The sequence below is a fragment of the Euleptes europaea genome, chromosome 3 (genome assembly GCF_029931775.1).
Source record: "Euleptes europaea isolate rEulEur1 chromosome 3, rEulEur1.hap1, whole genome shotgun sequence".
Taxonomy (NCBI): domain Eukaryota; kingdom Metazoa; phylum Chordata; class Lepidosauria; order Squamata; family Sphaerodactylidae; genus Euleptes; species Euleptes europaea.
The window spans coordinates 49,657,685-49,946,042 of record NC_079314.1 but is presented as its reverse complement, the minus strand read 5'-3'; the positions used below and the strand labels follow the sequence as shown (position 1 = coordinate 49,946,042).

Sequence of the window (288,358 nt, the reverse complement as noted above, 5' to 3'; positions counted from 1 at the left end):
AAAAGAAACATTTCTTGTGGGCTTGTGAAGTAACAAGTACCTTATTTCCTTTATTGCGGTGAAAGTATATGAAAATGTATATGAAAATTACTTTTATGTTTATGTGAAGCAACAATACAATATATAATTTCAATTCTTTATATAGAATTTGCTTTATGGTGTTATTCTCTCATAAAAATTTCTGCTTGCCATAGTGACTGCATAGGGTTGAATAACTAATTGTATGCGGTCCAAGTTCGTTTATTTACTACCTGGAGGTTGGCAACCCTGTACATTCCCCTCTCACTGCAATCCACTGAACCCCTCTAATATTTTGTTTCTTGGAGTCAGTGCACCTTTAGGAAGAGCAAAGAAGGCAAAGTGATGCTCTGTAGTATGTGTGGGGCTTTTTTTTTTTTTTGGCAGAAACTAATACTATCTCTGCCAATGCCAGAAGATTTGCGAGGCAGTGCCTGTGGAAGGCAGAGTTTGAGGAAGATGTGACATCACTTTTGAGTGACACTCTAGGCTGCCTCCCCTAGCCTATGTGTTCTTTACTAAAGTGACTGGGGGAAATTCCTACAGTGTCACTATGTGGAGGCCTTTTTTCTCCCACTCAGTTCCTCAGGGGCTGAGGGCAGGTAAATCCCTGCCTCGAGTGAGTAAATAGGAGTAAATACGAGGCTTAGCACAAACTGATGCTCCTGAAGATGTAACTGCCATTAAGAACAGATCAAGTTGGAAAATAGCCACTAGCCCTCAGTTTTCTCACAGCACAATCTTATGAAGAGTGACTACAGTCTAAGCCCAAAACAACTGCAGTCACTGCATAGGATTGCACTGTAAATTACCTAGTCACAAGACTTAAACATCCTTTGCCTGTGTGACTTTTTTTTTATATCTGTAAGCTATGTTTAATTAGGTCATTTGTTAAAGTCATCGATATTTAAATGAAGCATTTCTTATTTACATGAACAGGCACCTAAATCAAAATTTAACAGCTATAAAATCAGGAGCCAACAAATCTACGGCACCAGTTCACATTATTGCCCAGTTCTCCAGATTCGAGTCAACAATAGGCAATTCATTGCATTGGGCTTGCTTGAATAGGTGGTGGAGAATGAAGGCAGCTATGTCAATATGTTGGTGTGGTGGGGTGAGTCTACAATATCAAACATTCAGTCACATGCGGAAAATAAATGAGTACATATTAAGTATGCAAATGTGAACCTTATGCTTTCAATATCTTGGTAATTAATAACCACACTCAGCTTTTTCTATAAACGTCAAAGTCCTTGAAGCTTCCATGAGAAACTTTCTGGTGCGAGCCACAAAAACTTCTTTTTTACATCCACATTACATTTTAAAGCCCACTTTACCATTCTCCATATACTGTATTTGTAAACAGTACAAAGGAGACTGTATACACGTGTTTGGAGGGGAGACATCAGAAATCATCTGAAAATTCACTGGTATCATACAAACAAGTAAGCCTTCTTCCCAGAAGATCACCCTGGCAACATCACCCATGAAGTAGTTTTGGCTCTCGCCACAAGTTAAAATGAGGGGGGAATACACTAAAGTGCACATAGTCATAACACAATATCCATAAACAATGTTTAATATAGGTCATTTATTCCAGTCAAGCATATTTAAATGAAGAATTGCCTCTTTTTTAAACAGTGAATGTTGAGGGTGTGCATATCGGTATCTTGATTTTTTTTAAAAAAAATACTTTTTAATTATTTTTGGAGGGTTTTTTACCAATATGAAAAAAGGTGGCAATAAAGGGAGCTGGAAAAAATGGATCACGAATAATGCAGAATGAGGTAATCCAGCCTGTGCCGCTTCTCTGGAGTCCAGAAAAGTGGTGCATGCTGGATTGCTTTCAGATCTGTCCTGCTGAGCTTCTCCATACCCTGGAGAAGCCTGGGGGTAGATCTGACACCAATCCAGACAGGACTCCAAAGAAGGGCATGGGCTGGAAGTGGTGTGGGCTGGATGGGAGTAAATCTGACACCAATCCAGCCCACACCACTTCTCCAGACTCTGGAGAAGCAGTGCGGTCTGCCCCACCTGGGTTCTCTGAACCCCACAGAAGGCAGATGGGACAGGATCTTATACAAATCCACCTCCACAATGGAGGGGATTGGCTTTAGAGCTGCCCTGCCGGCCATCTCCAGACCCCTGAGAAGGCAAGCGGGGCAGATCTGAAAGAAATCCACCCAACTGCTTCTCCAGAGCCTGAAGAAGCGACGGGGGTTGCTTTTAGTTCTGCCCTGCTGGTCTTCTCCATAGGCCGGAGAAGGCTGGCAGGGCAGATCTGACAGAAATCCACCCCCCACACACACACCGCAGCTTCTCCAGAGCCCAGAGAACTAGTGGGGTATGGATTCCTTTAAGATCTTCCCCTGGCCTTTTCTGAACACCAGATCTGAAGAAGTGGGCAGGGGTTTCTGCATTTTTTGGCTTCGGGCTTATGAACTTGAATTTATTTTTTAAAAATCCAGGTTTTCTGGATTTTTTGAAAGTTTCTGAAAAATACCAGAAAAACATTGGTGCACACCCCTAGTGAATGTACATCTAAACCAACCCTTTCTGACTTTGGAGGCAACATGAACTAATTCTCTTCCTGCCCGCCTCCCCAGAGCTACATCCAAAGTGAATGGGCTTCCAAGAAGTTGACCAGATTTACAGTAGAAGTCTGAGAATGAGTTGTTGCAGATCAGAGATGGAGAACAGCCAAGACTGAAAACAGTGGCATCTCTAAGACCACATAGCAAGTTTATAAGAATTCAACTAAGTCCTCCTCACTTACACTCTTCAAGAAGAATGTGCTGTTGAGTCCCAACTGACTCATAGGCCGTTTATGCTTGGTAATTAGCGGTGCGTTCCAGGCTGAAGTGCCCTGCAGCTTTTTTTCAGTTTTGCACGCTGACGTCATTCAGGAAGTGACTGCAAAGCCGGCACATACCTACTTCGCATTTCTTAAGAGTCCCATTAACATGACCTTTTGTGTTTGCTCCGCCCTCGCTATGAAAAATCCCCTGAAAGAAGCATGCAAAATTCACAGCCGCATGTTAGCTATGCAAACGGAGGTTGCTAATGGAAGGAGCAAAGGAGCAGGCGAATGTGGAGGGGGGTGGAATTTCTCCTTTTGCGTCGGGACCATGAACAAGCATTTTAAAGGTTGCATTTAAAAAAACAGCTTTGAGGGAGCATCAAAATTGACCCTGCATCAATGGCCATGGTGAACCTTCCCACAGGGCATTCCAGGCAAGAGATAAACAGAGGTGGTTTTCCATTGCCTTCGTCCATGTAGCAACCCCAGTCTTTCTTGGTGGTCTCCCACCCAAGTACTAACCATGGCCAACGCTGCTTAGCTTCCAAGCGCTGACAATCTCAGGCTAAGCTGGGCTATTCAGGCTACTTTACACTGTTCACCACTACGCTGATACCAGCATTTCTAACAGCAAAACATTACCATGAGGTAACAACTTTCTCTATCATGTGTTTACTGAGTCCACTAAATATAATAGCAAGAAATGCAATGATATCCATGAAACTGCCTTCTACTGATCTAGACCATTGGTTTATCAAGATCAGTACTGTCTACTCTGACCAGCAGCAGCTCTCTGGGGTCTCAGGCAAAGTTCTTTCACAACACCTACTATAACATTATTTTTTAAACTAGAGTTGCCAGTGATTAAACCTGGGACATTCTGCACACAAAGTAGATGCTCTACTACTGAGCCATAAACCCTCACTCAAAGGTACAGCCTCCCCAGTGCTTCTGAGAACATTCATGGTGGGACTTGAACTGGCTTCCTGCCATTTGTAGAGCAGGCAGGAACTTCCCATGTGCCACCCAAGGAATCTGATAATTTTAAACTCCAGGATCTCTTTCTCTCTCTTTCTCTCTCATACATCTCTTTCTTGTTCACCATGTGGGGTTATAGTTATAACAGCTAAGCAGTGAAGAATGACAAGATGATGTTGCCTTGTACTGACATTTACCCGATTAAAATTGTTTGCATCAATTAACACTGGGGATTTATATTTTATTAGGAACTATGTGGGAGGGAAGGCAGCATGATATAGCCTGATCTCGTCAGATCTCAGAAGCTAAGTCTCTATGGAGCTAAGACTCTATGGAGGAAGGAAATGGCAAACTACCTCCCCTTCTCACATGCCCTGAAAGCCCCATGCTGGTGTTGCTGTATGTCAATTATGACTTGATGGCTCTTACAAACAGAGGAACTATGTCTCCTTATACATCCATTCTTCAGATATCCTGACAAAAACTGAATGGTCACATGTTTAAGTCCCCATCCCCCTTTACCTATTCAGCTTTATATAATAACTGTGTTATGTTAATGAACCCTCAGCAGCAAATGATTCTGAATAAAGAGCTCCTGTTATTTGAGGTCCAAAATTGGTTCCATCCAGTTCTCAGTATAAACACCGTGTCTTGCCCAGAGTTGTGAAGCAGAGCAAAAATACCCCGTTTCTCAGCTGAAGCAATGTATTTCCAAGCACCCAAATTGCACTTCCACTTCAAAGAATCTCATCAGCCACATTATTCTGTCTCTTGAATCAGTCAGGCTTCTCTCATAGAAGAAACAATTTGGAAGTCTCACAATATAAATCAGGGTCCACACAAGGGGATCACTGGGTAACCAGATTTATGATTGCAGCATTGTAAAGAAATATCTCTTTGCTGTAGAAGGAAATCAAGTATATTTGGATATTTGCTCACAGAGGCTAGAAGTGGAACAATGACATGTACGGAACAATTTTCTAGGAAATGTATTAACTTGTCAGTCATAGCAGAAAACCACCATGATTCAGAATAAGGGACCAGAGCTCAGTAGAACACAGGTTTTGCAAGCTTACCTTCTCAAATTCAATCCCTGATGCCTCTCATTAAAGGACCTCAGATTACCCTAGATTTAAGAAGGTGGAGGGGTCACCAAAAAGCACATAAACACAGCGCATACCATTAGACTTGGGAGTTTTTACAGAACCAATGATTTTATTACTAATTATGGCCAACTGTTGTACTGCAACACTGGCTAAGCCCTTCTGGGCACTATTGTCAGCTTCTCGTAGTGGCAGTGATGCGTATTAAGGCAAAGCACAAACTGTCTAGTAAGCTGCATTCCTTAGACTTGTCTGACCCACCTCTTATCTGGCAGAAACAAAGGCCATTTATGCATGGACAATTTTGATGCTCGCTCAAAGCTCTTTTTTCAAATGCGACTTTAAAAATGTCTATTCACAGTCCCGACGCAAAAGGAGAAATTCCACACACACCCACTCGCCCGCTCCTTCGTTCCTGTTTGCATAGCCGTAAGCATGTGCATAGCTAACGCACCGCTGTTATTTTGCATGATTCCTTGAGGGGATTCTTTGGGGCAAACACCAAAGGTTGCGTTAAATGGGCTCTTAAGTAATGCGAAGTCACTTCCGGAATGACTGTTCAGCATGAAATTTTTTTAAAAAAAATATGCATGGCAATTCAGCCTGAAATGTGCTGGAATGCATAAATGGCCAAAGTTTTCACCACCTTCTTGAAATGTTCTGGACCATTAGTGATTGCACTTCTCTCCTCTTTTACTTGCTGCCCCACTCTCTGCCTGCACTTTGAGCCTTCTTGGTTGTAGCGTCAACTAAATGAAATGGCTTGCCTGGGGAAGTCAGCCATCCCTGTTGAGTTTAAAGGAGAAAAAGAGTAAAATGGTTTTATATGAAAGAGATTTTCACCTTCTATAATGAAATGAAGTTCTATTAATTGGGCTGGTCAGTTAGTAATTTTAGCATTATTTAAATATTATTGATGAATGTTTTTTATCTGATGCCTGTTCTCATGTTTTCATGAATCATTAGGACATATCCTGCTGCTCCTCTGAGCGAAGTATAGTCAAAGTTCCATGGCTCAACCAAAGAGCCACTTATGCTGGAGAAATGCTTTTTAGGCTGAAGGAACATCCTCCTTAACAAGGTTGTACACACTATTGTGAGAAAAGATGAGATACATATATATATATATATATATATATATATATATATATATATTAAATAAAATGGTATATACTGACTTTCCCTTTTATGCTTTATTCTTGGCACAACATACACTCTTACTATCATGCAACCCAAATGTGTCACATGCTGGTTTTTCATCTTATAATGGCAATAGCATGGTCTGGTTCTTTATTGTAGTCAAATGGACAATTACCTTGGCTAACAGGAGCAGCATTTTTTTTTATTTATTTAATAAAATTCATATCCCACCGTTCTGCCCTCATAAGGGCCACCAAGGCAGCTAACAAATTAAAACATACATAATAAAATAACATTTTTAAAAACAGTGCCAACAAAACACACACACACACACACACACACATTAAAACAATTAGAACCAGAGCTAAAATACATTTAAAAACATAAAAACAACAATTAAAACATTTGGCAGGAAGGAGGGATCACAGAATGAAACAAAAAAATCTTTACCCATTGATGGAAGATAGCAACAGAAGGCGACAGACGAATCTCCCTGGAGAAGTAAATCCTAGAGTTTTGATGGCACAATCAAGAGGGCCCTCTCCCAGGTTTCCACCTTCCTGATCTCAGAAGGCAGGGGTACCCAGACCATGGCCTCTGAAGATGACTGTAGGTGGTTGTGGACTGTCCCACACAATATACAGTACTAGGTTGCAAAAAAGGGTCAGCTGGTGTGCTGGGAAAGACAATTGCTGGCCATGATCATTCTCTGACCAGGAACACTCCCAAGCTATGGATCTGGATTTTCAGGGACTTGAACCCCATCTAGCAAAGATGCTTGCCGACCCAGGGCTGAATGGGAGGGAATGCTGGCGCGCTACAGTTATCAGTAATAAACTTCTTGATTATCAATTTATTACAACATATCTTTATTAAACAACAACGTTCATAACAGTTATTAAATCGAAATGGTAATTGGAATGTAATCGGCCACAACTTGGAATTGGCAACAGCTGCGACCCCCCCGTGGCGCAGCATGTACGATGTTTCAGGTACCCAGGCCGACCCCAATGCGGCCTGGTGTGCCAACCCGCCCACAGCAATCCCGCTGTGAGCAACCGGAATGGCGGGCCAAGAAGACACCAGGACGATCGCCACTGGGTGTTTTCGCCCGCCGCTTGGGAAGAGGCAAACCGCCTACCCTTCAGCCAGGGCATATCCTTAAAGCCTCTCCCAAAACCCCATATTGGGATTCCCAGAGTTAGGAAAGCGACCCCTCCCGTTCGCTTTTCCCTCCGAACTGACACATCTCTATGCCTATCCGCTAAAAAGCTGCGCTGGGCCCCCCGTTACTCACAGGCCAATGTAGCTTCCGCCACTACTCACAGCTGAAGCCAATTCATCAGGGCCCCCCGAATGGAGCCAAAGATCCATGCCCCAGCTGGTGAGGTGCACCCATCCCAATGATATAATGCTGCCATGCGGAAAAAAATGTCACATTGACTTATTACTGTTCCGCCCAGTCTGACCACCTCTCTGCCGATTGCGTTGGTGACCTTCCTCCTCGCCACATCTATGCGCTTGACATTGTGGGCACCTCTCCACCTCCTTTCGAGTAAATCCGACCAGCAGATTACCATGCCCGGACATGCCGCTGACAAAGCTGCCAAGTCCCGGCAAGCATCCATTGCCAGGTCTTTTCCCCCTGTGCCACAAAGGTCGTTCTCCCCCAATTGGAGAACCAATGCGTGAGGGGCCCCGTGCTCCTTCACCAATTGTAACACCACTGGCATTAACGAATGCCATCGCATGCCCCGTTGGCCCAGCCAAGAAATCCGGACAGCTCTCTCCAGGCCCAAATGCTGTCCCCATCCAGCCGCCGTGGCATACTTTCCATTCCCAAAAATGATACTGTGGCCCACGATCCACACCGTTCAACAATGTCCTGAAACTCATAAGCACAATTAAAGGAAAACCCGGTCAGGCCGGACATAATTTTTGTATGCTGCCGAACGCCATCGACCAATGGCTTGTATCTGCTCAGTTGCCAGACCTGCCCTGGCGGCCAGCGTGGCCGCTCCTATGCAGAAGGAGTGTCCCCCATATTTGGATGCAGGGAAACCCATCCTGCTGATTGTGGTTCGGAACACACTGACGAACTGGTATCTCGTCAATGGCATGCGGTCTGCGTCAATGAACAAATACCCTTGGCCTTTAGGGCACACTTTTAAAAACTTCCCCAATGCCCTGCATGGGCATGGCCCTTGTTTGCCTGTGGCAGGTAGCTGAAACGATGCCCCTTTTCCACACTGGTCCGTCTTGGAACTTCTTATCACCAGCGTTAATGCCTTAGAAGAAATATGAGTATCCCCCAATCTGAGTGCCCTCCTGGACCCATTGTGGCGGGATTGGGCTACTAGTTCTCCGACCCTGAGAGCCCCGAAGAAGGCGATGGATAATGCTGCTTTGAACAGAACGACCTCGTAAGGTGACCCGCATGTCCTGGGGAGACAGGAGTTAATCCCAGCCAGCATGGATAAAGTAACAGGCCTCCTGTCATCTCTGGTGGCTGGTGTGTTTCGCTGCCAGCCATTCACCCCTCGCCTCGCCCGGAATGACCCGCATGGGTCAAGAAACCCATGGGCTTTGGAAAAGAACGATATGGCTGCCATGTGAACTCCAATGGTCCTAGCAGCATAACCTGAGTCTTTTAGTTGTGCTAAATATTGAAGAGCCATTATTTCTGTAATTGACCATGTGATGGGTCCCCCAACACGTTGCAGAAAACCCTGGAATTGTGCTGCGGCTCTGTCATATGCTTGAACTGTGGAAGGTGAAATTGAGTTCCGAATGCCATTCATAATAATGTGTCCCCAAGAGCCCACAGTTCCTCCAGGCAGGGTAGCGGAAGTCGATCTGTCTCTGGTGCCAAGTGATGGAATTTGCCCAGCTACAAAGGAGACAATGCATCGGCTAAGCCCGGTACATGCTGTGCTATAAAGGTGATGTTATTTGACAAACATGTTAAAACCAGGGGCCGAACTAGTCGCATAACTCTTTCAGACCTTGAAGTTTGCCTGTTAATGACCCTCACCACGTCCTGATTGTCGCACCAGAAACAGACCCTTTTATTCATGAAAAGCTCGGCCCAAATGGAAACGGCTACCACCAGTGGGAATAGCTCCAAAAAAGACAAGTCCCGGCAAATGTCGGCTCCCCGCCACCGGTCGGGCCATCTCTGGACGCACCACTGCCCACTGAAATATATACCAAAACTGATGCTGCCGGCTGCATCAGATTGGACTTGCAAGTCTCGGCCAGTCTCAAAGCAGTTCTGCCACAGGGAGGTACCATTGTATTTTTCAAGGAACTGTAACCAGATTTTAATATCCTCCTTCATGCCTTTGGACACTCTGATGCGGTGGTGTGGAGAATTGACCCCCCCCCCCGAGTGGCCCTGTTAAACCGTGCGCAAAATGCTCTGCCCGGGGCCACCACCCTGCAGGCGAAGTTCAAATGGCCGATGATGGACTGCATTTCCTTTAAGGTGCATTTTGTCCTATTTACCACCAAGGTAAGTAAGGCCCGCAGCACCAGGAGTTTTTCTTCCGGTAACCTAGACGTGCCCGCAATTGTGTCTAACTTGATGCCAAGAAATGTTAAAATTGGGGTGGGGCCCTCCGTTTTCTCAAAGGCCAATGGCACCCCCAGCTCCTCAGCCAGCTCCTTGAAGGAGGTCAATAGAGTGGCATAAATCCGACTGTTCTGTGGCCCCATGAAAAGAAAGTCATCCAAGTAGTGGGTGATGGTGGAGATCCCCGTTTGGTGGCATATTGCCCATTCTAAAAAAGTGAACGCCTCAAACGCAGAGCATGACACCGAGCACCCCATTGGCATCGCTTTGTCCACATATGAGGACCCTTGAAACTGAAAGCCTAATAAACAGAAATCTTCCGGGTGCACAGGAAGTAGCCTGAAGGCAGACTGTATATCACATTTTGCCAGCAGGGCCCCGTGGCCGCTTGAACGAACTAAACTTAAAGCGTGGTCAAAGGAAGCGTATCTCACGGTAGTAAGCTCTGCCGGAATCCCGTCATTGACGGAAGCCCCTTTTGGATAGGACAGGTGGTGTATTAACCTGAATTCCCCATGGGCCTTCTTTGGCACTACCCCCAAAGGGGAAATCCTCAGGTTGGGAATAGGTGGAGAAGCAAAAGGGCCCGCTATTCTGCCTAACTGCAACTCCTTCCTAATTTTACTGGCAACCACCTCCGGCATTTCCTTGGCAGATTTTAGATTACCTGCCTCCATGGGGACTTGGGCATTGAAAAAGGGGATACGGAAACCTGCCGTGAAGCCATTCATTAAATATTGTGCCACAGCCTTGTTAGGATAATTGATTAATAAAGGTCTCAAGGCGTCCCATTTAATAGGTGTGCAGGCCAGGCCCCCTAACACTGCCACTTCATTTGTTGGAAGCATTAGTGTTGTTGGAAGAGCTGCCCTCTTTTTTGTTATTGGAAGGGCCTGACCTGCTCCCTCGAAAGGGAGGCTGACTCGATTGCCACGTGGGCATGAAGAGCAGGGGTGGGGGCCAAAGCAGGTCTCACAGCAGTGTTCGAACCTGCATGCTTTGCGCTGGCATTTGCCTAGGCCATAGTCCCAGCATATATGCCGATTGATGTCCCGACGTGGTTTATTTGCCCAGGTGGGTCTGCCACCATCGGTCCTCTCTTTTATATGTGGCCCCACTTTCACAAGCCAAAGCTTGTCATTGATGAGGTCCCAGCAGGTTTTCTCGTTCTGAGAGGCTCGTTTTCTAAAGGACTCATCGTAATCGATGGCAGCTGAGTCGCCAGCGAAGGCTCTGGTCCTTAGCACATTGCCCAAAGGGTTGAGAAGATGCCACCCTCGCTCGGGGTAGGCTGAGGCTACCACCCCTACAAATATGTTGTAGCCCGCCAGCCATTTGTCAAATGATCTATCCGCAACCCCCGGCTTATCTTTCTTTCTATCCTTAGATGTGGCCCTGGATCTGCGCCCCTCCTCCACTTCGGGTTTGCTAAGTCTATATAGTACCCGTTGAGGATGACATTGGCAGCGCGCCTCACCACATTCGCGGGTGTTGTGCGATGGCTACCAACATCGATGGCAGTGCCTAAACCGGAGGACCTGGTGGTGGCCCTTGCCTGGGTTGGCCCGGCCAAGCGACCAGCAGGGGCAAGGCTAGCCCAAGACTGCCTGGTCGCCCCAGCCCTCCCCCTAGTATGCGGGGTGGTGGGCCTTCCGCTATTAGGGGTGCTTTTACGCTTTGGAGGCATGCCGTGCTTTGCTTGTTATCGCAAGGTCACCCACTTGCTTTCCTTCTGAATGCTTAGATCGACCAGTATAGTATGCTTGCTTTCCCTCAGCTTGTTATTTATTTATTTATTTTTATTTTTATGCTCTAAGCACAGACTACCCGGCTTGCTTTCCTTCAGCGTATCTTGCAGGACTTGTGGTGTTTGCCGGCTGCTATATCAACGATCAACTGGGGCTGGCAACACAAGACCTGGGAGCAAAACTAGTATCCCCTCCAACAGGAGGAGCGAAAATTAATTCCGCCTCCAACAGGAGGAGCGGTATGCCCCGTTGCAAGAAGACTGTATGGGGTGAGGTAGAAGATGGCCTGTTTGGCCCTTAGCCCAGCCACTCCGTGCAGAAGTGTTAGTGAAGCCACTGAGGACACAGCAGCAGAAGCTGCCCAGCCGTCCTGCTCCGCAGCCCGTGATATGCCCCCCCAGCTCGCTCGCTCTCTGTCTTCTATCTGTGCTTGTCTGCTCCAATTTCACCCTCTATCTGTGCTTGTCCACTCCGTAACTGTACCTCTCTCTCGCTTGTCTGCTCGTGTTACTCTCTCTCTCTCGCTTGTCCGCTCCCTCTCTCTCTCTGCTCGCTCTAGCTATCCTTCTCCACTCCTTCCATCTTCAAAAACAAAGACGGAGTGAGCTGGAGGCAGGCCCGCCTACCTGCTTTATATTCACGGGGAGGGCTAGCCCGGCCCCCAAAGCTCCCGCCCATGGCCCCCATTGGCTAGGAGCCCCAGGCTCCAGCCAATGGGAGACTGTTGCCGGGAAGACCATCACCGGCAGAAGCCCACAAGCGTGAGCAAATGCACATGTCGGCCGGCCGGCCATTTTGTCTCCCGGTTCTCTGCGCTCCGCACCCCCCCCCCCGCCGCAGGCGGCAAACATGGCTCCTGTTGAGGTGGGAACCAAAGCTTAACCTACCACCAGATCAGAAAATGTGCCTTCCCATGTGATATGTAATGCACAATATAACATCCTTTTTTGCATGTGGCTTGTATAATTACATCTAGCCATTTGCTCTGTAAGCATCTCTTGCCTAGTCTTGATTGACCAGTAGGTTTTTCCGAGGGAGGAGAATGAAGAGTAAGTATGTTTGCCCCATCCTTCCTCCAAGAAGCAGCACACAAGGTTCTCCTGTTCTCATTTTATTCCCCACAACAACCCTGTAAGGTATGTAGGCTGAGAGGGAGAGAGTGGCTGGCCCAGAGTCACCCAGTGAGTTCCGTGGCAGAGTGCGGATTCAAACCTGGGTATCTCAGGTCCTACTGCAATACTCTGACCAATATACCATACCGTCTCAGGCTTTTCACATGGATCATGTGGCTTACATAAATCATTTCCAGCCTTTTGCTCTGTAAGCTCTTGCCTGGTCTGCAGAGGTTTGAACAGTGGTTTGAGCTAGATGGCCTTTTGGTTCTGGTCCAGTTCTGATTCTATAAAGGAGATGGATCCACCACGTGTAGCCTCCCAAAACAGAGTTGAGACACTGAATTTTGGCAATCACATAGATCCCTGCCTTCATGTCAGCATGGTGAATTCAGAGACATCGGAGATACTGCCTCTCCCAGACTGACAGCAAATTCCTTTGGGCAGGGAGCTCAATGTGTCAGTGCTCACAGAGGAGCTAATTGAGACAGAGAGAAAGATTGGGCTGGTAGCGTCCAGGGAATTTCAAAGAGATGCTTCCCCAGGAAATGTTCTAGAAAACAGAGGGAAGTTAATGTGCTTCTTATTTGTGTAAAGTGTCTGTAGCAGAACATTCAATTAAAATTAAATCAGGGAAAATAAATCTCAGCTGTTGCAACTGCCTGGCACAGCTTTTGCAGAAGAGAAACGCTGTACTGTTTGAGCCCGCCAACGTTTCCAAACCAATCCAAAGAAGTAGTGTTCTGCGCTCTTCACTGGGGAAGTACCAAAATGTACTGAGAGGGAGAGTAGATCATTGTATAGATATGCACCAACTGTGAATGTGTTGTATGTAAATGTTTGTTGTTTTTAGTCAGCCTACATTGTAGGCACTATGTTTTTAACATAATTGTGCACCAAATAATAAAACAGATATATTTGTTGATATTTTAATAGTGTTTAGCTCAACCCCTTTGGTTTTGTTTCATAACAGGAAGGGGGGAAGGCATTTGCAAAAAGCCACTGTCAGGCTCTTGCAAGGTCCTACCATTCAGAATAAATAAATGGTTTTTAGTTTTAGTTTTTTTAAAGAAACACTGGACAGAGAATTTTCAATGAAATCAGGATTTCTGTATCTAGAGTCCTGCTATGTAAGCATCAAACTACACATTACAATTTGTAACATTACAAATCATAATGTATATCATCTAGGTTCCCCTGATGAGTTTGACCAAGATGGGCAGGCGTCAGATACAAGGGAACTCACTTCCCAGCACATGAGCCCTGATTCTGATGATGTCCATGACGCAGGGAATAATGATTTTTAGCCTTCCTTCCATGCCATTTTCCTGATCCAAAGCTGCCCCGGGGGGTGTTATTTGTCCCATTGGGGGAGATGCATGTCTACTAATGGGCTACATGTGCAGAATCACCAGTGGGGTAAATGATGCCCCCTGGTGCTATTCATATTGAGAAACAGTGCAGAGGGAAGGCTGAATTCTCTTCTGCCCCTGCACCATAGTCCTGATCCAAACTGGGGCCCTGCATGCTTGAGAAATGAGTTCCCTTGCACCTGACATCAGTCAAAGTCAGATCAGGGAAACGTACACACTGCACATCACAAATTGTAACACATTTGACTGTGACATAAGGAAACCCTAAGAGAAGAATCACAGAACTACTTGGCATGATGTCACTTTTTGCAAGAGAGGTAGGAAGTGGTGCCATGACTTCTATTCTCAGTTCAGCACAGGGAGGGCTCTTGAAGAACCACAAAAAAGTTAGCAGCCCTGGACTGCCAGCTGGACATCCTAGATCTCAGATGTAGGGAAGACATAGGTAGCTATTGTTTATCTATTTGACCTTATTTAAACTCCTCTTCATTTGAAAACCAGTGTTGGGCCCAAAACATTTACTGGAAGTGCAGCAAACATAAAGACAATACTGGATCTCTCCTTATGAGGAGAAGGTAGTTTGCCCTTCAAATCTCAAGAGCTGTTTTTCATTATGATTCTTATGTCAAAATGGATTTCACACAGTCAGCCTCTCACAGAATCCATATTTCATAGTGCAATCCTAAGCAGAGTTACTCCATTCTAAATACAAGTCACACTTCTTTTCCTCCAGCTTCTAGGTAATGTTTGACTGAAGCCATCTACTGTCTTTTTCCCATACTACTAACACGCTTAGGTAAACACACACTGTCTACTGTCTCTGCACTGTTTCTCAACCTGAATAGCGCCAGGGGGAATCATTTACCCCACTGGGGATTCTGCACATGTAGCCCATTGGTAGACATGCACACATACACAAACCTTTATTGGCATAATTACAATGCCACTTTCATGTTGGGCAGATATACCGGAATACCTTTTCCAGACCGTCTCTGCCCATGTAACACGGGTGAAATTGAAACGTTGGACCATTTGATGCGCCACTGTCCTCGCTGGTCTCAAGATAGAGATGCTCTTATTGCTCCAATCCTTGATTGAGGTCTCAAGATAGAGATGCTCTTATTGCTCCAATCCAGCTTGAACCTCCCTCTACATGCCTGGGTGTTGCCTTTTTTGCTTGGCGACTCAACTAATGGTGCAGCCACATCGAATGTTGCCTGCTTTTTGGGCAGAGTGGCTGCTCTTAAGAAGAAAGAAGTCTCAACGCCTACCTCTGGGAACTTTTGGTCAGTTTGCTCCGCCCCCAGTTTATTTTAGTTAGGAATTTTACCTATTGGGCTGACGCCTAATTTTTAGCATTGTTAATACTATGTATTATGCTTCCCATCCTCCCTCGTCTTCCCCTCCCTTCCTTTCTTCCTCCCTTGGTCCAAGACTGAAGTCATAGACCTAATAATAAATTATTTACAATGCTGCTTAAGTAAACCTTTCTGCTCTTGCTGATTATATTGCTTTAAAAGGACATCAAAGGGAACAAAACCACATATGTAATTGTATTTATTAAATATATATATATCTTGTCTTATCTCCCCAATCTCAAAGCAGCTAACAAAGCACCAATAGCTTCAAGGACACAAAAACAACACAACAGATAGACTTGAGTCCAGTAGCACCCTAGAGACCAGAAAAGCTCTTTTCTTCAGATACCTGACAAATAATACTCTCCTGGGATGTGGACTATGGTAGGCCATTCCAGAGGAATGGTACTACCAAATAGAAAACCTACGATATAACTGTTGCCATACAGACAAAGCTAGGTGAGTGTAGCACCACAAGAAACCAGTTTAAGGAGCAGAAATGGCTACAGGAGTATACTGGCTAATGAAATACAGTAACTATGAGAGCCCCAGCCACAGAGGGCTTTCATGGTAATAACCAGTACTTTCAATTGGGCCCAGAAGAAAATAGATAACCAGTGCTGTTGATGCTACTCTGGAATTACATGTTCCAAGTGGTTAATTTCAGACAGGAGTCACCCTGCCATGTTTCATGCCAACTGAAGCTTCTGCGATGTCTTCAAAGGCAGCCCCATGTATACATGTTATACTATTCCAATCTGAAGGTTATGGTAGTATGCATCAGTGTGGCTAGGTTGTCAGAGTTGAAAGCATGCGGGCCGCCTAAACTCCCGGACTGGACCTGGCAACCCGATATGCAGGCACACGACTACTGTCCCAGCTGCGCGCATGCCCCAAATGCTACTGGATGGCCGTTGCGCGCTCCGTTGAAACTCCTGCAAGCTCCGTGCAGCCAGCAGCTAGGAAACAGAAGCAAGGGCAACCTCCAGCGAACCTGAGAGACTCTATGTTCCTGTGCAAACCCTGTTCCAGCCGCAGCCGTGTCGTGGAAAGCAGACAGTCACGTAGTCAGTGCCAACACCCCCCTCTCCCATTGCAACATCAGCAGCTTAATGGGCAATCAGCAGTGATCCTGATATCAGCGATGAGTCGTTCTTCCAGTTATGCAGCAGCGATCCCCAGACGTTTGCAGAGGACGCACCCATTGTTCCAGAATGTTAATCACTTCAGCAGAGATCTCCCGGTTCCTCCCGGGTTGCAAAAGCCATTGGAATCAGAATAGATTTCCAAATTCTACTTAACCCACCCCGGTAGCCACAGATTAATCCGTTTGTCACCTTTTGTCACCTGGGAACCTAGGAGGGGTAAACCCCCTCTCCCCTCCCCCAGAAAAACAGTATATTTGGGGTGACCCCAGCCCATAACTTCACCTTAGGCCTTTCCTGGCACCTTTGCTGTTACTCTGTTGGTTTGGTTTTGCGCAACCTCCCGCCTTGCTGGCCAAGTCTACGGAAACCCCTTGCCCCGCCTTTTCTATTAATTTCTTCTGTCTTAGTCTACATGAACTTGGACAACACCTCTTCAAGAACGGTAAATATCTCCCCATCAACGATCCCTGCCACGTTGGCATCTGTGCTTGCACTACTCTTCTTGAATTTCTTAGATTTCTCTGTATGTGTGTATGCATCATTGATTTGAAAGAAAACAACATAAACTCTTTTAATTCGGAATCCTTTGCTTCTGTCTTTATTTAAAGGTCACAGTTACCGGCTCTGGTATACAAAGGTTGCTCTCGCTATATAAATATTGTAGTTTGCCATTTTGCTTGCTAATTCCCCAAGTTAAAGAGCAATTTGGCTAACAGGGTCTAATAAGGAATCAGGGTACAACCCAGATGTATTTAAAGAAGATGTACCTAGCAACAGCATTGAACTGCTTATCCATCAACAAGACTGTGTCCAGGAGCATACCCAAGTTCTTTGCTTGATCTTCAAAAGGCAGTTTTACTTCACCTACATATGGTAGATCAATACCTGGCACACTCTGCCTTCCCAACAGTATTACTTCTGTCTCATCTGAATAAAGTGTCAGTTTGTACACCCTAAGCTACTTGACCACAGCCTCAAGACACTGGCCTAGGACCTTCAAAGCTACCTCTGGAGGTTTAGATAAAGAGAGATAGAGCCCAGCATTCAGTTCTGCACTGCCTGCCACCTCCAAAGTCCATGTGGACTAAGTTCAGAGGCAGCTGGTGGGAAACTGAACGCTGGGCTCAGCCAAAGGAAGGAGGGGGAAAGGGAGGGAAATGTCAGGGCCAAAGCGACCCCGAATAATGTTGAAAAAAATTGCCATTATTCAGAACCCCCTTTTTGGCTTCATTCAATTACCACCATTTTTGGGAAACACCCTCTCCCCCAAAAAGTCCACTTTTCAGCTCCCTTTAATTACTGCCATTTTTTCTGGTAAAAACCCTGGAAAATACTAATAAGGTATTTGGGGTGGGGGGTGTTTCGGTTCAACTGAAGAAGAAGAGTTGGTTTTATATCCCGCTTCTCTCTACCTTCTAGGAGTCTCACCTTCTTTTAGGAATCTCAGCTTACAATCACCTTCCCTTCTCCTTCCCACAACAGAGACCTCATGATGTAGATGGGGCTGAGTTATGAGAGAACTGTGACTATCCCAAGTCACCCAGCAGGCTTCATGTGGAGTAGTGGGAAAGTAAATCCGGTTCACCAGATTGGAGTCTGCCGCTCATGTGGAGGAGTGGGGAATGAAATCCAGTTCTCCAGATTTAGAGTCTACCACTCTTAACCACTACCCCACGCTGGCTCTGAATGCACACCTCTAGTGTTAATTACTCTGCCAACACCAGGCACCCCTCCAATGCCTAAGGACTATTTTGTTTTGAACCTTAATGTCATTTGTGTTTTTTCTATTGATGTTGTCTGTACAGAGGGATTAAGAAGTATAATAAATAAAATACACCGATTAAAAGTATAAAATAAATTGCAAAATATTGACCCTGAAGGTACAAATTAGGCAACAGGGAATCTCTCCCACAAGTAAGAAGAAGATCTGAAAAAACCATAAAGAAGTGAGACAAACATAAGAAACAGCAGCACTGTGTGTATGGAGTATATTTTTTTTACATTACATATAGTCCAAATTGTGTTTATATATGTCCTCAGGGAGTCAATATCTCTGCAGATCAGTCTCCCCTTACCCCATGCTGGGTAATTGACTCAAACACAGACTCTGAGGGAAGAACGCCATCTACCGAGGAAATTCCCCCAAGTAGTGAGGCATTTCTTGAAAGTCTGTGGCACTCAGCACTGCCCTTTCTACGGCACGAGACCTGACAGCTCCAGTCAGATGAAGCTGCTTTTTTAGCGCCACAGTGAGAAAGAAGGCAGAAAAGTCCTTCCCTCCCTTCTCAAATGTAACCAATAGCTCTATTAAAAGCCCATCCTGCCACCGGCTTCCTACACATTACAGAAACAAAGCCTTTCCTTTATTATCCTGCTTCACAGATTTGTTTTCTTTTTTGCAGGGTTAGAAATACAACTGTGGTAATTTGGGTTCTAAAGAAGAGGAATGAGTAATACCAGCATTTAAAAGTGCAGGCTGCTACTAGAACTGTGGGGGGGGGGTGTACTGGTCTTTGTAATGGAGGAGGGGAGAGAATTAGTTATCCTCCCCCCCACTTGGCTTAGCAAAATATCTGCAGAGCTTTATTCATGTTACTCAAAATAGGATGCAATTTTTTTGTGACATGGCCAACAGTGAGGCCTATGTAACTTTCCTTTATAATCCATGAGTTGCTGGTTTAGATGCCTTTCTCATGTTTGAGAGGAACTATCCCCCCCACACACACACACACAGTTTTCTTCTGCACACTGTCCCAAGCCTCCTTTAATTACTGCAGCGCCAAAGGGTTTAAATGAAGCTTCCTTCCTCTCGGATGCACACCATCAACACACAGCAAAAATCAATAGGCTTCATTTGATGCTACTCACCTGACATCTGTCTGCTATCATTTCAGGCTCTGTTTGCCTTCATCTGGGCAGCTCTTCTTTTCTCCCATGTTTGAACTCATATAAATACAGCAGAACAGAGATTTTTGCCTTTCTTTTACGCAGGAGGTTTCCACTGAAGATCCTTACTCCCACAATCAAAATGGGATTTTTCTGTCTAGACGAGACAATCCAGTTGCAAATGATCACTATAGTGCAACAACAGCTCAAAAGCTAACAATAGATGTAGCTCCAGTTTTGTTGCTGAATGTTTTAAATTTTATTTTACAAAATCTATATCCGCATATTGGCATCACAAGGGCCACCAAGACGGCCTACAAATTAAAACGTACATAATAAAATCATATCCTACAAAAACCATTAAAGCTAATTAAAAAACCCAGCATTGTTAAAACAATTAAAACCAGAGCTAAAATATATGCAAAGGCATAAAAACAACAAGCAGAACATCAGGTAGAAAGGAGGGATCACTGAGGGAACCCCAAACCAAAAAAAGTCTTCACCAGCTGGTGGAAGATAGCAACAGAAAGACAAATCTCCCTGGGAAGAGAGTTCCAGAGTTTGGTGCCACAGCCCACCTAACCTCAGAAGGCATGGGACTTGGTAGTCTTTGCTGGAACACCGGCCATTGTCAGATGTAAAGACCTCTAGTTTCAAGGCTTATGTAGGCCTCCCATCATAAAAAGCAGGATATATATGTCTAAAGAAAAGAAAACATCTTTCTCAACTCTTGCTTTTTGAGATCCTTTAATTGGGAGGTGCCAGGAACTGAATCTGGGACTTGCTGATTTTTGTCAATGAGGAAGGAATAACTACATGCACCACTCTGATCTCTGTTTACATTGTAGCACCAAGTTCTTTTTTTACACCTAAGAGAAGAGAGCAGGCAAAGAGAAAAACATAGTAGAATGTCAGAAACCAAGGTAACTAGCTCTACACATTACAGAGCATAAACGGGAGAGGAGCATTCAACACGGATTCAACTGTTTTGGGTTGCATCCCCATATTTCTTAAATTTAGTTTTTCCCTGACAAGTTCTTATTGCAATTCATAGTACTGCGTTATGCAAAGAAGCCATCAATCCTAGAGAGCAGAACGGAGACACTACACTGCCAGGCAGCTCAACTATATGAGTCATCTCTGAAGTTCAATAAGGCTTTTATTATTAAATATGCTCAGGAATACTAAATCTGAGTCTAATCACATCAGCATCCTTGAGCACAGTCTGTTGAGCATTATCACATGGCACATGATGTGGCTCATGTGAGGCTTATTCTCCTTCAGATGTCTGTGTCCCAAAGCAGCAATGTTAAATCTAGCTGTCAACCGAGACGGTTGACATTTCAAAGTGAAATCTGCATTCTTACTCATTTTATTATGTTTGAATCTTTATTCTATCATAATTAGCAAACTTTTTGATACAAAATATTTAATAAACATTAAATACATGAAGAAAGTAATATTTTCTGACCTTGTACTCTCACACTTAAGATGGGATCTGCTGCCTGTAAGAATAAACCTACACACGTTATTTGTAGCATTAATCTGTTGGGACCTATTTAATCCCAACATGTATAGCAGACAGTGAAGGAAACGGAAAGTTTACAGAACTGGGAAAACAGAAATAAAGTATCAGTGGGTGGGGCCATCTCTAACATCAAAAAAACAGGTGAGGAAGTTCCATAAACATTCTGTAGATCAGGCATGAGATTGGGCTGCAGCTCAGTGGCAGAGGATGTGCTTTGCATGCAGAAGGTCCCAGGTTCAGTCCCTGGCATCTCCATTAAATGGAGATCTGTTAACTGGATCAGGTAGTTGGTGATGTGAAAGACCTCTGCCTGAGACCCTAGAGGGTGGCTGCCAGTCAGAATAGGCCTTAATAGATGAATGCTCTGACTCAGACTAAGACACCTATGTGACAGTTGCGGGGCATGGCTTAATGGTAAGAGCATCTGCATTGCACATAGAAGGTTGCAGGTTCAAGCTCTGGAATCTCTAGTAAAAAGGTAACATGAAAGACCTCTGCTTGACATCTCAGAGAGTTGCTATCAGTCAGAATAGACAATACTAACTGATAGATGAATGGTTTGACTAAATAAATAAACCTATATATTATTGAAAGATCCTTTAGAAGATAAGTCACCCCCATTTTCCAAACAGAAAATCAACTCACTCTGTAAGTTGAATTTATATACTGCAATATATTTGGTTATGTTTCTCAGCCCAGAGGCTCACAGAAAATAAGTAGCTTGGCATGCCAAGCTATCCCCCCAGCTGCAAATGAAAACAAGCTCATAGCACAGCGAACTACAGGTTTATGCATATTATCTATCATAACCACAATAAAAAAATTCTCCACAATTTAGCCTTGATGAAGTATTACATTTTTTGAAAATTAAATATATTAATGCACGCAGATAAACTCAAGAGTGCTTTTTCCTACCTCTCAGTAATAAAACCCCTGATTGGACTCTTGACTGAAGCACTTTTTAGATACTTTGGCCTAGATCCAAATCCCATATCTAGTTCTACATATTCAAACAGGGATTGGAAACCCACTCTGCTCTATGATAATTTGCTTTTGAAATTAAGGGAACATCCCAAAGAAGACTGTATATGTCTGTGGGAGAGGGATTGCTGTTCATAGATAGATGTACAAAACTGCATTGGCTATGTCCAAGCTTTTGGATGGGCCTAAAATAGCTCTTTGGCTCCCTGCAGATAATAAGGGGTAAGTCACCCATCCACTATGAAAATCTAACCTGTGTACTTTTAGATTTCATTTATTGCAGCACTCTACAAGGCCAAATTACTTACTTGAGAGACAGAAATGACCATTTCTTCACTAATGGTATCTCTAGATTGCTATTACAGCTAAAATTATTTATATTTTAAATGGTGTTCATTCATGCAACATTTATGAATGGGCATACCACCTTTTTGTAGTACACTTTGAACAGAAGTTAGAGTGCAGAAAATGGCCACAGGCTGGAAGTGTAAATGCCATAAAATTTTTAAAATGCATTAATGAACTTCAATTGAACCACTGAAAATTTTAACTTATTTTCTCTCCCACTGTCTCAAAAATCTGTATGACTTACTCAAATACCTGTTTTGCACAAAACAACCCTAGCATCAGCTGGATGGAAATACAACATCCCATTCCAATATAATACATTTCCATAGCCATTTTGTACAAGTACCCTGTCATGTGGTCGTTGTAATTATTAGGGCTGTTGATTCGGTTTGTCCCGAACCGAAAAACAGCAGTATTTCCCCCGATTCGGCTGTTTTTTGGTTCGGGACAACCAAACAAAAAAGGCGGGAAACGGGGGACCCGAATTTGCCGACTTCAGGGGTTCGGCAAATAAATTCAGCAGATTCGGGGGGGGACATGCCTTCACGGGGCTTCCATGAAGGTGCAGGGGGGGCTTTAAACAGTTCTGCGCCTCCCAGCGGGGAGGCACAGGTCTGTTCCACCCCCCCTTTAAACAGATCTGCGCCTCCCAGCTGGGAGGCGCAGATCTGTTTAAAGGGCCCCCCACGCAGAGAGCACAGAGGGGCTTGACAACCCCCCGCCCGCCTTCCCGGGACTCCCGGGAAGGCGGGCGGGGGGTTGTCAAGCCCCTCTGCGCGTTCTGCGCAGGCAGCACAGAGGGGTTTAAAGAACCCCGCACCCCTTCCCGGGACTCCCGGGAAGGCGGGTGGGGGGTTGTCAAGCCCCTCTGCACTCTCTGCGCAGAGAGCACAGAGGGGTTTAAAGACCCCCGCCCCCCTTCCTGGGACTCCCAGGAAGGCGAGGGGGGGTTGTCAAGCCCCTCTGCACTCTCTGCGCAGAGGAGTTTAAAGACCCCCTGACCCCCTTCCCAGGACCTCCCGGAGGCGCAGATCTGTTCCACCACCCCCCGCAGCCTTCAGGGGGCTTCCCTGAAGGCGAGCGGGGGGGAACAGATCTGTGCCTAACAGCTGTTAGGCACATATCTGTTTAAAGCCCCCCCCCCCGTGCACCTTCAGGGAAGCCCCCTGAAGTCCCATGGGGGGTGAATTTTCCCCCGAACTCCGGATCTCACCCAAATTTCGGGGCAGTTCGGACTTCGGCATGGCCCGAATTTAAAAGGGCCAAATTTTGCCAAAGCTGAACTGTACCGAATTTTTTTTTCAACAGCCCTAGTAATTATCACCAAGCAATCATGGCTTTGAGCCCTACTTCTCTTCTCAGCCACATTTAAAGCCTGCTTCTGACAAAAGAGCCTCTTCCAATAGAGGAATTCTCCTTTGGTTTGAAGAAAGAATCAAGCTGAGCCAAGTGGGAGGATACAGACCAGCAGCATATATCAAACCATGCACAGAACCTGTGGAGTGGGGTTTTCCCACTTCCCCTTCCTGCTAAAACTCACTGAGCCCATTCCCTCTACTTTAGCTCATGAACAGCATAGGGGGTCTGCAGTGGGTAGGGTTGCCAACCTCCAGGTACTAGCTGGAGATCTCCTACTATTACAACTGATCTCCAGCTCATAGAGATAAGTTCACCTGGACAAAATGGCCGCTTTGGCAATTGGACTCTATGGCATTGAAATCCCTCCCCTCCACAAACCCCACCCTCCTCAGGCTCTGCCCCCAAAACATACTTGTACACCTGGAGCAACCTTATACTGAATCAGACCATAATCAAGTTATTCCAAGGAGGCTTTTTATGTATCACCATAATCAAGTTATTCCAAGGAGGTTCCAAAAGGCAATAAAATACCTGTTCACACTATCAAGGGGGGAAATAAGCAAAAGGATTGTGATAGGTCCAGTTCCACCTCTCTCAGAGTGCAGCCAATGGCAGCTGAAGTAGGGTCTTTGACCCGAGTGGGGGGAAGAGACTAGGGGTACAAAATTTGTAGGGCTCCAGTTATAGTCACTGAGGGCTCAGCGAAGCTGAAATTACACTGCATTCAGCTAATAATGTCAGTTTATTTTACTTTTAGTAAAGTTCTGCACAGCAGCCACTAGGGGCACAGGCAAAGCAGAACAGAGTGAACAGACAAGTCTGACTACCTGGAGCTGTTTGCCACACTTATTAGCAATTCTTCTTTTTTTTTTTTTTTACAACGTTCTTCTTGGCTGAGAACTTTTAAATTTATGAGGCTGAGGCAAACTTTGGCTTATCGTGAGATGTTGCTAAGCCCATGGCATACCAACCCAATATGCCATGATTTCTCTCCCCACCCCACCCGACATCTCATATGTCTGTGTTTGTAGTTCCCCCCCTCCCATCCTTCCAGCCTCATTCCTTCTCATCCCTACCCTGACTGGGGAGTTAAAACATACTTAATAGTAGACAGACAATATGGACAGAGGTTCATATTATGTACATAAGGGGGGAGTGCCAATTTAATATTTCCCAAGAATCTATCAAAGTAGTGAAAGGGTGATTCCCAACACATGCACTTCACATGAATTGTGATCTGTATCAATTGGTTTTAGAGATATCATAAATGTGGAACAACAGATAAATTAGGTGAATGCCTTAGTTTTAGTTTAGATCAAAGTAAACAATACTCTAGTTTAAATATGTGACCATAGTTGGATTTCAGTGTTCAGGGACTACAATCACTTTCTAAAGTTAGTGCAAGCGCAGGAAGACAACACCATCTGGATTTTTGGCTCACCTGCTTCCTCTCCCTGGATGACAAAGCTGAGTTTTCACATCTCCCAGTTTTCCTTCCCCCGTTAAATAAGGTTTTTGTTGGTTTTCTTGTTTGTTTCAGGTTAGTAGAAATATTTTTAAAGTATTGTGCAGAGTAATACTTTTTGAGAGAGAGAGAAGGATGTCTCACTTAATTCAATAGGGCTTATTCCCAGGTAACTTGTGCCTCACTAGTATTTATTATTTTGGATCAGGGTCATTGGGGACAGATGAAATTTTTGTCCAGGGGTCCAGGGTGGCTCTCCGCAGCCCTCATGTATGGGGAGAGTTGACAGTGGACAGTTAGAGCTGAGCAAGAGGGAGATGGGTTTAAGTCTGTGAGTGAAAGAGCATGAGTCAGAAGCTGGCTGTAAGATAGTTTGTAATTGAGAGGAGTCAAAGAAGGAAGAGAGGGATCAAAAGTTCAGATGCTGAGAAATGTTGTATCTATGTGACTATAGTGCTCCAATGTTGTTTAAAGTTGTCAGTAAAAGTTAACTCCTTTTGGTTCATCTTGGCCGACTGAGGCTGAATTGTCTCAGGGAAATAAACTACATACACAAACCAGTTAGGCCTCAGCCTAGATATATATTTATATAAATGGTGGCAGTGTGAAAGGGAAGCAGTGTTTAGTTCCCTAAGCCAACAGCTCTGGAATTATCTGGGTGAGGGGCAATTGAAAAGAGAACTGGGCTGCCCAGTCTGGCAGTGTCTCTGGGAAAGATTTTATTCAAACTAGCTAAAACTAGATTATTTCCCCCTAAAAATATTCATCAATTTGATTAGATAAAACACTGACAATTTTCATGATGTTCAGATGCATAGAGGAAATTCCACACAAGCTGGGGCTCTCCCTTACAATTCAACATTCATGAAACCATGGAGTGATCCCTGACAATTAAGGAATGGTGAAACAGGATTAGGACACTAGTCAACTGACAGGTGAAATACTGGTAAAACCAAGAGTGCCCCTGTGTACAAGACATCATCTAGTAGAAACACAGACAAGAAGGCTCTTCATTACACTTTCCATGAAAGAGATAGGGCCCCCTCCACATGCCTAAATGCCCAGAGCACCCTGTACCCTGTTCTATATGTCTAACAGATTTAAAAACTGGTTTGTGCCTTATATATATTTTATTTAAAATAAATAAATTGTTACAATCAGCATGAATTAGGAATAGTAAAAGCAAATAAATGCTGCAATGTGATATATTATTTACAGCATAAATAAGCAACGAGGAAAAACATCACATAACTAATATTAAAATTTTATCTGTTAAAAGCAGTCTACTATTAAATACTTCTAAAAACTTTCAAATCAGCTAATGTTTGTCCAAACATATTTACATTTTTTGTTCCATGTGTTAGAACCGCACACCACACCAAATCCGTATTACCCATATCTTCACCCTTTTGAAGAGCTGTAAACGGTATAAGAATATAATAATTCTTAACCTTGCCCAGAAACGATCTCCCTGATGATATTTTCTTTATTTTTCACAACTTAGCTAATATCAGTCTAGCTGCTGTTATAATATATAATAATTAGTTTTTTGCCATCAAGCTGATTTATGGAGACTCCATAGGATTTTCAAGGCAAGAGACATTCTGACGTGGTTTACTGTTGCCTGCTTCTGTGTAGTGTTCCTGGTATTCCTTGGTGGTCTCCCGTCCAAATATTGATTAGGGCCAACCCTGCTTAACCTCTGAGATCTGACAAGATCAGGATAGCCTGGCCTATCCAGGTCAGGGCAGTATATAATGATATCACTCTAAATTTCTTTGAGATGTTGACAACAACATTTAATAAGATTTTTTTGCCATTTACAGTTACTTTGTTATTTCATTTGTTTAATCACTATGTCAAATGATCTACAGTAGATGACAGCTCACATAGAGCTCTTGGTACACATTTACCCCTAACATACAGATTGGAGTGGCCACATTAGTGTTATAATCATCCATCAAACTCATTCAATGTCTGATGAGGAGGAGGAAGTGTTAAATTTTAGTCCTGGCTAGCATTCCATTTGAATCTAAACCAAAATGTCTGTGGAACAGACCCTCTAACAAGCCATGATACCACCTTTGTCCCCATATATATCCAGGCAATTCTATTACAGGACCTATTGGCATTAGCAATACCATCTTTGACTCATCTACATGCCGATACCCCAGTGTGATATACACCATTATGTGTCAACAAAGCTCTTCTGCTCCATAGAACCTATCAGGCCCTATATGAAAAAATGAATGGATAAACATCTGGCATTAAAATCCCAATATATAGAAACCTGTGAGAGAACATTTTAATCTCCCTGGACATTTTGTTTCTGTCCTAAAAGTAATAATCCTTCAACAAAATAACTTCAAATGGAGACTCCTGCATGACCTTGCTGAATTGGGATTCACTAACCGGTTTCACATTAACTCCACCACCACCTTAAACAGACTTGCAGTGCCTTCCTGAGCCTTAAAGCCCTTAGGAGGCCAGGAAGGCGCTGCGCCAGTGTTTGAGCCCCCAGCGCTGGCATCCGGGTTACTTACAACAGTGTTAGTGGCCCAAATGCCAGCAGGAAGGCCTGGACGTCGGTCTCTGGGGGCTGCCACAGCAGCGCCACCCCAGGACGCTGATGAGGCCTTCCGCCGGCATCCCACTGGCATAAAGTCCTGCGCCGGCATCCCAGGAGGCGTTCTGGCATCCTGGAAGGAGTTCCCAGGTTGGGCTGGGGGGAGGAGCTCCCGTTAGTCAGCTTCTTGTTCCCTTTTGCCCCGGGAACGCCGGTTCCAAGAAGAGTGAGGCTGTGCCTGCCCTGTTTCACAAAAAAAAGCCTCTAAAAGGCTTTTTTTTTCAGTGTGCAGGGAGCAGCTTAGCAGGCGGCACGACAGCGCCTCCTCCCCGCCATCCATGCATGCCGCAGTTGTTGGTGTCTTATTTATTTAAAATTTATTTTGATTTTTTTTTTAGGGAATGTGCCTAAAATCGCTTACAAAATTAAACATAATAAAAACAGAATACATTAAAAGTTGTTAGTTAAAACTCAACATTAAAAACCCAGCCAGAGAATAAGAACATAAATCATAATATTATAATAATCATTGTTATAATTTTGTTAGAATGGTGTTGTAGAAATACGTTAAAATAATTTTAAAAACAAACTAAAAATAACATAAATCACTCAGCAGCTTAAAATAAATTTAACAGTTCTCAGGCTAAAGCACATTATTAAAACAGTGTGTCAACCCCTTAATTAAAAGATCAAGCCCTTAATTAAAAGCTTGGGTAAACTGAAACACTTAGGACTGGTCACTACAAGAAAGTAGCACGCAAGATTCAAGGGGAAGGGCGTTCCATAGGCAAGGCACCACTGCTGCAGAAGTCCTGTCTCTCTTTTCTAACTTCTTACCCATTTTGGGTAACAACTTAGCAAAATCTCAGACTCCCCACCCATTAGAGGCGTTAACTGGCTTTGAGTAACTGATGAATACTCTCTGATTAGATCTGAACGTTACATAATTACATTCCACTCTATACTTCCTGTATTTCAGGACCTCTTGATCCTGTTGTTTGTTTTGTTTTTCATACCTTCTACATAGAGTAACTGCATAAGGAGGGTCTACTCATAACATCTGAAGAAGCAAGTTCTGATGCAGGAAAGCGGATGCTGGAATAATATGTTGTTACTCTTTAAGGTGCCACAAGACTCCTTTTTTTTTTTTTTTTTTTTTTGCTGCAACAGAGTAACACGGCTTTGGAATCATTATCTAAATGTTGAGATATCTCTGGCAAGCTGAGCTATTTGGGACTCTCCAAGCACTTGGATGGCTGCACTGAGCAGCCTCCATAACAGCTGCTGATACTCCCATTTTTATCTCCTTATTTCCAGAGAGCCAAAGGCAAAATTTGTAAACTAAGAGAGGTAGAACCCAGAAACAGGAATTTTATTTCTTTAATAATCTGAATATATTAACAAATCAAACTCTAGTAAGCCAGCTCTTTCCTCTGCCTTCAGTGTTACTCCTCTGAAGATGCCTGCCACAGCTGCTGGCGAAACATCAGGAAAGAAAATACCAAGACCATGGTCACACAGCCCGAATAACCTAAAAGAATCTTTCCTCTGCCTTGGTGCTGTTCATCTTCCAGCAATTCTGTCATGACCCCTGAGATTGGTATGGGTGACCCACACTTGATACTAACAGGATTGCTCTAGGGAGAGCAAACCATGAACAAATGTAGGCCTCTGAAGATAAAGTATAGGCTAGGAGAGCCTTGTATACCAGCCTGAGCTCCTTAGAGGAAGGGTAGGATTTTTTAAATAAGTAACTTCCTGTGAAATACCAGGTAAGCCTCCTGAGGATAACTATTCCACAAACGTGCTATGACAATTGAGAAGGTCCTTTCCCAAATGACCACCCCACCATCATTCAGCAAGTAAAGAAACCCATAACAAAGCTTTAGCTTGAAGAACATAAAGCACAGGAAAAATTATATGGGAGACAGAGATCTGTCTTCCATATAATCCTTCACAAACTGTTTAGGGCTTTAAAGGTTAACTGCAGCATCCTGAATAGTGCCCCAGTACCAACCGAAAAACAAGGAAGGAGGAGGAGTCCCAGAAGCCTCCAAACACTGGCTTCTGATCTTTCCAGTTAATCCCAAATATTTCTGTGATATTTGGGGACCATTTTTTTGGTATCCCGAAAAATTCCCAAACATATTTGGGATGCCAAAAATATATGAAAAATATTGATATGGTATTTTGTGGGGTATATTTTTGGATTGGTTTTACCTGAATGCACATCCCTAGTTGCAGTAATCTAGCCCTGAAGTGACCAGAGCATGGATAACTGTGGCCAGATCAAAAGGTGCAACTGGCATGTTATTCAAAGCTGGCTAAGGCAATGCATGCCATAGATGTCACTTGGACATCCACGGACAAAGCAGAATCTAGCAGTGGCTCCAGACTTCAGTTCTTCTCCTTGAAGTGCTATACCATCTATAACAGGCAACAAACCATGATCCAGGTCTGAAGAACATCCAACCCTATGAGGGTTGCACGGGTTTTTGGCACTGGGTAGAGGTTTTTGCGGTGCCGAAACCTCTTTAGGAGGCAACACTGCTGGGTTGCCTCCTAAAACCGGCACAGGCATTCCTTTCAGGAATGCACTGTAAGTGCCTCTAACAGTGCATTCCTAAGGAGGCTTACTCCAGTCTAAGCCCATTGAAATGAATGGGCATAGACTGGAGTAGCTCTCCTTAGGAATGCACTTTAAGTGTGCAACAGGGTAGGGAGAAAGGAGGAGTGAGCAGGGAGCATGCACACACACCAGAAATATGTTCTGCCAAGACCCATGGTTTGGCCTTATGTCTGACCCACAGCCATGAATCTGAGACCTTGAGAAAAGCATCCCTTCAGTGCGAACCATCATCATCTTTAATGAAGCTGCAATGCAAGCATTGTTACAAGGAATGTCATGCAAACCCAGAGGAGCAGCTGAGTTACTCGTTTATGCAAAGATGAAACATGGGCGAAGAAGAGGAGTACAACAGAAAACAATGTAAGGTTTGTTGTTGGGGGGTTTTTGCCTCGTTAAAATTCAGCAACACTAAGCAGTGGTGTACAGAGTTCCACACCATCTGGCTGCTGCAAGCAACAAACAAAACAGAATTTACAGGTATTCTGTTGTGCACTTTAAATAATACACCATGGTATACCAATTGTGCAAGAGAGACAGAGCGCCATTAAAAATAATTGATGAGCCGCCTAGCACTTCCTGTTTTAATTTATGTCACTGGAGTACCGTTGTGTAATTACGTGAGGGATGTGATATGCTGCACCGCGACATGCGACAGGGTTATTAGCTCCAGACACAATAGATAGCCACTTATTTTTGATTTAGACCGAATTCTCAGCTTCAGTCCTCACAGCAAACCAAACGCTCATCAAGTCAAGATTTAAAAAATAATAATAATTCCAAACTTTCACCAGAGATGGAACAGTTTTCAGGGCATAGCCTTTGCAGTGGGTTCTACAGATTTCTGTACCCACATAGATACTAATCAGGAGTAATTAGTGGAAGGACTGAAGGCTTGTTTTCCACAGCAAATAAGTTTCCCTATGTTAACAGTATTTAGAAACAACAAAATAGTATTTACTCCAATGCAAGACGTATATTTCCAGATATGCAATGAAAAGGAGGTTGTTGGCTTACATTCACATACAGCTGTGTCCAGTAAACAAAAATGTGTGTGTATAACTTTTGGAGGGGGGTCATCTTACATTAGTGACACTGTCCTTCTGGCTGTTACCGCACTAGATATTCCCAGCAATGTATCAAGAGTTTGGAAACGTTTTTTATAACATCGCTTTAAAAGGGTTTTTGGATGCCATGGTTAAAAAATGGTTGAAAGACGTCTTTACAGCTAAAGGGGCCAAACAAAGTGCGAACAGTATTTTTTATAACAGTTTCAAACTCTTAATACATCGGTGGGAATACCTAATGTGGTAACAGCCTCAGTTATTTAGTCTATTTCTATCCTGTGTTTTGATTATGAAGTCCTAAAAGTGGCTCAGAGCATTTTAAAAATACAGTCTTACTATTTCTATATTTCAATATTTAAAGACCACTTTTCTTCCCAATGGGGACCCAAGGCAGCTTAAGTCATTACCCACACAAAAGCAACCATGTGAGGCAGGTTAGTCTGAGAGAGAGTGAGAGGCCAACTTGCAAGCTTCCATGGAAGAGTGGGGATTTGAACCTGGCTCTCCCATATCCTAGTCTGATATTCTAACCACTACACAATGCTCCAATTAATGAGGCAACAAAGAAAGAAGGAAAGGTCAGGCAACCAATGCCACTTCCTTTCACTTTCTTGTCCCCCCCCTCCCACTTTTCATATCATTTCTGTCTAACCATGACTTTTTCAATGGGGTTGCTTTTTTTTCTAAATTATAACTCCCTTCTGATAAGCTCTCTCCAACAGAGTGAATCTGACACCTCAGAGGGCCCTACTTCCTCATTCTGTACAACTTAATTATATTCAGAAATAAATTATCTTGTTAGCTCCATTATTACATTAAGATGACAAGTAAATTTTATTATAAAAATGTAATGATAAAATAAAAGATATTTTATTCATGCATTTAGTCCTCTCTCTCCCCCTCTGACTTTTAATTAGGTCTACCGCAGCATGGTGATCTAAAACATTAATTTGGAAAATCAACTAGAATTGCCTGCAATAGGCCACCTTCCTATTTTGCTTTTAAGATTCCAGTTTATGACTAACATTTTTTAATGCTGGTATTCCAGGAGAGAGAAAGGACATGAAAAAGTCCTAGGCAACCAGACAAACTTCAGTCGCCATGAAGAAATGTGCAGCAGTTCACTTTGACAAGCAGATTGTGAAGGGGTACCATGTTCCTGCTTCTAACCACCATCTCCATGTGCTGTTCCTTTTGAAGTGAAGAGGGAGGAAGCTACTGAGAAAGATGGGGCTAACAAAGTAATTGTCTCTCTCTAGCTCAAATCCCCAATCAGTCAGCAATCTCAGTGGGTGACTTCAGGCCAATCATACAGCCTAACCTACCTCATAAAGGGCTTTTCCATATATTTTTTAATTGATTCTGGCACCATACTGCTTCAGTTTATCACCTCATTTATGTGTGCATTCTTGTGCCTTTAGTTTTCACTTAATTTCCCCCTCCACTCTCCCCCCTCACCCCCAGTTCTTTTGGGACCACTTTTTCCCCAATCTTTTTCTGTAAGCCAATTCTGAGTCGACTTTTTCATTGTGTGTAATATTTCTGTCTGTTTTCTTTGTCCCATTCATTCCCATCCACCTCCAACCCACTTTTTTTAATTATTGGCCCATAGTGATGAAACCACTCCCTCTTCCCCCTCACCATGAAGATGAGTGGTTTGTTTGTTCTTTGTTTTTTTTTTTAAATGACACTAAAATACTTTCACACATGCCGAATAATACACTTTCAATCCACTTTCAATGCACTTTAACGATCATTTGCAAGTGGATGTTGCCACTTCACACAGTAAAATCCAGCTTCAAGGTGCATTGAAATTGGATTGAAAGTGTATTATTCTGCATGTGTGAAAGTGCCCTAAGTAAGCTTAGCAGGATCATTGAATTCCCAGCTTTCATTTTTTTTAAAAAAAAGTAAGTCTCTAGCCCTTTCTTCTCAGAGATACGTCTTTCCCCTTATATCTTTTTTAAAAAGAGGGGTGCAGTGATGCTGCCAAAGATATCACCATTGACACCAGCACACCCCCTTGAAAATTCTCATCACTGAAGGCATGTATGGAAGAAAATAAATTGACTTCCCAACTGTGAAAATGCAGAGGAAGGGCAGGCACGCAGAAGAACCATGCCCAAACCGATTCCAATGCTTGTGGATCATCTGACAAGAAAATCAGGAGTAAGTCAAGTGTGAGAAAAATAAAGTGGAGAAGAAAAGAACCATGTACATCCCATTGAGCTCCTTGGAAGAAGGGTTGAATAAAAATGTGATAAGGTATTAGAAGATCCCACAGCTGAACATATACATTTCAGGGATGGCAACAACTACCACAGAAAAAAATGCCACCTGGAAAAAATCAGCCACTTCAGTACTCCAAGTTAGTTGGAGCACAAATAAAGAAGGACAAACAAGAGGCAATTTCATCTAACACTAAGTACTGTGATAATTATTAATTCAGCACAATTCACCATCCCTGGAGCGTACTAAGCATGGAAGAGTGGGCCAGTACTTAGGATGGTTGCTTCATGTTCCAATATGTACTAGGAAGATTTAGAACAAGAGACTTACAGCTCAGTACAAATATTCACACTGCCATATATTGAATGAGACCTCTACTCTATCAAAGTCAATATTGTCTACTCAGACTGGCAGCGGCTTTTCAGGGTCTGAAGAAGAGGTCTACAACCTGATCTCTGTAGCTGGAAATGGTAGGGGTTGAACTTGGGGACTTCTGCGTGCAATACAGATGCTCTATCACTGAGCCACTATCACCCCCTCTTCAATTTCTTGAGAACTGGTGATTGGGGCTGACAGTGGGGCCACCCCCTTCTCCATAGAAAAGCATTGCAAATTGAAAGCATTGAAAGGAACCATGCTGATATACCTGGTATTCTTCCAATGATTTCTAATTATCCCAGTTCTGGGTGAATGCACAAAAATATCTGTGTGTGTGGGTGTGTGTATACACATACATACACATATTATCTACAGTAGAAAATATTGTGACTTAAGACCATGGAGAGGAGTTGTGGCTCAATGGTAAAGGATCTCCCTTGCATGCCGATGGTGCCAGCTTCAGTCCCTTCCACCTCCAGTTAAAGGGTTCAGATAAAAGGGTTGCCAGGTTTGGGTTGGAAAATACCTGGAGATTTGGGAGGTGGAGCCTGAGGAGGGTGGGGTTTGGGGAAGGGAGGGACTTCAATGGGATACAATGCCATAGAGTCCACCTTCCGAAGTGGCTATTTTCTCCAGGTGAACTGCTCTCTGTAATAGTTGTAATAGTGGGAGATCTCCAGCCACCATCTGGAGGTTGGCAACCCTAAATACATATAACTGGGACACTGGAAAGGGGCTGCCAGTCAGAGTAGGCAGTACTGACCTTGATACAGCAACGGCCTGATCTAATATAAGGCAGCTTCATGTGTATATTAAATAATCTCTCCTGTATTTTAAATGCATGTATCCTAAAGAAGGAGAAATCAAATGGCTATTTTCAGAATCTAATGAAAAGCATCTGCAGCGCTTTAAGATACCAGATAGTTTGTGAATAATTCCAATATAAAATATATATTTTCTCCAATAATGCTCACAAGGTCACCATCTAACTTCATAAACTACAATATTCATCACTGAAGTCATAAGGAAATAAATTTGATCTGACTGGCAGCAGCGGATAAATAGCCTCAAAAAAACATGCCTCAGATCTTGTTCATCATATGAGAATTGCTACTTTCTGGGTCCCCTTCACGAGGTACAACACACTTCATTGGTCTCATCTTTCTCCAGCAAATAGCGTTGATGAAGAAGAGCAAAGTGTTAAACAGATCGGAAAGGCGCCTCCTGTACGTATTTTCAATTTAAATTAAAATCCAGCTCGCTCAGGTAGTATGGCTAGAATCTTGACAAACTAAAGAAACATGCCGGAACCTTGGTTGCTCAATTCCTAAAACATTACACCTTCTCAGCTGCTGCCCCTCAGCCTTGCCCTCTTCCCCATCCTTGTTTCAACTCCATATGCTGATCTCCTGTTCCCAAAGCTGCCCCCAACCTCAAAATCCATTTTTCTTCTGTGACTGAAAAGTTTAACTCAGAAAGGCACATAACATGAAGTAAAAAATTCATCCAATTCTTCCTGCAACAGCGCCACAATTTACAGTTGACTCTAGGCTATACATCCCTTTTAGAAATGATACTGATTGAAGGCAGCAGCGAATTCTAAATTGTGGTATGGAGGGGGGTCATATGACAGTTCACAAGCAGTTCCAGGAACTGCCTCTGCCCTCAGTGGGAACCTGGCAACCCTATGTACAAGGCCGCTTCATGTTTATATCAGCGGTAAAAATAAAATGATCAATTTACTTCCTTCCATGGCAACCTAGATTGCCGCAACTGAGAAGATCCCCTTCATCCTGGCTAATGACAGAGTTGCCTCTTTAGGACCACAGCCTAGGAGTTCATTCCTATTGGTCATGTTCTCCTAATTTGACATCCAAAGGCAGGACTCTCAAGAGTTCCCAAGCAAATGATGCAAATTTTGCAATTTCCATTATTGGTAAGAGTAACCAAGTAGGGCGGTTCCAGATATTTCCCCAATCCCACCAATGCTCCTTTTCCACTACCCACAACTTCATACCAAGTAGGCAACGCTCAACAGAAGTTGTGGTTATCAAACTAGAAATCTTCACAGAAGTGTAGTATGTCTCCAATCTGGTCTGGTATCCAGCAAACCATGTCCCATACCTCCAAAGACATCCCCAGACCTACCCTTGATCACCAGACCCCCACATTCCCTTCCTGCTATCCAATGGCAAAGCCTACTTACAAACATGGTTGCCAGGCCCCCCACTGGGGATGGGGAATCCCCCACCCCCAATTTCTGTTTTCTATGACTGAGCAGCCCTGAGCAGCAGGAGATTTTTTAAAAAATGGTCTTCAGGATGACAGTATGACAACACTGCCAGGGAAAATCCAAGAATGACACCATATCTCTTTAGGAATTGCCAGATACTCTATGGTAACACCATAATGTTTCTGGAAATTCCTAGAGAGGCATGACATCACATCACTCCAGTGATTCCTAGAGAGGCATGACACTGGGTTTCCCCAGAAGTGATGTCATGCCATTGTCGATAGCCCCACATGTCCCGGACCCCCAGTCTCTCACTAGTTGCCATGCTGTGCCAGGCAAACCCATTTACAAGTGACCAACAAACTTCTCAATCCTCCTGGAGTTCCTTAATGAAGAAAACATGGTGCATTTTCAGATAATATCACAAGGCCACAGCATATGGTTGTCAACTCCAGGTTGGGAAATTCCTGGAGATTTGGGGGTGGAGACTGGAGAAAGTGAGGTTTGGGGAGGGCAGAGCTCTCAGCAGGGTACAATGCCATAGTGTCCACCCTCTGGAGAAGCCATTTTTTCCAGAGGAACTGATCTCTGAACTCAGGAAATAAGTTATAATTCATGGTGATCTCCAGGCCCCACCTGGAGGTTGGCAACCTTGCCATAGCATAAGAACATAAGAAAGGCCATGCTGGATCAGACCAAGGCCCATCAAGTCCAGCAGTCTGTTCACACAGTGGCCAAATAGGTGCCTCCAGGAATCCCACAAACAAGACAACTGCAGCAGCACCATCCTGCCTGTGTTTCACAGCACCTAATGTAATAGGCAAGAGATTGTGTTTAAGTCTCAGTGAAATGCTGCTTAAAATCTTAATTCTGTGTACATTGATTGCTGGGTATCTTTTTTAGATACTTGATTGTCTCAACCACCACTTCTCCAGCACAGTTTCACTCCAACAGCAGCAACAACCCCTGACTCACCTGGGGCTGCATTTGTGGCCCCGGCCCAGGAGCAGTCAGGAGAGGGCTGTCCCTGCCAATTCTGGCCGGCAGCTTGTTTTCAGGAAGGAGGGGGAGCCCCAAGTGGCTACTGGCATCTGCAGATGGCCTGGGAGGGGGCTTGGAGCCTGGTGGAGACTGCGCATGTTCCTTTGGTGAACAGGCTGCCTCACCCCCTCCCTTATTTAGCTGGTCTGCTGATGCCCTTCCCCTCACTCAGTGCCAGCTCTCTCACCCACCCATCCTTGAGTATTGGTTGTCTAGGGTTTATTTGCTACTATTCTGTTCTCTGTCACAGCTGGGATAGTGGTTTGGGCATTGGGACGAATCCATTGGTGGGGGAGGCTGTGACTGCAAGCCCGCCTCCCTTGTTTTCAGGATTCCTTTATGGGGTCTTGGGGGTGGAGCCATTCAGTGGCATGCCTGGGGATCCCAGGGCTTAACCCTCCATGATTTCCCTCCCAGCAGGCAGGCTAGGGGGATGTGTATATTGGATATCAGGCGGGTTGCCTGATGATGGATCCCTAGGGTTGCCAGGTTCCTCTTTGCCACCGGCAGGAGATTTTTGGGGCAGAACCTGAGAAAGGCGGGGTTTGGGGAGGGGGAGACTTCAGTGCCATAGAGTCCAATTGCCAAAGCAGCCATTTTCTCCAGGGGAACTGATCTCTATCAGCTGGAGATCAGTTGTAATAGCAGGAGATCTCCAGCTAGTACCTAGAGGTTGGCAACCCTATGGATCCTCCATGCTGTGCCAAGGTGCCTGTAGTTGTGTTCATTAAAGCTGTGGCCTACTATTATCCAATTGGTTGTGTGTGGCAGGTTGATGTCCTCCCTGGATCTGATCCCTCCCTTCCCACTTGGTCTGCAATAAACCTTTCACCCACACCCTTATCAGAAAGGGCTCTGTCCTTCGGCATTGTCTCACTTTAAATATAACATGTTGGAGAATAGTAGAAATATGCCCCATACAAATAATAAACAGATGGGGAAATGATAAACGCTTTGAACTGACCTGGCAACTGGAAACCTTCCTGCCTCGAGGTTGCTCCCTTTGATTAGGACTCTGTGCATAAGCAGCAGAAAAGCTCTGACACACAGGGAGCTGTTCTTGGTGGAAAATGCCTTGATTATGAGATGTAATTCTAGGATATGGATTAATATTATGACTTAAACCATTTGTTCATTTGTGCCATCTCACTCCATTCTGAGGGACTATAAATGTAGCACTTAGAAATATTAAATACTGTGAAAGATTACCTGGCAACTTATTTGTGTATGTGATTTCCCCCCTCATTACTATGGAAACAAAGTGGATGTAATGCAGATCTTAATAAACACTGCAAGCAACTTTTGTTTCAAACCCATTAAAAGATGTGCAATTATTTTAATAGCAGGCTTCATGGCAAACTTTCTATTTTGGATGAATTCTTTTCCCCAGTAAAAAAGAATTCATCCAAAATGTTTCCTAGTAAGCACAGCACTGATGGAGAAAGAAAAGAGTGGTGATTATCAAGAATGCATTTTTCAAGAACCACCAGTAGTTGATATTCAAAGTGTTTTTCCATGCCATTTAAATACTAACTTATACTTTCTTAGGGTTCAATCCTTTGTCATGCACAGACTTCTCTCTCTGCATAACAGATTGGTACATTTGCTGCATGCATAGAAAGGAAAGAGAATGAACAGAACAGGGCCGTGTTACTGTTGGGGGTACCCCTAATTCCAACAATGGGTTGGCCTCCCATTTACCTGCCACAGGCAGACTATTATTCACCCCCAAGTCCTAATATCCTCCCCTGAGGAATTGAGAAGTGGGAGAGAAACTTCCACATATGGACACTCTAGGAATTTCCCCTAGTCTGTACGTTAAAGATGGGGGTGACTGTCAGCGATAGGGTGACATCATTTCTGGGGAAACCTCCAGAAGTTATGTCATGCCTCTCTAGGAATCACAGGAAACTCAATGGTAAAACCATAGAATTTCTGGAAATTCCTAGAGAGGTGTGATGTAACTTCACCCTTTCGCTGACAGCCACTCACATGTCCCCACCTCCCCCCAGTCTCAGGCTGGTTGGTACACCCGTTTCGGCAAGGCAACCCTAGATCAAAACAGGGAAGGAAGGAGTAAAAATAGGGACCTATGAAGCTGGCCCTTCAAATCAATCACCTCTCCAGTTCCTGAGGAAGGCCTACCCCTCTCATCCTTCAAAAGTCAGGGAAAGGACAATGAGGACTGGCTGGTCTTAGCTTCAGGCAGTGGAAGAGCCAGCTCGGATAAAGAAGAAGGGGTGAACCTTGAACCCCATCTCCTTTGCAAAGTTGAGATCTTAAAAGGAGTAGTCAAGTGGTCTGATGGAAGGGAGCCTGACTGTGGAAAATGACAGCTCATTGTGGGTGCCTGTCGTGAGTCAGCCTGAGAATTACTCTTCAGAAGAAGAGGCAGCAGAACAAGCCCTCACTCCCTCTGAAGAGATAACACAGGAACAGCAAGACGGGGCCTCTGAGCCAGAAGACCAGCCGGCTGAAACAAGAGACCAGGGAAGAGAAAGCCTTTCACCTTCAGGGTCTCCTCCACCAGTGGAGAGAAGAAGAGTAAAAGGTAGAATGGCATTGCAGCAAAGGAGAAAGTCGGCAAGGCTTTTGGACAAAAAACGTAAGTTGGCGCAGGAGGAATCAGAGTCTGAAGCCGACAGTTGAGCTGAAACACCTGGAGAGTCACGAAGGCAATATAAGCAGGACTGACCGTTAAGTGCCTCGTGGGAGCAAATGTTATTGCATGCTGCCTGTCTCTTATCGTGAGAAGCTTCATTTGGAGTCCGGTTTGCCGTGGTGTTGAACTTGGAAGAAAGTCGTGGCCTGCAGCCAAGACCTTAAAGGCGAGGAGCTTGTGTCTGTTTGTGACCTTGTTCCTGTATTGTGAGTATACTGCTCCTGTCCTTATTAAGGAGCTGCTGGGCCCTCCCGGCAAGAGTAAAATACGCGTCAGGCTCTGCTTCCTTCAGCACCGATACGTTGCTGTGTGGAAAGCAGAGACTCAGACCTGCCTGTACGCAACAGTGCCACATTGTCATCAAGAAGGCCTCTCATGGTCTGTTTTTTTATCTAATCTCGGAAGTGCTGTAGCTAGTTATAATTTTTGATCTGGCCTTGGGAGGGGGTACTGTGATTGCTTATTACCGAGTATGTACTGCTTCAGGCTTCAAATCCACGTGGTTATGTAGTTCAGGACCATTATTTTCAATGGGGAATGTATATGAAGTCTGGAGCAGCTGTTGATAAAGATAAAGATACCAAATCTGCACAGCACATACTCATCCCTCTAATCTAAACCCCACCCTCAAGTTTCAAGTGAATTAGACCAAGAGGACCAGTTTTATAGATTCCCTAAGTAACTGCATTGACTCAGTTCTCTCCATTGTTTCCTAAAATGGCAGCCAAGCAGCAGCAGAGCAGGAGAGCTCCAGCCAGCCATGGCATTAAAAAAAAAAACCCTGTGTGCATTTTTCTACTCATTCAGAGACTGGCTGACCATAATCATTGCTTACCTTTCCATTGAAAAATCTGCCTATTAGGAACAATGGAAGAGGTTTAAAGGCCCATTGGGTATAATGAAGTGAGGAATGGCAAATGACTTGCTTAGGCGCCATTGAAATACATTAGAGCACACAAAAGTTGCAAAGAAAATGTAGAACGCATTACAAGAAACCTGCCCTGGGCCTGGAATGACATCCTCCAGAGTGGAATGACAATCCCTGGGAGTAGAATGACAGTCCCTGGGCCCAGATAAAATCCTCTGGGATTGGAATGACAGTCCCCAGAGTGGAATGACAGTCCCTAGGGTTGGAATCAGTGTTCTGGGCACTGGCATCCCAGTTCCAGACTACTCATTCTGGTGACAGGGGCTGTCATTCCACTCTAGAGGTTTTCATTCTAGGGTCAAGGCAGGTCTGTCTAAATCCAAGCTGCATTTTTTATGAATTTTTTTTCTTTTCTTTTTTGCTGTAATGTATTTCCGAGGAGCCCATGAAAGTCAATTGGCATTCCTGGCTACCATTATATCCATCTGACCTTCAGGCAGCAGGTTTTACCCATTTTTCCTAATAGGCATACTTGTCATTTGTACATCCCTTCCCCCCCAATCCCTTCTGTCAATCTGTCATTATTTCCTTTGAGGAAATTTTGGAAAGGCTTGGGTGGCTATTCGTCCACCAAATGACACCAAAATTTCGGGAGAATTGATACTGCGTGTCCTTTAAAGAAGCCCCATGTTTCACGTAAATTGGACAAAGAGAATTGAGTGGGCCCCTGAACAAGCTGCCCCCAGCCCTTTGTTTTCCCAGCCCCCCCCCCACACACACACACCAAAGCAATGAGTGAGGGAGAACAGCAGCTCTCTGCAGTTTGTCTTTAGTTTGTGATTGGTTGGGAATGCTCTCTGCGCCTCCCTTGCAAGGATCTTATTGGAAGGGAGAAATGCCATTGCCCACAAAATCAGTGATTTTGAAAAAGATAAGGTATGCTGTTTTCCCGGTAAGCACTCAAACTTTTTTTTTAAAAATGGATTGTTTGGGGGAGGAATTTTTTCATTGTACCAACAACTGTGGATTTGTATTACCGTTCCAGAAAATCACTGTACTGACCCAAACTGACCATTTCTGTGTATATTTTTGGCTCAGCAATTTCGTTACGCACACCCCTAGTAGCTACATGTTCAACAGAGAGTTCATTGCTTTAGTAAATACGAAGCCCTGAGGTGAGATATTGTTCAGACCAAACTGATGTTCTTACAGGCCTCACTAAACTCAGATGTGTTTTAAGATTTCCACCATATTCCTGAGGCTTAAGTGGGTAAAGATATAAATAAATCACAACTGTTTATAATTAATATCCCTCTTTTCTCCCCACTGCAAACTCTAAGCAGTTTACAAAAAAAAAAAAAAAAAAACCAAGAAAAACAACTCCAACTCATGGGCGGATCCTGGAACAAGTGGGCTGGCTCACTTGGGGCCAGCAACATGTGACCTGCCCACATTGAAAGGCTCACCCTTCTGGCCATGCCCGGGCTTAAATACCTGTCACAGAAAAGGAGGCAGAAGCTCATCCAGGATCTTATTCAAGTCACAGACATGAATACAAGAATTCCCCTCCCTGAATGCTAAATGCACATTGAAAACTAAAATTTAGGCCAATATTGACAACACACAAACCGCCGAAATAAACTCACTCATATCCAGCAAGGGGGGTAGTCTGTTTAAACTTGCATCAGTTCCATTTCTCCTGGAAGAAAGTGATGAAAAGGTCATAAAGTAGTAAGTAAGAATGCACCCTCCTAATTTATTCCTGCTGCATTCAGGGCATGCTGTCAAAAGACCACTCTGCTCTCACCATAAGTTATTTTAGTGTACATTTAGTTCACATCCCTTCTCAAGGGCTCATGGGAGAACAGAAACAACAGTTTAAAACATATACCATAAAATCATAATCGCAAATTTACACATAAAGTTATCTAGAAATTGAAATTATATGACATGCCTCCTTAACCCCAGCCACTGAACTTCCATACACAGAGTTCTTATAGTGCTTTCAGAAAATATTATGGTTAGGCCTCGATGGACCAGTAAGAGGACAGAGCTCTCTTGAGAGATAGCTACAGAAACTGTTTTTCCACATGCTCTTGCTGTTTTTGACCTCTGTTCACAAATATTACATTCAAGGGGACATTCTCTATTTCTATTTCCATGATGGAACAAAAGAAACACAAGGCACCAAACCCTCAAGTAGGGGAGGACTAGTCATTTAACTTACAGGGAATTTTCCCGGTGGCCTGCTGCCCCAGAGGACCATGGGTGGTCAGGAGCAAGCATAACGAAGCTCTGCCAGAACCTCAGGTCCAGGCTCACTTGGCTCAGACCTTTAAGCAACAATGGTAAGTGGTGTCAGTTCACCACCTGTCTTTTCCCTGCTCTGCTGTCAGTTTTCCAGCAGAAGCCCTGAGTGAGGTAATATCCAACATTTGTACTATTGAGCTGAGTGATGTGTGCAATGCTGGTTTGTAGGACCTCTAACCATAGCTTGTCCCAGAGTCATTTTCACTTCCCAGTCCATTCCTGCCTTCAAGGGTCAAAGGTGGCACTTTGAACTATATCCAGAAGGGAGGGGGAATGGAGAAAACAACAATGCTAGCATTTTAAAATGTGTTATCTGGGGGTGGGGGCAGGTCTCCCACTATAGGCTGGGAAAGTGAAAATGCGGTGACGGGAATCAGTGTCTCTCAGTTTCATGACATCACTTCTGGCACAAACTGGAAGTCACATCAATGCATCTTGCCAACCTCTGGGCATTTGGTAACCACAGTTTCAGGCAAATGCTAGAGAATCACCTCACCACAACGACATCACTTCCAGATCACACCAGAAATCACAGTGCAGTGCTAGAACTGGTAGGTTCCTGCTCCCCAAAAACTTCCCACAAGCTGTCAGCCTCAGGCTGCCAACCCTAGGCTTAGGCCATGTGGAGATGAGCTACTACATTATACATCACTATTGAAACTTCTTTTCAGTCACTATGGGCCCCTTACAATTTCTCCATAAGCAGAAGAACATAGAAAAAGGTCTGCTGACTACATAAAATGGAAAGGGTTTTTCCCCCCATTAACTGCAAAACATGGCATACACAAACAATCAGAGAATGTTTCATAAACCCATTTAGAAATCAGTTCTCTTCCTCACAAAAAGTTGATGAACTTCCTGTTAGATGCACCAGTAATATTGCCAGAGGAGGAGGACAACCTTAAGAAACTGACCAGCTCTGGCTGGAATAAACCAATTTGGCTTATAAGGTTAGTTGTCTGCAGCTGGTCTCTCTGGATGTTTCTGTGATAAACAAGGTTTTGATATAGAACAACATATGGTGCCTGAAGTTTGCAGTGCTTTTTCTGCCAGTCAATGGAATGGAATTACTGAGACCAGAGGTACAGATAGTAGGAGAGGAGCAGCCTGGGTAATGTTTAAAACACCATCTACTTTTGTAAATGAAAGCTGTCAAGACTCATAGAAATAAATTGGAGGGAAAAGTAGCTCTCTAGTGTATTGCTGAGAGAGCCTGAGGGTATCAGTGCGTAAAAAAAGACTCACAGTGAGAATGAGGAGGAGAAAAATTCTATTATTACAGAAGGGAGTGGGGAGGCAGCAAGTATTGTGTAGTGTTGAAAAGGAGGGATGCTTGCATATTATTTTTATGCAGAGAAATGTAACTGCTTTGAAAGTTGACTGATGGACTTGAGGAGGAGGAGGAGGGGAAGCCAGTTTATGTGACAACTCAAATAGAGAAGAGGCAGAAAATGTTATTCCAGACATGCAAAGGCACAGAGCCTGTCTGACCTGAATAGGTGAACTACCTAGATTAGTGGCTCCTGAGCATGTGCAGAGTGCCGCTCACTTGCTGTTGAGCAACTGTAGCCCATCCCCACACTCTTTGGTTTAAGCAAACAATTCTTCAGGGTAAAAGGCATGGCTCACAAGCAGACTTGAACACTATTACCTGTATAAGAAAATGGGATTTTAAAAAAAACAACCTTATGAGAACAATACTACAGCCCCTTTGCCTTCCCAACTGCACTACCCCAATATGAAAATCAGAAGATTTTGCCTCAAAACACCTGCAAATGCAGATACCAAATTTAAATTGATAAAGTGTATTGCATCATGGGATATATATCAAGAACATTACTTGGTATACAATGCATATATTTGGTGACTTAAAACCATTTCTGCCACCAATTATTTTTTTAGTAATACAATTATGTCATGAAGGGTTTTTTTTTTCTTTGACAGGAAAACCACTCAGTTGGGGAAAGCTCTTGTCAAGAATTCAAGTTTAAAAGCACATTGAATCACCTCGGACGAAAAAAATAGTCTAAACAAAAAAAGTATTGGCCCTTAAGTTATTCTATGGTGTTTTACGCATGGGAATTAAACCTTAGGCTGAATGTTCTTTTGACCCACACTTTTCTGATCCAAATTCTCAAAATCCTATGCATGCTGGTGGTTTGCCCAGAAGAAATTCCTTGAGTATCAGGAGTACTGCAGAATCACCAACAAAAATCCAGAAGTGTCTGAGTCCCTGCTCCTTGAAAATGCTGCTTTGTGATTGCCTGTAGTGTTTATTGTTAGAAAAACATCAAACCCCCCCCTTTGCCAGCTCCCTGCTGATTCCAGAAAATGGCCATTTTACAACCCAAGTGCCACCAGAAAACAAACCAAAAAAAGCCAGCGCTGGAGCCCAGAGCTCAGCTACCTGTCCTAGGGCTGTTGAAAAAAAAATTCGGTAAAATTCGGATTTGGCAAAATTCGGCCTGTTTTAATTCAGGAAATGCCGAAGTCCGAACTCCCCTGCTTCGGATCCGTGGAATTCGGCACGAGATTTGAGTTCGGGGAAAAATTCGGCCGAATAAAGCCATTAAAAACCTATTCAAGCCTTTCCGCAACTCCGGGGGCATTTTTGAGGGTAGAGGTCCCAAACTTTCAGGGTAGCTTGAGGGGACGCTTCTTGCAAGAACCCCCATGTTTTGTAAAGATTGGGTCAGGGGGTCCCGAGATATGGGGCCCAGGAGGGGTCACCCCCCCAAAAAAATCGCCCACAGGAATAAAGCCACTTAAAGCACATTGGCACTTTTCCGTGGCTCCGGGGGGGAATTTCTGGGGTTAAAGGTCTCAAACTTTCAGGGTAGCTTGAGGGGATGCTTCTTGCAAGAACCCTCAAGTTTTGTAAAGATTGGGTCGGGGGGGCAAAATATGGGGTCCCCCCTTTTCCCTATTGGGATGAATAGGATCAGGCAATCCTATGCATCTAGAGAGCGGCAAATCCAACGCAAAACTTCCCCTGCTAACCATTGCAATGCAAAGCAACACGCGAGCAAATGTATTGTGAGAGTCAGATTTTGCAAAAACATTTTTGAGCGAGCAGCAAAACAGACCGTGCAAAAAAAAAAATCCCAGAGTTTGTATTTTCTGCCCTGTTCCTTCTTCTCATGGTGGAGGGACGCTCCCCCTTATGCAAATGACCCCACAAAACTCAAGCAAGTCTCACCAGCACCACCCCCACCTCTCCAACCAATACGGCACGTGGTGCACCCCCCAAATGGGGAAAAAATCCAAGATGCAGGGGATCTCACGCAAGCCACCCCGTTGCACTCAACCCCAGGCTAGGGGCAAAAACAGGGAAAAACACCAAGGAAAAGGCTCGGCCTGGGTGCCGAGCAGAGAGAGACTCTCTAGCCCCCGCACAGACTCAACTTTAAAACTTTAAAAGCAGTACACACACTCCCACAGAGGTGAGACGTCACACACCCCTCGGCAGAACGGGCAAAAGCCTCCTTTGGCTTCCACCCCCTCACAGAAACTGCCCCCCCCACACAGACTCTGCTTCCCCCCCCCCACATACATGTGGGAAAAATTATAGATTAAAGCCCCAAAAGGGGTCTTACTGTGGATGTCTTCTGTTCCATCAGGAGGGACTGGGAAATCCAATACGATTCCATTTAAGCATGGGAGGTTTTGCCTTGGATTTGCCACTCTCGAGATGCACGCAGGATCGGATGATCCCATTCATCCTAATAGGGAAAAGGGGGACCCCATATTTTTTTGGGGGGGCTGATCCCATCTTTACAAAACTTGGGGGTTCTTGTGAGAAGGCTCCTCTGAAGCTACACTGAATGTTTGGGGGCTGTACCCCAAAAAATGCGCCCCCTGCAGCCATGGAAAGGAGCGAATGTGCACACGCACCCCCCCCCCAGAATGGCTCAAATGTGTGCTGTAAATGGAATAAAAATGCACATTAAGGGGGGGACCCCTTTCGGGGCCCATAGCTCGGGATCTCCTGACCCAATCTTTACAAAACTTGAGGGTTCTTACAAGAAGCGTCCCCTCAAGCTACCCTGAAAGTTTGAGACCTCTAACCCCAAAAATGTGCCCCCTGCAGCCATGGAAAGGAGCGAATGTGCACACGCACCCCCCCCCATGGGGATTTCTCTCACACACAAACAGATACTCTCTTTCCAGGCTGCGCAGCAGCTGGGCTCACGTGCTCTATCGCAACTGATTGGCCAGAAGAAGACCCTGCTTGGCCACTAATTGGCCACGGAAGAATGCGGATTACTAACTGACGGTTATGCTGCTGCTCCGAACCCTGAATTTGCCGAATTTATTCACCGAACACCCCGAACTCGCTGAATTCGGCTCCCTGTTTTCCCGCCTTTTTTGAGTTCGGTTCCATCTGAACTAAAAACCGCCGAATCAGGGGAAATTTGGCTGTTTTTCGGTTCAGGATGAACCGAATCGACAGCCCTAACCTGTCCCCCGCTATCACAGAGCATGCAGGGGAGCAAAAGCTAAGTCAAGTCCTGGATGGCAGCCCAGCACTTGGCTTCCCCTGCCCCGTGATCACAGGGAAGCTCTGGGCTCAGCTACGCATCCCCTGCGATCAACAGGGACTGGAGAGATAAGCAGCCATGTGGCTGCTTACTTCTCTGCCACCCTCCACTGTTTTTTTTCTTTTGATATGATTTATCATTAAATTGTTTATAATTAAAAATGAAGAGAGAGGCAGCCGAGGCTAAGATCCAACGTTCCCTTCTCCCCACCCCACCCCCACATTTGAGTGATACCCAGGGTGGAGAGCACTGGATCTTAGCCTTGGCTGCCTCGCTCTTCATTTTTAATTATTTTAATTGTGAGATAAGCCCTGCATGGCTGCTTACCTCAATTGTTTCCCAGGGCTTTGTGGAGGGGATGGCTGAAGGCTGGCTATACGAGGAGTGGGAGGAAGAAACACGAGAACAGGGGCATGTGGGGGTGGGGGTAGAGACACCCGTGCTTTGGCTTATGCACAGTAATGGCAACAATTTGACCTGGGTTGATCTTGGTGAACAATTAAGAATCATGTTAAAAGAGCATCGGGAAGACCCAGAGAGAGTGCGAGGTGGGCGCAAAGTTAGCTCTGAGGAATGGAAAAGCTGATGCAGTTGTCAAGGAACAACTGAGTCAGTCTGGAGATGAACATGAGTCAAAGTACCCATGCATAAAAGACGTATCTTTGACAAAAATTTGTTTTGTATTTAATATATTAGACAACTAATATGTCATGAATTTTAAAGGAAAGAATGTAAAAACATCTAAAATTAATAATTTCTAAGGTTTTTGTTCTTTGAGGTATTTTTCTACCCCACAAATATTTCTTTGTGATGTGAGGTAAATATTCTCCAGGTTGTCAGGAAGGGCCTTCAGGTTGTCATGAAGAGTTGGATCTCTCTAAAGCACTTAAAAATGGTTCCTTCGATCAGAGTTTTCTTAATCTGGTAAATGAGTTGGGGGTAGAAATGGCAAAAAGAATAGATTTCTGGGGTTGGTTTTTCTTGGGGTTCTTTCTTTGCTTTCTGTAAAAACAAAAGAGAAAGAAAGAAAGAAAGAAAGAAAGAAAGAAAGAAAGAAAGAAAGAAAGAAAGAAAGAAAGAAAGAAAGAAAGAAAGAAAGAAAGAAAGAAAGAAAGAAAGAAAGAAAGAAAGAAAGAAAGAAAGAAAGAGTAAAATGGTAAACTGGCTGTACCATGATGGAACTGTTTATTAAAGTATAGGTGACAGTGTCCTAAGAGAAAAAGTTCTAGAGCCACTTTTCTCTACAGCCCATCTCAAAAGTACAACTGGTGTAGGGAAATCCAGTCCAAGGGTATTTTCAGGTTTATAATATTGGAGATAAACTATTTGTTGCACAAAGTAAAAAACAAGTGAAAGTCAAATTGGATAATATTGCTTTGTGTTAGGGTGAAAATCCATAAACATGGTCTCCTCCCAGGTTCATTCAAGTTCATTCATTCATATATTTATGTAAGAGAGTTAGGCTGAAATACTCAGGAATTCTTCTGCAAACAGGGGAACATCCTCTCCAAACATTCACCCTGTGATAATATCCTCTGAATCTTGATTTCTGTAAACAAGTTCTCTGAGGGGCTCATTTTTCCCCTCTTTCAAAATAACACTTACAGGCTCTGACAACTTTGCCCTCTATGGTAAGTATACTGAGAGAACATATAAACATTAGGAATCCCATTGAAGGGTTTTTTTTTCCTTCAGAGCTTCAAAAATCATTACAGAATCATTTCAAAGAGGAGGATAATCAGTCATGGTTTGAAAATGAGCCTGCTAAAGAGTAAACAAAATCATTAAGCTGGTATACAGAACCAGAATTCCTTCATCTTCATCACATTGCCCACCCAAAGCAAGATGATGACTTTCAATCCGTATTGCTAGTGACAAGACCCAACCCCAAAGGTACTGACTAGTGGAAGCTATATCCTTCTACAGTAATTTGGTGATGTGGGGGAGGGAGAGAGAGATTATTCCAATAATGGTATTGTTGATTTCCTTCTCTAGAGTGTTACATTAGGATAAGATTTCAACATATGAAACAGTGGAAAAATGAACATCACTGTTTATCTGAAACATATTTATTCCCCCCTTCCTTTTAAACAGCTTGCACATGATTTCTTCCCTTGTCAAGGAAGGAAGGAAGGAAAGGAAACTGGGTGAACGCAGGGGTGGAAATCAGGCAGCCCCGTCCAATAGGTGCAGGGGCCGAGCCAACCACTCACCCGCCGCCCAGGATGTCCCCAGCCAACCGGCTCCACTCCAGTACCCCCTCCCCAGCAACCAGCCCCTCCGAGCTCTGCAGCACTGCCCTCATCTCCTGGGGTATGCCGGGGCACGCTGTCCAGGAGCAGCGAGGTGAGGCTGGAAGCACGCTCTGGGCGGCCACTACCAATGCGGCCAAGGCGAGTCTGCAGGGCTGGAGGACCATGGGGTCGGTTTAGGCTGCCGTCGGGCTCCCTTCCCTCCAGGGAGGCTGTGTCTTGCACCCCTCGCTGCCTCCTTCTCCGCAGACCTCGCCCCTTCCTTTCCAGAGTCAGCAAGGCCCAAGCAACCCCGCTCGCCCACGCACTCACCTCACCCTGTCTTTCCCGGCCACAGCAAGGCAGCCCCGGGCCTCGCTGTTGCCAAGAAAGACAGGGCGAGATGAGTGCGTGGGGGTGTGCGAGGTAAGTGGGGGGGGCGAACAGGGCTGCTCGGGCCTTGCTGCGCCCGGAAAGGACGGGGCGAGGTCACCGGCTGGCCGAACAGGGCTGCTGCGGCCCTAAGAAACTTAGGGAGGGGGAGGGGGCTCGCTGCCTCGGCTCAGGGGCCAGAGAAAAGCCCTCTGGGGGCCAGATCTGGCCCGCGGGCCTGGGGTTTGACACTCCTGCAGTAGCCTCAGTACTTACTCTTGAAATCTATTTTCTGCCTGTCCACAACTGTGCCTTCAAACTTGGCCCCTACTGACCGATAATCCAATGTCATCTCCTGTTTGCCAATGACCCCTGTTGCCTGCCTTTGGCCTAAGCATTTCAATTCCCTACCCCAAAAAGCTGTTCTAATGAGACTCAGTTTCAGTTGAGCAATTCATCATTAGCTCCAGTATTTCATTGGCTCTAAACCGATGCTACAAAATGAGCTCCCCAGTTCTGAAATCATCATTGTTCATTAATTCATATCGCCACCATCTCCACAGCTGAAAAATTTCAAGGGAACACCAGTCTGCTAGCACCTGTTTGTGAAAGGCTTCTTGTGTGTGTTTAAAGTGCCGTCAAGTCACAGCTGATTTATGGTGACCCCTTATTGGGTTTTCAAGGCAAGAGACTAACAGAGGTGGTTTGCCAGTGCCTTCCTCTGCACAGCAACCCTGGACTTCCTTGGTGCTCTCCCATCCATATACTAACCAGGGCTGACCCTGCTTAGCTTCCGAGATCTAATGACATCAAGCTATACCATGCTGCCTTCCTTCCTATAAAAGGCTTCTTGCCTGTGGGTTATTTAATCATAGTAATTGCTGCATAGACGTATTGAGAGACCTGATCAATGTAAAGCCTGTGAATATAAATGTTGACATCCAAATGGTTGTAAAACGAATGCATTAAACAGGAAACCAGCTGCTAAATATTCAAGAGATTTGTTGTGGTTATGTTTCTTATTACTGTGAAACACATGGTGCTGTTTGAACTCCATATCTACTTCCACTCAGGGCTGACTTGGACATTAAAGCTGGGGCTTTGCTCTGCTTGCTTTTGGCGACCAGCAGCCCTCTAGAGCAACAACCTTTCAGGAACTTTTCCGGTAAGTTAAAGGGCCAGTCTGCTCCTGCTTCTACTTTGGATCTAAAAATATGTTGAAAAACTGAGTAAGTTCAAAAGGCCATCAGCCATCACAGCCTGGGAAATATTTGATTGAACTGTATATACGCTGCACATCTCCATGTCTAAAAGTGTTTACGATAATGCAGAAATGCACAAAAATTGATCATTTTATAATATGATCCTAAAGAAAAACAGGAATCTGCCTCAGATTTTACAGTCCCATTTTAAGCATCTTGAACTGTATGAAATAGGGCATCATTCCTCAAACCCTGAATAGCAGTAACTCAGAGACACAATGTAAATCCAACTGTTCATTGAAATCCAAAGGGACAACCATATGTAATGTGAATATCTGGAAATATTCGCAATGTCATAGCAGTAAATCCACAGCAGTAAATCTACAGCTAGTTTATTTGTGAATCTGTTCAAAAGCAGGAAAAATCTCATGTCATGCCCTCAATGCTTATATACAAAAATGCTGGTGCTGTACTTGCTTGATCTTAATAACGTTCAGTAATCCTGGTCTTCAAAGATCCTGAGATTCAGTATTGCCTCCCCCCACCGAAAAAAACAAACCCTGGGTAAAGTACGGAAAAAGAGAACCAAAGTCTTTTATGCATGGGAGCTTTACCTGGGGTTTGAGGCTCTCTTGACCCACACTTTTCTATTTGTAGTGGAAACTGCGGAAGACCATTGTAATTATGAGGAGGTAGATGGTGATCAGTACAGCCCTTCTCCATGTGAGAGCAATCTCAGGGCATTAGGGAGTTAACGTTCACACAGCACTGTAAATAATGAGCACCTGGTGGTGGGGAAATAAATCTGGCTTCGCTCTCTGCTGAGGAGAGAGAGGGGCTCCAGACAAGAAGCAAGAGAGAAGAATCGGCTGCAGAAGGAGGACGGACTGCCGGACAGGAAGGAGCAGCTTGCTTGCCTCCCAGAGACGACTTCTCATCCTAGTGAGGTTATTGAACTGGGTAAAGGGTTTTTCTTTTTTAATAAAGCTGTATACCTTTTTGTCACCAATAATTGCCTGTTGGAATTCATTCTTGAACTATGGGTAATACACTATTCCAAATCCTAAAAATGCTGTGCATGTTGTTGTTTGCCCTGCAGAAAGCCCTGGGGTTTCCAGAGTACTGAGTCCCTGCCCCTTGAAAACACTGCTTTGTAATTGGTGTAGTGCTTACTGTGATAGAAATGTCACCCCACCCCTAGCTCCCCTATTTCACACTTTGGCTTATGCATGGAAATGGGGACAATTTGACCCATGCTGATCTCAGGGGAGATTGAAGAATTGTGTTACAACAGGATCGGGAAGAGCTGGACATTGTGCAGGCAGGGTGTGTGGTCATCTCTAGGGGACAGAAAACTCATGCATAACCCCAACAAAAAACTGAGTCGGACCAGCGTAAAAAGTAAGTCAAAGTGCCCATGCATAAAAGACCCAAGACAATTATGATTTAGAACCCCTTTCAAACAAGGTCTGGGGTTTTTCAATTTGGATAAAAGACTACTATTGGGCCTGACAGATATTTATAAAATTATACATGGGATGGAGAAAGTGGATAGCAAGAGCTTTATCTCCCTTTCCTATAATATTAGAATTTGGAGGAACCCAGTGAAGTTGAGATGTGACTCAGTGAGAGGAGGAAGAAAGAGAGAAGGTAGCAAGTTTGTGTGAGATCAGAAGGATGTGAGAAAAATTAATATGTGTATGTGTGTTTGTGTGTGTAAGAGAGTCTGAAAGAATTGAGAAAGAAAGAAATTGATGACAGTTTGTACTTGTTTGCGCACATGCTGGGCGGGGGGAAGGAATGGAAAAAGAAAAATGAAGGATACTGTATGTATGTTTGTGGGTGTGAGACCAGAGGGTCACAGAGAGAAAGAGAAATGATAAAGCAGCCTGATTATAAGCAGCAATGTGGAGACACCATAGGAATCCAAGAGAACAGCTAATGTACCTTCATTGAAACCTTTCCTTTACCAACTTCAGCCTCCTTCATTTAAGGATGATGGCAGAACATTACGCATTCAGAGGGAGGTTCCCCCCCACCCCAAGCCAGGATTTGGAAGTCACAGAACCACATTTTTTAAACCAAATCCCCATTGTTCTAAATGTTAACCAAAAATTTACCTTCTTTTCTGAGCTATACTTCTGCATGGTTTCTGTTGTTGATGGGGTGCTCCCTTCTCTGGAATGATCTGCCAACTCCCAAATATGGACATAGTTTGGTTACTACCCGCAATGGATAAAAATGCAGAACTCTCCTGCATTCCCACTTTTACAGCTGATTGGTTCAAAATTCCCTACACAGCTTACTTTTGCTTTTGTCCTCATTCCCTCTACTTACCCGTCACCTTTTCTTTTCTCCCATTTTGTTCAAGATCTGATTGAAATTGTTGTGTTTGTGAATAAAAGCAACCCCCCCGATCCACTTCCAACTCGATTGTATTTGCTCCTGTCATTCTTTCTGTACAAAAGTGTTCTAAAATCCTTTTGCAAGGGGTATACATCTTTGATGGAAAGTCGCCACTGTGATGCTTTTCTCCTCTCCATCTTATAACTTCTTGTAAATTATTATCACACTTTAAGTGTGTGATCTTTGAACGCCCTAAATTGATCAGAAAAATGCAAAGTGACATCCAAGGAGAAATATTATTAGTAAGAAGGGATGCCATGAACTTTGTGGCAAACATATCTGATAGATTAACATGCCATGTTTGATAGCTGCAGTCCCCTATGAGCTGAACCTCCAATCTGTTTGTGTGTCTGCCATCCACCTTGAATGGCCACTGAGTAGCTTTGCTGTGGCCGTGAACGTTCATTTCCTTGAAATATAGGGGCTTTTGCAGCTGTGAGGTAGGTGAGACAAGACAATTCTACCCAGGCCCATGGGTGGCAGAGTTAGGTAATTTAATGACTTGAGGGGGGAACAATGCCACTAATAAAACTTATTTTGCGCATGCACATTTTCACATTCATAACATGAACTTGAACTGACACCAATGGAAAGACTTTTTTGAAAACATAGTGTCTGTTTATAATTACTGGCTGACTGGGGGATTTGCTCGCTATTTATCTGTATGGTTGGCTACCAATGTAGGCTGCCCGGCCTCCTGCTGGCAGTCTGCTTTGCCCACTGCCACTCTGATAGAAGGAATTTTTTTTTTAAACAGTGACATTCGCTGCATTGTTTCCAGAAACCATCTTTTAATATGTTCTGGGCTGTGCTGGGCAATATCATTTGTTCCCACATGAACAAGTAAGAAAGGGTAATAATCTGTGGGCTTGATGAGTCTTCCTACCCTTTCCGTCACATCCTGGATGCGTGCACCGGGTAAACAGCAGACCTCTTGGGACAACAAGTCAGGTCGGCATACTTTAGACTCCACCCCTCTCAGGAGGGAATCCCCAATTACGAGAACACGCCTCTTCCTAAATTGTGGGGCGGAAGATCGAGTCCTCTCATGCATAGGAGCCTGAGGAATTTCTTTCACGCTTTGGGGGGATAGCCCTTGTTCCAGTGGTCCAGAATCAGTATCTATTGGGAGATCCTGGAACCGATTGCTGAGCAAGAGAAGATCAGGATGTGTCCTGATTTTCCTACTCCTGTGGGCCACATTCTTCCATGCATCCTCCTCCTGTGTTGTTTGTACCTCCATTTGTTCAGATTCTTTACTCTCCTGCTCCTGTTGCTTGCTAAAGAGAGCTTCATGAGTTCTGTCCATGAACTCTTCACCTTGCTTTAAAAAATGGAGTGTGGAGAAGCATGCCTCAAGACCCTTTATCTTCTCCTCCAGCAGGGCTACCAACTTACACTTGCTGCAAGTGTAATTAATATTACCCTCAGGTAAAAAGACAAACATGCCACAGACCTTGCATGTTACTGCCTCGGCTCCCTCACAATGCTGTGATCCATTTCTGAATTTTCTTTCCTAGGCTACTCTGGTAGTTCCCCTGGCAAACCTTCTTTCAAGGCTCCCTCCTTGAAGAAGTAAAACACTCAGCACATTTAAAAAAAATATTACAGAGCCCCCAGGCTAAGAGCCACAGGGCAAGCAGAGCCTGTTTAAATAGTCTCAGCCCCACCCTCAGCAATCAAAAGCACAGCAATTACCTTCAGCCAGCTACAGCTAGATAAAACAACAAAGAGAACCAGTCAGAAACCCCCCTCTAGCAGGCTACAGGCACTCACACACACAGCAACCTCAACTACTGTTCCCCAGCCACTGAGGAAAACACAAACTTTACAGTAAAACTTTCACTGACCTTTCTCTAAGCTCCTTCTCTGTCTCTCTCCCAGCTGCTAAGGCCAACCTCTGGCAAGCAGAGCCTGTTTAAATAGTCTCAGCCCCACCCTCAGCAATCAACAGCACAGCAATTACCTTCAGCCAGCTACAGCTTTCTCTAAGCTCCTTCTCTGTCTCTCTCCCAGCTGCTCAGGCCCAATTGACTGATGCTGGCTATGGGTTGCCTTCTTTGGGCTCCTTGTTATCAGCTTAATAAAAGTCTTGTGTCTCTTCAATGAACTAAAATTGCAAGGAGTCATTTGACAGATCACATCACTTCTCTCTCTCTCAAATTAAAAAACACAATTTACATTTGTTAGGTTGATATGTCCTCTAAAATAGGGCTTCCAGATTCTGTTCTGGGAAGAACTAAATTCAGAATTGTAATTTGAGTCCACAGCTGTGTTTCACCTGATTAAAATGATCCAGTGATCGAGGGTTGGATCCACCATAAAATTTCCAATTGTGCTTGAGCTCTTGCACAAGTGGAAATGCAAGAAAAAGACCATGGTAGCTGCTTGTGTGGGTCAAACTTGTTGTATTCTCACGTGCCTTTTTTGTATACTTAAGATCTTGTGCAACCAATTTGTGGGCACTTTGACATATAAGGAGGAAAGTTGCCAGGTATTGTGCAACATTTTGCGCAAGCAGAACTGCACCCAATCCATTTATGTTTCTGTTTGAGCATCATTGGATCCCAGCCCAAGTTAGGCTCATTTTTTAAATTTCTGCTATTGTAGGACAAAGCTGATAGGAAGAAAATAGATTCCTTTGAAATGTGGTGTTGGAGGAGAGTGTTACCAATTCCGTGGACTGCCAAAAAAACAAATCAGTGGGTTATAGCTCAAATCAAGCCTGAACTGACCCTAGAAGCTAAAATGACTAAACTGAGGCTATCGTATTTTGGTCACGTCATGACACGACAAGAGTCACTGGAAAAGACAGTCATGCTAGGAAAAGTTGAGGGCAGCAGGGAAAGAGGAAGACCCAACGAGAGATGGATTGACCCAATAAAGGAAGCCACAGCCTTCAATTTGCAAGATCTGAGCAAGGCTGTCAAAGATAGGACATTTTGGAGGACTTTCATTCATAGGGTTGCCATGAGTCGGAAGCGACTTGACAGCACTTAACACACACACATTGCAGGACAGAAATAGACATGTGATATGTAAAAACAAATACAGAATTCACACACACATTGTCCACAATCAGATTATTTGAATATGCATAAACACCCTAAAGCTGAAGTTGCAAGATAATACAGTGGTTTAGATTAAAAATTAATATTCTGGAAAAGAGTCACCTTAGGAGCCATTTATTTAAATACATGCTAAACTATTCATTTCCCAACAGAATATAAAGTGTTGGCGGCAACGTATCAAAAACAAAGGCTCCAAATGTATTTAAACATGGATAGCCCAGAAATTGTAGTTTGTATGGAATCAGACCCTGAAATATTCTGAAAAAGCCACCCATTGGATACTGTGGTACGTTACTACTAACAGCAGGCCCTCCTTCTGGCACAAGGAGCCTGCTGCTGGCATAATATCCTGGGGAAATGGTAGGATATAAATTGAATAAAATAATAATTGGCTATCCATAGGTTAAGTGCTGAAGAAGAGCAGACTTTCTGACCAACAGCATCCATCTTGTGGCCTTCTTTTATCTATAGGAACAAAATGTGACGAGAAATAAAAGGGCCGCACCAGTCACAGGTAATTTATATATTACATGAAGCTGGTGGAATGGAAGCTGATTTCTCCCAAATGGAAGTGGCAATGTCCAAAAAAGTCCTCAATGTAGGAAACACTATGTTGGCAGGAGCATCCGAATATAAGGCATTTAAGATCCTATTTTTAGGTTTTGGATTTGAGGACATTGCATCCATTTCCAAAAATCTCCCCATACATAGCATCTGCTCTGAGTGCAGATGTCTCTTCATTGGAAGATACTGCTTCATCTGGAGACAGGTCTGAGGGAAATTCAGAACCGAGATTTGAGATCCAATCAGGAATCTTCTTCATCCCCTTCAAAATCCAAGGTCTGATGAGATGGAGGTTCATGGAAGAGGGGGGCCAAAACCAGATGAGGATGTGGTTGGAACGGAGCTGACACAACCGGTGGAACTGACTGCTATTGCAAATAGAAGCCCCCCCCCCCAAATCCAGAACAGTAGGCAGGTGAAGGAAAGTATGGGTTAGGTTGCCATGGAACCAGAGGGAATGGTGCTGGCCACAGAGTGCCATAAAGAACTGACTGTGGAGGAACCAAACACGACTTCTTAGGAGTGGGACATGAAGGCAGCTCCTCCTGCAGGAGTTCACCTTCTGATAGAGTCATCAGGGTCTTGAAAGTGGGAAGATAGAGAACGTGGAGGAGCGAGTATCAGAATCTGTTCAAGAATGATGGGTTGCTGGGCAGTAGATTGTGGGGCTGAAGGAGCCTTATCTGAATCCTTGCACCAAGGTGGATTCATTGCTTTGTCCAGCTGCTTTGACCTGACCTTTTTCAGAAGTGGTTCCAACACACTTCAGTGCAGTGTAAGATCCAGGAGACCTGGATCTATGCCTTGGTGAATCCAAATGGTGAGAAGATGAGAGCTCCCGCGCAGCAGGTGGCTTGGCTGCCAGGTTCTTGGAACCAGAGAAGCCTTCTCCCTCATGGTGCACAACAGTTTTGGCAGGAAAATGTCGCCTTGTATGCCTTTTCAGTCTTTTGAAGCTAGAAAGTTCTTTCTCCACAGCTGGCCTGCACATGGACACCCAATGTGGGACTGCAGAGAAGACCAAAGATGAACTATTAATGTTTCATTTGTTATTGGGATGTAACAGTCAAAGAATGTGAGGTCTTAGGATATGTAGTGCAACTGGACATTGATAACAGATTTGGGGTGTGATTTTAGCAATAACTTATAGGTTGGATCCTAAGGTTCCATTCCACTAAGTGTGGAGTCTTCCACTGGCAAAACAACCCTTCCTCTAGTAGAAGCATATTTTGCCAGAAGCTGCCACCAGCAGAACAGAACAATAAGATGCAACCCTATGATTTTTTTAAAAATGTCCTTCTGTTATTTGAATGTAACATTCAACTTGATTTAAGGAAAATAAGCCAAAGTTCAATCCCACCTCAAAAACATCTAGTCAATTATATATGCAGTCTATCAGGAGCCACTGAAATTTTCAAGTTTAGAAAAGTCATACAAACCCTTTAATGAACACAAAAATCACACATGGGAGGAAATATACATATCTAGCACTTCACAAAGAGTTTATAATAACTGTTTGTCAAAGGCTTGCCCAGTTGCATGTCATAAATACACCATTTCTTCTTGACAAGTGCAGATTTTTACTTCATCTGAGAATAGCAGCACCCTAGGATACATACACCCCATTATTATGTATGATTTGAGCTCTGCGAATACTTAAAGGCTGCTGGAACATTTAGCAAATGTAAAAGAAAAGCAGCTTCTCTAACCAGCCTCCTTGGTGTTTCCTTTTATGTGTTTTACACTTGGAACTGGGATACCCGCACACACAAATTCCTCTTGCCTACAGGAATCAGTCACTGGACAGCAAAGGCAGTTTAATGTTTATGTAAAATCTCAAAATAGGAGGGCAAACAGCAACATTGGGAAGGAGTGAAAAATAGGTCAAACATTCAGAGTGCTGATGTATAATTGGCGTATAGAGGGATCCAGGGTTTAGAAAGAATTTAGGTTTCAAGTCTGGAGCCTGATTCAAGATGACTTTTATTTTTTTTAAGTACATCTAAAGGAGTTGAAAGCCCTGACCTGGATGGCCCAGGCTAGCCTAATCTCGTCAGATTTCAGAAGCTAAGCAGGGTCAGCCCTGGTTAGTATTTGGATGGGAGACTACCAAGGAATACCAGGGTTGCTGTGCAGAGGAAGGCACTGGCAAACCACCTCTGTTAGTCTCTTGCCATGAAAACCCCAAAAAGGGGTCGCCATAAGTCGGCTGCGACTTGACGGCACTTTACACACACACAAAGGAGTTGAAAACTGACCAGAAAAAATTATAATAGAGTTCCAGCAGCCTGGTGCCTAAATAAGGGGGAAATGATACCCTCACAAAATGACACAAAAATGAAAGTAGTTGCTTTTCAACTTTAAAAAAGTTCTCAAAGTGATGTGCACAATGGAAGAATGTATTAGCATTCTGAACAGATTTATGGGGGGGACTAGCTGCTACACAGTGGAGGAAGCTCTGCCCTATCTGTCCATACAATTATTTATTTACTTCATTTATTCTCTGCCATTCTCTCCAGTGGGGACCCAAAATGGCTTATATTGTTCTTCTCCATTTTATCCTATAACCCTATGGGGTAGGTTAGGCTGAGGGTGCGTCACTCAGCAAGCTTCCATGCCATAGTGGAATTCAAACCCAGGTCTCCTAGATCCAAGTCCAACACACTAACCACTGAACCAGACTGACTTTCACAGCAATTGTTATATCGCCTACATTTTTATACTGCTTTCCTCTAAGGCAGCGGTTCTCAACCTGTGGGTCGCGACCCCTTTGGGGGTCGAACGACCCTTTCACATGGGTCGCCTAAGACCATCGGAAAACTCCCTCAGACCCCACGCAGGGCTTTTTCCCCTCCCACCCCCTTCTCAGGCTCCCCAGACGAGGAAAGGGAGAAAGCCGCCTCAGTCAGCAACTCACTCGCTCACTCTTTCCCCCTCCCGCTCCAAAAGCATGCTGAAAAATTTCGTCAATTGGTGAGACAGTGTGGCAGGCATTCAGTGTCAGTAACGGACCTCATGGATCTCCTTCGGGAGATTGATTGTCAGTGTCCCTGGTATCCCCAGGAAGGCACTTTCAAACCAGGAGACTGGGAAAAGATAGGAAGGGAATTGAAGGGTGAGCCCCGTGCACCAGTGCAATTTATTCTTGCACTGGTGCACGGGGCTCACCCTTCAATTCCCTTCCTATCTTTTCCCAGTCTCCTGGTTTGAAAGTGCCTTCCTGGGGATACCAGGGACACTGACAATCAATCTCCCGAAGGAGATCCATGAGGTCCGTTACTGACACTGAATGCCTGCCACACTGTCTCACCAATTGACGAAATTTTTCAGCATGCTTTGATAGAGTACAGGGAGGAAGAAGCCTTTCCTTTGTTTAAGCCCTCTGAACAAAGGCAGTCTGAATTGACGTGGTTTCCTAGCGCCGCTTGACTGACTGAGGAATGATGCAGAGGTTTCACCCGAGATGACGTGGGGGATGAAATCCCTACACCCCACCAGGCCTGAAACCCACCTCGCCATTGGCCACGCAACGTCACATGAGGCCAACGTTCCTTTCCCCCCCTTCCCTCCCTCGTCCCCTCCCGCGCAGTTGGCGGGAGCCGCGGTGGCTTCTTCCTCACGCAGCGTGGGGGACGGGAGGCTGCTCTGCGCTGGGGACACCGGGGATAAGTTTCGCCCCCTGAGGCAGCTCAGACGGGCAAATTGGAGCCCTCCAGCATTTCCTCCCCCTCCCCAGGGTCTCTTGTCTGAGGGGGAGCCGTTGCGGGCTCCGTGAGAGAGGCTTAGGTCGGGCTCATCTTTTGTGCTTGGTTTCTGCCTTCTCTTCCCTGCTGCAGTTTTTGCATTGAAAACTGCCTTTGGGGGTGGGGGGCGATGGCAGCATTCACAAAATTGTGAATTTTGCAACCCCTCAGGACATTCTGTTCAAAGTCTCGGTACTTCAGGAAGGAAGAGCAAAACATGGCTCAGTAGTAGAGCATCTGCTTGGCATGCAGAAGGTCCCAGGTTCAATCCCCGGCATCTTCAGTTAAAGCAGTGGTTCCCAAACCTTTTGCATTATGGAGCACTTTTCAGGAGAGAAATTAGTCATTAATTTTCACCTAGCAATGACAGTAGCATTTTTCTTTCCAGTCTCTTCACGGAGCACTAGGAGATGTTTCGCGGAGCACCAAGTGCTCCATGGAGCACAGTTAGGAAACAGCTGAGTTAAAGGATCAGAATTTCAGTGATGTGAAAGGCCTTGACCTAAGACCCTGGAGAACCACTTCCAGTCTAAGTGGACAATACTGAGGATCTGATTCAGTAGAAGGCAGCTTTGTGTGTTTGCAAAACTTCCTAGGAGAGAGATCGGGATGGGTCTTAGTCTATCTGTAGCAGTAGAAAAGAGCAAGAATCTAGCACCTTAAAGACTAACAACATTTCTGGCAGGGTATATGGGCTTTCGTGAGTCACAACTCACCTTCTTCACGGCTCACTCCTTCCAAGGGCAGGGAGATTTTGATTGTGAACGAATTGGGGTTGGGTGTTTCTTTCCTACTGGTGTATTTTGTTTTTATTTACTGTATTGACTTCTCCAATGATCCCAGGCGGAGCATATGGTTCCCCTGAATTGCTGAAGGTTCATGAGCACAATTAGCTGTCTTACGCAAACCTAACGTAACATCTAAAATGTCTCCCTATGTGATGAAAATACATCCTGCATATCAGATATTTATATTACGATTCATAACAGTAGCAAAATTACAGGTATGAAGTAGCAACGAAAATAATTTTATGGTTGGGGGTCACCACAACATGAGGAACTGTATTAAAGGGTTGCGGCATTAGGAAGGTTGAGAACCACTGCTCTAAGGAGCTCAAGGAGCCGTACATGATCCCCCCCCATTTTTCTCACAATAATCCTGTGAGGTAGGTGAGGCTGGAAGCAAGTGACCAGCCAATTGAACTTCGTGGTCAAGTGGGGATTTGAAGCCAGGACTCCCATTCTAACCACTATACCATAGTGCCTTCCCAGCTCCTGTGGAGCCACCTGCACTTCTCTGTACGGCCTCTTGAAGCATCATGCCACTGGTGTCCACAACATGCTCCTCCCATCGTCAAATTCCATCATGCAGGACATACATGAAACACCTCTATGCTCAATGAATACTGTCTCCTTAAATCAGTATAGGAAGCCAAAAAGAATTCAACATCACATCACATGGTTCAGTTTGCATATGGCAGATGTACTGAAGAAGTGAACTACGAAACAGTAATATTTCTAGAAAGACCATCTATAGTACAGACCAGTAGTGATCAGTAGTGACTGATCACACAAATTGAGATCGTCTGCGTGAAGCTACAAATTCACCCAGAAGTTTTGGGACTTTAATTGGCTTCAGCTTGCAATAGATATCTCAATTTCACTGTAGTGTGTATTGCCTTAGTTTGATACTTTGTATTGTTTCAGCCTGCAATGTAACAGCCTGTAATATAACAGAACAACATTTTCCATTGTTTGCATGTGATGTGATGTTGAAATCTTTTTGGCTTCCTATGCTGATTTAAGGAGATATACATGAAACACCACACAAATGCTCTCAGGTCTGATATTCATTATTCATTAACATTAAGTTTTTAATTGAATATTTTAAAATTAAAAATCAATAAAATGCTGCATTATGGTGTGTTTCAAAGAAACATGCCTGGTTTTATGTTTCTTGAGTATGGGAACAATTATGAGCAGGTCTGCTTGAAAGCAAGTTATGTTTTATTCAGTGGGGCGAACTTCCAGGGGAAAGTTGTTAGAAACTAAAGCTCATTATTGGGAGAGAATGACCTCAGAAAAGCCAGACCAGCCATGCTGAAAACTTCACCATGAACATGATCCCCTTGAACTTCCTTATGCACAAGGCAAACTCCCAATTCAATCACCTCAATGCTTTTTGTTAAAGTCTCAAACAAGTATTGAGCAGCTTTGGAGAATATACTGCACCTTCACACTCTACCTGCTAATTGGAATATGCAGTGCAATTTAGCATGAATTAAACTATGAGAGGAGAAGGTAAGCCCTTATGGTATTACGGATGTATTGTAAAGAATGAATTTATAAGTTTATACTGATATGTACTTCGCTTTGTTTTGACAAGCTCACTAATGGCACACCGAAGAAGGTTGATTTCGAAACGGTGGAATATCTAGATTACCATATGTGCTTTGCTTAACATTTACTTGTGAAGCTGGAATCATGCTCATGTGAAGGATCTACAGGAGCTTGTGAATTGCTGTGAAGTTGTTATGATGTGGACTTTGGATGGCAAATAGTGTGCTTTAAGGAAGAAGTGCTTTTTGGACTTTTTGTATATGTATTTGTCAATTTCTTTGGATTTTCGCCAATTATATATGTCTATATTTGACTAAGTGTGATAAATGGTTTAATGATATTTATACAGAGCATTAATAGTGTGTGTTGACCTATACTGACTTTGTGCATTGTATCTTTAGGTATAGAGTTGTAATTTTTTGGTTTATTCTTTACATGACTGACATTGGATGAAATGATCACCAAAAAAATAGGCAGACACAGGAGGCACACAGAGGCACCCAAGTAAAAAGCCTTAACCTCAAAAATCTAAGAAAAAATCCTTTTAGCAAATGGAGGTGGCAGAAATGGCTGACATTAGTGGGGTGGGGGAAGCTGCCAAAAAAGCAGTGTAATCATGCTAACAGACAATGAACTTCACTACAGGTAAAATAAATTTGCTGAATGCAATATGAGTTCAGCTTCACAGGTCATCAAGCTGACTTGGCCCCACTGAATTCTGTACCCATACTCCCCCCCCTCTTATTGGCCCTGTTCCCAGCCTTCTAACTGTGGTAGCCCATGATTTCATGTAGCACAGTATAGGGTTGGGAGAGAGGCAGAAGTTTGAGGTAACCCAAAATCCCGGTGCACTTTGCTTCATGTAGACCTTTCTCTGATTTCAAAGGATAGTTCTTTTTCTGAATAAAATCTCATAGCATCTTAAAAACAAACAAATGTATTGGCCTGTAAGCTTTCATGAGCCAGAGCCCAGTGTGGCAGATGTATGAAAGCTTGTGCCACAATAAATTAATCTTTAAGGAGCTACGATCTTTGTTTTGCTTTGGCTTCAACACACTAACACAGCTCGCTTTCTAGATTTTTCCTTCTAAACCTTAAAAAAAAATCATGAGGCAGGAACAGCTGAAGAGAAACAATGAAGAAACAGGTCTATGGATTACGGGGCACACCCCCTCATGAAAACAAAACATGCTGAATTGGATGCACTGTATTATTTAAGCTATCTATGGCTGCTGCTCAGTTGTAATCCATAGATCTCATCTATTATAGAAGCATGGCATATATATTTTTCTTTCTGGTAAAATCCATTACTATGAAATCTGCTTTATGGAAATAGCTCAATAGCTCTAATTAGTCTGCACAACAGGCAGGCCTGATACTTGAGTAGATTTCTACCTGAACTTGCCAACAGGACCTCAGCCTACAGACAATAGCCCTGAATTATGCCGAACATCAAATCCTGATCCATTGTTAGTGAGGTTCATTACTACAAGCCTAGGGATGACCCACAGAATTACATAGAAAGGTGGCTGCCCTCTAGCCCTGGCCATCTTAGACTCACCTTTTGATCATGCCACAGCAAACAGCACTGCATGTTTGTTGGGCTCGAATGCAATTGCAATGGAAATAATGAAGCCACAGTCAAAGCTTAAGAAAAATGGACGGATGCCTGCCGGCATTATTGCTGGCCAGAGAAATCACTTGTTACAGTGACTTTAACTCTGCTTTTCTGATCTAGAAAGCTCTATAAATAAATGAGTGGAGACTACCAGGACAAGCAGCTTTAAGCAAGAGCCAGAAAAACCATTGATGATAAGAAGAAGAGGATGAAGAAGAGTTGGTTTTCATATGCCAACTTTCTCTACCACTCAAGGAAGAATCAAACCAGCTTACAATCACCTTCCCTTCCCCTCTCCACAACAGACACCCTGTGAGGTAGGTGGGGGTGAGAGAGCTCTAAGAGAGCTGTGACTAGCCCAAGGTCACCCAGCTGGCTTCATGTGTAGGAGTGGAGAAACAAATCCAGTTCACCAGATTAGCCTCCGTGGCTCATGTGTAGGAGTGGGGAATCAAACCTGGTTCACCAGATTAGAGTCCTCCACTCCAAACCACCGCTCTTAACCACTACACCATGCTAGTGTTTAAGGAGAAATGTAACATTATTACCAAGATTTGGCACATTAAAATGATTATTGAAGCACAACACATTGTTCTAGATATTGGAGGATTACCCCACCCACATCATTTGAGATGCAATACCAAACGTTTCATCAAGTTACAGAAAGTCCTACTAGTGAAGGAATTGTTATATGCTTTCGTTAAAATCAGCCCCCCCATTCTGTTTTTGAGATATAAAACAACTTTGCAAGCAGCCACAAAAGACATATCAAGCCTAACACTCTGCCTGTAAGAGTGGTTGGCCCGATGCCATTAGAAAACCTCAAGCAGAAGATACTGGATTGGATCCTATCAGCTTTCCCACTTGATATTACTTCATTCCCCTCTTCACTGTACCCCTTCTCCTGCATGGATTTTGTCCACATGCATACCTAGCATAGCTTTTTTGATGACCAAAAGAGGTCACCTGTAGAAAAGCAGGTAGGAATCAACCTAGTATGAAGAAAGCCATTTCCAGTTAATACATTTGTCCAGTATGAAGAGGGAGGAAATCTTGAATTGCTTTAGTGCCTTGTTATGCTCCTACACCTTATCAACATACTTAGAGATCGAACTGCCAGGGAGGAAAAGGGAGAGCTGGACAAAAGCCATAGTAGAAGCAATCAAGATCACAGTGGCAGCTTTAAACCTCTCAGCAATTCATGAACTACCACCTCTTCTTATAGCACAGCTGAAAAATTCTGCAAAATTCACTGTAAAAATTTGATAAGGTCCAAGGGAACAGAGTTCTAAGGATCCTGGTCACCCTGGGCCTCACAGAGCTGGCGTCATGTGATTTGTTTTCATATAATGTTTGGGCTGGATCTGGCTGTTTCAGGGAAAGCACATTGGCTCTCAGCTGCATTGGTCCAGAATGTTTGTGATAGTTAATATTTCCATGTCTGCCACTTTTTGCTAATGAAAACTGGAGTGCTAGAAATTTCTCTTTTCCATTTTATTAAAATATAACCCTGCCTTTTCTCTTGGCTCAAGGCAAGAACATAAGGAGAACTCAGGGGTGAATGAGTTCCTTTAAGCCTTGTTTGTAGGAAGTGACCCTTCAGAATTGTAGACAGGCCCAGTTGTTCTGCTGGCCACTTGGAAAGCCAGTGTGGTGTAGTAGTCAAGAGTATTGGACTAAGATCTGAAAGACCCAGGTTTGAACCCTCGCTCTGCTGTGGAAGCTTTGCTGGGTAATCTTGGGCCAGTCTAGGGCTGTCGATTCGGTTCCATCTGACATGGAAAACAGCCGAATTTTCCCCGATTCAGTGGTTTCTAGTTCGGATGGAACCAAATTTTAAAAGGTGGGAAAACAACGAACCAAATTCGGTGAGTTCGGGGCGATTGCCAAATAAATTCGGCAAATTCGGGGGCTCCGAATCAGCAGCACAACCATAAAGGCATTAAAAACACATCCACGCCTTTCTGTGGCTCGGGGGGGCATTTTTAGAGGTAGAGGCCCCAAACTTTCAGCGTAGCTTGAGGTGACCCTTCTTGCAAGAACCCCCAAATTTGGTGACGATTGGGGCAGGGGGTCCCGCGTTATGGGGCCCTGAAGGGGTCCCCCCAAAATCACCCACAGGAATAAAGGCATTAAAAACATATTCGCACCTATCCACGGCTCCGGGGGGGGCATTTTTAGAGGTAGAGGCCCCAAACTTTCAGCGTAGCTTGAGGTGACCCTTCTTGCAAGAACCCCCAAGTTTGGTGACGATTGGGTCAGGGGGTCCCGAGATATGGGGCATGGAAAGGGTCCCCCCCCCAAAATCGCCCACAGGAATAAAGGCATTAAAAACGCATTCGCTCCCTCGGAGAGTTCAGGAGGTCTAACCGCTTGTGTGGCTGCAGGGAATTTCCTGCTTCCCTAGTCCACTATTTAGGACCGGGTTGGGGTGCTATTCAGCTCCCCAATTTAACGTTTCTTGGATTTTTCCCGGAGAAGTCCGGGAAACATGGTGCTCAGTCCAGCTGCCCCACCGGAAATTCTTGCCCCACCGGAAGTCCCCTGGAGGTTTAGATGCCGGTCCCGTGGGCAAGAAGGGAAGAATCATCGTCAGAACATCTCTCAGGTATTTAGGCTCAGTCCTCCCCCATCAATCACCATCTAAGAAATATTAACAGGACCAAAACCTCACCTTTGGACACTCAAGTGAGTTATTAACATTCTTTCGTATTCACTTGAGAAAATATATATATCCTGGGAATCCTTGTATCTCCCTTGATACTTTTGGATAAGTTTGGCTCGCAAGATCCACCAGATACTGCGGCAGGACCCCTATCAATCTGATCAGCTTAAAGACTAAACAAACCAATTAGACGTGACCTTTTCAGAAGGGGAGGGTAAAACTAAAAACCCTCCTTAACAACTGGGACGTCTTTCCGGCTTGAGATAGTCCTCCAGCCACGTATTAATGAAATGGAGATGACTGGGAACCAGATGACTGCTATCTGTACTCTCTATGCCGGGATTGAACAATAACAACAGAGGAAGAAGGCGCAGGACCAGAACTACGTCTTACTCGTGTCACACTAAAATCGTTCCTACTCTAATAACTATAGAGACGAGGCAATAGAAGGTCCGCGTCACCAGGACTTCCTTTACACTTCCTCCTTCTGTCGACCTAGAGCATCTTTAGGAACTCGTTGGTACTGCAACTTTTAAAAGTGGAATTTAAAGGTAAAAATATCTTCTTTTGGAGTGGAAAAATCATTTTGCTGATCAGCTGAACATTCTTTATAAGATCCATAGTCTGGATTCCTGCCAATCCCTCCAGATTTTTTAAGTTATGTAAATGTCTGGATCCCTCCCCCACTCTGGATCTTTACACAGCCCTGCATATTTAAATTCAAAAGAAACCTTACAAGACTCAACCATGGAGAAAAAAGTGCAAGAACTGCTAGCCAAGCAATCTGAGGCTTCTGCAAAACAATTAGAGCAGATGTCTAATCAGATGACACAGCTGACTTCTATGGTGACCACTCTTAGCCAAACAACACAAGCCATAAATAAAAAACTGGACACTGTCACTGAAGATATAAAAGATGTTAAGACGCAAATGACAACAATGAAAGCGGATATGCAAGCAATGGAATCATCAGTCAAGGTGGTGATGGAAGAACAAAAAGAAGTTAAAAAGAAGATAGAAGGACAAGAAAGACAGATAGATATGATAAATACACAACAAGACACAGTTAAAGACCAACTTGCAATGATGGATATGAAGACCAGAGAATCCAATCTACGTCTGTGCAATCTACCTGAAGACTCTGGAGGAAATAAAGAGACTTTGGTTCCAGTACTGGCTGACCTATTTCAAATTCAAGAACAAATACTGGATCAGGCCATAAATAGAATTTACAGGATACCATTACCTGCCAGATTGAAGAAATCTAAACCAAGAGATGTTATGATATCTTTTTATGATATCAGGATTAAATATATGATGATGCAAGCACATTATGATAATCCAGTTTCTGTAGGAGACACATCTCTGGTAATTTTAAAAGACATTCCTCATCACATCTTATCTCAAAGAAATAACTACAAGGAATTCATACAACTTTTGAGGAAAAATGGCATAAGGTATCGTTAGATAATACCACAAGGCCTAGCTTTTACCTACAAAGAGGTCAGAATAACTGTTACTTCACTAGCGGATGCCAGCAAGTTTATGAGGAGATATAAGAAAGAGCTAGTAGGTCTCACTCCAGCACAAGAACGACAACAAGAAGAGGAGAAAGAGGAAGAATGGAAAGGCGCAGAAGGTGGCTCTGAAACATAAATTTTAATTTTATTTTACAATGGCTAAAGTAATTTCATGGAATGTAAATTGACTGAATGAAAAAATCAAAAGAGCAAGAATTTTTAAATATCTGCAGAAACAAAAATATTCTTTGATTTGTTTACAAGAAACACATATTGTGTCAAAAGACAGAAAATACTTGGAAAGACAAGGGTTAGGCCAGGCCTTCATTTCATCAGCTAAAACAAAAACCAAAGGAATTGTTATTTATGCTCATTCTAATTTGAGTCTGGAACTAGTCTACAAGGATGAAGATGGCAGAATTGTGATTATTAAAATAAATATATTGGGACAAAAAACAATTGTTGTGGGAATATATGCACCCAATGAAGGTAAAGCTAAATTTTACTCACAACTTAATGAAGTAATTTCACAATATGTTGGAGATCAGATTTTGATGATGGGAGATTTTAATGGAGTTATATTGCCTAATTTGGATAAGAAAACAAAAGCTAAGGACGACAAAGAAGAATGTTTACCAAAAACTTTTTTTCTATGATGCAAGAATCGGAATTATAAGACATCTGGAGAACTATGAATACAACAGCCAAAAAATATACATTTTATTCAGCAAGACACGACTCACACTCCAGAATTGATATGATATGGGTAAGTAAATCAATTTTTACTCAATTACGTAAGATACAAATTGTACCGAAGACTTTCTCCGACCATAATCCAGTTTCGTTTGAATGGAAGAATAGACAAGCATTTAGATGGAGATTAAATGATAAACTTCTAAAGGATGAGAAATTGCAGAAAGAATTAACCACCCTTATTAAGGACTATTTTGAAATTAATATGAATGGAGAAACTACGTTGAACATTGTTTGGAATGCTTTTAAATCTGTGGTGAGAGGATTTATGATACAGAAACATACTTCATGGAAGAAAACACAATTACAATTGACTAATAATATACTCTGGGATTTACAGAAACTGGAACAGCAATTTATTGTAGAAACACAAGAGGACTTGAAGAAAGATATTGAAATGAAGATTTCTACTTGTAAACATCAACTGAATCTAGTGATAGAAGAAAGGAACAAGAATTTGAAATTTGCCAAACAAAAATATTTTGAACAAGCAAATAGACCTGGAAAAATTTTGGCTTCTCAACTGAAAGACTTTCTTCAAAAAAACAAAAACAAAATTGCAATCCACAAGATTGCAATGGATTGCAATCCATTGTACACTACCACGGAAATACAAAAGGAATTTGTGACATTTTATACTAAGTTGTATCAAAAGGATGACATATCAAGTAAGAAAATAGAAAAGTTCTTGAATTAGATACAAATGAAAACACTAACAACTGCCCAACAGAGACTTATAGATGCACCTATTACTGAGGAAGAACTGCAACAAGCAATTGATAAGCAAAAAATAGACAAAACTCCTGGACCAGAGGGAATTACTGCTTTATTTAATCGACTTTTCAAGCAAAACTTTCTAAATCATTTTTTGACACTTTGCAATAATATTTTGGACACAGGAAAATTACCTGAGACGTGGTCATATGCTTTTATATCCTTGATTCATAAACCGGGAAGAGATCCAGAGAAAGTTTCAAATTACAGGCCTCTCTCTCTTTTGAATGTGGATTATAAAATATATGCTTCGATTTTATCAAATAGAGTTAAACAGTTTGTTAAAGATTTAATCCATGAAGACCAAGCAGGTTTTGTACCAGGAAGGCAAATTAAGGATAATATTAGGATTCTATGAGACTCACTGGAATATTACGAACATAATAACCAACATAAAGCAGCCTTTGTCTTCCTGGATGCAGAAAAAGTGTTTGATAGGGTCTCTTGGGATTTTATGAAAAAAGTTATGGAAAAATTGAACTTTGGTGAACGTTTTATGAGAGGCCTAACTGCTATATATACATCACAACAAGCTAAAATTTTAGTCAACGAATCAATGTCAGACAATTGTCCTATACAGAAAGGTACAAGGCAGGGTTGTCCATTATCCCCATTATTGTTTATTTTGGTTCTAGAATCTTTGTGTTGCAAAGTTAGAGCAACAGAGGACATCCGTGGTTTGAAAATAAAAAAAACATAAGTTCTTGTAGGTTATCCGGGCTGTGTAACCGTGGTCTTGGTATTTTCTTTCCTGACGTTTCGCCAGCAGCAGTGGCAGGCATCTTCAGAGGAGTAACACTGAAGGACATATTAAAAATGCTAGAACTGGTGGAAATGGCGAAACTAACTGCAATGATAAGCCAAAGAGATAATGAACAATTTATGAGAGAATGGGAGGCATGGAAGATATATTGTGAACAAGAATTGCACTTGGGGAAATTAGAAGGTTATTCATTGATCTGATCCATTATGTATTCATTTATTAGTTGCAATTTAGATTCCTAATTAGGGTCAGTACTATATACGAAAGAAATATATGAATTTATTTTGAAGTAGAGGGAGGTGATGGGGAAGCCAGTTTATAACCTGTTACTATGTACTTTTAACAACATCATAAGGATTTTACTTTATGAATTATTTTATAAATGTTGTTAATTGGATGTTAAATTTACTTTATTATGAAAAATTAATAAAAATATTTATTAAAAAAACACATTTGCACCTTTCCGCAGCTCCGGGGGGGCATTTTTGGAGGTAGAGGCCCCAAACTTTCAGCGTAGCTTGAGGTGACCCTTCTTGCAAGAACCCCCAAGTTTGGTGACGATTGAGGCAGGGGGTCCTGAGTTATGGGGCCCGGAAGGGGACCCCCTACCATCTGCCCATTACAGCCTTTAAAAACACATTCGAGTTGGGCTGTACCATTACCCCAGCCCAGGGGTCTGGTCTGGTGGTTGCCTCGGCAGTTGGGCCGTACCATTACCCCGGCCTGGGGGTCTGGTTGCCTTGGCAGTTGGGCCGTACCATTACCCGGGCCCAGGGGTCTGACTAAAAGGCAATTAATCCCGAGTTATGAGGTCCCCCCCACCATCCACCCATTGGAATGAATGGGAGCAGTCAATCCTTAATGTGCATCTACACAGAGGCAAATCCAAGGCAAAACCTCCCATGCCAGAGAGTATGTGTGTGTGTGTCTGCTAGAATCATATTGGATTACTCCTGAGTCCTCCCAGTCGCTGCTCCTGATAGAAGAGAAGACATCCACAGCAAGAACCATTTGGGGGCTTTTCTCTATAATTCTCTATAATTTTTTTCCTGTGTGTGTATGTGGGGGGGAGATTGTGTGTGTTAGGGCTGTTGAAAAAAAATTCGGTGTAATTCGGATTTGGCCGAATTCGGCCCGTCTGGATTCGGGATATGCCGAAGTCCAAACTCCCCTGCTTCAGCGCGAATTCAAAGTTCGGGGAAACAATTCGGCCGAGTAAAGCCATTAAAAACACAACCGCGCCTTTCCACGGCTCCAGGGGGGCATTTTTGGGGGTAGAGGTCCCAAACTTTGAGCGGAGCTTCAAAGGACCCTTCTTGCAAGACCTCCCAAGTTTTGTAAAGATTGGGTCGGAGGGGCTGAGATATGGGCCCCAAAAGGGGTCCCCCCCACCCTTAATGTGCATCTCTGAGCAGAGCTTGCCGCCCACGCACAAAGCTCCCAGCCCCGACAAACAGCTGAGCTGCGGGGAGCAAGGGTGGGGCAGGTGCCAAGAAGTTTGCAAAGCAACACAACTGCAAAGCAACACAACCATGGAAAACAACACGTTTGCAACCATGCAAAGCAACACCTGACACCTGGGAGTTTGCAAACCATGGAAAGGGACAGAGGTAGCTAGCTTTGCATAATGAGCAGGAGGGGGTGGAATTTCCCCTTTTGCATCGGACTCGGGACCAGGCAAATGCATTCTTTAAGTCACCGTTTGAAAACCAGTTTTGAGCAAGCATCAAAATAGACCTAACCGATCTTATGAATGAGGGAAAACCTGAGGACACACAACTGAAGCCCCCCCTCAAACCAGGGAGAGACTCGAGGGGGCACACACACCCCAGGCAGAATGGGCAAAAGCCCCCTTTGGCTCCCCCCCCCACCCACAGAAACTGCTCCCTCCCCACACACACACAGACTCTGCTTCCCCCCCCCCACACACACACACAGGAGAAAAATTATAGATTAAAGCCCCCAAAGGGGTCTTACTGTGGCTGTCTTCTGTTCCATCAGGAGGGGCTGGGAGGACTGGGTAATCCAATACGATTCTATTTAAGCACGGGAGGTTTTGCCTTGGATTTGCTGCTCTGGAGATGCATACAGGATCTGGTGATCCATTCATCCCAATAGGGAAAAGGGAAAGCCCATATCTCGGGACCCCCTGACCCAATGTTTACAAAACTTGGGGGGGTCTCTTAAGAAAGCTCGTCTGAAGCTATACTGAATGTTTGGGGGCTGCACCCCCAAAAATGTGCCCCCTGCAGCCACGGAAAGAGAAAAGGGGGAGCCCATATTTCTGCCCCCACTGAACCCATCTTTACAAAACTTGGGGGGTCTCTTAAGAAGGCTCGTCTGAAGCTATGCTGAAAGTTTGGGGGCTGCACCCCTAAAAAAGCGCCCCCTGCAGCCACAGAAATGGAAAAGGGGGGAGGGAAAAGGGGTGGAGTTCATATCTCGGGACCCCCTGACCCAATGTTTACAAAACTTGGGGGGTCTCTTAAGAAAGCCTGTCTGAAGCTCTGCTGAAAGTTTGGGGTCTCTACCCCAAAAAAGGTGCCCCCTGCAACCACGGAAAGGAGCGGATGTGCACACACACCCCCACGAGGATTTCTCTCTTTCTCTCCCCTGCCAGGCCGCGCAGCAGCTGATTTCTCCAGTACTCAATTCTGACTGATTGGCCAGAAGAAGACCCAGCTTGGCCACCGACTGGCCGGGGGAGAATGCCTGACGGTTATGCTGCTGCGCCCCGAATTTGCCAAATTTATTAGTGAACTCCAGAACTCGCTGAATTCGGCTCCCCCGTTTTCCTGCCATTTTTGAGTTCGGTTCATCCCGAACTAAAAACCGTCGAATCGGGAAATTCGGCTGTTTTTCGGTTTGGGCTGAACTGAATCGACAGCCCGTGTATGTGTGTGTGAGGGGGGAAGCCAAAGGGGGGGGTGGGCTTGATTGCCTCTGCTGGGGAGTGGGCTTGATTGCCTCTGTGTGGGACTATGCTTGCTACTGTTTTCACCGGTTGCCAACTTTGGGTGGTTAACTGTGGGTCAGAGTCTCTCTCTCTCTCTGGCTGGTTCCTATTGTTTCCAATGGGCTGTGCAGCCGCTCCTGTTGTTTTGAATGGGCTAGCCTGTCATTCGTTTTAGTACATCCCCTGTAATGTATTTCAGTGGAATCAATGCAAGTCAACCGACATTCCCCTCTCCCATTACCTTCAATGGGCTGGGCAGCCTCTCCCATTGCTCCCAATGGGCTGACTTGTCATTCCTTTTAGTACATCCCTTTTAATGACTTTATTCCAATGGGCAGATGGGGGGACCCCTTCCGGGCCCCATAACTCGGGGGGCCCTGACCCAATCTTCACCAAACTTGAGGGTTCTTGCAAGAAGGGTCACCTAAAGCTACGCTGAGATTTTGGGACATCTACCTCCAAACATGCCCCCCCCCTGGAGCCGCGGAAAGGCACGAATGTGTTTTTAATGCCTTTATTCCTGTGGGCGATTTTGGGGGGTGACCCCTTCTGGGGGCCATATCTCGGGACCCCCTGACCCAATCTTTACAAAATTTGGGGGTTCTTGCAAGAAGGGTCCCCTCAAGCTACGCTGAAATTTTGGTACCTCTACCTCCAAAAATGCTCCCCGGAGCCGCGGAAAGGCGCGAATGTGTTTTTAATGGCTTTATTCGGCCGAATTTTTTCCCAAACTCAGAATTTGGTGCCGAATTCCACGGATCCGAATCGTGGGAGTTCGGACTTCAGCATTTCCCAAATCAAAACGGGCTCAATTTTGCTGAATCCAAATTTTACCAATTTTTTTTTTCAACAGCCCTAGGCCAGTCACAATCTCCTTGCCTAACCTATCTCACAGGGTTATTGTTGTGAGGATACAATGGAGGAGAGGAGAATGATGTAAGCTGTTTTGGGTACCCATTGGGGAGAAAATCAGGGTATAAATGAAGTAAATAAATAAATGCATAATAAAATAAATAAATGTACAGCCCAGTTCTCAGTGAAATACTGAATTCCCCACAGTGTTAAGACTTTATTTGAATTGTAAGTCCTTCCAATAAAGCACTGGTTTACTGCCCAACTACACAATAGAGCATGTGGCAAGCTGCAGCCTGGACCCAGAAACAGAGTTTCTGGGAAGGGACCTAGCAATCAAATATGGTGCAAAAAATAAATCAACGTTATTGTTATCAGTAAATGATATATACCTGGAAATGGCAATTCTCTGTGTACATCTCATTACTTATATTGCATTCTACTGTCTTTGACGGTACCTTCCTCCTTGTCTGTTATGTCCTAGCAGTATCTTGAAGACATTCCAAGTCCCATGGAATTAAAAAGCTAGTAAATATTAACTGTCAGTCCAAATAAATACCAAGATGAGACAAATATATCAGAGTAGGTTCTTCAGATATTTCCTCTTAAAGCCATGTAAAATGAAAAAGTGCCTTCTCCAGAACAAGCTTCTCCAGTAAATCTTGGTTTCCTTTGGATCTCCTTGATGCGACCCTGCTGGTTAACGAGGATGAGATAATTTGAAATTGAAAGACTACTGTCATTATCTCAGACACAGAGACTCTTGCTATCTATACACCAGTTCCTAATAAACAAGGTTTATAGAGTGAAATAATAAATCAACATATGCATGAAGAGACACAAATAAATGATTAATGCTATTATTTTTGCTGCAGAATTTGATAAACCTATATATCTTGTCAGATTCATCTCTGCAGGATTCCGTACAGGAGCGGATTAACTTACTGTGGTTTTTATATAAAGCATTTTTAGTTGAAAAGAATACATCCGTGGATCGGGGTGCTCCACTTGTTTGCTGGTGGTTGATATGTTTTAGAAATTTTGTAGGTTTGCATTGAGTTGTGTAGGTAGGCTTTCCTATTCTGGTCATGGTCACATTCAGTAAAAATGTTTGCCAGGCACACGTTACCAACACCCATATCATTTTACAGTTTCTTTTGTAATTTTTGTTCAGAATGATATGGATTTAAAAGACAGATAGTATTACTCTGAGCACCACTGCAGCTCAATACGTTGGGGAGGGATCCCCATATTCCACAGAATGCTTGTCCTCTTTGCACTTATGCTCAGCTAGACAAGTCACTGTCCCACTCTAATGTGTTTGCCCATTACTAATAAAGATTCTCCAGTGCTTCATGCAGGAGGCACCCAGTGGTCTTCTTTACAGTTTCCTTGCATGAAAACTACTTTCACAAACAGGAGTAGTGTTCAAGCTTCTAGAAAAAGTAAAAATAAAAAACAGAAGCCTAACTCTTGGTGCTGCATTCAATATTAAATTGTCCCCCCCTTTTTAAATTTTTAAAGAAGGATTAATATGACTAATGTATTGAACAACATAGCATAAGTTGAAACAAAGTTACAGTTCAGTAAATTCTTCTATTTCGAAATTATTTTTTACCTTGCATTTACCGCAAAGGGCTCAATATATGTGGGATTTTAATATATGACCAAAACATTCTTGCCATTATTGCCCATACTTGATTTTACATGGGGTCATCACTTTTCAAGCCCGATTTAACCATATACTATTTACTTGTTTTTTTCCCATGTAGATCCTTGTTTTGTTCTGATTACTGAGCCAGTATTCCTACTACATACATGATTTGCTACTGAAATTCAAATCGTAGGATTATTCAACTAGAATCTCTTCATCAATACTTACATATTTGTGTATATCACACTAAATACACAAAACCACAGTCTTGGGTAGTTACATTTTATTGTATAGTTCTCAAGTTAAATATAAATCTATGGGCTTCTCCATATGAAATTAAAGAGTAGTGCAACCAGTTTGTTAACATATTTGAGATGTACAGATGATTGCAGGATAGAATCTGATATTTTTCCACTATATTATATTTACATATCTGATTACACTGCTTCCTATTTACATTTCTAAGCATATAACAGATATAATTGGTTATCTGCACTGTACATTTTTGATACACAGAATATTTAATATTGCATGTAAGACAACACTGTCTTCAGGACATCCTTATGAATTCTCATGAAATGACAAATCAGGCTAATTAATGAGATGTCCTGACAACAGTTCTATGCTGAAAAATGTTTTAACTCATAAGAATATCTATAGCAGATATCCATTTGTTATAACACTCTTAAAATGGGTATCAAAATGGCAGAAATGTTTCTCTTTCCATGTAACATTTGGTTGGGATGGCACTTTACCTGAGATACAAAATTATCAAAAACCAACTATATTAAAAAAAAGATGTTTAGAGGCTATATAATATGTATATATAGGGAAAGTATGCATGAAATTATATAGGTTGTCCGTAAAATACCCTATTTTTATAAAACAAAAATGCAACGTATGCATTTAGGAAACTCTGCACCCTCATCTACCAATGTGCTATCTTCTCCCTCCACTCCATCCATGCAGATTTCTTTTTTTGTGGCTTAACTATACTTAATGTTTTTCAAGGGAAGCAATACAAGTCCCAATTAAACTTGCAAGACATAAGTCAATTCAAATGGACCTTGCAGAGGAATTTTAAATATACTTTTTAACACACGCACACATTTTCTTGTCTAGTAGCATCTAACCCACAAATCTCTCTAGATTTCTCGTTATTCAAGTTCCTATGCAAACAAGGACATATTTAAAAAGCTGAAACTCCATGTCATGTAAATTTCAATTTATAGTTTCTCTTACATTACTAAAATTCACCCCATCAGCAGCATTTGTTAAAGGAGGGTATCTTGTTAGGCACTACATGACACTGTAAACTTAGATCACAGATGCAGAGAAATTATATGTTGAACTTAAAAAATATAAGTGTTGCGATATTTGAGAAAGATATGGACTGGATTCCATGGATCCATTCTTACATAGTGGAAGAGGCCTCCAGGATGGATTTACTCAGCTACCAATGAAGCTGTTGAACTATGCCAATTGAAGCTAATCTAATCTCTCTTATGTTATTGATGCTTAAGAACTCTACAATGTTGAGAATCGATGGTAGTAGCCCTACACCAAAGTGCCCACGCACAACACATCAAAGCATGGAACACAAGAGTAGCTCTATAATGGAGTGATGTATAAACATCACCTAAGTAATAAGGTTCCACCAGATGAAGTTTATCGTTGCTTGAAAATCCCTACACAGTATTATTCCCATGAAAGAGGCCAAATGACATTATCAATTGTGTATTGAAAAAATGAAGACTCCAATTTGGGATGAGACCATGTTTCATAGTTAATGTCTCAAAACAATTCAAAAGCAGGGTTACATAGCAAGACTCCTGAGAAATCTTTATTGCCAATTCTTAGATGTATGCATCCATCACTCCTTAAGGTCAATCTTCCAATTCATTATAGAGGGGTGGGAAGCAGAGTATCAGCTCTATTGCCTGCAGTTCTCAAACATTCATGAATCCATAAATATGGCAGGCGTCGAGGTGACATGAACAACCAAGTTGAGGGGCCTAAAAATAAAAAGGCACTCTTGAGGAGTTCCTGAAAACAAGTGTTCCACTCAAAATATGATAATATAATGCCAAGCAAGTTTCCACAAACACAGAGATGCAAACTGTAAATTTGCTTTTCCTGGACTATTCTCAGATAAGTACCAGATAACCCATCATACATAGTAGTTTGGGCTGCTAAATAATCAGCCAGCCATACTAATGAGGGGGGAAATGGAGAGGCCTTAACCTCACTTCTGTAGTACAAAATCAATGTTCTTTAGCTCAGTGATTACAAGGGAAAGCATCTTGGCTGTTGACTCAGGTGACTGGTCTAGAAACCCCAACCACTTTGGAACTGGCTTCTTTGTTTCTCCACATATGCAGTTTATGTCTGAAGGTAGGAATTAAGAATAAAATATAGATACCATGTCTCAGTCAAGCTTTCCCAACATGTCGACACTCAACGTAAGGCAAAACATATTTTAATATATTTTTTACTGTAAACCAAGACTCTGATGGGAAGGGTGCGGGGGAGAGGAACCCACGCTTCAATATAAGAGGCCTATATCCTAACAAGTATTTGAATGGCTTAACCCATTTAAATTATCGGTACATTATTATGGTGGTGGTGGGGGGAATCAATTCTTATTTTAATCAATATGTTTTAGAAACTCTAAAGTAAAATAACTTATTAAACATTATTTGCACTCCATAGTGTGTAACACCTGGGGTATGCCCTGTGAATATTATCAAGAAACACTTTTCCCCAATTCTACAAGTTGTGTTACATCGAAATCTGAGCTACTGGGCTAGACCATGTAAACAAAATTCACATCAAAGGAATTTAAATATTTCTGCTTCTCAAAATAAAATAAAGCAAGTCCGTATCCCCCCCCACACTTGCCTGACATGCCCCCTCTTCATTTTTGATGCAAGATGGTGTACTTTTATTAGCTGACAAGGCGATCAGAGACCAGCAGTGCTTCTATCAAAATAATGAATATAATGGACAAGGAAACAAGGCTCATTGAGACAGAACAATCAGTCATTAGATACCAATGAACAGAAAATACTTTCTTCAGTCAAAGAATTACCAAAGCAAAAAGAGCCGAATGAAACCAAAACTGAATATGAATCTATCATTTCTGTGCAAACTGACCAAGAATGTCCAGTCTGAAGTCAATCTCATGCTTCTCAATTGCTTGGTTTGTCCACTTCTTTGGTAATCCACTCATTGCCTAGTTTTTCGTTGAGCTATAAATGGAGTATTTTATTTAAATACACTGCTGCGTATTCATGTCAGCACAACCAGATAATGAGAAAATGACACCATGCCACAACAAGCAAGATAATCTCTGTGTGTGGTTTCTGATTCTTTCATCTTTTGTAATGATTGGGGGCATCTGCAAATGCAAACTTCAGTCTGTAGGCCTCTGCAAGGAGAACACTGATATCTTCATTTCCCCAGTGCATCGTGGGCAAGTTCTGTAAAAACATTAGAAGTTCCTTAAGGAGAAAAAGAAGAGAGAGAAATCAGAACAAAAAACATTTCACAAATGTCTCAATATATTTAAAAACTGATTTAAGATATGCTTTGCTGGGATGGACAAACCGCTGGAAGTTCAGGTTACTTACAGTACAACCCTATACAGAGTGACTCCGGTCTAAGTTCATTGCAGTATGTATTATCTTACTATGAAATTTCTGAAAAGTTTAACATCGTGTGGCCCTGAAGAGGGCAGAAAGGCAGGATATAAATTTTGTAAATGAATTAAAAAATTGATCTTCTTTACCAAATGAGGCTGGATTTACGTATAAGCTAAACAAGCTATAGCTTAGGGCCCCACTCTCTTGGGCCCCCCCAAAAAATTTAAAGGGAAAAAAACTGGATGTACATTTCCAAAATACAAGATAAAAAACATATACATTAAAACCTACATACAGCAACTGTGTTTTGTGTTGTGTAGGCTCCTATGATGTAAGTAAATGCATTTCAGTTCAACAATTACTTTGATAAAATAAATATTTTGTTATGTGCAAATGGCGTTAGATACCTATTAGGCCCATAAATTACCATACAGCATATATTAAACACAAAAAAACAGCGACAATTTGTTGTTGACAAAGGACAGCTGGACATATAAAAATCCCCATTACCTTCAATAGCTTAGGACCTCATCAAACCTAAATCCGGCCCTGACCAAATGTCAGATGTGTGTATACACATAAAATATATCTAACAAATAAGTTGGTTTTAAGAAGAATCACCATGACAAGAAAAAAAGTATCACTATATTGAATTCTCAACATAGTCATATCAAGAGAATGGAGACATGAGCAGACAAGACAGATCTTTCCACAAACCCAAAAGACCCAGATTTCCAGAAAAATCTGAAATCTTAAAAAAAGATTACAAATGGGGGTTAAAACTCCGCCAAATAATAAGACAAGCATTTGTAGCTTTAAGAAATGAACGCCCTTAGTGGCTGTTGCTAGGCAATATTTCAGTGCAATTGGGAGCTGCTAGATATGGGGGAGGCATATATCACAGAATGGAATCACAGAAGACCAGTGTGTGGTAAGCAAAGCTTGCTGCCTGTCTAATCTCCATACTCTCCCAAGTATTGATGATGCAAGGGGCCCTGTTTCCTCCACTTGTATGCTAACACTAACCAGATCAGTAAGGTACAAATCAGCACAAGCGTATGAGATGTTACATGAACAGGAAATTGACCTGGCTTGAAAAACAGAGACAAAGTTGGAAGAAAATGATGTGGTGTGTCTGTCCCAACTAACACCACCTTGTTATGCAGTCCTCCATCAACCACACATAGTTGGCCAGGGAGGAGGCATGGCCATTATCCTCTGTGAGTCCTTTAACTTCTACAGATTTCTCTCAGATTTCTCTCTCAGTCCCACCTACCACATAAGATGCCTGATGTGGGGAGAGGAAAGGATTGTGATTGTAACCCACTTTGAGACTCCTTAAGGTAGAGGGGTATAAAAAAACCAACTATTCTCTAATCTACCCTTCCTAGGCAAAGAAACTAAGAAAGCAGTAGCAGAACAACTCCAAGTCTTCTTGGATAACTCATCTGCTCTAGATCCTTTTCAGTCTGGTTTCAGACTGGGCTATGGGACCGAGACAGCTCTGCTGGCTTTATTTGATGACCTCTGTCTAAATGTAGACAAAGGTAAAAAATCCTTGTTGCTCCTGCTGAATTTACCTGCTGCCTTTGACACAGTGAACCATGCCATCTTGTGGAGGCAGAAGTAGGTATCAGGGGTGTGCACTGGCCTTGTTCAAATCATTCCTCACAGACAGGACCCAAACAATTGCCATTGGAGGCCAGTTATCATTGTGGGACCTATCCCATGGGGTCTCACAGAGCGCAATCCTATCACCCATGCTCTTCAATCTTTATGTAAAAGCAATAACATTCATAGGCCAAATCATTCATAGTTTGGGGGTTGGCTGTCATCAATATGCACATGATACTCAGCTATACATAACCTTACGTTATCCAAATCTCCTGGTGATGCCGTAGAGGTCTTAAATCACTGCCTGGCTGCTGTGGTTAAATGGCTAACAGTGAACAAACTGAAACTAAACCCTGGAAGGACAGATGTAATGCTGGTTGGAAAGGTGCAGTTCTTGAAGGACATTATGCTCCCCACCTTGGGGTTCAGCTGACCCTAGCCAACTCAGTCCCCCCACCCACCCCGGGTATATACTTATTTCACTAATATACAAATATTCAGAAGTTATTGCCCTGCTTTTCAATAGCACAGGATACAAACATTAACATGCAACACAAAACTGTACTGATACACTCGTGAAACATGAAGAAAGAAGATTTCAGGAGGAATGAAATGCATATTCATTAAACACTTCACATTTTCAACGGTAAAAGTGAATTAAAAGTATCTGAAGCCACATATACTAGACAAGCCATAAATCAGCGTTGCTGATGATCTCCTCCTGTTCATTTAAGAGGAATCGTCCCTCTCCATTCCTGCTGAATGGCTCAACAGCCAGGTTTTAAACATCTTGAAAATTATAGTTTTATGCAGAATTCTCTTTAATTTCTCAGTGGTTACTAACAACAACAATCTCCTTTATTGGCATAAAGAGTGGTTACTAAATAAGGTCGGAGTTGGATTCAATTTTTTTAAAATAGTTAGATCCTTCGCCCAAGTGTAAAAGTTTCTTGCAAGCCAATTGACTATAAAAAGAACACTGTTATCTTATTTTTAACCTTTCTTTCACATTCTGTGACCTTTTAACCAATGGATCAAACAGAACACAAGCATGATTCACAGAAAAGTTAAAGTACAGGCAGACAAAAAAAGGTCACTCCACATCAACAAGAATGGTTACATTTTAAGATATACATTTTAAAAAAAATCCTCATAGTAAAATTCAAATGCGTCCTAAAAACCAATTTTCTATGACCATCTCATTTGATTCAGTTCCTTGATTCTTTAACAAAAGTTCTGTTTTGATGCAGCACACCTGTGGTGCCTTTTAGACTCTTTAAAACATTTTTGTACACCAAGATGGGACTAGGTATGTGCCCTTTTCCCCATCTCCTGCAAAATTATCTCTGATCTGAGCCTCAACCCCAAATGAATCAGTAAATGCAGTATTCTATAGCTTATTTCTTTGACAATTCTGTTATTAGTCAGAAAAAAAATCTTGTTAAGTTCTATAAGAACCAGCCTCTAAAAATAGAAAAATAAGTGATAGTTAGAACTCAACTGCCAGTTTTTGAGATTGGTCAAGAAGGGCTGACAGAGTTCTCAACAAGGTGAAACTGAGAAAATGACACTTTGACAGAGCAATCTTCCATTAATCTTTCAATAACATAGGGAGATACATTGTTCATGTAATTAATTTCAATTATCTTTTAGATGAAAACAATTTCATGGAAGGGAATGCCATAAAGTATACAAAACACAGCTAACAAATAGAGCTTTTTGTGTCCTTTTAATATTTATGTTGCATAGAAAGCAACAGATCTGTAGAACAGCCTTCTGTCTATTTTGAACAGCGACACAAGAGAGATCCGTTTTATCTAATAGAAGTCCATCTACAAGGTATTCGTGTAACTTACTTAAGTTACATGAAAAAGATTTATATTCTAGAGCTAAAAATATTGATTTATTTCCCTTCATATAGAAAAAGCATACATGCATCATGTTATTTAACATAGTAGGCAGCCACTGTGTTCTCTACTATTAGCTGTAACCACTAGAAGGAAAATTATCAGCATTCCTAGCACTCAGCACAGACCACTTCATGCATACAGTTTGTGATTTCTTTAATATTGCCCGAGAGATCAAAGGAAACTTGCTAAAAAGAATCAACATTAATGTTGTAACGAGAGAAGGAGAAAAAGCCAACAGTGGAGGCTAGAAGTCAGAAAAATGGTTTTCAGCTATGAGGAAGAACTGTGAAGCTTCACTGACTTTAACATCTGCTGAAGTAGCACAGAGTTGAATAGTATCATCTCTGCATTCAAGAAGGCTGCAAAGTAGAATGTGCAGTAGTTCGAATTTGGGTATGCACTGTTCAATTTGGAGGAGCACCAATGTCCAACTTGTATGAGTTGTCTACACTGACTTGCAGTGTCTGTGTATGTACTAGGTTACATGGTATCATCCGTAAGTACACCATTCATTGCGACAGCAGAGGGAGAAAAGTTGTGAAAAAGAAGGGCTTGGGTGTTACGTCGAAAACAGAATATAGTGAGAGAAGTCAAACTGAACTGTGATCTACTCTTTGTATGGACCTAGGGCTAGGTTTCCCTATGATATCAACTGTTCTGCATTCAAGGACACTGCAGAACAGTTCATGCCAAAACATAGAAACACTGGGTCTCTTTAGAAATTACCCAGCCACAGTGGGATGATCATGGAAAACCATTTTCCACAAGGTTGGGATAATGTCTAATGGACCACTTAATCTTCCTTTTAAAATAGCGATCAGATAGCTACTTCTCACATACCTATCTCCATCTTCTTTTAAACACATCATAACTGACATCACTCTTTTAAAAACAGTGTTTCCTAGCAGGAATAGTGCTGAACTTACGTCACAAGAGCACTGACTGGAAAAGGCTTACTACACATTACATTTTGGATACCGGCAATTTGAAAATCCAATATATCTTTGTGGGCTGCGATAGTGTGGCAGCCACATTCATTTGGGAAAGTTCACCAAGGTACTTACTTCAGTAACATACTTCAACCGTAAAATGAAAGTGCACACAGGAATAAAAATGTTCTATACAGAGATTGATTTGGGGCAAATTATCTGCAGATTTCGGAGTGTTTTGTATAAACAAACTGAACCACAAAATCCCATTTGTTGCTTGAGACAGACTAAATGTTCTGTAGTGGATATGGAAATTTCTGAAGTAGACCATCACTCTACATTGACTCTAGGAAGAGGAGACTGCTGAAAGCCATAGATGTGCATATAAATCTAGACTATCCTAGCAGTTAAGAAGTACAGTCAAGATAGACCACTCATTTTTTAAGCCTAGCATGGTTGTCAAGTGCTTGGGGTATGCATTTTTGTGATAACAACAAACCAAGCACAAATTAGCTATTCCAGCAAAAATAAATAAATAAAAAATGTGGAAAAATTATGTTGCCTCTCCAAAGCCCTGGTCAAGGTGCCTTGCAACTTAAACAACCATACAAATCCACTGTACCCTTAGACAACCTCCAGGCATCAGGTCACAATGGAAACTGCAAGTTGGAACAAAAACATTAAAAAGAAGACCAGGCATAAAAACTGCATAAAACTAAACACTGAGCAGCCTAAAATGATATTGATAAAACAGACCAGGAAGAGGCTATAAACAGATACAAACCCCTTAGTTAGAAACCCGGGTAAAAAGTATTGCCCTGGTGCCTAAAAGAAAGGTAGGTGCTAGGTGAGCTTCAGGGTAGGCATTCCAAAGGTGGGGCGTCACCACCAAAAAAGTTCCATCTCATGTTACCACCGACCTCATTTCTACAGGAGAGGGTAAAGAGAACAGGGCTTCAGAAGAGGACCTTATCCTTTTTGTCTTATGAGTAAAAAGGCCAACCAGGTCTTACAACAACAAAGGACGCATCTGGAAGAAATTTTAAATCTAGTTTGTTTGGAGGCAGATAACAAAACAATTCATGTTTACATTTCGGTTTCTTTTCCACTCATGTTGTAGCAGTGTGACAATTTTTTGTAACAAGATAACGAAGTCTTATATACACCAGTAATTCGTGAACCTTAAGAGACTAGAAGTAAACAAAAAAGAAAGATAAAATTTATTTCTCCTTCCCCATCAGTTTGTTTGAAAACAAAGGCATCTGTCAGCCCATCACATATTATCCATTTCATACTCCAAAAGCTTTTTTTAGAGTTCCTATTTGTCCTCTCATCAGCCACTTTGATTGAATTTAGTAGTTAAGTGCGATTTTCATCTTCTCTGGAGGCTACACAGTGATAAAGCCAATAATTGACATGGTTATTCAGTTTCTGCTGAAGAAAGAAACATGGAAAGAAAACGATTTTCTTCAGATAGAGGCATCTCTAGTGACAGCTATGAATTACTGACATTTCTATTGGGCAGGTCACCTCAATGGCTTAAGCACCACAAGTGAGGCGGTTTCCTGCATGCTAAAGATGCTTTTTATATTTAAGTGAAACACACATTTGTTTTGAGTAAACAGAAGAATTACATGATATGTTTCCCTCCAAGAGTGTATATCATTTGGTTAGTGAGGGGGAACGGGAGATACTGGGAAATTAAACATATAGGAAATTATGGGTCAGTATGTTAATCTAACCCCCATGTAACTTAGAGATGCCTTAAAATAAAATGTTAGCATTTTCAGACAATAACAACAAATGGGACAGCACCGTCTACCCATATTGTCAATGTACAAGTTAAGTAGGTCCAATAGGACATGCAAGAGCCAGTCACTCTTCCACCAAGAAAAGAAGAGAGAGAGTTCTGACACTTGAGAACTGAAAGTTGACTGAGTGAGAAGTTAACAGACAGAGCTTGGAGATAGCATTGTAAACTGCAAGCTGTTTGGTGGAGGATTCTCCTCTTGAGTGAAAAGGAACACATCTGGGTTTTGGATCAGGAAAGATCCATAACCAGTTATCTAGGGAAATAGCTCTGAGAGTGATCCCTAAGAGTTTAACAGGAAGTAGCTCTGGTGAAAGGAATGATCCCAGGCCAGTTTAAAGGAGAAACTGGGGAAGTGTGTTAATGTTCCTAACTCCGCCAACTAAAGTACAACTGTGTGAAATAAGCTTAAGAAACAAACCAGTGACTGCTAAGAGAAATAACTCTCAGTAGAAAATAAAAGTTTATAAACATTTTTATGTCAACCATCTTGATACATTTGGAATTACAATATATCACTTGAACATAACCATCTTAAATTCCTAAATTCTGTTAATCTGTTACAAACCACATTCCTGTTATGAATCTTTGCTAACCTGACTTTTAAATCCCCAAAAGAGACAAATAAAACCATTTTTAAGTTGTACTTCAAAAAGCTTCTCAAATGCCATAAATTTCTGACCATTTATAGAAAATAAGGGATCCGTCATAATTAGTGGCAATGGTGTCATAACAAGTTATAAGTCTCAACAAAGATAGTGAGGGTTGGTGTGTGTGAGAATTTTTTTTAAAGAAATATTAAAACGAGAGGAATTTTGTCATAAAACTTACAACATTATTACTTGGTACTAAACAGACATTTTACAGTGGCATACAAAACAGCTAGAACCCAATGGTGGGGCCAAAGATGGAATTCCAGGTTAATGGACAGATCTCTTTGCATTACCTTGCTTAAACACATGAGAGTTATGAATATGCATTCTTTTACCAGTTACAAGCAATCTTCATATTACATGCATAACAGTTGTAATTGCAATGGCGTGAGTCCAAGATGGGAACAGAGACTTACACAAAAAGCTCTCATGAAAGTAGTCACATGGAAGAATTAACATCTGATGTCGAATGTGATGTCTGGTAGTGATTTGTACAAGCGTACCATGAAAAGAATGGCCTCATGTGACTCACCACAGCGAAATTTCTCTACTATGCTACTAGGAGGAGATTTACTCCTGACTCCTGACATTTTTGTAATTGTTTTCTTGATGTTTATGCCAATAAAGGTTATGTGTGTGTGTGACTCACCACAGAGAAGCAACACCTGACAGTTTTGAACACACATGAAGATATGAAGCTGTCCTATTGTATGTCAAGGTTATTGGTTTATTTAGCTCAACACTGATATGACTAGCAGCAGCTCTCTATGATCTCAGGCACAGGTATTTCACATCATCTACTATCTGTTCCTTTTAACTGGAGATGCTGGGGATTCCTCCTGGGACCTCTTGCATCACTTCCCTATGTGGTTGGAACCAAGAGATTCTTCCTAAGATTTTCAAGTGTGTAAAGTACTCCCTTGTTTTGTATTAGTTAAACAAACATGAAACCTCTCATGTTGAATTGCACTCAACCACACCACCCTTCCAGGGCTCAGCATCTGAAACTTTGCTGGCTTGTCACCACTATCAAATTTCCTGATATCTCGACACAGAATTCCCACTGCAGAGAAGCACAATAGGCTAATCTTCTGGTTTTGTTTGTTTAAATGGTGAAAAGTATTCCAAACGTTTAAGGGCTTAGGAAAATGCTTTAGTTTCTGTATGCTGTTCTGAACCCTTTTGTAAGATTTTCTAGACTATGGCTTTTATTTAATTACATATAGATTTAATATACACCCACACACATACACACATATATAAAAATGAAAAATATGCAGCAGTGGAAATTTCCCACCGGATCCAACCCTACTCACCTGGTGTATACAGCTCCCTTGAAAAATGGACAGACTCCCAAGGCCACCTTCCGTAAGTGGGGCCACTACAACACCAATGCTTCAGACTAACCTGAATGATGTATAGAATGCTGCTTAATGCATTTGGTTTAACAGTGCTGAATATGAAGTCATTGCTACTTCAATTATACCCTGTGGTTTCCAGCAGTTGCACATAAAATTTGAGTAGTCATTCAGTCCCATACAGAATTCCAGTAGCTGGAATAGTCGATTGTTTAGATATGCTGATCTTTGGACACTATATAAATACTTCTTGTATGCAACTGCTGGAAACCACAGAGTATAAATGAAGAAGAATGACTATGCAAATTTTGTTTTGAACACAGACTGAATGAAACTACTTGAAGGATGCAAATGCTTTGGCAGTTTTCCACTTCTGGAATGTGGTATTTGATTATTCTCCAAAATTAGAATTTACTATTCTGCCCACGCTATTTTTATAGATTTCCTTAAAGAAAAGGAGCTTTGCCAGGGAGAGGTCTCAATGCATTCAAAGATTTGGGTACCATGCAAATGCATACTATGTAAAACAGCTTTATTAAGGATGAAGCAGAGCTGGATGCTCAATAGTCAATGAGTGTGTGTGTGTGTGTGTGTGAAGGCGCGCCTCAATAACCCTCAATGGATTCTTTCCAAAAATAAGGAAGTGTCAAATTTTTTTAACAGTGAGCTGCAGTTGGTGATACATTATATATTAGTGAGGAGATATGCCAGCATAGGGGAAACAGTAGCACATATATAGCAAGGCTGCGAGGAGACAAGATAGCAATGTCTGCATCATCAGTGGAGCACGAATTCAGTGCATTTAGGACGGCTGGAACCTCTCCAAACATAACACTACAGAAATAAATGAGGTACATTCGACAGATAGGAAGACTGCAGTACCGAGCTGGCGAGCCAAAACTGTCCACCTGCTGAGTCATGCTGGTAATTCACGCTGCTACTCTGCTATCTCTGAGCTGCTCTCAGATTGCTGTATGATAGGGCTTCCATTACGGCCAACGCAAGGGAAGAAACACAGAAGATAAAGCGCGCGTCAGGACAAAACTCACACTTGCTTCCCTGCATCCATATCTATGATTTCAACAAGAGGCAATTCTATCAAAGGATGGCACGTTTAATCTCTCTCTCAAGGAGGAGGCCTGTAATGACATGGATCTTACTATGAGAAAAGCCACAGCTATTAATCTTACTGGAGTTAAAGCTGACTTTCCAAAGACAGTTATCCTTTTGAAGCCAATCCAGTGACGCAAAGCTGTGTACTTCGTACTTTGCGGGGAACACTAGGTTATCTGATCCTTCTAGCATTTCTTGCAGAGGAGCTTTGCCAATGTTTATGTAGTAATAAAAGATTTCAACATGATATCTAAGAATCCCAAGAGGCTGACCATCTTTATTCTTTTAGCTAGAGGCAAGATTCCCAGGGTATAGTGGAGGGGGATACAGCTCAGCAGCTGAGAACAGTCTTTGAGATCTTACCCCCTTGCAGGTGAGGGGTCATCAAGAAGCAGTGCCTGAAAAACCCTGGAGGGTTTTTCAACCCAAGGCCAATTAAGCAGTCACAGTCCTCAGCTAAATGGGGAGGCAACTGCTGATCATTTAGCCAGTGAGCCCAAATACCCATCCACAGAGAAGAATGCCTGCTACTTCTCTGCATGAGTCACTGCTCTGGCCTTATTTTGCCTCCTTTGTTAGCCTTTGCTGGTGGCCAGTAATTCTGCTGTATTCCCACATGGAGTGTCATCATGTTGTTCAAATATTCCAAATGCAGAGAAGCAGCAATACTGTCTGCCTTCAAAGGTTCTGTGTGAATCACGGCACAGGCTTACCTCCTCCCAATCAGGAGGTTCAGGCAGTTCCATGACTCATGCGGAAAGGCAGGAGGTAGCCAGGGCCACCAAGAGGGGATGAATAAGGTTTTGTTGGCCTCCCAGGGAACCCTAAGAAGCCAAGAAATCCGCCTGCCTCATTTTGCTTTCATGGTCTTACTCAGCAAGATGCCTGTGTGTCTGGGACTCCTAGAGACAGTTAGAAATCCCTCTAGGAATCAATTCGAGCTGATTTTAATCCTTTGCTTGCCTTGAAATCATACCAATTAATCTCCCACAGCAAGAGAACACTTGGTATGTTTTCCAGTCAAGTGATGGATTAATATGTCTGTTTATAGCTTCTGGTATGGCTGAGGATTGATAAGTTCCCTCCTACCCTATCACTCCTTTAAATACAAGGGGTGTATGTGTGTGTTAAGAGCCCTGTGGCGCAGAGTGGTGAGCTGCAGTACTGCAGTCCAAGCTCTGCTCGCGACCGGAGTTCGATCCCGAGGGAAGTCGGTTTCAGGTAGCCGGCTCAGGGCTGAGTCAGCCTTCCATCCTTCCGAGGTCGGTAAAATGAGGACCCAGCTTGCTGGGGGTAAAGGGAAGATGACTGGGGAGGCACTGGCAAACCACCCCGTAAACAAAGTCTGCCTAGAAAACGTCAGGATGTGACTTCACCCCATGGGTCAGGAATGACCCGGTGCTTGCCCAGGGGACCTTTACCTATGTGTGTGTTAGAATCTTTTCCAGAGGCCCATGACAGCTCTCAATAACCTTTTATAGCTCTTTATAAAGTTCAATATTTATACCTCTCTAAGTACAGGGGTAAGAGTGGTGTGCTTCCAAATGCCAGTTAGAAAGAGTATGCCAGAGCTATCAGAAGTTGTGGAGGAAGTGGTCTAAGAGCATTTCTGTATGGCATATTTCCCCATTACACCATACCATACAGCCAGGAGCTCAGGAAGATTCCAAGGGGAGGCAAAAATATCTTTCCCTTCAGTAAGCTTTCACCCACCCATCCTTTCCTCCCTCCCAAAATAACTGCAGGAGATCAATCACAAGAGACTGCACAGCCTGTGCTGATCCCAACTGAGAAAGCAGACAAAACAGGAGGGAAAAATACGGGCCTTAATTCATCTGGAGTGCAGGAGTGGGCCAAATATGCTGCTAAAGAAAGTCCACTCCTGGAAGTGACTTGGAGGTGCCCCATAGTTCATGGATTTGCCAAGGAATATGGAGAAGTCATATTATCACTGCCTTGTGCAGCTGCAGAATAATATCCAAGTGTGCACATAAACTGCTTCACAGATTACAGGGCAGTTAGAGCGCAGACGGAGGATGACCTTTACTGCTTGAAAGGACAAGCTGGTTAGATATGATCAAATAGCGAGAAACAGTTGAACTTTTATTTAAACCTGGCTCCACTCTTACATATCAGCACGAGAAAATAAGGCAACCTCTGTGACCATCTGTTTTTTACAAAATTATGCCACCATGGGTAGCTATGAAATCTTGCCATCATATGTGGTTCTGTGGTTACGGTAATGGATTTGCTTTGCTCCCTTCACACCTTCAAGATCTTGCTGCAGCATTTAAAGTCTGGAATGGGGAAATGTGCTCATCAGGCATTATGTAGTTACTTCTAGCACAGACCCATGGAAAGCTATCGCCATGGGGTGGGGGGAGATAAACCACACACAACCTGCCAAGCCTGATCGTTTTCTGGTTACAGATGCTGCTGCTGCTGTTGTACAGGCTGCTGTTGTACAGGATTGCCAACTAAAGAATAAAATACCAGAAATGTACTGATGAGCTGGGCATAGGATTCAGCACTTCAGCTCTGCAAATCTAGAGCTGCACAATATTTGGACAGCAAACACAAATTTCTACTTGCGTAGGGGGGGGAAATAACCTTTTTGCCTACACTGAATTATTGCACAGTATTCTGTTCTACAATATAGAATTCCTTGCTGAATTCATGCTTTTTAATCACTGCAATCACTTTCCATTTATTCCGTGAACTGCTTTAAATTCATGGTGTTGGCCAAATTAAATATTTTCAGGTCTTTAGGGGCAATTCTTAAATTAGACCTATGTTTATCGTAGCTCTAATTTCCCCCCAGTATGCTGGTACAAATTACCATTACCTTAGTAAATAGGAAAGTATGGCAAATACCTACCTAGATTACTTTCAGAAGCCGCTTTTATTACTGGCTTGGCTTAATGCCAACTTGCCCATTTTAGAACATCTTTGTAATTGCTTTTTTTTTTTAAGGGATGATTGTCTTATTAAATAGCTACCATGAGGTTCAATTTATTTTGATGTTCAGTCCTCTATAAGCACATGAAGTGAGCAAAGGTTTTCGAAGTGTAAAGAAAATCAACATGGAAGACTATTCCAAACTGCAATTTTCATATGAATACAATATAATCAACACTATCTCGCTCACTAATCCTAAAATGCCAGAGAGGCTCTAACGCATCTCTGCTTTTATCATACATCTGGTTTAGGAAGGAAATTCGATAAACCCTAAGTGGGTCCACAGTTGACTCATGTGCTGGTCCCTCAAGAAACAACCTCGGGCAGACTATGCTGGACTAGTCAGATTTCACAACTACACTTTAATGTAGTTGGTATGATCCCATCCTGTCAGTAAGCAGTACAACTTTGTGTAAGAAGGAACTCGTATACATTTATCAATTACCCTTGACAAGGTTTGTATCTTTTCTGGCTAATGCAGTACTAATAAATCTTTCTCTATCAACTACCCTTTCCTATTGTATCAACACGCCCATGTTAAAGAGGGTAGAGGCTGAACAAGGGTCAGAAAAACTTTCTGAACTGCACAAAGCTAGATAAAGATCTTTTACATTAATGGAGGGGGGATCCAGAAGTTCAAGCATTATAATACTTACCTCAAACAGCATTCTGATTCGTACACTGACTTAGTTTAAAGTTTCAGTGCCATAAAGCCACAACTTCACCCTTGCCTTCAAGTTTTCTAGTCATGTTAGAAAGGAAAACAAGGTTCTGGCAACATGACAGTACATTTACAGGAAGCTTTTCTATTCAATAGGAAAAACCTGGTGCTGCAGTAAGAAAAAAATATTGATGCAAGAAATCTTCTCAGGTGACAAGATATCACCAAAATTTGTATTAATGGTTCTGAAAAAAACAAAAAGAAAATTTAGCACAGATTGGTCATTGGGGACAAACTGGGGAAGAGAAATGGCCTTGAAAAGGCAGGGAGGAGTTCAAAGAGCTCGGTAGCATGGGGGAAAGGCCAACTTGTTTTATCAGATGGTTCAGGAAAGGACACCATCGCCTGAAAAGTTAAACCTTTTACCATTAAGTAAGCTTCCATTTGAGGCAGCTATTTTTACAGTCAAGATGCATCCAGCATTAATATAAAAACATTTTTATTTTGGCCATGTCATCATAGAATGTTTGATAAATAGCTATGTGGTCACAATTAGGAAGAAGAACTGCTGCAAGAATGAAGAAGAGCAAGTAGGTTCTTACCTCTTATAATATATGTATCTCTTATAATAGAGCATTCTGTTATTTACAAAGCAGTTTTACTTTTTAAAAAATTTCTTGGCAATGAACATTTCAGAGAAGTCCAATTTGTAAATGCCTAGCTGATTTAATGCTTTTTTGTTGGGGACTCCCACTCTTAGGTCAGCAATGGAAGGTCCTGGAAGATTAAAATGTCCCCCCACTGGTTTTTGAGTGTTGTGGTTTTTTATGTCCATTTATTCTTTTGCATAGGGGCTGACCTACTTGTCTGACGTAGAGTAGAAGGCCAATGCTGGCATTTTATAGCATTTATAACATTGAAAGATGAACAAGTGAATGAGCCTGAGACATGGCCAGTGTTATTAGGTCCTGTGATTGTGTGGCCAGAGTGAATATGGGGACAGAGCTGGCATCTTGGTTTGTTGCCGGCCCTGGTCCCAGAGACCGTGTCCATGCTCGGAAGGGTGTTGTGGTGGGTGAGAAGTTGTTTAAGGACAGACAAAGATCCAAAGTACAAATAGAGGCCTTCACAGATTCCAGGATCCTCTCGGCATCCACCAAGATAACTAGATGAAAATGATCCACAAATGGACCAGGCGAAGTACTAGGAATGCCTAGCGTATCAGTTATATTTCAACTAGCATCCAAATTGGAATGTAATCAAGGGATTTTATCAGCAAAAAACTTCGTAATAGTTTTGCAAGTAATCTTGAGTTCCTAGAAGTTCAAATGCTCTGGTGCAAAAATATCTTAAACAACTGAACTGGGTGTGAGCTGGTTGGTAACAGCAGAGGCAGATCACAGTTCTTCCAATGATCTCTATAGCACACACTGTCAGATTCAAGGTTTTCCACCAACATTACCCGAAACATCTCCCCAGCCCTTTTTGTCACCCAGCTTTTAGTAAACTAGTAAACCAAGGTGCCGGATTCTGCCTCAAGGGTGGGAGAGGTTGACAGGAGCAAACTATACTGATAGCTTCCAGGAGCTTCTCATTCCAGGCTTCCATTGTGGCCTAAATGGAGCCATCAATTGGGATTTAAAAATCTCCTCAAGCTTTCCAGAAATTTGTCAGATCCATCGGTCTCTGAAGGCAGACCATTTTAACCAATCCCTCACTCTTGCATACTATCAGTGCCACATTTCCCTGTGACTTGAAGAGGCAGTGGGCAGACCACAGCACAGACTGAACCTCCAGTCCCAAATCCAGACTTTCTCCCAAAGATTCAGTGCAAAATATTAAGTTTGAAGCATTCTCTTTGAAACGCACAAGGCCTGTCGAAGCCTGAGAGAGACCCATAGTGGTCAGAAAGGATATGAAATCCTGCACTGGCCCAGGCAAGGAGCCATTGGCATGAATGTTGAAATCACTCTGAACAATCAGACTGGGTGTCTCTAGTGCCGGTGCTGAGACAATCTTTGCCAGGTCAGAAAAGATTCCTAATGAGAAACTAGGTGGCCGGTATATAAGTAGGATGGTCTATCGCTGGAACCTAACATAAGGAACAAACAATCAATACCAGCCATACTTTGCATGGGGCTGCAAAAGTAGAGACAGTAGGGGCCTTTGCACCAGTGCTTCCGAGAATGGGCCAAAGCTTATATAAAAAGCAATCTTGTTCACATCATGCCATGCAACTTTCAGAATCTTCACCTTCCCACTGCCATCTGTATGCGAATAGTGTCTTCACCACACATCCTACCCCACTAAGAGTTGCTACCAATGCAACTAGCGGTCCCTCAGCACTCAACATTCTGCCACCAGAAGCTAAGTAAGTGAAGAGCCTGGGCTGATGCTATAGTCTGGTTCTTTCTGCTATCTGTCTACACCAGACTAAATTCAAAACAGCAAAGTGTTAATTTATAAGTTTTCCCTGATGCAGTTGATAAAAGAGCTTTTTTTTAAAAAAAATGCCTCTATTCATCGTCAGCAGCCACTGTTCAGACACAAACCGAGCAGCTTCCTAATAAAGAGATGCTAATGTAGTTGAAAGCGAAGTCAGAATTGCAGATCAGTATTTAACAGAAAAACTAATCAAGAGTGATAATACAATTGGAAATGTCAAATTATTTGACTTCACAATAGGTTCATTTGCTAGTATTCATGTCCTGATTGGTAAAAAAAAAGTTACTACAGAATTATGTGGCATTTCACAATAGAGTACAACTAATCACAAGGGAATGGTGCGTGTGCTCTCTAGAAACAAATTCAGAATACCAATGTGAAATTTTTTCCCTTGAAACAGAACTGCAACAGTGTTCACTTGAGCAAAATGCAGCACCTGAGTCACAATGACCCAAATACCACTATCGCTTGTTAACGCATCCAAATGAAAGTAACTCAGGGAGCCAGAGAGAAATCATTCAGCTGCACCTATTCATGCTGAAATATTCTATAAAACCTAAACAAACAGTGCCAAATGCATTGCCCGCTCTCACCTTCCTCCAAGAGTTCCATTTGTTATTCATTTTATTCCTATGGCCTGGACTTCTTTCCTTCTTAAATCCCGTGTCAGTTCATTCAAATACTGCAAGAAAAGCCTCGGCCCAAACACAATCATGTCAGAGAAATTAACCCATACTCAACACGTTGCCTCAATTAAAATAAAATCATCAGTGGAGACAAAGACCTCTTTGGTTAGCCTGAATTTCATTACACGGCTTCCCATGTCAAGAATCTAGAAAGCCTTCCTGGGGCAAAAACCAAGAGCTGACCAATGACACAACAAGGTTAATAGCACCGACCTAATGATATTTTTAAAATTGCAAGTTTTAAAGAGTCCACTGGAATCTGCATTTTACTAGACTGCTGAACAGTGCAGAAATATGGCATTACATATTAAAGCTTATGCTTTATGGGATTAAAATGTTAGGATCACAGACTTTGTAGAATAAAGCGAGGTTGGAAAAAGAGATCTCGCACTAACGACAGCCAGCAGACCAATCCTCAGGCCCGCGGACCAGATTAGACGACAAAAGTTTTGCTCTTTTTCAATCCTTTGTTTTCCTTCAGATCACCCCTTTGCCCCAGAAATGGCTATAATTGCTGCTATTCAGAGACAAAGCAAAGTAATATGCTGGTGATATGCTTCTTAGGTTCCTATGTTACGGTGATTATCCAATTAGCTACCTGCCTGCAGTGAATAATAATGGCAGCATTTAAAACAAATCGATAAAATACATCCCATCAGTTCTTGGCAAGCCCTAATGCAAGCTTTATAAATATGGGCAGAGAGAATAAGCATTCAAAAATACACTTTAGCAGCTTCGGAGAGGTCTCGGACATTGCAAATGCTGACACACAACACAATCTTTTAAGTGCGCCCATTTAATCGGTCAAGAAAACAAGTTCCACTTTCTTACAGTGTTGATAAAAAGACGTTAATATAATAAAACATTTATGCTGTTTTTGCAACTTCTTCTGAAGCAGACAAAAGTTACAAAAGGGGAGGGAGAGATGGAGACCCACAACTTTGTAAGTGCAAGGATTAAACATTTCCAACCAAGCTGCAGGGTAGGTTTATTTGAAACACCGCCAAAGCAGTACAGTGCTAATGCATCTTTGTTGAGTTATTGTCAAGTTTGTTGCGTGAATACCATGAACAGACTAAAGTCTAGCCTAAACAGAAACTCCATCCATATGAGACTGAAGCGCTAATGATGGAAAAGATTGCCAATCAAGGATCAGTCCAGTGTTCTGGATGCAACAGGACTCTCTATGAAGGAGCAGCTTCACCATTTAGGCAGTGCTTTCATTAGTGTTTACATTTCTACTCACATTTCTACAACAGTTTGCAGCTCCTTTGCTCCACTTCACTTGGTGTTCCAACTGCATCCCTCTCTTGAGGCACAAATCTGGTCCTAGTCATTCATGAACCTGTCACATCTAGGCTGGACTACTTCAATACAGGCATATCTCCTATAAAGCTGCTTCATTTAGCACTTTTTGTCCTGCGTGTAATTATTTAAAATAATATGGGGCGGGGGAGCTGGGCAATGGCTCATTGGCACCATCGCCCCAACCAGAAGTAAATATGGACAGCCGAACATGATGTGGCACAGCTACGAGTGGGATGGCCACCTCCTGACTATAAAAGGCCAACATGGCTGAGGATCAGGGCTTCCACAGGAACTGTGCTAATGACAGAGAATGGGGTCATCTCTCTTAACAGGAGAAAACATCAACAAGGAAGGAGACCCAGAGAGACTTCCCAGAATATTGTAGCCCAGGAGCCTAAGATGCAGTTGGAAGTTGCCACCTCCACTAGGTGCTGCCCAGTATGTCATTCACACATAAGAAGTAGTTGTCCTGTGTACACATTCTCATTAGAACTTGTGTTATCAATGCCTCTTATAGAGCTGTTACTCTTGGCACTTTGCTTTCAGGACCCAAACCACAGCATTAAAAAAGGCATTACTGTGCTCTCTTCAGGTGGGCAGACACCCAAGAAGGAGCCTTTTCCATGATGGCACCGGGAATGCAGGACCCTCCTCAGAGCTGATATTGATAAAGATGTAGGTTCTGAAAAGATAAAGCCCTGTTCACCGCAACCATAAGCTTCTCTTTGATATGCAATGGAACTCAGGACCAAACCAGCTAGGACAGGGGGAAATCTGCTTTCATTTATGCACAAGTCCACCCATTCACAGCTAAAACAGAAGGGCAAAGCCATGTGTTGCTCACTGAGTTCTGTTTTTAATAGGGAGACAGCTGTGGATCCCCACTGTGGGCAGTCGTTTGGCCCTGACAGCAGGGCCTGTCAGATTTCTATCTTAGGTGGAGGTCTATATGGGAGATGGTATTCCCTTCAGTTTAGGGTTGCCAACCTTCCTGTAGGGCCTGAAGACCCTCCCTGACTACACAGATCAGTTCCTCTGAAGGAAATGGCTGCTTAGGAGGATGGCCTGTATGGCATTATTCTCTGCTGAGCTCCACCCCCACCCCCAAACTTCACTATCCTCAGGCTCTGCCCTCAAATCTCCAGGAATTTCCCAGTCCAGAGGCGGCAACCCTACTTTAAATAGTTACCAACAACCAATGGTCAACAGCTTTCTAAGTCAGAATCTCCTCTCCTTTGTTTGCCAAACTGTCGTGCCAATTCTAACTAGGTTTTTAAAAGTTCAGTTTAATGTAGATAAATCTAGAACATTTCTAAATACAGTACAACCTGCCTCATGATTTGTGTGCAAGATGTAAAATTCATTTAATTTACGTTGTCAGTATTTAGTTGATCTCAGAGCTAAATGATTACTGCCTTTGTATTCATCCCCATGACTCTGACACTGAAATATTGTTCATTTCCCTAGTACCAGCGATAATTCTGAGATTTTCACAGAACTGAAGAAAAATAGATGTGACTACTTGATGGTGCCATAAAATAAAATAACAGTGCATGAAGTTTTATATATTCAGCATTAAAATACAATGAGAACAAACAACTCTACATTGTAATAGAATTAAACACAGTATAATGTTTAAAATATAAAAATAATGGTGCTTCAGAATCCACATGCATGCCACAGCTCACCCTTGTTCCATATTTATAGTGCTTCCTGGCCGCAGAATGTCAGCCTACATTAGCATCCAAAAGCCTTCCAGTTTTTGAGGGTTGACCACACTTTAATATGTTCCCCATAGCTGAGTTTCCATAACTTTAAGCACCTTTCAGTAGGGATGTGACCATGATAGACTGTTTTGAATTCCTCCACTTACATAGCCCACTCTTGAATGGATCTTGAAGATGTGCCGCTGGATTAGAACCAGCTGTTAGTTGAGGGAGACACAAGAAATCCTGAGCAGACCTTGTCAAAAAGGACTTAGTTGGATTTTGAAGTCTCTGAGATCTCTAAGCCTACACCACCAGGGCCAAGACCAATTCAGTTGGTTTATCCTGGGACAGTATTGAGCAGTGGGTGGACTGAATCCATTGTCTCTCTCGTGCTCTCAACACAGCACCTGCCTGCCATTGTTATGCTGCGGATCCCCTAGGGTAAGTTCCCCATCCAAGCCTTCCTGAAACACCAGCAATCTCTACTCACTTGCCTGCTCTCTGTTGCTCTGCTCGGTAGAGGCTGATGTTGCTACTGGTGGCCATTAGCGTGCCAGCATGGTGTAGTGGTCAGGAGAGGTGGACTCTAATCTGGAGAATCAGGTTTGATTCTCCACTCCTCCACATAAGCGGCGGACTCTAATCTGGTGAACCAGGTTGGTTTCTCCAGACCTACACATGAAGCCTGCTGGGTGACCTTGGGCTAGTCACAGTTCTCTCAGAACTCTCTCAGCCCCACCTACCTCACAAGGTATCTGTTGAGGGGCGAGAAAAAGGGAAGGTGATTGTAAGCCTGTTTGAGACTCCTTAAAGGTAGAGAAAATTGGGGTATAAAAACCAGTTCCTCCTCTTCTTTATTATTGCTCCCTTGTTATGGCAGCAGTAAGTGCCCCTGGCTGTTGCAACCCATCTTTTGTCTCTGCCTAAATGGAGGACAGTCTTGACCTGGATAGCCCAAGCTGGCCTTATCTCATTAGATCTCAGAAGCTAAGCAGGGTCAGTCCTGGTTAGTACTTGGATGGGAGACCACCAAGGAATTCCAGGGTTGCTACAAAGAGGCAGGCAATGTAAACCACCTCTGTTCATCTCTTGCCGTGGAAAACCCTATGAGGTCGCTATGCAACGGGGTCTGTGTCACTACATTACTTCTAGGGAAAACTCAAATTATGTAGAGTAGGTCTAGGAGTTGCTGGGGATGCCGGGGGTGGGGGGGAGAGGTGCAGACAGCATCTTGCCCAGAGCAGCCCAAACCTGGGGCCTGTTCCAGCCTCCCCACACTTGCCAAAGATGATGTTAAATGTGGCTAGTTGTTCTTAATCCAATGGGGTGGTGCTCTCATATTATCCCATTCCTAAAAGAATAAACCTGAAGGGACTTAACAAAAGCAGATCAACACAATCCACTGCCAGTGAGCCAGAACTGACAGCAGGGGTCCCGGGAGAAATAGCAGTGGTTTCCAGGGAATGGGTAAATGGCAGCTCAGCAGCTGGGTGATAACGTTCAAGGTGGTACAACTTCTTTACATGGGGCAGCATTCCACAGGAGACATCCATGTGAAAACCAGTCCTTGCAGAAGTGAAAATGCTAAAATTACTCCTCCCAGCCTGCTTGCACTATGTGAAACCAACTGTATCCCCACTATCTTTTAAACGTGTGCAAGATGTTGCTGATGATCTAATTTCATAACCAAATTAAATGAAACCATGTGAACGCTGTTCGACATTCCATCGATCCACATGGCACTGTTATTTCATTAAAAATATACTGAAGCACCATGTTTTGCTACAAATGAGTTACTACTGAGCTACTGCTTGTACAAAAGGTACTGGGCTGCATAAATTTTCTTTTCCTCTCGCACACTGCTGGATTCAACCGTTGAGGCCGAGATGCTTCCCAAAGTACTTTTTGCTGGTGACTGATGAGGACTGGGGTGAGCGGGGGCCCACAGCCCTCTTTCCGGCTTTTCCGGATAAGCTGGCAGCCACCTCTGAGCTGCTGCTGCTGCTCTCTCAAAGCAGGAAAGGTATTCTTTAAAGTAGCTGCATGAACCCAGTTTCTAGAGACACAGCTGCTCATTAATAGTATATTTCACTTTGAGGAAAGAAATATTTACTCACTTGAAAGTCTTTTTCCTCTAGGATCTCCCTCTTCCATCTGACAAGGAAGGCAGCACAAACGTATAAGTGGAAGTGAGAAAACCCCTCTGGTTCAGACTGTTTGTAAAAAACAAGAGAGAGAAAGAGCTAAGTTACATGATCAAAAGTTAACAGGAGTATTGTGATACATTTAAGATAAAGTTCTGCCATTGTTATTTTAGCCATCCTCCAAATAATCATTTTCAGAGGCAATTTTTAAATTATTAAACCCAACTTCCAAATCAGAGTCCAGAGAGGTTGATCCTTATTAAGCAAAAAGTTGAAATTGCTCACTAGTAAGCAAGCACTTGCAGAATGGATACATCTCCCATATGAATAGGTTGACTGATGAAGTATCAAACATGCAGTAAGCATCTAAACTCACTCCCCCCACCCCCAGCTGCACAGGGAAGCAAAAACAATGACAACTTCCTCTGATTCTCATTCAACTTTTTTGTGCTACCAGGAAATTTAATATGCCTTTGAGGGGTTACATTGGAAGAGCTCAGCTTACCAGCAAACATAAGACACTATCATACAGGTGTACACTGTGGATCAGGGCAAAAAAGGGCAAAATATTGTGCATATGGACCACAGATGTCAGATGATGCAATGGATCCAGACTAAATTTTCCATTGGCAGAATGGCACTTTCCTGCCTTCCTCTTTCCACAGCAGCCCACTGATCTCTACAAAACACGTTCTTAGGAGACCGCAGACTCTGAGGAACAACATCATGGGTTCTGCACCAGGAAAGGGGAACTGGAAGAAAATGCTGATTTAGTCTGGATCCAATTTGATTGTTTTCACCAATAAAGCTAAGCGGGTAGCCAAAGTGCATAGAAATGACTGGCTTAAATGTATACCATGTTACTTAAAGAAGCCCAAAAGGAAATTATGTAGTGTACATTGTCAGGAAAGGCTCCATTTTCACATTTTTAATTTTAACAAACACACACACACAACAAAGTCTAAACGAAGCCTATCACAATCTGTTTGGATACAAAATAACCATGGCTGAACAAAGTCAAAATACAGCTTTAGCCCCTTCAGGAAGAAAATAAAGAGTATGAAGGAATTAAGTCCCATCTATCTCAATCCAAAATACTATATTGAGTCCATTTTCCTGGTATCTTTGTTACTTTCCAAAGCAGTAAGTGTAATCAGGGAATACATCTCCTTTATTTTCTTGGACCATTGCTGTATCTTAGGAAAGTTATCAGACTTCCAATATCTGGTGAAAATCAACCACAAAAGAAAGACTGAAGTTTCTGACGTGTAAACTGAGTATGCGTCAACATAACAATAATATAAGTTGTTGATACAGAACATTACTAGATGGTCTTCAGCCATGGACATGTAAGTAAATATGGCTGTCTTCTTTATTTATTATCTGATGGGAATAAACTTTTGGTAATTTTGGACTGGGGGAAAAACCTGAGTAACTTTTATAAAAAAAATCACAGAAAAACCATCTCTCTCAAGGTGGTTTTTAAAAACAGGGTGAAACTTGCAAAGCATGCCCAAAATCTGAATTTATTCTTGATATTTTTCTCTTCCACACTGCTGTTCAATACTGTTTTCCGAGTCTCTTTTAAATTAAATCAAATAGGCTTAGGTATTCAATTCATTAAAGGAAAAATGCATATTCCCTTTAGATTTAAGAATTCATCATGATTCAGAGATAAAACCAGGCAACAAAGTATTTCAAATGGATAGTCTTGGACAGTTTTGAAAATTGAGCAAAACACCTAATGCATAATTGCCTTTCGTAACACCTGCTGCCTATTACAACTTTCCATTTGCAACTCTTAAAGTTACAACCATCTTTAAAACGTACAAAAACTTCAGGCCAAAAATCAAATATAAACAATGACCTTGATTTCAATATTTAAGCAAAAGTTCTTAAGACAGATGTACAGCCTTCCACAAGACTTATTCAGAGCATATTAGGCGTGACTCGGAGCGCATCATCACAGACGCATCTGCCACCATCAATAAAAATCATTTAGACGGTTAACATCACAAATATCCCATTGCCTTGCAAAAAAAAAAATTGTTTCTGTGGCCAAACTCAAAGCTATTATTTCAGACTCCATCCCAAGATCTTATGAATTAGTCAGAGGAGCAGGGGAGTGGGGGAGAGGAATGAATAGACCGTGCCCCACCAGATAAAGAGGATATTTTTTTATCTATGGAATTAGGGTTAGAGTTGCATCCTTTTATGATTGCACCAACGCCGATTTCCCTGTTAAGTTGTTTAGTTTACATGGCTTCTAGTAAAAGGGTCAATTCCCAGCCTCAAAAGGGCGAGAAACTTATCACCACTTTTAGATGATTTCTAGCAACTTTTAAAGTAATAACATTTTAGATCCCCAATATGAATCTTAAAGGCATCAAATATTAACAATATCCTTTCAACTATTTTTAAAGTACCATACCATTGTGGTTATTAAATATTTAATAGAATACCTCCAGCTCTGAATAATTTCTCATCATCAAAAATTCCTATGCTCCGAGGGCAGAAACACAAAATATTTTCTAGGGAAGCAATTATGTAACATTCCTCCAGATAAATAGGAAATTCTATACTTGGAACAGAAACAGCAAAAAGGTTACCTTGGTAGCAAGCCTTACAGCTAAACAGATCTACCCCAACCACATAGAAGGGCAGGGTAAGAATCTGATTTGGCCAGTGAAAGAAGTAGGTTGTGACGTTGATACAACTCTGCCCCAGGTTACACACGCATAGTCTGACCCGTACCCTCTACCGCACTTGTTTTCTCTCCAATACCAGAAGCAACATCATCTGGTTAGAAAAGCAGATGGGAAGTTTATGTGACAGTTTTCTGTTCTGGTTCTATTTACGCACACGGCAGTAAATCCTGATCTGGCCAGATCCAGTGAACTTCAGGAGAGGTTTTTGTGTGAAGAGGGGAGACTGGAAAAACCCGGGATTACGTGCAGTGTTCCACAAGCAGCCCTTGGCCAGAAACAAGAATGACACCATGGAATCTAGCTCATGGTAAGCATCTTGGTCCTCAAAGCTCATCACGTTTACATCCAAAAGTTCTCTTTAGAATTTCTGTTCTAAACTGAAGAGGCTTCGGTATTTTAAATACAATCACATGTTACTGTAGAAAATTACATGCAAGAACAGAAATGTACTAGAAGAGAGAAATGTTAATTTCTTTTAAAAATTATGTTAAGAGCCGCTTAAACTGGAAATTATGCTCCTTGGAGGGTGGTTGGATCCACCCTGGCATTCTTAGTTTTATGACCAGAGTGGAGCAACAGGCATAGGGGAGCATGAATCTCACATCCTTACACTTTCACATATAGTCAGAGGAATAATTTAATGGGAAGTTATTTTCACAACACTTGTCCAAAACAGGCCTTTTAAACTGCAAAACAAAGAATTTCTACACTCTGGCAAAAAGGCCCTATGATCATAGACAACCAAAATTGAAATTTTACTTTGGAAAATACAGTGATACCCTAACGAGAAACAGTCAGGTGCATGATGAGTTAAGAATGCAAGTATCCCAGTTTTATTCTAAGAACATGCACCAAAAATTAACAACATTTAGCATTCATGGGGGGTGGGGGAATGACAGTTATCTGGTTGCCTCCTGTTTTTAATTGTAATAATTAAATGATTATTTGCCATCTGTTTAAATGTTCATCCTGCAATTTATAAGCCACTTAAGCACTAGAAGATCACCTCTGCTGTAAATGATCTTCCCTCCAGGGAATAAAATATAGATATTCCCAATTGTTGAGCCTCCTTACAAAAGTAATGGCATTCATCAGCGATTTTCATGTGAGCTTTTTACAATGGCCTTGCTACTTTGACTGCAACCAGCTGTAAAGCTCCTTTATTCTGTTATCACATCCGCACGAGGGAATGAATGCCAAGGCTTCAATAGTCCTGCTAAGGAAGCGCCGTCACACAGCCAGAATAGCAATGAGCCAACTTGATTGAAGGCATCTTTTTTAGCGCTTGCTTGCTTGTTACGGAATGAATGGCGAATGCTAAATAAATAAATGCTGCTCAGGTGCAGACGCTGAGGGTGATAGAGAAGCATATAAATAATATATCAAGTAGAGCATGTCACAGAGTTTAAAGAAAAGGGTCCAAAGTTGATATAGGTGATGTAGCATCATAAGAGAGATAAAACTGACAGGTCTTCTATTGCATTTGAAAAAAGGTACAGAGGAAGAATCCTTGATTAAATACTTAGTCACTCAACAATGAAACATTCAGAATTTTAAGCCAGCTTCATAGCTTTGGGTCCTAAGTCACATGACCACAGCAACACTCTCAGAAGGAAGCATCCCCACCTCCTCCTGTAGCAGCTCCTCTTGCCTTCTACAAGTAGAAAAAGCATTAGGAGCTATTCCATAGTTGCTATAATACCTGATCAGATTTAAAGCTATGGGGTGACCCACAGAGGAGCTTTCATGGTTCCTAATATGAAGACAACTGAGATGAGTCACTTATGTACAACCTCCCCCCCACCCGAATCCTCATTTCTTTTTGTCGTTTACAGCTGTGCACAAACAATGCCTTGGTCTGCAGGAATAAAAAGTTAATTTGTAAACATGAACAGTTTGAAATGCAACTTTTCTTTTGCCATTAAGTCACAGCTGACAGACAGTGACCCCATAGGGTTTTCAAGGCAAAAGACGTTCAGAGGTGCTTTGCCATTGTCAGCCTCTGCGTAATAACCCTGGTATCCCTAAGTGGTCTCCAATCCAAATGCTAACCAGGGCCAACCCTGCTTAACTTTTGAGATCTGGCTAGCCTGGGTTGTCCAGGTCAGGTGAAATGCAGCGTGGGAAATTTTATATGACTCCACCTACAAAGGCAGAAATGTTTTATTCCCCCTTGGGTTACAAGGAAGCAGTCTCTCTCATGCAACTGGTCAAAAAACAAGTGCCAATAAGGCAGCACAGTGGACTTGTGATGGCTTGCTGACAATAAAGCCACCTATAGAATAAGTGACTCTCATTTACACCTTTGCAATTTGGAAGCTAGACTATTGTAATACACTCCAGACGTGGTTGGCAGTTTGTAATATCCAGTACTACAATTTGCCTCCCTATTGGAATAGGTCGCCAGGAGCATATTACCAAATGGCTCCAGCTTCTATACCAGCACTCTATTGTCTTTAGATTCAACTCAAAAGTGCTGATTATAACCTATACAAAGCACTAAATGGCTTAGGCCCCAGCAGACTGTCGCTACTTTCATCTCCCACCACAATCAACTAGGAAGACCTTGCAAGTCTATTGGCTGCAAACCAATTTACAAGTACAAACACAGTCTCAATGGCTGTACTGTGGAATGTCATCCCCATGGAACCGCCCAGTCAGAGCATTGTCCAGCAACTTTTAAATGTATTAATTTTATTTAACATTTACCTACAAAGATAACATACATTGTAGAAATTCACAAACCTTACAAGAACCTTACATTTTTACACAGCGGCTGAAGAGACTATCCACATCAAGCCAGAGACTTTTTTCCTCTGGTTTTTGCCAAAAGCTTCCTACATATTGCCTAGTTAAATGTTTCTGATTGCTACCCTTTTGAAATCCAATTCACTGTGACAGTGATCTACACTTCCCTTTTGCATCAGGAACAGTGGACACGCACGCTAACAGGCTTACCACTTCCAATCCCTAATAGTTTTTTTTTTGGGGGGGGGAGAATGCTCTAGAAACTCCACCAAGATTAGGTAAACACAGATCAGTTTTGGCACCATTGGTTGCCCTGAGAAAGACTGACAGGAAAGGTCCACAGCTAAATTAAAATTAATGCTGGCATCATCATGCCTTTTCACCTCAGCTTCTTGAAACAGAGGTCCCAACAGACACAGTCAACATCAAACAGAAAGTAAAAAAGCTGGGTTGCAACCTTAATGATTATTTTGTAACCAGATGGGAGTTCCAAAACAATGGGCATTTTTTATTTTTGTGTAAAAAGCAGGTTTCAAAGCCCCCTTTTAACTTTTGTTTTCATTTGAAAAAGTACTCCCATGTTCTCGAAATTACAGCTGGGCACATATTCAACCTGTGCTTTGCCAGCTGCACTGGCTTTGGATTGAATTCTGGATCAGGTTCAAGAGATTGTTCTTTACCTTAAAAGCCCTAAATGGTCTTGTATTTGTGGGACTGCCTCTCCTGTTATTTACCCCAGAAAGCCTTGCACTCTTCTTCGGATAATCTCCTGGTAATCCGTGGCCCAAAGTCTATATGGCTGCCCTCAACCAGGGCCATGACCTTTTTGGCTGTGGCCCCTACCTGAAACTCTATCTAGGGAGACCTGGGCCCTAATGGATCTCTCTTAGTTCCAAAGGGCCTATAAAGCAGAGATGTTCCACCAGAACTACAGTGGAGGACAGCCATGGTTTACATCTATAACGATCTAAACTGCTGGTCTGGATGCTGAACCCCCTTTCCTGCTCTTTCCATCGGCTTCTCTTTCCCAGCCCCCTCTTTGTCTTCAACTGGGCTACGTATGTGGGTTTCATCTCCCCGTACTGTTTAGAATATTGGATTCAGATATTGTTTAGTTTTGGGGAGCTGTTGTTTTAGGCACCTTACCTTAGACTTATAGTACATCTTTATATAAGTATGTTTTTCTGCTATATTCATATTGTAAAGCATTATGAACTGACTTTGTCTCCTTGTTGTATGCTGCCCTGAGCCCTGCCTAGACAGGGGGAGGGCCCCTGGGATAGAAAGAAAATAAATAAAAATAAAATAATTTCCTATTCAGGAAGTACCTTGCAGTATTTATTCTACTCCATTATGTGGCTCAGACACAGGGTAAAGTCACTTAAGGACCACCTATAATACCATACTGGCATATAATTGCAGGAGAGATAACCTTATTTGGGTTTTCCGAGGTCTGAGTTGATTTTTCAATAGGGTGGAAAGCAAGTATGCTTTCAGTTCAGATTGCAACTAGTCCAGAAATGCCATTGGTTAGAAATTAAAATAAAATCTATGATACACAGCACATTTAACCGCTTTTTCATACTGCTATTTTTGAGTTGCGGTTCACCCCCCCTCCCCATTTTAGCACAGGAAAACAGAAATCTCTACTGCCTCTGCCTATTTTCTATGTGCTCCTTTACAAGGGAGTATCTGTATTAAAACAAGCTGGAGACACGGGACAAATTGCAGGAAAGGGGAACAGTTTGGAAGACACCCCCCACCATTTCCAAAATCTCCCCACTAGGATTCTACTCATAAGCTTCAGCAGGGTAATTCCCCACCCCCCAGTTTTATCCCCTTTAACCCATACTCAGCAGCTCTGAGAACTCTGTGCTTCTGGAACACATTAAGCCCTCGCCAGGCACTCTCCCCCAGTTAATTTACAAAGCCCCATTATTCTGCATACCTGCAGAGTTCCTCAAGGCTGCAGGAACCTCTGTCTTGTTGATAGGTGGACTGGTTTTGCTGCTTTTGTTATAAAGGGGGTGAATGGAGTCACTGTACTATTAGGTGCTGCCAAGTATATAAAGGCATTATTAAAAGTCGGCAAAGATAGCAAGTGGTACATTTATATTAGTTAAATTTATTGTAGTTGCTCAAAGATCACATCACCATAATGTCACTCAACAAAACAATTCCAGCTAGGGAGACATACTAGACTGGATCCTCTTTCTTAGAAGAAACTCTCAACAGAATACGTCTCATATTGCTGGCCCATCAATTCAGGCCCCCAAAAGTGGACAGATGTAACTGGTTCTGGAAATTTGCAGCAGCCAAGGGTACTAAAGAGATTACTTCTATTTTTCTGCCTTTTAAAAATGTTCTTCAGTCTGCCCTCACTTTTCCTAACCTACGCATAAAAGGCAAATATCGATCCAGCATGTTTGAAGAACAGCATGTTGCTTGATTCATGCTCCCATAGAACTACTCTGAAAGTATTGTTATGTGAGCGTCGATTTGTTTTTAATTTGATTGTCGCTTCTTTTCTTAAGCTGTAACTAAATTTTTAAAAGGCCATTCACATCCCTCGGCTGCTATGGAAGCGCAAAACGCTCTCGGGTCAACTGGAATGAGCTGGCTGCATCAGTCAAAGACGCAGGCTTGTAACAACATAACGCTCTTGCACAGCAGATGGCCCAGTCTCTGGCTTAAAGATTTTCCACATTTTCTATGCAAAGGAAAGGGGTAAGCAAAGGAAAGAGGCCCAGGAAACAGTAACAGCACAGTAGCAAAACCACCGGGGGGAGGGGAGCGCACACAGAGGAGTGGGGAAAGCCTGAAAGAGAGCTTTAAAAAGTGACATATTGGCAGAACAACGTGGAAGACAATTTTTCATGGGTGGGGGGAAAGATGTTAGCTCCAAAAAAAGAGTGCACAAGTTGTGTGCATAAAATATTATGTGAGAAGCATGCACCAAAAAATGACACCTTAGAAACTGCTGCCGTCAAGTTCCTAGGTCACATTTTCTAGGAATCACAGAAATACAGTGTGTGCAACTTGCAGAAAAACAGTTCTTGACAGAGCCTGTCACACTTAGTACAAGTGGGGCACATTAACATGCTCCCCTATGAGAAGACTGCAAGAACCACTTCCAGACTTCTAAATGCAGTTTCCAGAGATAAGCTATATATTTAATTTTCCCATTTCAGGATACCTTTTAGAGGATTTATTGAGGTTGGGTTAAAAAAAATGGAATGACTATTTCTAAACAACAGAGCTGCAGTTGATTGGGTGGATGTACTTATTACATTTTTAAACTGCCCTGCCTGTAAGGAACTTCAGGCAGTGCCCAATTCCCCACCTCCAGCATCTTGTCCCCACAACTCTGTGAGATAGCATGGGTTAGAGACAGCAGTTCACCAAAGCTCTTCCAGAGAGCTTCATGACTGCAAGAATTTCAAATGTGCTCTTTCAGTCAACCCCAATATATCACACTGTCTCTCTGCTTTTTCTCTCTTTCTTTTTAGAATTACACTTTTGGAAAAACTCCCCCAAAAGTATAAAACTATTAAGAAATATTTCTGCATCAATACTCAAAAAGGTAAGGTAAAGGTCCCCTGTGCAAGCACCGGGTCATTCATGACCCATGGGGAGACGTCACATCCCGACGTTTTCTAGGCAGACTTTGTTTGTGGGGTGGTTTGCCGTTGCCTTCCCCAGTCATCTTCCCTTTACCCCCAGCAAGCTGGGTACTCATTTGACCGACCTCGGAAGGATGGAAGGCTGAGTCAACCTTGAGCTGGCTACCTGAAACCGACTTCCGTCGGGATCGAACTCAGGTCGTGAGCAGAGCTTTTGACTGCAGTACTGCAGCTTAACACTCTGCGCCACGGGGCAATACTCAGTGACCTTTAAATTGCGATTTCTCTTTTTGTGGCACCCCAATAACATAACCTGCAACCCTGCTTCTCCTAGTGGCAAGGTGCATCATGTAGATCCTATCGTTACTAGTCCACTCTTACGATAAAATGATTTTACTAAACACAGGTAAGGTGTGGCAGGACTGCATCCAAGCATCACAGTGTTTCCCAAAAGTCTGTTGCTCTCCTACAGTTTCCTCAGAAACCATTACGAGACTCTAATTTTTTCACAGAAATACAGAAAGAAGCGTGACTCACTTGCATTGCTTGTGTGTTGTGCTGTTAAGTCATTGGCAACCCTATGACTCAATGACCTCCAAAATGCTCAGGTCTTGCAAACTGAGGGCTGTGGTTTCCTTTAAAGAGTCAAGCCATCTCATGGTGGGCTTTCCTCTTTTTCTGCTGCCTTCAACTTTTCCTAGCATTATTGTCTTTTCCAGTGACTCTTGCCTTCTCAGAATGCGACCAAAGTATGATAGCCTCAGTTCAGTCATTTTGGCTTCTAGGGACATTTCAGGTTTGATTTGATCTAGAACCTACTTATTTGTCTTTTTTTGGCGGTCCATGGTATCCATAAAACTCTCCTCCAACACCACATTTCAAAGGAATCTACTTTCTTCCTATCAGCTTTCTTCATTGTCCAACTTTTATACCCATTACTACAAGCCATATAAAGCTGTCCTAAGTATACATTTTTGGGTCCTATAGGATGCTTCTCTGCAGACATACAGTGAGGGAAAAAAGTATTTGATCCCCTGCTGAATTTGCCCATTTGCCCTCTGACGAAGAAATGACCAGTCCATAATTTTAATGGTAGGTTTATTGTAGCTGTGAGAGACAGAATAACAACAGGAAAACCCCCAGAAACCCAGAAGACAAAAGTCAGAGATTGATGTGCATTATAATGAGTGAAATAAGTATTTGATCCCTTTGCAAAAGATGACTTAGTACTTGGTGGCAAAACCCTTGTTGGCAATTACAGAGGTCAGACGTTTCTTGTAGGTGGCCATCAGGTTTGCACACATCTCAGGAGGTATTTTGTCCCACTCCTCTTTGCAGATCCTCTCCAAGTCAGTAAGATTTTGAGGCTGATGTGTAGCTACTCGAACCTTCAGCTCCCTCCACAGATTTTCGATGGGATTAAGGTCTGGAGACTGGCTAGGCCACTCCAGGACCTTAATGTGCTTCTTCTTGAGCCACTCCTTTGTTGCCTTGGCCGTGTGTTTTGGGTCATTGTCATGCTGGAATACCCATCCTCGACCCATTTTCAATGCCCTGGCTGAGGGAAGGAGGTGCTCACCCAAGATTTGACGATACATGGTCCCATCCATCGTCCCTTCGATGCGGTGAAGGTGTCCTATCCCCTTAGCAGAAAAACACCCCCAAAGCATATGTCCCCCTCCATGTTTGACGGTGGGGATGGTGTTCTCGGGGTCGTAGGCAGCATTCCTCCTCCTCGATTTCACCCAGTTCTCCTCTGGGTCATTCAGATGTGCATTGGCAAACTGCAGACAGGCCTGTACATGTGCTGTCTTGAGCAAGGGGACCTTGTGGGCTCTGCAAGATCTCAATCCTTCACGGCGTAGTGTGTTACCAACTGTTTTCATGGTGACTATGAGATCAGCTGCCCTGAGATCATTGACAAGTTCCCCCCGTATAGTTCTGGGCAGCTTCATCACTGTTCTCATGATCATTGCAACTCCACGAGATGAGATCTTGCATGGAGCCCCAGACGGAGGGAGGTTGACAGTTAGGGTTAGGGTTGTCACCTTCTCACCAAGCTGCTTGGCAATAGCCTTGTGCAGGTCTACAATCTTGTCTCTGACATCTTTGGACAGCTCTTTGGTCTTGGTCATGGTGGCTAGTTTGGAATCTGATCGATTGATTGCTTCTGTCGACAGCAGAACCCTAACCCTAATCTGGCTGGTTGATAGGGGATCAAATAATTATTTCACTCATTATAATGCACATCAATCTCTGACTTTTGTCTTCTGGGTTTCTGGGTGTTTTCCTGTTGTTATTCTGTCTCTCACAGCTATAATAAACCTACCATTAAAATTATGGACTGGTCATTTCTTCGTCAGAGGGCAAACGGGCAAATTTAGCAGGGGATCAAATACTTTCCCCCCCTCACTGTATGTCCTTTGGGACCACGAAGTTAACCTCAGCAATGTAGCTATTTGTACAGATGAGCCCATTCATACGTTCCATTTTCCAGCGTGTCTGTTGTGGGATCCATCACAGAACAGCCAGTGTAGTATAGAGGTTACAGTGTCAGAATAGGACCTGAGACAGCTTGGGCTATGGAAGTTCACTGAGTGACCTTGTGACTGTCAGTCTAACCTGACTCATAGTGTTACTGTAGGCAGCAGAGGTGGGGCAGCTGCCAGGGCCCAGGGCTTGTAGAGGGGCCCCTGTGCCACCCCCCCATCAATGCCACCTGAGAGCATGCTTTTTCTCCACTCATTTGCTTGCTTACAAGCCTTGCCACCTGCACATCTGGCCACACATGCTGTATAACACTACTGGGGCATGTGTGGGGTACATGTGGCTAGGAGCACAAGTCATAGGAGGGCTTACAAGGGAGGAAGCAGTTTGGGAAGAATGCAGAGGTGGGCAGTGTGGGAGATGCTCGTGTACTGGTGAGTAGGAAGAGGAGCACATTCAGAAGGAATGGCAGTGGGCAGGGATGTGAGCCAAGTACCCTTTGCCCAGAGGGCCCCCCCCCCACAAACCTGGAGCTCGCCCTGCGTGTAGGGATAAAATGGAGGGGGGGGGGAGAAAAGAGTCATGTATGATGATCTGACCACTTTGGAGGAAAGACAGGATAAAAACAGATACGATGAATCAGCTTTTACTGGTAACTTGCATATGAAGGATTAATTATGAGGTCACCTCATCCTGTGTTAAGTACTTTGCTGCACACTCAATTCTCTCAATTAACTGGAAGAGTAAGCCAAATTTAAGCAACAATTCTATATCAAAGGAGGGAAAAATATACTTGGCTGAGCCAAGCAAGGATGAGAAACAGCATTATAAAGATACAGTTTATATGCAACAACAAATACAATGTCCCAAATTATGAAGATGAGCCCTTCAGTTACAGAGTAACTGAAGTTACAGAGAAGAATGTTCTGCTTCTATAAATTACAGAAACATGATGGTGGGGGTAAAACGAAGAGACTCAGTGTGGGAGAACTAGAGCTACTTTAGCTCATTCCAACTGAAGCAGTCACGAACCATCCAAGGGGAAAACGTCAGACTGACCAAGATGGAAACAAGTTTTGAACAGTACTATCAAAATGGTGAGAACACTTGAGAAGCACATGGATAAACTATAAAGCCTCAAACCTGTTATTCTACTGATGAAATACAAGCTGAAAACAAATCAGCTTCATTATTTTTCTATTGTGTGAAGAGGTTTCCACTGAGTAACACTACAAGTCGCTATATGGAGAGCTAAGGTGGGATTCACCAGAGTTTAGGATAAGTGATTTCAAGAAAAATGTAAGTGGAGAACTTTTTGTAAGAGTCCTTTAGCTTCAGAGCTCTTTATTCCAGGCTGCTCCCTCTGTGGTTTCTGTTGGGCAGCTGGTGTCACTCACACAGTCACAGGCAAAGGTATATAGGTAGTATTGTTTAGTGGTCAGAGCAGAGTGTCCGTATTTTTGGGTTGGAGGGGCATACAGAAACCATTTACTGGGCCAAGCCTTCCTCAGGCTGGATATGAAAGAAGAAGAAAAAAAGAAAACAAATGGAACATGCAGGCCCATTTGATCTCCCTGTGTTGCATTAGTTTGGCTGGTCTTAATATCAATTGATTGACTGATTTAGTGCATTCTGTTCTATTTTGTACTCGGTGGTACAGAATCTGTCCAGATTAAGTGCTATTACCTTTTACCTCTCTGTCTGTCCCTCCCTCCCATAACACAGGCTTCCTCGTGCTTTCCTCTTGTGCAGGGCTCTCGCTGTCTAGGGCTTTGGACACAGGCAGGGACCAGCTGATCCAGCACCTCCTGCACACGCCCAAACCCTAAAAGGTGCTGCTGGAGAGCTGCTTAAGGGGCAGGGCAGCTCCACGCATGCCCCTTAAGCAACTCCGCTTGAGTGCTAGATGAAGAGTCCATAGGTCAGCAGCAGCCCACAGGCAGTAGTTTCCAACCCAGGAATATCCAGCAACATACATGACTCCAGTGTGTTATGGAAATTTGCTGGGTGACCATGGACCAGGCATTCTAGCTCAGCCACGCTACACCCAAAGGGTTACTGGGATTATAACATGGGAAACGGAAAACCATGTATGCCATCCTCAACTCCATGGAGGAAGGGTGAGATCAAAATTGACAAGAGAACAAAGAAAAACAGGAAGGGTTCAGAGAGGATCTCATTGAGGGAGTTGTTTTTTCTTGCTCTGCGCCTCCTAGCACAAGGGCACTGTGCTGAATTAACAAAGGGAACAGAGAGGGGGAGACTCCAGCATAGGTAGCCATAGCCAACTGCTGCTTGTCATCCAGAAGCAATACCTCTTATAGTTTTCAAAAGAACATGTGCCTCATGAGGGGGAAAAATCTGATACAAAAATCTGTTGTCTACCACCACAGCCTATTAAGTCTTCTAACCAACCTTTTTAGCATGGGGACCCAAAAGTCCAAGTTCACTTGGTATGGTGACCCACTTAAAAAAAAGAGCATGCACAAAACAATACATGTGCAAAAACCTTGGATTCACTTTTGGGTCAAGACCCACAGGTTAAGAAATGCTGTACAACATATGGTCTATAACTGGAAGGTAAGACTAGGTATATGTAAAGAGGAATCTCTCTATTTCTTTATTTTTGTTTGCTCTTTGGACTGAGGGATTCAATTATTCAAGTGCACAAGTATGCATGGCTGTTAACATGTATATAATTACACTCAGATTTATATACTACATTTTCCATATCATTAGCTGCCGAATGTTTGTAAGTGTCCATTTAAGAGTGAGATTTTTATTCCAGCACTCACCTGTAAATTACTTAGCACAACTTATCAGCCTTAAACCACTAAAAACAATCCACAGCAACCTGCTGGGAAATTGCATGTACTCGCATATTAAACAAAGCCATCCTAACCATGCCTCTAACAAATTGCATGAAATCAAACCTACACCCATTCTTACAATGCTAGCAGAGAATGCCCAAGACTATTAGTCTGAGTAGGGCAGTTGGATGTTTAATAATTGAATATGAAGCTCTCATAACAACCCAGGTTTGTAATTTAGGTTCTAAAACACAAATTTCAGCATTCTCTTCTGCTAATTTTGATCATCTGTTTTCTAGGGAACCATCAAGTGGAAACAGAAAGACTGCAATACAAGCTATTGAGATAAACATTCCATTTGGGTAAGGCGCCGTTTTAATGAAAATTATATTCACAATAACCTGGGCTGGCCTTACTTTTAGGAACCGCAATTTAGTCTGTCTCTCTTCAACCTTTCTTTGTAATTTAACAGGAATCTGACCCTCAAATTCACCACCTGAGGTCCACCTCATGATTGGATAGGCTTTGCCAATAACAAACCATTTCTCATACAAAGCTTGGACTAGCAATAAAGCAAAAGCAGAGGCATGGGGATTGAAAGGCGGGGGGGGGGCGACGACAAAGAAGCTAATAAATAAGTAGTAAGGTTTAAAAAAAAGCTCTCCTGTGGCAAAATACAGAGTTCTAATGCACAGAAGCACCAAAAAATGCTTGGCACCAACAGCTCAGAGATAAGCCAGGTTGTTTCTCAAACAGGTAACTGTGTGAAAAATGATGCGTCATACTGCAAACTATTATGCAGGCACAAAAACAGTAAGTCACCTGATACGTGTCCCAAAGCCGTATGGTGCACCGCAGGGGAACTTCTCTCATCAACAAGTTATTCATCCAACGGAAAGCAAACTGGAGGTATTTCACTTCATGTTGATCCAAGTGTCTGTGTACTTGCTCTGAAAGAGAGTGAGGTGGGGGAAATGAGGACACACAATGTTTTTTCCAGTGGACTCTGCACAATTCTGTTCAATAAGTATGAATTTTAAAAACACACACTTAAGACCTTAAACCCCTAATGCAAGTTTCTATTAAACAATAAGCATCTAAAATGGATACAAGACCACACACAATTCATATTGCACCAGGGTTTGCAAAGATGTTGCAATGGAATTGTTATTGGATATAACATGAATTTGAACTAATATACCAACATATGCAATTGGGTATGGTACATAAAGCACTACTGCAGGAATTACTCAGCCAATACATCTCATCTTTCTGAGACACTTCTTTAAAAAGAAACATCACTATATTACCACCTTGATTTCTTGATTCAGCCATTCCATTCCCTTTTGCTTGTCAAAGAATGTATCATGAAATTGGTGAGAATATCTGATAAGAAATACTGGGGTGGATCCTATCCTTGTCCTACCATTCCACTGAGCAACTTTTATTTATTGAAATATACACCACCTTGTGGCTCAAGTCTAAAGCCTTCCTCCAATTTAAGGAGACTTCTTCCAAGTTAGCCACTTGGAGGAAGTTGGAGGAAGGCTCCCTAGAGGATGGTTGGATCCAAGCCACTGTGTTGGGTGCACAGTAGGGCACTTCCACCTTCGGTTTTTCCCACAGCACTCTTCTGGGAACTTGCAGCAATTTAAGAGCTGTCCCTCCCTGAATATCTGCTCTCTTATCTCTCCAATTATCATTAAAGTTCTCATAGAATCAGAGTTGGAAGGGACCACCAGGGTCATCTATTCCACCCCTGCACAATGCAGGAAATTCCAAACTACCTTTCCCCCACACCCCCAGTGACCCCTACTTTATGCCCAGAAGATGGCCAAGATACCCTCCCTCTCAAGAACTGCCTAAGGTCATAGAATCAGCATTGCTGACAGATGGCCATCTAGCCTCTGCTTAAAAACCTCCAGGGAAGGAGCACTTACCATCTCCCAAGGAAGTCTGTTCCACTGAGGAACCGCTCTGTTAGAAAATTCTTCCTAATGTCTAGACAGAAACTCTTTTGAATTAATTTCAACCAGTTGGTTCTGGTCCGACCTTCTAGGGCAATAGAAAACAACTCAGCACCATCCTCTATCTGACAGCCCTTCAAATACTTGAAGATGGTTATCATATCCCCTCAGTAGCCATTTTGTAATAACATCTACTATCAATTTTCAAAATTCCAAAACATATCTACAAGTTCAACAAGGTTAGGATGCAGATAATACTAGAATAACCGTTTTTCTCCCCCCTCCTTTGTGCTTGCTTTTATAAAATACCCATCTTGATTAAGAGTTCTGGACAACTGGAAAGCTTACATACCTCTTCATGCTAATTTGGTTTGACCTAACAAAATAAATTGCATCATTCTGTTCCTGGATTTTTGCTTTGGACCAGTGCCACTACCTGCACTTTCTGTTGCTTGAGTCTGTAACTCTGGCCCTGAAAGCCAGTGTGATATAGTGGCTAGAGTGCCAGACTAAAACCAGAGAACCCCAAGTTCAAATCGCTACTCGCTCATGAAGCTCAATGAGTAATCTTGACCCAAACACACAATCTCTCTCTCTTTCTCAGCCAACCTACCTCACCAGGTTGTTGAGGGTAGGGCTGGATCCAGACTAACACTTCATGCTCAGACAGCATGATTTTCCTGCCTCCTCCCTCCTGCAGCAGCTCCAACTGCCCTCTGAAATTTATTCCTGGGGGTTCCCTGTCCCCAAAGAACCAGAATTCAGAGGGCATTTCAGGCTGTCACAGGAGAGCTGAGGCAGGAACTTTGCAATTTATGCGGGGGAATCCTTGCACCCATGGAAATATCTAGTCTGGAGCCAAGCCTGAGCTACATGGAGAATGAATGGGTTTAAAAAATGGGATAGATAATTATCCTAAGCAGGCACACATATTGAAGATAGGATTTTAAAAGTTATTTCAAGTTAATTGAACCATTTACTCAGATACATAATGCAACTATTTTTAAACTGTAACTTCTACAGCAGCCAGAAATTTATCTAAATTTATTAGAAAGCCTCTGAAAGTAATGAAAAGTAACATGCTGGGACAGCTCAGAATAGTTCAACTCCTTTTTTATTTTTATTTTTTACTAGGCATACTTGTTTTCCTATGGACTTGCCTCCCCCCAACCACCACATGTTGAAAAATGGACAAGTAAGTGCAAAGCTTTATTTGCAATTTATTTTATAATACATGCACAGCAAGAGACAAAAAGAAAATGCATAGACTGAAAAGATTCATTCCTCCTTTTTCATAAGTAATTGTGACCAGATGTTATTTCACTGATAAAGGTAATTTAGCTGGCAATAATTCTAACTTTAAATTTTCCATTTCACTGGTAGTAAGCATGCAGATGTAATGAATGACTCGGCAGATGTAATTATTGCCATCTTTCAGATTTAAATTTTTTTTCCATAAAGTACTTATACAGCAGTTTACGATAATAAAATTATGCTAAACCTTCAAGATATAATAGTTCTTGTATCACAAGGAAAAAGAAATAAGGTGTGAATTTATTTTTACAGTTTTCTCAGCACTTCTAAAATTTACGGAAACCAATTGAAACATGTTGCTGAAACCAGTCCTCCCGTTACCTTCTCCTTTAAAGAAGTGACATATGTATTTTTAAACCATGGATTTATGTGTGCTTAAATTCAAGCAAAATGTTTATCCAAAATGTGTTTTGTGTTTGCATCAATGATTAGCAAATCATTCCATATTTCATTCTTAAACAGAATACCAGAAAAAGAAGAATTGGCTTTTATAGACTTTCTCTACCACTTAAGGAAGAATCAAATAGGCTTACAATCACCCTCCCTTCCTCTTCCCACAACAGACACCCTGTGAGGTAGGTGGGGTTCTAAGAGAGCTGTGACTAGCCCAAGGTCACCCAGCTGGCTTCATGTGTAGGAGTGGGGAAACCAACCTGGTTCACCAGATTAGCATCTGCCACATATGAGGAGGAGTGTGGAATCAAACCCGGTTCTCCAGATTAGAGACCACCGCTCCAAACCACCACTCTTAACCACTACCCAAAGCTGTAAAATCATCTGTAAAAATGATACTCTCCTTTTAGCTGCTATGCAATGCCTCTATGAATTCCCATCTTTTCAAACTTTTCAAACTCTACGAATTCCCACCTTTTCAAACTTCTTGGCTCCTATCTTCAGAACCTTGCTCTACATTTAGAACCTGCCACGTCTGGTGCACTCCAAAAGTCTCTTTTTCAAACTTGTGAGGCCATCCTATCATTACCCCTGCTTCCTTTAATCCTAAAATACCTGATTAACAGGTAATCTGCTGCAAGGTGAACTCTCTAATGGCCTACTTCTTTGGGAGGTTAGTATGACCACACACTTATGGTAGTATGTGTATGTACGGCTTCAGATCACAATTGTGATCTGTTGTGTGGTTAAGTTTTCCTTATTATGTGGTGGTATGATATAGACAATTAAGCTATTTCAGGATGATAGGACTCTCACCAGGGGAGTTTGGTCACCTCTGTTTATTTACTTCATTTATACCCCTTTTTTCTCACCAACAGGACCCAAAACAGCTTGCATCATTGAGTCATCTGTATCATCTTGCTAGGTGCCAATGTGTGGTAGCATGAACTGTAACCCCAAGGCTAGCTGAAGACCAATCCAGAAAATGCTGAATATTGGCCAAAACTGCTGAACATGGCCAAAATAATGAACAGGTGTTGTGTATCAACACCTTTTATTGACAGAGGATGTCCTCTTCTCATTTCTACAGCCAGCAAGGATTGCTATCACTGTGATCTTCACTATTCTTACCACGGAAGACTGAGATTTCCTGACTTACAGTGAACTTTTCTCCAAGTCCTATTTTGAGTTATATCCAGGGATTTGCGCTAGAATATATCCTGTCCGAATATACAGCCAAAAATACTTTATCTGGGATTGTTGGGAATAACAGTATATGGGTCCCATATATTTCCGGAAATATTTGGGAATATTCAAGGCCAGAATTTTAAGGACCCCAGGCCTGTTCCCCCCCCCCCCAACAGGTTTCCTGAGGAACAGGAGGTACCTGCCCAGCCCAGGGAAAGTGGCACACAGGCAGCAAAAGCCAGGTGCAGAGCCTGTCAGACCTGCAGGTCTGGACAGATCCGTCTTCAGGCCCTCCTCTGTGGGGGTGGGGCCATTTTGCAGGTGTGTTCTTTCCTCTAAGTAGGATGCAAACAGGATGGCTAGGGTCACCTTGTTCAGAGGCCCATAGAATTGGAACCCGTGGTTGATTTTCGCCTGAATCTTGGGGATCTTTCATGACCCGGAAGAATTAGGTCCCCCGCAATTTTGGTGTCATTTGGTTAAAACACAGCCACTCCCCCCAAGTCCCCCATAGGGAATAATGGAACCATAATAATTCCAGAATCCTAGAATTCCTGAATCAACACCAGTGGAACACAAATACTGGTATTTATGCCCTTCCTGAAATCTGAATCCGAAAAATACTATTTTTTTTCAGGTGCACATCTTTAGTTATAAGATATAGTACTACCATAAGAACTATGCCTATACAAATTTCACACTGCAAATAATTTCTACTTAAACTGGATCTTCCTAGAACAAAGAAAGTTATTTTTTTAATTGCAAAACACTGAATGTAGGAAGATCACGAAGAACAAGCTTGGGGCAGGGGGAAGAAATTGAATTTGGATCTTGTAAAAGTGAGCCTCTACATCATCTGACTTTCACATATCTTAGAAAAGTAATTAAAATTGTTTTTCTTACGCTTGGTATACGACATAAAAAGCTTTACTGATTTACTGCAATCATATTTCTTATAAATATTGTAAAATCACAAATCCTTTGAAATTGAAAGCTTAATCCACATAGCTGGAAAACAATTCCCTTAGAAGATGAGAAGAACAGGTAATTTTGAAGCCCCTGCATTTATTATACTACATTTGTGGTCCACTACATCAACTAACTGGAAATCAACAAATACCTGGAACTGGGATTTATTGTAGCAAAAGTATAAAGACAGAATTGTGTTCATTTGTTTCACTTTTAAGCGAGGGACCCAATGACTCTCAATTTTCTAGCAAAAGGTTGGATCCAAAACTTTGTCCTCAGAGTGCAGCTGGCACAGTAAATTGCCATTTCCCCTGAGCCCCCTTTAATTTTTGCTCCGGGGTAAGGGAGAGAGCCAAAGGGCCTTCCGAAATAGCGGTAGTGTTGTAGGGGGGATTTGCAACAGGAAAGGAATGAATCAGCATACATCACCCTCCCCTCTTCTGCCAACTGAAGAATCATTTTGCTGGTAAAATGGCCCCTTGGGATCAAACTTGTAAACTTTTCAAAGCTTTCCAGTTCACAATCTTTTAGAAGACTGAAATGCTAAGGAGAATGTGTATTGGGAAGGGGGAGGGCAGGAAATGCTGGGGAATTAAACAGGGACCGGGGGGGGGGGGACTTGCACATGAGACTGTTTCAAACAACTTTTTTTGGTAGATTTCTTTAAAATCCTATAGTGCAGGGAAAGTAATGATACATGTTTGGGACAGTGGGATGCATATGAAAGTAGACCACACAAAATGAAGTTTGAAGGCACACTTGTACATGTGCATGCATTTTGTTAAATTGTTGTTTTTAATTATTTTTATATTTTAAAAAGCTTGTCTTAATGTTGTTTTTAATTGTTCTACACATTGGGGACCCCATGTTGGGTGGAAAGGCAACAAAAATGCTTTAAATAAATATAAAATAGAACAAGTGGTAACTGGAAAAATGATATAAGGAGCTAAGAAAGGCACATTCAACACTGGAAAGGGGTAGAGATAAGAAGTGCAATATCCTTTATTTTAAAAACAACAACAACAGCACCTATGACTTGAAAGACAGTTTGAGCTGCAGTCACTAGCAGGTAAATACTTTTATCAGTTCTCCAAAAAGCTCTCACTTTCTGATTTATACATGTCAAGCTGCTATGAATGGCACAGCAGCAGGCCAGGCTGATTCCTCATCTAGACGGCTGACAACCCTAGCAAAGTGGGTGGTAGTGGTCAGCAACTTAGGAGACATCCCTGCAGTATCTTTTCCAGACAGTCGCCTTTACACATGAACACATGAAGCACTGATGCTTAGGATAGACGCAATTCCCTTCTTTCATAAGGTTCTAAAACATATACTGAATCAGACTCTTGGCCCATCAAAGTCCATATTGTCTACTCAGATCGGCAGCAGTTCTCCAGGGTCTCAGGCAGAGGTCTTTCACATCACCTACTTGCCTAGTCCCTTTAACTGGAGATGCTGGAGATTGAACCTGGGACCTTCTGCATGCCAAGCAGATACTCTACCACTGAGCCACAGCCCCTCCCCATACAGAATCTTGCTCTGTATCCCTTTCCTGAATATTTAGCCTTTATGTCATATTAAGCATTGGGATGGAAAAAATCTAGCTGACTTTTTCACTCAACCTCACCTAATTCCCCTCCTTTCTACAGCCTTCATCACACATGGCTTTTGTCTCATGACTCTCAGCATAGGTTTGTTTGGTAGTCAAGAGGGACCTTCCTCCCACCAGTTTTTAACAGTGGAAAAGCTGGTTGGAGCCAACCTTATACATGATTTCCCCCTTCCATAAGAGTACAGCTGGACCTTTAAAAATATGCTGGAATCTTGCGGCATCTTAAATAACAAACTCATCATTATAATATTTTAATATCTACAACGTCAGCACCAACTACTTATCATCTTAAACACAAGCAAACCAATATGAAAATTTGCAGTGGTAAGTGCTGGGGACAACAAAGCTTGCACTGTGCATAATGGAAAGATGGAGCTCGTCTTCCCAAGCAGCTTATCCAGTATTAAGCTATTTAAGTAATAACGTTTCTTCAGCACACACCCTCCTTACTGACAGGCCGTGTCACAAATATATGCTCCATTCTGCTCAACATCATTTTGTTAATGCTCTGTTCGTTAATTTAACGAACTATCAAGAGAATATGTTTAGAATGGGCAGGCACTATCTTTCAAATTTCATTTAATTAAATCCGCTCTAGCAATATGACAGTCAGCATTTCACAGGAATTGTCTTAAGGATGAAGGTTGAAAAATGTTTCAGACTGGCCCTGCTAAAACACATGAAAGCATAATCTAAAATTACCCTTCCACCACTGTAATTTATCTCTAATGTTAAAGATGTTATTTCCAAAACTGGTAATTAATTGTATTCCGCAGAGAAATTATTCAGACATTCCCGATAGCAAAACGAGGCACAAAGGCACACATCACAGTGCCAAAGGACAACTATAAACAACTGCAGTGCCTCTCCCAAATTAAGACAATCACTGAACTTAATGCAAAATGAATGCTGGCTGCCTTTTGAGCGTGGCTATTACTATGCGGCAAAGAGATTGGCATTGAATTTTGATTACCTCTCCTTAATAAAATGTAATGAAAATGGACCATGCTCTAGTGACTTTCCTTTAGTGGCTACAGTGAGCTCACAAAGGCCACTGTGCCACAGGTTGATAGGGGATGACGCCTTTGCCTGAGAAAGGCTGCATTCCGGTCAAAGCAGAACACTGCATTGGTATCAGCTAGGCAACTCACAAAGTTTTTAACTAAACCCGTTTTCAGCAAAGCTGCATTTAGACCCAAGTAACTCACCATCGATTCGGCTAACCAGTTCTTCCAGCATTTTCACTTTCTTCTGAATACCGGGCTGAGCAAATGTATAGTTGTCCTAAAGAGATACAAAGGTAAAGTTTGCACACTGAAACCAAACAGAGACACTTTGCTGAATAGTATCTTTCAAAATATAGGTCCAGCCATCAGTCTCTCTCACCCTTCCAGGTAGAGCATAGGGTAACACAGATGAGTTTTTGCAGGTATATCCATATTGCTGTTTAGACAGGATCTGCTACAAAAAAGGCTTTTGCTGATCTATTTAGGCAAAATGTATCTGTGTATCAATGGGAACAGAGAAACATGTTTATAGTTTCCGGGTGTGCAGCTCTATTAGAGCGCAGTAATAGAACAAAAGGTGAATCCAGTAGCACCTTAAAGTCCAACAAAATGTTCCAGGTTCTAAGCTTCTCTGAGCCAACGCTCCCTTCAACAGATACAAATAGGAGAGAGAAAAGAGACATTTGTATACCCTGAAAAAATCAACAGGAGCCTTGAGGCCTAGCTCCTGGAGACTAGAGCCCAATTTATCAAGTATAGCAGGTCCTCACTAGGCAGACATTTATTTATGAGGTTAGACAGATTATATGTGGTGATCTGAGAATTTCATGACAGAAGGGAAAGGAGTTAATACGTATCTCATAAATTGAGTATTGAATTGAAGAGTAAGAAAAGAACTACCTGTTCATTGCTAGAATGTCTATTCTTGATTGTAAATTGGGAGGGGGGGTCCTGACATGACATCACTCAGATACTGACAACATTCTTTAAGGCCAGATGTTTAATAAAATATTTGATTAGCAGATGAGAGAATAATGCAGTCAATAACATTCCAAGTTCAGAAATTCCCAAGACAGAACCACTTACAAAAAGATCAATACCCAGATATTGTAAATATGTAGCATCTCTCTCATTGACTCCCGCTCCAGATGTTTTCCCCCAGGAGTTCCTTATATCTGGGAGCAAGTTAAATGTGCCTCATGGTGCATAATGCAGAACTATGCCTTATCAACATGATGCACTTTACATATGACAAGTTTACTCATTATGAAAAGCACTGTTATTTACAATAGGAGTTGTTGAATAATTGTGCTCTGACAAAGAATAAGTGACTACAAAGAAACTGATAGCTCTGGTGTTGAATGATTATAACTGTGTGCCTTCCCTAGAACAGGGGTCAGCAAACTCATTAGTCAAAAGAGCCAAATATCAACAGTACAAAGATTGAGATTTCTTTTGAGAGCCAAATTTCTTAAACTTAAATTATATAGGTAGGTACACTGTTTATTAACTTAATAAACTTTAATTAAAGTTTTAAGTCTTAATTAAACTATAGGTACACTGAATAAAACTTGATATCATACTTAATAATGATCTTTTTTATTGATAAAAATTAAATTGTAAGTCCCTGCCATTTCCCCCTCCTTGTCCGGAGTCCTTTTCTGGAGGCCTGGTCTACAGCCATAAAAGCCTATTGGTAGACCTGGCCTCCGGCTGAGTCCCATTGGGAGGCCAGGTCTACCCATTGGCTTTCTTGGCGGTAGACCTGGCCTCTGGAGGCCCATGGAAGCCAGTTGGTAGACCTGGCCTCTGAAGGGGGATTTTTTCCCCTCCTCGGAGTCCAGGTCTACCGACAAGAAAGCCAGTGGGTAGACATGGCCTCTGAGGAGAGAAAAAAATAAGTAAGGCATCCATAAAATTAAATCATGACAATGACTGACAAACACTGTACATTTTCCCCATCTGCATTCTCAAAACTCTGCAGGGGGGTTTATTGTTGAGTTGTGCATCTGAGTGGCAAATCCAAGGCAAAACCTCCCATTCACAAATGGCCAATAACCCCCATGCAGAGTTTTGAGAATCTGGATGGGGAAAATGTGCATCTGAGTGGCAAATCCAATGCAAAACCTCCCATTCATAAATGGCCAATAACTGCCATGCAGAGTTTTGAGAATCTGGATGGGGAAAATGTGCATCTGAGTGGCAAATCCAATGCAAAACCTCCCATTCACAAATGGCCAATAACCCACATGCAGAGTTTTGAGAATCTGGATGGGGGAAATGTGCATCTGAGTGGAAAATCCAAGACCTCCTCCTCCTCGCCGCCTTGGCTCCTTCCTACCTTCCCTCAAGACCCAACCCAGGACTGTCCCAGGCAGACACTGACGTGCCCCGTGCCCCACTTACCTCCGAGCCCGTGGAACAGGCGGTGCAGCGAGGCGGGAGAGCGGCGTGGACGGAGCCAAGCCGCTATGCTGGGCTGAGCAGGGAAGGGCGAGCGACAGGGCCCCCGACAGCCATCCCTGACAGGAGGGCGGGCCGGAAAGGCATTCTCCCGGCCAGCATGCTGGGGCTGAGAGGCGAGGCCAGGAGCGACTCGGGGCAGGGCAACGCCCCAGCGGGCCGGCGTGCAGACGCCGACAGCTCCAGCACCAGGCGGCCCTTACAACAAGGGAGAGGGGAGCCAAAGCGGGGCGGCCTAGAGGAGGCCCCGGGGGGAGGTAGCTCTCGGGCCGGCCGGCGGGAAGACGGGCCCGGACTGACACCAGATGGCCCCTCGACCAGACCACCCGCCGGAGAGGAAAGGGGCAGGGCTGGAAATCAGGAGGGCCCTTGGAAGTTCGGGGAAGGTGGAAGGGGCAGGAAGCGCTTCAAACCCCCGCCGGCCAGCTGGGTGGGACTGGAAAGAGCCACGCTCAAGGGCTCAAAGAGCCGCATGTGGCTCAGGAGCCGCACTTTTGCGACCTGTGCCCTAGAACAAACAGTAAGATCCAGGTTCTCATTTCAGTGTTTCAGAATACCAGAATATGAGCCCCACTTAAGCTTTCATTGCATGATCCACATATTGAGCCCAATGCCCATCCTTAAATCCTTATCACATTTCTACAGGGCATTTTTTAAAAATCACCTCTTTTGATAAGTAGAAGCTATTTTTAGCAATGAGGGAAATTTTGAGAGGGATGGTAACAAAAAGAAAAGAGAATATTTTAACAGTCACTGAAAGGGAACAGCAGTTAGCTAAGATGGAAAGGTACAATTGTCAATAACTTAACAATACAGGCACTGATGCTTAGGATAGAAGCAATTCCCTTCTTTCATAAGGTTCTAAAACACATTTGCAAACTAATTCCTGTTTTGAAGGTAAAATAAGTTCTATCTGCACATATATCCATGCACACATGGTTGCATACACACAAAGAAACTGTCAAATTTCACCTGTGTTTTATCCACACAAGAATTACTCTTTCTTGCCCATCAGCACAGCTGTGGGCCAATGCACACATCATATTTGCCATCAAAGGCTACTGTCAGTGCAATAAGCCAATCGCATGTAGTGGCTCAGTATGCAAACCAAGAGACTTTCCCTCACAACTTGGTACATGGACCGAACACACTACATAGAGGGGATCTGATACCCTTCCTACGTACCCTTTGACACAATATTTTATCAGTTCCAAACTTAAAGAGCAGCCAGTACTTTAATCTTTGCTATATCAAGCTGCCTTGTTCTGTCAATTGTCTTAGAACTGGCTTGGTTTTATACCCATCAACCTACCCAGGTAGATAACTTCAGACAAAAGCAGGCAGCTTGTATAAGCAGCGCTTAGTCAAGAGGATGCAGCTTCTTCCATAGTAGCAATCCCCCAGCATGTCTGGTCAAACCCTCGGGGGGGGGGGGCAGAACAGGGATCAAGGTGGGCTGGGGCCAGTTTCCAAGGCCACTCCCCCAATCTGCCCCTGCTCACAAGTAGTCATCCTGAACCAGAAGCATACTTGCATTTTAATCTGGGTTTTACTATGAGCTTTGGTGATACAGGTTATCTATTGTGGTTGAAAGGTTATTATTTTGCTTTATTGTGATGTCATGGTTCACAAAATGCCTAGATCATGAGATACACAAACTATTTTAAACAATCAAAATGAGTACAGTGAATCTAAAAAACAACACGCCATACATTTACTTACAAAATATATTAACAAAAAGTTAATAATTTCCCAGTACAGTGGGATCTATTCCCCATCACGTGTATCCTTTATTCCCAACACCCTTAATGCAGTTCCCGGACAGAACACTAACCGGTTAACACACACACACGGTTCAAGGAGGGAAAAATCAATTTACCTGAATGCCATCAAGCAGTTTGCTCATGCACCAGAAACTGTCAGCTTCAATGTTCTGCAGTGCTTCGGCAGGCAGACTGGAAACATCAAAATTTTCCACTTCTTCTTCTGTTTGATAAAGGGAGAAAAGACATGTCAATGAAGAACATAAAACAAAAGGTTAACCCCACAAAGCTCAAGGATAAGATAGACCGACCTTTTTCACAAATGTCAAGGATGTATTTCCTTTATCGAGTACTGAAAGCATTACTTTAGTTGCATGCTATTTAATATTTTTCAAGTGTTAATGAACATTCACTTTTGATGATGAAAAAGCTGAATGATGCCTGATGTTAATAGATAATTCACTTAGTCCATGCACACCTGATATCAGAAAGGCAGCAGGGCCTTTAAAAGTTACTGAAGGATGGCACATGAAACTGAAAAGACAGGACTTCACAAAGATCAGGAGACGTTGGCTCCTTCTTCACTGTACCCTCCAAATTTGTCCAACATAATACTTTTAAGAAGACCATTTATATGCCAAGTTTGGACTACAAAGTTACTCAAAGAAGCAGAAACATTCTCAAGGGGCACCTCACAGTGAAATGACAAACAGATGATTACCAGGTAAACACATACAAGTGTTCTTATAATGGGAACAATACTTTGAACAGAGATGGCAACATGACAGGCAGGACTCTTTGTGTGTCTCACCCAAGTACACACACTTTAGTGCACATTTCATGCAGGTTCATGATACAGCAGCAGCTTCCTCCACATACCATGCTTGTTTACTACTATGCAATTTTTTGTCTATAGAAGACTTTAGCAGACTGCTACGGCTTGGCCATTTTCCCAGGATCATCTACTTGCAAATTCTTCTTTTGGCAGATGGCTTCACAGCAAAGAGAGTAACCAAAACCAAGTGGTCTCATCAACAGGGTAGCAAACAATCTAGGAATGTTCCCAAGGAGAACATGATGATCTCTGACTTAGTCAATACTAGTTTCCAAGAAAATAAATGTATTCATGTCATGCGTACACCAGAAGAGTTCTTGATACCTTAACAGATGCCCATAAATCAAACAGTTGGTGAGCCACACTGCAGGAGTACATAAAGGTCTGGTTACATTTTCCCCCTTTGCCTGGATTACTGGAAAAACACTGGGAACCAGCACTGAATCATACACTGAAGAAGCAAAACCAGCTTATTCTTTTGATACTTTTGAAAAATTAAACAAAATCAAGCTGCATGCTTTCCTCCCTGAACTTCTGCCTACTGATATGCCAAAATTATGTTTTTATAAATAAGGAATTTTGTTTATAGTGCCTATTAGAATGACTGCTGATCAGTGGCACCAGTCACAGGTCTGAGCCTCAAGTCAGCAACAGAGCCTAGGCCATGGGACAAGAGCTGGTTTATACTCTATGCAGCTTAATTCTTGACAATATTATGTTGTTAACAGTTTGTTGTTTCATGCATCCATACGTAATTTTACCTCCAACTGGAAAGAAATATTTTCTCTGGTTGTTATGGGCAGTTCTTTGCCCTAAGGCTGTCAAACCAATGGAAAGATTCCCTCTGCTCCACCCCTATGCATTTAAAGACACTTCCCAACCATGATGGGAAAAGAGGAAATAAAGCCTCTCTAGGAATCCACAACCACTCACGTTAAACGTCTGCTTGACTTGAAATGCTAGCAAGTGCTCTTGCTGCACTTACTATACTTTCAAGCCAAGCAAAGGGTTAAAACAAACTATTATGGATTACTAGATAGGCTTCTAGCTGATGCTGAAGCCTGAGATCATAGCAGCTGTGCCCAGTGACAGAAAAATGGAACAGGAAAGCCTGGCTTCTCCTGCCTCTCTCCAGCAATCTGGCTACAGGGAATTTCATACACTCCTGCCTTCCCCCTCTCTGAAGCCTTGCTTGGCCTAATAAGATTCAGGGATCTAGCCGGGCCCTGCTTCTATGTTAATGCAAAGTGAAATATAACACACCATTAGGAGATTCAGGCCTTTGCCTGAGGTCTTTGAACAAAGTTGTTTCCACAGATAAGGCCAGAACAGAATTTCACAGAACATGAACAGGAACCATTGCTTCACTAACTACCTGAGCATAAAGCTGATCTAGTAGCTACAGGCTTCAGCTATTCAACTCACTCCAATGAAAACACACAAAAAAGCACCCACATTATGGAGACAGAAACAAATAGGTGAGCAAGAAGTCAGCCGACTTAGCAATGCCATTTGTACTGGGTGTCCACAGTTGGAAGCAGGATGTTAAACCAGATGTTATTGCTTATTTATCGATTTTACGGGGCTGGTTTTAATCATGGTTTTAACAGTTCTATTGTGTTTTATGGTACAATTTATATTTATGTGAGCCACCCTGAGCCCAGCTTTTGCTGGGGAGGGCGGGTTATAAGTTTAATAAAATAATAAAATAACCCTGGGCTTAATCCAGCAGGGCTCTTATAATGGCCTTATGCATTATATACAGAATCAGTCCTGTAATGAGCAGTATGGACCCTACCTTCCAATATGGATCTCATTAGGAAACACCCTACCATTGTCATCAATCAAGACATTCCACCATTCCAGACTACCAGTATTTCAGCAACACAAAGACTGGGCACTCACCATTTCTAATTATGCCAAGGCACTAACTGTAAATTAATTCTCAGTGGACAGTTAAGAAAGTATGGTTTTAGATATTTTGAGATATTCTGCACAGGAAAGTTTTAGAGCCAGACTGTTTTTATTTTGGACATATGTTTAGGATAAATTATTAAAACTTGCACACAATATTCCTCTGGCCTTAGAAACCTGGGCAAACCTCAACATTTCAAATCCCAACAGGAAGGAAACTCTAGTTTGTGCCAGAACAGAATAGCATGTTACTTTCTGATTTCCCTTCTGCTAATTATCTCATTAAGTGTAGCTACAACAGGGCTTCTGAGCCTCCAACAAGTGCATAACAGGCAACAGTCTAAAGGTGAGACTTTCCTGTTCCTGGCAAAAGGATTCACTCACAAAGGGAAGCTTCAAATTGTCTGACTTGATACAAAGAAGATGACAACCCCAACTTGACCAATAGTTAAGAAGCTAGTGTACAGCATTAAAGAGAAAATGGGAGGGCAGTAAATCCCATCCCACCAATTACCTCAAGGAATGCCACCAAAATCACAAAACAAAACTAATTTTGATTCACTTCAATAACAAGAACAGAAAAAGACATGTCATATAATACTTATTTTCAAGGAAATTCTCAAAATTGTAAATGTGTTGGCTGGGCTCCTAAGGTTTTTTTTCCCCATTGCAGAAGCAGTCGCCAACTACCAAAAACAGAATTTCAGGGAACACAGCAGACTGAAGCAGGAAGGGGAAGGAAAGCTAAAAGTTCCATTCTGCCACAGGGAATTTAATAACCGATGTATTTTCACGTTCAATACTACAGGAATGTTACCATTCCTAACTGAATGAAATGGCATTAAAATACTTTGTTTCATACTACATATAATATTAAGTTTATTTATAGGGGCCACAAATCAAACAGTAACAGAATATTGCATCTCCAAAAAAAAAAAAAAAAAGCTGCATCAGCTGTGGGGAACACTGTCAGAAATTCATATTGGTCGGGTAAGAACAGAGAATAAAGAAGAATTTTGAAAGAAAAAAAGAGAGATGTTATTAAGGCAAATACACGTGCGATATAATCCTATTAGCAAGCAGGTCATTGTAAGCAACACTGAAAACTGCCATCCACAAAAGGCTGCAGCATAAGTATTAAACAGTGTGTAGGCTTTTTGAAAGGGAAAAGTTAAGGGGATAACATGCATCTTTGTCAATATCTGGATGGAGGGGGGAAAGACACCACTGTACAAAAATCCCCAATTACAATGTCTCACAGTAACATCTCTCATTTTCTTCAGTTTCCTGTGGCTATTCTCATTGTGCTGTCTGTGTAAGTGTAGAAGATGGCAAAATAGTTGCCTGAAGAAAAATGGCTGTGACATGAAGAAAGTGACGCACTGATCCAAGTGCTGCGGCTGCCGCGAGCCTCCCCATTAGCTGCTGTTTACTCCTTCACAGCATATTATCTGTTCTGGTGAAAAGCCTCCTCTGAGCAAAGAAAAGTAATTCATTTAGAAAGGCTCTAACGAGATACATTTTCCAGAGGCGGCGCAACAATATGAAAAGGGAATTAATTACAGTTTGTAATGCATCGATACAGCGTTCTGACACCAAAGGGTCGGAAGGCAACCAATGAGTGACTTTGGGTTGGTTTCAAGAACTATTAATGCATTGTGAAACAGGTTTACTCAGGGGTAAGTTCCACTGAGTTCAATAAGGCTTGCTCCTTGGTAAGCATGGAAGGGATTGCCACCGAGGTGTTTGTTTACGCACAGGCCTCACAGAATAATCTTTCCATCAGTATTCCAGAATGGCCACTATTACTGGCAGATGTGAAAGATAAATTCCGCTTCTTGTTGCTGGAATCGCATGCTTTGTGAAAGCAACTCTGGGGCTTAGTTAATTCTTATTAGCAAGGCAACTGCTCTGTTGAAGATTAAATTCATGAGGCACAATTCAAAGCTCTGTTTCAGCAGGAGTTTATAATTCTCTTTCACAAAACACCACTCCACGGGTGTATGAGGATGGATCTTTATCACATATGAGCTCTCTTTCTCTCTCTTGCACATTCTTCGAAAAACAGAAGGCTACATACAATGAACTCCAGAGACTTTGAAATCTGCTTTTTAAAGATTTTACCTGTGGGTGTAACTTACAGAAGGAGAATCAAGAGACTTCTCTCAAAGGACATGAACTAACACAACAGAGATCTATCCATGGTAGATATTATCCACTTTGGCTGCCACTGATCAACAGAAGAAGAAAATCAATCTCTAGTACTGTTAGCTACCATGTTTTTCCTCTGCTTCCAGTCTTTTAGAGGAGCTGTACACTTTATTTCGTGTTAGAGAGATGTATAATCGACTAATGGTTTTTATATTTAAAATGGAAGCTGCTACCATACCTCCTCCTTCTCAGAAGGCCAAAAGGATAACCCAGCTCCACCCAGCACTATTCTGCTTATTCAGGTCTACCTGGAATTCTACCCAGGATGCAGACAAGACTTTAAGATTCCCCCTTTCAATTTTTTTTAAAGATCCTGACTGATGAAGAGTTCCAGAGAGCTCAAAAGCTTGCATAGCACTCTGTGCTGCTTTGGTTGGTTGCAATAAATCTATTACCTGGCTTTTTCAAATGTTCTTGCTAATAGTTCTAAACAAACAACATTTTTATTAAAGATTAAAATTGCAGAGAGGCACAATGGCATAGGCTTTGAAAACAGTCACTGGAACAGAAGTTAAATAAGGAATCATTTTAAAATGGAGGAATAAAGCCCGACAGTCTCCAATCCTAACAAGCTGCTGAAGCTCTGCTGAGCACCCTAGTAAGGTTTTCAGATGTCTGACTGACAATGTGCTCTCCTCTGTTTCTATAGCAGGAAGAATATAAATAGAGGAGAGTCCTGGTTTTTTTCCCTAATGGCATCTAACCATCCTAAATGAACAGAAAGGCAAGCAAAGCCATTCCATTGTGGAAACACAACATTATCCAGAGGGCAGCAATTTGCCATGGATTCTTAGAAGCAAATGTAGCCACCACTGGATTCATACATTTCTGAGCAGCACAACAGCCTAAGCCATGATCATGCCTTTCATAATCAGACGGGAAGATCTTCCACCATCATCTTTGTCTTTCTAGCCATTCATCTGACTCCAACCCATTTGTCAACCTTTATGAATGCACTCACTTCTTTTCACTTCCATTCCTTTTGCTCACTAAGGCCTTTCCCCATACTGCTTCCTATACCTGAGTAGAATTTCACAATAGTCAACTTTAAACTGGAATTCGCAACTGCTTGCATCAGTTGTTTAAATCTGCATTGGCTCGGTCACACATGCTTATAACAGCTTCACATAGCCATCACCAAGAAATGAACATGCTTTTGCAGTTCATTTTGAGAGATAATTCTCCCAATCTACTCAGAGACTAAAAAAAGTTAAAAGTTGAAAGTGCCATATAAAAGAAAACACATCTACAAATATTATTTTTGAAAAGATGAGTAATGAGGTCCTTTTGAAAAACATGCAAGATAAAGGCGAGTTTTTTTTAAAAAAGAGGTTTTATGCGCAGCAAGCAGATTACCATATTTACCCAAAAGGAAGAAGACTCTGAACGTAAGATGACCCACCCATTTCAAAAAAGTGATACACAGGAAGTTTGCTACTGTACATTTGTGAAAGTTAGTATGCCAATGTAAGATGACTCCCTCTTTTTCTTCATGGCACACAGGAGCATTAAGGGACCCTAGTCTTCCTTTTCGTAGTAGCTGTGTTTGCATTAGATTTTACTTAAACCAGATTAGAAGAAAGCCCTTTAACATGACATATTAATAAAATGTACCCCCAACCAACCATCCTTTTTTAATTGGCTTACTCAGGCTAAAAAGTGTGGCCATTCTGAGCAGCTGCTGCCGAAAACAGCAGATCTCTTCCTCCCTCCCACTAGCAATGCCTAGTGCTATGAAATGCATGACAGGATATTGTGCTTTGTGGGCTTCTCTACCCTCACCAGCGGCAGTCAAGAAAGTTGAGTGGTGACAAGCAGACTCACACCGTGTGTAATGTTGTGCCTGCTGTTTTACTAGGCATTATCAAGGGAGAGGAAAAGAAGGAAATGACTGAAGGTTCTGGCTTTCAGCAGCAGCTATACGTTTTCAGTAATATTAAGTTCCCGGCCTAAAAGGAAAGACATTTCAAAAGCCATGTATATGCTGATCTGAATGAAATTCTCCAATTCATTCTCAACATCCAGCTTGTAAAACATTTCAAAATTCAATGCGTCTGCAGAACGGGGGGGGGGGTACAAAATGCCCTTTTCTGAGTTTGTGATACTGACTCACACAATGGGAGAGGATGCAAACGTTGTGCTACACAAAAGCAAGAGGGGCAATTCTATGTCCTCTATGTTTAGATGTCATTAGGTCCACTGAACTAGAAGCAGATATACTTCACTGCTGATACTTTGCTGATTAAAGCACCTTTGGATAAGTGAAAAGCTCTTTTAGAATGAACAATGAAATCAAAGAATCATAATTTGTATTTTAATTTTTCATAAGGAAACACACAGCAACAGGCGGTGTTTCATTAGCATAACCCAATTACACAGAAACTCATTATTCCAAAAGTCACTGTTAATACTGTTACTAGGATTATAAATATGTTTACAAAACTGGTGGTGGAGGGGGGAATCAGTCAAGAATTACATTTTGCTACTTTCCTCAATATTAAACTTTTGCAATCAATCTGCGCTAATTACTACTGAACATAAGATACAAACAACACTTCAGCAGGTTCAATTAAATACTACAAAGCTAACCCTTTTATGGCTGCAATAACTTATTTACTGGTTTCTCAAAATGTCCTGGCTTCTTTCCAAAAAAAATAATTAAGTATTCCCATTTGGGAAAAATATATTGAAGAGTTCTGTTATTATGCAATTGTTTGTAACCACTATCGTATAAGCAATGTCCACTTTAGTTAGAACCAGAGCATAAGGGATACACTACTTTTGCTTTCAGCATTATTAGTCAATGTTGCTAGAAGCTCTGACACAGAATCCATTAAAGCAGAAGTCCCCAACCTTGTTGAGCTTGTGTGAGAACTTTTGAAATTCTGTGAAAAGGTAGAACTTGACACCATTCAGATTTGTGCCGTTCTTGTATATGATTCTGCCCACAATTTTGCCAACACCAAAAAGCAGTGTTATTCCCCAACCTTTTTGAGCCTGGAAGTCTGACACAGCACAGTGGGCACAGTAACAAAATGGCTGACATAGGAAGCAAAGCCAGCCACAACATGATTGCCACAGCTTAACTTCAGTAACACAATGCAGATCCTTGTGCTGTGTGGTGGACTCTAATCTGGAAAACTGGGTTTAATTCCCCACTCCTCCACATGAGCAGTTGACGCTGATCTGGTGAACCGGGTTGGTTTCCCCATTCCTTCACATGAAGTCAGCTGGGTGATCTTGGGCTAGTCACACCTCTCTTAGAGCTCTCTCAGCTCTACCTACCTCACAGGGTGTCTGTTGGGAGGGGAAGGGAAGGTGATTGTAAGCCGGTTTGATTCTTCCTTAAGTGGTACAGAAAGTCAACATATAAAAACCAACTCTTCTTCTTCTTCTTCTGTGCTGGCAGCCACTGCCAAATAAACTTTTTAAAAAATATGCACAGCCAATCAAACCTTTAACAGTCGGTCAGAAGCCTTGCTGGGCAAAAGCCCTACCTGGCCCCATCCACTTTCTAAAAATACTTGGCAGGCACCACCAAAAAAGGTGTTGGTGAGCACCATGGTGCCCACAGACACCATGTTGGGGACCCCTGTGTTAGTGAATTAACCATCTACATCTGCAGCAGAGGAAGAGGCATCCCAAACAAGTCTGTTGGCTAATGTGCATTCCAGTAGTGTTTATAATCCACCTAGATCTTAAATTTGACTGTGAGGGGCCAGTTCTTTGGGGAGCAGATCAGGCTCATCTGTAAGGTTCTTGAAGATTTCTATTTCTTCCTTTATGGTACATGACAAAAATTTACAACCAGCTCCTTGACCTTTATCAAAATATTGGGCCCACGGTTACAGAGGTCTGTTAACTGATTAGGATTTGAACTGATCTTCAAGGCTAAAAAAGCCTTTACATCCAAAGGGAAATGGAAACCAAACATTTACTCTCATAACCTACACATTTGCTTCAGTAGCTACGTTTCACTACAGCACTATCAAAGTGGCCCCGTGCTTGTTGTTTTAAACCTGACAGGGTAACATTGAATAATTCATATCATTTCATACCTTTAAAAGCAGACTCCACAAAAGGTATACAGGCTTAGAAATGTAAAAGGCTTAGACAAATAAACATCATTCACACATTTTAACTGCATTCTACACAACACTGAGATTTTTATGAGGTGGTTGCTATACCTGAGTTCAAAGGAAGAATGTTTGACTTCTTAAGACATTTATCTAATTTTTATGTTTTAAAAAAATGCTATTTTGAGCAACTTGTGGGTAGGTACAGGAAGGAATTAGGACATCTTATTTAATTTCTCCCGTACAGTCATAACTCTCCAAATGTGATTTAGAAGCTCCTCAGAAAGTAGTATGATATAAAATTTAGATCTATCCAGAACCGAGCAAGGCTGTTAATTATATGACATTTGGAGGCATTGATTTATATGGTTGCCATGACTCGGAAGTGACTTGACAGCACTCAACACACACACTAATCCTTTATTCCCAAGGAGGTCTCTATTCCTGAAGTAGCCATTACACCCAAGGTGGCTAATACTGGCAGTCTTTGACCCTGCTTGCTCTTTAGGTGCACATAGGTCCCAGTACTGCCTTCTCTCCTCCTGGTAGCTGAAGTGCAGCCTCTCTTGGGAATGTTCCCAAGCTCCCTTGCTTCACACCCAAACCTGGAATACCATGGGTAATAGTGCCTACCAATCACTCCAAACGGTGCCCTGATTGAACTTTAGCAATGCTGCAGATTCACCAGATGTTTAACTCAATTTATTAACAGGAAAAAAATGTTGCTGGTTAACAACTTCACACCTTACAAAACTAAGCTATTGCAAAAACAAACATTTGTTTACACTGAACTACTTTTTATTTTCAAGATGTTCTGTGATTTTTGAAAAAGAGTTTAGTAAACTTATAGCCATGGAAATGAATACATATGCTATTATTGCTTAGAAAACGTTCTTTACTATTCATTCTTCCATAATTAAATCTGATAGAGGGGGTAGGCCATTTGCCAAAACAAACTAGTGTCTTTTATCCTTAGACACAAGAGTGGTGCAAGAAAATTCCAGTTTCCATAGCAAAAACCACTTCTTTGCTTCTGTATTCTAGAAAAAAGATAATTATAACTATATGGAGCAGGGAAGAGAGAGGAATGTATGTGCCAAAACTGAAGCATGTGGCTCCCTCTGGAGTACATATCTCTCCTCGTAATTATATTAATTGCAATTAGCTTTCTACCCCTTCATAATTCTTTAAATGCTGGCATCTGAAAAACTCCTCTGGCACTCGATCAACTCTGTTTTGCTGCTGCCACCATTACTCACACACTTATTTTGCATTTGTTCCCACAATATGCTATTATTCCAACCTACATATGGGACCAAGGTTGAACTTTTTGAAACATATGCTCTTTGGTTCTAGAATAGTAATGTTGCTATTATAAAGGGAGAAAAGGTTATCTGAGGAAGCAAGAATGCATTTGTTCATCATTTCATTTTCAAACATGTCATATAATGGAAAAACAAATAATTGGGAAATGTCTATTTCTGACTGACAACCTTCCTCACAATCTGGTCTGTATTTCAAACAGAACTCCTAGAGTTCTCCCACCTCAGAATGGAATTTAAGTGGGATGACAATTTAAATGGTCACAAAAATAAACTAATTTGGCAAAATATTTGATTGTGTACCTCACCTTCTCCTGTACAGTAGAGCACTATGACTTGTTTTAAAAGAAAATGAAATGTTTTAAGTTAAGGTAGTTTGGCTCCTTGAGTATAAAAGGTTGCTGCCATACACCATCTTCCAATATTAATACTTCGTCTTACTAAGAACATGACTATCCTTCTGGACTAGGAGTGTCGAACTCAATTGTTACGAGGACCAGATAGGACATAAATGTCACTTGGTCAGGCTGGGCCATAATTCTATAGCCCAGATCAAGAGTGGCTGCCTCGGCTGTTTCGTGGGCCAGATAAGAGCTCTCAAGGGGCCGAATCTGGCCCACGGGCCTTATGTTTGACACCCTGTTCTAGACCATCCTTAATTTCCACAGGCCAATTATTCTCAACACTGAACCTAATTAGACATAAAATAACCTTTTCTTCTCCCTCATTTCTTTGTCTTCTACTCAGATAGGCCAACCCACACCAAAACCTTAAGTATTCTTCTTTGGTATTCTTTATCTCATCTTGAACAACAATCCAAGCTGATCCCAAAGCAACTTCAGTAGCCGACAAACAATTACAGTGCTCTTTTGAAACTGCTCAGAGAGCAGCTCTAAACACTGCTTTTTTGGGACAGTTGCCCATGTGACTAAGAGAAGATGGTATTGGGTCCAGGCGACAGAGGTGGATGTTAGGCTCATGTCTCCCTTACCTCCAACTACATAATTTCTGATGTGAAATTTTAGTAGACATTCTCAGCTGGAGAGGGGAGGGGTTGTGGTCCAGTGGCAGAGCATTTGTGTGGCATGCAGAAGGTCCCAGGTTCAATCGCTGGGCTGTCCAGTTAAAGAATCTGGTAGTAGGCGATGTGAAAGACCTCTACCTGAGAGTCTGGAAAGCTGCTGCAGTCTGGGTGGACAGTACTGACTGTGATGGACCAATGGTCCGATTAAGTGTAAGACAGATTCATGTGCGTGTACAGAAACGATAAGGTGTCTGGCAGGCCTCTTGTACATGGAGCTAAAGGAAGTCAGTTATGTTAGAACCCTTTTCTACAATATTCTAGCTTTCAGAGTGCAGGGGCTTCCTCACATGGGACTTATACAATCCACAATACCTCTCCCTGCCACTTCAAATGGGAGGAGGACTATGCCCCCTTACTAGTGCTGATAACTGCCCATTCACATCCTGGAGTACACAGAAGAGATTCCAGAGAATGAATTCATTTTACTCTTCCCATCATTTTGACCCCATAGTTGTTTCCCATTTTACATGCTAATTCAGCACCTCTTCTCTCCCAATGAGCTAACTACCCAAGGAGTCATGCAGACTATGCCAATTCTTGGAAATCAAGAAGGAAGTAAATGCAAAAACAAACAAGGCCACAAGTCCTTGCCCCTTGACCTATATTTACATGAGTGCCTGTTTAGTTAGAGGAGATGCCAAGAAAACAAATTAATATTCCAACAAAAAGTACTTACAAAGCATTCTGCTTATACTACCAACATAATTAAGGCAAGTGAACCCAAAGAACCAGTACAGAACAGAAATATACTGGCAATCCCTTGCCTGCCATCTCACTATATGGGTGGAAACCTTCGTAGTTAACACCAGAAATTGTCACCTTTTCCCCATACTGATGAACATTAAACAAAAAGGAACATCTTGAACACATTAAAATAAGAAAATGTTGGCTGTACATTTTTAAAAGAAGTGAGCAGCCTGTATAATTGTTAAGGGGGGGATAGCTTTCAGTTGACAAATTTAGTCTATTTATACCCAACTGCATTATGCAATAGCAGGATTACACAGTAAGTGTGTGGGCAGTAAATAGGCCCACAAAATACAGGCAGCAGCAACCATATTAATCATAATTTGCTTAATTGGGTTTTTTAAAAAAGGAAGTTTGGTAACAATGAGAAAAATGACATAGTTGGAATAAAGACACTCTGGATTTTTCATGTGATACTGTGAACATGCAATATGAACACGCTCTCCATTAGCAGCAGCACTGTAGTGTATAATAAGCCAGACATGGGGTAACAGGCAATTTGCTTATATGATTTTGGAAAATACAGAGTTCAAGACCAATGCAATTAGTGTTTCTATATTAAATTGACTTTACCTTGCCATTTGACATTAATGAAAAAACACTATACTTGTCTTCCTCAAAATATTCCACAGAATTAGGTTTTGAAAACTTAAGTGGGAATGTTGCAAAGTTACAATTCAGTGGGAAAATGACCAAAACACAAAATAGCAAGCAGCACACTAAGCTGCATCCACACTAAGAGTACTGCACACAATTGCGCATACCTCAGAAGAGAAAACATTACGGCACAGGTATATAGAAATAAAGGCAACCAAAGTTGGCAGAGAGATGGATCCTTTCCAAAACAGTGTTTAAATAATAGGGGCTTTTAGGGCTGCTAACAACAGACTTTTACAGCAACCACATATAGTCTGTTTGACACAATCATATATATAACTTTCCTACAATAGTATCCTTCACAAGTGCATCTAGAAACTTTTCAAAAACAAGTGTGACATCCTAAACAGAAGTGCTTGTGGATGGACCTTTTGAAACAATCACATCAATACAGGAGGTCAGCCTTGACCATCACTTGTTCTACCTCCTCACCGTCTGGAGGGAGGGTACATCTAGTCATGGAAGCTCAGCATGTAGCAAGGCCCAACTGTTCTCCCAGGTTTTAGGGCCACCACTGCTGTCACCCCAAGTTTTGGAAGCAACTCAATCAGAAAGATTCTTGTAGGTTATCCGGACTGTGTGACCGTGGTCTTGGTATTTTCTTTCCTGACATTTCGCCAGCAGCTGTGGCAGGCATCTTCAGAGGAGTAACACTGAAAGACAGTGCCTCTCAGTGTCAAGTGTGTAGGAAGAGTAATCTAGAGTCAGGAAGGGGTTGGGTTTGAGCTGAGTCATTGTCCTGCAAAAAGTATCAAAGGTAATGTGCTAAGCATTGTCCTGTAAGTATCAAGATAATGTGCTAATGAGGGTGTGGTATGTTAATATGGAACAATTGTATCCTGAAGTGATCTGTTAACATGTGGAATCCAAAGCTAATCCGCATGGCTATTGTGGGCTGTAGTCTTTGTTAGTCTGGAGGTTTTCAGGACAGGAAGCCAAGCCTTATTCATTCTTAAATTCTCTTCTTTTCTGTTAAAGTTGTGTTGATGTTTATGAATTTCAATGGCTTCTCTGCAATCTGACAAAATAGTTGGTAGAATTGTCCAGTATTTCAGTGTCTTGGAATAAGACCCTGTGTCCTGTTTGGGTCAGTCTATGTTCAGCCACTGCTGATTTCTCAGGTTGGCCAAGTCTGCAGTATCTTTCATGTTCTTTTATCCTTGTTTGTATGCTGCGTTGTGTGGTCCCGATGTAAACTTATCCACAACTGCAAGGTATACGATATACTCCTGCAGAGGTGAGGGGGTCTCTTTTGTCTTTTGCTGAACGTAGCATCTGTTGTATTTTCTTGGTGGGTTTAAACACTTTTTGTAGGTTATGTTTTTTCAAAAGTTTCTTCATCCTATCAGTGACTCCTTTAATAAATGGCAAGAATACCTTTCCTATGGGAGACTATTTTTCCTGAGTTTTCTGATTTTTGTTTGGTTTAATGGCCCTTCTGATTTCATTCTTGGAGTAGCCGTTTGCTAGCAGTGCGTGATTTAGATGATTAATTTCTTCCTTGAGAAACTGTGGTTCACAGATTCGTCTTGCACGGTCCATTAATGTTTTGCTTATTCCTCTTATCTGTCGGGGGTGGTGGTTGCAGTTTTTGTGTAAGTAGCAATCTGTGAGAGTTGGTTTCCGGTAGACCTTGTGACCTAATTGAAAGTTTGTTTTACGGATGACAAGGGTATCAAGAAATGGGAGTTTACCCTCAGTTTCCTTTTCCATGGTAAACTGAATGTTTGGATGGATATTATTGAGATGGTTTAGAAAGTCCATTAATTTTTTTTCACCATGGCTCCAAATAGTAAATGTATCATCTACGAACCTGAATCAGACTAGGTTTGTAAGGTGCCGATTCTAATGCCGTCTTTTCAAAATATTCCACGTAAAAGTTTGCTATTACTGGACTGAAGACTTCCCATAGTACTCCATCAATCTGTTCATAAAATTCTTTATCCCATAGAAAATAACTTGTTGTCAAACAATGGTGAAATAAGGCTGTTATATCTTCAGGAAAAATCTGGTTAATCAATGAGATTGTGTCTTTTACTGGAACCTTGGTAAAGAGGGATACAACATCAAAACTGACTAATATATCCTGTGGATTGAGTCTTAACGGACTGATTTTGTTGATGAAATGAGTTGAATCTTTGATGTAAGAAGTGGTTTTTCCGATGTGGTCCTGTAGGAGGGTGGTCAAATATCTAGCTAATTCATATGTTGGGGAACCAATGGCGTTCACGATGGGTTGGAGTGGGACGGAATCCTTATGAATTTTAGGTAGTCCATATAATCGTGGTGGTTGTGCTTCTGTCTTGCATAGTTTTCTGTGTGTGTCTGGATGAAGAGTGGAATTTTTGATCAGTATGCTAGTTTTCCTGATAATTTTGCAAGTTGGATCTCGTTTTAGTTTTTTGTATGTGGCAGGGTCCAGAAGTTCCTCAATCTTCTTTTTGTATTCTTCTGTTTTCATGATCATTGCCTTTGTCAGCTGGTAGAATAATGATTTCTGGATCTGCATTGAGGGTCTTGATGGTGTTTCTCTCCTTGCGTGTTATATTGCTAGCAGGGGGCTTTGCTTTTCATAGAATTCTTGCTGTCTCTCCTCTTATTTCCTCAGCATCTTCTTCAGGTAGATTACGAATGGCAGCTTCTACATTTGCAATGATGTCTTCCACCGGAATTTGGGTGGGAGTGACTGCAAAGTTTCCTCCCTTGGCTAGGATGGAAGTTTTTTCAGGTGAGAGTTGTCGGTCTGTCAGATTGAAGATAATCCATTTGTTGTCAAGTTTTGGACTGGTCTGTCTTCTTTCCTGTAATTTGTTAAACTTCTGCTTCTGTCTGGAAGTATGGCTGGTTAACCCCTGTTCCTTTTTCTGTAGGTGAGATTATCAATCTTGTCCCAATCATGGCTTCTCATTTTGTGGCTAGTATTGATATGCAAGGAAAACAACTCCTTGTCTGTGGCAGCAAGTTCTCTGCGGGTAGTGTGAATTCTCTCTTGTAAGAGAGCCTGTTCTAGATGGTCATAAATGCGGTTAGCTCGTGAAGTTTTAAAGATTCTTTTAGTTATGAGAAAAGATAGAATGGTTCCTGCGTCTTTGCATCGCAGTAGAAAAGTTAAAGAACAAAGTAGATGTGCTTTCTTGTTCCAAAGTGTTTCCAATCTCCGGGTCTGTTGAAATATTTCCTCCCTGTAGAGGCGTTCAAGATATTGTTGAAGGCTTTCATGGTCAGAGTTCATTGGTTCTTGTAGGTTATCTGGGCTGTGTGACCGTGGTCTTGATATTTTCTTTCCTGATGTTTCGCCAGCAGCTGTGGCAGGCATCTTCAGAGGAGTAACACTGAAGGACAGTGTCTCTCAGTGTCAAGTGTGTAGGAAAAGTAATATACAGTCAGAAAGCCTTCGACAATATCAATTAGAAAGACTTCGTTCTGCTTTCAAGTACCTACGAAGATCAGCACGTGATCAGCTGGAGGCCCTTGTCCATCTGTCCTTTTGTTCTGGAGAAGACACATATCACGTTAGCAATATGGCAACAGTGCCTGTGGACCCTAGCTATTTGCAATTTCAAAAGGTCAATTAGGTGTAGTCCACTGAGAAATTATATTCAGGTTGGTTTCCCCTACAGACATCTGTTTTTAGTCATCCCTTGCATGCCTCAATCTTATGATACAAGAATTCACAGTGGAATATACACACAGTGTGTACCTTCATTAGAACAAAAATTGACATAACCTAAAACCATTATATACAAAAAAGTCATGGAAAGGTATATCCATTTTGGGGTTACTGTTCTCAAACTCAAACATAACCTAAAACTAGCCATAGCCATAAGTGTTAATAAATCGCATTATGTTTTGAAACATCAGCACTGTAAACACTGTAATTTATTATTTTTAACTATCTCAACGTAAATATAATGAAAATGTGATGCTACTTAGATATATTAGCTACTTAGATATATTAGTAACACCTATGGTTTTAATTGACTTCAAACAGAAGTTTTATTCAGAAGGTGCTTACTTTATCAGTTTTTCATGCCCAACTGCATGACCTTTTGTTAGGCTCTTGGTGACATTTACCTTTGTCATTCTTTCTGGTATACAACTGTTGGTTTGTTTTTATTATGATTTTAGCTCTGTTTTATGATATGTTAAGATGCCACTGGATTTCTGTTTTTAGATTAACATGGCTTCCCCACTGAATTAACTGATATTATAAACTGTGGGACCTAGTTAATGAAGAAGTGGGATTGAAATATTCAGTGCTTTTTAGTATGAAAAAATATGGGTGCTGTTATTTATGCGTAAGGTTGTGCTGATTTCAACCAAATCCCTCCTAACAACATGAGAGCCCCGAAAAAGGTGCTGCTATTCAGTACTGGAGAGCACTGTCACGAAAAAAAGCTCTGGAAATACTTAAAATTGGTAACGATACAGATTAAGATTATATACAACCACTGCAACAGCCATCTGGAATATACAGTTACAAACCCTCACCCCATCTTCAATACTTCCACTGAAGTCAAAGCTCATGAAAAACGACATTTGCATCCTGAGAAACTAAAACTTTGGTAGTCTTACATGTACAAATCTCCACTGTATCTTCCTTTCAAAGTCACTGTAACTGGAAAAGTTGTAATAAACCAACTCCAAGTGTACAGATGGCATGGAACTGCAGAAGAGCTTTACTCCACCAGTACAATCAAACTGGGCACTATACTGAAGCGAGAACAGTTGAAGAACTGTTGTCATTCAGATCCACAACCCCCCTGGAGATGCTTACTAAGACTGTCACACTCATGAAAGCCTATTTTAAGGCTGACAAAGGAGGTGTTCCAAGTGCTCCATTTTGACACTGGTGCAATAAACCAACCTTTAAAGACAGCAGCTAGGCTAGATCCCTTTTGTCAGCATTTTTTTATTATTATTAGAAACGGGTAACTTACCTTCCATAACACACCACGTTTACAACAGAGCTATAAAATACCATTTCAATGAAAGCACAGGATGAACACAGCAAACATAAGCAGACAGATTTTTAAAAAACAGAGTAGCATTTGGAAACTACAGCTTTTGAGAGCTCGTGTGCCTTTTTAAAATCTACCTACAGAACATCTTGATACACTTGGGTCTTATTTCACTGCAACACATATTGTACCTTCTCATCTTTCCCTAAATTTGCCAAGGCTAGATCCAGTGTTCTCTTTCAGATGATAACAAAACCAATGTCCTTCAATACGTTTATGCATCTGACTGAATTGCCACAAAAGCAAGTTGCTTCCCTGAAAGAGCTACATTTTCAGGCAATCCTCACACATGCTATAGATCAGATTCCCTAGAAAGCAGAACATTCTGCCACAAACATATGAAATTACTCCCACTGGCAATACAAGCCTTATTTGGACACTGCAACTCTGGCTACAGTGTTTCAGGACATTAAGTAGCTGTTTTAGAGTCTAAATTTGGCTCACTGCATGGGTCATTCTAGACTTGGCTATTTCATTAGCCAAAGATGGGTTTGGTCAACTGACTAGTCAAATACTATTAAGCATATTTAAAGTATTAACTTTACTGTAGCAACCCAAACTTAAAGTCCTGAAGATGATCTTTTGCTTAGGACATCCCAAAAATATTCGCCATCATGAGGAATTAAAAAATAAACAGGCCTAAACCTGTGCCGGTCCTGAGATAAATAGAAGCAGGTATTAGGCCACCAAACCCTTTCCCTATAAGGAAAAATGTTAAGGAGATGCCGCTTAGCACCCTCCCTTCTTGCAGCCATCACTATACACCAAGTTGTGCAACTGCAGAAGGAGGGAGGGACCTGGGAACATCTGTGCAAGACCTGGGCTGAGCAACCTCCCCTCCCTTTTTTGCAGGCAATGTAGAACCTGGGCTGGGCCACAGCCATGAGCTCTTTGCCCATGGCTTGCAGCCTGTGGCCCTGTGTAAGCAATGGCAGTAGATCCAGCACCAGCAGAGATATCCCCATTGCTCATCACCTGTCCTAAATTTGACTGGGGGGGGGAGGCTGTGGGGCTGTATAATTTTAGTTACATTTGCATTGTTTATATCTATTTTACTCTGTAAGCCACTCTGAATCCCACTGTGGGAGAAAAGCAGGATAAAAGTAAAATAAATAAGACATATCATCTCGCAAAAAGCTTACGTTAAATTAAACCACTTAGTAAAAAGATACAATCAGATACCACAAACAGTCATTCTGTACACCAAATTATCCTTAAATGAAAGTTATAAAATATGGGGTCCAATTAATTTTGATCCCTCTCATGGGAAAATCTAGTCTTCCTTGAACACAGAAATGCATCTGCACAGCCCTGGACATCATCAAAACTCCACCTTTACAGGAGGAAGCCACACACAGGAAGGCGATCCTATGCATGAGCAGTGGGAGTGAAGGGGGAATGAAACACAGCAGAGTGAGGCTAGCAGCACATTCCTAAGGAGAGTTACTCCAGTCTAAGCCCATTGAAATGAATAGGCTTAGACTGGAGTGGCTTTCCTTAGGAATGCACTGTAGATCACCCACCTCCCCAACTTTATATTTTAATAAAGTTGCTGAATCTAAGAAACTGAAGTGCAGCAAATTTATCCTTCTTAAACAACTCAAGAAGGCATCTCAACTGCAAATGAGAAAGTCAAAGAATAATGATCAACCCTTATAGAGTTTAACAGACCAGACAACTTGACACATAAAAAACAGACAGCAATCAAATTTAAATTAAATGCAAATAGCTACAAGGTCAGCCTCATAAAAATCTAATGTATCAACATCTTAACTATGATAGCAGCTCGTCCTGTGAATGTCATCCAATTTTAATTTACACTCTGATAGTTGGAAAATGTAAAAGAAACCGCATTTCTGTAATGCATCTAATAGTAAACGCTACACATTAGTGCTTTGCTGTGCCTCTATGGGCCCAACTAAATTTATTTATCTTGTCACAATGATACTCTCATGACTATTCTGTTAACAAGTTAGCCTTCACAGGGTGTATTCAGAAACACTGTTTGGAATTTACATTAACACACGAGGAAATCTGAAAATTCATTACAATAATCAACGTGGGACAACGGATTCTGCTCAAATCCTGTGCTTTTCCACTTTTATCTGCACCATTATTTTGAATATCCTGGTAATATTCCCTTCGTGGATACTTTCAACAAATAGTGATTCAAAAGTTAGGACAGGTCCCAACAGAGAGCGAGACTCTCACATGTGCTACTAAGACAGAAATAAAAATCCTTTTCATTATTTTAAAAGTATTAACTTTCCCTAGGTAACATAACTCAAGCTTCAAAACAAACACACAAAGTAAGCTTGTCACTTAACTCAGTTATGAAATTCCTTACCTTTAAAAGTAAATGATATTTTTGTAAGTGTTTTCAACTTCCAAGAAACATCAGTTCAAGAAGATGAAAAGGGAGAAATGGAATTCAACCAAAATGGGTTGGATATATAAATTTACAAGATTGGGGGTTATTTACTTTTCTAGTTATAAAACTCTAGCACAGTAATATTAGGGAGAAGGGAAGTAAAATAAAGGAAATGGGAAAGAGGCAGAGCAGACATTGTACATAATTGATTAATGTTCAAATTAGTGATTATTTACTATTCCTTTATGCCAAATAGACACTAGTACCGTAAAGACCTGAACCAAACATTTCTTTGCAAAACAGTCCACTACAGGAAAGTTTATAACATTCTATTACTGCAGTAATTCTTGGGATTCATTAAAAAACAACCAATTAAACAGTGACTTTACTTCTAATGGAGATGGTGAAAGGAAGGAGCAAGTATTTGTTCTTATGTCAATTCGAACATCGGAGCAGCTAAAGCCCACATTCCAGCACACTATATATATATATATATTTAAAAAATTTTTTGCTGTCTAGTCATAGACTTATGGCGACCCCATAGGGTTTTCAAGGCAAGAGATGATCAGAGGTGGTTCGGCATTGCATGCCTCTCCATAGCGACTCTGGTATTCCTTGGTGGTCTCCCTTCCAAATACCAACCAGGGCCGATCCTGCTTAGCTACCGAGATCTATGAGATTGGGCTAGCCTAGGCTATCCAGGTCAGGGCACACTACATTAGCACCCCGAGATGAGTTTATAGGCAATGTTCAAGAAGAACCTTTGGGAAAGTATGTGCAAAAAACTCAATTATGTGAGTAAAAATTCAAACTCTGCAACTGAAGGCATTACGAAAAATGATAAAACTGTCATGTATTCGCTTAGCTCAGTCTTGTAACTCTGTTCTGAGTATTCACAAACCTTCCTCTCCTCAACTTTCAATGAAAAATGGAAATTGGGATTTTGAAAAATGTGGAAGAAGGAAGGAGGAGCTGTGGCTCAGTGGTAGAGTATCTGCTTGGCATGCAGAAGATCCCAGGTTCAATCCCCATCATCTCTAGTTAAAGGGACTAGTGAAGTAAGTGATGTGAAAGACCTCTACCTGAGACCCTGGAGAGCCACTGCCGGTCTGAGTAGATAATACTGACTTTGATGGACCAAGGGTCTGATTCAGTATAAGGCAGCTTCATGTGTTCAGGAAGATAACTAAGAGCAGAAATGAGGCCCAAGGGAAATGGCTGTGGTCATGATGACAATGGTGGATAGCTCATATCTGAGTATTTGGTGCATGTGTTCTCTCCAAACAGTTAAACACATTACCATTTTACTTAGGAGCAGCCATTAACAAATATCAGTGAGGGAGGAACTACTTCTGCACAACCAATCACACTGGATTCTGACCAATGACTGGTTTCCACTGAGAGCCTTACTCTGTTGAAGAAAGAGCTTCATCCATCGGAGAAACACATTTTCATTGCAACAGAGTCCATCCCACACCTTCATTGTTCAGTTGCAGAGGTAGTCCTCCCAGATGCTTCAGATATCACAATAAACTGTGGCTTGTGCAACAAACTTTGGTTAATTTACCAGATATACATAACAAACCCCACTTATTACATATAAACCTTGGCTTATTTCTTCTTGCCTCTTCTCTGCCTCCCCTTACTTCTGCCCTGAACTGCAATGTCTGTGATAAGGCAGCTGCAAGGGCAGTGCAATTCAAATTGTATAGGAATTCAGATGACACAATGAATCACTATAAATACAATCTGAGTACAAGCCCTATAGCTGGCGAACTCAGTTTGATGCATTCAGACATCAATTAGCCAGAGAATGATCAAATCACGGTTCATCACAACATTAGAATACAGCATTTGAATTCAACTCAAAGACTCAATATATTAATGAAGGAAACAGTAGCACAACATGTGGTCTGTTGTAAATCCCTATGGAAGGAGAAGAGTTTGTTTTTATATGCCGACTTTCTCTACTTTTTTAAGGAGAATCAAACCAGCTTACAATCGCCTTCCTTACTCCTCCCCACAACAGACACCTTGTGAGGTAGGTGAGGCTGAGAGAGTTCTGAGAGAACTATGACTAGCCCAAGGTCACCCAGCTGGCTTCATGTGAAGGAGTGGGGAATCAAACCACTACATCACAAAAGAACCATATTTACTGCATTTTTTTGCTGTTTATGACTGCCACATAAAAAAATACCAACTGAGACTGACTTGCCCAATGCCTATAGTGAATGTCATAACCAAGCAAGAATATGGTTTTCTGCGTCCAAGCACAACACCCTTACCACCACAAAAAATTGCGGGTTTTTTTACAGCACCTTTACAGCACTACAAACAAAAGAAAATAAGATGCTTTAAACATCCTTTCGGCAGGTTAACTGTAAAATGACAGTTAATTTTGGTAAGGAACATCATCCTTCCTTCTAGCTTCCCATTTACAGCTCAACATTCAGGCAATTAGTCCTACTGGCTTAGCCAGCTGAGAGTGCTTGATCCAATTTTAACCCCACTGTGCTGCCAAGACCTCCTAAGGTAAGTGCTTCCATCCTGCAAAGACTTTTTTTTTTTTTAGTTCTTCCACTGTGGCCTGTAATTTTGTGGAGATTAAAATAGCAAGTCCTCCCCTAGGTCTCCCCTTCCTCTCTGGTGCCAAGGCAGGGAGGTCAAAAGTTGTAAACAAAGATTTATTGTGACCATGAGATGGACAAAATGCAATCAACAACAAGACGAGTTACCTAACCATATCCTCTAATATGTGTTTCTCCACTGGCCAAGCACACCAGTAATAAAACCTCTCTCTACAAGAGTTGCACAAGCCCAACTTTCAACGGCAACCACCAATCACCACAAGTGGCCATTTGACAGTCAATTTTAGGAAAAACACATTTTACTGTCTTGCAATATAAACTGGTGGTAAAGTACTTAAAAACAAACGTGTTTACTGTATTAATTAAATGCCCTATTTGACATGGAATATCAATTCTCTAATCACATCTCATTTCGACTTTGTATTTCAATTAACAACTCCAAAGTATACCAACATGGATCCTACTGTTTTAGGCTCATTAAGAACATTTTCATTATCAGTCAAATGAGGGGGGAAGAGGCAGAAACTGTAAATGCTCTCTAGAGTAGCCCCCTACCCTCCTTAAAAGATTATTAGAGGCATAGCACTAGTAATTCTCATTAGTGGCTTAGTGTCAAAAAAAGGACTTCCTGTGAAATAGAACAAAGCAAAGCAGGAGTCCCCGTGCAAATCAGTAAACCAACAGCCCTTCATCCATTCAAGGGTAATCTGTCCTCTATTAAACAGAATTAATCTTCTTTATTATATTGATATGAAGCAAAAAAAAATCCCATCACTGTTAATGCGTAACATTGCACACCATCTACACAAAGGAAAAAATAAGTTAGTGGCACATGGACCATGACGTTTAGAATTCACAAATACATTCTCAAAATGCGAAGCTGTTTTAATACATTTTTTTCATGATCAGTTCTACTTCGTGAGGTTAATATTACAAAAATGTGCCTAAGCCACTCATCAGGTACAAATACGCTTCAATCAAGGTTCAGTAACATGAATGTTAATGTGATTTATCTTACCTGCATATTCACAAGTGAAGACAACAAAGAATGGAGTAACCAGATCATTAATACCCTGAACATATCCACTGGCAGGATGACGTATTGCCCAGATAAACAGAATTCTTTCAAATATCTATAAAGAGAAAATGTAGAGAAACATGAAGCAACATGATCAGAAAGCACAAAGAGTAACACACACAAAGCATATTCAAATTTAAGCCAACATCAGCAAGTACAACTATCAGCCAGCATTAATTCAGTTTCTTGGTTATTTAAGGAGAACATTTTCAGGATTACTAGCAATGTGTTAATTTGAATTAAGTTACAACTTGTAAAAAGATGCATCTGCAGTGCAGTAAAATTTTGCTTTTCTTCCAACATTTTATTTAGACAAAACCAGGTTCTCACATAGCAAGAGGGATTTTTGGCCTTTCTTCCTTGAAAACAGGCCCCCTGCCACACCAAACTGATCTTAAACTTCCACTTAAACTCAAAAGCTGTTTGCCATTGGGAAGAGTTAGGTCCTGCTGCTTGTACCGCTTTGGGTGTTGAGAACTAACTGAATGGTTCCTTCAATCATGAATGCTATCCATCCTCTCTGGCACCTCCAATTCCTTTGTATTTTCAAGGCATGCATGTGACTTTCCCACAGGAGATTCACGAACATTTCTCAAATATCACTCCAATTATATGCTTGGACAATACACGAAAATTGCACTAGGAGGAAGAAAGAGCACAGTCAAGGAAGTTTTGTCAGTAATAAGAACGCACCCTGTAGAATATGGCCTTATATACTGAAAGTATTAAGAAAAAAAGTTTCTAACTCTCATGGATGCTATAGAGCCGTGTTGGCGAACCTATGGCACGCGTGCCGCAGCCAGCACACCGAGCCCTCTCTGTGGGCACACGTGGACCCATTGCGTCTGCCTAGGGCTGTGCCGTGTTGCCGTGGTGAGGGCGCTGAGGGCGGTGCTCCTTCTCCCCAAGCCCATGCTCCCCAAACCTGCGCTGGCACCCTCCCTCTCCTTGCACCCGGGGCAAGCCCCTCCCTCTCTCTCAAGCTCATGTGTTTGTCGGGGCGCCCCGCCCGTCTTCAGTTTGGACCGGGAGGCTGTGGCCGAGCACCTTGCCACGCCCCCTTCAGTTTGTCTGGGGCCCCGCCAGTCTAAAAAAGCATTTAGAACATTATACAACATTTGCAGACAATCCTACAAGCCATCAGGAAATCTACAAGGAATTTTCTAGCATTGTAGCAGCTGCAAAGGTGAATTTTAGTAACAGATTTTTACAGTTCCGTAAGATGGAGACAACCCTGTGTTTTGTTACTTCTCCAGATAAAGCCAAATTTGAAGAACTTGATCTTTCCTGCCTACACTGGTTAGATTTAGAAAAGCTGGAAATGGAGCTAATAGAATTTCAAGAAAGTTCTATCTGGAAAAATAAATTCTATGACCTGCGTGAAACACTTGAGAAGATAGAAAGGATGCCAAAGGACACCACAGTTAGTTCTGAAAATGAAATCCTTAAAGTGTGGAATTCTCTGCCAAATAATTTTAAGTCAATGAAAGCCCTTGGGATTGCTTTCCTTACTTTGTTTGGATCATCTTATGCTTGTGAGCAGCTGTTTTCAGCTTCGAATTATATCAAATCTGACACCAGAAACAGGCTAACAGATGACCTGAGTGCTGCATGTTTTGCTCTCAAACTTACAAAGTATGAGCCAAGGGTAGACAAATTATCAGCATGCACACAACAGCAAAAATAACATTAATTGTTCAAAAAATTTGACGATGTCCTCAAAGATGTCACAAAAATGGTAAATTACATCATGGCTCGTGCTCTGAATTGTCAACAGTTTCAAGCACTTCTTGAGGAGGTTCAGGCACAGTATAACTGTTTACTTATGTACAATAATGTCCGGTGGCTGAGCAGAGGACGAGTCCTGGAGAGATGCATGCCAAATGCAAACTTTTACCTTTCAATAAAAAGTTGTTTGTATCATTGAAAGCTCTGTTATTGTGTTTTTCTTTTAAAGCAAAATATGTGAATGTATGAGTTGTTTTTTCTAAACTAAAACCTCAGTATTCAGGTTAAATTGCCATATTGGCACTTGGCGATAAATAAGTGGGTTTTGGGTTGCAGTTTGGGCACTCGGTCTCTAAAAGGTTCGCCATCACTGCTATAGAGTAAGAAAAGCCTCAAAACAAGTTACCATTTCTGCTTGAAATGCCAGATTTCCTGCATATAGTGGGGGGTTTTTTGTGCAATGGAGGCACCTTTTTTGTTGGTCGTCTTCTCTCTAGCATGCACTTCCATTGAAAGGCATCATATTTTTCACATCACACAAACCTCAGTATTTTCCACTAGGTGAAAATGCATAACTTCCTCTAGATAGCTCATTTGTGGTTGTTGTGTGGAAAATGGTTACAAGAAAGTCACAGGGACCTAGTACATAGGGAAGGATTTGTGAACTAAACAGTGACACAGGAAGAGCAAGAAGGGTGCCACAAGTCATGGTACAAGGCCATGGCACTACAGGGTATCTGGAGAAGGAGGAAGAGAAGAATCTCAGAGGAAGTGGATGACCCTCTGAGATTCTTCTCTTCCTCCTTCTCCAGATACCCTGTAGTGCCACAGTACCCTGTGTAGACAACTTACAAAGTTGTCATTGAACTGAAGTATGGGCACAGAACTACAGAAAGTACATGTAAAGGTTACAGCCAAGCAGTGATATGAACCACTTTCCCACGTTTATAGTCCACTTGAAATAGCTTTGGTAAATACACAAAGCATAAAATTGGTTGAGGATGCGGGATACCTCTTTCTTCCCAATACACTTTACACATTTATGGCTGTCATAATTGCTTATGCCTTCTTCCAGACGATATAAAACTGGGCCAAAAGCTCTTCAAAAACTTCAGCTGAATTCTACATTATATCAGACATGAAGAAGGAGTAATATAAAGAAAACTCCATTGCAAAGTTAAGCTGTGACTTAGTGTTTTCGAAAATCTACATTTTCAAGTTCAGATTAAAGAAAATTTAAAATTGAAGGAAATTTTTAGAAGTGATTTATTAGGATAAACTATGAAGGTGGGATCTTCCTTTCTAAAATTGAACAGATCATATATTTGGTATAGAAAAATACACATTTAGGCCATATTTGAAAAACCACAGACTGAGGTAGAAGAAGGATTTATAGGTCTTCTAGGTTAGAACTGCAACAAAATAAAATTGTTTAAGGGGTTTTCTGTCCAGGTTTGGGTTTTTTAAACGTCTTGAAGTGGCTTACAACGGTTAACGCATAAAACAGTAAAATATAAGCTAAACATTGGCAGCACAGGGGAAAAAATCTAATATGCACAGCCCACTAAACTCTATTGTGCATTAGCACTGTCACAATAGAAGGAATGTTGGATAACTGAATTTCCTAACAGATATTCTCATGAATATAATGGAGAAGTGCATATGGGCTGTATGATTTTGTGCCACAGGCAAAGACTCACATAAATTAATGCTCTTTTACTTAAACAATATCATCATCATCCCAGCACATCAGCTCAACGGGGATTGTGCTAAGCTAGATCCCTTCTCCCCAGCGTTTGATTTTCTATTTACATGAAATATTTTGTACAAAGGAGCATTCAATCACCCAGGCCCCTACCAGAACTGTAACAGTCTAGACCCCACCTAAGCTGCTATTTGTGAGAACTAGCCCATGGAAAGCCTCCAAACAGCCATAGTCAGGTTGCTCTCTCATTTGGCTGGGCACCAGAAAACGTATTTGTATGCAAGCCTCAGTTGAAACAATCAAAGGGTTGGATTCACTGGTTCCTGCTGTGTCCCTTGGGCGCTGGTGTACCAAACGCGGGCCATTTGCTTTCATCATTCAAGGTGGCTTCTCCATTCTTGGCCATGCTCACCACCCCTTACTGTTATTTCATTACTGAAAACATTTCTAAGCCAGCATTTTCCCCAAATCTCAGGACCCCAAGAGGCAACAACAGAAGTTAAGCACAATGACAGCACAACACATAAAACCGTAGCCAAGAAAATCAAGCCCACAATAAAGCAGTCTCTACTTAAAAGATCAAAGTACTCTTCAAAACCCTCATCCTGCCCCCAACTGCAAAAAATAAAAACCAAACAGGTTCCTTGTTGTGCGTCTGCCTGTCAACGTCTCCTTGGATGAGGAAGAGATGGAGGACACCAGCCCCAGCCCTTGGATGCCACAGGAAGACCCACCAAGTGCAGAGAGGGAGTCTCAGGCCAAAGTTAGAATGCCACACTCTCAGTCTCACAGCATGGGATCTGAAGCTGAAGTAGAAGCGCTGCAGCTGCCAGCCTCACCCCCAGGGTCACCAGAACCCTTGGAACACCAGAGAAGGCAAGCACGGAAGAAGGTACAGGAGCGGCTCTGTAGCACATGTTTGGCAGCTCAGCACCGGTCAACTGAGCCCGTGACATGGAGTCACCACAGGATCAGGGCCAACAGCCATATCGGCTGCAAAGCCATTCATAAGTAGCACCTGTCTATAGATGACTCAGCAGATTGAGGAGTTGCACCTGCTCCTGATCAGGGCTTCCCAGCCAGAGAAGCGTAAACCAGTGTGGAAGCAACTTGTCCACAACCCTTGTGTACCGGCTGTTGCTCTGCTTCTTAGAACTCTGTGTGCTTGACCTTTGGACTGGATTTGGACTGTGTTGCTCGGATTTACCCCTGACCTTGGACTGTGACCTGGCTTGTGCTTTCTGGATTTGCCTACTTGGGTGCAGACCCTGGACTGTACTTACTGCCTGTTGCCCCAAGGTGCTTGTCTGAACCCAGGCATTCCTAAATACCCCATCCTCTCCTGAAATCTATAAAAGTGGGGGGTTTATACATGCATTGAAGGAGGCTGCCATACAAAGCAAGGGCTGCAACAGAAAAAAAGCCCCAAGAACAGGCAGTGGCTGTTCATCCTCATATGTTTGAGTGGAGTGATTCATGAAGTACAGGGGTTCCAGGTCATGCAGGAAAAGGTAAGCATTGGAACAGAACCTGAAACTATAAAGTCTACAAAATGATCGTACAGCCAATGTAATAAGGACATAAGAACTAATTTGCCACTAAATTTGGAACTGGAAGTAACTATCTTCCTATCTTCCATACAATGCTGCACGTTGGCTACTAGCACCATCCTATTCCAGATTCAAACGTTCACTGGCCTAAGCTTCAGGACCTCTGCATCCCCACTAGCTGCATTTGGGGCTGGGGGGATTTTTTTAAAGGCAGAGAACAGAATCATGGATAGGATTCCATGGCTCTATGAACAATTCTCAAAAATTCCAGGCTTAAAGATTCCACTTTGGTTGCTGCATTGCCCACAATCTCAGCCTACACTATGTGCCCTCTCGATGGCCTCAGATTTTTCAGAATATACCAAGCAAATACAGGAAAGCCAAACAGTATGCTAGGACTTGAGGATGAAGCCAAGAGGAAACAATGAAAAGTGACTGACTCACAATACCCTGACAGCATACTTGTACTTAAAACTATGGGCTGCTGTAAGCTCAGATATCAAAAATCAGCAGAGCAAACCCACTAGAGAATAGATACTGTCCACAGTTTAAGAGTAAAAAATACAAGGACTCTGTGTGTGTGTAAAATGCCTTCAAGTTGCAGCCGACTTATAATGACCATGTAGGGATTTCAAGGCAAGAAAGGTTCAGAGGTGGTTTGCCACTGCCTGCAAGTTTTCCCAGGTTCCTTCCCATCCATGTTCAGCCAACCTCTGGCTAGAAGTGATCAACTAATGAGGATGATTCTTACTGTCTATGGTGCAAAGTCCCTTCCAATCCAGCTGTAAGCTTGATTAAAACATCAGTCAGAGCCTTCTGAGTGGTGGCCCCATATAATCAGCTAGCCTTTGAGACTTTATCTTGTAGGCCATATGCAGACAATGCAATCATTCTACTTAAACTTGCTTTTAACATGAAGTTGATCTAATTTTTACTGCATGGCTTTGAAAATGCATGACAGCAGGAACCTCCACAAAGCTAGCATGGTTTGCCACACAAACTGTTAAAGGGGGTTGTCTGGAGGTACTGGAGAAAGGAAAAGAGGGCCTAGGGTCCATAAAAACAATCATCAGGTTGTTTGGGGGGGTGTCTTTGGGTTGCCAATATTTGAGACACTGACACAGGTCCATAACTTGATGTAAAATTAAACTCTCTTCTTATAGTGCAAATATGAAAGAGACCAAAAGTCTCTGCTGTGCCTTCAAAACAGCCAACTAGCAGCAAAGATGCTGAATTAGAAGGAACCACAATACAAAATACTTTACTATTACTTTCCCTCTCCCCAGAGTAATTTGACCTTTTCTAAAAATTAACATGAATAAGGCCAGGGTACAAATGCCTGGGTGTAGCAATCAAGTGGATGGGAGAGTAGAAAGTGAATTCAGTCAAGAGAGACACAATGCTGATGTTTTAGAGGGAGGGAAAACAACCTTCCTATTCTGGGCAGCTTAAAGTTGTCCAAGCATGTCAAAATTGCTTTTGGATCTTCAATTGCTCTCTGAAAAACAAACAGATGAAGGTGCAACAGCGAGCCACTTTTTTTGGTTAAGGAACTTTCTTCCCTTCTAGACTCAACTGATGCACACCTCTGAAATTTCAAGGCTGAATAAAAGCTAAGGTACTTGATGTGGAGCCGGCCTTGAAAATGACTCAGAAATTTCAGGTGGCACAAAAAAACAGCTCCTTTATTGCTTATTCAAGTAGGTAGATTTGAACACAACACCCATTTTAAAGCAAATGGACCAGCTTCCAGCTGGTTTCTGGGTTCAATACAAAGTGCTGGTTACTGCCTTTAAAGTCATTAATCAGTTCTCCTACTCTCATGCTCACACTTCAATCAGAACAATATCTCCCGGCCTCCCTTCTCAGGTAGTATATTCGGTCTTAGTGAGTGGGATTTTTCCTGTCGCTTGGTTCAATTATGGAACAGCCTCCCTGAAGAAATACCTCAAGCCCCATCCTGTTAACTGCCAAACATTAGGGCACAAGAGGTGCTCTGCTGGACCAGACCAATGGCCTATCTAGTCCAGCATCCTTTTTCCAACAGCGGTCAGACAGCTGGCATAGGTAAAACCAAAAGCAGGGTCTACTATACAACAGCCCCTCATCTAGCTGACTGCTCTCTAGTATCTGATCATCACAGGCACTCTGCCCCTGAACTGCAAGATCAAACTCAGTTACTGTGGCTGACAGCCAAGGATAGATCGATCTTCCATACAACTGATCAACCCCCATTTAAATCCATCTAAGCTAGTGGCCATCGCAACATGTAAAGGCAATGAGTGAAGTGGTACTTTTGTCTGTCCTGAATCTGTCAGTTTCACAGGGTGGACTCTAATATTGTGGGAGAGGAACTTCCATTGACAATTGCTGTATGGTGAATAAGACACCAAAAGTGTTTTTTAGAGTTGTAAAAGTATTTTGGTTTGTTTTATTATGGGGCAAATCATAGTTTTATTTTGTTATTTATATATTTTAGTGCAATTGTGTGTGTGTGTTTTTTAATTTGCGCTGTTAACTTCTCTGAGCTTTTTTTCTGGAAGAGTGGGACATAATGTTTTAAATACATCCAAGTAAGCAAGCAGGGTCATCAATGAGGTGCCCCAAAAGAGAATCTCTCTGGGGAATAATTCCTGCCCAGGCTATATAAAGCCCAAAACGTGGAATCAAAAGCTGGGGGGGGAAGGGCATTACATACCCAGCAGGCACTGCTCGTCAGCACGCAGCAGTTTTTATGGCATCCCCGGGCAAACATATAACAATTTCAACTTAACAATCACAGTGCTCAAAATTATGATCTGACAACAATACTCGCCTCTGTTACTTTGGGTTGAAGAATTAAAGCCTCTGGACTCATACGAGGAATATCTATATGAATCTGAAAGAGAAACACGTTTATTTTGGAAAGCTTCACAAGACAATGACATTCAGATACCGCAGTTAAAAACTCGTTTCCCCAATAAAATAAGGATAAGTTATGCCAGTTTGGGGCCTACGTGGCTCTCTTTGCCAGATTTCATCGTAAGCCTTTATGAGCTTTGTCCTTTGTCACACAGGACATTTAATATTGAGCATCAGATACACTGAGATATCACCTGTTACAGAAAAGAGTAAGAAATTTTTTTCAGGGATAGTTATCAGCAAATGGAAATGAGACAGGTTAACAGCTCCCCTGTTCTACTTGATGCTACCTTTTTATACTGGGAAGCAACACACAGATACAAAAACAACTACCAAGTTGCTATTTGTCTCAGGTTAACACATTCCATTTCCTGAACCAAGTGAAAAGACAGTTTGTTCCCACTCTCCAAGAACAGAAAAGCAGGAGGATACTTTCAATCTGCTTCTTTTGATCTATTAATGCGAGGTATAAAAGCTGCTGCCTACACAAACTCCTTCAAGATGAAGATAAAACACAAGAAACACATAAAAGACATACCCAGAAGGTGAATGGAGGTTCAGGTTTACAGAAGAATTAATGGAGGATCAGGTTTACAGAGCAACCCCTGGCTAAGAGGATATATTTTGTAGTACATAAAAAGGTGTATCAGCTCTCCAGGATTTCAAAATAGACACGTTTTTTCTCAATAAAGACTTCCCAGAGCCTTGAATTATCCATTTCCTTCCATTGTTTAAAACAATGGTTTTCAAACTGTGTTCCTAGAAACCTCAAGATGCCTTGCAAGCTTACTGGGGGGTGGGGGCGGAGGTTCATCGGTAAAAGAAAAAATATATGCAGTTTGGCTTCTCCGAAAAGCAACCTGCCCAGCATTACTGCAAGAGAATCTCAGGCATGTTTCAAGGCTCAGGTGAAAAATGGTGAAGCTCAACAAAGGCTCCGTGCATAAAGCATGTGCATGCTACAACATGCCCCAGAACCCTCTGTACCACACAAGGTTCCCCATGGTCAGGGGTCCCCAAACAGAAAAGGCTTTCATGAAAGAAAGCAGTCTGGAAAGCATCATGTTAAAAAAAAAGAGAGAGAGGTTCTAGCCATACCCAGGGTTCACTGCATACTGAGGAGTAAATGCAAAGCAGCAGAAACCAATTTTGACGGTGTCATAAGACAGCACACCCACTGGGATTCCTGGTCCACTGGCTCCTCACGTGCTTAGAAGCTTCTGCTTGATCAAGCAGTTTTCTGTCATTGCTACCATGAGGAACACATGACCCCAGCCCAAGAGCAAAGAGGCTGTACCAGACACAAAAAGCCAGAAGCATGGGAAATCCTGCATCATATAATAAAGATTCAGCCAGAGAGAGAAAGAGCCGCCTACTTTAGGAATAGTCTACTGTAGGTATGAATATCAGGAAAGACAAGCAGCTTTTTTCTGTTAACCAAGCTAGCTGAACTCACCCGCCATATTACTAAGCAAGCATGATTCATAGTGAGTCTGATGCTCAGCATGGGATCAGCAAAAATGTAATGCTCTAAAGCACACGGACTTGTGTGCCATCTAGTAATACACCTAGCAGAAACAAACCATTTCAAAATGTTAAACATGCATGTGAAGTCACCCTTGCTGCACAAACATTTTCAAATTCATTCTTCCACCTGTCTATATGTATCCTGATGAGTTTCTTCATTTCTTGAGTTGTAATATTGTTCAACGAATGCAAAATACTCTTTCCGCTTTCTTTGCAAAGTGCCTTCTCTCCGATCTACATTGGCAGGGAGGTAACCCTGGAAAGCAAGGGAAAATATTAAAGCTGTGGCAAATTTAGTTTACCCCAAATTTAGTATGTTTCCCAGAGAACCCTTAGACCATCGAACAACAACCTTCTGGTGGTCCCCAGTCCAAAGAGTGTCCTGCTGGCCTCAACCAGGGCTTTTACTACCTTGGCCCGTCTGATGGAACAGTCTCTCCAGTGAGACCAAGGGCCTGCGGGACCCTATGGAGTTCTGCAGGGCCTGCAAGACTGACCTATTCCACCAGGCTTATGGCTGAGGCCTGCTACGATTTTTTCTCTACATAAATGCTGGCCTCCCTAACCTTCCACTAACTTTCCACTGCTGTCTCCTCCCCTTTTTACTATGCTGTAGGGATGTAATCATCCACTTGCCTGGCTGTAGCACAGATGCTATGATTATATGATTTCAGGGTGCCATCGGACATTTGTCCTTATTTAATGATTCTACAGGGCCACTTTAATTGATGTTTTTAATGGTGTTTTATCCTATTTTATTGTATTATATGTTTATATGCTTTGTGAGCCCGGCTTCAGCTGGGGAGGGCGGGGTAAAAATTTGACAAAATAATTACTTGATTAATTGATTAATGGGGGGAGGATTGACACAGCTGTTACCAAGGCTGTCCCAAAAAACTTAGAATGGGGTTGTACCCAACACCATCATTCTAGCGTGGGAGTGCTTTGGGGTGAGCCTGGAAGAAATGGGAGGGGACAAAAAGCCAAGGCAATGTCTCAACCAAAGACCAGCATTCCTATGTAAAAGTATGAAATCCTCTCCTCTACTTATAAAAGTCAGGTTTTTCCTAAAGAAACAGAATTATAGAATGAAAAGATCTCAAAAGCTAAGCAGGGTTGTCCCTGGTTAGTACTTGCATGGGAGATCACCAATGAATACCAGGGTCATTATGCACAGGAAGGCAATGGCAAATATCCTCTATCACAACAGTCTCTTGCCTTGAAAACCCTACTGGGTTGCCATAAGTTGGCTGAAACTTGACAACACCTTACACACACAAAGAGAAGATGGTTTCAGAGGTACTCTGCTATGTTTTTAGCCCATGCTAGCCTGATCTCATCAGATCTCAGAAGCTAAACAGCATCAGCCCTGGCAAGTATTTGGATGGGAGACCTCCAAGGAATACCAGAGTTGTGATGCAGAGTCAGGCAATGGCAAAGCACCTCGGAACATCTCTTGCATTGAAAACCCCACCAGGGGTTGCCATAAGTCAGATGTGACTTGATGGCCAAAATATATATATATAGGGGACCAATTGGACAGCGGCTTAGACGACAGTCAGAAACTTCCATTAATTTCATTAGTGGATCCTTGGGCCTTAAAAGTTGCTCTCTCTCTCTCTCTCCATTGACAACTCCTCCTGCTTGCATTGCAAACTCTTTAACATACATTACCTCACCCACAAGTCATGCCCACATTTGGGAAATGTCAACTCCCCTCAAACTCAATTTCAGACTTTGTCTACAGTTTGAATTTGCTACTGGCCCCCAATTAGCACCAACCCAAGTCTGCTCCCACTGGCATACCCGTACCTACTAATGTCTTGTGCACTCACAGAACCGAGAATTTGGGAAGTCTGTCAAAAAAGGCTTCACACCTATTAAGCTCGTTTTTCTATTTATATGGCAACATATCAGTGCTATTGAATCAAGAAGATGCTTAATTGTTGAGGAAAGTATGGCAGAGGCATCTGGAGGGGAAAGTTCATGGCCTTCAGAAGAATGAAGATACAGTCTATGTGGCAGAAGAAATATTTCTGCAAAGACACCCGTAGAAACTGAAGTACCATAGACCCCAGTGATCAAGGAGAGGGTATGACAGAACTTAATTTGATACTCAAGGATTTCCACTTACAAATTTAAGAAAACCAGGCACAGGAAAGCTTTCAAAAGCTAGATCTGCTTCACAGAAAAGCCAGACCTAAACTAGCCATTTTATAATCCTTTCATAGAGAAGAAACCATAAAGAAATACAGGCATGATTTGCAGTTGAGCACATATTAGCCTCTATGACAGTGATACTGCAAGCCATATGTGGTTCTTCTGGGCACTATTCCCCATTGTGGCAGCTAACTCATGCTCTAGAAAAATGAGCAAGGCCATTATGCTGTAGGTCTTGTGGTTAGCAGATGGTTCCCACCTTGAAACCACTGCCGCTAAAGAGCCTGGAGGACAGGTAAGTTGCAGGATGCAGGCCTCGTGCCAGTGATGGAAGTAAAGGACCTGTCCTGTCGAACAACCCTTCTCTGGAGCCTTATGCCAAAGCCCAAGCCAATGTTGGGAGAAGATTAAGGTGACCTCAGAGAAGAGTGAGTAATCACCACCACCACAGCGGCCACCCTTAAAAAGAGTAAGGAAGCCACAGTGGGATGGCACTGCTGTTACTCGCCTTTCTCCACAACCAGCTTGCTCTCTTCAAGGAGAATTGCCAAACTCATTCTCTTGCCTGACCTACTATGTGTGTTTGGTAGGGTAGACACAGGATATACAGTAGTTATGCAGCTCTTTTGATTGATGTAACTGCAGATGTGTCTCTCTGCAAGCTGTGGAGTAAGTACTGCTGCCTTTATGTGAAATTTAAAACAGAGCTCTAAACAAACCATTAGGAGGAGGTAGATTGAACATGTGATGGAGCACAAGACTGACCAGCTCATGAGACTAGCAAAGAAAGCTGAAAATCTATTACATTTGTATCTTGCCCATCCTTGAAGGAGTCCATGATGACACATGTGAAGATTCCCCACTTTAACCTCACACTGAGCTTGTGAGGTCATACAGCTAAACTGAGACTAGAAAGAAGGGCTGTAGCCTAGAACAAGGCAGATATGAGACACAGCAACTTGCTCAAGGCCAGCCAGTAGCAAACATGGTTCACCAGCATTTTGAACCAACATCTCCCTAGTCCAACATTTTATCCAATACACTACACCCACATGGGAGAAAATGTAAACGATCATGAATGGGGAAGTAGTATGTTCCCTGGGCTTTGCACTACAATCAGTAGCTAGTCGGTTTTGTCTAAACCACAGCTGTGGTGGCACACACTGTTTCCCAGGAATTTTAAATTACATTGGCTTAAGTTATGGCTCCAGATTCAATCTCTGATACTTAAGTTCCTATATACTAGCACTTTTGTATAGAATTAAATATTGAATTCTAGGCTGCATCTCATGTCAGGGGGTTTGTATTTTCTGTAGGACATTATTGGTCCCATTAGGAAAAAAAATTCACTTATGATGTTAAATGTAGCTGTCCTAGGGATACCAATATTTCCTCCCGTCTGTGATATTTTGCTGTTAATCAGTTTAAAATATTAATCTAAGCACTCCTCCTGTTGGACAGGTTCAATATCCTGCTCTCTTCCAAGGCTTTTTTAAAATTTCTACAACTAAGAACGCTTACATCAGGCACATGCTTAATTCCTTTATGTATCCCTTTGCTTTAAATTTTTTTGTAAACTTATTTGTAATCATTCTGCAGGGGTCTATTTGCACATCTGAATGTCAGAAGTAGTTTGAATAAACGGATTTTAAGATAAATAAACACACGGAACTTTTGAAAGCAGATATATGGGCAGAAAACTAGGCAAGCATTTTGAGGCACTACTCATGAAGGGAGTTTGCCTAAGCCGGCAGCTAACCAACTGTATGGGCAGAGGGGCAGAGGGATGGGGCTCCCTTAGTGCTCAGAAGCATTCAGCTGAACCCTCACTGCTGCATGGGACAGAGGAATGTTGGTGAGGCTCAGCACAACTCTGTGCAGGAAATAAGGTGCCAAAAAGTTGTTCTGGCAGTCTCATTTGCTAATTTTTTTAAAAGTTTGAATAAAAGGGGAAAGTATGTTCTGATTACCTTTTTGTCAAGCTATTGCCTTTCTAGTAACCTTGCAATTTAATACATTTTATTTTTACAGCTAGTTATAGGGAAAACTTTATATGTTACACTCTAATTTCTGGCCTTGTGCGCAGAGAACATAGGTAAGAAGTTTAAAACCCTTATTCAGGGATAAAAGTAGCTAAATAAACACCTTTGAATTTAATTTTGGCACAAAAAATATAGCATCAAGCAAGCAGGAACATGACAAAAATATCTAATGCAGACTGCTTTTACTTTGTTTCCCAAAAATAACCCCCTCCCCAAATTAAAGAACAAAACTCATATTCAAGGGGGTTTACCATTGTTCTTTGTGGGTAAAAGGGTAGTCAAACTCTGCTTGTACTTCAGGCTCAGACATCAGAACTTTAAATATACTTTTTTTAAAAAATAATTACAGTATTTTGTATCCTTAATTTTAATTGCAAGAGACTATTTATTAAATATTCACAGTTAAGAGCTGCATCTGAATTTTGGATTAGAAAGCACTAAACCCGGAAATTTCACGAGACTCATTAGGAACAGAAAACCTTTTAAAGGCTGAAAAATCAGACACTCCACATTCCCCACAGATTTATCCCCCTCAAAAAGGGGGGCTGCTTAAACTATTAATTTCTCAAAAATTCAACAGTGCTGAAGTGCTGTGACATGTTACTCCCAATGTTAAAATGCTAAAACTTGCTGATGAAGTAGCAGCTATGTTCTCTGGAGCACACACCATGGATGTGCATGAAACATCATCACAACTTTTAGTCTCTCCAGTGAGAAAACGATCCGAGTTAAATGCCAATACCCATAAACGCCAGACTCTCTAGTTTACACATTTGTTACAAAAGATACTCCTGTGACTAGAATATATTTAGTTTCACTACAGTGCGCTGAAATGCATCTCGCCCCCCCCCCCAGCATCATGGGTGGGGGGAGAGGAGGAGAAAAAATTAGCACTGTCTTGATTTACTGCTCTATTCTCTTATGACAAACCAAGCTTGAAATTGAGAATGGAAGTGCGTTCTTTTTTTCTCACTGTTTTGAAGTACCACTGATTAGCTATGACTCAAACAAAGTGATGTGGTCAGAAATAAAGCTATTATCACAAAACACAGGAGTACTTACTGAAAGCAGCTTCCATGTGATTGGCCGGACTGGTTTTGGAATTCCCGACCAACTCAGTTTCCGCAGTTCTTCTGCTCTCCCACCCCGCAACAAAAAGAAAGAAACAGCAGACTTCAGTAAGAAGATAGCACACAAAACACCTATAGGTTAATTCCATGCACTATATTAGAAAAAATAAGTTTTATATTAACAGGTCAAAGTTATCCAAAATACAAGGTAGTATACATGAAGCTTCTAGATCAGTGATTCTCAGACTTTAGCAATCCAAGGACCCACATTTTGGTAATTTTTTTCACAGCCCCCCAGCCCCAGCCCTCCTTCACCGGCACAAAACAGATGCCAGGCAGCCTTTTCTCAAAGCACACGTGGCAAGCCGCGTGTGACCTGGGAAGGGTTTTGTCCTTCCATATCCTCAAAATAATACAATGACTGTCAAAGAAGCTATTTATCACTTTAAAAGATTTAGGAGACATTAAAAAGCAAGTGTAAGAAAAAATGTTTTTACTGCCTGTACAGACCTAAGACACCACATCTCCGAGGGTAGCCAGTTCCATAGGGCCACAACTCAAGAGGCCCTGACTGAAGTTTGAATCTGTTTTGTTCCTAGATTGGAAGGGTCTTTGCTCCACAGACAGCATTGCTTAATACTTAGTCAGGTGGCTCCTACCCCTATCCTACCACTGAGCAAAATATTTTTATTATTATTAAAATATTTATACCCCACCTTTCCTTCGGGCTCAAGGTTGAGACCATCCTCCAGCTTAAGGAGACTTCCTCCAACTTAAGTGGATCTTCTGTTGGAAGGAGAGCTACTTCAGCTGGAGTTGGAGGAAGGTTCCTTAGGCTGAAGGAAGGCTACTTAAAGGATGGTTGGATCCACCCCGTTATATAAAGGCCAGCCATACAGAGGTAAGAAGGAGCCTAGAAACACTTTCAGAGCAGCTCACAGATAAAGGGACCGGCATCACTCAAAACCTGAACTTATGCTATTAAACTGAAAACTGTCATTGGCTAATATTCTCTGTGAATGCAGAGTAGAGTCTCCCTCTATGCTGGTATTACCAGCATTGTAAAACAGTGAAAACTTTGATACCAGAACTGTAATGGCTGCATTAGGACTGTTCCAACCAACCAGAGTCCCTAACCCTGAGTACTGCTACTTAGCAACCAATCAGGTTATGTTTGACTAGTACTCTGAGGAGATCTTAAAGCTAGGTAACAGCAGCCGTCTGAGTTTTTCAGCCTCTGAAAAGGGGAAGCTCCCTGCCTTCATTCCTAAACATCAAAGCAGCACTCCACTTTGGGATGATAATGAGGAGGGATGATGCCACACCACAGTATCTGGAGGCACGTTTAAAAAGACTATGGGAATGGACATGCATATCCCCCAGTAAGTTGAAGTACTCCTTTTGAAACAGGAACATGGAAATGAAGAGTCTGCCAAAACGATGCATTAACCACTAAACCACAGGGCTATAATGAAATAATTATTCGCTTCTATAGCCAATCTTTATAGGTTATCAGCCTTCTGACTGAAGAGAAGTCAGAAGTTTGTTTATTCCAGGTGTCAAGTGAAAACCTTGTATCCAAGCCAAAGATCACTCAAGGTTTTTAAAAGATTTTTTTATTTAAAATCAATCTAACCACTCTTGAAATGATTAAATATGAAAGAATTATACATAATGGCATAAAAATACTTACATATGTAAATGAAATCAAAAACAGAAAGACATCCCTTATCCTGTCTATCTTAAGACAGAAAGATGAAGATAGAATACGATTTCTGTGATTCTCACCAAAGCACTTGCAGAAATATTAGTCCCACAACCCCCCATCCAAGAGGTTTGGGGTGTTTTGGGCGTGGCTATCTTATACTGGCATAAGATCATAAAATTCAAGTAACTATCAAAACCAATTAATTTGTCTCCTTCAATATATGATAAAAATGTGTCTGAGGTTAGAATTAACTTTCCCACAGAAACTTTGCAAGCCAGCTTTGATTTGACATCTGCAACCCAGGCTCACAGAAGAATAAAAGAAGTCACCCACTTTATAACGAAGGCCAATTTTCAGAATCAAATTTGAGCAAAACACTGCCTGACCTTACTGATTCAGAGACTTTTCTGCCCAGTAATTAACTAATAAGGGCTATCATATGTGACTAGCTTGCACGTGTGAAACTGTATCCTGACAGTAACTTGACTTCTCTTCCTGAGAAAAACTTTCTATTCTTACTCACTTCGAATCACCCAAACAAGAATACTGCTTTTTAACAAATGTATCCAGGTTAAGTCTATAACTGGTTTTCTGCTGGCTTCTACAAGTTCAAACCATTTCCATTTCCTTTTTTTCCCCCAAAGGGACACATTGCTCAGAAGGCGGCTAAGGGGAGACATGATAGAGATCTATAAAATTATGCATGGTTTGGAGAGAGTGGACAGGGAGACGTTTTTCTCCCTCTCCCATAATACTAGAACATGGGGTCATCTGCTAAAGCTGGAGAGCGAGAGATTCAAAACAGATAAAAGGAAATATTTTTTCACACAACGCATAGTTAAGTTGTGGAACTCCCTGCCCCAGGATGTGGTGATGGCTGCCAGCTTAGAGGGCTTTAAGAGGGGAGTGGACATATTCATGGAGGAGAGGGGTATTCATGGTTATTAGTTAGAATGGATACTGGTCATGCTGCATACCTATTCTCTCTAGTATCAGAGGAGCATGCCTATTATTTTGGGTGCGGTGGAACACAGGCAGGATGGTGCTGCTGCACTCGTCTTGTTTGTGGGTTCCTAAAGGCACCTGGTTGGCCACTGTGTGAACAGACTGCTGGACTTGATGGGCCTTGGTCTGATCCAGCAGGCCCTTTCTTATGTTCCTACTCCAGAGAAAGATTTTTACCACATCTGGCTGACTATGAGTGTTGTTCAAGACACCTCAACAGCATTTAATTTTTAGTGGCAACTCTAAAACATTTGGAATTCTAAAACTTTGGAACTCCCTCTTCAGGGAGATTCACTTGTCTCCTCTATCCATGTCTTTTGCCATCAGGTGAAGACTTCTTTGTTTCATCTGGCATACTGTCAGGTCTGTGTCTCAGTTAGTTTCGTTTCCCCACCAAATGGCCTTCAAGGTTTGTTTTGCTTTTGTAGACTCTTTGAAGCCGACAGTAACCCGTGAGAATCACGGTGCCCTTGGACTGTTTGTAATCTGTAATCTCTTGAAACTGTGCTGTGCTGTTGAATGCTTTTTTCTATGCTTTTATATTATCAAGTGTAAGACAATTTGCTCGATTGCTATCTTAATGTCAGCACTTGGCCTAACCAGAACCACAAACCACAACAGGAGATGAAATTGTCCATAGAAGCTGGCTTTACTGGTAAGAAAGGCTAGCAGAGCACAGAGAAGCTAAGGCAGCAATGGAGCAAATTGTCTTACACTTGATAATATAAAAGCATAGAAAAAAGCATTCAACAGCACACCACAGTTTCAAGAGATTACAGATTACAAACAGTCCAAGGGCACCGTGATTCTCACGGGTTACTGTCGGCTTCAAAGAGTCTACAAAAGCAAAACAAACCTTGAAGGCCATTTGGTGGGAAAACAAAACTAACTGAGACACAGACCTGATACATACCCTCAATAACAGTTATTGGCCCTCCTTCTAGTGTTATTTGTTTACATGTTTTAACTGAATTTTAAAATTAAAACAATTAAAAATACAGTTACCGTTGTTTAAACGTTTTAATGTGTCTTATGGTCACTGCCTTGTGGACCCTGAGGAGATTGTTTATTTAAAATTTTTTAATGCCACCTTTCAAACAAAAATCCATTCTAGAAAGTGGCCTATTCAACAAATTGTGGGGGGTTTTGTTGTTGTTTTTAGAATACCCCAGTATGGTGTAGTGGTTAGGAGCAATGGACTCTAATCTGGAGAATCGGGTTTGATTCCCCCCTCCTCCACATAAGCGGCAGACTCTAATCTGGTGAACTGGGTAGGTTTCCCCACTACTACACATGAAGCCTGCTGGGTGACCTTGGGCTAGTCAGTTTTCTCTGAACTCTCTCAGTCCCACTTACTTCACAAGGTGACTGTTGTGGGGAGAGGAAGAGAAGGCAATTGAAAGCCGCTTTGAGTCTCCTTAAAAGGTAGAGAAAATTGGGGTGTAAAAACCAGCCATTCTTCTATATTTGACTGTCACTAACTATAGCCAAGAGAGACAACCATGATAAGTGTTATAGCACACTGAATGCCACTAACTACAGCCAAAAGAGGCAACCATGGTAAGAGTTAAAGCAAACTGAAGCAACTTTGCCACAAGCCAAAAATATATGGCTATAAAAGAAAGTCTCTCAAAACACCATTTAAGTAATAAGGCAGCAAGCCAAGTCCTCAGTAGGCCATCTTGTACTTTAATTAGGCACTGGCCCACCTTTCTGAGGTGTCACAGTACCATCTGTTAGCACGACAGGAACCTCTGCCCTCTTTCCTGCAAGACTAGTCACAGCCCATTTGCACACAGGACTTCTGACGCTGTAATGCAAAATCAAAGGTATGTGACGTGTCCTCAGATTTCCCTCCCCCCTTTGTTGTTCGTTTCAGCTGACCCACTTCCAAACAAACTCAGACTGGAAGTTTACTAAGTGGGGGAGAGGGTGCTAGTGAACTTAAACATGGATATGCATCTATTTGCATAAGGAACTGAAATGTCGTATCATGCTAACTAAGCCACAGAAATGACTAATGTTTATGCATGCTCATATCCATACCTACTTGTAGCTAGAGACAGGAAGTGAAAGATTAACTTCACAGTCTCGCCCCCACCATATCAAAGAGTAATGAATACAAGAACTATTATGTCCTGTGTGTCTCAAGCACATATGAGAAATGGGCTTTGCTAGTTACCAGATAATTTGGGCAAAACTCCATTACTCATTAGAGGGGGGTGTAAATAAAGAAATAATCTGGTGATTTCTGAACACTCTCACAACAGGGTTTCATACATGTTCAAAATAAAAGTAGCTCAAGACAAACTGCTTTCATCATTAATATACAATAGATTGATGTACGTTAACAGACTAAATGGGCCCCTTTGGTAGGAGGAGGGGGAAATTTTGGGCATGTATTTGGCCAATCTAGATTGGGATCTTTGTGTGTATAGACTGAGGTTTATCATATTATTCACTCCCTGGAGGAGAAAACCTATGACAGCAGGCCATAAAAGAATGTAGAAAACCATGATTTAAATCAAGTCTTACTGACCAGTGATTTGAATCAGGATTTAAATCAATTTGATTTAAATCAAATCCACCCTGTTTATGAATTTGTATTGTTTACCTGATCTACTTATATACATACTTTCTGGCTGAATGGGGGAGAAGAGACAGACTATGCATGCGTTGAAGAATTGTTTTTTGCAAAATATTTACCTTTTAAAAATATTTTCTTTAAAACATTTGCAAACAAGCTGTGCGGGACAGAAGGAGACACAGCATCCAGAAAAAGCACAAAATTCAGAAGCATATTTTCTGACATAATATTACATTTACAGAAGGAACCATTCCCCCCGAGAAGACAGTGCACACACATGTAACAAAGACCCCAGCTGCCAGAGTCCTGGATTGGGACCCCAATTCAGAAACGATGCATCTTTGAATTACTAAGCCAGGATGACCCTTTAAACTTGTTTCTAAGGAAAAACCAAACATTGGAAGTGCCAGGATGTTCAAGATTAAGCTTCATTTAATACAATGTAGTTTGGAAAATAAGATGTTTATTCCATTAACAGTGTTTAGAATAGATATAGAGCTTCAAAGAGCTTCACACCCATTACCACCTAACTATAATCAAGACAACAGTTCTACAGGGTAGATCAGCATTATTAAGTTTATGTTGCAAACTGGGAGGAGGTGGGGTGAGAGGCAGGGCTTGTCAAAGGCCAAAGGAGTTTTTTTTATGCCAGCGGCAAAATCTGAACCAGGGACTTCCTGCATTAGAGCCAATCCTTTATGAATGAAATGCTTTTTTTGAAGATAAGGAACTAAACACACTGTCTTAGCTGTCATTTAGTCTCTTAAAATACAAATAAGAAACATGTAATTACTACATTTAAGCTGTCCCTCCTTCAAGAAGCTCAAAACAGTGTATATGTTTCACCCATCCCACCCTCCTCAGAGTGTTCTGTGAGGTAGAGTAAGCTAGAGGAAGAAAGAAGAGACTCAAGATCTCAAAAGCTTCATGACTTACTCAGCCAATCCCAGCCAATAAACATCAAATAGAGGGGTGGCATCATCACTCTTTCTGCCAAAACAGTATTATCTCATCTCTGGCAGCACCCCCCCACCACCAGCAGAAATGTCTCCTATCCTAGAAAGTCAGCAAAGGCAGGTCCAGCAAGTGGATACTCGTGTCCCCTCATGGGACAATGTTTCCTCACTGGGTCTCTTACTCCCCAACAGACTGATCCTTCTCAACAGCAGCACAAGAGGTACTAGCAGGAATGACAGTGTCAAAAGCACTCCTCAACTGCTTCTTTCACTCATATACTTCATCGCCACACCACCCTACTTAATGACATAACACATCTCTTCTAAACACTGAAGCTTATACTTCAAAAGTCTTGGACACAGGGAATCTGTTGTTCTAATCACACCATGCTGGCTCTCCAGACCCAGACAGTACTTCACCCGTTCTCAAATGTAAGACCAATGATGGACACAAAAAACATAGTACACAACACATGCTTTTCTTTCAAGTGTTGAAAGATTAGAATTAGGACACTTGACTACCTCAGCAAAGATGGTATCACAACCAATGTCAGAGACCAAATCATTTGCCCAACTCCCTATGCTTTGCACAAACAAAAACAGTTGTGTCTGAAATGAAGTGCTTGGTTCAGTCAATGTTAAAGGAACACTTCCAAAAGGTCTAATTACATACACCGCTCTCTCAATATCATTGATTTCACAGCCAATGTTCTACAGGATTTAATTAGAAAAAGGTTAATACTGTGTGGTGTCATTTGGACTGGCTCCCTCCCCCCTTCCCGTGACTGAAATAGTAAGAGCCTATAGGTGGACACTGAGGGTTTTTTTTTTTTCAATGTTAAATAATCTCAACATTGGTCAACATACTCATGGGCACAACATTCATGCAGGGGGGAAAATGCTTGTGACAATGGAAATGTAATGAAGGAAAGGAAAGGGATCTGCCAGACAAACAATACTTGAGAAATAGGGATCAGTACCAGCAACTTTCCACAGTAGAAAGCACTTAAGTTGTTTTAACCCAAAATTTAGACTACAGCCACACTCTTATTTTTTTTAAAAAAGGAGACACAAAACTACAGATGGTACCTTGACACATGCACATTCTCCCCCTTAATTTTCACAATTTTAATGAATACAGGCAGCATCGGGAGAGGGAAGAGAAGTCACTGTGGTAACAGGAATAAGGAAGCACAAGACCATAAAGAAATCAGAGGTTTGGCTTTTGAACATGTATTATAACACCGTATCTTTAAAAAATGTTTACCACCAAGATCTGAGATTACATCAAGTGTAGTGAAACTAGGCATTTTTCCAGTTTAACATTCGCTTCATTTCTCTCTTCTTCCCGACCCTTGGAAATTTTTGCTTCTATTCTGCACCTTTTGAATCTTCCTTAGCAACCACCTGCTCCTTAAGCAACACTGCTCTGCATATGAAGTACTATGGCTCTATCTGAAGGCAGGAAACAAATTTAAAGCCTAGGTGTTATGTTCGATCACTGCATTGTACCCTTTTACATCCCCCCCCCACCATAACCTAGCATGACTTATAAACATGGACATCTGCCAACCTGACCTTTGTAGGCATTGTTCTGCCCAGGGGCTTGCAGCTAGCACAACTAAGTGATTCAGGTAGCACAATATTAACCTAGCCTCCTGCTTCCATTCTTGGCACAACCACTTGCAAGAAATTTACATGAATGTCAGTGTCACTTCTCAGTATGCAAGAATAGATTCCAACTTAAGCTCTTTAGTTATGTAGGTGCATGGTAAAATGGGACAAACAACTGATCTGTCTAGCCTGGCTGAGGCTAAAACTGTAGCCAGGACATCATGACCCCTCCATATCAATAAGGAATGCAAATTAAGAGGTTTTTAAATGTGTCAAAAGCATTGCAAGTGCCCAGGGTTGTCAGTTCAACCTGCTGCACTAAGCAAACTAAAACTGGGCTTTAGCAGCAGATTTTGTTTAACTCAAGAAGGCTCAGCATTATCTAGAGGAGTAGTATTCAGCCCATGACTTGCAGAAAGCCGCATTTGCAATTACTATCAACCAAAAGAGGCAGATAACTACTGCATGCCCTATGCACCACCCTCTCAAAGACACACACAGCAGTACAAGATTAAACTATTAAACATAACTATATCCACAGCTACATCCACATGATTTTCCAGGTCCTGTGCTTCTATCCCTAGCACAGGATCTGCAGCTCACCCATCCTCCAGTCCTTTTGGTAACACATGACTCAAGGCAGGAACCATATGTCAGCAACAAGCCTCACCAGGAATGGCCTTGTCCACTTTCCTGGAACATGGGGTGGGTGCCACATTGGGGAATGGTGCTTAGCAGAACATGTGCCTTCTGGGCCACCGAGTGAAAGTCACTGATCTATACTCCTCTGGAAGGTATTACTTTAACACAGTAGGTCAGGGCTATGTATACCTCGTGAAATGCATGCCACACATTGAAAGTTTTTACAAGTACACACATCCTTTTCCGTGCTGCCATTAAAGTTTAGGTGACCTATGAAAAGATCTTTCAGCAAAGACAAGTCAGCACACACAAAGCGGAGCCTTAACACAATGAATAATGTAACATTTCTACCCCACCAGAAGACTATATTACAGAAGACTATATTACAGGCTCAGCAAGATGCTTGGTTTTTCTGCGACTGTCTTCAATTATACTGAGGCTGAGTTATGGCTTTTATCCTAACATTGCTTATTTGTAATTTGATTCCATTATGTTTTAAACTACGTAGTTATGTTTGGCATAACTTCTCTCTATCAAAAATTAGGATCCAGCTATAACCTGAAAGTCACCAACTTGAGACCGCTTAGAAATCATCCACATAACTATTCCCAATATTTTCTTAGAACCAATATAGACCCTTATATCACTTCCATTTTTTTGAACCATAATATTTCTGGCACCGTAATTCTTAAAGGGGACCCACAATTCCTGTGGTGCATGCATTATTCATCTTGTGACACAAAGTGGTTATTTCATTGAGATGACTGTAAATCGCTACATGAAGTAACGGCTTGCATGAACAATTAAATGATAGACATGATAAACTAGATTTATAAGCTTTGCATTCTTTAAAGAAATTGTAGCATAATTTAGCTATAAAGAGCTAGAAGATTCCTCCAAGACAATAGATCCCTGGGCCTGCAGCTCCCCCAACAGCATCTGGGAAGCCAGGCACAGCACATGCAGAAAATGGTTTTAATAAAAGGACTTGATATTGCTATGGTAACCACAGCAACCAGTTTCTAAAAAAGAATAATAGCACTGTTAGGTGCTTCATTAATTTTTTCCCCTAGCAAATACTGCTCTTAATCTTCTCAGCTGAACAAAAGTGTTATTTGAAAGCATGCAGAAACAGAAAATAAGTCAATACAAACAGTCTCTGAATGAGTTAAACCCTTCGGAAAAAGAGAGAAGCTAACTCAGGCAGAAAGTTGGAAAAATTAATAAGTAGTAAAATAGATGAGGTGGAGATCTGAAAGAAATAGAAAATAAGTGCATACCAGATTAAGAAATGAAAGACAGCAGAGACTGTTTAGAAGATCATTAAGAAAGGATTTCAGATACAGTTGGTCATAAGGGCAATCGAAATAAATGAAGAGTGTTCATCTGCATAGCAGCAGTACTTCATAAAACTTATATCCTGTGCAGTTTTCCCTGCAAATATTTACAGCTCCTTTAGTACTAGCTTATGTGGAACATTTCAAAATCACAATCTCAATCTTAACTAATGGAATACATATTCCCGACCATATAATGCCAGCAAAATCTACAACCCAAAACCCCATTTCTTTGGAAGTGGGGGGGGGGGGGAGAGAAAACTAATGCGACGATGAAGCCAGTCAAATTCTAAGATCTGGCAAACTCCAAGTTTCTCCTCTTCCTGGCCAAGGCAAGCAATACAAGTCCTGATAACTGAAAGCAGCAAAGAGAGACATGAAAGCAACTCCATTGCTGTAATTCCTGTGATCACATTTTTGATCATAGGAAAGAATCTAGCCTGCTACTGCTGTTTAATGTTGTTGTCCTCCAGAGAAACATAGGAGGGGAACATGGTATTTGCCACTCCCTAGCAGCCTGACTACACATTACACACCATATGAATGCTGTAAAAAAGGCAAATTCCATGCTGGCCGTAATTAGACGAGGAATTGAGAATAAAACTGCTGACATCATACTGCCCTCGTACAAATCTCTGGTGAGACCACACTTGGAATACTGTGTACAGTTCTGGTCACCGCACCTAAAAAAGGATATTACAGAGCTTGAGAAGGTGCAGAAAAGAGCAACCAAAATGATTAGGGGACTAGAGCAACTGCCCTATGAGGAGCGGTTAAAACGCTTAGGGCTGCTTAGCTTGGAAAGAAGGCGGCTGAGGGGAGACATGATAAAGGTCTATAAAATTATGCATGGTTTGGAGAGAGTGGACAGGGAGAAGTTTTTCTCCCTCTCCCATAATACTAGAACACGGGGCCATCTGCTGAAGCTGGAGGGTGAGAGATTCAAAACAGATAAAAGGAAGTATTTTTTCACACAACGCATAGTTAAATTGTGGAACTCCCTGCCCCAAAATGTGGTGATGGCTGCCAACTTGGAAGGCTTTAAGAGGGGAGTGGACATGTTCATGGAGGAGAGGGGTATTCATGGCGACTAGTTAAAATGGATACTAGTCATGATGCATACCTATTCTCTCCAGGATCAGAGGAGCATGCCTATTATCTTAGGTGCTGTGGAACACAGGCAGGATGGTGCTGCTGCACTCGTCTTGTTTGGGGGCTTCCTAGAGGCACCTGGTTGGCCACTGTGTGAACAGACTTCTGGACTTGATGGTCCTTGGTCTGATCCAGCAGGGCTTTTCTTATGTTCTCTATGCAGAGAATAAGCAACAGGTAGAGACAGAAAGTGGAAAATCTATTTGATACAGAGTAGTCTTGTGGAAAGAATATCAGACTAGGATCTGGGAGATGGAGGTTCTAATCCCCTCCCCAGTCATGAAACTTGCTGGGTGACCCTGGGCCAGCTGCACTTTTTCTCCACCTAACCTTCTTCAGAAGACTGCTGTGAGAATTAAGGAAAGAAGGGAGAACCGTCTTTGGCACTCTGATCTGCTCAGAACCAGTGAGATAAAAATGCAACAAATAAAATAGTGGCTCACCCTTCACAAGGTTTATCCTTCCTTGTTTTACCCTCACCACAACCTTGTGAAGTAGGTCACCCAGAGAGCTTCATCACAGAAGGAAGATCTGAACCCAGCTCTGAAATTTTAGTTTGACACGTTAACCACTACACATACTGGCAACAGCCATGAGCAAAAGAAACTAGTGGTCGTCAGTCTTCTTTTATTGCAAGTGTTCCCAGTTCCTCCTCAGGGAAATAACAATAGTCATGAAGAGGCAGCTGGCAGGTCCTCCTTCACTGTGTGCATAACTCGTTATGACTTCTATTACTGCCAGCTTTTTCATTGCCTTTTGATAGGGGAGAAGTCAGAATTTTCAACAAGAGAGTTTTCACATCCTGGGGAGCAAGGCTCTGTGAATAATCTGTTTAATTTTCTGATGTTCAATAGCCTTCAACCAATAACCTCAAAGCATCACTGTAATGCTTGTACATTACATGCATCAAAGAAGGGTCATCTAGCTTCTCCAGGTAAAAGACCTCAGGTAGGAGAGCTGTTGGGACAAGACACTAGGGAACTGATGTCAGAGTGTATAATACTTGATCAACCAACAGACTGACTGGGAAGTAGTCAGCATCACCTGTCCATATGTAATCAATGGTGTACAGTATACATAAGTTGTACAAGAACCACAATACAATTACAGGCAGATTTAAGATATTGCTGGGGGCAGGGGTTGTCTAAGAGCGGGGATCATTCCAAGATGCAAGGGTCTGTGCTGTCAATACATAATTGTTTGCCTACCCACCCCTATTTCCATCCTCAAATACGCTACACAGAACTTTCATTAGGTATCAGTAGCTTCTTGGTGTTCTCCAAAGTCCCATAAGAGGTAAAAACAAGAGCATGTCTTCCACCTGATCTTCTGCATGTACCAGAAAGCTAGGAGTTGGACCTCATTTCATTTCCAAAGGAGCTCTTGCACAAGTAGTCTCCAAAACCAGACAAGACCTCCATCCCCTGCAATTCACAGAGAATTTGCAGGAGGCGCACTGACCACTGGGGTATTGATGAGGAAGTAAGAAGAAGAAGAGTTGGTTTTTATATCCCAATTTTCTCTGCCTTTAAGGAATCTCAAACCAACTTATAATCACCTTCCCTTCCCCTCCCCACAACGGACACTTTGTGAAAAAGGTGGGGCTAAGAGAGTTCAGAGAGAACTGTGACTAACCCAAAGGTCACCCAGCAGGCTTCATGTGGAGGAGTGGGGAGCCCAGAGCACATGGCGCCCAGAGACTAGCAAATTTGAGCTTCAATGAGGCAGCTGTGTTAACAGATCCCTGGACCACCATTCAGAATCTCTCCACCCTTCATGCATGTGGAGGGGCTAACAAATCTTACAGCTGAGCAGGGGCAGATTGGTCATATAACTTATAGGAAATGTTTAGTGTGGGCTACTGCCTGGGGGGGGGGGGCACCAGAAACTAGGAACAAGCTCAGCAACGAAGCAGATGCACTGCCAGCACTGCAGGGGACAATCAGCACAGACCTGGCCAGTGGCACCAAGGGTGCTCACTCACCCACTACTTATTCCTGCAGTGCTGGCTTGCAGCACTTTACAGGGGCACTCAGCTTGGCTTACTCATGGGCCATTTTAACTTTCCAGTCCACCCTGACATTCAGCCAAGTTTCTCCCAGCCTTTTTTAGGCCTTTCTCCAAATCCCAAATAGCTGGGTAAGTCAGGTCTCCGACAGTACTGCCTCATCATCCAGTTCCTCTGAGACCATAGTGCCTGCCATATAAACTCACTTTTTCTCATATTGCTGTACAATGTATTAATGCCCAGGTTTGCTAATTAGCTTTACAGTTGTCCTAGAAAGAGCTCAGTGTAAAAGAAAAATCAAAGGGGAGAGTAAGAAAAGCATCAACTGGAAAATCTGAGAGTGAATGCTATAAAATATGGGTGAGAGTGAAGAGCTCGGATGGAATTTTGATATCATGGTTTTAACCTGGCAGTAAAAGTAGCACCAATTTCAGATTGTGACCGATAGACAAACTGTACAGCCTGGGAAGGATCAGAGGTGGCAGGGCAAAAAAAATGACTAGCTTAAAAAAAACAAAACACCAGAGTACAGAAAGAGAACTCAGAGGAGCTAAAAATAAGTAAAACCATTTCCACTGCTCAGATTGAAGATAAAGTGAAGAGTAAGGAATGACAAATACTTCTCCAACAGAGAGAACATGTAATAGGCACTTTAAAAGGAGGCCAAAATACATAAGGAAAAACAAAGCTTGCGGAACAGAAAATTCACATTCTCAGGTTGTTACAACAAGGAAAGCAATATATTAGTTGAAGCTTTGTTGCTATACATGGAGGAACCCTCACATCCAGAAAGGGTTGGATTCTGTGAACCTTCCATCCAGTTTTCCTCCAACACAGACAGAAAGGCTTTCCTCCACCAGAAGAAGCCTTTCTCCATCAGAAAAGGTCATTCTCCAATAGATGAAGTCTTTCTCATTTGAAGAAAACTTAACAGAACTGAATCATAGGATCCAACCTAGCAGAAGGGAGTCATAGGATCCAACACAAAGTTTCCAAGAATTTGGGAAGAAAAAGGTAGTGGGAAGAGAACACATGAAGCTGCCTTATACTGAATAAGACCCTTGGTCCATCAGACTGGCAGTGGCTCTCCAGGGTCTCAGGCAGAGGTCTTTCACATCACCTACTTGCCTAGTCCCTTTAACTGGAGATGCCGGGGATTGAACATGGGACCTTCTGTATGCCAAGCAGATGCACTACCACTGAGCCACAGCCCCTCCCCAAAGAGGACAAACATAACACAAAAGAACACAGGATGTCTATTTAAAAGTGTGATGAGACTTGGACTAAAAATGAAATACCCTCTAGGCACAGAAATATATGTCTGCTATATTCAATAGACTTCTCTGGAATGTCACTGAGCAACATAACTCTCTCTGCAGACCTTCACAATGCAAAACCAGTAACATTTCTGTAGGAGACAAGTAAGTTCTCTCCAGAGCAGGCCCACTGAACCATCTAGAGATTGTGTACAACTTCCAGCAACAGCTAAGTGTTATAAGCATGTGTTTTAGTAGTGATTAGTGATCTCCCCTCTGTGCTTTAAATATCATCCTTGAACCTTCTCTTAAAAGCAAGATGCCTCAGCAGCATGTCTGAATTTACCAAGTTACCAACCCACACACTTTCTTTTGCACCTTATTATCCAGTAACAGACAGGCAGAAGTCATAATGCAACTTTGTACACCCAAATATGCAAGTTAAAAACCAGAACAGAACCAGAACAGATCTGCTATTCTCTGTGTAAGATACCACATTATATGTGGTATTTTTTCCCTTGGTTGCATGTCACATATACTGTAAGAGGCCAAAACTTCCAACATTAAAAGGGGGTTAGATGGATGGGCTGGGCAACAGCAACAAGTCATTAAATGTTTGTTTCAAGGAAAAATGCTGGGTGCATCTGCTAGTCTGTTTACCAAAGACAAATGAACCTGGACTGCAACGTTTTGCCACATGCATCTCAACTAACTTCATGCAAGTGGCCATATTAAATGCCAACATGATCTACCGATATAAGTAACTTGACCTAGAGCTGAAATGATCTTAATTTTGCTGAGTGGAAAATTCGATGCAGGTATCAAATCCGTCAACTGATATGTGTTTAACCCAGGTAGTTTGTAATTGCTTTCATCACTTTGAACTGTGTCAGTGCCATTGCTCAGAGTAGGTTTGTTTCTGTGAACAGTACGGAGAAAGGATACAAATATTTGTATCTGGATGACATGCATGTTCTTTGGCTACTATCTGGGCACTCCTGTACACCTTCCCTGATGGTAAAGATTATGTGAGGATTTGCACTGTCTTGGGCTCCTGCTTGAAGAATGACTGAGGGAACGGAGCCTTGATTACTTACCGTGAGGCTCCTTCTCTTCTGAGGCGAAGGGCATCTTGAAGCTGTGGGTGGTTGTCCATACCCTATCCGGGGAGGCAGGACCAATTTTGACTTCCTGTCGCCCTTGGCGGGAAACCAGCCTGCTGGAACTCAGTCACAGGCTTGCCTAGCTCGTAGACAGGAATGAACAAGGCACGACAGGACAAACTGTAACATCAACCAACGAAAACAGGAAAGAATGTTCCTAGTAACTAACAGGCAAGTATTGGGACCTGAACGAAGGTCTGAAACTGACTGTATTCTGGAATATATGGTCCATAGGATGTTATCTTGATATCTTCGCCCAGGTGGGCAAGATGCCCTTCGCCTCAGAAGAGAAGGAGCCCTCATGGTAAGTAATCAAGGCTCCTTTCTCCTCTGAGGCAAGGGCATCTTGAAGCTGTGGGACCTATAAGAGCTCCCATCAGGGTGGGTTAAATACTTCCCCCCACAACATGCTGTAAGACTCTGCGGCCGAATGCCACTTGCACGGAGGACAACGTGCTGATCTTGTAATGTTTAACAAATGTTGAAACCGTGGACCACATGGCCGCCTGGCAAATTTCATCAACTGGGGATTGCTTGTCGAATGCCGCCGTTGTAGAAGCGCTGTGGAGAGAATGCGCCGTGATGCCCTTTGGGACAGGAACCATGGAGACTTTGTACGCTATGGTGCTTTTTAGGGCATAACTGATGGATGCCGCTGACATTCTAAGCCCCCTATTAGGGTTAGAAACGTTAATGAACATATAGTCTGTTTTTCTCAGATCTGCTGTTCTAATAAAAATGCGTATGGCCCTACGCAAATCCAGTGAGTGCCACACTCGTTCTTTTGAGCAAGATGGCTTTGGGCAGAACGAAGGCAAGGATATGTCCTGGGCGCGATGGAAAGGAGAGATAACCTTAGGAATGAAGGTGGGGTCTGGTCTTAAGACCACCTTGTCCTTGTGAAAAATACAAAGACCCTGACGGATAGAAAGGGCTCTCAATTCCAAAACGTGCTGCACTGACATTATGGCAACTAGGAAGAGTACCTTCATCCTAAGCTTCAAGGGAGTTGTTCGTGGAGGCTCGAAGGGAGCCTTAGTGAGAGCCTTGAGTACAAGGTTGAGGTTCCAAGTGGGAAACCGGTGAACAGTTGGAGGACGGGTTTGGGTCACTCCTTTCAGGAAGGAGACGATGTGCTGGTGTTTGGAAGTTGTCACCCCCTCCATCATAGGGATCACCGTAGAGATGGCCACGACCTGTCGGCACAGGGTAGAGGCTGATAGGTTTAAACACACTCCTTCTTGCAGAAACCCCAGGATATTGCTGACTCCTGGTTGTAGAGGATCGAATTTCTTCCGACACGCCCATCTTACAAACACCTTCCATGATGCGGCGTATATGCAACGGGTAGCTGGTCTGTGTGCCTCCAGAATGGTGGCTACCACCTCATTCGAATGCCCCAGATTGATAAGGCTCATCTGTTCAAGTGCCAGACGGTCAAGCAAAACCAATAGGGGTCTGGATGGACTAGGGGCCCCTATCAAAGGATCCCTCACGCCGATGGAATCCGCCATGGTTCTTGAACTGCCATCTGACACAGCGTGGCAAACCATGGTCTGCGAGGCCAAAAGGGGGCCAACAAGGAGAACGTTGGCTTTTTCCACCTGAACCTTGCGAAGGATCTTGGGTAGAATCGGAAGGGGTGGGGGGGCGTATAGTATTGCCCTCGGCCAGGGGTTGAGAAGGGCGTCTACTCTCTCCGCCCTTGGGTGGAAGTATCTTGAGAAGAATCTTGGAAGTTTGGAATTGTCGGACGAGGCGAATAAATCGACCTCTGGAAGACCAAATCTTTGAGTGATGAGATGAAAGGAGTCTTGATCTAAGGACCACTCCCCTTCACCTACGTGCCGTCGGCTTAACCAATCGGCATCTACATTGAGGGTTCCTTTTATGTGTTCTGCCCGTAGGGATTGGACCTTGACCTGAGCCCACTTGAAGATCTTGACTGATTCTTGGTGCAGCGCCGTCAACCTTGTGTCCCCGTTTGTTCAGGTGGGCCTTGGTAGTCGTGTTGTCCATCCTGACTAGGACGTGGCAATTCCGAAGGTCTGCCAAGAATCGTAGGAGTGCCAGCTTCACTGCCCTTAACTCTAGAAGGTTGATATGCAGTGTCAACTCCTGTATGGACCAGCGTCCCTGGGAGATTTGGCCATTGAGGGTGGCTCCCCATCCCTCCAGGCTGGTGTCTGTAAACAGCTGGAGCGGATCCTCATGCAAGTACTGAGTAGACTTGTGCAGATTGGATCTGGTCGACCATCAGCGTAGGCTCTTGCGGACCTTGAGAGGTAATAGGATGGCCTTGTCCCTCTTTCTGCCAATGTCCTTTTGATGTGGATGGAGAAACCACCGCAATGGTCTGGAATGGAACCTGGCCCAGGGTACCACCGCTATGCAAGAGATCATATGTCCTAGTAATTTTGCTAGGGACATTAGCCTGGCAAACTTGGACTTGGCAGCAGATGAGGCCAGTAGAAGGATCTTCTCTACTCGCTCCTGGGACAGGGATAATGAATTTGTCCGCAAGTCTATGCGGACCCCCAAATGTACCTTAACCTGGGAGAGGATGAGGAAGCTTTTCTCGAAGTTCACTAGGTACCCATGATCCTGAAGGGTCTGAACCACTCTGGCGGTATGAGCCCAGGACTGTTCCCTGGATTGAGCGCAGATCAGGATGTCATCCAGGTATGGGTGTACCTGGATGGATTCCTGTCTGAGGATGGCTATCACTGTCACCAGGGTCTTTGTGAACACCCGAGGGGCAGAAGCTAACCCGAAGATAAGGCCCTGAACTGGTAATGATCGTGGCCGTGAGTGAACCGAAGGAACCTCCTGTGAGAGGGGTGGATAAGCACATGGAGGTAAGCCTCTGTAAGGTCCACTGCCATCATGAAGGTACCTGGTTGGATAATTCGACTATTGATCATAGCGTTTCCATCTGGAAATGCTTGCGCTGCATCCTCCTGTTTATGTACTTAAGGTCGAGGATGGCCCTCCAGTCCCCGTTCTTCTTGGGGACAGCGAAGAAGATTGAGTATACTCCCAATCCTCTCTCTGGGGCAGGAACCTTTTCCATGGCTCTGATCTGTAACAAATGCTGAATGGCTTTGTTGGTTTTGGCCCGTTTCTCCCTTTTGAGGGAATTGGGGGAGGAAAGGAAACGATCCCGAGGTCGGGAGGAGAATTCCAGGAGGTATCCCTGTGAAATTATTTGGGAAACCCATGAGTCTGGGTTGGACCTGGTCCATCTGGGGCTGAAGGCCTGAAGTCTCCCCCACCCCACTCCCAGAAAGGTGGCGTCACTGGGAGTTGTTGTTCTTGGGGAACTTGTCCCCTTTGTCAGGTCTGGATTGTCCTTGCCTCTGGAATTTTCCCTCTTTCCGAAAGGACTTATTGGCATTCCAAGATCCTTTATTATAATCCGCTCGATACCTGGGTGAAACCTTGGATGAATGAAAGGAAGGGTAGGAGGGGGCTCGAATTTCCTTCCTTAGCTGCCTTGGGAGCCCGTGCTTTTTGTCCCAGGTTTCAATCAGTATCCCGTCCATCTTTTCCCCAAAGAGCCGACCCTCCTTAATGGGGTGGGACATGAGGATAGTTTTAGATCTAAAATCAGCGGGCCAGGCTCTCAGCCACAGGGCCCTTCTGACGGAGGTAGTTGAGGCTATGGATCTAGCCGCAAAGGACATTGTGTCCAAGGAGGCATCCGCCATAAGGGTAATGGCACTCAGCACTCTCTCCAGACCTCCTATGACCCGGCGGTTATTTGCCGGCACCAACTGAATGAGTTTCTTAACCCACAGATAAGACGCCCTGGCGAATATGAATGTGGTGGCGCTGGCCTGGATGGCCAAGGCCGAGGCTTCGTGAGCCTTCCTTGCCAGATGGTCTGCCTTTCTATCCAACTGGTCTCAGATAGAACCTACCCCGTCCTCTGGGATCAAACTAGGGGCTTGAAGGTCTCCCACAGGGGCATCTACTAAGTGGACCTTCAGCATCTGCATAGCATGGGGTGCCAGGCTATAATGCTTCTTAACATGAGCTGAGATTTGTTTGTTGGAAGATGGGTTGTCCCATTCATCCGTAAGAGCCCTTATGAAAAACTCTGGAAAGAGGACCAGGTTGCTGTGCCTTTTTTCTTGGAAAGCACTCTTTAACTCCCTGCTTGAATTTGGTTTTGGGCTCCTTGGAGGTTTCCTGTTCCTCATTTAGATCCAGGGCCAGCATAGCTTTTGCTAATAATCCCTGGAAATCCTCCCCAGAGAACAGTCTAGGCTGCTGATCCTCCAAGCGGGGAGTCTCGTCATCTGAATCAAATTCCCCCTCCTCGCAGCCTTCATCTGCCGACTCCTGGTCAGAGGAGAGGGAATCATGTTGGCTGGGAGAGACAGACTGTGCCTGAGAGACCATCTGTGTCTGAGCCTTCATGGACGCCTTAGTGGGCCATGGACCCGATGTTTCCCCCCTAGAAGGTCCCACGGAGTTTGCTGAACTCCCTTCCTCCCCTACCGTGTGGGACTGAGAGGTGGAGGTGGATGGGGAGCCACCGGGGGGCGCCCAGGGAAAATGAGGCAGGTGCATTTGGAATGCCTGAAAGGCTTGCCATTGCCTCTGCAGGGCTAAATTAACAAGGTCATTCGCCTGTTCCGCCGACAAAACCCGCCCCGCCGCCGGCTCTGGTGCGGAAGAGGGGTTGGTAACAAATTACCCGGCCGCCACCTGTTCCATAGATATAAACCGCCACCCTGTAGGATTTAATAAGGGGGAGGGGAAACTTGGCGCGATCTGCCCCACCGCTGACTCGAAAAGGGAAGGGGGAACGTTACCACCTCCCGTCAGGATTGCCTCATTTGCCGTGGGATCCGGAGGCGCAGGCAAAGCTGTAGCGGGGAGCTGGAGTCGTGAATAGGCAGCAGGGACCTTCCCGCGGGCTTTCGCTCCGACGCCGAGCTTGTTTCCGCGTTTCCTCTGTTTGGGGCTGAAATGGCTCAACGTGGCTTTTCACACCTTTTTTGATTTGGCTGTGCGGCGGCTTCCCGGACGCCCTGCTGTTCTCCGCTCTTCTCTTCTGCCACCAAGGGTTCGCTTTCACAGCCGTTGGATGGACCATAGCCGTTGGATGGATCATCGCCCTTTTGGGCGAATTGGATCAGCCCAACTCTATAATCTTCCTCAGAGAGATCGTCTTCTCTCCTCAAAATGGTGTCCACCATCCTCCCGACTTTTCCCCAATCCCATGGGGGACTAAGGGGACAGATAGACACAGGGGCGGGTGGGGAAGGTATGAGGGAGGAAGACTCGGGGGGAAAACAAAAGGAAAAGACGAATGGATCTCTAACCTAAGCCTAAACACACAGAGCTGTGAATATCACTGCTCTCCCCTCCAGGCAGGACTAAAGACTGGGTTCCGGCAGGCTAGTTTCCAGCCAAGGGCGACAGGAAGTCAAAATTGGTCCTGCCTCCCCGGATAGGGCGTGGACAACCACCCACAGCTTCAAGATGCCCTTGCCTCAGAGGAGAAGCAGCAGACCTACTTTAGATTCTAAGAAGACGAGAGATGTTCTTGCCTTACAAACCACATAAAGAGTCACTATAAGCCAGTTGAGACATGGTGGCTATTAATTATTATTATTATATATTAGGGCCTAATTGGAATCTGAAGTTGTAAGTCTGTCCCCCTTTCAGGTACATGGCAGGAACTGGAAAATGATCAAAATATCTATAGATCAGCTCTATATATCAAACATCCCAAGCTGTGGATATAAACTCTTTATCTGCCTGTATTAGGCAGCCATTATGGGTCAGAACTGTTAGATGTGTCTGAAGCACCTGTTATCAGCTAAGAAAGGGTGTGTTAGAACATAGTTTCCCCTCTCCTGGTACTCATCTTCCCATTTGAAGCCAGTGACAGTGGCCGAGGAGATGCCTTCAACTAGGACTTGACAACTGGCACGCCAGGCAGACACAGGAAGTGCCATCCAGTTCAAGCCCCTATTTCTCCTGGCAGTGTCAGAAGATAGGTCAAAGGGCACTGAACCACTGGGACACCAGGCTAGCCCGTGTTGCTATATTGCTGCTTAACAAGGATACCTTAAGTTGATTATATGCAGAGGTGTTTGTTGGAGAATATTTTATTTGTTTGTTGGTTTATTTATTAGCCACCTTTCTACCTTGTGGAACTCAAAGCAGCTTACAATATAAATAAAACGATGATACAAAAAACACCCAAAAGGCAACAATTTAAAATCTCAATTAGAACTACCAATAAATAAAAACTAAATTAGTCAAATTCACCCTAAATAAAAATCTCTTCAACTGCCTCCTGAAGACTGAAAGTGAGGCGGCCAGGCACACCTCCCTTGGGTGGTTGTTCCATGATCATGGGGCTACCACCAAAAAGGCCCTCTCTTGGGTGCCCCCCAAACAAGCTTCAATTGATGGGACAGTCAGAAGGGCATATCCCTGTGATTTTAATTCCTGGGCAGGAACGTATGGGAGACGACAGTCCTTCAGATACCCCGGTCTCTAGCCATCTTGGGAGTTCTGCAGGGTTTTGCGCTATTAGCATTGATTTTAATTATCTACACAAGAACTTTGAATGAAACCATCCAAAGCTTTAGGGGGTGATCGATATGCTGCTGCATGCCTGTCCTCCACTGAATTAAAAAGGCACTTAATCCAAAGATACACCAGGAAAATTTGTGTGTTTGACAACATGTTTTCAACAGTTTAGCACATGCCTCAGCAACTCATGTGCATGCTTTGGACTCTGTTACCTTAAGATACGTACACATGCATGTACACACAAGCAAGATATATGTCCCAAAATTTTAAATGCCAAAAACTCAAAACTTAGCCCTGAATAGTGACACACAATAGCCTCAACAAGGCTATTGTTGAGGCCACAAAACCTCAGCAACAGAACCACAATTTAAAGCTTCACATGCACAAATACACATTTCACCAGGCAGCACATTCTATACCCTCAGCGTTACCAGAAAGAAGGCTCTATTCTATCATGGCAACAGTACATACAAATATCTTTTTAAAAGTTTACTAATTTTTTTTAATGCTTACCAAGATTGGTGTTTGGGCCAGCCAGGAGTTGCCTGAATTTATCCAATCGCGATGCCTCTCTTTCAGACAGTACAAGACCACCTGAGGTATTATGGTCCGTAGCTCTCCCCACCAAAGCAACTGCTGAGGACTGTGGAAGTGACTGAGATCTTGGCATGGAAGCATTTTCACTAGAACTATCTAGAGGGGAGGAAAGTAGTGAAAATTAGCCTCACCTATTTCAGTTTTACCGGAAAGCCAGACAGCCTGGAGTAAAGACCATACAGAATAGTAACCCAATGAATAAGTTGGTTAGGGAACAACTAATCCTTATGAGCACTAGCGAAGCTAGAGAGATGTGGACTTGACCAGTGCCTGGTTGGGAGATCACTGGGAGTGCCGTATCAGCCAAGTTTTCTAAAAGAGGAAGATACAAAGAAAGAACACATATATATTAAAAGGCACAGGAATCTTGAGAACCATGAAATACATATAATTGTCACGGATAAAGTACTGAATTATATCATTTTGGTTCAGAAATAGACCAAAAAAAGAGACCTGCCTTGTCATCATATTGATACAAAGAAAGTCATGTTCAACAATAATTGGGTGGTAAATACTCATGGGTTTCTTCTAATTCTTTCCCCCATCCTATCCCAAAGCCTTGGGGGTATATTATTTCATCATACACTTTCAAAACAAATGATCTAATATCATGCAGTAAATTTCAAGGCTGAGAGAGAATCTTACGCTAAATATTGTGAGAATATTAATCTCTAGCAGCACACACATAACAAAACAGTACTTTAGGCTAAGTCCAAAGAAATGGACGCTTCCTGCCTTACCCACCACCAACTACATACACACACCCTGAAACACTGGTTCCACAGTTCAGGGGACCTACAGTAATAGCATTGTGTGTGAAGATCTGCCATTGGAGATGGAATCAGAAATCCCACCCCGACCACACAAGGACACACCCCAGGAAAAGCTGGCAAAAAAGAGCAGAGACTCCAATCCCATGATTTTTTAGCTAGTTTTATGTTTTTCTATAAGGCAAGCATAATTCGTCTAATCAATATATGTGCCTGAAGAACCCAAACCTCCAGCTGTGACAATAAAGGACCACACTGAAAGCTCTATTCTGAGGGCCCTGTATTATATTAGAAAGCATAACAAAGATTTCAGTCCAAAGCAGCAATGTATTACACAATTCTGAGAATTACTCTTCATTGCAAAAGTCTTTAAAGGGAACAGTTGGCCAATCTACAAGAACTTCCCCATTTTTCTTCGCTTGAAGTAATTAGGACACATTTAAACTGTGACTAGCTCATTTTCAGAAGCTACTTATAAAACGGCAGAAAAATCCCATCAGTATTACCCAACTATGTGAAGAAGCCCAACCTCTTGAGCATGCCTGTGCAGAATTAAGAGGCATCTTCAATCTTGAGTATGTTTCCTTTAAGGTAATCAGTACAAGGAGCTATACCTACAGCTGCATATAGTATCTCCGAAACACAAGAAATCAGATTGGGGAACAGGCCACCTGCGAAGCTTGTTACCATTCAGCAGCCTAAGCCATTGACCTGGTCTTTGGCTGAATCCTTTGAGAAGCCCCCATCACCAAGGCAAACAGTCAAAAGCCACCCATTTTCCACCACTAGCTTACTCTCATAGAAATTAGTGAGATAAATATGGCTGACCTATTTTCCAGATTTTTTACAGTGTGCATTAGATGTGGAAAGTGATTGATTTTATTTCTTTTAAATGAAGGCTTCCAAGCATGAAAGGGTCCCTGAAACAGCACACAAGCACACACACGTACACTACAGCATTCAAACAACTCGAAATATTTTAAGGGGCTCTTGTAAGTTATCCGGGCTGTGTAACCGTAGTCTTGGAATTTTCTTTCCTGATGTTTCGCCAGCAACTGTGGCAGGCATCTTCAGAGTAGTAACACTGAAGGACAGTGTCTCTCAGTGTCAAGGGTGTAGGAAGATATAGTCAGAAAGGGGTTGGGTTTGAGCTGAGTACTGTCCTGCAAAGGTAATGTGCTAATCATTGTCCTGTAAGTATCAAGATAATGTGCTAATGAGGGTATGGTATGTTAATATGGAACAATTGTATCCTGAAGTGATCTGTTAATGTGTGTAATCCAAAGCTAATCTGCATGGCTATTGTTGAATGTTGTCTTTGTTAGTCTGGAGGTTTTCAGAACAGGAAGCCAAGCCTTATTTATTCTTAAACTCTCCTCTTTTCTGTTAAAGTTGTGCTGATGTTTATGAATTTCAATGGCTTCTCTGTGCAATCTGACAAAATAGTTGGTAAAATTGTCCAGTCTTTCAGTGTCTTGGCATAAGACCCTGTGTCCTGTTTGTGTCAGTCCATGTTCAGCCACTGCTGATTTCTCAGGTTGGCCAAGTCTGCAGTATCTTTCATGTTCTTTTATCCTTGTTTGTATGCTGCGTTTTGTGGTCCCGATGTAAACTTTGCAGCTGTGGAGAAGTTTACATCGGGATCACAAAACGCAGCATACAAACAAGGATAAAAGAACATGAAAGATACTGCAGACTTGGCCAACCTGAGAAATCAGCAGTGGCTGAACATGGACTGACACAAACAGGACACAGGGTCTTATGCCAAGACACTGAAAGACTGGACAATTCTACCAACTATTTTGTCAGATTGCACAGAGAAGCCATTGAAATTCATAAACATCAGCACAACTTTAACAGAAAAGAGGAGAGTTTAAGAACGAATAAGGCTTGGCTTCCTGTTCTGAAAACCTCCAGACTAACAAAGACAACATTCAACAATAGCCATGCAGATTAGCTTTGGATTACACACATTAACAGATCACTTCAGGATACAATGGTTCCATATTAACATACCATACCCTCATTAGCACATTATCTTGATACTTACAGGACAATGATTAGCACATTACTTTTGCAGGACAGTACTCAGCTCAAACCCAACCCCTTTCTGACTATATCTTCCTACACCCTTGACACTGAGAGACACTGTCCTTCAGTGTTACTACTCTGAAGATGCCTGCCACAGTTGCTGGCGAAACGTCAGGAAAGAAAATTCCAAGACCACGGTTACACAGCCCGGATAACCTACAAGAACCAATGAACTCTGACCGTGAAAGCCTTCGACAATATTTTAAGGGGCATTGGAGCTTCTGAAACCTCATTTACCTGCAGAACTCGATGTGTTGCTGTCACTGACAGATTTAACCAGTCTGCTGTCTCCACACACAGCTGGAGGTGGGTCCGGGAGCTGTGGTGGGTGCTCCTTCTCCACCACCTGTCCCTCCTGCAGCTTGTGCTGCTCCTGCAACTTGCTGTGATTCCGAATCACACGGTGAGCCGTTTCCATGACCACATCAGTGTTAAGGCTTTCAGCAGCCATCGCCAAGAGTTCATCGTCGTCATCTCCAACATCCCAAGCGTCGCTGGTGTTGCTCTCAAATTCTTGGAAGGTGCTCACTTTCTTAAGTTTCACCGGAGTGGTCGGTGGCTTGGATCCTGGTTTTAAGCTGTTTTTAAATACACAAACATTTGGTATTGATGCTTGCACTTGTTATGTTCATTTCAGCCAAAGCATAAGCAGCCACAATTTTTGCATACTTCCATGGCATGGCAATGCCACAACAGCACCAATAATAACAACATTTTTGCTGTGCCAAAATTGCGACTTTGCTTCGGAAATCCATAATTTAAGCCTTACGTTTTGGAGCAGCAGGTAATTTGTTACAACAGCACAAAATTGTGCATTAAAATGTCTCAAACTGAATACTAGATTTATACATCTACAAAATAGTTGGTGTGCAAAACCCTACAAGATTTGTTCTGTTCTGCAATGATTCTACATCATGCCAATCGGAAGTGTTCAAGGCCTTCAATTTCTGATGAAGCTGGCTTACTATAGATACTCAGCAAATAGAACGTTGGACATCTCCTTTGAGAGCCCTGAGCACAGGCATCTACTCTGTCTTGGGCAAGCCACTTCCCTTCAGTTTTAAGCTGCACACATCCACAGCCTCCCTTAGGAAGAGAAATTAAAAGATTTAATCCATTTTCCAAGAGCATTCTACATTTTTATTTTCACCTGTGTCACATAGCTATTCATGTCGTCACAGATATGCCCAGAAATGTAAGGAAACAGCTACTGGTCTACTGAGAGACACTGTCCTTCAGTGTTACTCCTCTGAAGATGCCTGCCACAGCTGCTGGCGAAACGTCAGGAAAGAAAATACCAAGACCACGGTTACACAGCCCGGATAACCTACAAGAACCAGTGAACTCTGACCGTGAAAGCCTTCGACAATATTTAGTTACTGGTCTTGATTAAAAATCATGGAGGATACTTCTGCAGGCAGCAATCTGGGCTGGGCTGGCCTCTCAGGTCAACATGCCAAATAGGCAGTCCAGACGCTCAAAATAGAACAACCTTGCAAAGGGATAAAAAAAACAAAGGAGTAAAAGAATAATGTGGCCTTTGGTAAATTAAAAATAAGGTATAATTAGGTGTGAGAAGCATCTGAAAACAGCACTATTGCCCAACTAAATACAGAATAATGATTAAAACTGGGGTGTATTGGTTGGAGTCCAATGATGCATCATATGTATGAGAAACCTGTAATCAGTATTTTTTATGTTCTTCGTTATAAGACATGTAAATTAATTGTGTGTGTGTGAAATGCCGTCAAGTCGCAGCCGACTTATGGAGACCCCTTTTGGGGTTTTCATGGCAAGAGACTAACAGAGGTGGTTTGCCAGTGCCTTCCTCTGCACAGCAACCCTGGTATTCCTTGGTGGTCTCCCATCCAAATACTAACCAGGGCTGATCCTGCTTAGCTTCTGAGATCTGACGAGATCAGGCTACTCTGGCCCATCCAGGTAAGGCGTAAATTAATTAATACGCCTTTTATATATTTTAAGAAGATATCTGAATACAGATAAGTTTGTATGACATACTGATATGCCTACTGCTGATTTTTTTAAAAACTCAAAAAGGCCCTGGTGGCATTTGGGGCAGAGAATGGGTGCCATGGGGACTGGGGCAGGGGAAATAGCTGCTGTGTGGGTGGGACCAGGAAAAATCAGACTTCCTCGTCCACATGGCAGCTAGCCCAGCTTTGCTATGATCTTTCTCCAAACCCAAAACTTTTTTCAAGAAACCTCATTTGTGTTTTAGAGAAAGCTCTTTACGATCGGTTTTTGTTTTTTTAGATGAAAGTTTGCATCTCATAAGAATTTTGTGTAAAAGTGTTTGTGCAAGGGACCAAACTCATAAGTTACCACTTCATACATTATGTTTTTAGTTGCGCACATACCAAGTCTTCTGTATATACCTACAAGTGTTAAAAATATGATTAGGATGACACTCCCATACTATACAGGTACACTTGTCAGGGAGCCCCATAGTGCCCAGCTGATTATATGTTCGGCAGTCTACCCACGTCTCACCCTCTGCATACTGTGAGCTGATTGGTTCAACATCCCCAATGTTGCCTTAACTCATCAATAAGAATAAAGAAATTCTACTTCAACTACTTTGTATGACAAAAGCTGCAGTAAGCTCTCAACATGTGGGCACAAAGATCCACATCTCTCCAATACTCTGCTGCCACAGTTCTGATAAGCATAAAGTACTTTAAAGAAAAAAATAAATGATATTGCAAGCAGTAAAAGGTTATCTTATTCAGTAGGGTAGGAAAGCTGAGACTAGACATGTTGTTCTTTAAAGCTAACTGCAGCTTATCTGTTTAAGTAAAGATCTGGCCAGAGGAAAACTTTACAGAAGATAATGAAATATTGCTACACGATTTACATGCAACTTGCACGTCCATTCAACACAGCATGAAATCTGAGACTTTAACAATGGTGGTATCCATGCAGGAGGAGAGAGACAGTAGAACACTACCATTAGTTACAAGCCCTAGCTTGTTTTCCTCAGTGCTCTTTGTGACAACTACAGAGAAGCAAAAACTTCAGACAAGGTAGAAACTCCATTGCACAATTCATAATGTACAATATCTAGAAATGAACATAGGCATCTATATTTACAAACAGGAGGAGCCTCTCTTCCATTCCCAGAGAGATTTAAAATGTTCACTACATCTGCCTGCATTCACGCTCACCTACAATCCATCCCTTCAGGCATCCTGTCTTCACAACCACACCAATACAACCAAAATGCCCAAGGTTCCATCTTACCACAATGTTAAGGGAAAGGCTGCACCTTAAAAGTCTAAAAGCATCCAGATTATCTTAATCAGTCGTACAACCCTACAAACAAACAAGCATCTCTTGACTCCATCAAGTTCCTAAAACTGAACAGCCAACACAAGAGCCATACCGTTACTCTACACAGGAGGTTTCTTTTGTGCCACACATGCAGCGATATCAACACTACACCTAATTCTTTAAGAAGTCTATGGAAGACCAAAAAAGACATCTCTATTCCAAACTGATACCAGCAAAAACCCAAACACTCTACATATTCCAAAAGACAGGGTGGATAAAAATCAATTATTTTTTAATCGAAACATTTGGATTTTTAAATTAAATGATTTTTGAGGGGAAATCTATCTAAAAATACATTATAGTCCATGGGTTATTCATCATGAAATAAGGATTAGTTTTTAATTATGTAGCATAAGGCTATATACTCATTCAATGTTTAATTTTTTTTGTAAACCAATTCTATTAATCCATTCACAATGTCATGCACTTCTAGAGGTTTCTGTAAGACTATTTTGGGCAATTTTTCTATCTAGAAGATATCATCACAGATGCTTGGTTTTGCAGTTCTCAAATTGTGAATTTGTATCTGTAGAGATAACATGCCTCTTCCACTAAACTGTTTTAGATTGTAATGGCCTATGGCCTTATACAATAAACTTGACTTGGCATGCCTCTTCTTCCCAACAAAAATGTTATAAAATAAACATAGAGTTGAAAAAAGACCTTAATTCCCATTGCTCCTTTGAAAATCTATGTACACAGAATCAACCCCTTACTTCTGAAGTGCTAAGTTCCAAGAAGTTCAATGAATAGAAGATTGATTGTAGTGGAATAGATCCGCACAAGGAACTAAGTGTGAGGAGGGAGGGGCAAACAGTAAAAATGAAAGTGAAATCTTTGGAGCAGAATTCTCCACAAGTCTTGGGATCTTCGTGTGTTTAGCCTGAGGTTTATCATATTATTCTCTCCCTGGAGAACACCTATAATGGCATCAGGCCATAAAAGAGTGTATAAAACCATGACTTAAATCTAGTCCTACTGATCAGCGATTTAAATCATGATTTAAATCATGATATATCTATATTTATAGATATCAACATATCTATATTTATAGCAGATGCTTCAGAGTGAGCAAAGAACTTGGTAGAACTATAATACAAAATAAAAAACTACTCCTCTATGCCGTATTTGTGCTAGAAAAGCAAGGCTTCAGTTACAGACATGTTATTTCATCCAAATACGTCATTGTTTGGGTTACAGATAAGAATACAACAGGTAACAGGTAACTGTCAATTAGCAGACAACAGGTAACTGTCAATTAGCACCTCAGGTAACATGATGGGACACACACCCATCTCACATAGCCTTTTGCTGCAGCAGCGGACTCCACAAGCTACATTCTCTTGCAGGGAAGTCACCTTCCTTCTACTTTGTCTTTAAATAATCTTCAGAACTACAAAGAATTAAAAATTAACAAACCGCTTCCTCTTTTCATTGCTTAAGATTCATATAAGCAGTCAGACAGTTAGCTTGGAATAGACATGGAAAAGTTGTGATGATTTCTTAAAACAACATGAGTGGGCAACAAAGCTCATGTGTTCCTTTCCATCTCCCACAGATGTTTCCTTACCTCACCCACTGCAAGTGCATACCAAGTCTACCTGTAGTTAAAGGCTAACCTGCTCCCCCACTCAACCAGGATTTGCAAAACACTTTCAAGTCCTCACCAGCATTAAACACAGTTAGCACAGTTAACAGAATACCATGCTGGGTAGGAAAGGGGTGGGAAAAGGGGCTCTTACTTATCTCATTAAAAATGCGTAAGGGATCTGGAGCACTACATATGAACCAACAAAATCTTCCAGTTCCAAACATAATAATGAAATCGACGTTCTACTGTACAGCAAGTACTCAAAAAACACCTGCCAGCCCAGCTCCTTACAACTTTAAAATGCACGGACTGTGTCTTTTCTCATGGTTCAGAAACTTAGTCTCTCCTGCAGGTGACAGACAACAAGACTCTCAAATAGTTCATTTCCTGCTATTTCTCAGACTGCATCTGCTCAAGCCATCCATGAAGGAGAGCTGTGGCAATATCTGGTATCACCAGGGAGATCAGAAGAGCAAAGAAAACTAATTTGAAACTCAGGCAGGCAACAGCTAGATTCAAGTTCAGTAGCACCTTAGAAACCAACAAGATTTTCAGGTATAAGCTTTCAAGAGGCAAAGCTCCCTTCAACAGATGTTGGTCTCATTGGTCTCTAAGGTGCTACTAGATTCGAACCTAGCTGCTCTATAGCAGACCAACTTGGCTGCCCTCTGAAACTATCAAGAAGGCAATTAATTTTTAGATAACAAACATTATTATCCAAACTGACCTTCTTTGCATTAATAAACTAACCCTCCATGAGGATTAAATTATTATTTATTGTACAGAGAACTCTTCTTCGAGCTTCCACTTATAAACTGGCATAAACACAAGTAAAATTAGTGTACGTTAAAAAAATAACTGTGCTACCAGAATTCATAACTATAGGTCAGCTGAACTGAGTCAAACCGATTAGCAAACTGTGCACTGAAAAAGGAAACTGATCCAAACTTCCCTAACACGATTTGTGGATGTGTATATAAGAAAGGTGGGTATAGAATGGTATAGTATAGCCCGATCTCATCAGAACTCAGAAGCTAAGCTGGGTTGGTACTTGGAAGGGACACCTCTAAGGAAGACTTTGCAGAGATGGCAATGGCAAACTACCTCTGCTTAATCACTTGCCTTGAAAACCACTTGCTGGTTTTCACATACACACATTTAAGAAAGTATAGCATTTCAGAACACAAATTAATTCCAGTGTAACAAAGGATTCTCTAAGATGAGACAAAACAGTTTGATACATTTCTTGCCATGATTCAGGAAGCCAGTGAAAGAGGAGGGAAAAGAGGGATGTGGTCAGAAGCTGAAAGGAAAGATATCTAACAGCATTATTTCAATAGAAAAACAGAAAGCAAAGGGATTTTGTAGCTTTAGCCCCTTTTCCATTTGTGGAAAACTTACGTTCCATGCAATAATGGATCAAAAGGAGGATGCTGAGCGCCATACACGTGTTGAATGCTAAAAAGGGGACAAAAAAGAGTTTCAGTAAAATATTAAAGTTGTTTTTTAAAAAGAAGAATGCATCAGCAGCCATGGACATGTGTGACCACTGCCAAACTGCTCTCTCATGTAAAGCTTTTTTTATATAGATTACTACCATGTGTTTCAGAATAGTAGAACTGAAAAGTACATGAAGGTCACTCACTTGAGCCTGCAAGCACTGATACTTAATGGTAATAATAAACATTGATTCAGCACTTTGCTATTCAAAGAGCTTCACGTTATTTCAATGGCCCATCCACTCATACTGTAAGATAGGTTCACACTATTTATCTACATACTTTGGCCACTTTCATGGCTCCTAACCAGGGTAGCCAACTGGCCTGTCCTTTGACTAGAGGCTTAATGTATGGGAATGGGCAGGTGATGTTTCTCATGGCATGGAAAGAAATAACATTACACAATAATAGATGGTATATAACCCCAGTGCTATTGAGTAAAATGAAAAAAGAAGATAAAGCGTTATGTTGGAAATGTGGAATAGATACTGGAACATTTATGCATGTGTGGTGGTCTTGTAAAAAAATCAAGAGATTTTGGTCCTTGGTTTTGAATGAAACAAACAATTTGATCAAAGTAAAAATTAAAAAAGACCCTGCTTTTTGTTTATTGGGAATTCCAAAAAAAGATTTAGATAAAGGTGACAGAGTCATATGCCAATATAGTTTTGCTGCAGCAAGAATTGTTATTGCTAAAAAATGGAAGCAAATAAATAAACCTTCAATTAAAGAATGGAAAGAAAAATTATGGTTCTATATGCGGATGGCAAAAATTACAGATTCTTTATATGGTAAAGATTTGGATGAATTTAAATATACTTGGTTAAAGGCCGCCGCATATTGGGATAAACTGGCAAAAACGGATTTTAAAGGTATATTTAACTAATTATAGTTTAATGTGATTTTTAATCAAGAAATAGATTAACAGGTTGTTTTTATTTACTGTCATAACTCTTCGCCGGAAGTCCAATGGTGAAGGGCACTTTGGTGGGTGGTTGGGTATGGTGTACTATGGGCCTCTGTTTTTTAAAAGAATAGATAGTAATTATTAATGTACTAGTTCAGGCCTTAACAGTGCGTTGTACATATTTTTCTGTATTGTTTGTTTTTTCTTTTTTTATTATTACTATTGTCATATATATATTATTATTATTATTCTTTTCTTTTTTGTATCCTTTATTAAAAAATCAAAAAAAATTATATAAAAAAAGAAAAGAAATAACATTACACAGTAAATAACAGCCCTGACCTGGATGGCCCAGGCTGGCGTCAGTTCTTGAATCAGATCTCAGAAGCTAAGCAGGGCAAACTACCTCTGAACGTCCCTTGCCTTGAAAACCCTACAGGGTTGCCATAAGTCAGCTGCAACTTGATGGCACTTTCCACCACCACCAGTGAATAACATGTCATTAGGCTTGTCTGCAAGGGGCAGGAAATTTCCCCCCAGGCTTGTCTGCAAGGGGCAGGGAATTTTTCCCCAGGCCAGCTAAAAGCCCTATCCCTTGATAGAAACAATGCAACTAAACTGGAAGGAAGAGTTTTTCTGTGCAGTAACAGAGCAGTTTCCCTCATAAGCAGATCTGGGGAGTTAACAGAGAACAACAGGCATCATTAGAGACATGGGGGCAGGGGGCACAGAAAAAAGTAATTATGAGGCCTTTTGAACAGTGCTACTCTATTGCCTACATAGAAAAGCTCTTTTTTCAGTTTTGCATAGTTTGTGGAAAGCCATGATAGTGGGAGCCTTCCTGACCTCCTCAGGCACACCATTCCATGAGGTGGGGGCCACAACGGAACATGTAAGAGCAGCTGTTGATTTTGCCCATTTGCAGCCTGGCACTTGCAGAAGACGACTGCTCCAATGAATGAAGCTGTTGTGGCGGAACATAGGGGGAGATATGGTGTCACAGGTCCAAGGTTATGAAGAGATAGCCAATATTTTAAATTGAGCATGGTAACTGACGGGCAGCCAGTGGACTGACTGTAGGATGAGACTAAAATTCGTGCTCCATCTAGCTCCCGATAATAGCTGAGCTGCAGCATTCTGCACCAACTGGAGTTTCCAAATAACACCTCAAAAGACTTAAAAGGCATGGCCTGCAATCACAGATATAATTGCTGAAATTAGATAAAATCTTGAAAGTGCTGCTAGTAAAAAAATGCAACTTCCTTTTTGGTAGCTTAGTCTGATTATGAAAACAGATAAATTCTTAACACTAAGTATAAGATTTTTTCCAGCATTAAATAGATAAGAATATGACTCAAGAGTGTCATTTACCACATGGAATTTAGTAATGGTGTGCAACAGTGGCGGACCAATATTACCGCACCATAAATCCACCCAAAAAGGGAAGGAGGTCTGCCTGTGAGAGCATTTGCAAGTATCAGTGGTAGGAGATTTTACCAGCAGTAAGCAGCAGTACAACAACTGTTGACTGCTGGAAGTTGCAAGCAACTTGTCCCTTGTTTGCTGAAAAATGCAGATATATACCTACAACTTTTCCTACCCTCATAAGATACTCAATTTATGAAACAAACATCACACTGCCACCCAACCCAAATTCTGGCACACATGCACTCAAGTGTTAGCTAGCCAGCCCACTCCCTATCATGCATTCCCCAGTGCCTCTTGCTCTCTTTCATAAACTAAGAAGGTGCATGAGAGCAATAAAGCTTCCAGAGCAGTTAGTTATTTTTCACTCACTCGACATATTTGCTTTATCCGGGTCATTCTTCAACTTTAGCTTAGTTTTCCCTTAATTAGATTATCTGCTACCAGGGAAACCCAAGCAGCCACTAACTTTCCTAGCATAAACAAAGCAGAAACGTCGCCTTTCTTTAACAGCTGGCATAACAGCCAGAAGTCACAACATCCATCAAAAAGATGCATTTCCTAAAAGTTGTCCCCATTCTTTTTCATGTGAGAAGCTTCCCAAACAACCCTACCTCGAGGTAGGGTCACCTATTTCAGCACCCTCTCCAACAACTAGCCAAATACTTCCAGGAAAACCACATGCAGAGCAGAAAGACAACTACTGCCCCCACTCCAAATTATTTACCAGCAGCATTAGTTGTCTCTCAGACCTACACACTGCATCAGAACACACCATTTTAGATGATCTAACCAAATAGTTTTAAAACTGCTCCACAAATCCAAAATACACCCTCTGTCCTAGTTAAAATTTCACCTCACCATGTACAGACTACAGTAGCTAATCCTATTTCACAGAACCAAAAAAGCACACAAAGTGCTTGGAACTCAATAGCTTTGAACAACGTGAATATCCGATGATGTGAAAGACTACCCAAGACTCTGAACATAAGAAAGGCCCTGCTGAATCAGACCAAGGCCCATCAAGTCCAGCAGTCTGTTCAAACAGTGGCCAACCAGGTGCCTCTAGGAAGCCACTTACAAGACAACTGCAGCAGCACCATCCTGTCTGTGTTCCACCGCACCCAAAATAATAGGCATGCTCCTCTGATACTAGAGAGAATAGGTATGCAGCATGACCAGTATCCATTCTAATAGCCACGAATACCCCTCTCCTCCATGAATATGTCCACTCCCCTCTTAAAGCCCTCCAAGCTGGCAGCCATCACCACATCCTGGGGCAGGGAGTTCCACAATTTAACTATGTGTTGTGTGAAAAAATAAGGCCATTGCTAGTCAGATTGGACAATACCACCTGGACAGACCAATGACTTGAACCAGTATAAGGCAGTTTATGTGTTCAAACTTACTTCATAAGGCTCAATGGCAAAACATCCGCTTTGCATGCAGAAGTCCTCAGGCAGTGGGTGATATAAAGACCTCAACCCGTGACTCTATAGAGCCACTACCTGTCAATGTAGATCACATTGGGCTTCACAGACCAACGCCGTGACTCAGGATAAGGAACCTTCCTATACTCACGTGACGGTCATTCACCACAACAGCAGCGTCTGGTAGGCCTACCCTCAGATCAACGTCCTTAAAGCCATCTGGGCCAGTAGCTGTCAGGTGGCAGTGAGTTCCACACTTTAACATATACGTTTTTATCCCGAAGTCCGCCCCGTTGACCCCAAGGAGGACTGCAGCCTCCCCACAAGCCATCGCTGGGCACCCTCTTCGACGCCCTCTCCCCATTGCTGCCGCCCGCTCACCTGCCGGGCACCCGGGAAACGTTCCGCTTCCAGAACTGCTTCCTGCCCGCTTCGCTCGCCATCTTCCCGTCACCTCATAGCCCTTCTCCCCCAAAGAAGGAGCTTCGGCGGCCGAAAAGGGACAAGACCGGAGGGACTTCCCTTCCAGGCAGACACCTGCCGCTCTCCCCTTCGGCAAAATCCAACTCCTCGGGCCTCAGTCCATCCCGGCCCTTCTTCCCTGAAGCCGACAGCAGAGCGCGGCCATCTTGGCACCCTGAAACAAGCGCCGCCCGCATTGGTGACTGGGGACCAGCCGCTGCTTTCGCCCAATCACAAGTGAGCTAACTGCCGGGCAACTGAGGGAAAAGCGCCCAATCAATATCCGCGAATCCGATTGAAGTGTCGCTGGAAGGGTAGCCAATGGACGTTTGAAGAAAACTACCGCCTCCGCTGTGCTTCGTTGTCTCTCGGTCTCTTATTGACTCCCACGGATCTTCGCGGAGCTGGTCGATTCAGGCTGGTGGAGGGGGTTTTCGAGGCTTTGTGTCCTCGAGTTACGCTTCTCATGATTCCAGCCGTGAAATCAGCCTCGTGGGATTAATTCCATTAGTCCAGCTGTGTTGATCCGAGGCAGCCAAAAGAAACAGAAACCTCGTGGCGCTTCGGAGACGAACGTCATTGCATCCCAGCATCACCTTTTGTGGTCCGCAACCTGGGGCCGTATGGCCTCCGCCCCCCCCCCCCAGGATATTCCAAGGGGGCCACAGGTGAAAATTGCATAGATGGGGGGCCACGGCACGAGACTAGGGGGGCCACAGAGGGAAGTGAGAAGTGAGGAAAACAAACACGTGAAAACCTCACACATGACTTTCTTCATTGCACTTCTAGGCATCGTTTGCAACTGCGCATTTTTGTATCGCTGTAATCTTGTGCAACGGTGGTAGAGCCTTTGTTCTCCCTTGTATGTGGACCCTTTTATTAGTGTGTTGTATTCCCTTTTGTGGGGAAGTAGTATAATATTTATTGGTACAGTCAATCAGACCAGTGAAAGCTATACAACAATAAACCTCGCACGTGGGGTATTTTTTGTACATTTCAATTTCCCAATAAGAACTGCATGTGTGCATTTTGTGTGGGTGTTTATGCTTCTTTATTCCTTGGCTATTTACAAACAAAACATTTAAATAGCTACCTTTCTACCGGTAAGACAGGAGGGCCACAGGAAGGAAACAAGGTTGGAAGGGGGCCATGGAAAAAGGTTGAGAACCACTGGTCTAGAGCCCACTTCTTCAAGTGCAATGGGGTGGATAGCTGATCCCACATACACACACATACTCCTACTCCTTTCAAGGTCTGCCTGTGAGTATCCACTACTGCAGGGAAACTGCTACTAAGGTGGGAAGTATTTCAGATGCCACTAAACTCCTGTTTATTTTGGCTCCAACGGATTAACATGGTTGCCTCCTTGAAGATTTATTGTATTGAGCAAGCAAGGGCTGCAATCCCACATTTACCTGGGAGTAAGGCTATTAAACACAGTATGTCTCACAACTGAGTAGAGAGCACTGCAGATTGCGCTGCAGTGGTGGTAGCCCTCAGGTATTATTACTCCAGAAGGTTCTGCACAAGATCACACTGTTACACTTTCACAACAAAAGCCAAGAGGCTACTCTAGGTCCCCAACCTTTTTCAGCCTGTGAGCACCTTTGGTATTCTGACCCAAGGTGGTGGGTGCAGCCACAGCAGGTAAAGACACACACACATAGCTCAGCTGCAGTGGACAAGAGGAGTAACTTTAAAGAATATACTGGGAAAGAGTAGTGAGAGACAATAAAACCACTGTTGTGGTGGCAGCTGCTGTCAAAACAACATTATTTTAATCTGCACAGCCAATCAGAATTCCTGCTGGGCAGGAGTCGCACCTGGTTATGCTCACTTCCTAAAAACACTTGGCACAGGAAAGGTGTTGGCAGGCACCACGTTGGGAACCCCTGCTCTAGAATCTAGTTGCACCTTAGAGGCTTAACCACATAAACCTTCATAGACAAGAGTCCACTTCTTTAGTTTATTTTGTCATGTTTCATACATAAAAGGTCTACCTGGAAGGATTCACAACTTTGCATCTGAAGAAATAATGCAGGAAAACTGCTGGAATAAAATCTTGTTAGTCTCTAAAGTGCAACTAAACTATTAATATCTTTGCTGTAACAGAACTTTGGAATTCTTTCTCATTATATATCTTTCAGTTGCCTCCCTGGGTTCTTAGCAGCAAACCATTGCAACAGATATTCTTATTTATTTATTTGCCTGCTTGCTTTGTTGCTTCATTTATAGTCTGCCTTATTTGCTGAGACAGAAGCAGATTACAGCATTAAAACTAATGCAGTGAAAACAATACAAAGCATACAGTGTAAACAATATAAGAAGAAGAGTTGGTTTTTATATGCCAGTTTTCTCTACTTTTTTAAGGAGAATCAAACCGACACAATCTCCTTCGCTTCCTCTCCCTACAACAGATACCTTGTGAGGTAGGTGAGGCTGTGAGAGTTCGAAGAGAACTGTGACTAGCCCAAGGTCACCCAGCTAGCTTCATGTGTAGGAGTGGGGAAACCAACCCGGTTCACCAGATTAGCGTCCACCACTCCTACCCACTATACCATGCTAGCCCAATCTGTAGGGCTTGATCTGAAAAAAGATGACTTCCAGTGGAAAACAGAAGTGACATCATGGGATGCTCTAACTGATCTGCAAAAACAAATCCTACAGTGTCCCAACATGTCATGGCACACCAGTGTGATGCCAGTGCGCTGAACCCCACCCCTTACATTCATGTGTTGTTGCCAGCTGCATTGAAATGAAAGCTGCACTGAGAACAAATGGAAGAAACAAATCACCAAGAGCAGTTGAGACATCTGTAGAGCTATTCCAAACTGCAGGCTGGAAACCCTACAGCATACACAGTTCTCCCCTCCTCCATTTTATCCTCACAATAGTCTTGTGAGGTAGGTTAGACAGAGAGAGTGACTTGCCCAAGGTCACTAAGAAGCTTCATGACATAGTAGAAATCTGAAGCCAGATCTCCTGGAACCAAGTCTGACACTAACCAGAACACCATACTGACACTGGTCAGTGGTTCTTCTCTAGACAGGCAGTTACATTTCAGCCTGCATTCCATGCCCCTTTCACTCTACTGGCTTTCCCCCCTCTCAGACCTTCATATATCTAGCCTAGTACAGACCAAGAGAGCTCTAGTCCACACAGGTTTACGCTGGAATAAAACTTTGTTAGTCTTTAAGATGCTGGTAGACTCCTGTTTCTTTTTGTTGCAACCATTTAACAATGCCATCCTAAACACCCTTCTAATTCCATTGACATCAATGAGCTTAGAAGGATATAAATGTAACATAATCCATGGAAAGCCCCTCCAGAGTGAATGGGTGAAGATGGCACATGACCACTATTTTTAGAACTATTGTACGACTCTTGATGGCACTTTTGTCTGCTTGTCTATCTAATATGCCTTTCTCTCTGTCTACCTATCTCATTTTTATCCTGCCAAAAGAGCTCCACATGATGTTTATGTACAGTATATAGTAAGTCAGAATCATGAGATGGAATATGTTCAATATACAGCAGCCACCCATATGGGAGTCTCTTTACAGCACATGTTTAACTGAATTTTCTTTGTAAAATCATCTTAAGGAGATACCACTATATTCAGATAGATTTTGGAATACTAAGGAATTAATTTGAATTTCACCGTGTTCAGATTTAAGTTTTGTGGCTTATTTCTTTGTCCTTCCAAGCGGAATAATCAGTTATTGTTCTGGCTCACCATAATGTTTCCTGACCTTTAATATTAACAGAACTGCAAAGGTTGGACAAGAGATTTAATGAAATATTAACTGTCTCCAGTAACTGAACGAAGAACCTAACCGGGCATGAGTGACAAGGTCATGAACAAATCGTTACCAAGTCTTAAGTAGATAAAGTGAAATTAAATCCAGAGGTGTCACTCTCCTCAAAAACCTGACAATACACAGTGACAGTTAAAGAAGAATGCATGAAATATTCATTCAGTATTCTAGTTTAATAAAATACAATGTGCTTTGATTTGCAGAATCATCTATGCAGGGTGACTGTTGCTTTATTCCCAGTATTGAGACATGTAAATACTGGCCTGGGTGACTAGTGCAGTATTTATTTATTGAAATTACCATCTTAATAAATGGCACTTCTGCCATCTGGATCCTCCCAATCAGTTGCTGTGCTCTTGGGTGATGACATACTACATTTTACACAAGCTAATGTCTTAGGAATGATTAGCAGGCATGTAGCTAATGAGAGGGGCTAATGAGAGGGGCACCTCTCCCCCCTGTACAAAAGAATATACTTCAGAGTTTTCCCTTGTGTCAGTCAGTCTACATTTTTCTGAGATGACCGCAGGCTTAAATTTCCCTGGAGATAGCTTTTTTTTTCTTTTTAAATTAACAATGAAATTTTTAAAAAATAATCTTGTCTCTCCAAAAAGTATTTACTAATAGCCAAAGATCTGAATAGTAAATTCCGAATGATATATGAAATGCACCCCTTCCAGCTGCAGCCCACCTCACTGGGTTCCCGGCCCCCATTTCCCCCTGCTTCCCAAAAGTTCCATATGTGTTCACTCCCACACAGAAGACCCCATGGCTCTAGGGTACATGTGAAAGACCTGTCTTAGGTTCTACTTTCTCACTGACTGCCAATTTATTGTGCACTTCCTTTAGGACTGCCAATCTTCAGGCGGCACCTGGAGATCTCCTGCTATCAGAATTGATCTCCAGACAACCAAGATCAATTCCCCTGGAGAAAACAGCTGCTTTGGAGGGTGGACTCTATGTCATTGTACTCTGATGAGGTCCTTCCCCTCCCCAAATCCTGCCATCCCCAGGCTCCACCCCCAAAATCTCCAGATATTTCCCAACCCACAGCTGGCAACCTTAACTTCCCCTTTTCAGTGCTTTTGTATGCAGCGTATAGCTTGGTCCTCAGAAATAAACCTGTTATGTTCCATTAGAAGAAATGAGGAGGCTGGTAATCCATGAAATATGATGGAAGATAAACTATTTTGAAATCCCATCCTATCGATGTTAGTATGTAATTATTATTTAATTCCGTCCCAACCCTATTACTATTTAATAATACAATGGCTGGCTCCCATTAAGATGACGAAAGCAGCAAAATCTGACCAATTGTGGATAAGACAGAGAGTATCAATATTTTCAGGGGACTTCCTAAATGTGTGGAAAATGTTGACTTTATGAATTAACCTAATGAAAAAGGAATCTTCCCCTACCCCTGAATCAGCCTGATAAGGACTGAATATTTCCTAGGAGCATGAAATGTTGACACTCTTTGAGTGTCACAGGGAGAACATGGGGAGGAGAAACCAGCTGCTTAGGCCTAAGAGCATCAGAGAAAGGATCTCCATATAGTTCCCTTCCCTAGATTTCAACTTTTCTAGATTATCAGTTCCCAACACAGTTAATAATTTAAATGCCAACAAAGGTAATCCCCAAATCACCCCCTCCAAAAACCTTCATTTATCAGTAGAAGTTATACCTCTTTCCAAAAAAAAAAAAAAAAGTCTTCACTTGCAGATCAACACTGGGTAAGTAGGAAGTTGGGCAAATCTCCTCCAGGATTAAGAGCTATAACAAGGGGAGAAAGCCCTGGTCCTTGTCCTCACCAATTTCACCTGAATAAAATATTTTACTTGGAGCAGGGCCTCTCCAGTAGATATTAGAAGCTGTGTACTGTACCCATGTAGATTTTCTAGTGGCCGCTCAGAACCAATTTTAAAACTACCCTGTGCATGAAGAGGATTTCATTTGACACACCAACAGTGCATTTCTATGCCGAGCTACTCCAGTGTGAACCCCATTAGTCTGAAAGGATTTAGGCTGGAGTAACTCTACATAGGAGTGCACCGCAAGCCTGCTGCTTCCGAGCAGAGGGAGCCATATACATTAACGAATTGAGCTCCTTCAGTCTGATCAATGGAGCGTTGTACAGGGTTTCCGCCTGTCTCCGTGAAAAGGAAGAAAATGTGGATCGAGAAAGTCTGTAAACAAGCGCTGCCTTCCAGGCAAATGTCTGTTAATGCTCACTTGTTTTTCTTCCTAGATGAGCAATCAGTGTGGGCAGTTCTAAAAACAAAAGTTGTCACTCAAACTAGAAGCGCTGCTCATGTTTATGGTCAACCCAATGTTGTTTTTAACAGATGGGAGTTCATTCCTCTCGCCCCTTAATGCTGTAATGGATCGACTGACAAGTTGACATGTCATTTTGTATGGTAACCTATAGCTGCCCAAGGTGTTCCAGGGAGCACTGGCCTTTTGACATTCTATTATAGGAAGCAGTGGTTTTTCTTTCCCTGAAATTCTGCAGCAATTGTGTGGAAAAGGCTGAAAGATGACATGTGCATACACACAAACACACGCAAACGCTCTCCAGTGGAAATTTAACAGCAGGCTGAATGGAATGTACCCTCTTTCCCACATATATCTTGCTACTTGAAATCAAATGCCTCTTTATTATTAGCCTCTAGCACTGGTAGTGAAAGTTCAAGTGTAGTATTATGGAATGATACGACTTTAGAGGATTGTTGAATTAAACCAATATGTTCTTGACTCAACAGTGAAAATGGGAGCAGGATCTTTTAACTTCCGCTAGAAAGACAAACCTTTTAAAATTTGTGTTTTAATCCACACACACAAAAGCACCTGCAGACACGTCTTCTGTACAAAGCCCTTAAAATGCTCACCACATAAGCTCCCTGAATAGCTTGGCTTTATAATGAACCCTAAAAAGGCAGTTTTTTAAACTGTGTTTCTGGACTCTCTGGGCTTCCTTGGAAGCTTTCAGGAGATCCTTCACGAGAAGACTGAGAATGGCAGGCAAGCTCCTCCGAGAGACAACTCCACTCGTTCCTGTCTTCTGCAATAATCAGGAGAGGGTCTTAGGTCATCCCACCAGGCTGGGCAACCATCCAACAGACCTTATTGCTACTTTGAATGAACTGTCTGCATGCCTTCTAACTAGGGTTGCCAACCTCCAGGTACTAGTTGGAGATCTCCTGCTATTACAACTGATCTCCCGCTGATAGAGATTAGTTCGCCTGGAGAAAATGGCTGCTTTGGCCATTGGACTCTATGGCATTGAAGTCCCTCCCCAAACCCTGCCCCCTTAGGCTCCGCCCCAAAAACCTCCTGCCGGTGGCAAAGAGGGACCTGGCAACCCTATACTAGCTGGAGATCTCCTGCTATTACAACTGATCTCCAGCCAATAGAGATCAGTTCCCCTGGAGAAAATGGCCACTTTGGCAATTGGACTCTATGGCATTGAAGTCTCTTCCCTCCCCAAACCTGGCAACCCTACCTCTAATACAAGCATGGAATCCTCTGCCATGTTCAATGGAGTTCTGTGACAGTTGTTTAGAAGCTTCTCATACACTAGACTAAGGGCGAAAACACATGGTCGCTTTGGCCTCCTTTATTCCCTGTTTCAGCCAGGATTGAATGCACGTTTGATGAAATGCGTGCGTTTGATCCTGGCTGAATCCTGGCTGAAATGGAATAAAGGAGGCTAAAGCGACCATGCGTTTTCGCCCTATGTTAGGCCTTAGACTAAGGCCAAAAGTCCATCAATCATAGTATTGCCGATGCCTAGGGTTGCCAGGTCCCTCTTTGCCACCGGCGGGAGGTTTTTGGGGCAGAGCCTAAGGAGGGTGGGGGCTGGGGAGGGAGGGACTTCAATGCCATAAAGTCCAGTTGCCATAGCAACCATTTTCTCCAGGAGAACTGATCTTTGTCGGCTGGAGATCAGTTGCAATAGCAGGAGATCTCCAGCTAGATTCTTTGTTAATCCATGGAGCTATGCTGCCACCTTTATTTGCATTCTTCTTGTAGCATGGGAAACTTGCAGCTTCATAACAGATGAAACCACTCACAACAGCAGTCTCCATATCAGCAACCAGGTCAACAAGCTGAAGAAGGTTATCCAAAACGCGTTATTGTATATTTATTAGCCCTCAGTGGCTGAATATGTAACACGTCATTTTTTGTTATATTTATAACCGTGAGGTTTGTTTCAGTTTCTAGCCCTGTGAGGCATTTGTTTTTCCTTTGCCTTTGCGTGACTGCACATTGTTTCTTTATTGTATGTCTTACTAGTGCCAGTCCTTAACCCTGTGTGGTTGTGCTTAGTTATCCAGCCTTAAGCCCTGCGAGGCGTCATACATTTATTTTTTGCTTTCTTTTTTGCTCTGACATTCCTAGTAAATGCAGTAATTTACCTTAAAAAAGCCTCCTTTCGATATTGTTATTTAAGTCCTTTGAGCCTTGTGCTGCCTTCTCTCTTAGTACCTGGAGGTTAGCAACCCTAGTATTGTCCATGCTGAATGGTAGTGGTTCACCAGGGTTTCAGGCAGAAAAAGGCCTTTTCCAGCACCTGGTCATTAGGATAATTTTGGCTGAAGATGTGGGGACTGAACCTGGGATCTCCTTCAGATACAACACATGCTCTACCATTGAGCCGTGGCTCCTCCTTCCAAACAGACTGACAGGGAAAAGATTCCCCTGAATGTAACATGGGTACCTTATGCTATACCAGAAGTTACAAGCCTTTTATAACTAAACAGCCAAGCTGTGTCAAAATTCAGACCAAATGATCAGCAAACAGAATAAGAAAGTCTGTTTGCATAACTGAAAATATGCATTTTAACATTACTGACAATTGACATTCTGAAACTTTCTGGAGTCCAAATACTGGTTGTTGCACACCCTTAATGAGGAAGTGGCACATACAAGGTCTCACAGAATATATACAGGACCACTCTGACAATTGTTTTAGTATGCTGGTGTAACCCTGGTGGCACAAAGCCCCACCAGAGGATAAGGGGGGGGTTTTTTCTAAATTCAATAAAATGACAGCACTCCTTGTGGACAGATGTGAAATTGCCTACAAGGGAAAAGCAAAAGATTTAATATAACAGCACAACCTATACAACTTCAAGTAACCAAACAATTACAAACACAAACACAGTACACAAAATCTTCAGTGCCCTTCAGGAAGGGCGCTCTGTACATTGGTAAACAACACCAAGTGCAATAACAAGGAATGAAAGAAAAGTCCATAACTTAAAAGGCAGGGTTGTTTCTTCCCTTTACATTCTCGATGAACGCTGCTGAGGATGCTGAAGGCCTTCTCTTTTCCCAGTCTGACCTGTAAAGGGAAATGATTAATTTAGTAACGTACCTAACTGTCCAGGCTCAGTGAGCCCCCTGGGTCCTAAAGCCCACAATATTGGCAGGGTTACACTGGCATAAATCTGTGTGTGGTTTGCACTGGGATTACCTTCGGGTACCAGCTGGCAATCTCCTGCCCTTACAACTGATCTCCAGCTGACAGAGATCAGTTTACCTGGAGAAAATGGCCGTTTTGGCAATTGGACTCTACGGCATTGAAGTTAGGGTTGCCAACTGCCAGGTAGTAGCAGGAGATCTCCTGCTAATTCAACTGATCTCCAGCCGATAGAGATCAGATCACCTGGAGAAAAATGGCCGCTTTGGCAATTGAACTCTATGGCATTGAAGTCCCTCCCCTCCCCAAACCCCGCCCTCCTCAGGCTCCGCCCCCAAAATCTCCCGCTGGTTGCGAAGAGGGACCTGGCAACCCTAATTGAAGCCCTCCCCAAACCCCACCCTCCTCAGGCTCCGCCCCAAAAACCTCCCGCCGGTGGCTAAGAGAGACCTGGCAACCCTAATAATTTCCCTTTTCATAACGCATCTCCAAGAAACCGTTTGGTCCCACAAAAAACTTCACCTGCCATTCCCTTCACATACCAGTTTTTCTAGCATCCACTTAATTTAAAGATTTGCTTTTCTTTTTAAAAGAACTATTTTTGATTCCACATTGAGCCACATTTAGCTCTAGGGCCATAGGTTGCAGACCCTTGTGCTAGACCACTATCTTGTTGTATGCTCTCTACTTCAAAGAATAGTGAGAGGTTTCAGGATGATTTTACCGAGTAGGTTTGTTTTGAAGGAGATCTGATCCTGCTTTAGTTATACCTGCAACTAAAGCGAGTCTATCAGATTAGGCTGTCAGGGTATAATAAGCCTAAGAATATGTGGTGGTAGAGTCATCATGTTTCAGGCAACTTTTGGCTACCCCATAGGTTTTCCAAGACAAGAGATGAACAGAGGTGGTTTGCCATTGTCTACCTTTGCCTAGCAACCCTGGACTTCCTTGGTGGTCTCTCATCCAAGTACTAACCAGGGCCAATCCTGCTTCGATTCCAAGATCTGATGAGATCAGGTTAGCCTGGCCCATTCCCATCAGGGCCTAAGAATAGGGTTGCCAGGTCTGGATTAGGAAATACCTGGAGATTTTGGGGGTGGAACCTGACGAAGGCAGGGTTTGAGGAGGGGAGGGACATCAATGGGGTATAATGCCATAGAGTTCAAAGCAGCCAGGGTAACTGATCTCTGTCACCTGGATATCAATTGTAATAGTGGGAGATCTCCAGCTACTACCTGGAGGCTGGCAACCCTACCTAAGAATATGTGCTTGGAAATAAATGTTATTAACATCAGTGATGCTCATTGTTCCAGCATGTCAATAACTTTTTTGTGAATCAAAGAGCCAAACAATTCTTCAGTTGTATTATGTAGAATAATATCCAAATTGTAGGCAGAACAAGAGTTTCTTGTTAAATTAGTTTATTTTTTTAAGTTCTAGAAATAGCAATCAAAGAAAATATTGTACTGTAGGGTTTGTTCATAACTATTCTTGTAAATAATTCAACAAGTGTTTTGACATTGCATGATGAAGCTATAGACATAGCACTTTATATAACCCTTCGTAAGTGTTAGCTTGCTGGTATAGTAAATTTTAGAAGGGTTACATTGGCTTTCAGTTTGTTTCAGAGTTCAATTCAAGGTGCTGGTTATGACTTTTGAAGCCTGTGACCCCTATATCTACAGGGCCATCTCTTCCCATATGCTCCAGGTGTGGTCCTCAGGGTAGCCCACCTGGCAACAACCAGAACTCATATCTTTTCCATCATAGCTCCTGGCCTATGGAATTGACTCCCTGAGGAGTTGAGAGCGGTGCTGTCTCTAGAGGTATTTAGGAGGCGGTGCAAGGCTCCTCTGTTTGCTAGGGCTTCTAATGAGATGTAGACTTCAGGCATTTTTAAGGAGACATGTGTGAGGGTTTACTGTATTTTCTCATGAGGGAAGCAGAATATGAATGTTTTAATTAAATAACAATTTTTGACAACAGAAATGAAATGGAGTGCAGGTAATGTTGAATTAGGGGACATGCATCAGATATTCTAATCATGCAGCACTCACTGAGAAATTACTGTAGAAAACAGTGGGAAGAACGGTTTTTGCAGGGAATTCATTGTGCTCCCCCAAAAACCTGGAATGAGTTGCAGCATCCAGAATGGATTCCTGGCACCCGTCAGGCATCTTGTGGGCACACTGGAGGCATCCCGCAGGGAAGTGGCCTTCGCTCAGTGGTTGAGCATTTGCTTTGCATGGTCCCAGGTTCAATCATCAGCATCTTCTGTTAAAAGGATCAAATAGTAGATAATGTGAAAGACCTTGTCCTGAGAGCCTGGAGAACTGCTGCCAGTCAGTAGACAATACTGACCTTGATAGAGCAGTGGTCTGACTCAGGAGAAGGCATTTTCATGTATGCTTAGGGTTCCCAACTGCCCGGTTGTGGCTGGCAATTGCCTGCCAATCAACTGGGCTGCCAGATGACCAGCTGATGGTCAGCGGGTGGGAGCAGAAAGGGGAGAGCGAAACCCCCCCCCCATGTGCGCTCCCGGGAACGCTCCAGCCTCCCTTTCCAAGCTGAATGCCAGATCGATCCCTCAGTGCACACAATGCCTGGGGTGGTCCTAAAGGACTTAAAAGGCACTAAATAGTTAAAAATTACCATCCTTTCCAGTATTTGAATAAGACTAACTGGATTATTACCAGAAAGGATTAAAACATGTCGTGCCGGCAGAAAACAGGCCAGCTTGCAACACTACCCACGAGACACATCCATCACCTAAAAATGGGGATGGCACTCCACTCCCAGCATCAAATTGAAGGCTCACACCAGTACAAACTAGGTGCCAAAATGAATTCAATTTGTATTACAAACCAGGGAGAGATGCAAGATTGGTAATTCAATATAATATATTCCAATGTAATCATATAAGGGCAGTCAAAAACATCGGAAATATATATCCTATAGATAGAAGACACTTCTTACTGTCATTTGTACCTATTTTTCAGTCAAATAAGTGGATGAGTACAAATTGGAGTTACAAAGCAGTAACTGGATGCCATTAATAGCAGAAACGTGATAGGCTATGCTATTAATTGGTTTTAATAAAAGTGAGTAAACATAATGCATCAATTTTATAATTGTCACAATTTTTTTTTCTAAATAATCATCAAGAATAAAGAATGAAACCCAAAAAATAATTTATAATTTCAACAGAGGCTGCATCCACACACTGTTATGCTGTAGCAGTCACTGCCATTTGTCTTTCCCACAGGGTGCCCCGGGGAGTCCCCAGGGCAGGAAGAGTGATACTGGTAAGCTGCCTGCTGGATATGAAGAGAGCAGAAGCCTCAGCGGGGCCCTATCTGCTGGTGTTGTTTTTTTTTACTTTGTGAGCCCAGAAACCAGCGGTCTCCTCATGCATAGCTCTGTGTCTGAGGATATGTGAGAAGTATGCACAGATGCATATACATGGTGCTGCGTGAGAGTTGCTTCCCTGTGGGGCTGTGCTTGTTCCTGGCTCTGGTGATGTGGGCAGCAAGCGCCTTACCCATCCTCCTGCCAGCCAGCTGCCAGTGCCTTACCTGTTGCTTGCTTAGGACAGCACTGTGCTGTCTCATCCTGAGCAAGCTACACTGGTTGAGGATGATAAGGTTGCAGCTTTGTGTTGGGAAATACCTGGAGATTTTTGAGGGTGAAGCCTGGGGATGGTGGGGTTTGGGGAGAGGAGGGACCTCAGCAGGGTATAATATAGAGTTGTCAGGTCCACCCTGGCAACCGGCAGGGGATGTGGGGTGGGAGGGACTTACCAGCTGAGGAGGGAGGCCTGCACTGATGCAACGATGTCACTTCCGGAAGTAGGATTGCCAGCCTCCAGGTACTGGAGAAAGCTGACCTAACCACCATCAAATGTCAGCAGGTAGTGTTACTGGAACCCATCAAACTAAACATATAACTGCAGTTGTTCTTTAGCTGCACTGTAGGGTTGCCAACCTCCAGGTACTAGCTGGAGATCTCCTGCTATTATAACTGATCTCCAGCTGATAGAAATCAGTTCACCTGGAGGAAATGGCAGCTTTGGCAATTGGACTCTATGGCTTTGAAGTCCCTCCCCTCCCCAAACACCGCCCTCCTCAGGCTTCACCCCAAAAACTTCCTGCCGATGGTGAAGAGGGACCTGGCAACCCTATCTTGAAGCGATGTCATCACATCGTATGCTCTCGTATCTGGGCAAAAAAATATATCGTAGAAGCTGTTTTTATCATAGAGTTTTGCCCAAATACTAGAGCGTCTCCCTCAATGTCACTGACGTGATGACGTCATTTCTGGAAAAGACATCATTGTGCTAGTGCCATTAAGGCTTAGGCCTAATTTCAAGCCCAGTAAGCCCCCCTCCAGCCAGCTGGACGGCACCAGGGGAAAGGCTTAAAGCAGAGGATACCCAGCACTTGGTGGAGTCTGGCAACCCTAGTATAATTATCATAGAGTCTACCCTCCAAAGCAGCCATTTTCTCCAGGGGAACTGATCTTGATCGTCTGGAGGTCAATTGTAATAGTGGGAGATCTGTAGGTGCTACCTGGAGGTTGGCAACCCTACACATGAATGTCCTTGAAAGTACTGATGCAGACCCTGAGCCTTATGTTTGACACCCCTACACCAGCCACGGTCCTCCATTAGCTACCTGGCACATAGAACACAAGTTGACATGGGAAAGACAATATACATGCCATTGGGGCCACTAGTTTTACATCACAACCTCTTTGCTTCCACAGACTATCCAAATAAGCATTTTAGACCCTTCCAAGATGGATGGGAAGGCAGGTGAGGTGAAAAGCCCAGAAGAATAGCCCTGGCTGATTAACTGCCATCTTCATACATTAACAAAATCTTTTCTGTGTAGGGTGGTATTTTTTCACTGCTAACTTTCTGTTTATTGTGATAAGACGGTGAAGACACTTTTCCAGGGCAGCTGATGACCACAACTGCACTAAAGAATATGATACTTCTTTATATCCTTCCAAACATAATATTGAAAATAATGCCAAGGCAAGGTCAGCTTAGTTGTAAACCTTGAAAGAGCTTGACAATTGCTTCAGGGTCTTTCGATCTTGTTACAAGCAGTGTCCTTAAAATACTGACAGGCTATCACCAGAGAATCTGTACTTTCCTGGAAAGGAGCAGTAATGCTACCAGAATTTCTCAGAAATCAGAATAATTCTTAATGGGGAAAAGCTCACAGGATTAATCTCTTTGAGTGAGACACTGAAGTACTGCAGTACTACTTCTGGCATGTTATCATCATTAAAATGAGATCTCACAAGCAGCCAGAGGAAAGGAACATGTCATTCGTCTGAGAAGTTTCTCCAAATTGCAGTCAGGAAGAAAAAATGTTTGAAATACACATAAAAATTGTAAACGTTCTTCTGTACATTATTTTCCTATCCTGCAATTTTGCTGATGAGTTGTCAAGAGTATTTTTAGTCTCTGTGTCCACAGTCCTCTCTTGTTACATAGGCCATTTATGCAGGGGAAAATTTGCTCTGGGTTTGCTGCTCTGCAGATGCAGTTTTCTGATCCAAATTCTCAAAACTGTATGCATGGGGGCTTTTTGCCCCAGAGTGTTATTTCAGCGAAAAAATGCTAAAATAGTTAACGGGAAGGAAACAGGGTGTGGGGGAGAGCATTATAATTGCTGCTGAAACTGACCACAGAGACCAGAGAGGAAGCCTATGAGGTGCTGGGGGTGTGTGAACAGCCAGCTCCCTTTCCAAGATCTTTACACTGACTGCTGAAACTGACACAAATGACTTCTCTAGGAGGGACTGGATGAGGGAGAGACAAGTGAGAATGGGTGGTGGAAGAGAAACCCAAAATTAAGACTATTAAAATTTTGCTTTGAAATTGAGGCAAAATTTAAAATAATTATAAGACAGGGTCCTGAAAATGTGGAACAAGTGCGCGCAGCTGTTCTCCCCAGGATCAGATGAGCATGCCTATTAGGTGCTTTGGAACACAGGCAGGACAATGCTGCTGCAGTTGTCTTGTTTGTGGGCTTCCTAGAGGCACCTGGTTGGCCACTGTGTGAACAGACTGTTGGACTTGATGGACCTTGGTCTGAACCAGCATGGCCTTTCTTATGAAGTGACTTCCAAAGGTCGGAAAATAATGAATAATCCAAAGGAAGCCCTGAAGCAGTCCCGCAGGGATCACAAGGCTAAGTAAGGCATAAATGGCCATACATTGATATACACTTATGGCCAGGAGAAGTATTTAGCCATGGGAATGCTATTCTTACACCACACTGGCCATCCCAAAGCATGGTATGAATATCAAAATAAATAAAAATTAACATAGTTCTTCTGTACAAGGCTCATTGAAATGAATGAGAATCATGGATTACTACCCTCATTCATTTAATAGAGCTTCCACAGCAAGAAAGGTGATGCCACAAAGGTCAGGGCTGTTTGCCTTCCATAGGCCACTTTTAATGGTTTCCCAATTCTTTCTCTTGAGACAGTCTCATGGTAAAGCTGTCTCCTAGAACGTGCTCTTCTTTCTGTTCTTTTGCCCTGGCCTCAGATGGAGTTTTAACTTGGTTTCAGGCAGGAGCAGGCAACCTCCGTCACACATGCCAAGGTGTAGTACATCAAACCATTTAGCTTGGTCAGCAGGGCCCATTCTCCATGCAAGCATGCAACCAAAGCAAACCCATGAGGTCCTGGCAGTGCCCCTGGGGCTCACAACAGGGGGGGCGTGGCTTATGCCTGTCAGTGCCTCCTGGATTCTTATTGCTACCAGCAGGCTCAGAGACAACCCCCCGTGGCACTGGCAGCAGCTCTGGAGTTCAGTGTAGGTGTCACTGCAGCTTCGCTCTTTTGTGCCTTGCCAAATAACTTGAGCAACCCACGTGATCAGAGGTTGTAGACAAGCTCTTGGGGAGAAGAAAGAGATCCTTGCCCCTGGTGAGCCCCAGACACTGCCAAATGTACCAGTCCAATCCAATCCACTTCTTTGCCAACGTAACTACCTCCTCCAGAGAGACCAGAACTCAAGTGAAGATGTGCAATTAAAAAAAATAGACACTTGCTGCTCAATCATACATGCCTCGATCCTTCCTGCATTTTGAAGAACGTTGCGGGTTCCCATCTGGCACTCTGGCAACATTGCTTGAAGAGAAAGGCAGGGCAGAGACACCAATGAACTCCAATTGTGGTGGCCAGAGTCTCAGAATCCCTTGATTAGGTCTCAAGACTCCCAATTGATTCACAGGGCAAAATAATCCAGTCAAAATCTATATGCATTGATTTTTTTTACTGTGTTTTTTTTGCCTGTAAGGCAGCAGTTCAGTGCACTGTGTGCCGTGCATAAAGATGTGCCACTGCTACCATCTTTATCCTGCCCTTCTTCCAAGGAGCTCGGGGTGTTGTACCTCATTCTCCCCTCCTCCATTTTATCCTCACAATAAATACGAGGTAGGCTAGACTAGAGAGAGAGTGACTGGCCCAAGGTCACCCACTGAGCTTCATGACCATGTGGGGATTTGAACCCAGGATTCTTAGATTTGATTCTAATGGCTACACCACACCAGCTCTCTTGATACGAACTTTTAAAACAGCTACTGCTCCTGTGCCTGTAACAACAGCTAGATCAGCAGACATCAGCAGGGGCTCTATGCTACAAAATGCTTAGCTGGTGGATTTCTGCAGATTGAAGTCATAACAGCAGGCCAGGACAACTCTTCCGGGTCAGCCAGCATCCCTAATCTATGACCATATTGCCATCCCTTCATCTTTCAGAAGCAAGCCTAATTGGCTGTTGCTCATTATGCATGCTACTCCCAACATCCTTACACATCTACCCGATGGCATAAGAAAACCAAAAAGAAAACTAACCTGCTCTGATGAAAAAGTGGGCAAAGATGTCAGAAGGCCTCGTGCATAAAGGCCTTGGCTTTTGCAGATTTTATGCAAAGCAAGGGAGCTCATTTGCATTTGTGTATCCGAGACTCAGACAACTTCATACCAGCTGTCATCTTCTTTACTTCCAATATTCAGCTGAACAACAATCAAAGTGAAGATTATTCAGTTCAAACACTGCGCCTTTTAATTCACATTATATCTGATTGTTCTCGGGCACAGAATGCAAAATTAGTATGGGCTAGATAACTTTGTTCCCTCTTTTCAAGCTCTGTTTTAGATTTACATGGTACTTCAACAAACAATTTACAGGCAATAGATGCAGTCATTCACATTATCAATTAACATATAAATGAGATGGCTTAATTTGGCTTCAAAGAGAGGTTTCAACAAAGTTTTAGAAGATAACACACATGCTTCTCATATAAAAATCTACAGTGTAAATAAGAATTACAACATAATATTTTGTCCTAGTTATTTGGGGCCCCCAAAGGCATGTTGACTTGAGAATATATAGGGCTTTTCTTTTTTTTAATTCATGCTTAGCAGTTTAATAGCCTAAAGAGTGTAACAGTCATTGATGAATCCATCAAAGGAAGGGCAGGAAGCAGGTGGGCCTTCTTCCACCATGCTTAACTCCAGCTCAACTAAGAACCTTTCCCTCAAGATTTCAATCATCATCAGGAGATTGGTTTGCCAACTGGTTTGGAAAAAAAATGTCCTGTCCCTTTAAATCAAAACTTAACGTGTAGAAATGGGTAGTGGAAGCTTTTCATGGCATGGTTCAAAGACATTTGCCTTCAGGCCAGTTGGCAACCATATCAGTGGAATCATCTGAGAGAGGGCAGGAAACAGCTACACACTCTTCAATCATGTCTGCATAGAAGCACTACTATGGTTGCTAACTGGCCTGGAGAAAAATGACATGTCCCTTGAATAGTGGCGTAGAGGGGTGTCATTAACCAGGTGAATGGTATTTACCTCCATGGCATGAAAACCCCTAGCTGTCCATTTCTGAACATTAAGCTTCTATTCAAGGGACACAGCATTTTTCTTCAGGCCTGTTGGCTATCCTACCTGAGTAATTAGAAACCAATCATTTGTGTGAGAGTGACTGACTCTGTTTTACTGTCGTGCACTCAACCTCAGCAGCCTATGGCTGCAAGGTAATTGCCCTGACTGTTCAAGTTTAAAGAGATGGGGGGGTATAAATGAAGTAAATAAACATAAAGTAAGAAAGCAGGAGCTTGCTAAACTGAATAGGATAGCACAGGGGTGTGTTTATAATCTCTCCCTGTTCTGTGTCGGAATGTTTTGGGAGGATTCGGAAATGTACATCTCTGACTCCTAACCCCCTCACCCTTTTCAGGACATTGTAAAGCAATGGCCTTCAGCCTTTCCAGACCCATGACTTACTTAGTATGAGAAAATCAGAAGTATGACAGGAAGCCACATGACAGAAAAGGCCAGCATTAGGATCTCACTGATGTCAAGTACAGGATCATGGGCTGTAAATCAAAAGATGGGGGGACAGGAAATATGAGCCAAACACTAGGAGATGTACCACACTGAGGAACTGGTTAGAGTAATGGAGGAATCCTCTCCACCACTGTGTGACCCCTCACCTTGCCTCCCTACTGCTCCTTTCAGCATGCATGGCAAGATACAAGAGGCATGGAAACCTTGCTGTCTACACAGCATACCCTTCCATGAGACAGGATCAAATAGCTCTAAAAATGGCTGAAATTTCCAGCAATTCCTACAGCTACCTGGAGTCACTTTCAGGTTTTCCCTAGGAGTGACATCATGGTGCAGATGATGATGGTCCCCCCTATTGCCTCCCCAAAACTCCCACTGGTTCCCAGGCATGGCCTGGTGGCAACCCTATGTACAACTCATGGGTTGAAGACTACTACTATAACCTGTTTAGTCCAGTGGAGGCCTATTTCCCCACTCCCTTTGTTTTTCTTTTTAAAAACTGACTTTCCTCAATATTTCATACAATATCCAAAGAGCATGTCCCCCCTTTATTTTTTAACAACAGGAAACCTGTACTATTCAGAAGTCCTTCAACAACACAGAAACCCGGATCTTGTCTGTGAATTGCTCCATTTCACTGCCCTACAGATTGATAATTTCCTGGCCACTGCAGCAAAGCCAGCATGGAAGAGATTCTTCACTTCTCAATGCCTTTTGGACAAAGATTGCTCAGCTCTAACAGGCCACAACATGACAAGGCAAAAGGGTGATTTGCTCAACACTCTCATCAGCTGCTAAGGAAGTAAAGCATTGAGCTTATTGCTTGGGTTTAACCAGCCGTTGTGAGAGAGACCTGCCGCCCACTCTTTATCTCTTATAACATCTCCGTAAGCTCTAATCAGGAGGCTATTCTGGGAAGGCAAGGAGAAGAAAAACAGTTTCCAGATTCTGGATAGTCTAAACAAATTCTCAGATTAAACAGGATAGGATAAGTGGATTATATTGCATGTTATTGTAAAATATACAATTAGCATCTTCTATCCATTTGCTAGCTGCCTCTGGTACTGCATATATTTTGTACCACATATCTCCCTGTGTCAATTGATCTCTAATGCTGCAACGAGTGTTGGCTAATCAGCTCAACTTTGATTTCAATATTAGTAAGGTGCCAAGGTCCCTCTTCGCAACCGGAGGGAGACTTTTGGGGTGGAGCCTGAGGAGAGCGGGGTTTGGGGAGGGGAGGGACTTAAATGCCATAGTGTCCAATTGCCAAAGCAACCATTTTCTCCAGGTGAACTGATCTCTATTGGCTGGAGATCAGTTGTAATAGCAGGAGATCGCCAGCTAGTATCTGGAGGTTGGCAACCCTAAATATAAGCCACATATATTAAAAAAGGTTTTGGTTACATTCTAGCTGTAATTCAATTCTGATTATTACTGCTGTTCTTCTTTCTACAGGAGGCCAAACAGCATCTCTTTCTGCATTCGCATCAAGATAAGAAAATGTTAATGTATGCCATGGTCTACCCTATCCCATGCATTACACAAATTAAACAGTCCTGCATTTGTTCTTTCATTTGTTGAAAAGGGAAAACAAGAAGTCTTTTCTAAACTATCAACCCTTACAATCTTAAAATAAAGTAAAAACTAACTTTGGACCATCACAGAAAATTTTTGCCCAGCAGTGGTTGCCTCAGCCTATTTACAAATGAGTCCTTCTGAGCTCTGATATATCCACAAGGTAAGATCTCTGTTACCATCAAATGCAATTAATAGTTCCTTCATAAAAGTTTCAACCCTTTTGTGACAGAAGAGAAGCCACGTGTTCTGTTTTTCAAAAGGCTTGGTTCTATCTATGATGTTTAACATCAAACAAGATAGTGATGTTCTTTTGAATAAACTGACAGTGATGGTTTCTTTGAAGGATATTTTTGAATCAATATTTATGGCAAAATAGTGACATAAAATGGTTTCAGTATCCTGCACCCACCCAAATTGGTCTACTTCATCAGTCTGGAGAAGCAGAAAATGTGCCATGAGAGCTCAGGTGACATTTGCCTGTTCTAGAAGTATGGCAGTTTTCATTGCTAGAGCTATCTACATGTGCATACAAACTCATAAGAGAGCCAGAGTCAAATCCCCATTGTGCCAAAGAAGCTCACTGGGTGACCTTGGGCCAATCACAGGCACTCAGCCTAACCTACCTCACAAGAGGAGAAGAGATCAATGTAGGCCATTTGGGTCCTCGTTGGAGAGAAAGGCTGGATATAAACAAAGTAAATAAATACAGAAAAGGAAAATGCCCTCCTTCTGATACCAAATATTATGCCTGCTGGAGAATGAGCATGCTTATGGACCTGTACAGTGTAGAGGCTAGGAAGGTTGGGGGCATTTGAGCATCGGTTAAAGAGGTCCAAAAACAAAGGGAAAGGAAAACTTGTCTGCTTGGCTCCCTAATAGCTTGTAACTTTCCTAGAGGGGAGATTCGGGTCAAGAAAAAAGATCTCCATTTTCTGTCCTCTCTCCTGCAATTCTTTTCAGGCTCCACTGCACTGTGTGTGTGTGTGCAAAGTGCCGTCAAGTCGCAGCCGACTTATGGCGACCCCTTTTTTGGGGTTTTCATGGCAAGAGACTAACAGAGGTGGTTTGCCAGTGCCTTCCTCTGCACAGCAACCCTGGTATTCCTTGGTGGTCTCCCATCCAAATACTAACCAGGGCTGACCCTGATTAGCTTCTGAGATCTGACGAGATCAGGCTAGCCTGGGCCATCCAGGTCAGGGCAACCTGCACTACCCCAAAGCTTTAACATGTGTTGAGCTGTCCTTACAACTGGCAGCTACAGATTATAGCAGTTTGAGCCAACATTGTTATAATGAGATCGAGTTTGTTAATAGCTACTTAACTGGCTCCCTGTGGAGAGCAAAAATCATCTCCTGGCTGCCATAGTAATGAAACTTTACAAACGTTGGTTGGTCCTTTAAAAAAAAATCCACAAATATACCACATTGGTTTGGTTTAGACATCACACCAGTCTAGGGTTGCCAGACTGCAGATGGGGTCTGGAGTTCTCCTGGGATTCCAGCTGATCTCCAGACTAGAGAGATCAGTTGCCTTGAAGGAACTGGCAGCTTCTGAGGGCTTATTCTGTGGCATCACATACCCACTGAGCTCTTTTCCCTTGAGAATGAGGCTTATTCCCAGGTAACAATTATTATTCTGTTCACAATAACAGAAAGGCAAGCGATTTGCTTTGGTGTATTTGTTTTGGATCAAGGTCATGGGGACCCAGATGGAATTTTTGTCCAGGGGCCCATGGGGGCTCTCAGCAGCCTAATTCACGTGCGCCAAAGTTGTACATGTGTCACCCCTGTTCATGCAATATGATGATTACACATATTGGAAGAATCATGAGTAGTGTATATGCTCCGGTTACATGTAGTTGGTAGGGTCCCAGTATATGTGACAGTAATTTCTGAAAAGGTCTTAGGATTTAGCATGTCAAACTGGTTAGCACAATCCATGAGTTGGTATGAGTTCTGAACTAAGCCCTAGGAATACATGGGCAGATTAGCTGGTATTTATGCAGGTTTTCACGTTTTGTGAATTTCTTTGAAAGGTTGAAGTGGTCTGGGTGCATATTGCATTCTACAGAGCAAAAAGAGACACAAATGATGTTGGATCCTAAGCTGGATGTCCTTTAAACCCTTAACCATTGATAGCCTTACAGGCTCTCTTTAGCATCTCACTCTGCCTCTTAGGGGCACTTAGAGGCTTGGAAGAGAAATGGGTGTTGCCTAAATCTCTGGGAATCATATTAGAGTGTAGTATTTGCATCCGTGGGAAAGCAAATTATCTTCTGGATTCCTTCCCAGACCCTCTGCTACGTCAATAACTTTCCCTCAATTGCCTTTCACTTAAAATGAGAACAGCATGACTAAGGCCTAGAAGCAGAGAATCACTCTTGACAAGCTGTCAGGATTTGTTGGGGCTCTCGCCCCTCCGAAGTCGAGACGGTTTCCCATAATCACGGTGTTATTTTAAAAGAAGCATAAAAATGGCTCCAAAGAACATTTAGAGAGAGCGATGTCATCCATCACTCAAAGGATGTCTCGTGAACACTTCTGTTCAGACTGCTGCATGCTGCTCAGTGGCAAGCGGTGCTGAATGGCTTTCAGCATGCAAAGTCAAAAGGAATTTGTCTCTCTGTTACTCTGGTGGGTTTGATCTGGACCAACTGTTTCTCTTACATCTCTCCCCCCACCCCCAGTCTCATAGAGCATAGATCTCGCCAGTCATCTAACCCATGGATTCTAAAACTGTGTCCCAGGGCAAACTAGCATGCCATGAAAAGTTCACTTCCAGAAAGGCTTCTATGAGCCCAAGACATTCATCCACAAAGGAAGCTGCCCACTGCTTGTGTGGCATGATTCACTACCAGACGAGAACACGGAATTCCCAGGACAAGTCTTGTTTGGTTTGCAGTGTTCTGACCTTACTCTTCCAAACTAGCATCAGCTAGGAGCAGTTCATTCTGCTGCATCTTTGAGACAAATGTGATTGGCACATGGAAAAAGATACAACTACCTTCAGAGGAGACTACCAGCACAGCCATAACCAGAATTATCCATCGACTTACAGAGGAGGGGCCACAGCTGAGTGGTGGAACATCTACTTGGCATGTAGAAGGTCCCAGGTTCAATCCCCGGCATCTCCAGTTAAAGGGACTAGGCAAGTAGGAGATGTGAAAGACCTCTGCCTGAGACCCTGGAGAGCCACTGCTGGTCAGAGTAGACAGTGCTGACTTTGATGGACCAAGGGTCTGATTCAGTATAAGGCAGCTTCATGTGTTCATGCGACTTCAGTAGACTTGGAAGGGTATGACTCTGCTTAAGACTGCATTTTCCATCTCTGTTGATGAACGTGAAATCCTTGCTTTTTATGTTAGCAGGGAGGGGGAAAGTAGTTGAGAATTACTTTGTAAATGGGGCCTCAAAATGGAGTTATGTTTAGAAGTGGGTCCCACTTCAACAGGCCTAACAATGAAGTGGAAGCCAGTGCAGTAGGGTTGCCAGGTCCCTCTTCACCACCTGCGGGAGGTTTTTGGGTGGAGCCTAAGGAGGGTGGGGTTTGGAGAGGGGAGGGACTTCAATGTCATAGAGTCCAATTGCCAAACCAGTCATATTCTCCAGGTGAACTGATCTCTATTGGCTGGAGATCAGTTCTAATAGCAGGAGATCACCAGCTAGAACCTGGAGGTTGGCAACCCTACAGTGCAGCTATAGAACAACTGCAGTTATATGTTTAGTTTGATGGGTTCCAGTAACACTACCTGCTGACATTTAATGGTGGTTAGGTCAGCTTTCTGCAAGAACCACCTCAGTTGGCTTTGGCTTTGGCTGCCAACAGCAGGCTGCGGGTGGCAAAGATTCTCCCAGCAACTAGCTTATTTCATGGTCACTATATAAGGGAGGGAAAGAGAGGAAAGAGGAGTTGCCCATGGTGAACTTCACTGTTAGTGGGGATTTGAAGATCTTTCTTATTCATAGTTTCAAGAAACTCAGCATCTTCTGCATGATTTCCAGCGGAAGCTATTTGCTAAGTGTTTAAATTACATATTTTAAAACCACCATACAGGTGCCCAGAGCAAGAATTGCAATATTGCTTCAAGCATTTTACAACCCAAACCACCCATCAGAAGGTAGTCCAGTTGCTATCTCTTAACTTAGAGCAACAAGGGGAAAAGGTCACACTTGAATATGTAATAACATAAAATCCTATTTAATTTTTTATTTGTAGTGTGGAAGCCAGAGCAGCAATGAAAAGAAAGTAGCAAATTTACCCATAAAAAGTATTAGGGCATATGTATTGCTTAGTATAACAAACCTACCCAGTCACAAAAGCATGGAAGCATGTGCAATAAGCTGTCTTCAAGCTAGTATATTGCAAGATATAAAACTTACTTTTAGAGAAGTTTTTTTTTTTGCCAAAATACAATCTAAATAACATTCCTGAAGAGTTTAAAAACCAAGTAAAGAACAGATTGGCATTACTAAATTCAACTAAACATGAACCAAAAGAACTATGGGATGGAACCAGAGATATTATAAAGGAAGAATGTGCAAAGACTATTCCTGTAGCCGAAAAAAAGGAAAAGCCTCAATGGATGACTGATGAAACTCTTAAAATGGCTAAAGACAGAAGAGAAGCAATTGTAAAAGGTGACAGAAATAGAAGCAAAGGTCTAAATGTAGTGTTCCAGCAACTGGTATGCAGAGAGAAAGAACACTATTAGAATAACCAGTGTAAAGAAATGGAAGAGAACAAAAAAGAAAGAACAAGAGATCTGTTCCAAGGGAAATTTAAAACACTCTTAAGCATGCTGAAAGATCAAAATGGAAATACATTCACTGAACAGGACAAAATACAGAAAAGACGGGAGCAATACATTGAAGAACTGTATAGAAGAGATGAAAGCATGACAGATTTCTTCCAAGAAGAATCTTTTGAAGAAGAACCTACAGTTTTAGTAACTGCAGCAAGCTGCTCTGAGAGCAATTGGGAAAAACAAATCACCAGGAGTAGATGGGATATCAATAGAGCTGTTCCAAACCACAGAAACAGAGTCCATCAAAATTTTAACAAAAATATGCCAAAATATGTTCAAGCTGGATTCAGAAAAGGAAGAGGCACAAGAGATCATCAATGACCTGGAATAATGGGTGAACAGCAAGGTGGCCAAGTTTTCAGATGACATCAAATTTAGGGTGGCTAAAACAAAATCAGAATGTGAAGAGCTCCAAAAGGATCTCTTCAAACTGGAGGAATGGGGCATTAAAATGGCAAACTGGAGGAATGGGCATTAAAATGGCAAATGAAATTCAATGTGAGCAAGTGTAAAGTGATGCATATTGGAGCAAAAAATCCCAACTTAACATATACACTGATGGGATCTGTGCTGGCAGCGACAGACCAAGAATGGGAGCTTGAAGTGGTAGTGGATAGCTCGATGAAGATGTCAATCCAGTGTGGCTGCTGTAAAAAAGGCAAATTCCATGCTGGCCATAATTAGACAAGGAATAAAGAATAAAACTACTATCGTACTGCCCTTGTACAAATCTATGGTGAAACCACACTGGGAACACTGTGTACAGCTCTGGTCACCGAACTTAAAAAAGGATATTGCAGAGCTTGAGAAGGTGCAGAAAAGAAAAGAAAAACCAAAATGATCCAGGGGCTAGAGCAACTGCCCTATGAGGAGCGGTTAGAACGCTTAGGGCAATTTAGCTTGGAAATAAGGCAGTTAAGGGGAGACATGATAGAAGTCTATAAAATTATGCATGGTTTGGAGAGAGTGGACAGGGAGAAGCTCTGGGTTGGGAAATGCCTGGAGATTTTGGGGGTGGAGCCTGAGGAGGGTGAGACTTGGGGAGGGGAGGGACCTCAGCAAGGTATAATGCTGTAGAGTCCACCTTCCAAAATGGCCATTATGTCCAAGTGAACTGATCTCAGTTGCCTGGAGATCTGTTGTAATAGCAGATCTCCAGCCTACAGGCTGGCAACCCTACTTAAGTGTACGGATGTGTTGCTGGTGACCAAGATCGAGATAATTCATACCACAGTATTCCTTCTTACCATGTATGGGTATGAAAGTTGGACAGTGAAGAAAGCTGACAAGAAGAAAGTGGATTCTTTTGAAATATGGTGTTGGAGGAGAGTTTTACAGATAATGTGTCCCACCAGAAAAACAAATAAGTGGGTTCTAGATCAAATCAAGCCTGAACTCTCCCTAGAAGCTAAAGTGACTAAACAGAAGCTATTGCACTTGGTCACATTATGAGAAGAGAAAAATCACTGTAAAAGACAATAATGCTACGAAAAGTTGAAGGCTGAAGGAAAAAAGGAAGACCCACCATGAGATGAGTTGACTCAATAAAGGAATCCACAGCCCTCAGTTTGCAAGATCTGAGCAAGGCTGTTAACAATAGGATGTTTTGGAGGTCATTCATTCATAAGGTCTCCATGAGTTGGAAGCGACTTGACACCATTTAACACACACAGATTTGCATTCACAGGCAATTTGTAGTAGAAGAAACAGAAGCCTAATATACATAATACTATTCCCCATTACAAGTGGCCAGCTAATCCAGCAACACGTGTTTGTAAGTATGAGAGAACAGGTGTGCTCCTGGTTTGCTTGGACAGGAGATATTTGCAGAAGCTTTATGCCTCATGCAAGACTACCAGGAGAGAGAGAACAATGGCACAGAAAGAGAAGTCAGAGAGAAGCTCCCAGCATAGACAGAGAGGCATTACACCTATATATGGTCTGGTTCTAGGGCAAAGGGAAATATAGCGCCCTCCAGTGTCCAAGCATGCTGAGCCTTTACTCCAACAAAAACTTTGTTTCAAGAAGAGATAAATGGAAGAAAAAACCTGCTTTCTTTTTAGGGTTGCCAGTCTCCAGGTGGTGGCCATCCCTTTCTCAAGTGAATATTTAAGACTCTTGCACACAGCTCCAAGTACTGGAAGATTCTTCCCACAATGGCATTAAAGGAAGACATCTCAAGATTTCTTCCTAAACCCAGTGGGCTAGCTGGAAAAGGAAGCAAGGGATGAAGGAACTGTGAAGTCCAGAGGGTCACATATGCTTCCTTACTCTCTGCAGCTTCCATAGTGAGCCCAGGCACGCTAACAGTGCCATCTTATACAGAGTTAGTCCAGTAGGTTTAGTTCAGTGTAACTCTGAATAGAATTACAATATAAATCTCTGTTAGTGTGTGGGGGTGGGGGTGGGGGGGAGATGTTTCTGAGTCTGACAGCTGAGAATCTCCTTCCTGGGAAATTTGTGCCTACCCTCTGGAGGTCTTTTACCTTCTCCAGGAGGCCCATTTTATAACTTTAGAGCCTGAAAGTAACTTGGGATGCAATTTTAGAAATATAGCCAATGTGGTGTTGGATGGTTCTGGGATCAGATTCCCACTCTGCCATGAAGTTGATTGGGTGACCTTGGGCCAGTCACATTCTGTTAATCTCAAGTACCTGACAGTTGTGAGAATAAAATGGGGACCCGAGAACCATGTATGCTGCTCTAATCTCCTTGGTGAAAGGGCAAAATAAAAATGTATCAGACAGAGAGAGACAGAAATTATTTACCAGATTGATTTGCTTTGTATTTTCTTCTGTCATTTCCATTGTCTGCTTCTGCCCTGTGATTTTGGGAAACACCTACATTATGTGTCCTACCAAAATGACATCACAAACAGAAACTAACACTTTTTCACCTTAATTGGAACTATTTGCCCATCTAATAGGAAATGACCTATACATTTAAGATGAAAATATGAGAAAGCATATTAACTGGCAAACAGCATCTTAAGACTGGGAAAATTTGGCTGTTGCAATGTGTATGTTAATAGCTGGCTTAAAAACACTCACACAAACCACAGTCACTATCCTGTGATTTAGCAAGGCAAGGCATTTTGGGAAAACTATTTTTAGCATCCTTGGTAACTGTGGTCATTCTCAAAAAAAATTAAAAAATGCAGCTGGACATTATTTTGTTTGGGTCCCATCAGTCAGGTTCAGCTGGATAGCCATAGCTAAGGAAGAGTGCGGTGACACCTTAAAGACTACCACATTTATGTACTCTGACAGGAACTTTCAACAGCCTATTGAACAGTGGCATGGTTTTGTCAGTTTTGGCAACAGCAGTTTGCTTCTCTGCTCTTATCTTCCCTGGCCCTCTGTTAGGTAGAGTGTCCGGTTTCATACCCTGGAGCAGAAAGGGAAGCTCTGAAGCAGAACAGAGTTTGTAACAAAAAAAGTTGGGAACGCCCAGTTTGGATAGAGTCCAAGACCAAAGCAACAGACAGGAGAGCTCTGAGTATGAGTCACTCGATTAAGGTAGAAAGTTGGACCCATGGCCAAAGTAGACAGGAGTCTTATGGCACCTGGAAGACAAGCAAGTTTTTATCCTAGCAGAAACCTTTGTGGATTACACAGCCCACTTTGTCAGAGGCCACAAAAGCTTATGCTAAGATAAAAATTTGTAAGATTTTATGGTGCCACAAGACTCCTGTTTAATTTTTGCTGCCATAGATTAACACAGCTACTTTTTTGGAATTATTACCAATGACACGATAAATCATTGGCATATTTCCCTGGAAACCATTCCCATAGAATTAACTGAGGAGGAGACTAAGTCCAGAAGGGTAGCCAGGTTTGTTTGCTGCGGCCAAAATAACAAAGCCTGCTCATGCATCTGAGGAAGTGACCTCTGATTCAAGAAATGCCATGATCAATCAGTCTTTTAAAGTGCCACACAAGACTCTCCTGCTGTTTTATTCGCAAGTTAATTAGGAGAAAAGAATGACCAGTGTTCTGCTCAGGATCTGCTTCAGACCGAGCTCTCTGCAAGGTCTCCTGCAGTGGCTCAGTGCATCTATAATTAAAATTATAATTATAATTATTATTATTATTATTTCCATTTATTACTCCGCTCTCCCCAGCCAAAGCCGGGCTCAGAGCAGCTTACAAACTTTAAAAGTCCTTTTAAATCAATAAAAGCATTAAAACATTTAAAAATAGTCCAATAAAATCATATAAGCATTATATTAAATTACCTAGGCACCTCTAAAATACAAATCGCAACACACACAAACTTCAGCTAGGTGACCAGGAGGAAAATACCAGATTGAATAAAAAAGGTATTACTGCAGTGGGTAGGTAAGGGAAACCAGCATTTACTGTATATATAGGAACCGTAGCTGGCCTCAACCATAATCCTGGTGGAATAGCTTTGTTTTAAAGGCCCTGCGGAACTCTTTGAGGAACTCTAGTCGTCTCACTAGAGAGACTTTCCCACCAGGCAGGGGCCAGGGCAGAGAAAGCCTTAGCCCTGGTTAAGGCCAGCCAGACACTCCTTGGGCTGGGGACCACCAAAAGGTTGGTACAAGCTGAACGAAGAGTCTTCTGGGAAACATACCAGGAGAGGCAGTCCCACAGATACAAAGTTCCCAGACTGTGTAAGGCTTTTAAGGTAATAGCCAGCACCTTGAATCTGACCCGATATTCCAGCTGGAGCCAGTGCAGCTGTTTAAGCACTGCCATAATATGAGCCTGCGATGAGGACCCCGTAAGACGCCTCGCCGCAGAATTTTGTACCAGCCGGAGTTTTCGAGTCAGCCTCAAGGGCAGCCCTACATAGAGCGAGTTACAGTAGTCTAGCCTGGAGGTGACCGTTGCATGGATCACTAGCTAAATCGGGGCGGGAGAGGTATGGCACCAACCGCTGGGCCCGGTGGAGACGGAAAAAAGCTGATCGGGCTGCAACTGTGACCTGAGCCTCCATAGATAAGGAGGCATCCAAGGTCACAACCAGGCTCCTGGCAGCAAGCACAGGTGTTAACCGCACGCCGTCAAGAGCCGGGAGTTGGCACTATGCCCCGGCTGAGCCGCAGGGCCTCTGTCCTCGATGGGTTCAGCTTCAGCTCAACTGAACGGATTTAGGGAGCAATCTTCAACAGGCTTAACTCAGAAGTAAGCCCCATGTTACCTAGTGGGGCTTATTCCAGGAGGAGCGTTTTTAAGATGCGTTGCCGGTTCTGCAGTATGTTCTGCCTCTTTAAAGAAACAAAGGGAAATGCTCGCATAGGGAAAAGGGAGCTATCCAGCAGGACAGAGAGAAGCAGAAATCTTTCTCTCCTTCCCTGGAAAGGGTCTGATGGGAGAGAGGGTGTGTGTGTGTGCGCGTGTTTTAATCTTGCTGCTTCTTACCAGCTTCTGAATCTGGTATGTTTTTATGCTGGTCTTGGACCGTATTAAACTTAGGGCGAAAACGCACGGGCGCTTGAGCCTCCTTTCTTCCCTGTTCCAGCCAGGATCCAGCCAGGATCGAAGGCACGTCCGTGCGTTCGATCCTGGCCGGATCCTGGCTGGAACAGGGAAGAAAGGAGCCTCAAGCGCCCGTGCGTTTTCGCCCTAGATCTTTTGTACTAGCTTCTGAAAATGTTTACTTAGAAAAAGGGAACGATCCAGTAAGGATTACCACTGGGGTTGGTTTTTTGTTTTTTTTTTAAGTCCTTGCGAGACTTTTCAAGCTTTTCCCCTGCCCCCCCCCCACTAAAAAAAAAAAAAACCCTCTCGCTTCTTCTCTCTGCCCTGTGCAAATGCTTACATAAGCGGGAGGGCCGGACCGGCGACGTCGCACGCCTCCCCCCCCCCCCCCGGCGGCTTTTCCTTCCTTCTCCGCCAGCGCCGCAAGAGCGAGAAGAACCAGTGAGGGCAACGAGGGGGCGGGGAAGGGCACGGGCGGCTTCGGCCGGGGCGGCGGGGCGTGCGCAAGCAAGCCTGGCGCGCGCATGCGCCCTGAGGAGCGGAGGCGCAAATTCTGAAGGCTAACCGACTCTCCGCCGTCGCGCGGCGGAGGCGCGCTCGGCGGCCTCGACCATCGTCCGCGGCCGGCCGCCGGCCCACCGCTCCCACCCTCATGGCACCTTAGCCAAGGACACCGGCCGCGGCGGGGCGATGGAGGAACGGAGCTGCCTCCGCTCCTCGCTGGTGCTGGATCAACGTGCCTGGGAGGTCACCTTAGACGGGGAGGTCTTGGAATGGCACCTGCCCCCGCCGCCCTCGTCCCGGGGGGAAGGTGAGTGGCGGCGGGGGGGGGGGAAGACCAGGCAGCTCTTTTCAGCGGCGGGGGCCGAGGAAGAGGTGCGGAAAAGCTAAACTCTGAGCCTGCGAAGAGCGCCCCTCGTTCCCTCCCCCCGCGGATAACCACAACCGCATACCCGTACATCTGGGTTTTCGCGCAAGCAGCCAGGGCTCTCCGCTAAGCGCTGGGCCCTTGTCGTCCATTCATTTCACGGCTTCAAGGATGCAACGCCCCCGTGTGTGGGGGGGGGGGAGGTGTGCGGGGAGGGGTAACTGGGGATGGTTGGAAACCGGGCAACCAGGTTGCATCCCCATTCTCCTACATCGCTGGTTCCCAACCAGGGGTCTGTGGACCCCCGGGGGTCTGCGAGAACTAAATTAAGGGCCGCGAAACAAAGTTCTAAACCCATAATAAATTAATATTTTCAATTAAAAGTTCTCTGTGATAAAAATATATATTCAAAAATTATTCTAAGTTTAATGTTTAACTAACAGTTATGAGTAAAGTTTATTTTCAAATTCCCGGAATTTTTATTTTGAACCTTGGGGTCCCTGCACCGAACAAAAAAGTCCTAGTGGTCCCTGGTCAAAAAAAGGTTGGGAACCGCTGTCCTATATGAAACAGCTGCTTAGTGAGGATCTGCCCCATGCAACTGCAGAAGAGGGCTCTGGTCCACAAAGGCTGACCCCTGGGATCCAATTTTGTCCGTCTTTTAAGGAGCCACAAGGCTCTTGTTTGGTGTTGTGGTGACAGACTAACATAGCTGCCCTCCTGGATTGAAAGGCAAACACAGTTGTATTCCATTATCTATCTTTGACATACTACTAGGCTGCATCTGAAGAAATGGACTCGCATCCATGTAAGTTGACGATGGGAATAAAATCACATTAATCTTTAAAGTGCCACTAGAGAATCCTCTTTGCTGCTATAGACTTAACACAGCTAACCCTCTGGAATTACAGGCCTGGGCAGGAGACCAAGTAGATGGCATTCAGGCAGCTTTGGTCCAAATGGTTTCAAAACTGCCCAGTTCTTAATATGGTTGGGTATTCTTTTCTTCTAATGTGCCTCAAAGGCAGGGAAAGGCAGAACATCAATAGTTTAAAATAAACAAATGTGTATGCTTTTGATCCAGAGTGCAAAACATTTGAAGCATCCTGACCTTAGGAAGTGGCCATCTGTTAAAACCCCTTGCTCGCTGGCAGCCCCAAGTTGGCGGGTAGGGGGGTAGTGCTGAGAAGTTGTTGAGATGTTTCATAGCGTAATAAAAGTTGTGCCTTCCTGAACACAATTAGAGTCTGCAGAACCTCTCCTTGGATGATGGTCTAAAGGGAATCTCTCAAGATCTCTCCTGGGTTGTAGTTTCCCTTCTTGTAGTATTTCTTTGTTAAGGGCATCATTGTTAAAGCAACTTTTTGTTTCATTTTCAGAAAGCTTTTTGTTCTTGTCAGCATTCTGTTGTGATTTAAAAGGCCATTCTAAAAAGTGGTTATAAAGCATGCCCTAGAAGATTGTCTCCTTATAGATTGATGAACGGGGACTTGGAACTCATCAGTTGGTGGGTTTTAGTGGTTAGCAGCAGCCCCAAAGCCTATTAGGAAAACAACATATGTAATGTTTGTATGTTGGATATATCTGTTTATTAAATAACTGAAGATCGTTAATAGTATGAACATATAGTTATAAGTTTGGCTTGGATGTCCACCATTTAAAATATTTATAGCCCACACTCTCAGCTCAGAGAGCTTTTGGGCTGCCTTACTTGGAACAACAACCAGTAAAAGTTTGGTGATGATTATGCCAGATTTCAGTTGTGAATCATTCCTATTTGACAATCCACCTTGAGTCCCTGTGAGAAAGATGAACTATAAATAATGTAAATAAATAAAGCAAACATAAAGTCAACAAATAAAGACCTTCCAAAAGGTCATTTCTTTAAGGGGCACTTTCTTTAAGGGGCACTTAAGAGTGACAAAGCCCTAGTTTTTTTTCCCCACCTGCAGACTGCTGAGGACCTGTCCATTTATTGGATACACACGTCATCTGGTTCACACAACCAGTTAGTTAGTCACTTATGCCATCAGCAGTTCCTGCGATAATCGGGGCCGTGGCCACAGAAATTGCTTGCGGGTGATCATGTCATGGACCAGGTGCACATACTTATTTGTGCATCAGATTCAGTTGTGGACAGCAGATGATTTCTGAGCTGACCACCAAGGCGCAAATCATGTTCTTGTAGACTTCAGGTCGTGCTATGGCCACCATTCACATTCTTGCAGATCAGACAGAGAATCGTTGCTCTGGACAACCAGGAATGCTTGGGTGGGCAAAGCACATTTGATGTGGATCACTCCTTTGCCTCCTCACAGAGGTAGCTTTAGACCAATCATGACCAGCCCCTACTACACTTTCCACCCATGGGCTTCACTTGGATCTCATCGCCACTAAAGCTGCAGATTTCAAAGCTCCCACGGTGGGTGGATCTCTCTGGGCCATCATGAGATGGCCCAGAAGTTACACATTTGTTTCGCCTGTGGACGTGCAGCATTTTTATTTTATTTTTTGCCATAGGGAACTGCCCTCAGTGAGTTCTCTCTTCTGTTGCTTGTCAAGACCTGGGTCGTTGTGCTGATACCACCTTTTAACTTCAGATTTCAGTAGCCTCTCCTAGAACGCATAGTTTTGACTGGCTAGCAAGTAACTGATTCCTCTAGGTTATGAAGGATGGCTGCACATCACTATCGGTGGTCTCTACCATGTGGTTCCCCATAATTCTGCTAGCCCCATCCTTTGGAGAGCCAGCATGGTGTAGTGGTTAAGAACGGTGGTTTGGAGCTGTGGACTCTAATCTGGAGAACCGGGTCGGTTTCCCCACTCTTACACATGAATCCTGCTGGGCGACCTTGGGCTAGTCACAGCTCTCTTAGAGCCCTCTCAGCCCCACCTACCTCACAGGGTGTCTGTTGCGGGGAAGGGAAGGTGATTGTAAGCCAGTTTGAGTCTTCCTTAAGTGGTAGAGAAAGCCAGCATATAAAAACCAACTCTCCTTCTTTTTTCTAATACCAAAGAGGTTATAAGTAAGCCCAGGCTTCTTTAATAATGGCTGAACAAGTCCTGCCTGGCAAGAGAAACGACTAGAAGTTTAAGTCATTTTTCAAGTGTTTATGAAGCTGAAATCAGTACAGAATCAGGATCTGCAGAACACCCTCCACACACACACCCTGCAATGGCCATTCTTCCAAGTCTTATTTCTCCTGAGTTTGAGAAATGTTCTATTCTTCAACTACTCTCTCTGTGCTACAAAAACATATGCACAAAACTCCCCCAAAGCAAGACCTTGATCACAGCATGTTCTAAGCCTTGAGCTTAGCACAGGTCTTAATTAGGATACTGTGCCAAAGTTTAAAGACTGTGCAATTAATTCTTTACCTGAAGTTATATGCGTCCTTACAACAGAGGCTGCACCGAGCAAAACATCTCTTGAAAGAGCTCCTGCTTATTTTGATAAGGAGGTTTAATAACAAGGATGGCTCACCTGGTTTCATGGACATTTAAAAAAAAAAACATTCCCATAATCTTTTGTGCTACTTCTGCAAGTTCTGTCTGCTTCCTTTGTATATTTTATGATGCAAATATTTCCTGATCTGGCCTATGCGTTGTCTGTCAATTGGCTGATTTTCAAATGAATATAGCCTATATAAACTCGAGCTGAGACTTTCAGCTATTGCTTGGGTTGTTACACATTTTGAAAGTAGTAGTAATATTCCTCACATTTTTTAATCTGAATTTGCCATAACAGGAACAGGAAATTGTTATGTAATCAGAAAACATCAAAGTGAAAACCAAAACCCCATAAATAATAAAGTATGAGTCTGTAAAGGGGAAAGGTCAGATAAATAAAGCACCAAGATCAGACTGAAGGCTAAATTATCTTTACCTAGGAAAAGTTGGCAGTCAAATGAAGTCATTAGCAACAGAGTAGGGGATGGGGCAGGTCTCCCTTATAGGAAGTGATGTAAGAATGTCAAGCATTTTAACCCTTTCAATACCTTAAGAATTAGCATGGTGTAGTGGTTAGGAGCTGCGGTCGTTAATCTGGAGAACCGGGTTTGATTCCTTACTCCTCCACATGAAGCCTGCTGAATGACCTTGGGCTAGTCACAGTTCTCTCAGTACTCTCTCCGCCCCATCGGCCTCACAAAGCGTCTGTTGTGAGGAGGGGAAGGGAAGGTGATTGTAAGCCGCTTAAAGGTCGAGAAAAGCGGGGTATAAAAACCAACTCTTCTTCTTAACTCTCATCAAGCAAAAATGAATAATAACTTCTAGCAAGCTGTGTATGAACTATAGACTGTGCTCACTTTGTATGTAATTAAACAACATTAGCTACAATCCTGTTCCATTTGTGAAGTTTCCCCCCTGCCATCTTCCTGATTCACATCCCAGCACAACTCCTTAACAGTTCTCTAGCAGTTAAAAAAATCCAACCACTGAAATTTTCCATCACTGTCTCCATGACTGGGAAAACTCTCCCTGCTAAATTTCTGCCAGCCACAGAGCTGCTAAACGCACAGATGCGCTGTCAAAAAAACAGAAAAGCAGCCTGTTCCTTTAAAGTCACTTTGAAGTCAACCCAAATAGAATTGCCCTGCACAGATTCACAGTGTGCTACATGCATTTTCTTGGAGAGCAAGGCTTACTGGTTTCTGCAGCACTGACTTCTGAGCATATGAACATGGACGTTAAGTTCTTGGTAGCCATATACAGGGCCCTAAGCTATGTAGAGTTTAAGAGACCCCATAACATTACCCTCCCCAAAAGTAATTTAGTCATTTTTAGTATTTAGAGGCTGCTAGCAATCTGAGGCCCTCAGCTGTAGCTTTCTTAGCTTGTGCCCTGCTCTATAGGAGAGGTTCCACTTGAAAGCCCTGTGCTGCAAGACACGGCTGTTTTTACTGCAACAGGCCAAAGCAACAGTTCCCCACCCCAAACTGAAACTGGAGTTGATACAAACAGGCTCTTCAAGGTTCTGCACTAGAGATCATGGGTTGGATCCAGCCAGATTTTCTGTTTCATCTCACCTGACTCCCCTCCTTACTGTAGCCTGGGGCTTGACAAATCCCACGCATCAGGTCCCCATGGCGCCTAGAAATTTCATTGTGGTGCCAAGCAGTAATTAGAAAATATGGTCGTACATAACCCTGAAGACTGAAATATGTGTCTAGAGCCAAAGAAAATTGATCAAGGCCTGCTGTGGCCTCTGTCTCACATGGCTTTTCCCCCATGTAATGCAGAGCATAGCCTTTTGATGGTCAAAAGGGGTCCCTCCTCTCTGTTTTGCCTGGAGAAAAGCTGGTAGGATCCAATCCACTGTCATTAGCATAAAGATGCAAGTTTGCATAGTTCGTTTTAGGCTACATGGTGTGTGTTTTTAATTGCCTCTTGTAGACAATAACATGTTTTGGGAATGGTGGGAAGAATAAGAATGTGGTTACTTGAATAATGGATCCAGCAGGTGTGGAGAGATAAAAGACACAATAGGGTGGGAAAGGAAGGATGGCCTTACCACTTGGTAGGCACAGTTGTCCATTGCCTGGCCAATTGTCCCCTGACCCGTGCCTTCTTGGGCTCCATCAATGGCTTACAGAAGGCAAGACCACCTTTACTATATTGCTACATTATAATAGCATGGTTTTATTCTTCATTGTTGTAAGCTGCCTCATGAGTTTTCAGAATGAAGATTGCAAGGTCAGGAGTCCCTGACCTTGTTATGATAGTGGGCACTGGGGATTTTGAGATTTGGTAGGTTTCCCAGCTTTGGGTTAGGAAACATCTGGAGGTTTTGGGGGTGGAACCTGAGGGTTGGGGAGAGGAAGGACTTCAATTGGCTATAATGCCATAGAGTCCATCTTCCAAAGCAGCCATTTTCTCCAGGTGAGCTGATCTCTGACCCCTGGAGATCAGTTATAATAGCTGGAGATCTCCAGCCATTGCTTGGAGGTTATTAAAAAAAACACAGCTGTATGGCTTATGTTTTCTTTCTCAAACTTACTACTATTGAAGAGCTTATTGTTATGTTACCCAAAATAAGGTGTTGGCTATAATAAATCTTCTTATGCCAAAGTCTTTTTTACATAATATTGTAAACCAAAACAATTTTATACAACAGTTATAATAACTCAAATTGCTGCCAGTCTTTCTTAGCACTTTGTGCTTTAAACGATTCAAATCTTCACCATAAATCAAAAGAAATTACAAAAACAGTCCATGTAGTTCATATTAGGTGGGACAGCTTCCCGGTGAGTAATGCTGTTTCAAAAGAAATTTCTTCAGCCACCCCTGGCCGTTTTTATATTTTGTATTTGTACAGCACCACTCACCAGGAAGCTGTCCAACCTAATATGAACTACATGGACTGTTTTTGTAATTTCTTTTGGTTTATGGTGAAGATTTGAATTGTTTAAAGCACAAATTGCTAAGAGAGACTGTTTGGCAGCAATTTGAGTTATTATAATTGTTGTATAAAATTGTTTTGGTTTATAACATTATATAAAAAAGACTTTGGCATAAGAAAATTTATTGTAGCCAACACTTTATTTTGGGTAACATAACAATAAGCTCTTCAGTAGTAGTAAGTTTAAGAAAGAAAATATAAGCCATACAGCTGTGGTTTTTTTGAATAACATATTCTAGTACAGCTAAGTAATTATTGTGGGTTGTGACCACTTGGAGGTTGGCAACCCAAAGGAGTGGGTGCTACCTCTAAATGGCTCCCCTGGGCGGGGTAGAGCCAGAAAAAGTTGGGAGTTTCCAACTCAAGTGTCCTCTGGGATGTAAGCAGGTTTTTTCTAATAGGCCCTTCTTACAGATACAAAGAGCTCTTCTAAAGCACCTGCTCCAGTTAATTGAGGGAAAGCCAGGATTGGCTCTTGTGCTTTGGGGAAGTAGTAGTTGTATCCTAGGAACCACCATGGTACCTACAGGGTTGCCAACCCACAGGAGAGCCAGTGTGGTGTAGTGGCTAAGAGTAGTGTTTTGGAGCGGTGGAGTCTGATCTGGAGAACTGGGTTTGATTCCCCACTTTTCTGCATGAGTGGCGGAGGCTAATCTGGTGAACTGGATTTGTTTCCCCACTCATACACATGAAGCTAGTTAGGTGACCTTGGACTCGTCACACTTGCTCAGCCCCACCTACCCCACAGGTTGTCTGTTGTGGGGAAGGGAAGGTGATTGTCAGCAGGTTTGATTTCCCCTTAACTGGTAGAGAAAGTTGGCATATAAAAAAACCAACAACAACTTGCCAGAGGAAAAATGTTATTCACTAGGTGATGTTATTTACTTCCATGCCATGAAAAGGTTCAACTGCCATTTCTACACATGGAGCTTCTGTTAAAGAGGCAGGACATTTTTCTTCAAGCCAGTTGGCAAACCCAGTGACCATGGGCACCACACTGAAGATTACTGGTGTAGGTTATTTGTTTAATTAGTAGTAGTATTGCTAACTCCGGGTTGAGAAAGTCCTGGGGATTTGGAGGTTAGAGCCTGGGGAGGACAGAGTTTGGGGAAGGAAGGGACCTCAACAGAATATAATGCCATTTTCTCCAGGGGAACTGACCTCTGTAATCTGAAGATCAGTTGTAATTCTGGTAGATCTCCAGGCCCCGCCTGGAGATTGGCAGCATTAGTAGATTTTATCCCATCTATCCAGAAAACTGGTAGAGGCAGCTAGTGGTATAAATATAGGGTTGTCAACAGGCAATATTCTGTCCCTTTAATAAAGGCTTAATGGAGTGTCCTTTACCAGGTGATATTGTTTAGCTCCATTCCAAAGAGAGCCTCAGCCACCTATTTCCCTAATGTTACGCCTCTGGTAAAGGGACAGGGCATTCTTTTTCATGCCTGTTGGCTACCATACATAAAAACAATGGTCACACAATCAAAATTAAAGTTAAAATAACACAGCCAAATAAAGGTAACCCAGACAAACTCTAAGACTATTCAGTCGATTAGCCAAAGTACTAACAATGCAGTGTCACTCAAACATCATATGAGCAACCCAGAGCCATCATAAAAGAAGGAAGAATGCCATCCACAGAAATAATAAAAGAATTGACTCCAGAGTGGGGTAATCTCAAATAAAAGCTAGGACAAACAAATATTTAGACAACCACATAGGTGCTAGGCAGCCCTCCAAGGGTTAGGCACTCCAGAGACAGGGGAAGAAAGCCCTCTTTCGAGTTGCTACCTACCTACCAATGCGGGCAGGGGCACATCGAAGCATGGCTTGAGATGAAGAGCTTAGCCAGTAAGTGGGATATCTTTATTTATGGAAATATCATTTTTTTAAAAATGCTACTGACATGCAAAATGGCAGAAGAGATCCAATTATGGGAGAGAAGTAGCAGGGGAGTCCTTCTGCTGTTAATCCTCTGTAACCTTTAGCTCAGCCATTTTCCTCAGCCCAAGTTCCAAGGTGTATGTATGGGTAAATCAAGCAAAAGGAAAGCAACTATAGGGGAAAGTTGCAACTAAAAGCCATGCATGTGAGAGAGGTGCAGTATCCCTTTCCCCATCTGCCACCTCTGCCATTCAAATCCTTTCCCACTTCTGCACCAACATCATCATGTCCATTGGCAACAGACCTATTTTTGGGGATTCCGCAGTTGCCTCCCACCATGTTATCCTGCCTGCAGATGACCAGCTCACTAAAATGGTTACATAGCTAATGTGGTAGTGATCATTTGAATTCATCTGTAGTGTGGCGAGGGAAGGATGCTTCTTAGAACCTACCCTTCTGCTTGTGCAAACCTGGCATCCTTTAAACTACAGCGTATACCCATCTGTTTTTTTGAAAGGTAATTTGTGTACAGTAGGTGGGGCCTGAAGTTCTCCTGAAATTACAGCTGACCTCCAGACTACTAAGAGGTGCCCCCCTGGTGGAAATGGCAGCTTTGGAGGGTGGACTTTATGGCATCACATGCCTGCTGAGCAGTTTCTTTCCCTCCAACTTCACTCTCCACAGGCACTGCCCCCAAATCTCCTGAAATTGCCCAAGCCAGAGTTGGCAACTCTATGATTATGGCAAGGAAGCTTCCCTTTGGGGGACTTGGTTAAGCGGCTTACAGGCCTGAGAACTGGGAAACACCCTCTCCAACCAAGTTCCTTCTAAATGATCTCTGTTTGACTCATTCCCTTCAGTGTTGTGTCCTCTTTTTGTGTCTTTGTTTTATGCCCTTGTTGCCCTTTGGAGAACTTTAAGAGCTCCTCCCTCCTTCACTCATCTATACATTATGAATCACCAACTTCTTTTTGTCATTGGTTAACCAGCTTGACATATTTTTCACTCTGTTCAGGCAACTTCCTCTTGCTCGTCTGGTTTTTTACGTTTTATTTCTTAAGCTCTGTATCATTGACCTCTTCGTGGCTTTGGGTGAGGAAAAACACTCTGTTAAGGTAGCATACCGTATTCTGGATCATCATGTACGTAAGCAGTAACTCAACGCCATGAATCAAGTTGCATGTCTTTTACACTTTCCCCAATTGCAGAATTTGAAGCTCCAAAGGAGCACTATGGCTGAGAAATCCTAGCACTGGGAAAAGAAATATGTTGTATGCCATTGGGTCATTTATGTACTCACTTTGACACTGGTGCTGCTCGTGCAAGGTTTGCATCGTGGCTGTCAGCACAGCAGTCTACATAAACCAGTGTGCTACCCATAAGCCTTTATGGTTCACACTTCTTATATCCTAGCCAATGAACATGCAGACTGTACTTGGAAACTGTCAAATGTTTTTGCTTAGAGGCCTTCAAGTATCTGTACTATCCTAAGAATCCACTCAGTCATTATGTTTGTTTATTTATTTGTACCCCATCTTCCCAGTGGGAACCCAAAACAGCTTGCATCCTTCTCCTCTGCTCCGTTTATTGATGTTACAGCCAATGGCCAGCATATCTCCTCTGCTCCATTTTATAATCTGTGAAGTAGGTTAGGCTGAGAGTGTGTGACTAGCCCAAGGTCACTCAGCAAGCTGCCATGACAAAGTAGGGATTTGAACCTGTGTGTCCCAGATCCTAGTCTGGTACTCTAACAACTACACCACACTTTCCAGTTTATGCAAATAATGTGTCTCTACACAGTGTGATTCTCTTGACATCACTGTTTTTGAGAGAATCACTTTAATTCTAATTGATAAGTCTGTTACCATAGATAAATCTCAGGAACATTATGCTGGCTAATTCAGGTTTATAAAATATTTCTATTATCTGAATTCCTAACAGAATTGCTGCTAATGCTACAGAGAGTAAATTGGTTCATACTGGAATATGGCACCTCTTCTTAAGTGCACATTCTATCTTAATACCCTTTTGCTTGTTCAGCAGGTACATTTGATCAGCCTATTTAGTCCTGTTAGGCTGTTGGTTTAGCTGCTTTGCTAAAGACAGCTGTTTCTCATTTCTTCCTTCTATCCTGCAAAGTTCACTAGGGGGTTGGCAGGCTTCCAAGATGAGCATTGAAAAACTTGGTGTTTGCAGTTGTTTCAGTAGCAACATACACTGAACTACTAATATAATGAAACACCCTTCACCTAATTGCTTCTAGTTGAACTTGCAAGCGGTGGGGTTGATGAGAGGCGAGTGAAACCATCAGGATTTCCCCATAATCTGAATGCTGGGTTCAGTTATTCAGTTCTTCCTACTTATCAGAGCAGCTATGTACATTTCAGAGACAGTCCAGGAAACCCCTGGAATGTGGCATCAAGCAAATAATGAAACATATCTCACAATGGAATGTAACAAACAAGAGAATGTCAGAGAAATGCATCTAGTCAGTGGCATTTTACAGGCTTGAATAGAACCATGAGGCATGAAGAGAAGCCAGCCATACCTCCTGTACTTATTGCATACATTATGTTTGAAGCCAGTTGTTTAAAATTAAAGTTTAAGAGATTTTTGAAAAAAAATCTGTGTGGCTCTGATAGTTGCAAAATACAGGCCACTTTTATTTATTTATTTATTTATTTCATTTATACCAGGCCTTTCTCTCCAAATAGGGACCCAAAGCAGCCAACATCATTCTCTTCCCCTCCATTTTATCCTCCCAACAACCCTATGAGTGATGTTGGGCTGAAAGTGTGTGACTGGCCCAAGCTGACTCAGCAAGCTTCCATGGCAGAGAGGGGATCTGGACCTGATTCAATACGCTAACGGTTGTGTGCCCGTCAAGTCGCAGCTGACTTATGGCGACCCCAGGCAAGGGGCTTTCAAGGCAAGTGAGAAGCAGAGGTGGTTTGTCATTGCCTTCCTCTGCAGAGTCTTCCTTGGAGGTCTCCCTTCCAAGTACCAACCCTACTTAGCTTCTGAAATCTGAGATCAGGCCATGCTACCCTCCCTCCACTAAGCACTATGGCAGGTTTATAAGGAAATATTTATTAGGCAAGTACCTTCCACATATTTACAGTGTGATCCTAAACAAAAATAATTGCAGTAAGTGACCTTAGAAGGGTGTAGCTCTGTTCAGGACTTCACAGTTACTGACTTTTAATTTACATTAGCCAGGGTACGGGTTTTCTCCATACTGAGGGGGTAGGGGCTCCCCAGGTATGCAGAAAAACATTAGTTTGTAAATTTTAAAAAGACACCCAGAGCATGCTCCTTATCCTTGGAATGTTGAGAGCAGCTATCAGTAAATAAATAAATGAATGAATAAAATCAGTAAATAAATAAATCAGTAAATACCAGTTTCAGTAAATAAATAAACGAATAAAAGACAGCATAGGTACATGTGGTCAGTTCAAACTCTAGCTAAGCACCTGTAATATCTTGGAGGGGATGGTTTGAATCAGGGCGTAGAGCAGGGGTCAGTGGGGGTGTGGGGGGGAGAGCTGTGAATTTCCTGTATTGTGTAGGGGTTGGACTAGATGATCCCTGAGATCCCTTCCAGTTCTATGTTTCTATGATACCTTTGTATGATGTGCAGCTCTCAGGCATACATTTAGTGAGACCCTTGTGACTAGGGTTGCAAACGGTGGGTTAGGAAATACCTAGAGATTTTGGGGGTGGAGCCTGGGGAGGGAATGGTTTTGGGAGGGATAGGAACTCAGTGGGGTATAATGTCACAGAATCCACATTTCAAAGCACCCATTTTCTCCATGGGAACTGATTTCTGTTGCCTGGAGATCAATTCTAATTCTGGGAGATTTCCAGGCCCCATCTGGGGGTTGTCAACTCTGCCTAGAGTTGCCTGGAGATCTCCCAGCATTATAATTGATCTCTAGAGTAAAGAGATCAGTTCCCCTGGAGGAAAAGGCAGCTTTGGATGGTAGTCTCTATGGCATCACTTCCCTGATGAGTTCCCTCCCCTCCCCAAACCCCACCCTCCGCAGCATCCTCCCACAGATCTCCAGGAATTTCCTAACTTGGGGTTGGCAACCCTAGCCCTAAGGCCTAAATGTGTTACTATGTAATGATATGTAATGATGTGTCAGAAGAAAGGAGTGTTTGCTTTTCGATAACTAATGCACTGTAGAGTCTTCAATTAATTATGGTAGGGTCAGAAACGGAGCCTTTTCTTGGGTGTAATTTACTGGTCGCACTCAGCAATTATGAGATCCTGCCTTTGCTGGAATAGCCCTTCTTTTCGCTTGCACTTTTTCATTTTAAGTTTTTAAAATAAATGGAATATGGAACCAGTGTAGTATAGTGGTTAGAGTGTCAGATGTGGAATCCCCACTCAGGTTCAAATCCCCACTTGTGCCATGGCAGTTTACAGGGTGACCTTGGGCCAGTCACACACTCTCAGCCTAACCTTCCTTTGCGAGGTAAAATGGAGGAGAGGAGAATGATGTAAGCCACTTTGGGTCCCCATTAGGAAGAAAGGCAGGGTCTAAATGAAGTAACTAAATAAAAACATCTCTTCTTTTGCCTTCGTTGATTGCCATGCCACATATGTTCATTCCACTGATAGGAGGAAGCAAATTCATATTGCAGGATTTACTTGCCAAGGTAGGAAAAGCCGGCCTTCAACAAACGTCTACAACTGATTATGAGAAGCCAAGTTTTGATTTTTAAATATGCAGTCACATCACTGCTGCATGTGATTGTTTCCGATTTCACCTCAATGTACTCTTCCCATTGGCAACATTTCTAATTCGTCAGGTCTGCTCCCCCCCACCCCGTGAGTAACCGTGCTGCTCATCTTTGGCTCTGGCACCCTAGGTGAGCTGAGCCTTCCATGAAGGACCAGGTATACTTCTTAAGTAATAATAATAATAAGTAATTAAGTAATTATAATTTAAGTAATTTAAGTGTAATTTTAAGTAATAATTTAAGTATAATTTTAAGTAATAATTTAAGTATATTTTTTATAATTTAAATATAATTTAAGTATAATTTAAATAATTAATTATAAATTAAGTAATAATAATTAAGTAATGATAATTGCATTCAAAAGTTGTTTTTGTTGCTATTGCCACTGTTGTTTATGCAATTTGTACTCCCATTCAAGAAAATCAGAGTGGGGAACACAAAGTTCCAAGGGGGTCTACCTTTAAGATATTGATCCCGCCAATTAGGTAATTAATATGCCTTGGACATAATGACATAATATTTTTGATGGCACTTCTGTTTCTTAAACAAGCTATTGGAGGATATTTTCTTAATTTTAATCTAAAATTTGCTGCTTTTGTACACTGCTTTGTATGCTACTGTTGCGGCGAATGCAACAGTAAGTTTCAAATACACTAAATACCTTGACCTGCCTAACTTCAAAGTAGGGTTGTCAGGTCCCTCTTCGCCACAGGTGGGAGGTTTTTGGGGCAGAGCCTGAGGAGGGCGGGGGTTGGGGAGGCACTTCAATGCCATATAGGGTTGCCAGGTCCCTCTTCGCCACCAACGGGAGATTTTTGGGGCGGAGCCTGAGGAGGGTGGGGTTTGGGGAGGGACTTCAATGCCATAGAGTTCAATTGCCAAAGCGGCCATTTTTCTCCAGGTGATCTGATCTCTATCGACTGGAGATCAGTTGTAATAGCAGGAGATCTCCAGCTACTACCTGGAGGTTGGCAACCCTATGCATGAGTGTTCAAGCATCAAATATTTTTTGCCTCAGTCCCATGTTGAGAAAATTCTGAATGTTTTTATTTATTTAAAAATATCTAAGGAAAGGCAGGTAATCTATACCACAAGAAAACCACCTGTGTTCCATTTATGACATTGGGGGAAATCTAGCTTTTTTCAGATATTGACTAACCATTGTCTAACTGATTTGTCTTTTATCAACTCTACTTTTCTGACATGGCCAATAAGTTTTGGCAGAGAGCTTTTCAGTGCGCACCGCTGAGATTATTGCTGTGGAGGAAGTGGAAACTGATAAGGAACAATCTAGCATTCTAAAATGGAGAAAAATGGCAAAGCAGCATGGATTCACGGGTAATGTACCTTCTAGGATTTTTTTAATTATCACTGAGATGGTGCATGTATTTTGAACACTGAAGCCCTATATAAATGTTCTGGGTTTTTAAACAGATGTTAAGACCATAGAGAATTACTTCTGTTTAAAAACCCAGAGCATTTATATCAGGCTGGATGAGGAGTATTAAACCGAGAATCAATCCAAATAAAATTAAAGTACCTTTGGTTAGTGGTTTACTGGACCATGAAAATGGTGTTCAACCTGTTCTGGATGAGGCTGTACTTCCCTTTAAGGATCTAGTTCTCACCTTGGGGGTGCTTTTAGCTCCAACTTTGCCAGTGTACATACATGACATCCATAATTTTTAGTACTTTCTACCAACTCCATGCCAGCCGTGCCCTTACCAGAAAGAGATGGTCTACCCACTCTTATGTACATGTTTCTAACATCTACCCTGGATTACCACAGTGAATTGTACATGGGGGTGCCTTTGAAAAGTTATCAGAACAAAATATTGTTGAAGGCTTTCACAGTCAGAGTTCATTGGTTCTTGTAGGTTATCCGGGCTGTGTGACCGTGGTCTTGGTATTTTCTTTCCTGACATTTCGCCAGCAGCTGTGGCAGGCATCTTCAGAGGAGTAACACTGAAGGACAGTGTCTCTCAGTGTCAAGTGTGTAGGAAGAGTAATATATAGTCAGAAAGGGGTTGGGTTTGAGCTGAATCATTGTCCTGCAAAAAGTATCAAAGGTAATGTGCTAATCATTGTCTTGTAAGTATCAAGATAATGTGCTAATGAGGGTATGATATGTTAATATGGAACCATTGTATCCTAAAGTGATCAGTTAATGTGTGAAATCCAAAGCTAATCCGCATGGCTATTGTGGACTGTAGTCTTTGTTAGTCTGGAGGTTTTCAGGACAGAAAGCCAAGCCTTCTTAAAGCTTTAAGAATGATTTAGCAAGAGTTACCTCAGACGCAGATCAAGCCTCTCAGATTTTATGGCAGAATAGACATCTTATTCCAATATTGGTTATACTGGCACACGGAAACTACTGAAGCTTGATGAAAGCTCTGAAATGGGGACTTTACCGGAAGCCCATTGCGGTTGAAAATTATTCCGTGCTTCATTTGAAAATTACCATTCTGGACTGTCAATTTATTTGTACCTGAAATACTTTTGTATACACACTTACCTTGTACTCTGAATTGTGGAGAGCAAGTAATTGCTCTGGATTTTCATATCTTTGTGATAGTGTTTGATATGAGGCTTCTCAGAATATATTTGATTGCAAATACTGTATATGTGCTTTATTGAGCTTTATACAAGTACATAGCTTTGATTCCCCACCTGGAGGTTGGCAACCCTACATGAAAGCTTTTCATGGCAAAGTGGTAAATAACACCACCTGGTAAATGACATCCCATTAAGCTTCTATTAAAGGAACAGGAAATTTTCTCCAGGCCTGGTAGCAAGCCTGCTGAAATAGTGTTTTGTGAAGTGTTTTGAACACTGACAATGGGTACACTTTTATATAGCTTTTATGTTGCCTATGTCTAATGGCTTGTGTTTTATACTGTGGGTTTTTTTTAATTCTAAGCCACCTTGGGAGGCCTCTGCAGAGGCAGCAGAGAAATATTCTGAATCAATAAATATACATGCTAACTGCTAAGATTATTTCATTTGAGCCTGTTCCCTACAAATGTGCATGAAAATCCTTTATACCTATCCTTTATACCTATCTCCTTTTTGGCAGTGTATTATGTAGAAAGGAAACAATCTCACCGCTGGCGGTGCAAGGAAACAACCTTTTGGTGTGTTGATGAGCAGCTTTGTAATCAGTGGATACAGGCACTAGAAGAATTACTTCACTCTCAGAGTAAGTTTTGGATGGGGGAAGTCATCCGTGCTGTCTTGATGAGAGTTAAATATGAACACTTACATAAAAGCTATGGCTGCTTAGAGTTTGGGACTCCTATGCTTCTTTTATGTGCATTCTATGTAACATGCTGGAAACTAATACTGCATCGGTAGGACTCTGCCTCTTTCTGAATATTGTTCTTTGACCTGTATTCTCCATTGAGCAAAGCTGGAAGCTTTCCTCCAGACTAAGGAGCCTTCCTTCTACTCAACTGGCTCTTGCTCTGGCAGAAGAGCCTTTTAAGTTGGAGGAAGGCTCCCTGGTATGTGGTTGCTAACTCCAGGTTGGGACATTCCTGGAGATTTGGGGGTGGTGCCTGGGGAAGGGATAGAGCTCAGCTGTGATGTGATGCCATAGAGTCTACCCTCCAAAGCTGTCATTTGCTCCAGGAGGACTGATCTCTGCAGTCTGCAGATCTGTTATAATTCTGGGAGGACTCCAGGCCCCACCTGGAATTTGGCAACCATACTCCCTGGGCTGGAGGAAGGCATGACACTTTGCTGAGCAGCGTGGTAGCATACAGGCCATTGGCTTCACTGCAGTCGAGTATATTCAGCAGAGACATATGACAGCATATTGCCCTCTGGTTCCAATGGGAAGGTACAGTTCTGAACATTCACATACCAATTTTCTAGCCAGAGAAGTTTAGAAAGGGTACAATATTTACCACAAATTAATCTCAGCAACTGTTCTCTTTTTTGGTAGAAAAGACTTGGTGTGCACTATCAGTGCAATTCATTGAAGAATGGGATGATTTTCACATACAGCAAAGAGGGTTAGGAAACTTTTCTCCCCTTCCTTGGCCTTTAACTGCAGCTGCAGAAGCTTTTTTTTTTTTTCATCAAAAGAAAACTATCAAGACCAGTTCATGCATCTCCCATGTAATATTTCATTCAGAGTCTTGAGGGGAAGGGGAAGAGAGAGACGAAGGTTGCAAGAAAGAGCAATAGCACAACCACTGGGCAAATTACTGCCAAAGTCCCTGCATTCTCCACCCCTGCAGGTGTACCTCATCTCTCCAATGAGTCCCACCACTCAACTTGATAAAATAGGCAACTGAAGTGTTTTTGAAGTGACTCATGAAGACACCCTGTGTGGTGCATTTGGTGGGCTGGGTCTAAAGAAGTCTTCCAGATTTAAGAGCTAGGGCAGGGTAGTCAAGTGAACAGAATGCCACACTAGGCGATGAGCCACGGACCTCAGGGGTAACAGTGGACCAGTCATTCTCCATCAATCTAACCAACCTCATAAAGATAAAACAGGCAGGGAGAGACTACAACACCAGGTGTTCAAGTCTGAATTCTTTGGAGGAGGGTGTGAGATAAACATGAAATATATAAAGATATCTATAACTCCTGTTGACTTCTCCATTCGATAAAAAAACATAGACCTTTATCCAATTCTGGGTATCTTCTACAAACACAGTAAGAAAAATTGTTGAAATTGACCCTAAATTGAAAGTTAAGAAATTGCAAAAACTGACAGCAATGAAATTGGGAATTTTTGCTTCTCTGCTCTAATAACGGCAGCATCTTCTCCATTTTAACAGAGGCTGAAATGCCCTCATTGTGCTCGCACTATCATTACAATGTTACAGTTCTGCATTAGAAGAATTGAAGATCAAATAATCCTATAACTTTAAGCCCTTCTGTGTCCTTTTCCCCCCTCCCCTTGGCAGCCTCTAGACCAAAGCACTTGCTTGTATATATTAATCCATTTAGTGGGAAACAACAAGGGAAGAAGATATACAAACAAAAAGTCGCGCCACTGTTTAGTCTGGCTTCCATCTCCACAGAAGTTATCGGTGAGTGATGTGATGTGCTTCTGATGTTTTCCAAATATTAGGCAGTGAGTTCCTTCAAAGAAGCGTTATGTCGTACACCCTACAGAAGTAACCTTCTTGTATGGGTTTGGCATTGGGAAATATAACGCCAAGTGATTTCCAGATGTTATAACTGTGTGTTGAATCAAAAAGCACTGGTTTTCATGGAGGAGGGTTTAGCTTATGGTCCCAGGCTTTGTTAGACACAGTCCCAGGCTTTGTTAGACACAGTCCGAGGCTATCATTGTATTTGAGATTTAAAGGTTGGAAGGGGGTAGCTGTCAGTCAGTTCTCTTGATAGACAAGCCATTTTTGACCAGTTAACCATCTAACAGAGGAACATCCTTTGCTGGGCAGCTGAGTTTTCCCATCCAATTTCCGCTCAATATTGCTTAAAATTCTGCTTCCCGTTTCTGAGCACACATATGTTTTGAAGTAGCACCATAGAGTAACAAGTGAATGAATGGAGATTCTCCTTCCACCCATTTTTACTAATTTTATTGGTGCCTAAGATACAGCACTTGAATAGCTCTGACTAGCCCAGAATCATCAGAGATTGGAAGCTAAGCAGGGTCAGCTATGATTCATACTTGGGTGGGAGATCACCAAGGGAGACCAGACCAGGGTTCCTTTGCTTATCTCTTGCCTTGAAAACCCCATGAGGGGTCACTATAAGTTGGTTGCAACTTGATGGCATTTAATTATTATATTAAAATATGGAGGAGATTATTGTTAAGGCAGCATTGATACCATCAAGAGTTTGATGTCAGAGACACACGTCAAACCTCTGCACTGGAAATGCTGCATGAACCCTTGGTTAACAAGACAGAATCTAAAGGTACATGTTCCAATCACCTTGCTGAAACTAAACACGTTGAGGGTCAGTGTCTGGGTGGGAGATGCCCTAGGAATCCCAAGTATGCCACCTTTAGTTCGAGGAAATGTAAAAATAAATAACTGTGCCAGTCATCTCATCCATGCACAGTGTAGACTGCACATCTCCCCACTGTGCATTCAGTTCAAAGAACAGACCCTTCAGACCCACTTGCCCATCAGCACATGGCAGATCTACAACTAAAGGAGTGTGTTCGTTGTAGTGAAAATTGCACTTTGATGAGAGATGGCATTTGTTGCACAAAGCATGCCCCTTTCTGGAACAGGCCTGCCTCCATCTCATGAAATGTACCACTTGTGCTTTTATTAGCTGTCAACAAGAAAGGGAACTAAATGGCCACTTCAAGTTCAAGCTGAGCTGAGCTCAGTATTCTCTCTCTCTCTCTCTCTCTCTCTCTCTCTCTCTCTCTCTCTCTCTCTCTGACTCTCTCTCTTGTGTGCACACATGTGCGTACACACAGTCTGTGCTATGTTCCGATTGTCATCACAGTACTGAGAAAAGCTAGAAATTAGACAGCCTTCAGCCTAAGTTGCTAAAGGGCTTCCGACAAGCTATTTTTATATCGATAATAGCTTATTTTTAGAAGACAGCTGTGAAGGACGTTTCCTGGATGTGTGGCATTTGAATCTCTAAATACTTGCAAAAGCAAAAGTGCCTTTTAGAGTCTCCCCTCCTCCCTTTTAAGTACACTGGCTGCTATTTGATAGCTGCCAGTCATTTTTACCATCTTGACTTACACAACTATTTAATATTAACGTTTCTATTTTGGGGGTCTTAATTTTCAGTTTTGTCCTAGAAAACTATGTTGTAGTCCCTTGAAAAAAACAGCTGCCAGTTAAAGCTTGGAAAAAATTGTTTCGCCTATAGGAACAGCAGTGGGAGGAAATCTAGATGGAATGTGATAAAACTACTGCCAAGCAAAAAAGAAAGATCTAGCCCATGCCGGAGATGGATATTTTATTCCAACATTTAACCCCCAAATGCACTCCAAACAATTCACTCTTCATTTGGGGCCCATAAAATAAATTATCTTACTTGTCCAAAACAAGTTGCTGCCAACTACTCAGTGACCATTGCACTGGCTAGATTTTGCGTGTTTGTTTTTGTTCCTGTTGTGGCTCTTGTGATGTGTAGTATCACATAGTATGATATATGTGTGGCAGCAATGCATTGTGAGTGCAGTTTGCCACTGGAAGTGGGTATGTCTTCACGTTCCACTGCAACCAACCGTGCCAGCTTTTATGAATGAGCAATTTGCATTATATGACAACATCATGCACCATGGTACACCATATATTAAACAGCCTCATCAGTGTCTGTTCCCCCAATCAGATCAAAAATCTGTAGCCAGGGCTAAGGTATAGGTTAGTGCAGATTTGGGATAATTCCCAGGTTTGCAGAAAGATATGAAAAATTAAGATGAAAAATCTCAGCATTTTAAAACTTTGTTGATTTTATTTCAAGATTTCCTTGTGAGATCTCAGCTGTGATTTTGGGCTGCCTAGGCAATCTAAAATGACTTTGCTGAGTCTCAGAGGAAGAGGGGGGAACTGGATTTTCCCTCCCTCACTTGTCCTCCCAGATGTGGCCTTTTCTCATAGGGCTCTTTCACACTTTCAATCCACTTTCAATGTACTTTGCAGCTGGATTTCAGTTTGGTGTCTCTCGGACAGTCTTAATGTTCTGATTTAATTTCCTTTTTTTTTTTACTGTTTTTCCCTTCCCACACATCTTCATTAGCAATCCGTAGATGGCTTGTACGGCCCCTTCCAACTCTATGATTCTATGCTGTTTCCCCAGGGCTGTGCCCAGAAGAGCCTCCTGGGGTTGGCAGCAATGACCTGGCAATCCTATTCTCCATTCTGCCTTACACTTCTTGCAAGTGTTTTGTGCTGCTTACTGCCTTGGGCAGCTAATGCAGGCTTGGGATCCTATACTTTCTTTCTACTTCTGTAACACTGTCCTCCATTGGGAAGCATGTTCCTTTGGACGGTGCTGTCCAAGCAGTAGGAAAGTGCAGGGTCCAAGCCAGACTCTTCAGCTCCTGGAGAAAAACAATAAGAACCAAAACTTTTGTGAACATAAGAAGAGCTCTTCTGGATCAGGTCAGTGGTCCATCTAGTCATAAGAACATAAGAAAGGCCCTGCTGGATCAGACCAAGGCCCATCAAGTCCAGCAGTCTGTTCAAACAGTGGCCAACCAGGTGCCTCTAGGAAGCCACTTACAAGACAACTGCAGCAGCACCATCCTGCCTGTGTTCCACCGCACCCAAAATAATAGACATGCTCCTCTGATACTAGAGAGAATAGATATGCAGCATGACTAGTATCCATTCTGACTAACAGCCATGAATACCCCTCTCCTCCATGAATATGTCCACTCCCCTCTTAAAGCCCTCCAAGCTGGCAGCCATCACCACATCCTGGGGCAGGGAGTTCCACAATTTAACTATGTGTTGTGTGAAAAAATACTTCCTTTTATCTGTTTTGAATCTCTCACCCTCCAGCTTTAGCAGATGACCCCGTGTTCTAGTATTATGGGAGAGGGAGAAAAACGTCTCCCTGTCCACTCTCTCCAAACCATGCATAATTTTATAGACCTCTATCATGTCTCCCCTCAGCCGCCTTCTTTCCAAGCTAAACAGCCCTAAGCGTCCTAACCGCTCCCCGTAGGACAGTTGCTCTAGTCCCCTAATCATTTTGGTCACTCTTTTCTGCACCTTCTCAAGCTCTGTAATATCCTTTTTTAGATGTGGTGACCAGAACTGTAGTCCTGTCTCACAGAGTGGCCAAACAGATGTCCTGGAGGACCAGGAAACAGGCAATAAAGGCCAAAGCTTCCCCCTAAGGTTGCCTCCTACACAGATATTCAGAAGTGTACTGCATCTGGATATAGGGGATTCCTTTAGTCAACATGGCTAGCAGTTATTGATGGACCTCTCCATGAATCTGGCAAATTCTTTTTTAAGGCCACCTCTGGTCAGGGCCTTCACTACATCCACTAACAGAGCTAATGGTTCCATCTCTAGGACAACCATTGAACCTTACAGATCTCTTGTGGAATATGATGATTTAAACAATTTATTCATTTCCCCCCATACAGTCACTGAATATGCTGATCATGCTAAGGATAATTTGTCTGAAGTTGATCTGGCAGAGTATGATGGGTAAGTTTTTTTTCTCCTGTTCATTTCTGTTTGTATGTTTGTAGTCCTGGCCTGCTATTCCCGCAGCAAATCTGGTTGTTTCAGGCTACTCTTTCAGAATGAAAAAATTAATTAATTAGTTAAAAAATAGAAGACATGCACATACAGGTATCCAGACAAACTAATTTCCATTCAGTCTCCCATCCTTACACGTGTTGTGATTTTCCAAACTTCTGCAGCACTCACAAAAGGGCTCTTTGCTGCCACCTCCTTCTCTCCCCAGGCCCTTGCATTCCCTGAAAAGTTGGAGGGCACAGCACAGAGGTCTGCAGTCAGAAGGGGAATTGGTGGAAATTACATATTGCACATACACACACACACTCCTGGGTGAACTTTACTATGAAGAAAGAAAAAGACCATGTCAGATGCCCTGCCACTACATCCCACACTTTTTCCAAGGCTCTAGCTTGTGGCGACCCAAAGTATTAATAGGAAATGCTCTGCTCATTTGGCACGTCCACCATTCCAAATTATGCCTTGTGCATACATCGCTTAATTAAACTGCCAGATATGCTGCTAATCTAGGGACTCCTTACAAAATTACAATACTTTGTGCATCAATCTCTCCTTAATTACTACAACAGTGAGTCAAATAGTATTGAAATTCCAATTACGCTGGGCATGGAGATTGCTGTAGGAGGAGACAGGCAACTTGAATCATTTGGGAAGCACTGAATATACGGATGCAGTAGTAGTTATAGACAGATCAGTTGGCGGTTACAAGCCAATACGTTACCAGCCTTCTATACCAATCCTGAATCACTGCTAGGTGTGGTCCTTGTCCTTTGGGTTTCTCCAGCATAAGTGAGAGGCTTGAATAAGAGCTCATGGAGAAGTTACATCTGTACAGCATGCATTTGAGATGAAAGATGAGTAATCATCTCCCAGGGTTGTAAAGCAGTTGGGTGCGGGGGGGAGGATCTCAATTTATTGTTTCAAAGATGACAAGTATTTCACAGCAGATGATTTGGCAGTGGATATAATGCCAAATGTAATGCACAGACCTCTCCCTGAGTCCCACTACAACCTATCAAGGCCACTTACTGAACTGCTGGGAAATTCAGCCATCTCCAGTGAAAGAAAGCCAGCTTCTGTTTTATTTCTCTTTTGGGGAAAACACTAAAACACACACATGCTGCTTTTCCAGCATGCATTTAAAGTAGCTTACCTGGAGGGGAGGGGGCGTTAAAAACAATCATAGAATGAATACAAATCAAGATTTAAAAAATAAAACAATCATGATATAATATGGTAGAGTGGCTGCCCCTCCCTAATCATGAAAGCAGCAAAAGCAGCCCCCCACCCTTGCAAGGTCAAAGTCTACACATGCAAGGATACCCTAGATATGCAGAAATATATTACTTTATCAGTTAACTAAAAGAAAATGGGGAAAAGTACAAGCATACCTGGAAGTTATTGTGGGGTCAGTTCCAGACCATCGTAATAAAGTGAGTCACACAAATTTTTTGGTTTCCCGGTGCATATAAAAGTTATGTTTATATTATATTGGAGTCTATTAAGTGTGAAATAGCATTACGTCTAAAAACAATGTACTGTAATAATAATGAACAAGTTTGAAATATTGCGAGAATGACCAAAATGTGACACAGAGTCACATGAAGCTGCCTTCTACTGAATCAGACCCTTGGTCTATCAAAGTCAGTATTGTCTACTCAGACCGGCAGCGGCTCTCCAGGGTCTCAGGCAGGGGTATTTCACATCACCTACCTGCCTAGTCCCTTTAACTGGAGATGCCAGGGATTGAACCTGGGACCTTCTGCATGCTAAGCAGATGCTCTACCACTGAGCCACTGAGCACATGCTGTTGGAAAAATGGCGCCGACAGACTTGCTCAAAAATTCAATATCTGTGAGGTGCAATAAAGCGAAGCACGATAACATGAGATATGCCTGTATAATGATGGCTGAGTATGCTCCCAGAGGCAAAGAAAGAGAAGTGGTAACCATTGTTTGGATGTCATGCCAATCTGAGTTAGCATTAATGTCCAAACTGAAAAAGAAGCCACATGGGAGAAGGGGGAAGTGATTTGTGAAAGCACCCACCTTGCTTCCAATGGTCCAAAACCATGGTTTGGAGGGACGTTCAAACCGAGCCCAGGTACCCTAAGTTTTCTTGTGGGAAAAACAAGAAAACAAACATACACTGAAACAATAGTGCACTGTTTATGCTAAAGCAGTAGTCAGTTTCTCTTTACCCGCCAGAAAACATTCCTGCATAAGCCATACTGAAATGTGGAGGATGGCACAACTTACTCTCCTCCTATCCATTTCAGTGGGGCTTGTACAGGAGAACATCCTAGTGGATCAGGCCCCATATGCCTTCTTTGCTATGGCTGCAGGCTTTGTTCGCATTACTGAAAACCCCAGGGGAAGAAAATGTTATGTCGGTGTATGGGCCCAAATCCACTTCCCATTGAAGTCAATAACAAAACTTCCATCAATTTGTATGGAGCTGGATTGTTCCCTTATCCATATCAAAAGGAAACAGATACCACATTTTTGTTGGAAACAAATAAAGCGAAACAATAAAGCTTCCTGCTGTTGAGTTTATCTTTATTTTAAACTACTGTAAGAGCCACTTTATTGAGGACATTCGGGTACGCCTGAAAAACCAGAGCCTAAATTCAAGAGAGCAGCCATTCACCACCTTGACCAACCCTACCATGTGAAGAACCTTTATTGCACATTCCTGGTAACGCTGGTGCAGAGACCTTCACATAACAGGGCCATTGCATGCAGAATGAGTTTCAGAAGTTTCAGCCCCCTTGTAACACTACATGCATGCATTTCTCAGCTGACATAATATGTGAAGCAGCCTTGTATAAGTGTGAATTCACACATGACATTAGTTATGTGGTAGTTGTTGTTCTGACAGCATAATCTGCCTGTGTGCAATCACCATTATTAGGGGGCTCTTAAATATTTACCCAGAGACACATGATAGCTGTTTTTCCATTAACAGCTCTTCTGTGGATAGGAGAACATTTAAGTGAGCACACCATGTGGACGAGGGCCAATGACATAGGTTTTAACTACAGATTCAACATTCAGCTGGGAAAGTGTGCGGCAGCTCTGTGCACGTTCAGTCAGCTACTACCCATGTAGTTGGGTTATTCAAATATTTTCCCAGCCACATGTAAGTCAGCCACATGTCACATGTGGCTGGGAGAACATCTAAGAAGGACCTCTGCCCATCACAGATGACTGTTCTATCAGCAAAATTATCTAGATTGACAACTAAATTGGAAGGTGATAGTTTGTGGTGGCTTTGAACGGTAGCAAGCCAGTTGAGTGAAATCCGCTGCTCCCTGTGTCAATGTCTGTCTCATGCTCATGATTTTGTTTCAGTTTACATTTGTACTGCTATTCACACAAGAACAAGAGAAACTAGGAATTTTGCTTCAAAAAAGAAATCAGCAGTTTCAGTATCAGAGATTATATTTTGTATTCATCACTTCTGGTTACCAGTATCTGCAGAGCTTGATAAGGGGAGTATATAACAAAAGATTTAGCAAACCACCACCACCACTACGTCTCTTATGCTGGGGCACTTGACACATTCTTGTATTGACTTGTCTGCATGCATTTTCATTTGTGTGTTTTCTGGCAGTATTGTTTGTGTTGGTGGGGACGGAATGTTCAGTGAAGTGATGCATGCTCTGATTGGAAGAACACAGAAGGATTCTGGCATAGATCAAAATGATCCCTCAGCACCATTAGTCCCGTGCAAAACAAGGATTGGCATAATCCCCGCTGGTAAGAACTGCAACGAGGTTAAATGTTCACCATACATTCTCATTACCTAATGTACTGACATTCTCATGGGCCCACATGCACATTTTAGGGAGGGAGAAGTATCATTCTAGAACATTTACAGTGCCATCCTAATATATCCTTCTAAGCCTGTTGACTTCCATTGACTTAGAAGGTTGCAACTCTGCTGCTTAAGACAGCTCTGTTAGGGTTGATGCTTAACAGTGCCATCCTATGCACGCTGACACAGAAGTCCATCCCACTATGTTCAGAAAGGCTTACTCATAGGTGAGTGTTCATAGTGCAACATCTTTCCTAGAATCACTAGACAGGGGTCTGTGAACTAATGTTTTTGTTGTGGCTCTACAAACGCTCTTCCTTAATCTCCTTGGTAGTTCCATCAAGTTGCAGAAGGGTCTTATTCTGGATGGGAAGAATACCATGCAAAGCACATATGTGCTGAAATCAGTGCACAAAGAGGGGGTGCGATCATGAGTACACTGGTTCCACCTATGCATGATCATCACCTTGTGAGCGCATAAGTTCCCCTTGATTAGGAATGCTAAAAAATATTGGAGACCTGATCATGCGCGGGGGGGGGCACATGCATACCCTTCCTATGCCTATAGACTCCATGTTCGTGAGCTGACGATCATGTGTATGGGGGTTAGCGTACTTGTGCCTGCTTCCCCCTCTACCTGTGGTGATTTCAACACATGAAATGTCATACGTAGAGGGTTGTAGTCACACATCCAAATACAGCCAGTCTTGCATCACTGTTCCTTTAGAGACAGGGATGTTTACAGCTAATAGGCTAAAAGCAGGAGCATTAAGCCCTGCTATCCACTACAGTACATAGAATGTCCCTTCAGCTGAGTGCACGACCAGCCTTTTTTGGAGCATCAAAACTATCCCTTTTGTCTTTCATGCAGAGTTAACATTGTCATTTTGTCCAGTGTGGTGTAGTAGTTAAGAGTGTCAGACTAGTATCTGGGAGACCCAGGTGTGAATCTCCACGTGCCATGGAAGCTCGCTAGGTGAGCTTGGACCAGTCCCATTCTCTCAGCCTAACCTACCTCTCAGGGTTGTTGTGAGGATACAATGGAAGCGAGGAGAATGATGTAAGCCGCTTTGGGTCCCCATTGAGAGAAAAGTGGGGCACAAATTAATTAATTAAATAAATAAACTATGTGCATTTTCCAGGGTTTCCTGTTGCCAGACCACCTTGATAGTAAACAAAGCCTTCTGATTGATTCATAAGGAACAAGACACATTTCCAAGCAGAAACAAGGCACATTTCCAAGCAGAACAGGCATGGAGTGGGCATGTTTTTCAGTTTGAAGAGCCACAGTCTGCTTTGTGAGGCTCTTGCAGAAAGAAAGGGTTCATATCTTGCTGGTTATTGCCAGTGTAGGGTAGTGATCAGAATATTGGATCAAAACCGCAAAGACCCAGGTTCAAATCCCCACGCCTCCACAAAACTCACAAGGTTCCATCAGGCCAATCCTGCCCTCTCGCCCTAACCTTCCTCCATTGTACGAGATGGATGTTGTAGCAGCTATTTGCAACATCAGCAACGTTCATCTTTTTCTCCCATTTTCTTGTCATGCGGACTTCTCCACAACATCTATGGTGCAATCCTAGGCAGAGTGACACCCTTCCTACTGACTTAGGTGTAACTCTGCTTAGGACTGCACTGCTAGTCTTCTGTGCGGAGGGATTTGGTGGGGGAGTAGAGAGAATTCAGCCTTGTGTTCCCCCAAGCTGCAGCCCAACATGGTACAGCCCAGACACAGGCCCATCTGTATAGTGTCCCTCCCTGCATACATTGTTTATTGTAGAAAAGAGCAAGGTATTACCCTGCCAGAAATTTGGTTAGTCTTTAAGGTGCTACTGGTCTTTTGCTCTTTTCTGCTGCTAGTGACAGACTAACATGGCTGCCCATTGTGTTCTTTATCATAGTTAGGGAAAGCCCAGTATAGACCTTCTGGAATAATCAGGCTATGGCCTCATCCACAAAGTGAGGATTATCGTTTTTGCATTCATATGAATTGGCAACTGAGCTTCCATGCAGGAGTTTTATGCTCACTTTCCTCCATCAGCTGCAATTTTGGGAGTCTTTTTCCCTCTGCTGAGTAAATGGCACTTTAAAAAATATTAGTAATTGTTATAATGCTATAGTAGCAATTGGTGATGTGGCGGAGATGAAAACTGTTGGCCACAAGGGGTTCATAGAAAGAAAATGGCACCAATGCGGGCATTTCCTTAGAAAAAGTACCCATTCCCATCCAGACAGCACAATAATTTGCTTGGTCTGCGCTCTTCCCATGGGAGACCAGAGGCAAGCAAATTTGTAGAAAAGTTTTCCAAGGAAGAGAAAGGATGATCAGAGCACAGTTAAACCACAATTGCATGTAGGTGCCCCCCCCAAAAAAAACTCTCCAGTTTGGTAGCCCCAGTGGAGCAAAGCCTCCAAGTGCCCCATGTCTCTCTCCTGACTTACAAACTAACAAGAGCCAATAGGGGCTGGCATGCTCACACAGCTCTGAGACAGGGTGCAAGCTGACCTGGCTTTGGTGCATTTGTGGTTATTTAATCCTTGCCTTTCTTTTTCAAAACCAGAAACCAAATGGGTCTCAAAAGGACACAACTGGTCTGAGCAGGCCCACTGGAAAGGCCTCACTATCCCTTCTCCCGACAACCAGTTAATAGGCACTGGGCTGGAAGGAGAGGGTCTGACTGGCAGCTATCCTGGCAGGTGGATGGACTCTGCCTTCCTGCCTATTCCTTCCATGCCAGAGACACGATGAATTGGCCACAACAGACTGTGCAGAAAGGGGTAGTTGGTCCCACAAGGCTGCTCCTTGTGACTGGCAGTTCCCGGGAACTGCATGGCTCGGCTGGAACTCCCCCTCTCCAGGGCATGAGCTTTTAATAGCATCCAGAGAGAAGCCGGAGCTACCTCCAGCAGCTGTCCGTTACAGGCCTTGTCTGAAGGCCTCAGTAGCCTCAAAATTGCATGGTGATGAACACACACACACATACAAACGCACCAGAAAATTCCCAGGCCCTTGAAACAGATCTTCATTTTTAGCTTCATCAGGGATCTCATGTCTTCCATCCTAAAATTTACCAGAAATGTCTTTTTCTAACATTGTTAAAGGAACCCCGTGGCGCAAAGTGGTAAGCTGCAGTACTGCAGTCCACGCTCTGCTCACGACCTGAGTTCGATCCCAGCGGAAGTCGGTTTCAGGTAGCCGGCTCAAGGTTGACTCAGCCTTCCATCCTTCCGAGGTCGGTAAAATGAGTATCCAGCTTGCTGGGGGTAAAGGGAAGATGACTGGGGAAGGCACTGGCAAACCACCCCGTAAACAAAGTCTGCCTGGTAAATGTCGGGATGTGACGTCACCCCATGGGTCAGGAATGACCCAGTGCTTGCACAGGGGACTACCTTTACCTTTAAAATTGTTAAGAAGAGTGCCTCTGTGCATATGTAGACGGCCTTTGCCTCACACATGAGTAATCCTTTTCTAGTTCTCCTACTTGGCAGATAAGGGACAAAAACATGAACCTCAATAGCTTCCAGGTTAGATTTAGAGCCCTGGCCCATGTTTCAAGACTGACTTTAAGTTAAGTTCCAGAGGTTTTATGTATGTATATACCTGATAGGGCTCTTTCCTCAATAACCGGAGGTGTGTCTCCCCCCTTCATCTGCTCCCCTAAAAATCACTTCTGTCGGAAAGTCACATTATGAATTCTAGATTTTTTTTTGAGACAGTGATAAATCATCCACACCATCAAATCAAACCCAGGCTTCCTGTTGGACTGTCGTGCTGTTGCCCCGGCAGGTCCCATTTGAGCCAGAAACATCCACTTGACTTTATGTTGACGTTAATTAACTTGCAGGGGATTCATCAACACACAGTGAAGCCTGCGATGTACAAACTGCTAGAGCTCTGGTTTTCATTCAACTGTGTTCATCTAGCCAGCCTGCTTGAACAAATCAGACCATTTGCTTAAACACACACTAAGCTTAATTTTTTTTTTATCCCACACTTGGCAAACAGTCCCCGGCTTGATAAAAGAATTTCCACTGCCAGCTTTGCAACAATGGATCGATCTCCCTCTACACCCTTCTAGAAAATTGCATTGACCCCTCTGCAGACTAAAGGAAAGCAAACACTAGCACTTTGCCTTGTCACATTGTATACCAATGGGGGGCGGGGGGAAGAGAGATGTGTTTCCTGCTTTTGGGACTGGAGAGAGAGGAAGTTTTCAATCTGGGCCCTGCCTTGCCAAGGACCATGTCTTGAACACTACATGCCCTGTCCAGAATTAATTTAGGGAGCCACACCATTCCTGGTCCCCTGGTAACTCCCTGACTCAGCCGGCCCAGGCAAATGGGGACATGGCCAGTTATGGAGATGTCACTGTACCACTGAACTCACAGATTTCATAGCTCCAGAAGTAAGAACATGAGCCAAGCCACGTGTACCAAAGCAAACAGAAAGCATCACTAGCCAATGCAACTAAGGTTTTCATAAGCTTAGATATCAGTCGTTAAGGAGAGAAGCGGGCGCTGAAGTGGGCGGTCACACATCTGGAAAGAAAAGGACCCTTCTCTGAGTATTGCTACAATACTGTCCCAAGTATGCTAGTAAAACACTTCTTCCTCCCCTAGGATCAACAGACTGCATATGCTACGCAACAGTTGGCATCAATGATCCAGTAACATCAGCGTTACATATAATTGTGGGTAGGTATGCTTTCAGCATCTGTACTGGATCCCCCCTCCCTTTAATTATTATACCGGTTAGTGCTGAATCTGTTCTCACCATTCTTACAGCCTCCCTGTAATCTGAAATGTTTCTCCTCAACAGGGGACAGTCAACCTCTGGATGTCTCTTCAGTACACAGCAATAAGAGGTTTCTGAAGTACTTTGTGTCACTTTTGGGGTATGGATTTTATGGAGATGTATTAAAAGACAGTGAAGAGAAGCGCTGGATGGGGTCTGTCAGATACGACTTTGCAGGTAAAAATTAAAGCGTTGGCACCATTCATCCTGCAGAAAACCAGTCTACTGATAAACCCCTTTAAAGTTTTTTGTTTTGGGGGTGGGGGGGTATTTCAAGTTGAATTAACCATGACTTAATTCAGGAGCTTTATCAGAGTTTAAATAATGTTGATGGTCCTGAAGTTTGCTTTGGTCTTCTGTGTAGGCACTTGAAAACATGAAACATTAACAGCAGGGTTGTTGTTGTTTTTCATAAGTAGATTGATTTCCTAGATAGCTATACTTCGATAGGATCAGCATCGTAGGAACAAAGAGAGATTAGAGGGGGATTTTGTTTTCACGTGGTAGATCCTGTTCCTATCTGCTTCCTCATGCCAGGCTTCTGATTTCTTGTGGCGCTTTCTCATCTCTTTAACATCTAAAGCCACGTTTCATGTTCCTCTGCCTTTTACACAGAGATTCTGCTCATTTAGCCAGGTGTGCTGTAGATGGAGCACTGATATGATCAGCAGAGATGTTCTTACATTCTTAATCTTATGTGTAGCTCTGGGTGTGGTAAGGAAACTATGTCATAGAATAGTCCTGGATGCTGAGTTACGGTTGCCAGCTTCATGTTGGGACATTTCTGGCAATTTGGGGGTGGAGCCTGGGGAGAGTGGAGTTTGGAGAAGGGATAGAGCTCAGCTGGGATGTAATGTCATCGAGTCCACCCTCCAAAGCTGTCATTTTCTCTAGAGGAACTAATCTCTGTAGTCTGCAGATCAGTTATAATTCTGGGAGAACTCCAGGCCCCACCTGGAATTTGGCATCTCTTCTCCCTGGGCTAGGGAAAGGCATGATACTTTGCTGAACAGAGTGGTAGTCTATAGGCCATTGGCTTTACAGCAGTTCAGTATATAAGTGGGATATTTTATAAACATATAAGGGTTGTCAACTCCACCCTCCCCACACCCTGCTGCCAAATCTCCAGGAATTTCCCAGCCTGGAGTTGACAACCCTTATATGTATATAAAATATCCTAATATGTATATAAAATATCCTAATATGACCTGTAAAGCCAATGGCCTATATATAGGCAGGATATAGGCCTTTGGCTTTACAGCAGTTATATTAGGATATTTTATGTACAGATAAGGGTTGTCAACTCCAAGTTGGGAAATTCCTGGAGATTTGGCAGCAGGGTGTGCAGAAGGTGGAGTTTGGGGAAGGGAGGAAACTCAGCAGAGATATGATGTTATACATGTCAAGGAGGGAGAGACTACCCAGCCTCAGCCAGGCAGGGTCACCTCCTTTATGAAATGAGCCCAAAAATAAAAGTTGCTTTCAAAACCAGAACACTGGGCCCAGGACTCCTCCCCGGCCCAATGGGTATTGCTGCCACCAGCCCTCAATTCAAACATCCAGTATCCTCAGGCAGAGGTTAAGGGCAGCCTCTGCCTGCTGGCTCCAAATCAAAGTCCAACGCCTCTCCTGCAGGGTAAGGACCCGCCAGGTGAGAGTTGCACCAGCAAAAGTTTTAGGTTTTAGTAGGTGGTCTCTCTCTCTCACACACACACACTCAAGGCACTTAGATTTAGGCTTGGAATCCCAAAGGCAAAAGACACAGCCAATTGAAAGGCTAATGATTTATTTTATAAGATTTATCCTGGTTACAGGAAAGAAAAGGTTTCATGGGTTGTTAAGCAAGAAAATAATAGTTTAGCATAGCTTAACTTACACATTTAAGTTTCTAAGGTTCCAAAGATTGGCAAGGCTTCTCAAAGCAATGTTCAAATATTTACCAGTTTCAAGAGTTCTTTCAGCATACAAGAGTTCCAAAAGCAGTCCAAATGTTTCTCCGAAAGGACAATCCAACCAGAGTTTCCCCTCAGGGCCAAAATCAAAATGCATTCTGATCCCGCCGGCACAGCTCTCCTGCTGTACCCCAAAGCGTGCATGCTTGGCTCAAGACTGGTCTGTCTATATTCGTTTTCTCAATGGCATGAGCTCATAAAAGGCCAATCAGAAAACGAAAGTAATTTTACTGTTAATTAATCGCTTGGTCAGAAAGCTGACTCACTAATTGACGTATTCAGGTGATGAAGCCTGCACAACTCCCTGCACCTGAATGTCGTCACAAACATTAAGATAGTGCCTGACCGATTAGTTACCGTGACAACGCACGGCCTTGCTTTCCAAAAGGGGAGAGAAGGCCTTAACGAGAACCAGCTGGGGCCTTTCTTGCTCCTTCCACCGAAGCAGTTTTCAAAAGGAAACATTTTTACTGTTTTAATTTCACAAAAATCATAGGCATATAGCCTGAACCAAGAAAATCATGAAACCCAAGAAATTGAGGGACCTCAACTTCTTGACAATACAGTCTACCCTTCAAAGCTGCCATTTCTTCCTGATCTCTGTAGTCTAGAGATCAGTTGTAATTCCAGGACTACTCTGGTCTCCAAACAGGTTAGCAACTCTGTGCTGGGTGGGAAGGTGCAAAGTCACCAGAGAAAAATGCCAGGTGTGCTGAAAGATATAAGGAGCTGAAGTTTCTTCAGGTGATTTGGGAAAGAAGCACATCTGACATGCAATCCCAAAGAGAGTTACTCTAGTCTAAGCCCATTCATTTCAACAGGCTTGGACTGGAGTAACTCTGCTAAGGATTGCATTGTGAGACATGTTCTGCAGCAGTCTTGGCTTGGGGTCTTTCAGTGGCTGCCCCATGCTTGTGGAACAGTCTCCTGGAAGAGATTGGGGTGGGGGGGCTTTTACTCGCCTGCCTTTCCAGTTTTTCTAGAGAGCTTTTGAGGCAACCTCAGCCTGGGCAAAGGGGGCTATCCTGCTGTTGGAATATAAGGTGCTTTTAGACTGGGAAGAGCCTCGTGGCGCAAAGTGGTAAGCTGCAGTACTGCAGTCCAAGCTCTGCTCATGACCTGAGTTTGATCCCAACGGAAGTTGGTTTCAGGTAGCCGGCTCAAGGTTGACTCAGCCTTCCATCCTTCCGAGGTTGGTAAAATGAGTACCCAGCTTGCTGGGGGTAAAGGGAAGATGACTGGGGAAGGCACTGGCAAACCATCCCGTAAACAAAGTCTGCCTAGTAAATGTCGGGATGTGATGTCACCAAATGAGTCAGGAACAGGGGGACCTTTACCTTTACTTTAGACTGGTGTTTTAATATATTTTATATTTACTGTTTTGATATTTCTTGTTTTATCTAATAGCTTTTACATTGCCATTACCTGACTCTGGTCCTGAGATGCTTGAGAAAAAAGCAGGCATATACCTATTTAAAATAAATAAATAAAACTGGTGGGGAGGGTTTGCCGGTCTGCAAGAAAACTGGCAGAAAAAAATTTTTTGTGTTGTTTTAGAAGAGTTCATTCTTAATTCTTCTCTCTCCAAGGTTTCAAGAATTTCCTTTCCCATCATTACTACGAGGGCACAGTATCCTTTCTTCCAGCAACACACACAGTGGGGTCTCCAAAAGACGGAAGAATCTGTAAAACTAGGTAGGCTAAATATATTTATTTTTCATCCTACTGATTTCAGAAAATGTTGGCTTCAAGTGTACAGCCCAAAACTGTTCTTGATTTCTAGCCTTAAAGCCAAGGTTCCTTCTCTGTGCAAATTAAACACTACAATAGATTTGGAAGAACTACCACCTCTTATTTCAGCAGTAGACACTGTCACCTTCCCCACAGTACACAGAGTACTACACGTCACCACAAGAGCAACACAGGCTAGATTTCCACAGAGAAAATATGTCCAGACTACTCAGGCAGAAGAATCATGCATTATATCAAAACAAAAAAGCCAAGCTCTTTCCCCAGCAAATTGGACATAGGGAATCCCTAAACCAAATGCCTGGAGAAGGTAAATGAATAAGGAGGGTCTACAAACTGAAACTCAATCCAGACATGACAGAGGTGAGGTTGGTCAATGGAGAACCTGCTCAAAGACTGGGTATTCAGTTTGGAGAGGCACTCCCCCAAAGGATCAGGGTCATAACGTGGGAGTGCTGTTGGATCCTAGCCTACATTCGGAGGCTCGGTCTCCTCCACGGCACATAGGATCTTTTAATCATGCTTTTTATATGCCATCTTTGGTCTTCCCGCAAAAAGCGTGATCTGGCCACAATGATCCATGGTCTGATCATACCCAGGTTAGATTACTGTAATGAGCTATACATGGGGCTGCCTTTAAAAACTGTCCAGAAACTTCAGCTGGTCCAAAATCCAGTGGCCAGGCTACTGTTGGGTGAGATATAAGGATCATATCACTCCACTGCTGAAAGATCTGCACTGGCTGTCCCTCTATCTCCAGACACAATAGTGTTTGTTTATTTATTTATGGTATAAATAATATATAAACATTTATTAACCCCTTTTCTCCCTTGTGGAACTCAAGGTTTACAATATTAATAAATACTATAAAATACAATAAAAATAACAATTATAAAACCTATAAAAGTCACAGTTCAAAACTCCAATTAGGACTGTCAATAATAAAAGTTAAATCAATCAAAATGCAGTCCTAAATAAAACTTTCTTCCAGTGCCTCCTGGAGATCGACAATGAGGAGGTCAGGTGCATCTCGCTGGGGAGGTTGTTCCATAATTGTGGGGCTGCCACCGAAAAGACCCTCTCTTGTGTATCCACCAAACGAGCATCTTTAATTGGTGGGACAGTCAGGAGGGCATCTTCCTGCAATCTGAATTCCTGAGCAGGAATGTATAGGAGAAGATGGTCCTTCAGATACCGCAGTCCCAAGCCATGCAGGACAAAATCAACACCTTGAACTCAGCTCAGGAGCGGATTGGTAGCCAGGGTAATTGCTGTTGTGTCAGGGACATATACTCCTGATAGCTGGCCCCAACCAGCAGTCTACCCTCAGCATTCTGCACTAGTTTGGAACACTCCACAAGGGTAGCCCCAAGTAGAGCACATAGAAATAGTCCAGCCTAGATGTAACTAAGGAATGGATCACTGTGGCTAGATCTGATTGACCCAGAAATAGATGCAGTTGACTCACCAGCCAGAGCTTGGCAAACGCACTCTAAGCCGCAGCAGCCACCTGGTTTTCTAAACTGACCACTGTGTCAAACAGCATTCCCAAGCTGTAACTGGCTTTTCAAAGGGAATATAACCCCATCCAAGACAGGAGAGACCTCAAGCCTCAGGTCTGCCTTTCTGCTAACCCCAAGCACCTCTGTCTTGTCAGTATTGTGTTTCAGCTTGTTCACCCTCAAACAGTCCATTACTGACTCCAAGCACCATTTCAGAACATCAATAGTATCCTCAGAATTAGATGGAAAAGAAAGGTAGAGCTGGGTATCATCCACATATTGGTGACACCACAGCCCGTACCTCCAGTGGCTTCATATAAATATTAAATAGCACAAGGGATAAAATGGAACCCTGTGGCACCCTACAGGCCAATGGCCATGGGCCAGAGCAGGAATCCTCCAACACTGTCTTCTGAGATCAGCTCCCTCCTCCGATAGGACTTGAGTCACTGTAATATGATGCCCTTTAGTCTCAGTGCTGAGAGGCAGCTCAGTAGGATACTATGGTCAATAGTATCAAAGATCACTGAGAGATCCATTAGAGCTAGCACTGTCACAGTCACGGATACTTCAGTAATTACATCATGATCAAGTACTTCTATAATCCTTTTTCTAGATAGAAGGGAATATATTTATTTAGTTATTATTCAATCTTATACCCCGGGCAAGGCCGGGTTCAGGATGGCTCACAACCAACCACAATAATACCATAATATACTAAAATCATTGAAATCACAAAATTATCTAAATTCAATAAGATTCCTATTCTAATTAACATACAAAAATATAACAAGTGGCACTTACTTGTAGCATAAGACCACTGCAGGGCCTCCAAATAGCCAGAGCCCCCCCCCCCCCCAATATATCAGTCTGTAATAACTCGGGCTGGAGGGGGAGGATAGGGAGGCCAGCACAGATGACAACTCATCCCACTTCAACATCTTGCCCAAGAATGGAAGATTGGAGACTAGCTGGAAATTTTCTAACGTAGGGTTCAGGGACTTTTTCTTTTCTTTTCAAAATAGGTGTTTGTTTTTTTTCAAAATAGGTCTAATAATGATAATAATAATAATGCCTCCCATTTCTACACCATCAGCTCCCCAGTGAACCAGGGAGATTGTTTGGCTCTGCCTGGGGGGAGAGGGTGCTCAGGGGCAATTGTGTCAACAGCCTGAGCCATCTCCCTATTCCAGGAAGTGGTCAGAGCTTCGACAGGATCATCAGCAACCAAGGTGGGAAAATCCCCAAGCGCCAACAGGAACCTATTAGGATCCATCAGGTGCCTGGGGCAGACCATCTTAATGGGTCCAGCACCACTACAGAGGATAGAGGAAGCAGTAAGTCTGAACTCTCTCAGGTAATGGTCTGTCCATGGCAAGGGAGTCAGCTTTAACTCCCCCACCTCCAGATCACCCTCCCCAGCAATATAACAGACCAAATCCAGTGTGTGCCCCGTTAAATGTGTGGGGCCAGTAATCCCTTGAGACAGGCCCATGGTTGTCTTGAAGGCCTGAGCCACTCCTGACAGCCTGGCCTCAGCATGGAAGTTAAAGTCACCCAGGATCCCCAGTCTGGCATGCCCAAGACCAGATCGGCTAGCTCAGGAAGGCTGGACAGTAGGATAGACAGCACATCAGCAGAATCCCTAGCCTCTCCTGGTTGCCCATCTTCAGGAACACACTCAAACTGGTAGACTGCTGGATGAGGAACCTCGATAGATGGATGGAATCATGGTAAACCCCCACAACCCCACCATCCTATCCCCTTGGCCTAGCCTGGTGCTGTACAGAGAAACCTGGAGAACAGAGCTGGCTCAGATTTACTCCCCCAGCCTCATCCAGCCAGGTCTCCGTAATACATGCCTGGTCAGCCTACTCATCCAGGATTAAATCCTGAATAGCAGTAGCTTTTTCCATCTACTAGCCTGGCCATCAGCAGGATCTTAAGGCCAAGGAGCCCAAGCTTGGCGCAGCTAGGTCTCCATCGGCCGGGGGAAAGACTTAAAGGAGGAGTGGCCAACTAGGGACCAGGCCTCCTCCTGGAATGGCCAGTCGGCATTCCACTGCCATATCTCCCCCTACCCAGGATTAGGGGAATGGCAGCCCCCTCCCTGATTCAAAGTAACTTGAAGGACTGAAGAGCTTAGGGGGCTGGGAGACTTGGCAGACTACCTCCAGAGCTCCCATACTGTCCAGCCTACCAGTTAAGATCCTTTTCCCTGAGCCCTGCTGACTGCATTCCTGCCTGCAGAGGTGAAGCAGCTGGTGACCAGAGACAGGGCTCTTTCAGTGGTGGCACCTCACCTTTGGAATGCCGTCCCACTGAGGCTCACTTCACATCTGTTTTGCTATTCTGAAGGCACCAGGCCAAAACTTTCATCTCTACCCAGGCTTTCAAGTGAGAGGTTCTACATATATATATTTTGCTTGTTTTTATATCTTACTTCTAGTGTGAGGGCTGTTTATGGGTATAATTGTAAGCTGTGTTATGTTTTTGTGGTTTGTTTTAATATTTATAATATTACAGTGATTGTTGTTTTTGTTTTTACATTGAAATCTGCCTCAAGCATGTCTTGTGAGAGGCGGCAATTACATTTTCTAAATAAAATACATCATATAGAAAAAACTGCCCAGTTCCAAATGTGGCAACAGGTTACCTCCTGAGCATAGGCAAAACCCATTCATCAAGTCTTCCCAACAAAAATCGAGAGGGTAGACAAAGCTAGTTGTGGCAGACCCTGATGTCCCAAGCACACCATGGTACAAGACATACAGAGCCTCCACCCCCCAGGCATAAAGTAGAAGAATCCAGAATTATTAAAAGGGTCATGTTTCTTTTATGTCTGTTGTCATTCTTTGCTTCCACAACTATGAGATATCTGTATAACTTTAACACTTGAAAAACTACCCATCAGTTTTCATTTAAGAAAAAGGGAACATAGTCCTGCTAAATATAGTTGCATCTGCCTGAGACCCTAGAGCACTGATCCCTAATGAGGCACTCATGCTGCTTATGGTACTCACTGATGTATTTTTTTGCCACCCGCTTGCTTCTTTCCCAAACCAAAGAGCCAACCATTGGAACAGGAGGTGGTTCAGAACACCCCATGAGGCATCACCTTTGAGTCTGCAGGTAGTACCCACTCGGAAATAACAATTCCCACAAGAGTAGGATGTTTGGCTCGGAATCTCCAAACCCTTTCTGATTTCCCTCTTCCAATGGCAGCAATTTTGTGATTGGTTCCACCTCCCATGACAGCCATTTTGTGGTGGCACCCACTACCTTTTCTCAAAATTCCAAAAGTGCCCAGGGGCTCCACAAAGTTTGAGATCCCAGCCCTAGAGAACTATAAGCAGCATGAAGCTTGATGGGACAGTGGTTTGACTCTAGAGAGCATATGTTCACTGATTGTAGCAGTTTATATGCTGTGCCCCACCTGTCAGGATTCCAGGATGGAAAGAAAAAAAATAAAACCTAGTACTAGAATATAATCAATTATAAAATTTAGGAGCACATCAGAACCAAAATAAAAACAGAATTCAAACTTATAAATGCCCGGCAAATGGGATAGATTAAGCAAAGTCCACAGCCAAGTGACCAAGTTCAAAGACATCTAAAATGTGCTGGCTGGCTGGAAACACCCCCTCCTCTAAAATCAGCCTTAGAAAACTTCAAAACTCACTTCAGAATTAATACTATCTATCTGTCTATCTGTCTGTCTATCCATCTAGTTAGTGTGATTTCTTCCCTGTATCAAAATTGAATTGACCTTTGTCTTCCAGGTGCCGCATTTGCAGACAAAGCAAGCGACAGCTGGAACCGCTGCAGAAGTATGAAAAAGACAGACTTGGTAATTGTATACTGCATGGAAGTCAGTCCTGGATAATTATGCAATTGGGCCTTTGGCCTCTAAGGAGTTCATTATAAGAATTTATATAAGACTAAACCCAAATTCAGAACAGTGAAATCAGAACAGAACAGAAGAATTCCAAAGGAGATTCAAATGGGAATCTGACCAAACAGGCTTCCTTAAAAGTTACATTTTTCTGGTGGTCAGTATTAGTGTTCATTCAGTGTAGATGGTGATTGTAAGTGACATAGTTACAGCACACACTAAAATATAGCTGGACTGTATTTGCCAGCAGCTTTCTTAGTGCCACTTTATAAATCTACAATATAGTGCAGTGTGTTCAACATACAATATCCACTGTTAAAAGTATGTCTATAGGTATACTAACAAGGATGAAATAAAACCCCAAGCTTCCCAGTCTCTGTTACTCTATAGCAACAATCCGCAATATGGCACCCGTGGGTGAGCATGATGTCCAACTTGGGGATAAAATCTAAAGGGTCTATCCCTACAAGCTAACTAACTAGCAAGCCTCTGAGCTTATTCCATGCAGGTTATTCTTTGCCACCCTGTGCCCCCGGGGTGATCACAGATACAGACTTTGTTCTGTCTCTGGGATTGCAAACTTCTCCCTGTAGCCATTTAGGGGCCAAACTCTCCCAATCTGCAACTCTTCATCAAAGCAAAGAGCCAGTCTTGCTCCCAATTTCCGCCATTTTGCGATTCACCCCACCCCCACTGCTGCCCCTTTCTAACACCACCCTCGCTCAAATTTCCAAATAATGCTCATAAACTCAACAGAGTAGGAGAGCCCCTACCCCATATGGGCACTGGAATGCCTTTTATCTAGCTACTATTTTCAAGCTCACCTCACCGCTGGAACTCAAAGTAAGTATAGAAGCATTGAAGGCGTAGCTTGGGTCTTGTACGTGCTGCCGTCCCTGAAGACACGCTAAAGCATTTAATTTCTTGTAAATAATAATATTAATCCTGACTGAGGAAAAAAAACTCAGACAACAGCAGCAGCTCATGGTCTAATTGAAAACAACACTTTCACCAATGGATTGTGTGGCGATAAACAGCTGTTAAAGAACAGGCGGTGAGGGCAGGACTGTGGCTCCCATTTTGCCAGGGAGCCAAGAGGGCCTGCAATCTCCTAATCCACTTTGCTGGCTGTACTTAATAAACATGACTCTTTTTCATTTTATTTTTGCCTATATCTGTTGCCAAGATGCAATTCAGCACTACTTAGTGTTCCAAAGGGCATCTTTTTGATTTAATTACTTCAGTAATTACATCATGATCAAGTACTTCTATAATCCTTTTTCTAGATAGAGAGGGATATATTTATTTAGTTATTATTCAATCTTATACCCCGGCCAAGGCCGGGTTCAGGATGGCTCACAACCAACCACACTAATACCGTAATGTACTAAAATAATTGAAATCACAAAAGTATCTAAAATCAATAAGATTCCTATTCTAATTAACATACAAAAATATAACAAGTGGCACTTACTTGTAGCATAAGACCACTGCAGGGCTTCCAAATAGCCAGAGCACACACCCCTCCCAATTTATCAGTCTGTAATAACTCAGGCAGGGGAAGGATAGGGAGGCCAGCAAAGATGACAAGTCATAGCTGCCCTCAACCATAGGCCTGGCGGAATAACTGTTTTGGAGGCCCTGCGGAAAGCTTTGATATTCTTCAGGGCCCTGGTCTCATTGGAAAGGGAGTTCCACCAGGCCAGAGCCAGGGCCAAAAACACCCTAGCCCTGGTTGAGGACAGCCTCACGCTCTTTGGGCCATGGACCACTAGAAGATTGTTAATTGAGGATCGTAATGCTCTCTGGAGGGTGCACTAAAGAAACAAAGGCCCCAGACTGTGTAAGGCTTTAAAGGTCAAAACCAGCACCTTGAACCTGATCCAATACTCCAGCTGGAGCCAGTGCAGTTGGCGAAGCACTGGCGTAATATGCTCCCTCAGCAAGGTCCTGGTAAGGAGCCTCGGTGCAGCATTTTGTACCAGCTGGAGTTTCTGGATCAGTCTTGAGGGCAGCCCTACATGGAGCAAGTTACAGTAATCCAGCCTAGATGTAACCGTCGCATTGATCACTGTGGCTAGATCAGGGTGAGAGAGATAAGGCACCAACTGCCGGGCCCAGCAGAAATGGAAAAAGCCGCCTTGGTCACGACTGTGATCTGAGCCTCCATTGTTAAGGAGGCATCAAGAATCACACCCAGACTCTTGATGGCAGGAGCAGGTGTAAATTGCATGCCATCAAGAGCCAGGAGCTGGCACCCCATCTCAGAGCTTCTCCAACCAAGCCACAGGACCTCCTCTGATGGATTCAGTTTCAGTCGGCTTTTCCTCAACCACCCAGTCACACCATTCAAACATCTGGCCAGTGTGTCTAGAGCAGAGTTTGGATGGCCATCCATCAGCAGATAAAGCTGGGTGTCATCAGCACAAAACGCCAGGCAAGCTGGACAATGGGGTGTATATAGATGTTAAATAAGATGGGAGAAAGGATTGCACCCTGAGGAACCCCACACACCAAGGGGTGCCACTGTGATACCTCCTCCCCAAGCGCCACCCTCTGTCCCCGGCCATGAAGAAAGGAGCGCAGCCATTGAAGGACTATACCCCAGAGTCCAGTGTTGGCAAGGCAGTGGTCCAAAAGATCATGATCAACCAAGTCAAAAGCTTCTGATAGATCTAAGAGTATCAGCAGCCCCAACCTGCTTCGATCCAGCTGTCAGCAGCAATTGTCAGTGAGGGCAACCAAAGCCGTCTCTGTCCCATGGCCAGGGTGGAAACCAGACTGGAATGGGTCCAGAGCCGATGACTCATCCAGAAAAGCATGCAGCTGTTTGGCCACCCCTTTCTCAACAACCTTACCCAGGTTCGAAAGATTTGATACCAGTAGATAGTTGGGTAGATCCCTATGATCCAAAGATTTTTTTTCAAGAGCGGACGCACCACTGCCTCTTTCAAAGCCCCTGGGAAGGTCCCCATGTTAAGGGATAGGTTGATAATCTCTCCCAGGGGAGCCTGTACCGCATCCGGACTAGCCTTGACCAGCCAGGATGGGCACAGGTCCAAAAGGCATGTGATGGGCCTTACAGACAGCAGGAGCCTGTCAACACTGGCTTGAGAAAGCCGACTGAAATGGTCCAGTATTGGACCAGAAGACAGGCAAGGGTTCTCTAGTTCCTTTACTGTATCAAGGTTGGCAGGGAGGTCATGGCGGAGTGATAAGACTTTGTCTGCAAAAAAGCTTGCAAACGCCTTACAAGTATGGGTCGAATTAACAATTAAATTTGGTTACACCGGTTGATATACTATTGTTTGCTCTTAATACATCCAGGTGACAAAGACAGCTCTTTTCTGTCATGCTGTGCCTCACACACACATACCCCTGGTCTATGAGCACTTTTGAAATTTGAGAAAATATAATGGACACCCACAAAACGGCTGCCATGAGAACATGGACAGTCACTAAATGGCTACCACTGGAGGCAGGCTCAACACTTTGGTTTGGGGAGGAAACACTATTTAGTTTCTATTTCCAAAGAAAACAGAGGGTTTGCTGCCTGTGCAGCCATGGGGAAAGATTACCAAGCCCAGAAAGTCAGTCACTGTGGTCAAGCTGAGGGCACATTGCTGTGACATGCCTGCCTGGGATGAATTCAGCTTGTCAGTCAGTCAGTCACAATGTAACCTGAAGCTTTCAGTTTGTTTTCTATTCCATTCAATACCTTTCAGATGTTTTCCCTAAGATTTAAGGAGCAAATTGATTCCAGGAAATACATTGACAGGTGCCATGTTGGGGATCATGGAAGGAAGGCAGCAGGGTATAGCCCGATCTCATTTTGGAAGCTAAGCAAGGTCGGTACTAGGAAGGGAGACTGCCGAGGAAGGCTCTGCAGAGGAAGGCAATGGCAAACCACCTCTGCTTCTCACTTGCCTTGAAAGCCCCTTGCTGGGGTCGCCATAAGTCAGCTGTAACTTGACAGCAGTTTACACACACACACATGATAGGGACCACTGCTATTTATCTAATTAGGAAAAGCAGTATACACTGGCCCTGCAGACAAAACTCTATTTAAAAACCATAATGTCCTTTCGACTTTGATGCCTTGCTAATAACCCCCCTATTGAAACGCACTCCGTTATCCATTGTGTCAATGGTGCCTTAAAATCTGTTCAGAAGCCCAAAGTGTAAGAAATAGCAGTCATTTCTTTTCACCCTTATGAGTATGCCTGTTTCTCCTTGAAGGGTATGACACAAGAGCTCAATGGAAGGTGATCAGAGGAAAGTTCTTAGCCATCAATGTAGCCAATATGAGCTGTGCCTGCCCACGGAGTCCAAAAGGCCTTTCACCATCTGCTCATTTGGCAGATGGCTGTGCAGACCTCATTCTTGTTCACAAATGCTCCCGATTCAATTTTCTGAGGTACCTCATAAGGCATACTAACGAGGATGATCAGGTATGTATTCTTTCTGTAGGACTGTGATATTTTCAGGGTCTAAGTTAAGGATGTCCATGTTCTGATTTTTAAAAAGAGAGATATTATTATTTTTTTGGTAACTTACAAGAAGTTCAGTTATATCACCAGTTTCTGGAAGCATCCAAGTGACAGCAGCTGCACGTAGGTTCTGCCCAACAAAGGTTATACAGATGTATAGCCCTGAAGCGAGGGCCTTTTCTACTGGGGTGGGGGGAGCAGGTAGCTAATATTCTACAGAGCGCCATGTACCTTGATGGCTTATACAAATTACCATAATACACAAGCCAGGAGCCTGTGAGGAATTGTGGAGGGGGGACAATTTGGACTACAACCCCAAATTCAACCACAAGGATTCTTTAAATCTTCCATGGTTTAAGCAAGCTAATTTCCTCCTCCCCCCTTTCCCTTTAATTGACCCTCATATGCTCTTAACATTCCATGCTTGTGGAGTATATTTAGTTCTCATCAGGATGGCTGGTGTTGGGTTTCCCCCCCTTTTGATTAATTTACAATGTCGTAGCTTTCAGCATACCAGGGGAGGCCCCCTGAGTACGTAGAGCACTGCTTCTTGTTGACAGGTGGCCTGTGGTCTGCTTTCATGACCATCACAACTATTAAGTCACCTCGTGTAATGTCTCCACAGTTTAACTTCACCTTCATAGAGGTTTATCGGATCAGGAAATTTAATTTTACAGCACAACATTTGAATGACAGCGACGAGATCATACAAAAGAAGCACTTTGGGCAGTTCTGCAGAGACCACCCCTCTTGCTGCTGCACCTTATCCAGCAGCAGCACCTGGAACTGTGATGGGGAGACCCTGGAAAGTTCAGTAATTGGCGTCCAGTGAGTAACTTCCTTGTTCAAATGGATCAATGTATAGGGGGAAAATGCTGGGGAGAGGGGGGGAGAATGCCTCACTTGGTCACTAGTTCTCTCGTTGCCAGGGATATCAAACCTGTTACAGGATTACCAGAACAACAGAAAACTGGAATTTGGTTCACACATGTAGACAAAAGCAAAAGATGTGCAATAGTGTTTTAGTAAGATCAGCCAAAATGTACAAGCTTTCAGGATTTCTAGAGCCCTTTATCAAGATTAATAAAAAGAAGAGGGGAGACAGAGAAAAGGGTGTCTGAAGCTATTATTGTAAGGCTTTTTGTCCACATCCTGCAGACTTCAGGATGTGGGGAGGAGCTGTGGCTCAGTGGTAGAGCATTTGCTTGGCATGCAGAAGGTCCCAGGTTCAATCCCTAGCATCTCCAGTTAAAGGGACTAGGCAAGTAGGTGATGTGAAAGACTTCTGCCTGAGACCCTGGAGAGCTGCTGCTGATCTGAGCAGACAATACTGACTTTAATGGACCAAGGGTCTAATTCAGTGTAAGACAGCTTCATGTGTTCATAGGCAATGGGGGGGGGGGTGTTGGTACAGCTTTAGTATCCCTTATACAGAAATCCAAAATCCATAGGGCTCTAAAAACCAAAAGTTTCCTCTCCTGGCCCCAACCTGACAAAGAGCACTCTCAGGCCCAAGAAGACTCACCTCTCCCCCATCTCCAGCCCTCCCCTCCCAATCCTACACAGCATGTCCTGTCCCTCACACTAGCTGTCCCCGCCCTCCTGCTACCAGGTATGGATGCTGCTGCTGAAGAGGTCACCCCTGCCCTCTCTCTGCATCTGGGATATCCGGTGCATCACCCAACGCGGGAGGCGGGCCTCATTCTTGCATCTCTGCAGCTGCTGCCTCCTGGGCCTAGCCATCCTCCAGCTGGCTCCCAGGCCATCTTTGGCCAAGTGTGGCTGGTTGCTCCTCCTCCAAGGTCTGGGCCCCTGGGCCACTGCCCCGACACCCTTCGCTGCCATGCCATGCCATGCTGATGCCACGCTTGGCCTCTCATTGGTCGGGCCCTTGCTCCAACCCCTGCCTGCTTCTGTGGGTGGCAGTGCTGGCCACTCCTGAGCTTCCTCTCATCACCACAGGCCTGCCAACCTCTTCCTCCGCCTCTCCTCTGGGCCCCAGGAGGCCATTTGCCCATTGGTCTCTGGCTGCTGGGGTGAGTGGGGCACTGGCTGGGTGTGGGGGGAAGGAGTCCAGGGTGGGAAATATTCCAAAATCCAGAAAAAAATCCATTATCTGAAATGTTTCTGGTCCAAAACATTTCAGATAAGGGCTACTCAACCTCTATCAGGATGCACATTTTAGGAAGGTAAGGTAACAGCAACCTCCAAATGAAAATATGAAAAAAACAGTGGTTAACCAAATGCATCTCTAACACAGGAGTCCCTACTCTTATTAAGTGAGTGGGAACTTTTGGAATGTAGAGGATGGTGACTAGGAATTGCCATAATATGCCTGCCATAGGGACGAATCTCAAAATGGCTGACATGGGGTGCTGGGGCCAGTCACAACATCTTAGGAGACTGCAAGATGGAAGCAGCTACTTCTGAATAGGTACTCCCTGCAGACCCCAAGGTGATGCTTTCTGTTGTTTTCTGAAGCATCTCCAACTTCAAGGAGGTGCATGAAAGCGCACTGGCTCTTTGCTTGGGGAAGAAGTAAGTGGGTGCTAGGAAACATCACACTGGAGATCACCAAGTAAAACACACAGGTGCCTTAAAAGGCTATGAGCAGAAGATTAACAATGTGACATTTTAGTTGATAGAGTAGATTAAAAATCAAGGGATTGAGCAATATTGTCTAGGTTTTAGTTGGGGGGGGGATTTTCCATCAGCTTACTCTTGCATAATAGGTGCAACATCTTGGAGCAAACAGAATTTTCAAGCCACCTCATATCACCTCAAAGGCAGTGCATATCGATAGGATCAATTCACACCTTCAGCTGTGAATCAGTGAATGCTGTGTCATCTTAGCAAATAAAAGCATGGGCTGATGAACATGTGCATGTCTGAACGGAACCTGACATTGCCTGGTTTGTGCACTTGTCAAAACAGAACCTAAATATACCATGTAATAACCCTGATTTTCTGGCAGTACCCCCTCCTAAAGTGTGATTCCTACTGTTGAGGAATAGCATTTGATCATTATTAATGTGGTTATAATCTTGTCAAGACTCTTCACTCTTTCTCTTGCAGGGTTCACTGTCAGTTAATCAACCTCTTTGCAAGAGGAATAGAGGTCCCTGGAAAGTATGAAGAACGATCCTCCATGATACAAGCTTCATCTCATCTGGCACGTCTGGGCTCTGTCTACAGTAACTAAGCAACAGGAAGGCAACTGCCTGGAGAAATAAGCATTTCAGGCAGGAAAATAAACATTTTAAAACTGGATACTTTTTTGTGATTAAATTTTAATTTGGGTAAATACTCATTTTAAATGGGTATCTTCGAAAGAATTTATTTTTGTGAATTATGCTATTATTTTAGAATAATTTAACATGAGCGATATGGTAGGAGGAGGAATTGGCGCACCTTTTCAGCACCTTTTCAGAACAACTGACAGTGCATTTTTGAAGAGCTAATTCCATGGCTGGATTGCAATAACAAGGGGCAAGAAGTTCTGTAGGAATTTTGCCACTGAATTTGAGGTGGGATGACACCTTGGATGTCATTGTGTGAATTTTCTTTGCCCTATCATCTTAGGAGTTGGTCACAGTCAGATTTTTTGAAAGGATCTATTATATTAGCCATCTGTGGTTACAGTACTTAAAAGTAGCAAGTTCTTATGTCCTCACCGGCTCCACTGTCTCCTTAAATTACAGCAAAACCATTCAGTGTGACAGTATTTTGCAACTTATCAATGCAATTTAGACACACGCATTCCTGGCTTTAAATAATAACTCAGAAGTTTTTATATATATGTCCCGCGGCAAGGAGATCTGCGGGCCTCGAGCCGGCCAGAGCACTTACCTGGGGGCAAGAGGCCATATATATATAAAAAGAGCCTCGTAGCGCAGAGTGGTAAGCTGCAGTACTGCAGTCCAAGCTCTGCTCACGACCTGAGTTAGCTCCCAACTGAAGGTGTTTTCAGGAAGCCGGCTCAAGGTTGACTCAGCCTTCCATCCTTCCGAGATCGGTAAAATGAGTACCCAGCTTGCTGGGGGTAAAGGGAAGATGACTGGGGAAGGCCCTGGCTGCTTGCACAGGGGACCTTTACCTTTCAAGAGGCATGGCTTCATATGAAAGCCACATTATTGCTCTAAAAACTCCTCTGCTCTTTGCAATTCTTAAGAAACTATAAAAGATCACCTGAATCTGTTTGTATGGCCACAGCAAGCACAAATATATGCAAAAGCCATTCAAGATGGCTGTTATGCAATATCTAAGAAGGGAAAATGAAAGACATTCCAGGACACCAGCAGACCTTCAAGATGTTATTTTCAGTTCACCTGAAATGTTTCTCATAGGCAGTTTATACAGTCAGCAGGGCTGACTAAACTTTTCCTGGCCTTCTGCACCTTAGATTGTAGTTAAGCAGTCAAAAATTTGAATGCTGCCCCCCACAAAACACTGTATAGATTAGGCTTCTCCCTGATATACTGGATTTCTGTGAGCAGAGAGTTGTTTTCAAGAGGGATCATTCAGTCGCTCAGCCTGCAGCCTGAATTGGGGCAGTTCTAAGAACGCTGGTAGTATCAACTGACCCCAAGACAATGCTGCGTCCTTCTAAGAGATTCCTCTGCACCAGGAAGAATCTCTTCATAAGAACAGCAGTGTAGAATGTGGAGACTGCCAGCAATGTGGTTGGCAGACATTGTTTTTGGTATTTAGTAACTACTGAAATCAAGATGCAAGTGGGTATTTATTTTGATGTATGGACATTGTGGGATGAAACTGACATTGGAGAAATCACAAGTTTGCTTTACATGTTATTTGCTGATACAGCAAAAGAAAAAAAGGCTCGCAATGATATTAGAAATGTGCTTGTGTGTGTTTTTGTGTATAATTTACTGAGGGAGGGTGGGATTTTATAGAATTTGGACAAAGCTCTGCTGTGTCATTCTGGCTTTTAACTTGCTTTGAAGAGAAACCAGCTTTGTACAATTTGTCAATTTCTCCCCTTTTATGCTTTTCTTAAGAATATTCCATTTTCCAAAAACTTGAAATGGCAATCCTATGTTCATTCACTGGGAACCATATCCTATTGAACTCAACAAGATGTAACATTTGGGAATAAATGCCTAAGACTGGGTCCTGGGTTTGCTTGGACTTAATTAGATGGATGTTATTTTCAGTTTCTGAAAATGCTGAAATCCTTGAGAATGGTTCTCCTGTTGGAGATCTTTGGTGACAACAAAGTGACTTTCAGAGAAGTCCTCCTCTACAATCCAGCAGAATCCTTCCTATGCAGACAGCTGCAGTCATTTAGGTAAAGCAGTGAATTGGCACCACAATTTCAGTGCAATGTTTTCCAATGGACAGAGCCCATTGGCTCCTTCTTGCCAACCCATTGCATGATAATTGGGTGTGCAGAGATCAGGGGAATTTAAACTTTGAATGGTGGATTAATTGTTGGCATCTGCGAATCTATGCAGTGAATGCAAGTGCACGCAGTTGCTAAAACAGCATTTATATGGCCAGCAACTGATCAACAGATGATGTCTCTGGTACAGAGCACCTACTTGGTTTCCCTTGCATTTCAGCAAAGGAACCATTTCTACTTTGTGTGCTTCGAACGTTGAAGCAAAGGCTTGGTTGCTCAGAAGCACTTCTCAGTGTCTTCCTCCTACAGTAACCCCTTCTGCCTTGGTTCCAGCCAGCTCCTCTCTTTTGACCGGGCCACCTTTCTTGCCCGATTATCCATCTTCTCCCGCTTCCCAGGATCAAGCCCCATCCCCAGTCCCCCTGACTGATGGCAACCAAAATTCAATATCCAGCAACCAGACACTGGTTGCTGCTGCTCCCAAGGAAGGGGCGGAACTCTTCCAGAGCAGCTCCCATTGGCCACTGTTCACCACTAGATGAATGCCCTGCCAGCACCCACTCTCAGTGATACCTCATAAAAGGGGTAACTGTATACAATTTTTTTTTAAAAAAAAATGACACATAACTAGCTTCTTCAATCTATTTGTGTGTAACAGAATGGTCTTGATTTCTAAGCAGTGGCTAAGACCTTGCCTGGAACTCGCTAGAGTATCCAGTGAAGGAAATTTGCTATTTCTCCTCATCCATCTCTTTCTTCATTGAAATGGCTAGATTCAAGTCAAGTAGTACCTTAGAGACTGACAATATTTTTTTTTGGGGGGGGGTAAGCTTTCAGGAGTCAAAGCTCCCTTCATGAGGTGTCTGATGAAGAGAGTTTTGACTCTCTAAAGCATATGCCCCAAAAATCTTGTTGGTCTTCAAGGTGCTACTGGGCTCAAATCTAAATTATCTACTGCAGACCAACTTGGCTAGCCTCCTGAACCTGCCTTTATTGGAATATCAACCCTACACGTAGGCCCTTTGCTCCTCTGCTCTGGAGACGTCCAAGATCTAACTAAATAAAGGATCACCCAGAAGGTCAGACCAGAACCAACGGGTTGAAATTAAATCAAAAGAGTTTCCATCTAGACATTAGGAAGAAATTTCTAAAAGTTACAGAGGTTCCTCAGTGGAACAGGCTTCCTCGGGAGGTGGTAAGCTCTCCTTCCCTGAGGTTTTTAAGCAGAGACTGGATGGCCATCTGTCAGGAAGGCTGATTCTATGACCTTAGGCAGTTCATGAGAGGGCGGGCATCTTGGCCATCTTCTGGGCATGGAGTAGGGGTCACTGTGTGTGGGGGGGGGTAGTTGTGAATTTCCTGCATTGTGCAGGAGGTTGGACTAGATGACCCTGGTGGTCCTTTCCAAATCTATGATTCTATGAAAAGATTCACATCACAGGGAGAAAGACGGCATCTGTAATACTGGAGTCTACAGAGTGGAATGATATAATTGAAGAATGTCACAAACAGCTTTCGGAAAGCAAATCCTTGGCAAGAACAGAAACCATAATTTTCCACTGGGTATGTGGAGCTGGCAGTTCTTTGAGGATACAAGTCAGCATTTAGGGGAACATATGTTTTTGATTCACTGGAATTATTCCCAATTAGACATAGCAAGTTTAATTTGTATCATACATAAGACAAATCTTCAGCTTACTGTGTGGACTGACTAGTGCATATATATGAGGAGAGGGGTTGTGGCTCAGTGGTAGAAGATTCTGTTTTGCATGCAGGAAGTACCAAGTTCAGTCCCCAGCATCTCCATTTAAAAGGCTCAGGTGGTGGGTGATAGCAAAAACCTATACTTCAGATCCATTCAGGGTACAGACCTTGATAGAAAATGGCAGCTTCATGTTTCCATATATAAATGATCCAGAAAGATTCACCAACGTAAGAGATCACACTGTTTGCAAGTTGTGTCCACACCCTATTCTGAGTATTTCAGTTATCACTTTAAGCTGCATCTATTTTGGATTAAATGAGGGATGCCATCTCTGAGATGGGGGATTTGGGGTTGGAACAGGGAGAGAAAAGGGACCTCAGCAGGGTATACTGCCATAAATCCACCCTCCAAAGCAGCCATTTTATCGAGGTGGAGCCCACGTGCTGCTTATTCCCCCAGTCTCTACTATGTACAGCACAGGTTACTTACCTATTCTAAGCTACACTAAACCACCTGGACATTGGCAACCCTATCTGAAATGTAGCCAGCCCTTGGGCTTGCAAGTCAGAGTTATGACACAAAATATCATGCAATCTTTCGAGTTCTCCATAACTCTGTCAGGCTGAATGCTTTTGGGGGGGGGTATTTTTGTAACGCTTCTGTATGTTAAAAATTTCCCTTAAAGTTTTACTCTAATTCTGCAGAAGAAGAGGTGGTTAGAACCTCTCTCTATGCTAAGGTTTTTGCCAACATGATATTGTGTTTTATTCCACTGCCTCATTCAGCTGCATATGTTGACCCAGCCGCATCCACAGAACCCCCTACAACTCCACACCATGATATAATAGGGTTGCCAACCACCAGGTAGTAGCAGGAGATCTCCTGCTAATACAATTGATCTCCAGCCGATAGCGATCAGTTCACCTAGAGAAAAACAGCCGCTTTGGCAATTGGACTCTATGGCATTGAAGTCCCTCCCCAAACCCCGCCCTCATCAGGCTCTGCCCCAAAAATCTCCCACCAGTGGCGAAAAGGTACCTGGCAACCCTATGATATAATCACCAGGTACAAGTTGGGTTGTCTTTTTAAAATAACTTACTTTTACCTTGGACCCATTACAGTGATGAAATAATCTCAGTTTCTAAAGGAGCTGCCCACTTCACTAGAATATAGGCTGAGTGCCCGGGGGAAAGGTGCTCAGAAGAGCTACATGTGGCTCCCAAGCCACTAAGTGAGTATCACTGGTTTAGATGCAAACGAACACAGGGAAAATGTTACAAACTCTCCCAAAGCCTGATTTTGTCCTATAGCTCCCTCTACTGAAAATTCCCGTTGAGATAAATGCATTTCATCGAATTTCTTTTTTCTACACCCCATAAAACAGCTGAAATTTCCCAGAAAACAAAACAGTCCTCCTCTCTTTTGTTCCTGAATTTTAGCCCAGCCTCTTTATGCCTTCATTTCTACTTCAAATAATCTTGGACATTAATTTTCCTCCCTTGTTTGGCTCGCCTATTTTATACCAGTCCAGTCCTCTTCCTTCTTTCTTATGTTGGTTTCTCTGCTTGCTGGCTTGTTCCCAATAGCCCTTACTTGCAAATCCATCCAAGCTCTCATTTGGCACAGAAAATGCCCTGAAGCCACATGACACCACTTAAGCTAATCAGGGCTGGCCTTCTGAACGGCCTGCACGAGCTGCTGCTCAAGAACCACACATAGGGCTTTCCCCTATGACCCTGTGGAAGGCTAGCTACGGCCCTGTGTTGGAACATGACCTGAGTCATCTTCTAAAGGGATGAGCTATAACTAGGGTTGCCAGGTCCCTCTTAGCCCCCGGTGGGAGGTTTTTGGGGTGGAGCCTAAGGAGGGTGGGGTTTGGAGAGGGGAGGTACTTCAATGCCATAGAGTCCAATTGCCAAAGTGGG

General features: G+C 42.8%; 2 protein-coding genes across 2 annotated transcripts; one reads left to right on the top strand and one right to left on the bottom strand.

Annotated features, from left to right (window-relative positions):
- Window positions 1-79,874: 79,874 nt before the first annotated feature.
- TBC1D22A (TBC1 domain family member 22A) lies at window positions 79,875-203,622 on the bottom strand. The gene is made up of 13 exons (XM_056846693.1): window positions 203,539-203,622; window positions 199,298-199,354; window positions 193,192-193,532; window positions 190,010-190,189; window positions 167,500-167,570; window positions 162,363-162,491; window positions 160,623-160,685; window positions 152,765-152,879; window positions 129,037-129,143; window positions 124,896-124,971; window positions 117,067-117,194; window positions 101,842-101,937; window positions 79,875-80,429 (listed from the first exon to the last, which is right to left on the bottom strand). Exons 1-13 carry the CDS (start codon window positions 203,598-203,600, stop codon window positions 80,301-80,303), a joined length of 1,554 nt encoding a protein of 517 aa, XP_056702671.1. The 5' UTR covers window positions 203,601-203,622; the 3' UTR covers window positions 79,875-80,300.
- Window positions 203,623-234,774: 31,152 nt separating this feature from the next.
- Window positions 234,775-282,568, top strand: CERK (ceramide kinase). Its single transcript, XM_056846482.1, has 13 exons — window positions 234,775-234,895; window positions 249,210-249,323; window positions 251,062-251,184; window positions 252,905-253,030; window positions 257,047-257,110; window positions 260,780-260,925; window positions 265,604-265,678; window positions 265,803-265,955; window positions 269,320-269,425; window positions 274,764-274,831; window positions 279,116-279,327; window positions 279,992-280,194; window positions 282,442-282,568. The coding sequence occupies exons 1-13, from the start codon at window positions 234,775-234,777 to the stop codon at window positions 282,566-282,568; spliced, it is 1,638 nt and encodes a 545-aa protein (XP_056702460.1).
- The last annotated feature ends 5,790 nt before the right edge of the window (window positions 282,569-288,358 follow it).

What these genes read in the sequence shown, in the direction of transcription:
- TBC1D22A (XM_056846693.1), bottom strand. Translation starts at nt 203,600, where the DNA reads ATGGCGAGCGAAGCGGGCAGGAAGCAGTTCTGGAAGCGGAACGTTTCC. An exon ending in CTTCACTTGTGAATATGCAG is followed by an intron (nt 129,144 to 152,764) that starts GTAAGATAAATC and finishes TTTATCAAACAG; the next exon opens with AAGAAGAAGTGGAAAATTTT. An exon ending in AACTGCTTGATGGCATTCAG is followed by an intron (nt 124,972 to 129,036) that starts GTAAATTGATTT and finishes GTATCTCTTTAG; the next exon opens with GACAACTATACATTTGCTCA.
- CERK (XM_056846482.1), top strand. Translation starts at nt 234,775, where the DNA reads ATGGAGGAACGGAGCTGCCTCCGCTCCTCGCTGGTGCTGGATCAACGT. An exon ending in GGAAGAATCTGTAAAACTAG is followed by an intron (nt 269,426 to 274,763) that starts GTAGGCTAAATA and finishes TTTGTCTTCCAG; the next exon opens with GTGCCGCATTTGCAGACAAA. An exon ending in AGTTCAGTAATTGGCGTCCA is followed by an intron (nt 280,195 to 282,441) that starts GTGAGTAACTTC and finishes TTTCTCTTGCAG; the next exon opens with GGTTCACTGTCAGTTAATCA.